The sequence below is a fragment of the Anser cygnoides genome, chromosome 2 (assembly GCF_040182565.1).
Source record: "Anser cygnoides isolate HZ-2024a breed goose chromosome 2, Taihu_goose_T2T_genome, whole genome shotgun sequence".
NCBI classification, from domain to species: domain Eukaryota; kingdom Metazoa; phylum Chordata; class Aves; order Anseriformes; family Anatidae; genus Anser; species Anser cygnoides.
Window position 1 is genome coordinate 121,897,131 of NC_089874.1, and position 288,358 is coordinate 122,185,488.

The 288,358-nt window shown below is 40.9% G+C and overlaps 6 protein-coding genes and 1 long non-coding RNA gene across 13 annotated transcripts; 2 read left to right on the forward strand and 5 right to left on the reverse strand.

The window, feature by feature from the left end:
* Positions 1–6,638: 6,638 nt before the first annotated feature.
* Positions 6,639–17,449, reverse strand: LOC136790183 (uncharacterized). The gene is made up of 5 exons (XR_010829679.1): positions 16,877–17,449; positions 14,427–14,499; positions 13,372–13,577; positions 9,836–10,025; positions 6,639–6,878 (listed from the first exon to the last, which is right to left on the reverse strand). It is a non-coding gene; the product is annotated as an uncharacterized lncRNA (long non-coding RNA).
* A 4,673-nt stretch (positions 17,450–22,122) lies between these two features.
* LOC106038403 (uncharacterized) lies at positions 22,123–56,068 on the reverse strand. 3 transcript variants are annotated; one of them, XM_066992993.1, is made up of 7 exons: positions 53,747–56,068; positions 51,415–51,521; positions 39,725–39,848; positions 32,208–32,359; positions 24,427–24,470; positions 24,098–24,291; positions 22,123–22,258 (listed from the first exon to the last, which is right to left on the reverse strand). In XM_066992993.1, the coding sequence occupies exon 1, from the start codon at positions 56,066–56,068 to the stop codon at positions 54,497–54,499; it is 1,572 nt and encodes a 523-aa protein (XP_066849094.1). In that variant the 3' UTR covers positions 22,123–22,258; positions 24,098–24,291; positions 24,427–24,470; positions 32,208–32,359; positions 39,725–39,848; positions 51,415–51,521; positions 53,747–54,496. The 3 variants fall into 3 exon arrangements, 2 of the variants coding, with proteins under 2 accessions (XP_066849094.1, XP_066849093.1); XM_066992992.1 differs by having other exon boundaries at positions 22,201–24,291; XR_010829678.1 differs by lacking the exon at positions 51,415–51,521 and having other exon boundaries at positions 22,201–24,291; positions 53,996–54,034.
* Positions 56,069–65,769: 9,701 nt separating this feature from the next.
* On the reverse strand, positions 65,770–106,320 carry ATP6V1H (ATPase H+ transporting V1 subunit H). Of its 2 annotated transcripts, none has more exons than XM_066992994.1 (14): positions 106,167–106,320; positions 105,123–105,249; positions 98,855–98,957; positions 98,326–98,415; positions 94,941–95,054; positions 92,901–93,005; positions 91,942–91,995; positions 89,096–89,193; positions 86,650–86,842; positions 83,335–83,513; positions 82,432–82,557; positions 80,858–80,959; positions 76,309–76,422; positions 65,770–66,615 (listed from the first exon to the last, which is right to left on the reverse strand). In XM_066992994.1, exons 2-14 carry the CDS (start codon positions 105,224–105,226, stop codon positions 66,555–66,557), a joined length of 1,443 nt encoding a protein of 480 aa, XP_066849095.1. In that variant the 5' UTR covers positions 105,227–105,249; positions 106,167–106,320; the 3' UTR covers positions 65,770–66,554. The 2 variants fall into 2 exon arrangements, with proteins under 2 accessions (XP_066849095.1, XP_013040394.1); XM_013184940.3 differs by lacking the exon at positions 106,167–106,320 and adding an exon at positions 105,697–105,719.
* Positions 106,321–112,391: 6,071 nt separating this feature from the next.
* Positions 112,392–151,713, forward strand: RGS20 (regulator of G protein signaling 20). Of its 2 annotated transcripts, none has more exons than XM_066992997.1 (5): positions 112,392–113,003; positions 143,052–143,200; positions 148,320–148,406; positions 149,240–149,474; positions 150,781–151,713. In XM_066992997.1, the coding sequence occupies exons 1-5, from the start codon at positions 112,881–112,883 to the stop codon at positions 150,967–150,969; spliced, it is 783 nt and encodes a 260-aa protein (XP_066849098.1). In that variant the 5' UTR covers positions 112,392–112,880; the 3' UTR covers positions 150,970–151,713. The 2 variants fall into 2 exon arrangements, with proteins under 2 accessions (XP_066849098.1, XP_047928384.2); XM_048072427.2 differs by lacking the exon at positions 112,392–113,003 and adding an exon at positions 131,564–131,927.
* Positions 151,714–156,665: 4,952 nt separating this feature from the next.
* TCEA1 (transcription elongation factor A1) lies at positions 156,666–193,710 on the reverse strand. 3 transcript variants are annotated; one of them, XM_066992996.1, is made up of 10 exons: positions 193,505–193,710; positions 187,623–187,685; positions 182,322–182,427; positions 173,820–173,907; positions 172,682–172,827; positions 171,036–171,092; positions 170,340–170,494; positions 167,386–167,532; positions 166,403–166,474; positions 156,666–156,987 (listed from the first exon to the last, which is right to left on the reverse strand). In XM_066992996.1, the coding sequence occupies exons 1-10, from the start codon at positions 193,571–193,573 to the stop codon at positions 156,979–156,981; spliced, it is 912 nt and encodes a 303-aa protein (XP_066849097.1). In that variant the 5' UTR covers positions 193,574–193,710; the 3' UTR covers positions 156,666–156,978. The 3 variants fall into 3 exon arrangements, with proteins under 3 accessions (XP_066849097.1, XP_066849096.1, XP_013040398.1); XM_066992995.1 differs by having other exon boundaries at positions 172,682–172,830; XM_013184944.3 differs by lacking the exons at positions 187,623–187,685; positions 193,505–193,710 and adding an exon at positions 183,736–183,855 and having other exon boundaries at positions 172,682–172,830.
* A 4,932-nt stretch (positions 193,711–198,642) lies between these two features.
* LYPLA1 (lysophospholipase 1) lies at positions 198,643–212,446 on the reverse strand. The gene is made up of 9 exons (XM_066992998.1): positions 212,306–212,446; positions 212,003–212,034; positions 208,872–208,937; positions 207,431–207,478; positions 206,279–206,349; positions 205,619–205,692; positions 204,773–204,874; positions 203,960–204,136; positions 198,643–202,481 (listed from the first exon to the last, which is right to left on the reverse strand). The coding sequence occupies exons 1-9, from the start codon at positions 212,372–212,374 to the stop codon at positions 202,428–202,430; spliced, it is 693 nt and encodes a 230-aa protein (XP_066849099.1). The 5' UTR covers positions 212,375–212,446; the 3' UTR covers positions 198,643–202,427.
* Positions 212,447–215,168: 2,722 nt separating this feature from the next.
* MRPL15 (mitochondrial ribosomal protein L15) lies at positions 215,169–228,113 on the forward strand. Its single transcript, XM_048072452.2, has 5 exons — positions 215,169–215,329; positions 222,588–222,745; positions 225,357–225,522; positions 226,024–226,147; positions 227,539–228,113. Exons 1-5 carry the CDS (start codon positions 215,231–215,233, stop codon positions 227,874–227,876), a joined length of 885 nt encoding a protein of 294 aa, XP_047928409.1. The 5' UTR covers positions 215,169–215,230; the 3' UTR covers positions 227,877–228,113.
* The last annotated feature ends 60,245 nt before the right edge of the window (positions 228,114–288,358 follow it).

Sequence of the window (288,358 nt, forward strand, 5' to 3'; positions counted from 1 at the left end):
TTCAGCCTATGTGTTGTACTGCTGTTGACACCACCCAGGATGCCATTTGCCTTCTTTCCACCCAGGCACACCGGGCTCATGTGCAGCTTGAGGTCTGCTGCAGCCCTGGGGGCCTGTTCAGCAGAGCTGCTCCCCTGCCAGTCCATCCCTAGCCTGCAGCACTCTCAGCCTTTCTGCCTTCCCAGGGACATGACTTCACAGCTGTCCTTACTGAATTTCATAGGTTTACTGTTGGCTCACTCTAGCCTGTCCATCTCAAACTGGATGTCAGCCCTACTTTTGAGCATATTGACTGGTATCCCCAGTTCAGTGTTCTCTGCACGTCTGGTTGTGGTGCATGGTGTGTTCCTCCATATCATTGATAAAGAAGTAAAATGGGACAGGCTGCAGGATAACCCCTGTGGTACTCTGCTTCTCACCAGCCTCCAGGTAGAGCATGACCCATTAACTACCACCTTCTAAACACAACTACCCAACCAGTTTGTAGGGTTTTGCAATGGCAGGAAAATACTTGTTAGACATATAATGAATTAGCACACCTCTGCTGAATGTGCTGGGCCTTTCATTATCCCAATCTGACAGACAGTGAGATTTTTCCTAACTTGGGTTTCTTGCCAGATTAACTGTGCTTTGCAGATGTCACAGAAAGAGAAGAATCAAATTAAACAGCCTTGTTTTTACACGAGACTATTTATATTGTACCAGGCCATATTAGTGCTCATGGCTCCAAAACAATAAAGTAGACATTCAGACAAAAAAGAGCGAATAGTGACCAATAAACCATGGGAGACTGTGCAGGGAATAAACAATCATAAAATGCCACTGAGATATATCTCACAATAGAAAGACATATTAGTCTGAACCTTATGGGATAGTTGGGCTATTTTTGCTGCTGGTCTTTTAGGCTTTAAATGACCAAATTTTCACAGGAAATTAAAGGAAATAGAAAAAGAAAATAACTATGGCTGCATCTGCAGCTGTCTACGAAGTATGAGAACTGAATCAACAATGGTGCTGCAAGAATAGCAGTTACCTTTGGCCAGAAGAAATTTATCCCAAGGGGCATCAGATCACCAGTTAAAGAGATCAGTGACAGCTTCAGTCAATTACTGTTGAAACACATGGATGCCTCCTTATTTCACAGCAGAGCAGTAGCTAACTTTCTGCTCACAATACCTTTTGAAAGTACTATATGGGGATGATGTGCATGTTCCTGTGATCGTGTATACACATCTTTTTATACATTCTAAAAATGTGCATAAACTTTATAAACATAACTGTGTTATAAGCTTAATGACTTCCTTGGAAGACAATAGCATATCTCATCCCTCAGATTTATTCTTGCTATATAACTTGTAGGTCCAAACCCCTCAAATGACCTGCTGTGTTGCTGTCATCATGACAAAACTCTGCAGCTCCTAATTTGCATTGATTTATTTTTGTACTCTTCCACTCAGGGTTTCCCTTTTTATTATAATATCTGCATTTAATCTAAACAACTGCTTCTTTATTTGTAAAATCAATCAAGCAGTAGTCTATCTATCTAGCAGAGTTCCTGATGCAGGGTAGTTCTCTGGAATATTTCCCTGTTATGATTTCAGAAGCCTGAGCAATGCAACTTCCACCACACATTCTGGATCCAGAATGCGTTTTTTCTTTTAGTAAGTGACATCTTACCATTCTTATTTACACTTACATATAAGAGGGAAAACAATGTTTTTGGGTCTTGGAGCTACTCCACGGCTTTAACTTGTGCTCAGAGAGCTTTCCTCCCACAGAGCCTGCTCTCCACCTCGAGACATCCCAAGGATCAAATTAAAGAGCACAGCATCTCGGGCCCAGTTCCTGTTCCCTGGAAGTGCTACTTCCCTGGAGCCACAGTACCAGATTACTGCTCTTTGCCCAGACACTCCAGGCTGCTAAGACCCATGGGGAAAACCTCTGTAAAGTTTAGAATATAATCTCTCTGAAGCAGGCATTTTATATCTCTGATCACACATCTGTGCTGCTATCACAAACATGAGACTCACTGAAAGCTAAAAACATACTATAGCCCAAATTAAAATAATCATAAAACTCTATTACAGACAATTCATTGCATAAGCAGTCAAACCACAGATGGCATTTGCATTTTCACCTTCAGAAAAAAAAAAAATCTAATTTTATTTCAAATAAAGCTAATACGAAGCTTAAGAACAAACTTAGCTAAACATGTAATAATGAAGATTATTTGTATTTGCAAATTAATCCTTTCTACATTGCCATTTTCTAAAAGTATTATTTTGGACAATCAAGCATACTGCATTTCTATATCTGATAAGTGGTGAAAGCCTCTAAATCTTTTGAGAGCATTTTCTTGTATCTGCAGACCAGCAGAGCCCTGTCTGTTTTTCTCTGTATGTTTTCTAACAACCATCACTGGATTACAAAGGGTTAAGAATATCATAATTTCTAGCTAGTCTTCTGCCCACTGTCACCATGAGGTTTTTTTGATGTTACATTTTTCAAGGTTTGTACCTTGTCTGGAACTTTCCAACCCCCTTCCCACCCTCATTTGCATTTTTTCAATTTGAATGTAATTTTACAGTGTTTTGTCACCAACTCTAATCTGTCTAGGTAGCACTGAGCTATTCTTTTGATCTGAATGCCTTTTACATTCTGTTATACCTGTGGATGTGTTGCAAACATACTCTTGTTAGAAGGATATTTTCAAAAGACCTGCGTGCTCCAGCTCTGAGCTAAGTTACTCAATATATGTTACATAACACTGTATATATCTCTATATAAATACATACATAGAGATTTAAAAGGTTTTAAAAATGGGAAGCTTGACTGCCTTTTTCCAGCACGTTCAGTAAGCTACCAGTCTCCGAGGTCTAGGACTGTCATTCTGGCACCTTCCATAAGTCTCAAACGTAAAGTCTCCTCTAACAAATCTAATACATCAATTCAGAAATAAAAGGGATATTAAAGCAATCAAATGGGTTTGGAGCCTACTAAATTGCCTTTTAAACTAAGAGTCTAATTTTATCTGTGTCACCTCAGTTTGCAATCACATAAGCTGATACTCAGGCTTTGTATGAGTTAATTTTGCCTGTGAATTTTGCTTCATCTTTCTGCCTTCAGCTCAGAAACTGGATAAAATCAATGCCACGTTTCAGAGTTTGCGGCTGGCTTGATGCTGTTAGTTGACAACCAAAAACAAGATTTCCCACATGCTGCAGAGGGACCCATAGCAGGGCTGACATGCTGCAGGCACCACGTCACCAAGCCGGGTTCCTGACCCCACAGTGGACATCCTGAGCCAAGCAGAGATTTGCACAGCATCAGCCTGCGCTGTCCTCAGGAGCAGCAGCTCTCAACCAGCTCTGCCTCCAATGTCCTGATCGCAGGGCATCAGAAGGACTTTCGGGGCTGTGACTGTTCAGATAGGCTTCAGGAAGATGAGGAAAGATTAAGTTAATTCCCTGCTGGGCAGGTATCTCCATTACTGTTAGTTATTAGCTCTGTCAATGTAAATTAAATGTTTTCATTCTGTTAGTCCTAGTCTGTTACTTAAAATTCATTATGAATATTTTATAAAGTGTTGTTTTTTTGTGGCAAGTTGTTTATTCATCACACACATACAGCTTTGAGAAGTTACATAACCAAAACGCACATATATACACACAGACATATATACATGTACATATTTACCTGGAGGGGGTGTGTATCCAGCTGTTCAGCCCAGGCTTCTCAGGCCACAGGGAGAGCCAAATTTAAGAGCAAAGCCCCCCTAAGACACCTAGAAGAGGTTCTTGCCAGTGAAACATTTCAGAATCATTCAACCACATGCTGCTTAAAGCCAGCATTTCTGGGGAAGCTCACAGGTGAGCAGCCTCCCAGCCAGAAGTGAAAGAGGAAGACAACAAGAGTGGCTTTTGTCTGAACAGCTAAAAACTTTGTGCTGACTTAAATACCCCATGAAAGGTCCTGATACCCTCAAACTGGAATAGGGCTGTAGAAGTAAGTCCCAAGTCCAAGTTTCCCTTGGACATAAAATAGCAGTTTCCTCTGAAGCACTATTTTAACCCAGTACTTTGGTGCACAAAGCTGAAGTGATAATATTAGATGTACTACATTTCAAATATTAAATAGATTAGTCTGTAAATTCCCAAGAGGCAGACGCCTGCAAAAATGTGTTTTCCCTGTTTCTTGGGGGTTCAGTATAAGGTTGCACAGTCACCCACACACAGAGCAGAATTAATTCACCAGTCACTCCATTCCTTTTACCTTCATTATTACTGATTACAGCATTCAATTTTAGAACCAAGTCTGTCAGTTCTGCAGAGCTATTTCTACTTGATCCTGACCAGAAGAGTGCTGAAAGGGAGGAGTTAAGGTAATAAATATTGTTATTCTCACTTAAAAGTGCATGCACAACAAAGTAAATTTACATTAATGTCACTGAGAACTGTTAATTTCCTAGGCCATTTCTAGAGCTGGTGTAAATTGAAGTTGCTCATTTGAAAGCAACTGAAGCTAGAGGGTAGGTTGCTCCTTTGAAATGCCAGTGATTTATTCCAGCTAGGAATCCAATATAAACTAGAATCTGAAAAAAAAAAAAAAAAATCAGTTACTGAAAAAAGTGTTAGCTTATATAGAACCTGCTCAATAAAATGCATTTGCCTTAAGACAAACACATTTCCAAGTGCTTGCTTACAGAAGTACCTGGTCTGCATGGAGCTAAGAAACATTTGTTTCTGACTAACGATGATACACGGAGCTGGCTGCAGCCTTCTGCTCGTACTGTGAATCTCCTGCTCCATAGTCACTTCGCATAGGAGCAGGTGTACTCCCATCCCTTGTCCAGCTCCAGGTCAATCTGCACCACCAGAATTTTATCTCAGGTGCACTGTGGCAACATTGAAGAAGCCAGCTAAAAGCAAGTGGGATCACACTAACCATTTACCACACCACAGGGCCTGATTTTTAGGCACACTGGGCACTAGTTGCCCCAAGTAAACACAGAAGTCTCTTGTGTAACCAGGTGTCAGTGTCTCTGAGCTTGTCCCCTTTTATTTTCAATGAAGTACCCTGTTTTAAATTGTGGGACAGCACAAAATGCTGCCCATATTTCCCGTTACAGGCGCTCTGGTCCTCCCACAGCCACATTTTTCAGTCTCCTGCTTATGAAGAGACAGGCTGAGCGGGGAGGTTGGACTAGATAGCCTCAGAGGTCCCTCCCAACCTGAGCAATTTGGTGACAGTGACGACACATGCCACCACACAAACACAGCCCATGTACACTCACTGCTTAATCAGCAGCCAGATCCAGTGCTGGCCTCCCCCCAGGGTCTCAGAAGGAAAATTTCCAACTGTGTAATTGTGCTTTTCCGGGCAATTTTTGGTCTAACATCTGATCAACTATTTCCTCAATCACCTTGCCATGGTTTTGTCTAGTCATCATCTCCAGCAGCCTTATGTATCTACTGTTAGTTTGGAAAAATTACATTAAAGGTCAATAGCTTCCTTTCGGGTTGTATCAATTCCTTATAGCTAAACAGTGAGTTTTGTAGGTGTCACTATCAGGCTTTGGGTTTTGAGGGAATGCTGAAAAGACTCCTCCACTCAGATCAGCTTCTCAAATGTCAATCATCATCTGGAAGAAGTTCAAGATTTGTATTTTTTTTCCACATTTCAACGCAAATCTATTCCTTACCATCTTGACCAAATGTATACAGATGTGTGCAATACAAAATTGCACGCAATGGAAAGCATCACTGAGACAGATTGTACTAACTACAGATTAAGTCACAGTCCAGTCAGCTGTGCAGTGTTAGTAACATATCCCTCTGTTTTCAGGTCAATAACAAAAAAACACAAAGACTCCATTATGCAACACAAGAGGAAAAAAAAAATCTGAAAAGAAACAGCATCTCTAAAGGTCAGTTATTGCACCCATCAAAAGAACCGTGGCCAGTGGCTTGCCATCCTATTGTACTATCTCACAGAGAACATGAGACTACTAGGAAAAAAATAATAAGATTAAATTAAGTTAAATTTTAAAAAAAAGCAATAATGCAAGAAATTGTATGATAGGACATCACAAAGAGGGACAGTCATTTTTACAAAACTGACTTTTCTTTTTCTAAAGAAAAAAAGGGGTCGAATATAGTGAATCAATATTTTAGCCCAGAAGTAGTTTGTGATTTTTGGAGAACATTTCTGGAATAAGAGACTAATTTCTAATGAATAAACCTGATACTTTAGGGGACAAATATAGATATAGATCTATTTAATCTTATATTCATATATTTACCATTTTGGGGAGGGGAAAAAATTAGAGGAAAGGGCCAGCTTTCTGTCTTGACATGCTACAGCACTGCCATGGTTGAACTGGAAAATGCTCCTTTTTCCTAGAAATATTGTAACTCTGGGTGCAATAAACCCAACAGGCTAGTGAGCAATAAACAAAAGTATTTGTTATTAGCTTGTGTTCTTCCTTTTATTGAGTCTCATGTTTCTTTGCCAGAAAGAATATTATTTGTTTTCTTCCTTTACCTCCCAAAGGTCTTCAAATCTGTTTTTTTTTATTCCTCCATTACACTTTCACGTTTATCTAAAAAAGCATAATTATATATACATAGACATCCACATGTAGATTGAGAGACAATTTTTATATAATATACATAATATGTTAATAATTTATAACCAAGTCATATTAAATACAGAACACTTTTTTTAAAGCATGTATATGTTTAAAAGCTTGTTTGCAGAAAGATGCATGGCATCAGCATTCAGAGTTGTGTACTTCAGAGTTTCAGTCCACTGTCTTGTGGCTGAATTTCCTGTTGCTCCAGTTCAACCCATTTCTTCACTTCCTTTCACTTCCAGTGCTATGAATAAAGAAAATCATCGTGATTTATCATTTAAAGCTTCTTTAAGAGGTCTCCAATTTAGAAACACTGTGCAAATGCTAGAAGTTTTGTATAACAAATAACAAACCCTCCCAAAGTTTGTAACCAACGAAGATTGTGTAGCCAGGAAAAGACTGAGTTTCTTAGAAATACATTCCCAAGCCTTGTGTTGGGTCAGCTCTTCAAGATAATTTGGAAACCATTTGCCAATTTCAATCAACTTTGTCACTGGAAGAGATACATAAAGGCACATCTCCGTATAGAGCTCTGTAAAATGTGGAGGGAAAGAAATGAGCCCAAATGAGAATAATTACTGAAGGAAGGGAAGTGCCACTCAGTACAGACAGTTCAGTGAGATTAGCTCACCGAGCACTTTTTCTTTTCAGCAGTTATTTGTTACTGTTCTTCTCTTTACCTGTTTGTTTTTCTGCTGGTTCTCCTCACTCCTCTTTACAAACAAGGTTTTATACAGGAATTTTAAAATTTGAGCCTCCAGATAAATATGTGCTCAGAATTTTTTTCTCAGTATGTAACTCGCATACATTTTTAATTTTACAAAGTGCACATATTTGAAAAAATAGCAGTGGGCTTTTTCAGTGGATTTAGCTGACTTTATTAGCTGTGGGAAGCAGCAGAGTAGCTGCCTCCGGCAACACAGAAAGGAGCAGATGTTGCACCAAAGAAGGGAGGTTATTTTCCTTTTTATATTCGACATCTGCTTTAATCTTCTTTGACCTGTTGAGTGATTAAGCTCCAGAGAGACTGTCTGCACTTAGATGTTCCTGAAGACTCCTCTCTCTGGGAAGGATTCTGCACTTATTAGGAAGGATTTGATGATCTACACCTATTTAGTAGTAACATCCTGCATATAATTCTGCCACTTCTTTATTTTAAAAATAGCATGTTCCTCTTCTGTCAACTGATCGCTGCTGCATGTGGAACAAGCAGCCCACTGCACTGAGCATTACCATATTATTCCGTTTTTACATCCTTTGCTTATAAATTTAAGTCAATAAGAAAAGCAGTCATAAATACACAGCATAAAGCATAAGACTAGGGTCTGTGCCTGTTACTATTATACAGTAAGTTTTTCATCTTGAAAATATTAGCATGTGAACACTAATGGAAGACAAGTGACCTTTAGTGACCCCTTTTAGTTGCATGGCTAAGTTTCATCTACAGTGTCCTTCAAATGCAAATGCTGGGGTTGTAAGTGTTTGTAATGAGATGCTGGGTATCTATCTAACTTGCATTAGACACCTGAGTTTCAAATGACAAGAAAAAGTGTTGAAACACAGTTTAGCTTGACTACGCATCTGCACCCCAAGAACATCATCACGTGAGGGATTTTGTTCACCTTTGAAAATGTAGTAGACAGCCTTAGAGCTAGTGCATGGTCAGAGTGATCATAGGGAAATTAGATCAGAGTAACTGGATTGCTATAAATTATCATACTCTTGCTAAATGCAAAATAACTTTTTCCAGTAAACAAGAGCTCTGAGTAAAAATACTTGGTTGTGGAAAGCTGCTCCTTCTAATCAGCCCTTGTCATTACACTGTTGGAGAGGTATGAACACAGACACATATATATATATACACACATATATATATATATATAAATGACCTTTCTAGAGGACTGCGGACGGAACTGCAAAAAGATAATATAGAAGTGGCTACTCTAACACAATTTTATCCTAAAAATTAAGGTCTGAGAGAAAGATAATTTAGATGTATGATAAAAAAGATATATTGACGCAGAAGTTGAGGAACAATTATTGATATATTTCCAGCAGGAAGAAACTAAAAAATCTGAAGACAGACTTCAGCAGCCGGTCAAAATGAGTTATTTCCACTTAATCATTCACTACATTTCAACTGAGGAAACAGGGACTGTCTTCACAAGAGAGTTTAGTAGTTGGTCTGCCTCTAACAGATTTCTATTCTCCTGAGGAAAATGCATTTTTATAAACAGAGAAGTGAAACTTTGATAAATATTGTTCTCTCTCCAGATTATTTATTGTATGCTTCCTCATTTATAAATTTAAAGAAAATGTTGTAAATATAAACAAATATTTTCTAAATACTTGGTATTCCAGTACTGAAACAGACTTTATGAGAAGGACTGTACTAGTGTGTCATACAGAAGACAGGCAAGATTACTGCTGATCTCAGCTACAGAGGTCAGAACTACAATTATAACCCTCTGAAAATACCACTGGGTACAAGTTGTTTGGAGAACTTTCAATTTTAGCAGTTTCTAAGAGTAGTTTTAGAACCTCTACCAAGGTTTGTTCCCACCGTGTGTGTTGCAACCCTTACAAATAACTTGCTTATGACTTTAGATCACACTGGTATCTCCCAACACTTCAATTATTTTGAGAACATATAAGTGAAAATTAATTTGAACATTGTCACTGACAAAATCCCCAAGGCCACGACCTCTGCCCATACAGACAGCAAATGGGGAAGCCCAGCCAAAGCCTTCACAACCCACTGTGGCCAAGGGAATTCACACAACTGCAGTGCCCGTTCAGAAATTCAGGTTATTTAGCTACTCTTTTAAAGTCGTGTGCATACCAATGGCTACCAAGGGGTACAGGTAGCTGGGTGGCTGCTGCGCAGAACTGCAGGCTGTTGCCTCACCATCATATCCCAGCCCCATCAGCTGTAGCAGCTGGTGGTCATAAGCCAGGTGTGAACAACTGCCCCACTGACAGGGGGCATTTTAGACATTGGAATAGGCTGCCCAGGGAAGTGGTTGAGTCACCATCCCTGGAGGTCTTTAAAAGACATTTAGATGTAGAGCTTAGTGATATGGTTTAGTGTAGGACTTGTTAGTGTTAGGTCAGAGGTTGGACTAGGTGATCTTGGAGGTCTCTTCCAACCTAGATGATTCTGTGATACGAGACCCACCCCTCCACATCTGCTACACCCACCTGTAAATCCAGTAGGCAGAAACTCCTCCAGCCCAGCAGACAAACTGGGGCAGCAACCCCCCTCTCAGGTGAACAGTTTGAAACAAATGTGCAAAATAGGCAATAATTTAAAAAAAGTCTCAGTGTGATTTTTGTTTTCTTTGATTGCTTCCAAAAGGACAAGGAGGCCATTCCCCAAGGTAGAGTTTGGCTGTGGAAAAGAAGCAGAGAAGCACAAACAATTTGTTACTGTGAAGGTAAACTGAAGGCAAAATAAATTCTGTCACATACCATAAGCTGGCCAAGTCCTCACTTCAGCACAAAAGCCTACAGCCTTCACCCTTGTTACAGAGATGTGTAACAGTCATCTGCCAGCTTTTCCTTCTCACAGCCTCATAGAATAAGGCTTTATTTATTCACACAAATTGCAAATTTAAAATTGAATTCAAACATTAAGAAAAATGAAGAGTCCACAGAGCTGAATGAGCATAACTCTAGGAAAAGGGGTAGAAACTAAGTGCACATGCTACAGTTTTAATTGCATAGTAATTATTTCCCTTTCTGTAACAACCAAGTCTGGACTAACAAACATCTGAGATTCTAATTATACTAAAAATATATTATTGATTTACATACATTGAGATGTGCTCCCCCTTTGTTCATGATCAGGATTTTGAGCAAGGCAGGACCAAGATCTAAGGTGTGCCACTCCTGTACTATACAGCCTTCACAGCTCTGTGCCACAGAGCCAAGTTCCCAGCAGTGAGCTGTTGGGTCAGGCTAGCAATGGTGACCTCTTTGACTTGGAAACATAAAGCATGATCTCTACCAGATTTAGGTTACAGGCAGAAGCAATATTTGAAATACCCAGCTCTCTTGATTTTATTTTCTTAGGGTATAAATGCCCCTCTTTTCTGAACACAAAATCTTATTTCCAATTTTTAAGTCCCTAAAAATCACAAGTCTCCACTGTGAATATTGTCAGAAGGCAATATTCATGTCTCAGTTTAAAATTTCATCTCATTCCCAAGACATCCTGCATAGAAAGGTATTCTATTACTGATTGCTACAGCTTTGCAGTTCCTGTCCAGGTACAAATCCTTCCCAGGACTGCAACTGCTTCAGCAAAACACAGGTCCTGGGATGTAATAAAATCCCTTGTTATGCTGTACCATGTCATTTTTCCTTCATCCACATAACTCTCATATAATCTTAACATTAAAGTCAGGTTCTTTTTTCACCGAGCTAATGGTAAAGTAACTCCTTTATTCACATCATAATCATTACTAAAATTTACAAGGGCATGATTTGTACAGAAGAAAGTTTTCAGTACAAAGGCAGCCTATGTGTACAAAGAGAACCCAGAAACTTTGGCAGAAAGATAAGAGAAACCTTGAACAAGTATAACTTTTCATCAAGATACGATATTCTTATATACAATTATCTCCATGTCTTTCAAATAAGAAGGATTTTTTTTTTTTTAATAACACTCTATTTAGAGTAAGACATTAAATTCTTGGTAAATCACATCCCTCTATCCTGAGCCTTTAATCAGAATCCTATCACACCTACCAGCCAAAATTATTGCGTATATCATACCCATCTTCTAACTGCTGTCAGTAGCATCAGTGCAAATCCTTCAAAATCTCAGTAATTGATAAGCTGGTAAATCTTCCAAGACATAAATGAAAACTGATGCAGTGCATGAAATCTCTTGCTATACAATTATGTATAGCACAGAGGACGTCTTTATGTTAACATCTTTAGCCATGCTTAATTTTAGCATCCAAAAAACAAATCTAGATAAAAATTCTGTCAGATAACTTCAGGATTTTCAGAGGGAGTTTGGTACGTAAATTCCTTTGAAACTCAGATGCCTTAAGCACCGGGGAAAAAACTGTTTAAACCTTTAGGATTAATAATACGAATTGTGTTGACGGTACAGATTTCAAGGAGATCTTTGAAGATTAAAAAATAAAATCAGCTGCAGGTTTCTGCAGAGACTACTGAAGAAAAGTATAGTTGTGCCATGCTTCTTGTCCCTGGGGCCAAGTTCACTTGGGGCAGTAGCCCACAGCCACAGCAGCCATCTGCACAGCACTGCAGTCACAAATAAACTGGAGAGCAGGATGAGACTTTCAAGTGCCAGGCGGGGCACATTTCACATAAATAAATTAGAGGTATGCACTTGTATTTTGGAGATGTAGTTATGTGAGTGAGATGAATAAAATGAGTAATGTCTCACATAACTTCAGAGATAATTTACAAAAATATTTTTTTTTCTGAGAGACCACCATCAATTTTGAAATGTTTGTTATTTGGATAAGTGAGCTTCCAGACTGGGCAAAGGAATGTGCACGGCAGAAACCTGGAGAGGACCCAAGAAATGTGGCTGGTTTATTTTACAGTTCATTCTAAGTAGATATTTTTATAATTCGTCATTCTAAAAGAATACAGAAGGCTATTATTTATACTGATATCAATAAAAATGTGTAATTCTGGTTAGGATTAAAAGCGTTTATTAAATTTTCCACTGAAGCTTGTCATTTCAAAGGGAAGCTGCGCATGACAATCATATAGACAGTAAAATTCCATTTTCCAGAGTGATGAGATTTTCTAGCCACAAGACTTTTACAGCAGAAGCTACCTGTCTTTGTACATTCAGAATTGTCTCAAGACTGGCAGTTCTGTAGCAGGGATAACTGTGGATTTTGACAAACTGCATCTTGTTCAGATTTTTCTGCCATGTCTTTCCCAGACCACTAGGTCTGGGACCACCATAACTCATGGAGAATGAGAAGGACAAGCTTGGGGCAGGCAGTGCAAAGAGGGAGATGAAATTCAGAGGTCTCCTGCTGTGACTCTGCATTACCTGTTAACTAGAGACACTATTCAAACCAGGGTTTGTTGGATCCAGTTCCACACTATGCTCATTTACATTGGTTTCCCTCATTAAGATGAGTTAACACTCTGGAAGTCTCAAGAAAATTACTTGGATGTTGCAAATCTAGTTTAATACACCACCTCCACATCAAGCCAGCAGCTTGGGTGTACTGAGACATTATCAGATTTCCCTTATACATTACATTGACACCACAATGTTGTCCTGCAGCTGTATTTTGTAGGTACCTACTCTGTAGGCACAGCCCCGGGGGAGAATTTTGGTGCACATCCTAACTAAATTGGCCAAGAAAACATCAGAGAAACAGAAAGCCATCTTTAATTTCAGATCTTGCTCTAAAAATCAAGCCAAGTTGTGCTGATAGATCAAATTCACCGAATGCAAGATGTTCTAAAAATTAGCCCCAGTAGGTTTACATACACTTTGCTCTGGTTTGAGTGGGGACCCTAGTCCCTAGGGAATGTGACCCTGTAATGTCTTATGATAGTAAGAGGGAAGGCATATGTGGGATGCTGCAGATAAATCTTTTGCTGTTTATTCAAATCCAAGCAGACTTTTTTTTGGAGTAGGCTCCATATCACACAAAGGGTAGAGACTTCTTCCATTATAAAGCCACGTGCCAATGAAGCTCATCTTACCCTGGTGCCATACTGACCTGATGCTCCTCTGCTCAGCTGCAGACAGGTCTTCCCCGGTGCCAAGCTCAGCTCTCAAGCTTTAGTTTGCAGCTTTCAGAGCTGCTGAAGTCACCCACATCCACTCACCACAGGTGTCGTGGACATACTCCAGAGTCCTTCTTCCAACCTCCAGGAGCTCCTTCTGTGGGACTCAAAGGGCACACAGCTGTGGCCACGTACCTGGCTATAAAAACATGCAGCTGAATTAAGGTAGCTCTTTTGGTTGAGGTAACAAAACAGATCAACCTGGCAACATGCTACCAACAGATTTATTTTCTCTTCTACTCAAAACAAGGATCTCAAAACATAAAATATCAGTAAATCAAACAACAAATTAATTGCCGTACAGGAACACTTAGAAATAATAAAAGTACCAGGAATGCAGTATGATATTTTTTTACAATACTCATAATTTACACAGTTGGTATTTTGGGGAAGAGAAAAACTCTCCTTTCTTCTTTCATTCAGTATGTTCCTGGAAGGGGATGAAATATTATTCTGCCTTCCAAAATGAAGGAATTTTGTCAAGTATGTTTGATACACAAAATAGTCTGATGACTTCTTCAGATTTTTTTTTCAATATTTTGAATAAAAGCAGTTCACCTGGAAGAGCCATAAGGCCTGATTTTATCCTAGATTAAATCACCTTTCTTGGCTTTGTCTACTATGGAGAAAAAGGGCAATTTGGTGTAAAAACATAACTTAGTCACTCTGAATCAGGCATAGATAGTACTTATTTAAAAACTAAATTAACATTTGGTGTTGTTTAGGGTTGATTTGTTTTTAATTAATACTGCCCACGGTTTCCCAAGAATTCTGAAAGATTTTCCCCATGAAATGAGTGCTGCAATTATCACCAGAGGAACAATAGGAGCAAATACACAGCTCCAAATACACAGCAAGGCAACTTGAATCACGAAGATCTTTCAGTATAGCAAGCTCTATAGCTATGATACGACTAAACCAGGAGTGATTTTCTATGTATATAATGCTCACCCTGTTCGAAAAGAGAGATGAAAACCAAAATCTATACCTGTATTCAGTGCCCTCAAACAGGGATATCACATAGGGATGAAATATTGTCCACCTACTCCTCATATAAAGTCCTGGAAAATGTGAAGTACAAGCAGTTATCTTCACCACATCTTGGCAATTACACAAATGTCAGAGTGATTTGAAGAAGAAATAACAGAAGGAGAAGCCAACCCTGGGGAGTTTTTTTCCTCAATGACAAATTAAGGATAATGAAAACAACAATAGCCATAATAACTAGGAAATACAAAGTAGTTCATATAAGAATATCTTATTTTCAAGATCCAAACATTCAATATCAAAAATGCCAAAACTTAAATGATCTACATTATTTCCAGGTAGGCCTCCTGGGGACCATATTCATGTGTTTAAGTAACTTAATTATCCTCTGGATGTCTGATTTATCTGGTGAACAAGATGAAGAAATTGTTTCAAGAGCAGCAAGTGTGCTACATACGGAGTTTGACTGGCTGAAACTATATTGATGATGTATTTTTGCAAAGATGATATTTCTACCACAAGGTCTGCTGTGAAAGGTCTGTGTAAGCAAGGTTTTATCTGTACATATAATAAGCAAAATAAGACACAAGTGCTTTATAGACAGTCTAATTTATCTTCCAGACAGAGAGGTAAATTACTCTGAAACAATATATTTAAGTCCAGACAAAATAAATAACCAACTCTCCACAATTGGTTGTAAGTTCCTACAGGTGTTTCTAGAAAAAAAAAAAAAAAAAGAATAGAAAACAACCTGAAGGACAAAGCAGTGGCATTTTTCTTGCTACAATTTCATCTCACTTGTTTTAAGTTAAAAATACATTATTACATCCTGTCAATTTCCCTGTACATACAATGATACTGATCAGAAATCACAGTCATATCTGGATCAGTACTGTTCATATGAGTGATTAAAGGACTGTTACTAAAACCTCAAGGAGAATAAGACCTGATTAAAAAAGTAAAAAGCAATTCAGTTTAAGAAATACTTCCAAAGAAAATTGTGTTTTACAATCTGTAGCACTAATATTTTTGTTTCTAAAAGCAGGAAACTCAGGCGTAGTGGTACACTTAGCACATGTACAGCCAATACTTTAACTGCAGAAAACAGGAAAGCACATTAGCAAAAGCAGTATATCAAACAACTAAAAGTACTATTTACTTAACCATTCATTCCACATTCTAAAGGCAATGAACAGCAATTAGATATCGTTTCTGCTAGCTGCCCTCCTAGTGTATGGAACCTGATGTGGAATTTATGATTTTAAGACTCAGCTGCTGAAGCAGTTTAAACCCAGATCCTTCTGAATACAAGGAGACCAGTAATATAGTGAAAATACGAAAGTAAAAAGAAAAGCAGGATATGCAGGAAAAACAGAAAGAAAAAAAAATAATAATAATCTGATGACATACAATCACATTGTCTTCTCATAAATTAATTCCTGGCAAAATACAATTGCTTCGTTCCTGGTATTTCAAACTTTTCTATTTCTTATATATATATATATATATATATTTCCACTGCCATTAATTCAAATTTATGATTATGTATTTTGTTGTATGTTTGTACATTATTATTATTATTATTGTTTCCTTTAATTACAACAGGATGAAAATCACGTTTCTTTTATAGTTTTCTCTGAGCATTCAGTAATGTAGAACTATGCTCTATAATTGAAATAGAATTATACTGTGCTCTGAGGTGCAGCATAAATTCCTATCACTGTCTGGAGCATGTCTTTAAAAACATGCTTATCTAAACAGCAAAGTTATCCAAGGATACCATTTCAGCGATATTTCGTCTATAAAGTGTTGCGTGCGTGCCATAAGAGACAAGGCAGTGAGTCAACAGTAAATCTTACATGGGCTTGCAGCATTTCAGTCAATCCTTTGTATTTAAAGCTTCCTAATTTGTAACAGCATTCAGTGCTGGCTTTACAAAAATCTCATTCTTTAGATGTTTTTTGTCATCAAACATAATAAATCAATACAAATATATGGACATGGCAGTTTTAACCAACAGGTCTTTACACCCGTGGCAATGAAGACGAGCTGAAGAGAGCTCTGCAACATGTGCAGGCTGTGTCACTTTGCAGCTGTGGGGAGGAACCAGGCAGTGTGGGGGTGTTTTCTCCTGCTGTAGAGCCACAGCTGTCTTCTGAAGCTGATGCATTACCAGGATCAGTCCCTCCGAGACTGTGAGTGCTCAGTGTTGTCATGGAGCTAGCATTAAAGCTACTCTAAATGCGATATATCTAAAGCCTGGAGAAACCTTTGACTCTACACTGCAGGTAGAGATGAAAGCTCAGTATGCTTTAGGAAAATATTATAATGGAGATTTTATTTAGATCCTAACTAAAGGAAGAGATGAGCAGAACATCCACATTGCTGTGCAAGAGGAGGCCCACAGAAGACGTTCAGGTGGGAAAACAAAAATGACCAGGAGTCACTTACCTATATTACGCAGTGAAGAAGACATCATCCTAGGCAATGAAGGAGTGGTCCATGTGTTCCCATGACAGAGGTGGGGCTCTATATGGATCTTGTTTGTCTTCCTCTGACTTAAGGATGCTCAAAATTGTGCAGGTGTTGAGAGGATCTAAACAACGTTGTTTCCATCACTATAGCAAGTTGAAAACAAATTATCCATATTCTGCCCCCTCTTCTGCCCAAACAGCCCAAGGAGATGGCTTCAGACACAGCTGCTGTACCTACCCCACGTCTGTTAGGAATCTTCTCAATCTGACCATAATCTCCAGGTTGAACTTTAGGTGCCTTTATAGGGACAAGTTTAACTGAAACTATTCTATTATACACAAGACACAAACCCTTTGGATGATGTTTTCTGACCAAACTGGAAAAAAAAAATGCTCAAAAGATTTTGACCAGATTAGCTTCCTCTAAAAATTAAAACCTTAGTGGCTTTTCATTACATTTAAAGAGCCAGTCATGTCAGAATTAACAATATAATGGTGAAATTTTACGAGTGATTAGTATGATGGGTTTGAAAACTTATTTGAATGGAGGGGGTGAGGTGAAGGCTTTATGATTTATTTATTTATTTATTTATTTCAAGATTTTGATATAGGAGGCTGGATAGCTGCCTTTACAGACTGGTAAACCAGGAACACAATAGGGACTTTAATATAAGCTTTCAAAGTCTCTTCATAATTTTGAGACAAAATATTATTTCCCTTTTGCCCCAGATTCATTTTAGAGGAATGAAGGTTTCTTGTGGGGACAAAGGGTCTCAGAGGAACAAACCAGAGCTTTATTCATCAGTTGTTCAAGCAAGATCAAAAGCATTTTAAAAATATATACACCTTATCTTCTGCTTTCTGGCTCTTATAAAAGGAGTCGGCCACTGTACCAAGAATATGGACTATGCTCCTCTGCTAGCATGACCACAGTGTGTTTCACGGAAGCTCTACTGGCTACAAAATTGCAAAGAATTTTGCTTTTTAAGTCACGAGATTGAAGAGTTACTCATCAGGAGATCTGAATGCAATGGCTTTCAGCCTTTCTCCTGCATCTTTGTCTTTCAGCACCAATAAAACAGTTAGAAAAGAAAGAGACTATAATGATGACTATGATGACCAAGATAGAAGAGCTTCAGGCAATACACAACACAATATCCATTAGCATAAGATACAGCAGTCACAGGGTAAGGCAGAAGTACTTCTGGCAATGAATGGACAAATGTATAAAGCCTCACCTACCTGAAGCTGAACACAAGCTTTCCTCATGTATAAAATACAGTAAGGTGAGAGGATGGGAGAGCTCCCACAGCATGCCAAGGACAGAGGTTTGGGGGGGGGGGGGGGGGGGAGGAGGTTAATACTATGCCAGAGTTATGTGGAAGTAGGGAGGGTTGGAAAGGGGTAAAGCTTCCAAGCACACACTGAGGCACACAGTATAGAAAAGGCTTTCCAGAGACAGCTATTTAACACCCACACGGAAGTGGCTGCTTTCTATTTCCATTCCCAGTTTTTATCAGTGACCTCCTAAAGATGCTTGGCCCAAACATTTCCAAAGCAGTGAATGCCTACCCAGAAAAGGGAAGAAAGCAAAAGAAAACAAGACAGTGAGAAACCAAAAGAAAGGAAGCAAACAAAAGCAAGAAAGCAAAAGACAAAGACAGAAGAAAAAAAAAAACAGTGAGAAAACAAAAGAAAACAAAAGCAAGAGGACAAAGGAAAACAAAAAGGAAGAGGAAAAAAGAAAACAAGAAAACAGGAAAAAAAAGGCAAGAAAGCAAAAGAAAGTAAACAACAGAAAACACGACAAAGCAAACAAAAGAAAACAGACAAAGAAAAGACAAAAGAAAAGAAAGCAAAAGAAAGCAAGCAAAAGAAAAAAAGCAAGAAAAGAAAAAAACACCTTCGGTGTGAATTGAAAGTGCATTAAGCAATCAGTACCCAGCCCCTCTGCCCATGCTGCCACTCTGGTTTGACACACTAATGGCTCCTCTGTTGGATTTCATTGAGAAAATCAACTTTTCAAAAGGTTGTTGAAGAAAAGCTATTGCGGGCCACTGCCATTGGGCCTGCACTGGGGGGAGGGGGAAAGAGTCTTTGTAAATAGCTTTGACAGCTTTGTAGTCTTTTGAGAGGACAACTTCTTGAAGTCTTCCAGATCAAAAATAACCCTCAGGCTATAAGAATATCACTGCTCTTTTGCCAACCATTCTGGCAAAAGTCTGTGGACCTTATATCCTAAGATCCTAAATCTGTACAAAGCTCAGCAAAATATACGCCATGGAAAAACACCCTGAGCCTCTAGAAATAGGAAGATTCTCCCAGTAAGCTTTTAATGCTCCCTGGTAGATCCATAGAGCTGTTTTAGGGTGATCCTTAGATGAAAAAAAGCTTTTAAGAACAAATGGCATGGCAGTAGATGAAAAATGGAACCTAACAAATCAAATATGCAGGGAAAAATTTCCCATTGAAATGAAGTAATCAAATTTCTCTGCCTGATGAAAAAAAAAAATAAATCCTTATAATTTGTTATGACTTTGGAAATTTAACAAGACCTCCCAGCCTCATTATCTCCAGACTAGACAATCCACATATCCTCAGCATCTCTTCAGAGGATATGTCTTACAGCCCATCTACCAGCTTTGTCGTGCTCCTCTGGACACTTTCAAGGACCTTAATATCCTTTTCATATTGTGGAGCCCAGAAACACAAACAATATTCAAGCTGAGGCCACACCAACACTAAATATAGAAGGAGAATCACCTCTTTTGACAAGCTGGCTGTGCAGTGTTTAAGGCACCCCAAAATGCGGTTTGCCCTCTCGGCTGCCAGGGCAAGCTGCTGTCTCGTGTTGAGCCTGCTGTCGACCAGCACCCCCAGGTCCCTTTCTCTCTCTTGAGCTTTCCTAAGCCATGACACACTTGTTAGGCACAATCCCTCACGGAAAATGTGCAAACTCAATGTTGAATGGTTCATAACATTAAAGGTTGGACTAGATGATCTTAGAAGTCTTTTCCAACCTGAACAACTCTATGATTCTATGATTTAGGAATCCAAGAAGATATAATATATATAAATATATCGTATAATGTGAGAAACATTTTCTGACTTAGTATAGAGTGCTTAATGGAGAATTCAATACCACAGAATGGGACCAGAGAAAAAGTTTGCAGGGCAAGGTCTGTAAATGAAGTAGTTCATACAAAGCCAAACAAAATGTGTTATTCCACCTAAAATGGAAAAATTCTGGAGAAAAGGGTAGGAGAGAGAAAGATAGAGAGGGAGCAATCAACTTTTCCACGCTGCCCTCTTCAATGCCATCAAAGTCTGATTGTCAGTCTGACTACATATCAGGCTGGAAACGCTAGAGAAGGTTTAAAAAAAATTCTAAAGGCCACATGGTATCAAGTGGAAACTACAAGGGAGTTGCTTTGGGGCAGCAGGCTAGCTTTAAGCTGGCTTGGAAGCGTGAGCAAGGCAAACTCCTGTCATTTGCACAGTCGGGATTTCAGGCTAACGTGCATGTTCTTTACAAGCCATGAAAAAATATCACTGTGATTTTTCTTCCCCACAAGAATAATCCACCTCACTCCAAGCATTAGATTAGTCCCTAAAAGTTGCAATAACATCAGCTCTGTTACCCTTAGCTTTAACTGTGACATTAGAGCAGAGAGCATTAATGCATGTGAACATTACATGGTACATTAGAGAGAACAGCATTTAAAAGAATAAGGCTGTGCCAGTGTTACTCCAAGGATTTTGCTGAAGACTCCATCTCACTGCAAACTCGGGGAAAAATAATCTGCAAAGCTGCACATGGATCTTCTATTTGAAATGGCAGTTCAGAAGGAAGCACTGGCCAAAGAAAAGCACAGCCAACAGCATTAAGCCTTTATAAAACTGTCCCATTTAAGACAGCATTATTTATTGGGTATTTAAAAGCACAGTACATTCACGAAGCATGTAGCACAGTACTTTAACACAAATATTCTGATATTAGGTGTCATAATTTTTAACTATTCAGGTGTGACAAAAATGCATTGTGAATATCTTTTCTTAGACATGGCTTTCAAAAAATTTTGTGAACTTATAAAATACTCAAGAAATTCAGAATTGTATTTCTCTATAGCCTTGCTGCTCCGGAACAGCAACCATTTAAAAAGTTGTGGCCTTTTTCTGCATCAAGCCTTAAAGTTCCTAAGAGAATCTTGCATTCTTCCACTGACATCTGCATGATTCAGAGACCAAGTAGCTGTCCACACTCTTAGAAAACTATTTAGGAAGTGCAAGTAATAATCGAGAGAAAGAAAAAGGTGGAAGGAAGTACTGCAAACAGTCACTTGATCCCCAGTCACCCTCTTCTGGTTTAATATTTTCACAGAAGGAGGGAAAAATGTTTATCAGCTGCAAGAAGAAATCACTGATCACAGCAAGATGCAGGTTCAGTCTGCCCTTTCTCTTCAGCCTGCTGGCATTTGCTCCCTCTTGACAGAGAATTCAAAAGCCATTTACTCATGGATAATAAATTAATAAAGATTTCTTTGTCCTTATCAGCTTTTCTGAATGATTGCAGAACCTGTAAACTCAGTAGTAATAAAAAACTGCAGTAGTTGCAGAGTTACCAAGGTATTTTATGGAATTTATTCCGAAACAAAAACCTATCAGCAGTTCCAGGATTTGTGTGAAAATAACTCAGCAAAAGTACCTGAGGAACTGCACACTCCTCGTGCAAAATGAACAAGGGGCATCTGGAATAAGCATTGCTAACACACCAACACAAATAATTCTGTAATAACAGCCTCCAATATAATTCAGTTCATGCAAGGAAATGAAGACACCAAGGGGAAGTCATAACAAGAAACCCAACCAGGGAGGCCCAAGCAGAAAGCCTCAAAATGGCACAGAAGATGGAAAAAACAAAGCGTACACGGGAGGTAGAAAATAATCTCTGATATTGCTAAGTTTTCACATAAAAGAGAATTATTCCTGTTTTTGTCTCACCCCAGAGGTAATTTCTACTCAACTAATACTTGATTTGAAAGACATGTGGTGTGAAACAAGAGCAGGGCACTGAGAAACAGAAGGTCTGTGGTGGCCTTTGTGGCTCCCCTCTGGCGCCTGCATGCATGGAGTCTGCACCCAGAGCAGAGCTCATCGTCTAGTTCTCTGTTCTTACAGTACCTCGTGGAGGAGGCGGGATCTGGTTTTCACTTGGACTGGACTTCCTTGTACTCTGACAGCGCTCCATAGTGCTAGTCTGCAATGGCAACGCTGAACGTGGGTGTCTGGTTCTGGGAGGCCTGTAGGAAGTGACTCAGTAAGCACTGATGAAACAGGGGCTCCTCATCCCGGATAGAGGCTGAAAAATATTTTAGATTATACTTTTAAATATTTCAATTTCTGAAATGAGCAGAGCTGGAAAAGACCACCTAAATAACAAAGAATGGTGACAGAAGTTTCACAACTCAGAAACTTAAGCTTTAAAAAAAAAAATTTCTCAGGCAAAAAGACAATTCAGCGTAGTAAAACCTTGGCATCACCTTATTTATGGGATCTCCAGTCTGAAACACACAGAGAAAGAGACTGAGTATACCTCATTCTATCACTTGTACTAAATGTCCCTGTCTTTCTGAATGTCGTGGGGTTATCCTTTCAGACACCTAAGATGCTAGTGACATTTAAATGCAGCACTGTACCAGACCATGTCAGGCCAGGCTCTCCAACCCCAGTGTGTGCATTATATTCCCTTAATTCTTGGCATTTCTTTGGGTGGCTTTGATAGGAGATTTAACCTCAGAAGGGCTGCAGAAAGCAATCACAAGGCAGGGACAGGCTGCTTCAGCCCTGCCAGCTCCTACCAGAAGCAGGTAAGCAGGTGCAGACTGTGGGCATCTCCATGCACATTGGATGGCTGCTGCAAGGATGGGGACACCTTCCTCACACAGGGGGTTGATTGGGGTTGTGTCTGAAGACAGTAATGTAACTGATTTGGTCTTATTAATAGGCTTCTGAGTACTAAAGGCTTCTGAAATTCATCTGTCTGCTTCAGGTTCTGGCAGGGGAGATACCAGCTTGCTTGAAACAGTAAAATATTCACAGCAGCATGTACCTTCAAAAAAAAAAATGTGGACAAATAAGGCTGTTTGCTTCTTACTTTCAGAGCACGTTTAAGCTATTTTTTTGGCTGTCAGGGAATACAACAAACAAGTGTCTGGTACCCTGAGAGGTCAACAATATATTTTATTTCTACAAAGAACACAAATTCATCTGTCTAATTTAAATACACATACTCATAGATATAACCTATATATTTATTTACTACTTGCAGACCTTAAAGATTTTTTCTTGTGTGTGTTAACCTTCCCACTTGGCCAACCTATGTGCCATACCACACAGATCAATGCAAGAAATTAATTCTTCCCTCATTTCTTCTATTATATTTAATATATATATTGAGAGAGAGAGAGAGAAAGAGAGAGAGAGAGAGAACATTAATTTTCCTATTTTCTCTTGATTTTGTATCCAGATCACCTCCACTTGAAAAGACTATCCTTCTAAAGCTTGTAAGTGTAGACATAAACCCATGGAGCCATCTCTAAGCTTCATCTCACTCAGCCTTTTCTTAGTCAGATCACGTGGGTGACTTGGAGATCTTCTCCAGCAAAACTGATCAAAATTAATCAGCACACAGAGCTATGCCAGGATATTTTTAAACATATACCATTATTAATATTGCAAGAAGCTTACCAGAAGCTCATAACAGTTACTGGAAGCAGCAAAGACAGCAAGGTAGTGGAGGTTCTACTTTACTGTTTCACGTATAGAAAACTTTCTCCAATTCTTATTTGTGATATGGTCCAGACCTATACCTCTCTGGATACCTTTATGAAACTTATTACTGCTTAAAACACTCAGATAGCCTTTTCTATCCATGAAAGTAAAAGTTTGTTCTGTAAAGAAGTGATCAGCGTGAGTGGAAGGTTTCCCTGCGAACAGGCAGAGCTTTCCCTCCTGTGTGTCTAGCTGCTCTCTGTCACATTTGAAGGATCTCATCACCTTTGATATGAATCAATTTACTTTAATATAAGCCACTCAGTGGTAGGGCTGCAGGCACACTAGGTCAGGAAAGGAAAAGGCCTTATAAGACCAAACAAGTAACAAGATCAACTTTGAAGTGTAAAAATGAGATGCACCCCACCATGCTAACCCAGACTCCAACACGGGGGCTAAAGCTTTGAAGCCCACAGAGGAAACAGGTTAAGTGCACAGTCAGACAACATCTCAACTGGAGATGGCAATTTGCAGCTGGAATAGTGAGGCCAGGGGGGCAGATGCCCTCTCTCCATTTCGCTCTCCAACCTGAGCCCAAAGCTCTGCATCCAGCCATGACACCTGGGAAAAAAAAAAAAAAAAAGCTCATGAAAGCCAGATTTTCTGGATATGACAACACCTAAACTACAGGGGTCCCAGAGAGCAGTAATGGGGTTTAACTGTGTAGATAAGTGACAGGGTAGGATGCACACTTACACCAACTATGCAGAACAGGCATCACCAATGACAAAGTCACACAGCTGCAAGATAAAGGAAATTTTGTTAAATCTACAGATTTTGTCAACTCTTTTGTCATTATGGGTGAGACTGTAATAACCAGGGTGAAATTCTTTAATTTATCCTTACATATCTCATCCAACTCATACTAATGAACCTGCTGGCATGAGTAAGAAATAGATTTGTGATGAAAGCTTGTGAGCTTTCTAGATGCCATGGAGATACAGGCAAGGTACCTAAGGGAGCTGTTGAAGCTTAGGAAGTAGCAGAGATTACACAATTTTTGGACTAAAACAACAGCAAGTGACACCAATCAAGATTTTCTTGAAATACAAAATTGGCCTGTTCATATCCAGCCCAAAGGACAAAAGAGTTTCACCTTATACTAGAAGACAAAAACGGCACTCACCTGGTATAAAAGCAATACGTGTATAGAATATCCAACATCTGGTCTTAGTGGAAAAACACTGAAAATATTTACACCATGGCCTCTATTCTGCGCCAGCAGTTACTCTCAGAAAGGAGCATGTTTACCAGGAAAACCTTGCAAGAAGACTGAAGCAATTCTATGGAGTTAAATTCAGCAATATAAAATTCCTTTGGAAAACAGACCCCTTTGCTGTGATTTCTCACTGCCAGAGTTTTGTCATCATTTTTGACAGAGCAGAATTTCCATTGATGTTTCATTCTGTATGCTTGAAATAAACAAAATTCAAAATCCTTTTTTTGTAGCTGGATGGGTGGAGAAAACGGGATTTGTCAGAGAGCAACTCTAGTTCCAACAGCAGAATTGATAAAGGGTGCCTCCCTTCAAACCTCGAATAACCACATGTTCAAAATCTTTTAAATCTAGTCTGCCCCCACCACGCACTAACCCTGTTTGGTCTCTGTATTGAAGAATCCATTTTAATAACTCAAATTAAAATAAATAAATAAATAAATAAGAAAGGAGGAGTGGGATTTTCCATTACTTCCAAATTGCCCTGTAGACAGGGCAAGTGCATTTTCATGAAGTTTTATTATTTTAAATAGATAAAGGCTAAGCACAGCTGCCTCTGAAGGGAAAGGATACCTGTTTTTGAACAGCCGTATCTTAAAACCATTTTTGTCATATGAAACATCCCTGGCTAACTCCTAGAAATACCAGGGTGCAAGCACGGATTTTTTGCTTGTGGCCATCCTCACCAAACCCTCATACAGGCTACAGCTGCTGATGGGCATCACCCCGCTGCCTCAGGACCAGGCTGTCCATCAGCCAGCTGTAACCCATAGAGCCCAAACATGAAGGGCCAGGGACACATAGGCATACAGACATATATTTAAGACCTTGACCTCCCCTAACCCATTCACAGCAGGGCACATTATTACTGAGCACAGCCTTGAATACTGCAGATCATGACAAGGCACAGACCCTTTGGGTAATAAGATGTGCAATGAGCCTGATAAACAAGCCAAGAGCTCATTAACTTCATTAAGGAGTCTGACCTCACAGACACAGACTGACCATTCACAAGCACATTTCTGCAAGTTTTTGCTGTAAATGAATCTGATGAATTTGCAGGTAACTTTGGTAGAGCCCCAAGTGAGCAGCAGCCTCAGCAGCTCACCTGATGGTCTTATACGTTTGCCTTGTTAGACCTCATCATAGAATGGCTCAGGTTGGAGGGGACCTCAAAGATCACACAGTTCCAACCCCGCTGCCATGGGCAGGGACACCTCCCACTAGATCAGGTTACCCAGGGTCCAATTCAACCTGGTCTTGAACACCTCCAGGGTGTTCTGCTTTTCTGGCAACCTGTGCCAGTGCCTCACCACCCTCTGAGTGAAGAATTTTCTCCTAACCTCTAATCTAAACTCTTCTAGTTTAAAACCATTCCCCCTTGTCCTGTCATTATCTGACTGATAATGACAAAAAAGTTGCTCTCCATCTTTTTTATAAGCTCCCTGTAAGTACTGAATAGTTGCAATAAGGTGACCCTGGACTCATTCATGGACATTATACACAGCAACTTTTCAAAATCACAGAAACTGGAAAGTTAAATAGTTGCGGACAAGTAAACAACTTCTGCTAGAAAACATCACTGTGGTCCTACCATGAAGACTGAGGCTATACAAGATGGAAGTCATGCATTGATTAGGAGACATGAGCTGAGCCATCAGCTAACACCAGGACTGAATTTTTGCCCTGATAAATAGTGGCAAAACCTTTCAATAGCAATGAGAAAGGGCAATGTAAGAAAAATTTATCTTTTTTTGCAGGCTTGCCTAGGGAACTCAGCTGAGCCCTGTGGCAGTTTAACTTGAGAACCTTCTTAGATGGTTTTAACAGAAATCTCCTTGAAGTCAAAGCAAAATGAGAATTACAGGTGTTGTCTTCTGTCATTTCATTGTTCTGCCTGTCTTTGAACAAATGAGAAGGTTTCTTACACTTTGCATTTCTATTCTCACCTTAAAGTTTATCTGGAGATGAGACTAGTTTGGGGTTAGCTCATAGCTTTTAGGCATTCCTCCCTTGGACAAGTCCCCAGGGTGTTAAACACAAGGTCAGGAGTTGCCAAAACATCACCCAGAGCCCTTCACCACGTCACACTCATGTACCCACCACAGAGTGGACTCACTTGTTAGGCAAAGCTTCTCTGCCGAGCAGAAGGTTGCAGGGGAGAAGATCGGGTAGTTAAGTCATTCCCCTTGGAAACACGACAATAACATTTTAAAAATACATTTTGGAAATTACTTTTTTTTCCTCCTATTTTTAGGAAAGGTTATGCAATTTGTGTTATGGAGGTTATAGGTGATAATAAAAACCTCGTCTGCGAAATACATCATGCTGTTTGTCTAACAGCCTGGAACAAACTGAACAGAGGTCTAAAAGGGATGGAATTAATCTTGTGCTCATCCATCAGTAAAGAAAAGTTATTATAATTAATTGTTATAACACAGATATTTAACAAGGTGCACTGTCATCTTTTCATGTCCCATAGGGCAACTGAAAATTTCCCATCAGAAATCATTTTGATTGAAGGAACTGAAAGGAGCAATAGAAACCACTTGATTTAACGTCAGGAAGTTACTATGATGGGAATGTATATTTGAATGAGCCACATTTATTTTGAGAAGTCACATTTACTGTTCATTCACCTTGGAATAAACATTTCCAGAAGTGATAGAACTCATGCCAGTGATTATTCTGCTGATAACAGCTGAAACACAGGTGTGTTCAGCAAAAAAGGGCTTAGCTGTCTGCTCTGTGATCTTTGGACTTTAGTAATTGTTCCAAAACATCAGTTCTACCACAGTATATTGGCAAATGATGATGACAGTCTTACGATGGAAGTTTGTATTTTATGTATTTTTAAGGGTGAAACGAGGAAAGACCTCTCCTGGACAACATACTACTTTTATGAAGCCCCTGTGAACAGCATCAACATCAGCCAGCTTTCAACAAGTCAAGGCGACAGAAATGCAAGATTGATGATAATTTAGTTAAGAACTGCATTTTAGAATCATAGAATGGTTTGTGTTGGAAGGGACCTTAATGACAATCTAATTCCAGCCCCCTGCCGTGGGCAGAGACATCTCTCACCAGACCAGGTTGCCCAAAGCCCCATCCAGCCTGGCCTTGAACACCTCCAGGGATGGGGCATCCACAGCTTCTCTGGGCAGCCTGTGCCAGTGCCTCAGCACCCTCTGAGTAAAGAATTGCTTTCTCATATCTAATCAAAATCTACTTTTTTAGTTTAATATCATCCCTCCCATGTCCCCGACAAAGAGTCCCTCCCTGGCTTTCCTGGGGGTCCCCCTTTAGGTACTGGAAGGCTGCTATAAGGTCTCCCTGGAGCCTTCTCTTCTCCAGGCTGAACAACCCCAACTCCCTCAGCCTGTCTTTTTAGGAGAGGTGCTCCAGCCCTCTGATCATCTTTGTGGCTCTCCTCTGGACCCACTTTAATAGGTCCATGCCCTTGTTGTGCTGGGGGGCCTCAGAGCTGAACAGTCCGGGTGGAGTCTCATGAGAGCAGAGCAGAGGGGCACAATCACCTCCCTCACCATGCTGGCCACACTGCTTTTTATGTGGCCCAGGATACGGTTGGCTTTCTGGGCTGCAAGCACACACTACCAACTCTTGTCAAGCTTCTTGTCAACCAACACCTCAGGTTCTTCTCATTAGGGCTGCCCTCAATCCATTCCCCACTCAACCTGTATTTGTGCTTGGGATTGCCTCAGATCAGGTGCAGGACCTTGCACTTGGCCTTGGTGAACTTCATGAGGTTCACACAGGCCCACCTCTCAAACCTGTCCACGTCCCTCTGGATGGCATCCCTTCCCTCCGGCATGTCAACCGTACCACACAGCTTGGTATCATCAGCAACCTTGCTGAGGGTGCACTCAATTTCACTGCCTTTTTCACTGACAAAAATGTTAAACGGTGACTGTCCCAATACTGACCCCTGAGGATCACCACTCGTTACTGGTCTCTACCTGGACATTGATCCATTGACCGCAACTCTTTGAGTTTGACCATCCAGCCAATTCCTTACCCACTGAGTGGCCCATCCATCAAATCCACATCTTTCCAATTTAGAGACAAGGATATCATGTGGGAGAGTGTCAAATGCTTTGCACAAGTCCATGTAGATGATGTCAGTTGCTCTTCCCCTATCCATCAGTGCTGTAACCCCATCACAGAAGGCCGAAAGATTTGTCAGGCAATTTTAGAAGTGAGACATATCCTCAGGAGAAAACTGTATGTACGACAAACAAAACAAAAAAAGGGGGAAAGGCCTGAATGGATTTATGCCTCCTATTGCTATGTGAGTAGGAAACAGTGAGTTGTGGAAGACACCATGCACCTGGCTGCTTTCACACCTCTCTAACAGTACAGTACATACACAGCAGAAGTATCCAGCTATACCCGCAGTGATCTCCCAATTTCTTTGAGACCAGAGGACAGGTAGCAGATCTCTGGGGCAGGGGAAGGGGGGGAACCAACTATGAGATATTCCTCCTGTGGAAAGTGCAAGAGTTTTAAACTATCAAAGACATTTAATATGTAATTGCTTTGTTCTTCAATGTGTACGTGATGCTTTTTTTCTTCCTCCAGCATTTTCAAATGCTCACAGCAACTTATTCTGTAGGTATAACTAAATTATTCCTCTCCCGGCTTTCCAAGCTTGAAATGGATCCTGCCGATCTGAATTACTGTTTAAAAGAAACACCATTGCATATTTCTCCTTTAAAAGTGTTTGGTTTAGGCTTGTCACGTCACAGCCTGGTCCATAGTTCATCTTTACTGAAAAGCAGGCCTGAATAGGTGTCATCAATCTCTTTGGTAACAAAAACAGATATGAAGAAGTCTCACGTGACAGAAAGCACTTATCCCATGGTGGTACCATTTTCCAGCAGGCTCACTGCAGACCAGTTACTGCAGAAGCACATTTGGTTATTTTTGTTCACATCTGTCTTCATGCGCTTCAATTTTTCTCTTCCTTTTTCCTAGACTAGAGTGCTGCAATGTTGTAATCTCAAACTCAGGCTTACATTTCCCACAAGGGCTCTTCTTTAACAACATAGTTGAGAATCGGTATGTTGTCTTTACTGTGACCCCTCCTGTAAAGTTGTTAACTGCATTTTTAAAATTATCATCTAATAGCTGCAGTGGAGTTTATGAGCTGCAGTAAGTACTTCAAAAGCCCCTGTATCTGCAACTAGCAGAGTTTCTAGTTTGTGATTTCTACAGCAATAAAATCAAATGCACATAGTTTATGATGAGATCTTTTCCCTTGTAGTGATTTCTTTTGTATCATCAATAGCATAAAAATTACACTTTAATACCTAAGATAAATCTCAACTGTTGTACAGTAAAGCAGGACACAATCACTCCAGAGTTCCCAATTGCTATTCACTTTCAAGCCATCCCTCACCTACTCATCTCCACACTTGGAACACCTATGGAGCAGTTTAAGCCAATTTTAAACTCTGCTAGCAATTTTTTGAGAAATCTTTCTAAGACTGGCTGAGACATTTTCAAAAGAAAAACGTTTACAAGCGAGCTTTCTAGACAGGCAGCCAAAATAACAGCCAGACATCAAGCAGAATTGTCTGTTAAAAAGGGGAGAAACAAGGAATAATGAGATCTGCTGGCTAGCTATCAGAGATCTGCAGAGCTCTCCAGTCATTTAATTTTGATTAACTAGCCCGGCAGCAGAATAGCAAAATTACTTTATTTCTAATTCCTCTCCGAATGCTAACAAAACAAATTAATAAAAGCCTACTGAAATATTAGCTAATGGCAAGTTTCCTCGCAAGATGTTCATGCATATGTAAGAGTTGGTCACAAGTATAACTCCCTGTGGCCATGGGACTGCTGAACCCTGGACATTTCAATTACTGTGTGAAACGATTTCTTCTGTTCAGTTTCAAAATAAAGATTGAGAAAGCCATTGAGTTGGGCTTCCTTTTACTCAGAATGTTTTTTAGAATTACCTTTTAAATTATATTTCTTTATCTATAAAAATATTATCTTTCCAATGTAATAATTTATGAAAGTTGATAATAATCCAGAACATGCAGAGCTATTACTGGATTATTCAGATATGATACTGTTGCAATATTCATTATTCTCATTTCATTTGTAAAGCAATTAAAGGCACATATTTCATGTAAAATGGCACCTTGTCTTTTCTAAATTACGGCATCTCTCTCTGCATTGCCACGCAACATTTCCAGGATGAAAATAATCCTCTCTCTTAAGCCTTTTTGCAGAAGCACTCACCTTGGAATTGGCAGGTTTATGTTCACATCCTCTTTGCAGTGGGTGGTACATTTCCAGAAGAAGAGACAGAGAGGCTAATCGTGGAGTATTCAAGAGTTTTGTAGCTAGCTCATTTCCCTAGGATGCACATCTGATCCTTGCTCAAAATCAAGCAGAGTGGAAAAAGATTTTCCTCCAGCCTAAGAAGCACCTTATCCACAGTTTTCAGGGATCTGATAGACACACACAAACAACCTTGTGATCCCAGAAAGTATGTGCTAGGATCACTTTCTATAAGAGGAAAAGAATACTTCCTCTTGCACCAGATAGGGGTCCACAAGCAAGGTAGCCCTGGTTTAACCATCATGCCAGCTTTCACTCGGTTTAGGTCTGCCCAATAGGCATAGTACAAATGCAATAGTGGTGTCCAAACGTTGGCCATCAGCCCCAGCTGTCATAATTACACCCATAAGGCTCCTCTTGGACTTCAACAATATTCACTAACAAGGTGTGTATGAAAACAAATATATATATATACATATATATATATACATATATATATATGCGCATTGGTGCTGTAAAACAAAGCCCCAAACCTTTTCTCAGTTCCATAATGACTCCCTAAATAATTTAGGCAGATAACAAAATAATACAGCAAGTAGGGTCCAGTCCTGGCAAAGTAACGTTCTGCGCTGGTTAGCAAGGAGCTGCCACATAAATTTTGCTCCTGATGTCTTTTGACTGCTCCTCCATTCGCAGGGAAGATCCCCTGCTGAGGAAAGGAGTCTCTCCCATGCACTGCGTTGGGACATGATAGAAGTGAAGTAGGGCCTGCAGGCAATACCATGGCAAGAGTATTTGTAACCAAAACTGGATGGAATTGTCTGGTGCATTGCTTGAAATTTGCTGTTCCAAAACTTATTCTAGAAATATGTTAAGTAACATTTGTCATCTAGAAAGATTTTATAGTTCTCAAGTAGAACATCCAGCTGCAGAACAGCAGCCTCCTCACCTCCTGCAAGCAAGGTCCTGAGAAGGTACCTCATGATGACAGCATTAGCCAGGGCTGTGAGAAATAGTTTTACATATCTGATCTAAAAGAAGTCTTTTAACCAGAAGACTTATGTCCCAAGTGATCTCTGGATTACTGGCTTCATCTTCTTCCTAAAGGGGAGGGTTCAGCACCGGGAAGAATAAAAAAAAATATTCAATTTTTTAAAAGTAAAGAAACTTTTCATGCAGCAATAAAAACAATGTAGTGGAATGGTGAATACTGGTGTGCATGGTGGGAAACAGTTGTAACAGTAAACAGAACATAGCAAGTATTTTAAATTAAGGACACTGGAAACAATCTATGATGTGTAATAAAATTTAATATTTATGTAAATAGATTAAGATGATCCCAGTTGTGATTATAAACATAGATACCTAGCTTACGAGATTCAGGAGCACAAGATAGTCTTAAAATTAGCCTAAATCTCTATTTAATACAAAATTAATTGTTTACCTCTAAACAACTTATCTTCTAAATCACTAAAGACTATTTTAAAAGCATTTAAATAGTTTTAGAGTGTAAATACTGCTGATTTCCAAAAAATGTCCCATTTCTAATGCCTGAGCTTACAGAAGTATGTCATCCCGATTCATAAATCACCCAAGCTTTTTTGACAACAACCTGTTTATCATAGCTAAAGTGTGTGCAATTAAGTGGATTGTGCTATTTGACTTTTCTTATTCCAGAGTTGTCGCAATATGAAGGGAAAATAGTCATGTTTCTATACAATGCATAGGCATTGCTGCTTCTTTTGGTAACAAAATAATGTTTATTTTGACAGAAACTGCTGGGAAACTCGTGAATACGCTAATCTCACTGCCTACCCATTTGTCTGCTAAAGAGCTCAGTAAGTCTGACAGCTCCCAGAACACTGAGATGTTCTTAAAGCTCAGCAAAACCCTTTCCCCTCTGTTTATCTTGCTGTATATCTATTTCTCCTCCCCCTGGAGAGGTGTGCATGCATTTTTGGCAAAGGCTTCTTTGGGGATGGGATGTTAAGCAGGCAGACAGCTAGATATCCTAAGACAGGCTGGTCCCTGCTTCTCTCCAGCTAGGTCTTGGGGAACACGGCAGCGACCAAAGCTAGGTCCCCAATTCATGCCAACACCCTGACGGCCTGCTGGGGCACAGACACATGTGGAGCAGCACAAACACATGAGTACAGCACAGCCAGACCCTGCAGTGCCATCAGGGTGCACCCCGCTCGGAGGGATAGGTTGCAAAGGACAAAGGACTACAATACATCTCCAGCCACAGAGCCTCAGACCACAAGGGTGAGAGCCTTCTTTCCTTTTTAAGACATGATGCTGAGGATGCAAAATATCATCAAGGGCTAAACAATCCTGTGGCACATGTGTATGCGTCTCCCAAGAATGAAGGGTGGGCCACAGCCTTCATAAAATTTCTAAGTTGTCTGCTGACAATTGTCCAGTCCCATTATTCTCAATTTCTCCACCAGCACTACCCCATCCAATCTCCCCTCCTCTGGAAGCTAGCGCTTCCTCATTAATAAAACACTACAATAAGCCCTTAATATCCTAAAACATCCTGTGCTTCTTGCCTAAACGAGCTGCTCCGGTTTCATCCATAACAGCTGCGGTTTGCACTACTCAGCCTTTCAGGATGGTTCAGCTCAGCAAAAGCTGCTCTGAAAAAGATGGCAAAAGATGTCTTCCCCACTAGGATCTGAGTAAATGGGCAAAGGGAGAGCTGGCTGACCTGCCTTGGAGAAGAGTCACACGCTCCCAGCACCTCTCTAATAACTCATACAAATCTTAAGCCAGCAGTAACTGGAATTGAAATATTTTGCTTTCTACATTACACCTCACCCCGCACATTTTTACGGATAGTTGATTTAAAACATCCACTCATTAGTCTGCGGTTGTGATATACGACTACTGAGCACACAAAGACTCAAGGCTCTGCTGCACAGTGCCAGTGTTTTCAGTTCCTTTATGGTACCCAGAGGAAAGCTGATAATCCACAGCCAAGCACTGCAAGGTCTGGTTTTCTGATGACCTCCTCTTTTTACTGCCAGAAGACAGCAACAGCACAAATTGTGCAGATCTGGGGCTGGGGAAGGCATTTCACACCATTCATTTTGCTGCCACACCAAACACAAGAGGTGTTAGGAACAAGAGGCTCTGTAACTCTACTCACAACGTTTTGGTGTAGCATTGCACCATTTGAGGCATTCACATTGACTTTATGTAACTTGAAATTAGTGCATAATGAAATTTTGGGGGTTTTGAGCTCCAGTGGACACTCATATGGCTTGGAAGATTTCACACAGCAGAAGAAACAAAAGAAAATGCAAAGAAAGGGGCAAAACACAGAGGCTGTGTTGTTCCCAGGAGTTACATCACAGAAGTACTAATTACAATAATTCGATGTTGCCCAGACAGCGGCATTCTGTCAAGTTAATGAATATTAGCATAGTGACAAATCATTTTGTTTCTAATTGGGCACTACAATATTCCCTTTTCAGTTAAATGATTTTAGAGTATTTCAGCATGTTTGGTTGCTCTTGCAGTTTTTTTCTTCATTTGAAGCATATGAATACTTAGAGAGAACTTTCCCAAATTTTCAGCTATTTAAAAGCGTACACAGTTAAATTTTGTTAACCAGTCCTGCTGCTCACAATCATTCCCAATGCACACAAATTACATCATTCTTTATACATTTATACATCATCCATAGCACCAGATTGTGCAAAACTGTCTTTTAAGAGTCAAGGAGGTACTCAGGCTTGAATGCATCACTTCTGTATTTCCAGAGAGCAAAAGCAGGCTGATGAATGAACAACCTCACAGCTGTAGAAACAAATGGTATTTTTCCCCCCAGTTGCCTCCACTAGCATCCTCACAGATGACTTGGGCACCCTTTCTTCCGAATTACTGAAACACTCTGCCTGTAGAGCCATATGCATATTGATGTTGTGCTGTTACCAGATGCTTACACTACAGAAATTCTAATTACAGGATTGGACTCTGCCTAAATGATGGTAGTCTGTCAAATTAATAACTATTATAACTCAGTCAGTGCTGGCACCACAAAGCCCTGACGTTTTCTTATTTAAATGATTTTCATTCAGAGCACAAGGAAGCTAATGACTTCCTCACAGAAACAAAAAGAAATATTACATCAGAAAAAGACTTATGGACAGGTTTATAATACATTCAAGGGCTAATAAAAATCATGCTGCTTCTTTTAGGCATAGTTCAAGTGTTTTCCCTTCCATGTTGTGCCTGCTTCAAGCAGAAGTAACCAAAATAAAATAATTCAAGACAAATGACTCTATGCCTCGCAGGACACAGATCCAAATCCTTAATTACAATCAGTTTGATCAAGGCCCATAAGGTGCCGAGTGCTCCCTGTAGCAGGAGTGGAGGACTATTGAAAGATGCCCAGCACTTTGCGGGACTAAACTCTGCTGGACGGTTTCCACTCCAAGCAGCGACTGGAGTAGAGTCATGAAACCCTGGTGGCTGGAACAGACCTTCAGGATCATCGGGTCCACCCACCAACCTGACTGACCGAGTTCCGTCACTAAACCATGTCCCTTAGTGCCACATCTACACATCCCTTAAGTATCTCCAGGGATAGGGAGTCCACCACTTCCTTGGACAGCCCATTTGAATGCCCAACCACCCTTTCCATGAAGAAATTCTTCCTAATGTCCAATCTAATGTCTATCCACCATGGAGGCAACTCAAGACCTTAACCTCTGCTGACAGTGAATGATCAGATACCCCTGCTGTCCTTGTGAGAAATAAAACTAATGCTGTTGAAATCCTAACCTACATGAAGTTCTTCACTTTTGTCTTTGTTTGTTAAAGCAAACTTACGCAATTTGTATGAATCCTAATCCCACCCCCAAGAGCAGGGAGAAGATTAGATTTTTTTTTTTAAATTTCATTGGATTTTTCCACTGTAGCTGATGAGTGCTTTTTATTAAATAAAGTTATGAATCAATTACCTTGAAAGAAATAATTGCATCATCACCTGTGTTTAATATTCACAAATAAGGAAAAGGAAGAGGAAGAAAAAATATCTAATAATGCACACAGGATGGACGGACTGGTCTTGTATTTAATGACTTAGCTCCTAGCTCATTAATTTTAAGTCCAAATAATCCCCCTCAGTTTCTGATATGACGATGACAGATCCATGTACCAGAACTCTCTAAGGACATTTGACCTCAAGTAAGGAGAAGCAGCACCAAGCCTGCAGGCATGGGCTAGAGCTTTTGACTGCCCCATGCTGACAGCCTGAACTGATAGAGCCTGCGCCTCTGAGACCTGACCCTGGTGCATGCTTTTAAACTTTCTGATCATCTCTCAGGCTTTGTGTCTGTTGCTTGGAACAACACTTAGGACAATTATCCCTCTGATGCTACTGATGAATCAGTCGTCCCATTTGGGTGTGTAATTCTTTATCTTGAACATACAGCAGAAGAATATAGTATATCCAGAAACCTCAGTATCAAAGTCTATGCAATTCTACTGGTCCGCTATTTTATAAATGAGATAATGTGCTTAGAACTACTGTAAATATTATAAATATTTACATTTACATATTGTTGACAGCCAGAAGAGACGAATTAAGGTGGGATTTAACACATTAACAGTAACCAGGTGACCTGACACAACCAAAAGAGATTCTTCCCAATATAACAATATTTTATCTTTGCAGAAAATGCCTGCTTATCTGGCATATGTCTAGTGTGCCTTATTGCTGCAGCAGCCAGAGCATTTGTTTAGAGCCTCACTGAGCTGCAGTACTACAGCCAAAGAAGTCACTGCACCATTCAGCCCTGGTTGCAGAACTGTGCTCCCAGACTTTGGCTTTTATTTAGGCCACTGATGCACGTACCCCAGAAATGCCCCTGGACCTCACAGTGATGGAGAAAATAGTGCAAAGGTGGATTACTAAATGACTTTGGCTTTTCCTAAAACAAGATCATCACCGTTCTTTTGTGGTTTTGTTGTTGTTGTTGCTTGGTTGGTTGGTTTGGTTTGTTCTTTTTTGTTAATCACCTATGAAAGGTAGGTGGAAGATGCCAGTCATCATGCTTTTTAATTCCTGTAATACAAAATTAGACTTCTCTCCACATGTTTAAGTTGCAGCATTGTCTTATTCTTCAGGATTCCATGTTTTGTTGTTTTTTGGTTTTTTTGGTTTTTTTTTTTTTTTTTTTTAAAAAAAAGCAGTTCAAAAAGGTGTATGCAATATGTGTTTTCCTTCAGTGACTATGACCTTTAAAAATATTCAAGCTGGTGTTTGATTTAACATTTCAACAGCAAATATATTTTAATGCACAGAGGACTATTCTCAAAGTTCACAAAACTGTTTGCATAGATGAAAGGAGCAGCTAAAAGACTGTACTAGGAAATTATATATATATATATATATATATATGTATTTAGATTCCTTCCAGGTATAGAATAACCTGAAACCAGCAAGTTTGCTCATATACAGTCTGACACTGCACACTTCTGATCACCCTCAGCTCCAAACCAGCATTTATAAGCATCTCTGTTCAAAGTTCACATACGTAACCAGGAAAGCTTTCACTATTTCATTGGAACTGGATCACATCCTTCCCACTTGTTACGCCTTTTTCCTGCAACCATGTTGCAAAGCAGAAACAGATTTTAGAGGAAGGACAGACCTCTCACAAGGAGAGTGTGTGAAGACACCAGAACATAGGAGAGGTTACACCATCACCACCTCTGGCTCCTGACCAGGGATCAGACCACAGTTCATTTGTTTGACTGACTGTACATTGCCAAAATGCAAGTGGGAAATGGCACAAGATGAACAGAGATGGTGCCTGGTGATCTATGTACCCACAGCTGAACATCAAGATACTAGACTTATTTTCAGCGTTCACAGATCTTTCATAAAATAATCAGTACCCTATTATCTTTGTAATTTGTTAACCCCTCTAAAGATTATTTAAGTTATCTAAACTAGTTTCACACGTGGACCCAGTTACTTGTCCTTGTGCAATCTAAATTGTGTGTTCTGGCTTTTCTCTAGTGTTCGGGTTCACATTTTTCAAAGTTTCAGAATTTTTATAAATCCTGAAATCAGTAATTTCAGTAGCTGCTGAAGTTTGTTTAGACATCGCATGCCCCCAAAGCGGGGGCGGGGGTATGTGAAGGTCACTCATTTCAGCAGAAGCATCTGCTGTTCTTGTGCACATGCCTTACAGATATTTTAGCTTCTTTCACTGTTGCTTAGCAAGTATCTCCTATGTGCTGAGCTCTGGCTTGACTCAGTCAGCCGAACCTCAGCACCTGATGCCACCCAAGATGCCTTGGGGAATCCTATGCCCCAGCACTGGCTGACTTATATGACTGGTACTCTCTACAGCATCTCAAATTGCACTAGATACCCTTGTTCAGACAAATAACTTACATCTGTTGTGCTAGAGGCCTTCCCCCTCACCTCCCCAGTGCATTTGTAACCATATGCCTCAACCTTGCATTGTCTCCTCAGCACCTGAGCCTCAGCCTCTACTCTTACACCAGGGGATTTGGCAAGGCTCTCAGCCAAATGTGGCTGTGGAGACAACGTGGTGAAAGGGGGCAGGCTCTTGGAGGCCAAGATCTTCTCTCCCCTGGAGCTGAAGACAGGAAGTCCATGCCCGTCCCTATGAGCTCAGCAGCCCTCTCCCCTGAAGGAAAGCAATGACTGCACCAAGCTCTTGCTGGCAGTGCCAAGTGCAGCCGCAGGGGAACTAGAGGGTGGGGAGGTATGCCAGTCAAGGAATTTCTCCTCCCTCCCTGTGGGAGGCTCTGAATTTACACACTTGGTTTCTCTAAAATTGCATATTCTTCCTAGCCAGAGCTAGGCAGAATGGGTTTCCTTCCTTGCAGGCAGCAGCATTTTCAAGCCCATAATATCCAGCAGGCATATACGTAGTCATTGAATATGGACTCTGGTTTAGAGGATTTTATGTTTTTTGTTTGTTTTTCAAGGGGGTGTTTGTTTTTAAATTCCTAGATCACAATTATCTTTCTGTAGAGTGCATAGGTGACTATTAATACAGACTACTTTAGAAATGCACACAGTTGAAAGTGCTTTTTTCTGTTTCATTTTGTGTGTGTCCCATATCCCCCCCCCACACACACACACCCCGACCACCATTCCCTACCAATCTGAGGGTCTCTTGCTGGTACAAGCACTCATTTAAATCTGCTGGAGCTGTACTGGTGGGCAAAACTCACAGCTGAAGCCATCAACTTCATCTTTAGAAAAAAAAATCTGTGCTTGTAAGATGTTTCATAGAATGCAAAATCTTCTTAATGTGTAATTTGTTGGGTTTGTTTGTTTGTTGGACCCTGCCAAGCCTGTGGACACTCATTCCCATCACCCCACATCTCCCAGTCAGTTCAAGCTCACGCAGAGCCCGGGAGCTGCTTGCTAATCTACATGCGATATGCCAACACTACCCACATCTGTACCTTGAATGCCAGAAGGCTGCTCCTGCACGTTTGGTGCTGCCAGAGTTGGGATCAGTTCAGAAAGCCTCATGCAGACCCAGAGCTGATCTCCTTTAGGTCTGTCAGCAGCAGAATCCAAAGGCCCCTTCAATTAAAAAAAAAAAAAGAAAAAAAAAGAGTTATGAAGAGAACAGTTTCTCCTAAATAGTGTTTGGGGTCTTTTGGGGATTTGTTTTTCCCTTTGCCTAGAATAATGCACATATATTATTGAAAGAGCATGAGACCCCTCCTGTTCACCTCTACTTCTGAGAGGAAAAGTTTGTCTTTTTCTGTAGGTCTAGTGTCATAATACCGCCTTAATCTCTCCAGCTGGGCAACTGCTGTTTTTTATGGATTATGTTTATCTTTTTCTGCTGTTGCATTATTTAAACATTCTGTCACAGACAGTGGCACTCAGGCTAAATATTTTAAAAATCAATAAAACAAAAGCCTTTCAAAATATTACTTGTGGGGGGAAATTTTATCAGAACTGTACGGGGTGTCAGTTTTATAGCGGTCAGCCTTACTAATACTCCATTTGTGCTTACAGACATTTGCAGATAAGAGTGAGCTTCAGGAAAAATGCTAATGAAATATTGGCAGTTATAGTGCAAACTATTCACTGAAGCAGATTTCTAATCTGCTTTGAAAATATTGTTCGGAAAATTCAGAAGCAACAACACAGCATGCAAGGAAAACGAGACAGAATCCAACTCATCCTTGGACTGATGCTGCTTGATCCTGCTCTTTAAGATAGCAGGCAACTCAAAACCAGTTTTCATTAAAGGATCCAATAAAGTTTTCCTTAACTTCTGTATCTGGAACACTGTCTTTACTGTTTGGGATTTCATCTACTGGTATCTCCCAAGACCTGAAAACCAAAGAACATATGTGCTTTTAAATACATTCATGGTTCTTCACAAGAACTGAGTCTATGATCCGTGCAGCTGTGTTTTTACTCATTCTGGGAAGAAGATTTCGCAGCTAGAAAGGAAAACACCTTTGAGTCTTTGCTTTCATCTTTACAAAAGGGCAGCAAGAGCAAGTGTGCAATTTCTTTCCAACTAAATGCTAACAGATCAAAGATAAAAGAGCAAAAATTGCTAACTTGAATGCCTATAGTGTTTTATACTCCAGGAAATCATTTTGTCTCCCAGCCATACTCTCTGGGCTGTGTGGAGGCTCCATGTTGGTGTCTGTCTGATAATAATACTACTGTCTGTTGGTGTCTGTCCATACAGCAACACTAACATAAAGATGGCTCCAGAAGGGAAGCTAAAGGTCTGTGCTTACAGATAGCTAGCAATTCTGGAGAAAAACAAAAACAAAACCCCCACACTGGCAATTTCTTCACGCAAGAGGTGGCTAGGCTGCAGCACTCTGTCACAGGACGCTATAAATGTGAAGAGTTGAGCTCAAAAAGGGTGCTGGAAAATTTGTGCAGAACAAATTAAGCCTCAAGATTACTAGAGAAAGATTTTGGTGTAAACAAACAACCTCCCTCGGGTTCCAGAAGCCCCTGAACTTTACTGGATGCCAGCAAAACACTTCGGGGGATTACAGAGCCTATGCTACCCTCCCACTGTGTCCGCTATGCTGGGGCTGCGAAACAAACTTCTGGCCTCAGCAAGTACGGACCTTCTCCCTGTGCCACATACAACCTCCCTGTGCCCCCTAGTACTGCACTGGGAAGGCTACCCCGATACAGAAGTAGTGTTATGGGAACAAAATGAGTCACCAAGGGAGCCATAAAACCACACTTTAGTTATTCTGCCATAACTTCTCCAAGCAGGTGAGCCTTACAACGGATCAAACTTCACTAAGAAAAAGCTTCGTTTCCCAGAGAACACAAAATGACATCTCTTGCAACATATTTTTCCAAGGTCTACTTCTGCCAGAAGCCCTTAGTTAAATAACACCCCAAATCATTCACAGCACAGTCATCTTCCCACAGCTACTTCTCCAAAGAAGGGGCTCAAAATATCCACAGAGCTATTCAGCCCTTTAGTAGTGAGTTACAAATATTTATTGATTTAGCTTTCCAAGAGACTCAAGTGTTCAGCCTGTTATCTAGCTTGAAGGTACATATCCCCTTCTTAAGCCTTGCCAGAGAAGTAAAGGATTTCTGCCAAGCTAGTTTATTGTCCTTCTCTTTCCCCCATGGCTATCAATAGCACAGAGTCCTGTATGTCAGCCTTCTGCTCAGGAATTGATTTTAGTCTCTAGTCTGCCACAAACATGGTGAGATTGGCTGGTGCCTTTCTGATGGAGATGCTTTTCCTCTGGGTTAATGCTAAGAAAGAAGTGCCCTCTTCACCCTAATCCAACCAAATTTTTATAACCAGTATTCTTCCTGCAAACTGCATATTCACAGTTTAAGTGCCAGAAGCAAACATTATAAAGAGAGGTACAATCCAGTGATGCCACCAGTCCATTTCCCATACTATTCACTTACAAGCTTCAGCTGAATTCCTCCTGTGTTTGGTGCCAGAAGGCCCAGTAACAAGAGACCATGAGAGCAAGCCTCATGAACACCTGCTCTACATGGCAAAAGCCAGACCTGAATAGATCTCAATGGCACTTTTTCTTTCCTGGTGTAAAAACAGGTCCAAGATGGACAGATATTGGGAAAACTTCCTTTGAAATTATTACAAACTCACCAATATGATTTCAACACACTTACAGTCCAATGCACTCCAGCAGACACTACACAGTGTGTACATATAAAGCTAATATCAGATTGTTTATAACCCCTGAAGTTTTACCCATATACATTTAACATAATGCTCATCATCTGTATTATAGGGTCAGGGTTTTTAAATGATTCCAAACAGCCCATAACTAAATCAGTCCAAAAAATTGCTATTGTTTTAAGTTTCATTCAGCACACACATGATTTTGGTGCTGCTGTTATCCACAAGAAGACCCTGAAGATGCTTTGCTTGCTATTTGAGTAAAAGAATTGTGATCCAATCATTACCGTATTTATTTCACCTTGCAGAGGTTTAACGACCACCTATGGTAGATTATTGAACAGAGAAAGATAAAATATCTTTAAATCTCCATTTTCCTTCCTTTTTTTTTCATGTCAGTTTTATTAATATGCCTTTTCATCTTTTAAACAATTGGCAGCTGCTCAATCACAAACACACCTTTCATCATTTAAAAAGCCCACAAGTGCTTTTGTGCTACCTCTTTCCTACCACACAGATGAAGAGCAGCCCAGCAGGCATTTGTTAAACCTCTCCTTTCAAGTACGGTTGTTCTGATGTCACGGACGTTTCTTCTAGCCTGACCTTATGAAAGAGATGATTCACTTTTCACTCTCTCTATTGCACGTAATTTAGAGTCCATGTAAAGCAAGGAAATGAGAAATTATGCCTTTGTAAACTTTGAAAAACACGGGGTTGGATTGTTGGCCTGCCTGTGACACCAGCTCCCTGCAGCTGCTCCTTGATCACAGCCCTCTGGGGACGCTGGGGCTCGGTCTCCGAGCAGAGAAAAGCCAACGACTGCAGCTGCTCAGAGGGGATCTTATTTTATCTAAGCAGAGGCACTGATCCAGAGCAACAGGAAGGCACGGGCAGCACACAGCTAACTCGTATGCCACTGCCAGGCCCCAGGAATTTACTTTGCTTTAAATGAGAGAAAACTCCCATGCACGTTGTGTGTCTGAGGGTAAACGGGGGTGCATAGTGGTGCCAGGGTCACCTCCTGGAGAGGCCCCACAACCTCTTGTTCCCCTTTGGTGAGCTGTTGCTCAAGCAGGTGGGGATGCGCTCGGCAAACACTGTCACCACACCTTCAGTGCCAGCTCACAGTCAGCAAGGCCTTATCTAAGCGTTCCCATCAGGCTCACCCTTGGCCAAGGCTCAAGGTGGAAAGCACCAACACACCACCAGCCACTGTTTTCTGCTTACACCAAAAGAGCTTATGTGATACACAGAGCTTCTCCTAGGCATTTCTGCCACACCACCACAAACTGGCTACAGATTCTTAAAGTATCTTGCCTCTCCTGTTCATCCTTGGATTTCTGCTATGCCTTCATTATTACAGCCTTTATTATGATGTCTCATTTAACTAGTTTTATATCAACAAAATAATTCTGTTGACTTCAATCTACTTCAGCCTCCAAGTTTTTTGCTCAACTGTACATATAAAGAACATGTGCCTTTTTTACATAACAGTCCATAGCTAGTGAGTGCAAAATATACTCTCTCAGGTATCGGGAGAGGAAAAATTATATTGAGGGAACATTAGAGAACTACACTTTGGGGAACTGTAGCTTGGAGGTATGTTTGAAGACAGAAGTTAAAATATAGCAAAGGAGTGGTAACCTGTGCTATTGCTTTACATAAGATTTAAAACACAAAGTATTGCACAAAGAGTGTAGAAAAGTATTTTGCACAATAGTGTTTATGCAGATAACACAATCCTTTCTGTGCAGTTTGAAGCCCATGGTGGTATTCATATGCTAACCTACTTCATTCTAAATTCAGACTGCAAATCATTTTTCAAAGTTTGTATGGAGTATATTTGATTTTTTCATTAAACATTTTTCGTTTTTTCTATTTAAAGGTAGAAAAAGAGGGGAAGAGGAAAAATAGATGGAGAAATAACTTGTTTGGATAAACCAATTCTTCAAAATTTCAGGTGGTTTATTCATCATTCTTAATTTAATCAAGCTGAAGATAAAGGAACAAAGTCCTATATTTTATTCCTTCATTCCACTGAACAAAATACTTGTGAGCTGACTAAGTAAAGAGCATGTGACAGCATCCTTTTCTGTCTGTATTTGAAGATGAGTAGCAAAGTAGGAGTACCACCTAGTATTTCCAGAGCATCTTTGAGATCTAAATGCTTTAGGCTGTTACTAGTTTTTACTTTAACTAATTCCACAGGAAAACCAGGCTTAAGAGGAACATAAAGTTTCATGAAAGAAAATTATGAAGCCTATTTCTTTAGAAGGGATTGCTGTTCTTACAAATAATTGATCTACTCTTTTTTCTTCTTATTTCAGCCAACCTTCACAGAAAGAGAGGTATAAGCTTTAGGATACCCATAATAACAAATGATCTAAAAATATGAATATGCATTTCAAAAGCACTGGAAACCCAACAAATAACAAATCACTTGAACTAAATATTGCCCTGTAATACAGATCGTAGTGGAAAAAACCACTTCAGTGAAGAGCTACAGGGAGCTTGTATTTTTTTTAAATAAAGACCTAGGTTTAAAAAAAAAAAAGCAGTCCCTCAGTAACTAGCAGATATACAGCTCGTAATACGTGGGGGGGGGGGGGGGGGGGGGGGGGGGGAGATGCAAATGAAACCACCACTAAAGATATGTGCATAGGATTCAATTCTCCTTTTGACCTGGGCTCTTGCATACAATTACCCGCCTTGTTTCAGAGAGCTGTTTCTCAGCTGGTGAAAAACACCTGCTGTTTCCATAGTTGTTAATCTTTCTGTGGACTAACAGGAGCTCTGCTCCAACAGCTCTTGCAGAAAATCTGAGGATTTAAGATGCTGTAAGACACCCATTTTCTTGGGCAGCCAGAGCCTATTGCCTTTCCAAAGGCTAGTGCAGATATACCCCCAGAAGGACGGGATAAGCCAGGCATAGCAAAGCCTGCAGAACACTGACAACATCTTTTTCCCCTATCTATGCAACTCAGGTCATAAAATGATACAAATTCTTGAACCAAAAACGCAACTGAGAAGCTAAGATAATATAACCTGCAGGGTCAGTATAAGGGCCCAAGGCCTCCCCCTTGATAGAGAAGCAGCATTTGGCAGCTCTGCCCTCCTCTACCTTCCCTGTTGGGCTTGCCAAGATTCCCAGCAAGACTCAGGAGTTAAGTACCTAGGTCCTTCTGTTCAGGCCTGAATCACAGTCAGCCATAGACTGAACAGGGGAGAAGTTGCTGTTTCTCAGCCTGAAAGGTGAAAACATCTTGCAGATTTGCCATAACCCATAAGTAGAAATCTTTAAGTTATCATCGACTTGTAACCAGAAGGGCTGCAAAGCTGATGACTCTTCCCAAAAGGGCCCAGCTGACAGCTACTCACAGGGAAAAGCATGTATCAATCAAAAGTTATCAGAACAGTTTTGTGTTTTTTTTTCCCCTCCTGATACTGAGATCTGCCCCCCTACCAAATCCACATCTGTCACTGTCCATAAGTTCTGGCAATTCTGTTTATGCTGTAGCATATGTACCTAAAGGAGGCTGTGTAACAAATGACTGTCTTGAATGTAATCACATTTCTTTTGTCTGCTTCCCAGAACAAGAAAACAATATTGCATATACAGAAGATATAATTATAACTCAAAGTGCTCAGCATTTAAACCACCAAGGCTCTGCAGCTAGTACAGCACATATGGGATGATGGGCCCTATTTCATGCAAACAAGCAAGATGCTCTTAGAGTGCACATTGCTGAGCGAAAAGGGCAATAGCCCCCATTGGGGGTAGGGAGAAACTACTGTAATATAAATTATTTGCAAAAGAAGATCTCATTTAACATCCAAACTCAGAACAGAAATAAAAATAGGCCATTGTGTTTAGGGCTGACATTTCAGATACTGTTTAGGTCAAGAGAAGTTTCCTGATCCTCTCCATTTATGGCTGCTCCCCAGGAGTCAAATGCTTCTCCCCTTCCTGTAGCCTCCAGTTCTTCTCCTAATTACAATGCTGTTTTAGTCCAGTCAAGATATATAAGTGATAGATTATGACTTACGTAATTACAGCAGCTCATCAAATTCAAATTTAACATCAGTTAATTACATAACTGCTACTAACAATAACACAGAAAGTAGCAAAACAGTTCTGAAGAGAAAATCAAGTCAAATTAATGAATAAAAAAGCACTGATGGAATCACAGCCTGCTCATAGGCATTTTTATGAACAAACTTCATCTCAAATCCAATAACTTCTGTAGCAATCCACTCGATACCACTTCTATCCAAGTGAATGAAATTTTACAGCAAAGTTAAGAGAGAAACAATAAAGCACCACATTAAAAATCAAGACAATATTATATTAGCTCTTCTGTGTGCACAGAAGATATCTCCTATCTAGGTGTTAAGAGGATTAACTTCTAATACCCTATAAGACAAAATCAGGTTTGCCTGGCTGGATTTAATTTCTGTTCTACTTATTACACTTCGGAGTTCCCATTAACTCCAAAGCATTTAAGCTATTTAGGAACTTAGGTCGAAACAGAAAAATCAGCAAGCCTCAAAACAGCGGTTAGACTAATCAGGTTGTGAACACTACTGTTCAAATATCTCATCTGCCTAATTTGAGTTTGAAACCAGTTCTCTCTCTCCAGAAGGGAGGTGGGAGCTCCAGCCTGGACTTCCTTGGAAGCTTCTCCTTCTGCTTTGCTGCAACAGCTTCATTTCATATAGCTGATTCACTGAGATAGGTACTGATTCAGTGAGATAGGTACAACCTCTGCCTTCTGTGCCCAAAGCAGGTGCTTTTTCCCCACTCTCTGCCTCAATGTTTAATGCTCTGTGTAAAGTAAAGAGTAATGCATCAGTACATGTCCAGTTTCCAGCATCAGCTCCACTGTCCACTTGGAGGTGGACACAGGCTAGAGCCCTCCAAAGATGGTGACTACAATTTCGGACGGGGAACCCTCCAGCCCCCAGTTCATTCTCTCAGGGAGTCTCCTGTTAGCATCATTAGTTCAACAGTTACTAATTATCTGCTTTTAAGGTAAACATACTGGAAAACTGGTATCATACTCAGAGTAGTTCCAATACCATAATATCTAAGTAATTTTGTTAAGGTAAAATCACCAACAACTTGTGACCCAAACATGTTTTAGCAAAAAGACAATTTTATGCTACATTAACAGCAGCCCATTAAACTCTGGAAATATTTTTTGGGACCCTCACTACAAGAAGGACATGGAGGTGCTCGAGAGAGTCCAGAGAAGGGCAACGAAGCTGGTGAGGGGTCTGGAGAACAAGTCTTACGAGGAGCGGCTGAGGGAGCTGGGCTTGTTCAGCCTGGAGAAGAGGAGGCTCAGGGGCGACCTTATCGCTCTCTATAGGTACACTAAAGGAGGCTGTAGAGAGGTGGGGGTTGGTCTGTTCTCCTACGTGCCTGGTGACAGGACGAGGGGGAATGGGCTAAAGTTGCACCAGGGGAGGTTTAGGTTGGATATTAGGAAGAACTTCTTTACTGAAAAGGTTGTTAGGCATTGGAATGGGCTGCCCAGGGAGGTGGTGGAGTTGCCATCCCTGGAGGTCTTTAAAAGACGTTTAGAGGTAGCCTTTAGTGATATGGTTTAGTGGAGGACTTGTTAGTGTTAGGTCAGAGGTTGGACTAGGTGATCTTGGAGGTCTCTTCGAACCTAGACGATTCTATGATTTCAGTGCAGTTCAGCTCAGGAAAAGGACTGCAAAACCTCTTAATCAGATCTTGCTATGCAACCACATGCATGTAATAAAAATCCTGCATTTCAGGACAACACATTAACATACTGTTAAGTCTTGTGAACACAAGCAGAAGTTAACCTCTTCTTAGCTTCAGAACTACCAGAAGAGCTTCATCTGCTCTGCTAGCAAAATTAGCAACACAAAAAAAATAAATCCTACCCTTATATTCAATAACTTTCCAAAGCCTGACAAGTTTTTGCAGCATTATACTAGTCGCTTTCATTAAGAACACAGATGGTTCTCATTTACTGTAAGTCAAGAATTAAGTTACAGAAGCCTGTGTTTTGTCTTATCTGCCCATGTAGACTGAACAGAATGGACAACTGAAATAGGGGAGGATGGACAGACAGGACCTAAAATAATTTTGGACAGCACTAATATTTACATGAAATGGGTGAGCACAGGAAGGACACTGACATCAAGGACTGATGATTAGTAAATAAGGTAGCACCCAAATTATCTCAAATTTAAGGCTTATTTAATGTTACATATCTTCATCTTAACTTCATATCTTCAATTTCATATACATCAAATAAATTAAGAGACCACTAGGAAGGCAATGATGAAACAAGTATAGCTGTGTGATGTTAACAGAACATAGTAGCAGTTACATCTGAAAGACAGAAAATATTCAAAGGAGAACAGCTTCCTGGGGAAAAAAACAACAGCTCAGAGACAACGGAACTGACTTTTCTCTTTAAGAAGAAAACATTACCATAGAAATGGAGTAATGCATTTCTAAATTACCATCCTATGTCACTTAGGTAAGAAGGAAGTGAAGACTGACATATTTGGCCACGTAATTCTTTGGATACAAGAGAAAAATTCAGGTAACAAAATCAGGGAAGCATATTGTCATACTGCAGGGTGGTTCATTCTGTGTGGAAAAACAAGTCCAAACAGCAGACTCAGTCACAAGATAATTGTGAAGTATCACATTTACAAGAGCTGTTTTGCTCCTCTACAAAAAAACAACAACAACAACCTATGTGTAAACATCTTAATTAAAGCACTTTTTTTTTTTAATATAGATACAATACCAGTCTTCCCCAGAAAGCCACAAATCTGACCCAACGACAACAAACAGCATATCAGTTTGATAATTAAATCTCCAGTTATGCACGAGCTTATTAGTTATGTGCATGTTACTCAAGAATAAGATTTTTGTTTATGTGAGAAGGTATTCGTGCCATTACAGATAACACCCATACAGCGTATGTCTCACAAATGAGTTCCCTCTAACACAGACTGAAGTTCACATCGGAACTTCCTAGCGCCTCTACTACATCAGGTCTGCGGTGCACTTAATTGTGTGGGATTTTGTTTGCTTTGCATTCTGACTCAAGGAAGAAAACAGACTTTGTGGTACAATTAAGTCCCATTAGAGACAGAGGTTAACGGTGTTTCTAAGTGGTTTCTCCCTAAATGACCTAGGGAGGTGCCTGGGGGAAGCTACTGCCACAGGAATGTAAGTAGCTGTAAGAAAATATCAGCGCAAGAGCAAATGACAATATCCTTGCCATAGCTTCAGTGAACCTGGAAGAAGGTTTAGGGCCAGAGGAGTGGGTTTCTGGTCCAATCTTCCAGCAGGAAGAGTAAGAGCAACAAACAGCTGATGCTAGGAGAAAGACACTTAATGCTGCAGCCTCTGAGATCTGGCAATCAGAACCAAGTCAGGCCTTTGCTGATCTTTCCTGAACCTTTCCTCTAGTCACGAGACAACGCTCTGCTTCCACAAATTCAAAGTTTCAAGCCTTTCATGAAAACTGGTTAAGTCCACAGAAAAAATACAGGGGGAAAACTGTTTTATTTCCATTCCCTGCTGCAACATCATCATGGGCACAAACAGGCAGTAGACTGAATCCCGCAGTTCAGGAGAGGTTGCTGCAAGGATCTGCCCTTGGAAACCAGGTTATGGAATCAGCCTTTAAAAGGGATGAAATCAAGAGTAATTCTTACGGTGTGAGCAACCTAGCGGTACAGCAGAGCACCACCGGTCCCTCACAGGGCCCCTGTGCGTGCTGGCCTAACGCTCTGGTGAGCCTGGGGTTACCAGGCCGTGCCACGCACTGCTCCTGGCACCTCTTCCAAAAGCTAGGCCCTCCCATCAAAGCCTTGCTGCTCCGTACAAAACGGGGTCTCTTGATGCTGCAGCCCAGAAGGGAGGCTGCACGGCCAGTTAACTGGGGAACCTGCTCTCTCCACATGGCATAACAACTATTTTCATAACAAATTACATCAGAACACAAATGGTTTTTGTTTGGCCTCTTCAGCTTTTTATAAACCCTGTGCTGCAACAGTGGTGATTAAATAGCATTTCCAAGCACTGGTTTAATTTTCTTGCTAGACAAGAGCTCCCGATAATACTGTAACCTTTATTTTTCCCTCCTTCACTGCAAAGTTGTGCTGAGAAAAAGCACCATCTGCCTTCTACTTTGATCACTCTCTTACTAGTTACTAGACACTCGTCTCCACTCTGCCACTTCAACGATGTTGGGAAAAGGGCATGTGTTTTTGCAAAAAGTAATGTTTACGGTAAGCAAGTTCCCAGACATTTAGAGAGGTTCTATGGTGACCCATCTGTAAAAGCCTAAAGCTTTCTGTGGCAGTTATTGCATCCAAAGTACCATAGCAAGCAGGTACATCAAGTGGACAGATGAGTTGCTACAGTCTGACAGCAGTTTCCAAAGGCTCAGCAAAAACATTAAAGGTTTGACCTTTGGTCACCAGTGAGGAACCCCTTTAAAAATAAACCAGAAGTTGTTATACATAGTATTAAGAATTATTATATTATATACCTAGTATTTCATGTATGCAGGCATCAGTTTAATTAAAGATGAATACCAGGAATTCATCCAGCACACTGGGCCCAGGAAAGATGATATTTGTACCTACACATCCCAACCAGCCCATGCTGCCCCACATACAGGTAGATGATGCTCTCTCAGACCTGACACCTACTTCAGACCACAGGTAGAAAGCCAGGACACTATTATCAAAGCCAGGACACTGTTATCAAGTCATGAGCAAGTCTCAAAAGTGTCACTTTATGATGTGTGGCTCTATTTCACTCCCACCCCAGGCGCTTCAGATTGGAAATAGCTTGCCTGCCACTCCATAAAATGAGAAGTTTTATCTGCAATTTCTTACAGCTTCATGTAATAGGAAAAATATAATCGAGATAAAAACAGCTCTAAAGGAAGAACAAACAACACTCACCCCTGGAAAAGCTGCATGGAGCTCCTTAGCCATAACTACAACAGGAGGAAACATCACCTCTCCTGGCTTGCCTGGTATTTATGCCTCAGGGTGGGGAGCAGCTTTTCCTGCGGTCATATTGGAAGAAAGAAAAATGAAGCTGTACATCCAAGTACAGATGGAAGCAAGTTGGCAGCAATGAGGTATATTCAGAACAGGCCATGCAACTCCCTCTGCTTCTTCGCCAGCTTCCCAGAAAGCCCAAAGGTTAAGTGAAAATAGCAAGCAATTCTTCACCATCCTGGGAGCCTGCATTTGTATAGAGACTCAGCATGGAAGTATGATAAGGTGCATTTAGGAGAACAGCAAAACTACTACAACACAGATGCTATAGTAATGCCTCAGCATATATTCTCAAGGGGGTTGGTTTGTTGTGTTCTTCCGAAGGTAAGCAAGATGCAATTTTGTGCATAGAAAGAAAAAAAATTCTTTACAATATATGCAAAGCTATCCAAACTGTCCGCAACTGCAATGCAGCTTGAGCAATCATCCTCCATTCACTGATCTCTTTTGGAATCCACTTACCTGACAAACACCCCCAGTTCAATTATTTCTGTGGCATCCAGACTGGGCACAAGGCAGAAGCAAACAGCTAAACATGGCACGTTTGAAATGAAATTCAGCTTGAGATACTGAGCAGAAGAAGGAGTAGATGGCACAGAGCGGTCTATGTTGACTAAGATTCAACTTGCCTTTGTATATGTCATTAGCATCACCTACATAAGCTGCAGTAGAGGTCATTTCAGAATGTTTCTCTAGAACTGGTTTACACTACACTGTTAGTGATTTATGGTAAAAAGGGAACTGATGAGATATAAAGTAATTTTAAAATATTTTTATATTTTATAAATTTCTTTTAAATTGAGAGTGTATTACCTAATCCTGCCTGGCAATGGAGGCCAATGCACACCAATTAGTTTTCAAGTCTCATGCTGCTAATACTGTGCATCCTGGACCTTGTGAGACATGACCACATAGAACGCAAAATACTTCTATTACAAGCAATACTTGAAAAAGGTCTTCAAGAACACATATTTCAGAATCATCATCATTTTCTGACATCTATTTCTCAAGCCATCTTGATGCAGGAGGCGGTGAGAAATATATTTAAAAATTCATTTCAAGTATCCTATTTATTGTTTCTGGTGATTTAGGACTACTTCATAGTACAAGCTAGCTTTTTTTAACTTAGGTCATAATTAGTCATATCTGCCTACAACAATTAAATAGAAGAGTTAAAAATAGAAGAGTTAAAATTTAAATTACACCATCTTGACACTGCAGTCTCACAAGCAGCAAGAGGTGTTCCCATTGCTGTAGAAAAAGCATTTCCATCTTTTCAAAATACACATTTAGAAACCCAACCTGCTTTACTAGGTTCTATTAAGTAAACTGCCAATTTAAAATGTTTTTCTTTTCTTGTTAGGTTAGCAGAGGCTTTAAACAGAAAAAGTGCCTCATCCAAGATGATGAATGAGCAGTCCTCACTCCTCAAAAATAAAGGAAGAGAGAATAGCGATGACAACTGATGAAGCACTGAAGACCACCCAGTAAAGAGGACCATAGGTAGAAGTTCTGCTTAATAATCTCAAACACTCTGTGAAGACGATGGTTCTTTTTTGCATAAAGCATTGAGCGGCTGGAAACTGGTGATGGGAAATATCACCAATTCTAAAAAGAATTAGGATATAATACAGAAAAAAATGGATAGCACTATGAACCGGAATACTAACAGAGGAGTGACACTCCACGATAACACAAGATATACAATTTTTTGCACTTCATAATAAGAATCTTCTCTATAAAAGGAATTCACCCGTTTAAGACATCTGAGATGTATTTTATAATTATTTATATTTATAATTATTAACTGAAGACAATGATGCAAAGCTTTGTGATCACATATCCTACTACTCCTCAAACTTCCTTACACAGCCTACTCAGAACAACCACGATCATTTTTTTGTAGATTTAAAATATTGAAGAAAACTTTAGAAATGTAAATTACCAATTGTGTTAATCTGTTCTGTAATTCTCCATCAACTGTTAAAACTACAGTTTAAAAAAAAAAGCGTTCTCATACGTATGCATCTGGATAGGACAGAAGCAGCTCAATTCAATTGCACTTGCTGGGGAAGCCAAATACAAAGTGATTCTTTCAGATTAAAATTTCATATGATCTCTTAGCCAAAAAAAAAATTTTTGCAACACTGAAAAGGCTTAGAAGAAAGAAAAAAAAGAACATTTCTAAGAACTATTTTTCTACTTGGTATTTATGTCAAAATTTTTTCACCTTTTTGATGACTGTTGTGGTTTAACCCGGCTGGCAGCTAAACACCACACAGCCGTTCGCTCACCCTCCCCCCTCCCTCTCTGGGATGGGGGAGAGAAACGGGAAAGTGAAGCCTGTGAGTTGAGATAAAGACAGTTTATTAAGACAGGAAAATAATAATAACAATAATAATAATAATAGTGATAATGGTAATAGTATTAACAATAATAATGTGTAAGAAAACAAGTGATGCACAATGCAATTGCTCACCACCCGCTGACCGATGCCCAGCCTATTCCCGAGCAGCCGGCCCCCCCACCCCGGCCAGCCACCCCTATATATTGTTTAGCATGACATCAGATGGTATGGAATACCCCTTTGGCCAGTTTGGGTCAGCTGTCCTGGGTCTGTCCCCTCCCAGCTCCTGCTGCACCCCCAGCCTGCTCGCTGGCAGGACAGAGCGAGAAGCCAAAAAGTCCTTGGCCTGGTGTAAGCACTGCTCTGCAACAATTAAAACATCAGCATGTTATCAGCGCTCTTCTCATCCTAATCCAAAACATAGCACCCTACCAGCTACTATGAGCTACTTAACTCTGTCCTAACTGGAACCAGGACAGATATCCACCCCTTATTCCATACCATTTATGTCATGCTCAGGTTACACTCTGTCCAATACATTCTAATTAATCACCATTTTCATCTATGATATATAGCAATCATGGTAGTGATGACATACATTATTATATAATAATTAACATACTACAATTCAACTCATGGGCTATTCTCACCCAGTATCAAATCCCCTTGAGGTACACACCGGACCTCCCCATTCTTTTGCATTACCCACCAAGTGCATCCAGGTCCCTGAGCAAAAGCAATTCCACGAATGGGTTTGCCTTTTCCTGAGGCAGGAGTAGCCCAGACTGTTTTACCCAGCATGTTTCTTACGTGCACTACAGGAACTTTATCCCCTTCTACAGTGCGTAACAGGTTTGATTGGGCAGGTCCAGCTCGGTTGGCAGATCCCCTGGTATTGACTAACCAGGTGGCCTTTGCCAAATGTGTATCCCAATTTTTGAATGTCCCAGCACCCATTGCTTTCAGTGTAGTCTTCAACAGTCCATTGTATCGTTCAACTTTTCCAGAGGCTGGTGCATGATAGGGGATGTGATACACCCACTCAATACCATGTTCTTTGGCCCAAGTGTCTATAAGGTTGTTTCGGAAATGAGTCCCGTTGTCTGACTCAATTCTCTCTGGGGTGCCATGTCGCCATAAGACTTGCTTTTCAAGGCCCAGGATAGTGTTCCGGGCGGTGGCATGGGGCACAGGATATGTTTCCAGCCATCCGGTGGTTGCTTCCACCATTGTAAGTACATGGCGCTTGCCGTTGCGGGTTTGAGGGAGTGTGATGTAATCAATCTGCCAGGCCTCTCCATATTTATATTTCAGCCATCGTCCTCCATACCAAAGAGGTTTTGACCGTTTGGCTTGCTTGATTGCAGCACATGTTTCACAGTCATGAATAACCTGGGCTATAGTGTCCATGGTCAGGTCCACCCCTCGATCACGAGCCCATCTGTAGGTTGCATCTCTACCTTGATGGCCTGAGGTGTCATGGGCCCATCGGGCTATAAATAATTCACCTTTATGTTGCCAGTCCAGGTCCACCTGAGCCACTTCAATCTTAGCAGCCTGATCCACCTGCTGGTTGTTTTGGTGTTCTTCAGTAGCCCGATTCTTGGGCACATGAGCATCTACATGGCGTACCTTTACAACCAGGTTCTCTACCCGGGCAGCAATATCTTGCCACAATGCCGCAGCCCAGATGGGCTTGCCCCTGCGCTGCCAGTTGTTCTGCTTCCATTGCTGTAACCACCCCCACAGGGCATTTGCTACCATCCATGAATCAGTATAGAGATAGAGAACTGGCCACTTTTCTCGTTCAGCAATATCTAAAGCCAGCTGAATGGCTTTTACTTCTGCAAACTGACTCGATTCACCTTCTCCCTCAGCAGCTTCTGCAACTCGTCGTGTAGGACTCCATACAGCAGCTTTCCATCTCCGATGCTTTCCCACAATACGACAGGACCCGTCAGTGAACAAGGCATATTTCTTCTCATTTTCCGGTAGCTTGTTGTACAGGGGGGCTTCTTCAGCACGAACCACCTCCTCCTCTGATGATATCCCAAAGTATTTGCCTTCTGGCCAGTCCATAATCACCTCCAAGATTCCTGGGCGACTGGGGTTTCCTATTCGAGCCCGCTGAGTAATCAGTGCAACCCACTTGCTCCATGTAGCATCAGTTGCATGATGCGTAGAGGGGACCCTTCCTTTGAACATCCAGCCTAGTACCGGCAGTCGGGGTGCCAGGAGGAGCTGCGCTTCAGTACCGACCACTTCCGAAGCAGATCGAACTCCTTCATATGCTGCCAATATCTCCTTTTCAGTTGGAGTATAGCGGGCTTCAGATCCTCTGTATCCCCGACTCCAAAACCCCAGGGGTCGACCTCGAGTTTCCCCAGGTTCTTTCTGCCAGAGGCTCCAGGTGGGACCATTCTCTCCGGCTGCGGTGTAGAGCACATTCTTTACATCTGGTCCTGTTCGGACTGGCCCGAGGGCTACTGCATGAACTATTTCCTGCTTAATTTGTTCAAAGGCTTGTCATTGCTCAGGGCCCCATTCAAAAGCATTCTTCTTACGGGTTACTTGGTAGAGCGGGTTTACAATCAGACTGTAATTTGGAATATGCATTCTCCAAAACCCCACGACACCTAGGAAAGTTTGTGTTTCTTTTTTGCTAGTTGGTGGAGACATAGCTGTTATCTTGTTGATCACATCCATTGGGATTTGACGACGTCCATCTTGCCATTTAATTCCTAAAAACTGGATCTCTCGTGCAGGTCCTTTAACTTTATTCTGTTTTATGGCAAAACCGGCCCTCAGAAGGATTTGGACTATTTTCTTCCCTTTCTCGAAAACTTCTTCTGCAGTGTCACCCCACACAATGATGTCATCGATGTACTGCAGGTGTTCAGGAGCTTCCCCCTGCTCCAGCGCAGACTGGATCAGTCCATGGCAAATGGTAGGGCTGTGTTTCCACCCCTGGGGCAGCCGATTCCAAGTATATTGGACTCCCCTCCAAGTGAAAGCAAACTGTGGCCTGCACTGTGCTGCTAGAGGGATGGAGAAAAATGCATTAGCGATATCAATTGTGGCATACCACTTGGCTGCCTTTGATTCCAGTTCATACTGGAGTTCTAGCATGTCCGGCACTGCAGCACTCAGTGGTGGCGTGACTTCGTTCAGGCCACGATAGTCCACTGTTAGTCTCCACTCACCATTAGACTTTCGCACTGGCCATATGGGACTATTAAAAGGTGAATGAGTCTTGCTGATCACTCCTTGGCTCTCCAGTTGACGAATTAGCTTATGGATGGGACTCAGGGAGTCTCGGTTGGTGCGATATTGCCGCCGGTGCACAGTTGTGGTAGCGATCGGCACTTGCTGTTCTTCAACCCTCAGCAACCCCACAACAGAAGGGTCCTCTGAGAGACCAGGCAAGGTAGACAACTGTTTAATGTCCTCTGTCTCCAAAGCAGCTATGCCAAAAGCCCAGCGGAATCCTTTTGGGTCCTTGAAATATCCTCTTCTAAGATAGTCTATGCCAAGGATGCACGGAGCATCTGGGCCAGTCACAATACGGTGCTTTTGCCACTCATTACCGGTTAGACTCACTTCAGCCTCCAATACAGTTAACTGCTGGGATCCCCCCGTCACACCATAAATACAGATGGGCTCTGGCCCTTTATAGCTTGATGGCATTAGAGTACATTGTGCACCGGTGTCTACCAAAGCCTTATACTTCTGTGCGTCTGACGTGCCAGGCCATCGAATCCACACAGTCCAATAAACTCGATTGTCCCTTTCCTCCCCCTGGCTGGAGGCAGGGCCCCTCTAGTCCTGGTCAGAATCTTCATTTCTGTGTTTAAAGGACTGCCTGCTGGAAGTTGGAGCAGCAAACCTTTCAGAGAACTCCTTTTTCCCAATTGTTTTCCTTTGCAATTCACGTACCCGTGCCTCTAGGGTCGCAGTAGATTTTCCATCCCATTTTCTCATGTCCTCTCCATGGTCACGTAGGTAAAACCACAGGGTGGCGCGGTGTGTGTGCCCACCATATTGTCTTCCTTGCATAGATGAACGTTTACCCCTAATAGCTGAGACACTGGTTTGTACAGGTGGGGAGGAAAATAATCTCTCTTCAAGTTGGTGGATCTTTTCAGAAAGTTTCTCCAAGGTATTCTTCTTTTAGCTGGTGGACACTAGTTCGTTCAGGTGAAGGGGAAGATAATCTTTCTTCAAGTTGGTGGATCTTTTCAGAAAGTTTCTCCAAAGCATTCTCTTTTAGCTGGTGGACACTGGTTCGTTCAGGTGAAGGGGAAGATAATCTTTCTTCAAGTTGGTGGATCTTTTCAGAAAGTTTCTCTAAAGCATTCTCTTTTAGCTGGTGGACACTGGTTCGTTCAGGTGGAGGGGAAGATAAATTCTCTTTAAGTTGGTGGACCTCTTCAGAGAGTTTCTCCACAGCTGAGACACAGGCCTTTAGGGAAGAGGAGAGATTTCCTTCGTACTGCCGGAGTATTTTAGTCACTTCATTCACTGTGGGATTCTCCTCCGTTTTCCAGGCTAGTATTGCCAATGAGTTGGCATATGATGATGGGGCACTCTGTACAAACTTCCGCCACATGGGTAGTGTACACCGGACTGCATCTGGATCTGCGGATGTTTGTGCGTCGTCTAGGTCCTTATAAATTACTTCCCGTACGGCCAATTCCCTCAGGTACTGAATTCCCTTCTCCATGGTGGTCCATTTGCTTGGTAAACATACAAGTTCTTCCTTGAAGAGATACCTTTCCTTCACAGCTGACAGGAGACGCCTCCAGAGGCTGCGAGATCGTGCTCCATCTCCAATTGCTTTGTCAATGCATGCGTCCCTAGCAAGGGATCCCAGCCGCCTGGCTTCCTTGCCCTCCAATTCCACATAATTGGCTCCCGTGTCCCAGCATCGGAGCAGCCAGGTGACAAGCTGCTCGCCTATACAGCGACCAAAATCTTTTCGCACATCTCGTAGCTCACGCTGGTATAGAGTCCGGGTAATTACTGTTGATTTTTCGACATCCTCATCCTCATCTTCAGTCTTCTGCACCTTTGATGGCCGGTGTAGAGTCCGGGTAGTTACTGTTGATTTTCCGACATCCTCATCCTCATCTTCAGTCTCCTGCACCTTTGATGGCTGGTATGGAGTCCGGGTAGTTACTGTTGATTTTTCGCCATCCTCATCCTCATCTTCAGTCTCCTGCACCTTTGATGGCCCAGCCTCGTCTTCACTACGCCCAGACTTAGCAGAAGACTGTCTGCGTTTTAAACGACCTGAGCCTCTATACCATTTTTTCACCTTGTCTACAGGGACAACTTGCACTGCTACAGCTCGTTTCTCTGACCCAGACACAGGGTCTGCCACAGGGGTTGGAATACCCTCTGCGGGGTCAACTTGCACTGCTACAGCTCGTTTCTCTGACCCAGACACAGGGTCTGCCACAGGGGTTGGAATACCCTCTGCGGGGTCAACTTGCACTGCTACAGCTCGTTTCTCTGACCCAGACGCAGGGTCTGCCACAGGGGTTGGAATACCCTCTGCGGGGTCAACTTGCACTGCTACAGCTCGTTTCTCTGACCCAGCCACAGGAGTGGGAGCAGCTGCACGAGCTGGGGCAGCTGCAGGAGCTGGAGGGGCTGCAGGGGCTGGAGCTGGAGCGGCTGCAGGAGCCGGAACGGCTGCAGGAGCTGGAGCGGCTGCAGGAGCTGGAGCGGCTGCAGGAGCTGGAGCGGCTGCAGGAGCTGGAGCGGCTGCAGGAGCTGGAGCGGCTGCAGGAGCTGGAGCGGCTGCAGGAGCTGGAGCGGCTGCAGGAGCTGGAGCTGGAGCGGCTGCGGGAGCTGGAACTGGAGCGGCTGCGGGAGCTGGAACTGGAGCGGCCGCAGGAGCTGCAGCTGGAGTGGCTGCAGGAGCTGGAGCTGGAGCGGCTGCAGGAGCTGGAGCTGGAACGGCTGCAGGAGCTGGAGCTGGAACGGCTGCAGGAGCTGGAGCTGGAGCGGCTGCAGGAGCTGGAGCTGGAGCGGCCGCAGGAGCTGGAGCTAGGTTGCTAGTAGCATCAATTGCAGCTCGATAGGCACAAGCCAGACCCCAGCACGCTACAGTGATTTGTGTCACTTTGGAACTGCCAGAGTCATGACACCTTTTTTTCAAGCATTCTGCCAGCTTTTTAGGATTTTGCAGTTGTTCAGGGGTGAATGTCCAAAACACTGGAGGTGACCACTGCTCTAGAAACCTGCCCATATCCTCCCACACTCCCTGCCACTCGCAACTATCCCGCCTCAAGACAGATCTCCGGATGAGATTCCTAAGTAGTTGTTTAACCCTCCACAAAATCTGAAGCGCATTCAGGAGACATAACAACAAGAGCAGGCTGGTCTGAGTATCCCAAGGATATTCAACATCTCGGAGAACCACCGTAACTAACTCGGGGGAAAAGAGGGTGGTGGTGAAGGAGAAAGGGAGAGTGAACAGGTAGGGAAACATGTCTTCCCCTGTCCCCTTCACAGATTGGCTCCCTAACGAAAACAGGCAATAGGTGTAATTGCTAATAGTTTCTGAGATATGGGTTCCAAAGTATAGAGTCGACGTCAGTGCTGAGTACAAATACCAGGTTAAAGTCGTGACCAGATATCTCATCATTTCATAAGCCATTGCTACACCGCACAGTACCATAACAATCTTAAACCAGGGCCCGGAAAGGATAAACAGTGCAACAGGGAGCACATACAGAAAGTAACGCACCATAAAACTCAATTTGGAATACAGGTACAGCAGACTGGAGATTAAGGCAATCAACATCGTGACTAGCAACTATTAAGCAGGTCCAATACTTATACCAATTTTAGTTTAACACACTCTGGTCAGATTTGTCGATATCTCAACCCTTCGGGCCCCACGTTGGGCGCCAAAAGGACTGTTGTGGTTTAACCCGGCTGGCAGCTAAACACCACACAGCCGTTCGCTCACCCTCCCCCCTCCCTCTCTGGGATGGGGGAGAGAAACGGGAAAGTGAAGCCTGTGAGTTGAGATAAAGACAGTTTATTAAGACAGGAAAATAATAATAACAATAATAATAATAATAGTGATAATGATAATAGTATTAATAATAATAATGTATAAGAAACAAGTGATGCACAATGCAATTGCTCACCACCCGCTGACCGATGCTCAGCCTATCCCCGAGCAGCCGGCCCCCCACCCCGGCCAGCCACCCCTATATATTGTTTAGCATGACGTCAGATGGTATGGAATACCCCTTTGGCCAGTTTGGGTCAGCTGTCCTGGGTCTGTCCCCTCCCAGCTCCTGCTGCACCCCCAGCCTGCTCGCTGGCAGGACAGAGCGAGAAGCCGAAAAGTCCTTGGCCTGGTGTAAACACTGCTCTGCAACAATTAAAACATCAGCATGTTATCAGCGCTCTTCTCATCCTAATCCAAAACATAGCACCCTACCAGCTACTATGAGCTACTTAACTCTGTCCTAACTGGAACCAGGACAATGACTAATGTATCTTGCTTTGCATTTGTACGCATCTACAATCCAGCTATTAGCTGTGATCCCCACAGTGACAGACTCATTATCTGAAGCTGTATTTTAGCCAACTGAACCTGATAGAATAGGCTTGTTTTGCACCACTTTCTTTTCATTTAAATTATCTAAAGAACAATGACCTTCAAGTCTGCAACTTGATTACATTCTCCTACCCCAAAAGAATCTGATACCATGGTAGTTCTGGAATTTCTGAATCAGTAGGTTATAACTGTCATTGCCACAATCAGCTACCTGATTTTTTCGCCCATTTTATGGCTGAGCCATATGCATGTGGCCTTATTAAAGTAGCTTATGACTGCATTCAAAACGATATTTAATTTTTAAGCTTTGTCTCTACAAAGAATCCAGACAAGGCATACTAACTGAAGAGCCTTGAAAAAAAAAAACATATGAATATGCACAGAAGGACACCATAATGACTCACGAAAAATGTAATTGTTCTTTGTTGCAGATTCAGTTTTCTCACAGAGACATAAATTGTGCACTTCTGGGAAAATCTGTGATACTATCAGACTGAAAAAGAAAAAATATGTTCATACTGCCAACATTTACATAAAGAGCTTTTAAAAAAGGAGTTGTTTCCTCCAATAAAAATTAGGTTCTCAAAGCACAGAAATTTTCTTGGGTACAACCAAAGAATTGAAACAGAAAGACGCTGCATAACAGTTACACATTATTCCATTTCTGTTATTATGCTCCTTACTGTACAGTAACCTAGCTTTCAAGCAGCAGTAAGGCCCAGGGGCAGTTCATGGAAAATATTCTTAAATATGTTAACTTTTTTAGCACATTTTTCATGTTCAGCTGCTCCTTCAGCAGAAATGAAAGCTTTTGGATAGAGATGAGTCAAGAGAATTCCTTCAGACCCTTTGTAATTTACTGGGCTAAAACTAGCATGGAAAACTCATAGAAAAAGAGTGTTTGCCCAGCAGGCCCAAGTATGACAAACTGTAAAACTTCATTTGTTCACGAAGATGCACAAAGATATTTTTTGCAATTCTGATGAGCTATTAAAGAGCAGCAGGGTCCATCTAGGGCCCACGCAGTCCACCTCCTGCTCAGCCCTTGGTTGTTTTGGTGTGAGAAAGTAGCACACACTGGCCACGACCAAGAATTGGCTTCCCCTTCACCCCTTCGTCCAACTGCAGGCCAGATCTCTAAAGGCTTGTAGGAACAGTAAAAATGCACTAAGCATATCATTAAAGCATTTTCTTGGCTTACTTCCAGAAGGCAGCACTGTTCTTCCTCATGTTCCCCTTCTATCTCTTCTGCTTTGATTTATGACAGGTTTTAATTCTTGTTATGGTTGCTGCATACTGCAAATTTACTCATTTATTTCCACTTAAGATTTTAGACCCGGAGACCAAAAGTTTAGAGAAAATCATTTAAGCAGATGTTATCATGAAAAGCAAAAGAAACCTCAAATGAAGAAAAGTTAAAGTCTGCTTATAAAGATTTCAGAAATGCAGTTACTTTCGTTATAGGAAAATTAAACTCTTGGAATCAAAGTAAGAGTGCAAACAAATTTAGGAAAAAAAGAGTATTCATAAACAGATTTATTACCCTGATTTGGAGTAAGGTAATTCTAATTTCTTGCATTAGGAGCTTTAGGAGCAAGATAGTCATCTGGTCTGTCACAGAGGACCTCCAGTAATCTCTAAACCTTTATATCACCAGAGCAATAGAAAGAAACTACTGGCACACATTTCTCTTCCGAAAACCAAGCTCTACCCACGCTGTCATCACAGGGCCCTGAAGTGTTCAATCTGCCACCATGGCATCTGCCTATGTTCCACATGCCAGATTTTGGGAGAATGTGACTGAGCAAGTTAAGCGAGCAAACAGGTGAATAGTAAAAACAGTGCTCAGTACTAAGAGCTAAAGCTAATCAGAACTTTTCAGACTAAAAACTTACATAGCAGAAAGTTTTATGAATTAGTTGATATTCAATGAATGCTTTTGGTCAAGTTCCCCAACTTCCACATTTAAAAGCTACAGGACAGCTCCACCACTCCACCACAACCACTCTCTCACTCTTCCTCCTCAAAGGGAAAGGGGGAGAAATACAACGGAAAGGGCTCAAGGGTTGAGATAAGGACAGGGAGATCACTCAACAATTATAATCTCCGGCAAAACAGACTGAGCATAGGGAGACAAGAGAAATTTATTACTTATTTTTCTAATGAGCTAGAGCAGTAAGAAAGAACAGCAAACTAAAACAATTTCCTCCAACCCACCCTCTTCTACCTCCTGCCCCCGAGGAGTGCAGGGGAACGGGGGCTGCTGTCAGCCCCTGACTGACCATCTCCCTTTCATCTCCACTGCTCCTTCACAGTCCCTCTCTGCCCCTGCTCCCCGTGGGGTCCCTCCCACGGGATGCCGTCCTTCCCGAACTGAGCCTGCGGGGGCTGCCCACAGGCAGCAGCTCCTCAAGAACTGCTCCCACATGGCTCCGTACCACGGGGTCCATCCCCCAGGAGCAAACTGCTCCAGCACGGGTCCCCCACGGGCGGCAGCTCCCCCCAGACCCCCTGCTCCTGCGTGGGCTCCTCTCCACGGGCTGCAGCTCCGGCCCGGGGCCTGCTCCTGCGGGGGCTCTCCATGGGCCGCAGCCTCCTCCAGGCCACATCCACCTGCTCCACCGGGGGCTCCTCCACGGGCTGCAGCGTGGAGATCTGCTCCGTGTGGGACCCGTGGGCTGCAGGGGGACAGCCTGCTCCACCAGGGGCCTCTCCACAGGCCACAGGGGAACTGCTGCTGCATGCCTGGAGCACGTCCTGCTGCCCTGACCTGGGGGTCTGCAGGGCTGATTCTCACTCCTCTCTCCCAGCTGCTGTTGCACAGCAGGTTTTCTTTTCCCCTTCTTGTAGATCTGCTCTCCCAGAGGCCCAGCTGGTGTTGGTCCCTGTCTCTGGCCAGCAGCAGGTCCCTTTTGGAGCCAGCTGGAGCTGGCTTTCATCTGACACGGGGCAGCGGCTGGGCTCTGCTCACAGAGGTCACTCCTGCAGCCCCCCAGTACCAAAACCTTGCCATATATACCCAATACAACAATAGACAAGCATAACATTTATATGTTTGAGGACAACCCCTGTAAGCAAAAGGTGTTCCATGTTACAAATTGCCTGGTTATTCCCACCTCTCAAAAAAAAAGTTGGGAGTGGTTGCCTTAAGTAGCATTCATTGTCTTTACTTCCTACCAAGCAGTTCTTCTCTATTCTCCTTAGACAACTCTTTAGAGAAGAAAACACCACAGACTTCTAGTTTTGCAGACATGGATGTACCTCCCCACCAATGCTCCATCACCCTGGGCCCAACATTATAGCTGTAACCATAAGACCAACCCTTTACAACACCTTCAATGTCAGTCTTGGGATACATTTATACCAACAAGCAGGGTGACCCAAGAGTCTCATTTGTAGAGCAGTGCCAATTGCCTTAAGCCAGTCTTCACTCCGCATGCATTTCAAAGGACTTTATTTCAAACAAATTCTTACCTGGTTCAGTGGACTGTATGCTTGCCAAGTAACCAAGGTACATGTGATGTGCATCCTAAAGCTGAATCAAAGAACCCCATTTGTGTACCAATGTGCGATGCAAATCCAAGTGTGAAATCAGGGAGGACCGATTTATTTCGAGACCACTCAACTGACTCAAGACACAAACAGCTGTGTCTGTATGCATCCTTACTCTTCCAACAGCTTCCCTGCTCACCAGCATCTCTCAATGCGGGAACATTCACCATCAAGGTAAGATCCACCTAGGTAAACCTCACGTACAGAAATCAATTTAATTCCATTCAAGCCTTGTTATCCTATTCTCATGATAACAACCACAATATCAATGCCTACTTCATACATGCATAAGTAAGATGCATAAGTAAGCAGTCATTAATCTACATAATCCAATTTTAATCCAAGAAGTCATCACAAATTGTCATCCATCATCCCTCTCTCCCCCCTTTGCAACAGTGGTCAAACTTTAGTTACATACAACAAAAACCCAGACTGCAAAAGAAGTTTCCCCAGTTTGTTTTTTGCTTGACAAAATATCCTAAGCTTTCTTGGAGACTTGCACCACACATGAAATTAAGTCACATTCTCTCATCTCCTTCCCTTCTAAAAAGTGAATCACAAGAACATGCTTGGTGTTGCAAATGCCTGTAGCCAAACTCATGTACATGCAACAAGGCTTTTCATATTTCAATCCTATATAATCCTCAATTCATTGATGCTTACATCATCTTTGCTATCAGGTGCTATAAAATACAGAAGAACTTGACAGCCAAACAACGTGAGTTAATGTAAATGGAATACAATGGATTTTAGAATGACACTAAAACCATGGCATTTACAAGTATTTTTAATAATTAACAGAAACACTCCATCAACTTCTGAGTTCACCTATTACTGCACTTTTGTTATTAAAATGAAAAATCATTTGATCTTTGATCTGCAATTTTAACACTGCTATTATTCAGCTCCACTAAGAACCTTAAGTATCACTTCTCATTAGAGGAGTCTTCTCCCTGCCCTCCACCTTGCCCTCTTCTTGTTTTAAAATATCGTCTCAAAAGAGAGAAGTCCCCTACCCAAAATTGCCCCCATACATTTCTTTTATTTACAGTATTAACATTGTTTTGAGAGTTGGTATATATTTCAGTACTGATAATCAACAGTTCTCAGGCATTCCCTACAGAACACCAAGTCAAAGCTTTATTAATTTCTCTGGAGATACACAAGTGGATTTATCTTTGCTTTTCCTGGAAAGTGACAAGACTGATAACCCACTAAGAGAACATTTTTTCTAGGTTGTGACATGGAATGAAAATCCTTTAGTAGCATTCTTTATTATTAGAATAAATACATAAAACAAATGCAATATATTAGCCACATTTTTTCAGATACATTCAGAATATAACAGGAAGAGATAATAGCCATATTTGTCAGAACTAGCTGAACAAATTTTTACTAAGCCAAAAAACACTGGAGGAAAGTTGGAAAGCTTATGCACTAGTAGCAGGCAAAGACCATGAGATTTGTTTCCTTGGACAATTAATTTAACAATTAATTTAAAAGACAAACATATTCTAGTTAGAAGCAGGAACTGCAATGCACTGATGGAAGTGTTTAGCTCCGTGCAGTCGCCGTTTGAGGTTGTTCTGATTGCAATTGCTTTCCAAGGTATTCCCTGAAATACAAAAAAAATAGATTGAGAAACATTATGGAGAACAGGGAGTTGGATGGTGGTGGGAATTACAAAGTAGAGAAAGTGGGAAAAGTTTTTACATTTTACATTTAGAGTTGCTCCTTCAAATAGGGTCTACTAATATCAGACAGTCACTGGAGCTACTATGACAGTATCTAAGCTTTAGGCATCCAACACCTAATCTTCTGAAAATACAGTATGAATTGAACATCAGCAAAACTCTGGAAAAAGAAAAAGCCCTCCTGCAACATTCACAAGTCCTGCCAACTGTTACAGAACACCCATGAAGCCTACAGATTTTTCTTGCTGAATATACATATTAGAGGCTGTGGCAAATTATTTAAAAAGGATCTCCTTCATGTGTTCACACAGCTGTTTTACAAGTAACACTTTGTCAGTTTAACCCATAAATTGTCAGTTTAACCCATACGCTAGCAAAGTCTTCCTGTAGCTAGAGAGACACTTAGGAAATTTAATTTCAAGTTGGAAGAAATAAAAGGTATTAAAGTCAACACTGCTGTATACCAACAGGTCCCTTAAAAATTTTGTTTGTTTGTTTTTGCCTTTTGTTCTGAAGTCTATCTAGGCAGTTATTTTGTATCTGCCCTCTCAACAATCGAATAAACACCAAAGTTTCTTAGCATTTGCTCTAGCAACAATATTGAAATTCTATGGAAAAAATGCACAATTCTGAGTCTTCTCATCTTTCGCTGTCTCCAGTGAAAGCAGCTCAACACTTCACAGAAGCACAAGGAAGCTGAAAGAGGTCTTTAACAGTAGGTGGGTTGAAATTCATTTTCTGTAATAAGCATTAATAATTGCGCCACTGTACCGGTTGAAAGAGAGGTCTCAAGACCTGTGAAATCTAGGCATGTTTCCACTTGCCAATCGTACACTTTGAACCACCATTTTCCTCATTACACAGCTGTTTCAATCTATACGAGTTAAGCATTAGAAGCAAAGGCATGTTCAGAATCGAGTTTAGTAAAGAATTTACTCAGGAGAATGCACTGCTGCTTTAAAAAATCCTTCTCCAAAAGAGAAAGATCAGTTCTTATTGCCCATTCCAAAAAACTGCGTTTCAGTTTAGTGTCTTGTTGATCTGCAATTCCCTATGCATAACAATTTCTATTGCAGAATAAAGTTTAGCACCACACCTGTATCACCCAACAGCATTTCTGTTTTAAAGCTAAAAACAGCTAGAAAAGCAAAATTCCTACAAAATACAATACTAGCTTCAAACTCTACAAGCAATGGTAGTAAATTTGCATGCTGAGCCACACTTTATGATTGAGCACCTTACTCACAGCTTTATCAGGTGTTTCTGCAGGATTGCTGTATTTTAAGGCTAGCACTCAATAGAAATGATCATAATAAATGATATAATGATATTATCACATAAAAATGATATAATAAATGATCGTAATAAATAGGTTATCAACCTCAAAGCAGAGGCTCCTGATGGCAAAAGGAGGAAATAAACTGCTCTCTTACGGTTTGGCAGGACCCAAAATCGTACCACCAAAATAAGTTAAATTTGACAGCCATCCAAAACCACAGCCAGCAACTATGGAATGGTTTCCAAAATCATCAAATCTCCTTCTGCTCTTTCTTTCGTTCTTGCCTACATGCATGCACTAGTTCTACTATTTCTTCTCACATCCAAGCCTTGAAAGCAACTAATGCTTGCACGTAGATAGGTTTGCTTGAAGCACAACAAGCATGCCAAGTTATTTATTCTTAAAGCACATGTGAACCACTCTGAATGTGAATTTCCAAGGTAATTATTTAGAAGTAGGAAAATCAGTCAAGCTAACGATCCTTAACAGTACAGATTGCAAGGCTTACGCCAGTTCAGAAGCATACTCAAGACATAACAAAATCCAACCACGGTGCACTGTACTCAAGAGCCATTTTTGCTGAGAAGGCAGAGCAGGAGAATGTTTTATGAGCACTCAGTGACATATTCAACTTCCACCTGCTGTTGTTAGAAGTACCAGTTAATCTTCAGTTTATCATTTCCAAAATGTGTTTTACTGCTTAACCTAGGACCTTTCATCACCTCCCATACATCTTCCACTAAAACTCAAGCTTCAGCAGCCCCCGTTCTCCCTCCGTTAAAATACATACTGAAATACATGAAGATTTAAGTGCGTGCATATATATATATTTATTTATTTTACACATGGGTATTTCATCACATCATGAGATTAAGCATTACTATAAGCTTCAGTCTTCACACAAGCTGGGCACAAGTGTCCATCATTATGCTCTTACAGATCAAATATTTAAGATTTGACTTATCCTGCAATTATCCTCAGTTAAATTTTAAAATACAAAATGGGATTTTAGAGCTATTGTTCACACCACAGAATTAAAGTTACCTTTAAGAACGCAAGCCTTCCAAACACTGCACTGGAAGATCACGTAGGATGAAAGATGAATAGACCTTGTCACCAAGATAACAAATCACAAAATATTTAAAGAAGCATCTGACACAGATTAGGGGTGCACACTACAGTGGAAAGTAATGAGGAATTCAAGTGATTTTTGAAATAAGATATATACCCATGAATTGGACCACTTCTGCCTATCTTAAGCATACTGTTATTTCTTCCTTTCCCTCACAGCTGCAGGAAAAGGCCAACTTCATTTATTTTTTTTTTTAAAAGCATCACAGTCTTTTGCAAGCATATCAAGTTCCTAAGACGGTTATGCTCAGAAGTAAAAGTATGTGACAGATGAACATGGCAACTACTGGTACAGGTTTGTGCATGCCTGATCAGCTTGTTCTGTAGGCTAAGTACATCCTGCTAACATTTGACATAACCAACTTTGGGGACCTTCATACCCACACAGTCTTGCATTGCTCAAATCTTACAAATTATTGTATGTTTCCCTTCTAATCAGGCCAAGCAGATCTTTCTTAAAGAATACATAGAGTGATATGTTGAAGACACACAAAATTCAAAGTACAAAGTTGTAGAAAAAGTAACACACTGTCAAAATACAGATCAGTCTACAAATTTTGCCAACAATTCTTCCCACTGGAGGGCTGCCTTTTGTCTCAAGGAAGCATTGCATTACAGGATAGAACACTACAAGCCAGTCAGAAATAGTAAACATTTTCACAGTACACACATAGGCTGATTTTTCTTTTGAATCATTTAAGGAGATGAAGGGAAATGAAATTCTGCATCAGTAGTACTGAACACATTTACATATCATGCTTTATGCCTTAACTGCTGTCCAGAAAGTGAAGGAAATGAAAGAAAGCTCCTGTACACTTAACAGTGCTTCCTCAAGCACCTGGAAAATTCTGCCCTTTTCCACACAAAGCAGACTTACCAGTAAGCACATCACTTCAGTACACTCCCCACGCTGGGGCTGCCAAGTATCTACAGAGTTCACTTCTCATGTATTGAGGGTACCTTGCAGCAGTTCCTAGTAGCACTAACTCTGAATCAGCACTAGAAACCACCCAACACAGAACAAGCAGGCAATTCATCCTCCAGCCAGCATTAATAACCAAGATGTAAAATTAATTGAGCAAAAAGGCCCAAGCACCTCAGAGATTTAAATTTGCAAATTTAGCACTTTGGAACAAGTTCTACTCTTTTTCAGTTTTCCTCACACCGGAGCAGAAAGACCTTTATAAAGCACATGAAGCTAATCCAGACAAGCTTGTAGTTACAGATAACTGCATTCAAACATGAAACAATCAATTCAACTTACAAGAGCACAAAATATTACCTCTGCACTGACGAAGCGTCTCAAAACATGCAAGTTAAATATATTACTTTGTTTAAATATATTACTTTGTAGTGACTCAAAAGTCCTCAATAACTTAACCAAAGCTCAGATCAACAGAACTTGAAACTCCACATTTGCCCCCCTATGAGAGGAGGTGTAAGTCATTTCCATTTGCATATTAATCCTTTAATTCATATTACAGAACGAAGTCCTTCCACATTAACAATTTCCCCTTTTTCAGACCTTATTTTTAAACACAGGTTTTCTAGGGTATCCTAAATGCTTTTTCCAACATGGAAAGGAAAACAGGAGCATACAAGAATTTCTTGCATCTCAAATGCTTATTCTAATTTGCTTCTTAATTCAGTTATGCTCATTTAATTGGTTCTGTTTGCATACAAGAAACATGAACACACTGGAGCCAAGATACGCTTAAATGTTACAGCAATCGCAACAAATGCTGGAAGGTCACTTGGGAAAAGGCACAAGGAACTGATCCAACACGTAAACCAGCAAATTCACCAAGTATGGCGTAAGGAGATAACTGCAAACAGGCACAAGACCCTAACTGAAAATTTTATACTAATTCTCAGATTCAGCCAAGGACCATTGTCAACAACAAAATTTATGATAGGAAATTTTTAAGACACACAGACCAGATTTCTAGAGGTCATGTGCTAAAAGGAACAAGCTTTGCAGTTTCAGTAGTATTCCTTCTAGGGTTATATTCCAATTTCCAGTTCAGTTAGTCCATCTTTAAAGGAACACTAATCAGAAGAGAAACTATCAGAAAATTACTTCTTTGGTGACATTCTTCCTTATTATTTACCACAGCACATGAAAATTATTTCTTTGAAAAATAAAAAGCAAACTGAGCAGGATAGTCGATATTTGCAAAATATTTGTTCCACATCAATAGAAAGTCTAGAAATATCAAAGTGTGTTTTATAAATGATGCGAATCTCATGAGAGGAAATAATCATAAACTGCAAGATCCTGGAGAACATATGCACAATACAAACCACAGTCCCTAACTATACTGAATGAACCTTTACAAAGACACATTTACATCCAAATGAAAAGATGGAGCACTCATGCTAAATATCAAGTATGCCTATATTTAATTGGATTTTTGCCTAATTTGTCTCATTCTACCTAGCAACCACACTCTTCAAAAAGATTTTTTTTAATGAGAGAATCTTCTCAGTAATATTTAACTAGCTGAAAAGTTTAAGAAATAACACTGACAACGAAGGCCAAAGAGGATAAATATAACCTTTTGGATTGAAGTCTACTGTGTTAAGCATTATATGTCTGAGTGCTTGGAGAAACAAGAAGGGTCAAACTTCATGGCTGCCAGTTAACTATCATTACATGCTGCACTTCTTGCTACCAGGAGCAAGTAAGGTACAGAAGCTATCTCAGGGGTTACACTGGCTTGGGAGAACAAAATTTATACCTAAGAAAAGAATAATGACATGCTGCGTGTTCAGTGCTAGCTCTAGAACAACACCTTCTAAATATAGCATACTGCAAATTCTAGGCAGTTTCAGATTTTTTATTACTGTCTCTCCGCATACCTAGTCATTTTAAAAGATGAGAAGCAAGTAATTTTGTCTGGGATGTGCACTCTGAAAATAGCACATGAATCTGTTGCATATTCAAAACTTACCTGAATGTGTTGCTTCCTTCAGTATGCCATTTGTTAATTTTATTTCCAATACCATACTTGATTGTGCACCAGTGACACATCCTAACTCCCATTGTTCAGCATCCTCTGTCCTCATACTCTGCACATTGATGCCTATTCACTGAATCACATTTTATTTGAAAAGCCTATTCATTTGAAAGAGGTTTCTAGCTCAGAGCCCACGCAGGTAAAAGGTCCCTGGGTAGACCAGGCATCACACCTGAGCCCAGAGGTAAGAGATGCAATCACTAACAGCAGCTCGCTACTAAGGCATGAGTAGAAAGGTGCAGCACAGTTCAGTACTTTTTTTTCAACAGGAGCTATTGCCAAAGATGCTACCAGTTCAGCCATTACCTTGACTCAGCCACAGGAAAAACAAGCTTGCAGCCAGATTCACCGTGATTTCAGCGCTTGCATGAAAACTGAAGAAAGTTTCGCCTACAGAGGATAAGCTACCACATTTTACTTCACACTAGCATGAACAAAGAGCACAAGTGGCACATCTCAGCTGACTGACAATAGGCCAGTTACTCCCTTGCCATAACAAGTACACCCATGTAACCTCCACTGGTCAGCCCTCCACCCTCCCTCCTACAGCAGCAGAGCACTCGACTTAGCACACAATCTGTACAGTTGGGAAAATAAATCATCTAGGTTGGAAGAGACCTTCAGGATCATCGAGTTCGACTGTTAAAGTGTTATGCCGTGAGGGACACATGCAAGTCCTGTCACTTTAGAACTTAATTTGATACTTTTTTTATTCTGCATCATGAAAACATCACTCCAGCAATAGGTTCCCCAAACCAGTACCTATTACTAGAATGGTCAAGTTGGATGGTCAAGTTGGCCATTGCTTCTGAACACCATCAAAAACAAAGACGCTTCTCACGCACAGAGAAGGCATAAATTGAACAGGACAGTAGAAAAACCCACACCATAACTTCCATTCCAAACTCCCTCATCTGCCGGTAACAGGCTTTTATCATCAGCAGTGCCAGGACTAAACACACAGTTAAGTGAAATTAAAGCACAGAATAAGTCACCATTTAAAGATATTGAGCAATGCTAATGATACCTTCACTACCTGTTTCATCAAATGCATGACCATTTAACATGCAAATGTAACCAGAATATTTCACCTGAATTTACCTCATCAGAAAAACTGACAGCAGTTGCTGCCTTTGCTAAGGAAGTTTTGCCATTAAACAGAATGCCTGACAGTCTGATTTCTTCTCCATTTATCCCTGACTTAAAATCCCCTAAGGAAAAGCCAGCTGAGCAGCCTGTAATGAACTATTCAAATTACTTAGAAGTTAATTGTCTTCAAGTTGAGTTATTAGCAGCCTAATGATACAGCTGTGTTCTAAGCAGAATGCCTCTTCAGCTGCTTCATGACACTCCCCACTCAGGTACTAGAAGTTTTCAAGGCCTGGTGCAAGCCTTTATTTTCTTGTCCTTCTCCATTAGGCTCCAGATCTAGGAAGAATCACACCGCTTCTGTCATGCATGCATCACAAATAGTAATGCAGGGTTGTATCACACAAATTAAATTCAAGGAAAAACAATTGCCTCAAGAGAAATAACTGGAACTCCAAAAGACATAGAAGCAAGTGAAAAAATGCTTATTGTTTCCCCAACTCTGAAGAGCAAGGTAAGCAAAACTTTGGCAATGCCAATTAATCCATATTATGACAAAACAAAGCTAAACAAGTCTAAACAAGTAGGCACTTGAACTGCACTACGAAGCAATTAAAGACTCAAGAACTGAGTTAAGTTCTCTCTCCTCCCCAAATAAGCTACGAAACTGAAGAGCTCCCGATTCATATCAAAACCCAAACCTATACCAAGACAAATTTATCTTCCTACGTACAAACAATGCGTCACTTCTCTAACACAAGCTATCCAATATCATTGCCAAAGTGTTCTCCTTGTAATGGATGAGCCAAGGACAAATCACTCCCAGAGACTCCTTCCAATAAGCATTAAAAAAATTCCCTTGAGAGATGACAATACAAATCTGAAAATGGTGCTAACAAGTTTTCTGTTGACATCTCTGGAGATCTGAAATGAGATTTAACTGCAATCCCTCATTCTCAAGTCTAAAGGTTCACAAGCTGGGAAAGAAAAGCAAGGGGTGAAGTGTTCACGCGATAAAAAGAGCCAAGACTAATCCAGAATAGCAGATTTTATATATTTAAAATTAGTACTCAAGTTGAAAATGAGAAAAGCCAGGCTAGGCATCCAGGAAAACTTCCATTGCCAATGAGGTACACGCTGGAGAAAGACCAAAGATTAACATTTTTATTACCAGATTTGTCAAGGCATCAGAACACACGGCAAGACCGACCTTTCCTCCCGTAGAAGACAAATTCAGTAACTAGCCCTTCCATGTTGTGATCTCTATTTAGAGATAGAGAATTTATGGTACTAAGCATGTTTCAAATATATCAAAACAGCATAAAGTAAGAAAAAAAATACTGCTAAACACAGCCAAGCAGGGTGGAGTGCAATTCACAGCACTGCACTCAGATTAGGTTGCACATCACCACACCTCATCTCCATCTCCACACACTTGGAAATTGAATGTTATTTACCAAAGTTGTCCTTACAGGCAGAGGACATTCACTCTGGATTTGTTGTAGTACATAATTTAAACATTTAAGTGTTTCTCTGTTTTAGGAGGCTGCCCATAGTATGAAAGGAAGAAGCAGGACAACATGAGTTTTATAATACGCATGTGAGTTAGAAAACCAAATACTTCAAAAAGAAAGGGAGGAAACTAGCACTGTTTAATGAAGATACTTTGCAGGGAAAGGGGTCAGGAGGCTTCTGTCACCCTTGATAGCCTGTCTTCTACAGAAAGTAGGTCACAAAGAACCTTACAGAACATACTTGGGAAAATTCCTTCCCCTTACCACTTTCACACTCTTATCACTAATCAGCATTTTAAAAAAAACACACAAGAACACCCAATAGAATTTATAGGTGATTCCAAGAACCAGTCTTTTAGAAATAAAATGGTTAAGGTCAAAATTAAAATAGTTGTTTCTGTCTTCACATCTGTGTTCTGACGTACTCAGATACACTGCTGCATTTTATCCTTCTATAAGGTAACGCCAGATCGGAAATATGAGCTTTGGTTAAATATTAAGTAATAATCAGATTAAGAAATCCTAATCAGTATTTTTAACTCTCCATGCTTTATGTTTAGCATAACTTCAACATAACCTGCCATGCTGATTAGGTATGCAATCACTGAAGTGTTCCAGAAAGTCAGCTCTTCAGCACAGAACAGGACCTTTATAGGTGAGGCACTGGAGAGGCGGTGTGACGCACCAGCAAGTTCTGTGGCAGAACACTCCAAGACTTGAAGATTTTTGGAGCTTTATTAGGGAACTAGTTGACAAGCAATGAAATGGAAAGCCTCGCTTCAAATGCTATTCTAGACAAACGATGGAAGAGAATCTGGTGAGTGGTTTTCAACTTCAACTAACCAGCCAGCCCAAAAGCCTTTGTACTCCGTGGGCTCAAGAAAAACTGCACTTACATCCCTTAAAATGGAAACAGAAGAATACCAGTGTAAAGAGACGGAAGAGATCACAGCAAAGAACAACAGTGCAAGAGAACAGTCAAGCATCCACTTTACAAAAACAACTGTTACTTAAATATTTGAAGTACCAATTCTTACAACTACATCAGCCAAGACTAGTAAGGTTTTCAGGATGCCTATGGACATTCTTACCATTTTTAAGACTTTATAGTTTTGCAAGCCTGAATTGCAGCTCATATTAAGCATTAAGTAGTTCAACTAAGTCCAGAAATTCACTGAACCGAATTACTTATTACTTCGGTCCCATAAGGTCAAGTTACTACATTCAACAGCAATAAAAACATACAGAGAATGTAGCTAAGATCCTACACATCAGCATCGTAGACAAGTCCAGCTCCTGGCTCCACACAGGACCACCCAAAAAGTCAAACCAGATGTCAGAGAGTGTTGTCTAAATGCTTCCTGAACTTCAGGCTCGGTGCCGCGACCACTTCCTTGGCCTGTTCCTTCTTGGTGAAGAACCTTTTCTGAACTATCCACATTACTCTATTGTTTAACAAGTGCAGTTTCACCATATTAAAGTGTTATTCTCACCCACCACCCTTAAAGAAATTGGTTTTGATTTCTCTTTATAGCCCAACATCTCTTACTGTTAGCAGTATATTAAACAAGCCTCACATACCAGTTGTGAACCATCAGCTTCTGCACAGCCAGCAGTGCATTGTAACGAACTTGTTGGTCCTCATGGTGCATATGGTTCATTACTAGCTGTTTACCACCAAGTTGTTCAATCACTCTGAAAGACAGAAGAACAGGTTTTTTCACATTACTTAGCTCCTGGGTAGCTCTCCCATCCAACCATTTCATGTTCAGGGCATTAGAAGTTAAAGTAACACAGTATTCTAATTATTTTATTAGAAGTATTTATTTCCTAACATATACATCCTATTTGACATGTTACCAATGCAGAACTCTCATACTACCTACTGAAATTATATTTTTTGGACAATCCACAACATCAGAACAAAGGTTTGCTACCACTACCATAAATTTTGGAATAAAACATCCATCCAGCAGGAAGCCCTCTTCACAGGAAGGGTCATTTACTTTACCCAGCTTGCTAAAGAATTCAATATTACCTTGAGAAGGTTGGCAGGGTACAGCACTATCAAGTATTATTTAGGGGGAGGTAGCACCCTCTATTAATTGATGATATCCAGGTGACACTTTTTTTTTTTTTTTCAATAATGAGTCTCTAATCCAGTCCACCACTGCTTACTGTGCTAGGTATATCAATACCTAAAGGTCAAGCCTAATTTTCATGGCATTTATCGACAAACTGGTACTGCTCACAGGGCTTTTTGCCACACAAACTGTACTATATTGAGCCACAGTTATTCTGTGTAAGATGCTGAACTGGCTGCTAACAATTACAATTTCCAAGAAAAAAATAGTTAAAGCTGCATCTCTTACCACAGATTTCATAGTACTCAGCCAGACCTTAATATCTACACCAAATCCCATACCAAAAGCTGATGAGGCCTTGTATCATATCATGAATAAATTGCTTCATAAATAAATTAGACAGCAACATACATACACCTAGAAAAGGCTGCATCCAGATGATATTACATGCAGCATTCTAGTCTGTCATAATAGCTTGGAGAAAATTTGCAAGAAATGTGTAAACTGATTACTCACCAAGTTGCACAGTGTTGTAGGTTGTTGGTTTTTTTTTTTTCAGATTGGTTCTCTTACACATCACTGAGTAGTTAAACATAATTCCATTAAGTGGCTATCAATAACATTACTCAACGCTACCCTGATATTCTAATCTTGCATTAGCTCTGTTTGTTTTTTTTTGTATGGCCAAATTAATGCATTACTACTGCACAACACACCGTGTTTTTGTAAACTGCAAAGCAGTATAAAGACAAAACAGAGATGAAAAAATTCTTATTTCATCACTCACACAAAAACTATCCGAGAAACCCCAGGGAATATTATTTCCCAACAGCATTAAAACACAAGGATGTTTCATACAAAAGGCGCAGATTCAGAAGAGTGCAGTTGCTTTAAGCCAGAAAATCCTCACCAAGAATTCTCTAAGTTATTAGTAACAAGATGAATTCATCAAACCTGTATTCCTGACTTCGGATTTCTCATATTTCTGTCAAGTTAAGTCTAAAACCACTGCACACAAATACAAGCCTATGAAACGTAATCAAGACCCTTTTCCCCATTACAGGACTGATTTAAACACTTAATTTTCAGGAAGTTAAAGGAGGTAAAAGGGGCAAGAAACTCAAAGCCTTCCTTTTGCAAGGAGCATGCAAGAATCAAATGAAAAGATAAAAACCTATGATCAAATGGAAGTATTTTAGATGACAGGACAACCACTGACATTATGGCTGAGAATACGAAGAGCCCAAGAATGGTGTTACTGCCCTTGCACAACACTTCCTAATTGTACAAATCGCTTCCCAGCTACATGTTTTAGTCTGAAAGGTAAGCAACTAATGAGGAAGGTTCACAGTAAAGCTTATTGCTTCAAGTTCCTAACCTGCTCAACACGCTATTTTTAAGTTGTTTTCCCTCCCCTCAACTTCTAGCCATTTTAAAGTAAAATAGAGCTCAATTGGCCAGTTACAATCTTGGTACATCTTCTGCAGAGACTCTTCCCAATAACAACAGTGCACTACAACAAGATGGGGGCAATTTAAACAAGTTTTATGTTTTAAGTTTTAAAGAGGAGGAAAAAAAATAAATGAGAACAGATTAGACTGTTAAAGCAAAATATATTAATATGAAATCTACAATGTATATCTAAAAACAGACTAAAGTGAAAAAGGGAAAAGCAACCAACCTGTCTCTGAACCACGAGACAAGGAAGGGAAAAGCTTGAGGTGTCAATTTCTTGGATATTAGAGGCAATTTCAGAGGTGGGGTGACTGTAAACAACATTACACAGTGATAACTCCTGAGCCATATGCAAACTGTAGTGGAGGCTGATGTTTAATCTGTGCTTATTTTAATGACAGCAAACATCACATACTTATTTCTGCTGTTATATTCTCAGCAAACACATACTACTGACTCTTATTAGAAGCCCCCAGTGGTACAGCCTTAAGAGTCTGCACTATGATGAAGAATATTAAAGGCAAGTTAAAATCATGTAAGCTGACATCATTAGAGAACAGTCAAACAAAAATGTAGCATTTGACTTAAAAAATATTTTCTATTGTCAGACAGAGGAAGGTCGGTGACCTTTTAACTCCTGAGTCTCTGCCGCATGCAGCTGGTAAACTCAAAAAGTTTCAGGATTTAATCATCCACTTCAACCTTCAAAGGCTTAAAGAGGATCCATTTAAGAGATAAGGTTAAACACTTAGAAGAAAAATTTATTTAAGACGTTTGAATTCTCTCTTCTAAACCATTGACGAGCATCCATTCTCCCAGTGAGTCACACAATGAAAGTGTGAAATGCCAACCAAGCACGGGAGCAGTAAATAGCTATATACCAAATACCACGACGCTAAGAAATGGACTTCTCAATGAGAACTGACACACAGTCCTTTGGTATTTTAAGCTTTTAGCCCTAAAATTGTTTAACGTGAACTCGTTGGATTACAATGAAATTCCTTAAAAGAAACAGGCATTTTAGTTTGTCCTTCAGAACACAAACCTAAATAATCTAGGTCTGTATGTAGAAGACAATTGAAGTATAACGTGATAAAAGAATGTGGATTAGAATGGTATTGAGGACACTTGTCATTTGCCAGTGATCACTCCTTTTGAAGAAGGATACGCTTCTGGATAGGTTTACCAGCCCAGGAGGAAGGTACTATAGCAGCTGAGCAGAGCTGAGGTCCCACCAGGAGTACGTTTTCCCAACCAGAAGCAGAGATACAGGTTCTGTTCGTCCACTCATTTGACTTCACAGCTTCAGTCCAGCAACTGCACGGCTGTACTAGACCAAGCATTATACTACACTTGAATATGCATGCAAGCTGCTTAAGGATTATGCAGCTATCTAATAAAATTGTTTCAGACAGGGCAGCTTGAAACAGGAATATTCAGTACTAATCCTTCAGCTTTGCCTCCTTGCAGGCAGCAGTGTTTCCACCTTAGAAGATATATTGCCTCCACTCCAACACCACTTGTCATAAATCTCTTTTGGAAGACACAGGAGCTAATCAGCAAATACACAGCACTTCTCAGTCTAAGTGGAATACTGAACACCTGATTTTTCTTAGTAGACACAGTTAGTTTGTTCCAATTATCTAAAAATACCTTCAGTTCAAGTTGCTTATACAAAGTCTGTGAGTCTTTGAGCAAGTCTTTCAAGCATATGGCATCAAGTTGCAGTCTGGTCTTCATGATTCTGCTAATGTCAAGATAGCAGTCTACACAAGAAATGTTCATGCCGTTTCCAACATGCCTAGAAAACCATGCCATCTTCCCTGTTAAATCCTATGCAGAAAGCAAAACCTGACAGCTTCATTGCTACAGAAATTAAGTCACACGTCCCCTTGGTGACTGATGAGCATGATTTCTACAAAACTGAAAGGTCACTTTCTGCTTCAGTAGTCTCTTTTCTTTAGAGATGCAATTATTCAGCAAGTAATTTCTTTGCTCACAGAGTTTTAAAATAAAGCAAAGCATATATAGTAGTGTCTGTATATTTTGACTAGAATTCAGGTTTAAATACATCAACATTTTCAACTAAAATTTTTATTTGTATAGGCAAACGAAGACACGGTAAAAATAACATGACAATTGAGTCTGTGCTAACCCCACTGAAGTTACAATGCCAGTTGTTTGTGACAAAAATCTTTTTGATGGTTTTAAGTCACAAAATAGACTTAATCCTTGTGGAAATAACCCATCATTATTCTAAGTGCAATATTTACAGTCCAACAGTTACTGAGGGCAAAAAAACTATGATGATTAAATAGCTATTCTAATTTCTTCCCATGCACATCTGCTGCTTTAGTCTGAAAAACTTATTCAAGACTGCTTTAGACATAGGAAAACAGAAACTAGGTCTTCGATTTCATATATTTTAGAATCCCTTAGCAGTGGAGGGAACCTATCTGTAACACCTTCCCAATGAATTACACTTAAGTCATCACCTGCAAACCCTATGTAGCATATTTTAATATAAATTAGAAAAAAATCAGGTAAAGTATATAGTAGCCAAATGTTAAGCATATTAGCATTTTTCTTACCGTTTCCCACGGGGATAGTGTCGCACATATTCCCCCACATCATGAGCAGCTACAGCCAGCACTTGTGGATCATCAGAAACCTCCAGAAGTTTTGTCAGGATTCTAGGAAACAAACAAGTCCCAGTTTGTTTTGATTTTTTGTGGCTTCCCTCCTCCCCCCACAAACTGATAAAATAATAAAGCTGGCAAACAAAAATGACGCTACTAGTCGCACAAACAGTAAAGCAGAACTTTCTTCAAATATGTAGTTGCATTTAAAACAATAGAGACCTGGCCTTCATTAACAGAATTATTAAAAGCATTTACTAAATTTCAAAAAGTCCAGCATCACTTGCTTAAGAAGTCAGTCATGGTGGAAGGCAAAAAGAACAGTAAGGTCAACAGTAAGTTTATTAGAGTTAGAAAAAGAGTAAGATGGCAGGTAAGGGAAAATAAAATGATGGTGCTTGTAGTAAAAAGAGGATTGTTTGCCTTACAACATGAGAGATTCTTCAATACAAGAATCTCTCCACATTTCTTATGTTATTGTTTGTTTTTGCTGTTAAGTTTTCTTTTTTTTTTTTTTAATTGTAGATCACTGTCTTTATGTTAGCACAAGCACAATACATCTAACTAAACCACCCCAAAATCTGGAGAGAAGAACAGAGAAAAGTATTGCAGTTACTACAGGAAATACCAAGTCTCAGCATTATATACATGTTGCAGTTGGCAGCAGCTAAATTTTTTGTCTGTAATACTAAATATCTAAGAAAGTGCCCTCAAAGTAACTTATCAGACTGGGCTTGATGAAGTCTCAGTGCAAACTGAAATGCACCTGAAGTTCAAGCTCAGTATGTTCACTATCTGCCAACATCACGTATATTTCACTTGACCTCCTGCTTGCTGTTAGGTCTTGCACTTAGTGAATACCAGAGAGATCGCCACATACTATCAGTTGATGACAACGTAGAGAACTAACACCTCTCACAGCAGATTAAAACCCAGACATCTTTTGAGTGCATAATTCCTGAAGTCAGCAAATAAGTCCTTGACCCCAATAAGAACAATAAACTTAAGCTTCAGCTTCACTTCATCTAACAAACTTACACCAAACTTTGTCCCAAGTAAAAACAGACTGGATATATCTCAGTAACTTTGTTTTTCCATGAAATAATACCACTTTCAACCCCCAACTACTTAAGAAAAAAGCTCGTTGCTCAGAACAATGACAAGACAACACAAAATTAAAATAAACGTAATTAAAAAAGGTTTTTACCATATGTCAATTAGTATAGATGTTTTTCAAATGAAAGCAATAAAAGATTCAACTGTACACATCTGCAGCTAGATTAAGCTAGAGATATTCCCCCTATCATCAATACATTTTGACCAGTAAAAGCAAATAAACAATTCAGCTTTTGAAAAAGAAAGTAAAAAATAAAGAAGTACTTAGTAAAGACCATCCATTCTAACAACAGCAAGATGATCTGACTTGCTGTCATTCTACATGTTCACGTTGAAATAAAGTATTAAATACAGGCTCACTTCAATACTGAAAATATTAAAGAATTCTGATGCAAGGCTTGAAAACCTACTTGAGTAGTTCATAGTTCTTCTCATTTAATCTTACAGCGTTCTCCCGCCAAAACTTCTCAGACTTGTGTACAGGACTCCACTCCAGCCTTCCCGACTTGAGCTCGGAACTGTACTCATCGAAGGAGCTACAGAACAAGAGACCTGAATGAAATACTGGCTCTGTTTCCACGAATGGAGTCTGAACCATACGCCAAAGCCTGTGCCTAGCAAGACAGAGTTGGAGCACCATTTGTTATGATACATTTAACACAACTGGAAGACTGCTCTCAGCAGCACATGAGAACTGCTCTTTGTCTCAGAATTCAGCTGAAAAATACAAAAAGCCATGAAAGGTAAGAGAGAAATATCTTCAAAACATAATCCCTCCATCCACTCCAAAACAGGTATCCTGAAGGGAAAAAAAACATACAACCCTGTGTGTTTTCGGGAATTTGTCAGCTGTTTTGCATGGTTTCTAGGTTTTAACTTCCCTAATCAAGGATCCTGGTGCCTGTCTTTCATAGAATCAAACTTCTGATGGCAACTACAATGCAGTTCAGTTTACACACAAAAGCGAGAACTAGGTAAGCACTAGCAAAAACTTGAGTTAACCTGGACAGCAAGATGTATGCTAATTAGTCTTTAGGTTAGATTTGAACTCCTATAAACTCTCTTCTGAAGTTGTTTTCACATAATTATCAGTTATGAAGATAATATATCCAGAAGTGAAGATTTATTTTCTATTCAGCCAGCATATATTCACTTTGAATAGGAAACTTTTATATATAACCAGCATCTCTGTACATTCTGTATCAGCTATCATTTAAGTATCATAATTCCATATATTATACAGCTTTAGAGAAAAAAGTTTTACCAACATCCATGTAATTACACTTTTTGAGAAGTTCATACTTAAAACATACCTAAGGTCTTGCACACTCTCACCGAGCTTGTCCAGTAGAAACTTGATATCTTCACTTATGTCTTCGTCATCGTATTTCTGCTGATCCAAATTCTCTAGCTGCTTTAAGACTTTACACTGAATCATCGCAAGAGCATACTCTTGGCGAGTTTCTCTCTCAGTCGATTTCTCTAGCAAATTCTAGGAAAATAAAAGGTTGTTTTTTGTTTTTAAGGACAGACTGTTTTGACAGACTAGTATCATTGAAAAATTCTTATTGGAACAATTTATTAAAATAAGTGACCATTAGGCAGAATTCCTGAGTCTCCTGAAATTCCTGAAATAATGTCTCTGAAATAAAGTCATAAAGAAGTATGACTTGACCAAACAATAGCTACTTTACACCTACATTTAGCGGTGTCAACTGCCATGGGCTGACCTTGCTACAGAGGAGGAGTACTCATGTGTGTCACTGTGGCAGACCAAGAAGAATTTCAAACAAAAAGACTGGGCTCCAGCTTGCAAGGTAAATGTAATGCAATCATGCAAGACGAAAAGCACAAGTACCACTGCATTCAAGCTTGGGTCACTCAGACCCTTTTCCTCCTAGATAGTATGCTACCTTAAATATAAGAAAGTATTAATTCCCCTGTTTTTATCATTTTCCATGTTAAGTAGGGCTGACTAGAAAGACTATTCAAAGAAAAAAGGCACACTTAAGTACCCCAAGTCCCAGAGCCTCTGCCATAAACAATTGATTTTATCTAGAATTATAATTTTAGCTTTTCATGCAACACCAGTACAGAGCAGGAAAGCCTTTAAAAAAAAGGAGTCATCTTTCTATCTAAAAAGCTAGCATCTGGATTAGATCAGCTTCTTTTGATATTGGGAACATTCTGACTAAGAATTTTTATTCAAAGAGATGCCTATTGGTAAGACTGGAATTAGAAGCACAGAATGTAATAGTCAAGTTCCACTGTCATTTATTCATTACATTTCTACTCAATCAGCTTCAAATTACATTGTTCAGAGCTACCTACATTTTCTAATAAAAGATAAATTCCATGTAAAAGATGCTGTCCTTAGCAGACAGAACATGTGTCCATATAAATAAGCTGTAACACCTACCAGAAATAAGCTATACAATCACACAGAAGGAATTAGACTGCATCAGTCTTGTTATATCACAGAACCCCTATACTTAAGTTATTAGTAAGGTAGAACACTACAAAGAACTACTAAAATTTGCCTATTGAAAGTAAGTCATATTACTGCTTTTAAAGTTAATTGTATGTGGCCATTAATGTGTGGAAAAAGATCCATTCTATTTCAGCAGGAGAAGGTAATTTACACAAAGTAATGCTAAATTACCTACTTTGAGTTGTAAATGCTAACAAAAGAACAAATCATGGATCTTGAACTTAAAATTTGTCTTTCAAGGAGCAGGTATATAAAGTTTTCAAAGAGATATATAGACAGCTACTCCAAATACTATTACATAACTCATACCAAAGAGAGGTATTCAAGCTTTTTATAGTGAAATTGAAAGGATGTATTAGGAAAATACAAACATATGACTAAGTAGAATGGATCACTGAACTATTCACTGATAAGTTTTACGGTACAAAATGAGTCACAGCTACAAGAGGGGCATAAAATGCAATGAAATCAAAGAAATGGAAAAATGAGGGAAACATTTTAATAGGTAAATAGAGAAAGTAATTGATATAACATAAACAGTTGTTTTACAGAAAAAAACAATTACATACTTCATATAACTAACTAACCAAAGAGGTAAACCAGAACAAATTAGAAGTCAGACAGTAAAAAAAATATATGCAAGTCATTAAGCCTCATGCCATGCCTTCAGTGAAGTACAGCCAGCAGGCATGATTTGGAGAATTATCAAGCCTACTTCTTTACACAGATCACACCCATGACCCCCAAAACTAATACTGCAACCTGTCACACAGAAAAAGGTTTATTTTGCCTCCACTACCTATTTTAACTTTGCTTCAGAATTCACAGCTCTGATGTCCAATTTCTAATCTATATTTCCTGGCTGCCAGTTTAAAACCTCATTCTCATGCCACTACTTATCTTCAATGTTGGGAAAAAGAAAACAGCCAAGTTTCCCTGAAGCCCGTAACAGAAACCATCTTATTCTTCCTCAGCCTTTATTTATTAAAAAAGCTTGTCTTGATTTTTGTCTTGCAAAGATACACTAACCCTAAAAACTAGAAGTTTTTTTCTCCTGTTTACGACTTCAAGAATTGGAAGAAGTTGAAAATGAGCTGCTGAGCCCCTCAGCATTTTTTTTTTTTTTTTTTAAGTTGCCTTGCTGTAGCTCCCTGCTTAATCCTAGCATCAAGGCCCTAAAGCACACTAGAACATCTGAAGAGATGAATACAGTAAGAATAGTCCTACTGGATACTTCACATCACTGACCTCCTTTAATAGGATAAAAATCATGTTCTTATAATCTGCCTTATCCAGTTTTTCAAAGTGACAGATGCTTTTGGTTAGACAGACCATTTAAGTCACAGATTAAGCACCTTCACACTGCTAGTTACAGCTGATCAGCAAGTCAGTAAACAACAACTGCCCTCTCCACATCCAAATCTGCCTTCAACACCTACTACTAGAACACAATTACCACCCAGGAAAATAAACGTCTCCTTCTCAGGACGCAAGAATTAAAAGTCATAGTAGCCTCGTATCACATACAAGACACTTGAGGAGCATGCACAGTCAGAGATAACACTCATGAACACAAGCCTGCACTCTCACAATGAAAACATCAAGCATTGGTGCTTAGTTATTCCAAGTTATCTTAAACAGGCCCTGAAATTTTAGGTAACATAGGCACAGTGAGTAAGCTATATCCTCATATTCATTTTGACAGAATGACCAAGACAAGATTTTTGGACTAGGAGATAAAATTCAATTAAGTCAGACAAAGAGATACCTGATTATAATGTATTTTATTTTTAATATTTTGGTTGCTTCATAAGGCAAAAGTGTATCAGGTATCAGCAAATTCCAGCCTTTTAGATTAGGACCAGTAGAAAAAAAAACATCTTGAACTAAAGTAGCCTGCACTAATTTTTTAATTTTTTTTTTTTTATCAATTTCATTTTAAGAGACTGAATAGTAGACATTACTTGTAAAAACATGCCTGTTACCTGTGGCAAAACTCAGCTCACAAAAAAAGAGGGACAATTAAGCTTTCATTCCAGGATACCTAATGCCTAATGGAAACAGCTGTGCATCAGCAGCATCTAACATCTGCTCACCTGAGAGAAGAACAGTGAGACTGCAGTCAAATGACACTTACCCGAAATGCTGCAAGGATGATTCTAGTCACTTTCTCTTTGACTGACTCCTGAAGAATATCCGACAGCACTGGAACAATATTATACCGACGGAGATATTCACACATTTGAGGGCTGAATGCCAACAGCCACACGCAGAAAATCATCTGATACTGGAGCTGGAACCCACATTTGTTGCTTAAGACTCCCATGATACTGAAAAATTAACAAAAGTATAATCTGATTTTTAATTAACTGCATACATTGTATTGTTCTGCACAGAAACATGAAAATAAATGTCTAACAGGAGCTTATTGGAAAGAGCTACTGAGATGAGTATGCAACCCACTTCACAGTATCCTGCACCAGTATTTATCATTGCACAAGCAGCTTGTTCAGAAAGCCATCTTTTAAAAATAAATATATTTCCTCCTCAGCCATGCGGCCATAAAGAAGCTTTTCCAATTTGAACTACTGTGGTACTGTATCTACCTTCAAGTTTACTGAGATTCTTTTTCCAGTGGCAAGTTTAGAACATCATATGTCATTCCAGTAGAAACACAGGTGTTTTTTCAGTTAGGAAACGAGAATAGAAAGGCAAAACAAAAATCTACAAGGATTGAATTTGTTCCTGTAGTTCTACTTCTCCATGTAATGTCTGAATTGTAAGTAATCACTAGTTAACATGTGGGTTTTCAGAAAAAAGTCTATAGGTGTAACACATCTTGGACAGGACACATGTACAGAGAACAATCAGAGAAGAAATGATATCACAAGACCTCTGAGAAAGAGTTATACAGGTTCGTTCAGCTGAACTTTTGAAAATTTAAGAAGCAATTTACAAGTGCATTCCAAATAAAAGCTAACGCAATTAAAAATTACTTTCAAAACATATCAAAAGTGAAATAAACAAGTTTGAAATGTAGACTTACTGCAACACTTCAATAGTTTATTGTATCAGCTTGCTTAGTGAAAAAATTTGTTTCAGTAGCATCATCTTGACACACATAAGCATCTTCTGACCTTTCATTTTAAAATTAGGATAGTTCAGTTGAAAGGGACCTACAAAAATCATCTAGTTCGTCTGCCTGACCTCTTCAGACATAACCTAAAGTTAAAACATATCATTAAGGGCATTAACCAAATGCCTCTCGAACACTGACAGGCATGAGGCATCCACCTCCTCACTAGGAAGCCCATTCCAGTGTTTGACCACCCTCACGGTAAAGACATTTTTTCTAACATCCACTCGGACCCTCCCCTGGCACAGCTCTGTGCTGTTCCCACACATCCTGTCGTCAGTTCCCAGGGAGCAGAGGCCGGCACCTCCCTCTGCTTCCCCTCCTCAGGGAGCTGCAGGGAGCAGCGGGGTGACCTCTAGTCCTCCTTTTCTCCGGACAGGACAATCCAGGCATCCCCAGCCTCTCCGCACAGGAGATGCCCTTTACCATCCCTTTTACCAGCTTTGTTGCCCACCTCTGGATGCTTCAAGTACTTGAACATCCCTTTATATTGTGGAGCCCAGAACTGCACACAATGTTCAAGGTGAGGCCGCATCAACACTAAACATAGCGGGAGAATCGCCTTTTTGACTGAGTGGCCATTCTGTACTTAATGCATCCCAAAATGAGGTTTGCCTTCTTGGCTGCTAAAGCACACTGCTGGCTCACATTGAGCCTGCTGTTGACCAGCACACCAGGTCCCCCTCCACAGGGCTACTCCCCAGCCACGTGTTTCCCATCCTGTAGCTGCATCAGGCATTACTCCATCCAAGGTGCAGAACCCAGCTTTTACCCTTGTCAAATTTCATACCACCAATGACGTCCCAAAATAATTTCATTGACCACTTTGACTTTTCTCCAGCTCAGGGTACAATGTTATTTTTTCTTAAAATTAAAACTGTATAGCCACTGTCCCAAACATACAAGACAGAAAAGTTATTTATAATTTTTAAAGATGACTGACACCATCCTAGCCTCATGCAAAGCTATTTATGAAGTGAATTTGAACTAAGATCTATTTGAAGCCATATGTAAAATAAATTTAAAAAACAGGATCTTAGTTCTAGAACACATTTCTTAGTTTCTCCTTTCACTAACATACTGCAATTAAATAATTCCAAACAAAGACGATGATAATAATTAGCGGAAATTCATTTCTTCAGTTTTTGTTTTAACAAGTGAAAAAAAATCGAAGCATCTTCAGTTGAAGGCAGACAGCAGGTTTATTACCCTTCAGATATTTATGTATACTCCATGAAGAGTAAAGCAGCATTAAGGTCTCACATTGGTACCCACATCTGCAGTTTCATTTGTCTGTTTGACTGTATGAGTTTTTGAAAACAAATACATTTTGTACTCCAACAGAGAAGCTGTCTTTTGCAAGAGAATTCTATTCCCAAAGTAGTCATTTGGGAAAATGCTATTGTAAAGGTCAAGTATATCCATATAAAGTAAAAAAAATGCTCACCAGTTTACCCCATCTGCTTCTACCCATGCAAAGCGATATTCGTTGACCCTTAGCATCAGCTGCAGGCATCCAGCAACACACTGCACATACTGGGAGCTCTGGGTGAAAAAAGAACACATCACTTCTTACAAGAAGAGTTAAGTGGGCAAGTGCTAAAGCTCAGTTTTCCAAACTCGGCTCTACTGGTATACTTCAATACACATTTCTTCAGCAACACTTCTGAGTTAAAAAAGGCTCACCCTTACAATGCTTTCCAAGCCTTTATTTAAACAAAAAAAGCACAAGAAAAGGAAAGGCGGGAAGTAAAATACAAACAGAAGCATTTTGAATAGGAAAGAAGTGTTATGCAAGCAATGCCATTTTACCATTCCAGCAGTAGATTTTCATAGCTCATTTGAACATGCCTTCTTTTAGCACGTATGAAGGCTACCTTCTGTTTGATTATAGTGCCAGAGCCATTTGATCAACTGAATCAATTACTACTCTATAGAGCATACCAGAAAATAAATCAGCAAACTTCTATAGAGCCTGGTTAAGCCTGCTGGAGGCCTTTGTAGTCAAAGGAACTGAGCTCGGTTTCTTCCCATTTCCATTCTCGACTCAGAGCAGCAGCGATGCCATTACAGTTTTATGTTTTCCTATGCATGTGCCACAAAGGACCATGCTCACCATAATGAGATGTGCATTTACACAAAAAAGATAACATTAGGAAGATGAGTACACAAAACCATCCTCAAACTTTAGCCTGCATTTTAATTTTTTCTATATTCATTGAAGTCTTAGCACATAATACTGCGTCAAGAAAAGAAAAACGAGTAAAACTTTCGCATCAGAAAAATGCTGTGAGATGCATCACTGAATTCCATTTTCATCCAGATTCCTTTATGAACTGTCACAGACTTAATCATTAAACAGCTTTCTAGCTCTAAATGTACGTATTTTTCATGTAGTAACAAGATCAGCTGAAATTCAAAAATGTTTTTTGGTCAGTAAAAAGAAAGATCCCAATTTATTACAGAAGTGGCATTTTATTCTCCCTTCGTGCTCAGATTCTGGTATTATCTTCACTAACACTCAGACATGCTGCAGATAAAATATTTTTTCCTATAAGCCTTTTTCTTTATTAAGTGTCTTGAAAGTCTCAAGCTAGATCAGTCGCATAACACAAGGTCAAACCTTTCAAACATTTACTGGAAAAAAATAAACTAGGCCAGTCCATACGAAAATAAGATAAAAGACAAACAGAACAATGTCTGATGAGGGTCACAGAATGAATTCATCCTTATTTTTGAGACCTTTTCGTAAAAAGTGACTCCAAAACACCTAGATCCAAATCAAACAACATTTATTTTATTGGGTAGCTATTTGCTCTCAGACTTCCATGCAAATTAAATAGTATAAACACACAAACACTCCTGCTCCAAATAATGTATTAATTTATCTGCATCACCAACCTGTGTACTCCTGAACTTCTTAAAGAAACTATAATAAAATCATTCTCTTCCAACATTATTACAACTGAAATTTCCTATGTCCCAGACATCAATCCCAATCTAAGAATGTTACCATTGCATCATTAATTTACTCTGATATAAATTAGTTAGGACCTGCTTGGAAACCCAACACAAGCCAGATCTGAAATCAGAAACAAAGTCAACACCAAACATGCCCAACTTAATTATCCTAGAACATATCTGTACCATCAGTTCTGCTGCTTTGGGACCCTGCAGTGGTACATCCATGCAGTGCTACAGCACAATGAACACATATTTCTAACCAAACTGGAATAGCTTAACACCTCTGTAACAAGTTGCATGGCGTGCAATAGAACTATTCACTGTCCTACGGCCATATGACAGAGTCTAACAAAACCTAACAGTATGGGACACTGACCTAAACACAAAATACTGAAATACTTCGACTACCACTCTCAGATTGTAATTTCCCCCCTACCGATGGCCATACATAGCAGTCTTCCATCTTTACTATTTTAAATCCTGGTCAGGCGGTAATTTAAGAGGCTTTTCTCTACAGGAAGCTAATGCTTTAAAGCTATGACTGCTTTTAGAAAAGAAACAAATTCCAGGCTCATATTTAAATCTTCTGAAAGACTACAAACACTTTCAGGTTGCAAGAGGAACAAAAACCACACTGAATTCCACTCCACATTCAAAAGGCAAAATAAACTGCCTCACTGCACCACAACAAAGATGAAAATCAAGTGTTATCATCACTTGCATTTGCTATACTGCCTAGATTCATCTCGGAGCCCAATACCCATTATAGCTACAAGAAATTCAATATATATGAATACCGATGAGAAAAGGACAATCCACTTTCCTCTGAATTCAGGCTCTTCAAATACGAACAGTTTATAGCTTCAAAAGCACTCTTGTAATTTCGTGCTACAGAAGTTTGCGGGGGCAATGTTTGCTTTAACAGCTGATGTGCCTTAAGGTCTGCACATTACAAGACCCAGAAGCTTCATGCTTTGTCTTCTACTAGTCAGACAGTTTGGTGCTAAACAGACAGTATTGTTCAAATATTAAACAAATTTGCCCACCATCTCTTCAAGTTTTAACAATAAGGATGCCAGATACAACTACAGTTTTCATAACCCAATCCAACTTTGGAAATACATACTTCCACTGCCAGCATTTTCTGTGAAACCAGTGATTTTAAAAATACTTTTGTTTCTTGGCGCCATCACCTGGCACTCTGTTGTTGTACAGTTCCATTTGAAGCATTTTCTATTATTGATACCAGAACACCTCTGCACCTTAATCCAAGGAGTGGGTATCACCTGCCTTAAACAGCAGATTGACAAGCTTTAAAGAAACACTCACATCACTTGTGGAGACTGCTCCTGCTTCCACAGAACCACCTGTACCACGTAACTTCTAGGAAAAAAAAAAGCATAAAATCAGAGCTGTCCTTCATGCTTACAGAAAGGTTGTTCCCAACACCACTTCAATTTTCCCATCCCTCTAGTTATAAAAAGTTAATTTATTAGATACTTTTTCCGCTTAATATGTTAGAATAATATATTGTATTTCTTTCACACACACACCATCATGTCTAGAGGAATATGCTTGGAGCTTACCGTGTCATATCACAATTCCATTTTTTTTCCCCTTTTTTAGTTTAAGCATAGATTTAAGACTTTTATCCACCTTTATCTTAGGATTCGAAAGCTCTTCTCTTGAATCTTTCTGAAAGAAATTCTGACTAAGATTCTTCTTCCAGAGAAAAACACAGAATTCTTAATAAGCCTACAATTAGGAAACCTATGCAAAAATACACTGTTACTAAACACACTGAATTATGTTTCTCTGTAATCTACTTCTCTTTCGGCACTACCTTAGAGAATGACGAATCACTAGGTTTTCGTAAGGACTGAGGGGAAGAAGTGGGTAAATCTCAAAACAGAAGGCGAAGGAGAAAGATTCATATCTGAAGGACATGCCAGCAGGAAGCAGTTCACACTGAGGTAATGCCATACAAGTTCTGTCCAAATAAATCAGGATTTATTTAGTTTCAAGTGGCAACTACAAAAAGGCATACTGTAGTAAACTGGAAAAAAGTTTTCATGTTCAATTCCTGTTGCCATGGGATTTTTCTTCCTAAAAACAAGCTATGAGAAGCAAAACAACACAGGGAGACAGAAAACCCTCACGTTTTCTTAGCGCCCAGTAGACAATGAAAGGTAACCAACAGAAAAAGCGAAAAGCCTTATTTTTTATTTTTTAATTCAAACTTCTAAATTTAAAGTCACTGTAGAGTTTAAACAGAAGTAGCTTTTTACCTGTGAACTGAGCTGAGTTTTAATCCAGTTGAAATAGTAATTCAAGTCACTGCCTTCCATAAGTTCTCTCCCCCAAGCAGCCAGTTTGGCAATAATTCTTGCAGCCTGAAAGAGAAAGGTATGAATGGATTTTCAAATCTAACAGTTTCAGTCTTCAGTGTTAGAGGACAGTCCTACCAGCTCCAGAAACCAAGTTTAGGTAAAGGATGGACCCTTACATGGAAGACGGATAGGTTTCTATCTCTCTGCCTAGCAACTTGGTTTCTTCAGCTTTCTTTTGCTTCTACTTCCTAGTAACTGCTGCGTTTTCACAAGGTTATCAGATAGCTGTAGCTGCTGAAGTTCACAAAGCCCCAAAGAAGAACTCAGAATGGGCCTATCAATGGGCTATATCTGTAGGATTCTACTGAAGTCAGAAATTCACCAGCAGTAAGACACTTAATGATCTAAGACATACTTTACTTTAAGCAATTAATGCAAATGTCAACACAAATATAATAGTTTGCAACCATGTATTTTGTACTTAAGTTGAAGCAAGTCATTTTCCAGATGGAAAAAGGTTCCAACCTAGAAAAAGAACAGCAGAAAACCAAAAGGAAAGGTAGAATTTAAGAATGAAATTTAAACATAAAAATGGTGCCAAACTAAAAGTTTTCATTAAGTCTACAGCATAAGACTACACACAACAAATCAGAGAAGTGCATTTCTATGCCAGCCTTTTCAAATTATTTTCAAAGTAACTATACGCTACAGCCTGCAGCATACGTGCAGAAATATTTGAGCCAACTTATACATAAAGAAGCAGTTTAAACAAAAAATTACTGAAGCAGGTGTTAGTTTGCCTGCATATAGCTCCATGATGCAGTGGGAAGACTATTGCAGGCGCCTTTCCACTGTACTGCAATGGACTTAGTTTTCTTCATAGCAGCCCATACGGTGCCCTGTTTTAGGCTGGTGACCAAAACAGTGCTGATAACACACCAGTGTTTTAGGCATTGCCAAACAGTGCTTACACAACACCAAGGATGCCTCTGTTTCTCACTTGGCATTCCCAGCAAGTAGGCTGGGAAGGGACACAGCCGGGACAGCTGACCTGAACTCAAACGGATATGTTCTGAGTTAAGTGTTCAAGGCCAGGTTGGATGGGGCTTTGAGCAACCTGGTCTAGCGGAAAGTGTCCCTGCCTGTAGCAGGGGGGTGGAACTAGGTGATCTTTAAGGTCCCTTCCAACCCAAACCATTCTGTGATTCTATAAAACATCATGCTCAGCAAGAAAGCTGAGGGGGAGTGAGGCAGTTTCCAAAGTAGCTCAGTGACTGGCTGAACATCAGTCTGCTGGTGGTGACTGACTGCTTTTGCAGCAGTTGTTTTGTTTTTTGGTGCCTTTTTTCCCCATTTTTGTTTGTTGCTACCCCACCACCACCACCCCAAGCCTCCTTCACTTACTAAACTGCCTACTCTCAAGTCACGAGTTCTCTCACTTTCACCATTCCAATTCTGTCTCTCATCCCACTGTGGGGGACTGGACAAGCAACTGGGTGGGGGCTTTCTTCCTGCCATCCAGGGTAAACCCACTACAACAGCAGCTGCTGTTTCCTCCCTAGTATGCTTACGAACCATTTTAAACAGACTTCAAGCAGCGTTATAATAATTTGACAAAGTAATGTTCAGCAAGATTTCCTGTCACAGGATTAGAACTTAAATTCTAATGTTCATATAGGATGAGGAGCATTGACTGGAAGCTGTTACAAAAGTTACTTTTCTAGTTATGCCTTACTGTGCCTAACTCTAAAATCCTTTCTTTTCTGAGTCCTTAACATCTACTCTAGTCTCCCAAAAACCCAAACATCAAACAACACAGCTTTTCCTTCTAAAAAGTGGTTAAGTCCAGCTTATATTAAGAATGACTCATCTAGACTCCAACTAGAAAAACTCTGAAGTCCAGGCAGCAGATGAAATTGCAGACTCCAAAATCTCCAAAAGGAAAATAAACAGCATTTTTCTCCACCATCTTCAGAGATGGATTCATTCGAAGCTTACCATATGCACAGTGAAAAGATCTTGTCGATTCAACATCGGCAGAAAGTAGGACCATGCAGTGTTTTTACCACGTTTTGCATAATCAAAGAAGATACAAACACGCTGATGATTTTCCTGTAAAAATAGGGAGAGGGGAGAAGATCAGAGACTTGTAAGAGCATTCAACAGAAGACAGGTACTTTTGCTCATCCTTATGTTGATATGTTAATACGCTTTATCAGAGTGTATCCAGGATTATAATAGTCCCTGGAAATTTTTCAGTTCGACAGTTCCTTGCATATACAAGTCCATTTCAGCATGCTGACATTGAAGCTGGAGATTTGAGGAGGGTGGAATTAAACCTTGAAACCCTAACAGTATCTCAGTGCTCCAACACCTGTTACAGTAAAAATGGATATATCCTTTTGATCAACCAGAATGAGAGACTAGTTAAACGATACCATTTTTCATTATGCTTGAATAAAATCCAGGAAGTCTTCCACATACTGTCACTTCTACACTAATCCCTTTTGTTGAGTCTGGCTGTGCATTCTATGAACAAAACCAGAAGTGCAAGCTAGCCCTGCCTCTCCATTCCTCTCAATGGGAAGCGAGCTCTTCCAAAGGTGCAGCTGGTTCACCTTGGGCAGCCTGAGCACCAAGAGGACAGAGCCACCACAAGTCTGCTCTGCAGAACTTCTACACTAAACCCCAGAGTATCACAAGTACCTGAACTAGGGCACCATGCACAGCTGTTTCTAGCATTTTACCTAGTAACCGCTGCACAAAGCGGCTATAACCTTAAAGCAGAGCAGAGAAGCAGCCACACAAACTTGAAGAGAGGGAAGCTCTAAGAGCCTGAAATATATTCTTAGAGAAAATGAAGTATATGGATTCCCATGTTTCCTCAGCACTTCCATATATTATCTAGCCCAGTGGATTGTAAGCTTTTATTATAAAGAGATGTCTCCCCTTTGAAGTCAAGCTACTCCAAACAAATACACAATTTCTATCAAGGAAGACAAAACTGTTCAAGACACTGTAAATAGGAGACTTGCATGAGAGCAGTATCTCAGTCTCCACTATCCCCTGAATTTAATTTTTCAAACTCCACTAACTGAAGGGCTTTCTATCACTCGTACAGCACCCTTTCAACAATACCGTGGATGAAAAAATCAGCTGGACAAGTCCACTTATTGGAGTACCTTCTATTAAACACAAGATGATCTGAATGTATCCAAGATCCAAATACCGGCATTTTACCAAGTATCACAGTTACAGCCAACCCTTCCTTGAAAGTTTCAGTGGTACTGCACCAACTGGGCTGCAAATTTCTGGCCTGCTTACTTCGTGGGGAGGAAGATCAGGTGCCAGCCATTATCTGGTACTCCTAACTCTTCCAGTGATTCACTGTTCAAGCATTTAATACTCTATATGGCATGTATCAAAAAGCTCAAAAACTCCATTTCTATTGTTCAAACTGTGGAATAAAAGAAAAGACTAAGATCTCAGGAACTTACAGTCTTCACAAAAAGCTTCGGCTCTGTGATAACTACTTTAAGGAAAAATGACAGCTTTATCAAATAAGTCACTGTTAGCATCTATACTGGTGCCACACAAAGTCTAGCTAAAAAGAGCAAAAATAAAGTCAACGTTTACAACATAACTACAAAGGAGACAGGTCTGGAAGCAGGAAAGCTGAAATAACTTCAACATGCTGTCAATCAGAAAATCAGTCTGGTGTTTGCTGTTAAGGTGACACAATGACAGGAGGAAAGATGGGAGAACAGCTGATGGCCCTGAAATACGTAGTGCTGCACCTTTCTAGGCAGCTGAATAGATCAATAAAAAGAAAATCCTAAACATTCACATCAACAGTTGAATAATTATCCTTTTTCAGAAATGCCAGATGCTAAATGAAGCTCACTTGGGTGGTACTGCTACCTCCACTAACTACTCTGCAGGTTCTTAAAGATTTCATAATTAACAGGCTGTGAAGTGTGATGGGGTCACTAACTCAAAAATTGTTCCAAGCATTTAGCACATGATTAGGGAAATGAATGTTTCCTTGGGGATCCAGTATGCAAACACTTTCCATCTTCATAAACAGAACGGTGATGTTCTCAGAATGCAATTTCCACATTAGCCTCCAAAAGAAATCTTCCCTAGAACAACAACCAAACCCCTGAGTAGAACTGCTGGAACAATCCTAGACAGCCAGCTGGGCTTCTAGCACACTCAAAGCACAATTGACATGATTTTCTTACAACCTCACAAAAAAAGCATTGAAAGACAATAGAAGAGACGCAGATGGTCATTATCACAGACAAAAGCTGGATATTATTACTTATGATAGCTTCTAGAAGTTTCAGCCATCAAAGGTGGCTTTCAATTATTCTTCCTTCATCTCATGAATATACAGCAGGCATCCTTGCTCAAAACAATTTCACTGAGAGAATCAGTGGCACCATGAACAATTTATTGCTTAAAGTTTTGGATGTACTGAATTAAGTCCACTAAGGCGAAGACAGGAGACTTCCTTTCCACTATTGTGGATTCTACTGTGCTTGCCAGTTGCAGAGTCCTGCACTAAATTCAGTCACAGAATTAGTGGCCAATAAATATCCTGCTCTCCAACAAGAACCTTGCACCTTGGAAGTGCGCAACAAAAGGTCCGTATGGTATCACTGTCAGCATTTTACTATCTGAACAAGATCAAAAGAAAGTAGAAGCCCTGTTTCAGCCTTGTCTAGCAGAAGCATGGAGGGCTAGGCAGCTCTGGGGGAATGTGAAGCAGATACCTGCACACAAGACCTCTTTGCCAGCAGCAAGGCATGTCTGAATAATGAAGTGTCACAGAGCATTGCGAAGTCGCCACAGCCTTTCAGAAACTGAGGCAGAATTTCTGAAGCGAAGAAGACATCCAAATTCGAACAAAAGCAAATGTACATAGAGAAACTTGCACTGACACCTCTTTTCTGCTCTATCACCATAAAGCCTGAACAACTTTAAGTCATTTAACTTTAAGAATGTCGCCCATGTCACTGCTTTAACATGGTAATGCCGTGAATACAGAAACATCGGTGCACGACCATAACGTCGAGAAAGCATCTGCATCTAGCTGAACATGACAGAATCAAGTAAGCGGTTATTTCCAACTACTTTCTGTAACCAACTAGAACTAATGCAGTTGTTTGAGTGGGCCAGTGAGAGCCTTTACCTGTGGGGTAAAGCACAGCACAGGAGATGGTATCACCCATTGCATATTGTAGCTACAGGGCATGTACTAATGTCAGAGCCCATAAGCACAATGAGACCTACTAACATTCACTAGACTTGAACTAGACAAAGTAAACATACAAACATTCCTTTAAAGACTTAAAAATAAAAGAGGTTATTGACCTACTTGCAGCATATCATCAACCATAGTGAGAATGTACTGAACCGTCTGCTCCTTCGAGATGTGAGTCATCAAGTTTATAAATGTTTTAGCACACTAGAAAATAAAAGACATTAAAATTAATATTAACAATTGTGTTCATTCCTTTTGATAATACAAAACAGATCCTCATTAATTCGCAGTTAAGTCTTACACATTAAGCATCCCAACATTTTATTCAATTGCAGTAAAAGATGAATACATTTGGCATTATACAACAAAGAAAAGTTTTCTGTCATTGATTATTACCCTCTACAAATCATTTTATGGCTTTCAAACAAGATAAATACTCCCCAGCAAAAGTCAGCAAGGTGCTTTCTTGAAAGACTGATTAGGAAAATCTCCATGCTATATTTAGCAAAAGTTATTTTTTATACAAGTTTTATACTTCTTCCATAACATTTTAACTGTATCATCAACATTGAAATAGAGTTGGTATGAAAATTTCCTTCCATTCTCCTTCCCTGAAAAGATATTAAAAAGAAAGGAAAATTACTTGGTTGCCTTCAGTTTGCAACAGCTCTTGTTTCTCTTCTGGATTTCTTTTCTGTTCAAATCTTTGAATAAATTCACAGTCTTCACCTGAAATCATCTGCCCTCTGAAAAGCAAAGTATGAAACCATTAGCAACATACAAACGATAAAGTATTAAAAACCTTACTTTCTTCAACTTGGTATCTCAACAGAATCATTTTTATCAATCCTATATCCCACAGCAAAACATAAAGAGCTCCTTTCTGCAGATAGCCTTGCAATGCAGAGTTTAAAACTCTAGTAACAGAACAATCACTCTGAATCCTTCCTTGTGCATTGCTTCTGTTCAACAGCATTCTCTAAATCATTCTTTAGCTTCCAGAGGCTGAACACGATGGCCAGTGGGAAGTAGTTGAAAGAACTGAAATACACACAGCTAGCACTTTATGCCATAATTACGAGTAACAGTCTAATCCAACCTGAAATTAGTGGTGAAAAATAAAATTGTTATTTTAAGTTTGTCCTAAGCCTTGAAGAGAATTTTCAGAAGTATAGAGAGGTTGATTCCTAATATATTTTTAGCTTTCATAAATTAAGACATTTCTGCTTTTCTTGATAATTTAAAAGCTGATATGCCCACGAGCTCATCCAAACACATAGCAAGAGGACTTGAGATAGTAAACTGCTGCAGGACAATTACAAGCTAACAGATCTCCATTTGGTCTTTTCCTTAACTAAAACGAATAGCAATATTCAAGGGGTTACTGCCACCATCAGAGCTATTTCGGAAAGCTGTTGACTCAGCCGAGGAGCTGGCAGAATATCCTTGGGGTTTGTTTATTTTTGTCACAATGTAAAACTTACCATCACACATTCAACAATGAACAAGTCAAAATAGTGCAAGTCAGGTAGTCTTAGGATAAGAAAACTAATTTTAAATCAGATAGTCCTGAAAATCCAAGACTTATAGGTGATTAGCTTTACTAGTTAAAATCAGGAGTGCTGCAGGAAAGAAGAAAACTGTTCACATCATCATCAAAGTAAAGTCACAGAAGATGAAAATATTAGACATTGCCCTGTTTAAGTGTTTCCAAGATTTATCTCCTCTTAACATTTCCACTGAGCCAACTGCCTCCTCCACTTTTCAAATCTATGTAGCTTGATTCTTTTAATCCATCTTTTCCATGTTCTGGGTCAGTTTCCCGATGTTCTGGGTCAGTTTCCCGATGTTCCATGAACAGAAGTTCCATTAAAATCCTTGTAAACCCCAAATAAAAGTGCAAGTTTTCTGTAGTTGTCTCGCCTGGACTCATGAACTACAGAAACATAAGATGTACATCATGTTCTCATTTCTATTCTTCCTTAAACAGTTATATCTCAGGATAGCCTCATTAGAGGCATCTTTTCTCACATTTACTTTTCAAGCAAAAACATAAGCAATCCAGTACATCGTGAGCCATTCTTGTATTCTAGCTGGTGTTTTTTTTTTTTAAGAAATATCTTCATATGTGCTGAGAAAAGGCAATTAAGATTGACTACACAGCCCGTGGTAGTCTTTGACAGTAGTTCCTACTAAAATTGAACTAGTTACAGAGAAAAAATAATTAGCCAACAATGACCATGCTGCCACCACATGCCTTTTAGATTGAGCAGTCTTCTTTCTCACCTATTAAAAATAGACTTTGGGTAGCTGATGAAAAAAGAGGACAATTCATTTGCTAACAATACTGCCCATAATGATGCATGACTAGCAGCCACTCATGTTTCAGTCAATGCTGGCCAAGTCAGGAACACCTGGATGACAGCGATAAAGAAGAGTTTATAAGAAAGAATACTGCCACTTCCGAAGCACTTCAAAGATGACTTAAGGTGAACCCTTAATTTTCAGCTTTAATGATAGAAAAAAAGCCTCAGCCCAAGAAGTGCAATGCTTGTTTACAGACAGGCTATTAGAAAACATTTGCTGACTTTCAAGGAAAAGTGGGATTTCCCAGCCCCTTTAAGCAAACAAGGTAACCAAAGCTTCCCTCCATCCCAATTCCTAACAACCATTCAATTTCATTGCTTTTATTTTCCAGGACACGTCTACACAGTCTTTTGTCTATCAATAACAGTAATCCTGACTGAGCTTCAGCTGTCTGGATATAATCTGGTTTGGATCAGGAGTTCTGTAACCCTGTTACTAATGCTCTGTGCTTGAAGCACAAAGTCCTGCCTTTGAGGGCACTCGCTGCAGGACTGTTAACTGCAGCCATGCCAGATTTTAAAAAGCATGGATGTGAGACCACCATTTTTTAAACCTCTTGGTCTCTAACAATGATTCAGAATCTTGTGATTTTTTTTTAATTATACATTTTCTCCAACTGCTGTTCCTCCTTTTCTTTGTCTGAATAACTTAATCAAAATCATTGTGGACTTTTTCCCCCCTTAAAAAAAAAACAACACTAAGTACCATCTGCTGCAAGTGTGAAGCTCATATTTAGGGCTACCTACCATGATGTCAAGACATGATTTCTTTTAATCAGCTATCTACAGTACTTTATATATACCTAAAGGGCATTTACCTGATCCAACTGCTTGACAGCTAACATTCAAGCTGAACATACTCTACAGTATTGAATGAAATAAAAAAAAAAAAACCACTGCAAGCTAGGAAGCTTATCTGAGACTAGATTTGCTTTTGAAGTATGAGATAATACTTAAACTGCTTTAGAAAGTTCCCACCCCTAGGAAACTAAAACAGGTATTTTAAAATCAGAATTCACAAACACTTGTGAGTTACTTGAAAACACGTAGGAAGCCAAATACAGAACAGCCGCCAGGCACCTCAGCTGATTACACAGGTACTATCAAATGTAGTAAGATGGAATTTCCAAAATGTGTTCACTTCTCCAAAAAAATCACTTACTACCTTTAAAAAGCAAAACTAAATTTCCTTCCTGTAGGATAAGGTACCCTACAAAGGCATTCTGACACCCTGAGACAAACACTGAAAGCGAGCACACAGTACAAAACAGTAGCATACCACTTTTTCCACTAAGAGAAAGCACCAACATTTCTAAATTACTAGGAGTTTCAAGATCCAAAGGCAGGAAAGTCTGCACAGAATTAATGGCCTCAACTACATTTAGTTTCCAAAAGGTAACTAGATCTACAGTTCACATTCTACAGTTTTAAGGTTTGCTAGTTTCTTCTCCCTCAGAAACTTCTGTTGTGTGTCGAATTCCAGCTATTTCCGTAAGCTTCAGTATCAAAAAAAAAAACAAATCCACAGCCTAATTTTGGAATGGTGAACACTGGAAAACACAGGTGACATGTCCAGCTGTCATACTTAAATATTTCACTTTTTTATGCCAATAATATACATAGAAAATATCAAAGTCAGCAGTTGTGTTAGTTTGACATTTAGTTTACAGTTACAACCTTCAGAGATGAAATAAACAATATGCCAGTTAATCTTTAGCTTGAGTTAACTCTACAGAAGTCAGGCTACTGCAGCCTGACCAACTGCTCATAAGCTATTTTATTTTTCCACTGAGGAAGAGAGAGAGCAAAAAGGAACTTCAGAAGTCCTTCCTCTGTGACCAGACTCCTACACTGCTGTGAATGGTGCAGACTTTAAACCATCTTTATACAACTGTCACAACTAGATTTAAAAAAAATCCTTAAATCAAGAATTTGTGATTTTTTTTTTTTTAACTCTAACTACAGAAATGCTATCTAATCTTTAAGGAAAAGAAATTATGTCATGCTTGAGTTGGTGTGTTAACATACGAAAACCAGACAAAATTCCTTCCTCTAATATAAACATGTCTGAAGACTTCAGTAAATCTCCATCTACGGTGAAGGCTTTACATGGAAGTTCACCTCACAAACTGCACAGACTGCCAGAACAGCAGCTAAGAAGAGAACAAAGAGAACTGTCCTTCAAAATCATCAGTACACCACCTTCCTTCTACTCTATACGACAGAAGGAACCACTCCAACCTGCCTCTAACAGGTCACCAGAAGCCAGAAGTTTCCAGTCAGTAATATAGCATGCTTCCTTCTAGAAATGCCAGCCAATACAGCTGCACTAGCTGACTTTCCTACAAATCCCTTAAAGCACTAGCTTCAAAGACATAATCATGACCAAATTTGGCTGTTGTAGAAAGGACACATTCAAAAACAGAAATAATCTTTTCTTCTTTAGAAACCACAAAAGTTCTGCTGATATTTTCCAGTAAGTAACGATAAGTAAGCTCGTCAGCCAAGGAAGTACAGCTCACAATGCTCTGCGATCCCTCTGGCACCACTCGAGTTCATCCTTGGAGCTACCTTAGTCAGACAGCCTGTTATCAGTAAATACAAAACACAAAGATTACGTTTATTTCGGAGCAATAACAAACAGGACACGCTGTCATTGACATGTAGAGGGCACCGAGAACCGAGCAGTCTCACAGTACGGTCACAAACATTAGTCAGATGCACTACAGTAGTCTCCAAAACCTGAGTAAGCCCAAGAGGGGAAATAACTGACACACATTCTCCTTTCATAGACTCCACAGCAGAACAAAGTAAAATCCTAGGACCTGGAAAAGAACCATCAAGTCTGCCTACTGGTCAGAAGTTATATAGGAAGCTGCTGACGAAAACAAAACTGCCCAATCCTTATCGATCACCACAGAGAAAGAACCCCAAGAACGAAGGTGGGTTATAAATAGTAGACCACAAGAAACACATTCAAGCAATTAATATTACATTATATATTCAAAATATAGCCCTCTGCCAAACAGAACCATCCCCTACACCAACAAAAGCAACAGCTCAACCTTACCAGCCCAGTAGCCTGAACCACTAGAGACTCAGAGAAGACTACTGCGTACTCAACAGATCAGCAGTGAACAGCTGTACTTCCACTAACCCGTTACGGCCAACTAGAACAGCACTGAAACGGTCACGCAGGCTTCCCCAGAACACGTTTCCTATCCGATGGATAACAAGGCATACAGTAGCAGCAAAAGCCACGTAGAGACATGTCAACAAGTGCTTGGTAGCTGCCACTCTCAAGTTACCACTCCAACCTTGCTCTTTTGCACAGCCACTGTAATGTCACACTAACTGAACCAGGAACCATCTGAAAAATAACCCAGAAAATGATGCTGCTTCAACAGATCAGTTCTTTAATCCAGTTTACCATGCAGGTATACAAAGAGGAAAAAAAAAGTTCCAACTGAAAAATGGAATAAGACTGAGCTCCACAGCACAGTGCTCTCTAGTAGGTTGTCATTCATGAGCTTCTACTGTGTAAGCATTTCTCAGCTTCCATGTGTACGGTTTTGCAATCCTTTTTTACTGTCTAGCAAATATTTACATATATATCACAGCCATCTGGAAAAACACTCACCGTTTGTGAAGTGGTGCAATGATAAACACAAAGCCCCATCAGCATGGTTTGTACCTCTGTAATCACCAAGATATCTACCACTTTACTTCAGCATTAGTTCCTCTGTAACTAATTTGCTAGCACAGGGGGACATTCAAGAGACAATAACAATTCACACTTTGCTGATATTCTTCATAGATCAGGGGGAGGAATGCAGGGATGCAGGCATTCCACATTTTACTTCAGATTACAGAGCAGAAAGAACTAGCGAATGTCTATTTATTTTCCTTGTTCCCTACCTCATACACAAATTTATTTTCCTCAGCTTGTCCCTGTATCCTCTTTAGACGATATTTCTCCCACCAGTTCCAGTGCTATTACTTCTACAGGAAATTCTGATCCTACCTGAAACAGCACAACTCTCCCCAGATTGTCTGCTTCTCCATTCACCTGTTTCAATTGCTGTCCAGGACAATTTGTCCTTTATTTGAGGTACAGTTTGTTTTCCCGGACCAGTTTTGCTAGCACAACTTGTGTTTACACAAAAGGTGCTTTACCAGTACAGAAACTATACCTACACATAAGACAACTCTTACTGTAAATTGGATTTACTTCAGTACCTGTCTGATAAAGCTAAAATCGAGAAAGGTTCTTCACTGGTAATGAGAAAAACAGACTCTTTAACCATGCATTTACACAGTTACATTTGTTATTATTGTCTTCAGTTCACATAAGTAGAGTTCCTTCTTGTAATAAGAAAAAAATCCCCAACCACTTGCATTTAATATAGACTTTTTCCAACCCTTCACATGACCTCAAGACAGATTGTTCCACATTGTAACAATATTCCTGTGCAACCCAAAACCCCAAGAAATCTAAAAATAAAAAAATAAAAAAAAAAAGATTTGTAGCAATATTTTACTTACTGGAGATAAGACTGCCAATTTACTTTGTTTGCCCGAACTTCAGCAGCTTTGGCAGCAATGATATTCGTTGGGACAGCAGCATCTACAGCACCTCGGATATCCATCTTCACTGATATTTAAAATGCACCTAGGAAAAAAAAGACAGATTTGAAACCGTTTGTTAAAGTATTAAAGAGCAGAACGTTTGTCAGTAACTAAAAAATAAAAGAAAATCTCTTTTCAGTAGTCCCATCCTCTAAAACGACTTTAGTACTTTCTGAGAAATCAAAGTTTTATAAAGCACCTAAAGTGTGATTTCCCTACAGCAGACAAGGGTATGGTATACTTGCACACTAAACTCTAAGCTTCCCATCTTATCAACTCTCAATTAATCAAACTAAATGATTTCAATAGACACTACCTTCCTACAATGCTCAAGGAGCCTTGCAAATAGCAGAAACTGTTTTCCTTCCAAATCAGGACTGACAACAAGGCTTAAAATCCTGCGCACGCATATACCTGCCTCCTAACCATACTTCGGGACCGATTTAGATATTTGTCTACTACTGTAAAGGATAAGTAAAAAAAAGCATACAAGCGCACGAACTGCAGATTCAGAAAGAAATAAATCCACCAGTTATGCGGATGAAGGGCCCTGCTACACAGACCGAGAGAGTGACCTTCACCACTTCTGCTTTCTCCTTCCGTTGTGATTTAATCCCCAGCTGACTCTGATGCCAAAACAAGGAGCTGACCGCAGGGCCGGCCGCAGCAGCAGCTTCTGACGCCCTGAACCGGCTGGAGCCTCCTGGCCCAGCCTGGTTCTGGCCCTCCCGGGCTCCCTTCGCTGCAGGGACCGGGAGCAAACCGGTACGCGCTGCCCCGCCCCCAACAGACACAGCTCCCTACCATAACTGAATGAAAACAGGATTTTAACCAAAACGCAAAAAATAAAGACAAAAAAAAAAAAAGGCACCGAAACCGAACTCCCCTTGAACCACCCCCCCCCCCACACACACACACACCGGCAGACACCCGCCCCGCGCCCCCCCCCAGCTCACTCACCCGTCGGGAGGGCGGCCGGGGGCCGAGGCCCGGGAAGGCCGCGGGAGGCCGGGCAGCCCCGTCCCGCTCCGCAGGCGCCCTCCGCCCGCAGCTCCGCCGCCGCTCGCCCGGCGCCGCCGTCACGTGACGCCGCTCACGTGAGCCGCGACGGCCGCCGCCGAGGCCCAAGCCGCGTCGGCTCGCGCGCGGCCCCGCCCCCTCCCGGCCGCGCGGGGAGGCGGGGCGCCCCGGGGAGGGGCGGAGGGAGGCGGGGCGGGGCCGAGGGGTCGCCTCTGTGGGGTGCCCGGGGCGGGGGGGGGGTATGCGGGGGTCAGGTTGTAGAGTCACAGAATCATTAAGGTTGGAGAAGACCTCCGAGATCATCTGGTCTAACCGTCCCCCTACCACCAATGTCACCCACTGTCCCCAAGCACCACGTCCAACCTTTCCTCGAACACCCCCAGGGACGGTGACGCCACCACCTCCCTGGGCAACCCGTCCCAGTGCCTGACTGCTCTTTCTGAGAAGAAATGTCTCCTCATTTCCAACCTGAACCTCCCCTGGAGCAACTTGAGGCCATTCCCTCTAGTCCCATCACTAGTTACCTGTGAGAAAAGGCCGACCCCCAGCTCCCCACGTCCCTTTCAGGTGATGTGCAATGCCCCCTTGGGCTTGCAGTGAAGCAGTAGGAGTCATCTTCTTGACCCAACATCCATCCCACACACTGAATATACAGTCACTGCAGCCTGCTTTTTTTTTTTTTTTAAATACCCATAGTTTTTCTCACTTTCTAACCCCGACACTGCAATAGGGCAAGCTTACTCTTTCCTCCAGCTAGAAAGTGGGCAGCTGGGCCTCGATCTCCACTTCTGGTAGAGAGGGCTGAGAGACAGAATTAGGCCTTACTTCAACCAGTTCCTGTTTTATGAGTATTTGTAATTTCTGCCTCATGGCATTCTGCATTTCCTGCTTCTGCTCTGCCTTTTTGTGCTGTGTTTAACTCTGCTCTTCTTTCTGGTTCTGGCATCAGGCACCCGGAATGAACATGCTCACCTTTTCCACAGTCATTTCAAATCACATTACCAGTGATGATAAATATGGCTCTACTCATTTTATAAACAAGCCAAAGCACAAAGGATTTACAAGACGATCTGAACAAGCCTTGAGGCTTTTAAAGTGGGACTTGCAGAGTGAAGGCATGAAAGACCTGTACAGTGATCCTACAGACTACCATTCAGCCCTCATCTAACCTGGAGGCACTTCAGGCTTTCCTTCCTTGAAAATTCCTCGGTCACCCAGAATGATATTTCTGTTCAAACCCCAGATCTCCCCCCACCTCCCGAGCACACTTCTGGCTTAACCTAATACAAGTAACAAAGCACTCTGGCTGAATCAAAGTACAAGTATACATAGGACTGTGATTCTCAGTTCTAGTCCCTACTACTAATATTGCTTCAGTACTTTGTCGTATATAGTGTTCATGTAAGAAAAATAAAATTATTTCAATTTGGTGCCCAATGTGATCTCTTATTTGGACTGTATATTAGGTCGTCATTGGTACTTTTCAGAACAGAGAATTTTTCTGCTAATTGCACCATCTACAAGAGTCTAGCACCGTCCACTCAGTCTGGCTAAAAGAAGATAATTTGCTATTTGCAGTCAAAGTTTTGATACTACAGCAACAGGGTCATTTTCCTATAGAAAGGAACTTTGAAAGGATGTGATTTGTATGTTGACTTTGTCATAAATGGCAGATTCTAGCTTTATTACTCATTTCACAAGCTGTTGAGAGGCTACAGTAAAAAATATTTTCCTATAGCTTTTCTCTAACCTTGGAGTGAGGTGTAATGGCTGGAAATATGCATCTACTGAATTATCAGAAAGAGAAATGCAAAGAGAGGAGAAGTAATTGTAATAGTAATTAATCACAGTAGTTTTGTAACAGGTGTTCCAGGGGACATTTCCAGAAATAATAAACAGCAAACAGGACATTTATACCATGCAAGTTGAACACACCCTATTAGAGAATGCAAACAACATATGGTTCTTCAATATACCTGTATAAAAGTTTACTTAAGTTACATATTTTTCTACACCATGTAAAGGAATAAAAGCAAAACATTAACAAAAAGCCACCACAGCTCTGTAAAAGACAGTCACATCCCACATCTCTGCTGGAGTTCTTTGTGAGTGTGGAGAAGGTTGGTGCAGTAGACTCCACCTAGCTGATACAGTCCACTTGGATTTCCAAGAGGTGTTCAATGAGATGCATATTCAGATGTTTTAAAAACAAACAACAACAACAACAAAACACTGTTGTGTTAAAAGGAAAGGTCTGTGCATTGATTAATAACTCTTGAATGATATGTATACAAATTATATGAATGATATGTATACAAATATGTTCAGCTCTGGGGCCCCTAGCACAAGGAGGACATGGACCTATTAGAACAAGACCAGAGGAGGGCCACGAGGATGATCACAGGGCTGGAGCACCTGTCCTGTAAAGACAGGCTGAAGGAGTTTGGGTTGTTCAGCCTGGAGAAGGGAAGGCTCCAGGGAGACCTTACGGCAAGCTTTCAGTACCTAAAGGGGGCTACAGGAAAGCTGGGGAGGGACTCTTTGTCAGGGAGTGCAGTGACAGGACAAGGAGTAATGGCTTTAAACTAAGAGAGGGGAGATTTAGATTAGATGTCAGGAAGAAAATCTTTGCACAGAGGGTGGTGAGGCACTGGCAGAGGTTGCCCAGAGAAGCTGTGGATGCCCCATCCCTGGAGGCGTTCAAGGCCAGGCTGGATGGGGCTTTGGGCAACCTGGTCTGGTGGGAGGGGTCCCTGCCCATGGCTGGGGGGTGGGAACTAGGGGGTCTTTAATGGCTCTTCCAACCCAAATCATTCTGTGGTTCTATACAGCAGAGGGTAGGAATAAATGAACAGTCCCATCGTATGTCATCAGTTTTGGAGAGTACCTGATAGTGCTCTATTCATGCTGCTTGATGCTCTGAACTGGAAATTGCTAAAGCTTGCAATTGAAAAAGTGCTATGGTCTTTTTTTTTTTTTTTTTTTTTTTTCCTCGTAAGTATCCAGCCTTTAGGACTCTAGTGCTGCAAAACAAATCTCCTTTAGCTAATTTTGGTCACATCAATGCTTGTCCACAGCTGTCCTGGCAGCACAGCTTCACCTGAAGTTGCTACATTTAGATGACTTCATTGATGTGTGAAACACAGAGAAAAATAAAATACATATCACTGTGCAGGAATAAAAGTCACTAATTGCTTGGATCACAAATAATAATAATAAAATGTTATATATTTTAATACTAGGAAAATGAATGCAGATGAGTCATCCTCAGAGGAAGACTACAGACAGCTGGATCATGAGAGTATTTTCCTGTTCCCCTTTGATTTCTTGTAATAAGAACTATGTATCATTGTTTCTCATATATTCTGCAAATTACGGAAGTGTTTTGCACACTTGCCATTTAACCTTTAGGCATTCACTACATCACTTGGCTGTCTCTTGCATGTCTGTACAACTGTTTAGCACATATAGAAGTGGCTTAGAAGGCTTATCCAACTGAAACATGAGTACAAGATAATGAAGAGTGAATACATTGCTTTAATCCACAAAATATTCTTGACAAATAAAAAACTAAAAAATGCCAAAAATTGTAAAGGAGGACATTTTCAAAGTGGTACCTATACACTAGAAACGCACAGAGAATAGCCTCACCTTTAAAGAGTTATCATTCCTAAAACAAGCACCTCATTTTACCTTAGGATGGTTCATCCAGGGCTTCAGAGCAGCTATTCCAAGTGCTCAAGCTTCCACTTTTCCAAGGCTTAAAACCCATCCTCCCAGGGTGAAGTGGAAAGGAACAGCACGTACATTGCTTGACAAGGGAGGGATGAGAGCTATAGGCGTGGGCTTCTTTCAGCGTGATAGGATAAATAGAACTAATTATTTTAAAACTTTAAATATCTAGGTAATATGCTTTATATTTTCATTTATTTTTTTATTTATAATTTTAAATGTGTTATAGGTATAAATTTCAGCTACAGATTAGTCAAAGTCACTTTGTACTTTCAAATGGACTTGACTTCTTCTACAATTCTGGTTTGTCCCTATTTACGTCCCATGGTTTTCCCTCTCAATCCATCTCTCCCAGCAGATTTTGTGTTTGCCTCATGTTAAGATGCCATTGTCAGAGGCATCAGGGAGGACCCTGGGGATAGGGGATGCTTTCTTTTCTCTCCTGTCTAAAAGAGGAGGGTTGTCACAGAAGAATCTTCCCTTTCACAGGCACAGAAGTGACCTTTCAGTGTGAGGTGCTTCACTGAACCTTTTTCCTCAGTAATTAAAGCAAGATCAGCCCACGTTTGTTTGTTTCTTTTACTGCTTCAGCTGTCTCTGTCTTCTCCTCTTATTTTATCTCACTTTAGTGTCTGTGTCATTATGGGAGATCAGTATTCTGTGAACACTTTTTAAACAAGAGTATACCCTGCTTCCTGAAACCAATGCAGAATGATCTGGCTTCTTGGATCATTTCTATTTTTAATTAATCAGATCCTGGCTAAGGGATCCAGTAAAGCTAATACACCACAATTTAGCAAATTTCTTACCAGGCAATCTTCTGTTTGATCCACTGCCTCTCTGAAATTAATTTTTGCATTCTCAGTTAGGATACCACACATATCTTATCCTCAGTAAGAACTACATTTTCTAAAGAAAAATAAACTACAATTTTGTTGTAATAAATACATCTTCAATCTTCCCTCTCCCCCTAGTAGAACAGAATAATGCTAAATTGTCCAAAAATTGAAAGTGAGGTACTGGACAGAAACAGGAACAGAAAGGCCAGAGCAAAACTAACTATTTACAGTCATGAGAAATAAATGCAGCTGTAGTTAAAATAGACGGCTACGTTGTTTTAGAGAGTAGGGAGATATGTCTTTCAGTCTCATGAACATGCAATTCTGTGTTGAAAGCTTGAGGATCTCAGACTCTTCAGCCCCTCTTTGCAGCCTACAGTATCTCTCCTCTTGTCACCATCAGTCTCCACTGCAATGTCATCTGCTTCATGCTGGTGGCACTTGTCTGGACAATGGTTGGCTCATGAATGCGTAGAAGGAGCACACTTCTCTGGGAATTTGCTGCAGCAGCAGGTGAAATGAAGCCCACCTCTGGGGTAAAATGATAATAACTTAAAAAAAAAAAAAAAAAAAAAAAAAGCAATAGATCTTCTAACTTCCTCCTCTCTCACATAAAAGGCTAGGTCAGAGCAGTAGCTTCTTGGGGGAGTAACTCTGCCAAAGTCGGGCTTATTACCAGGGCTTTTACAACAGCCTTCTTACTGTGCAATGATTTCTAGTGCAATTCAGCTTGTTAAGCCAAATGCTGGGCACAGTGTTTTCTCATTGTTCTGTGTTTTTCTCCTCAGCACTTATTGGATTTTTCTGAAAAAAGACAAAGGTGTGACAACGGCACTTCTCACAAGAGGCGCCATAAGGGCAGGTGGCATTATATCTACCATATATCTATAGTGCTGAATTGTCAAAACTTTTGACTCTTGCCAGAAAAAAATAAAAATGTTTCTTTAGACATTTTCCAACCTGAGCAGGATGTTGTAAGCTTTCAAAATAGATGGAATATCCCATTCTACACTTTCAAAATAGAAAGTCTTTGGGTTCATCATTTATAGTAAATTCTCATTTGGAATAGTTTCAGCTAATTCTAATAACAACACTAATATAAAATATAAAATTATTAACACTAGAAGTATTTTCAAATGATGAACAAACTAAAAGACTGATGATTTTCAGTGCACACTAACATGTATGATTTTGACTTTCTTCTCTCTCCAGAATAAGATTTTTTTTAAGGATCCTGAATGCTTTGCCACAGAAGAAACTCTATAACTTGCTTAACTCTCATTAAAGCAGATTTGTAAGCAGCACTGCAATTAATATTTGAATTAGAAGTTCACCATAGCTCAATATTCCTCTTACTTTTTCTATGTTTCTCCCATCTGTATTTCAAAAAGCACAAAAAAATAAATACTGAGTGAATGTTGACAAACAGGAGTCAGTCCTCTACAAGGCTAAGAGAAATAAACTATTAATAATCTACCTGGAGTCTTAGCCTTTATATTTAGTTTGTCTCTATCCACAGACGTGTCTGCTGCTAATGTGGTGTTTTCCTCCGGGCTGGAAGGATTACCACTAGACCATCTGTTCGGTCACTTAGAAAAAATGTGATTGACAAGTGCCACTGACCTAAGGCAGACGTCTCCATTTGGTGCTGTCCGCAGAGTATAACTATGTGGTGGGTTGCTACTTGCTTTCTTATAGAAAGCGTTTCATGATTGTTACTGCCCATTTCTCCGACACATATTCAACCACTGTACACCCTTCTTCCTCCTTTTCAAGTAACTAGAACCTACAAAGCAGTAAATCTAATCTTTAAGCTGGCATGATGCTCAGGGGATGAGGCACCACAGATAGCTGAGGGCAGATAATCCTGTTTGTCTCCAGAACGGTGGAGACCACAGGAGGAACTGGCAAGCTGCAAGAGGCCCTGACATTTGCCCATCGGCATAAGGACGAGCCACCTCTATGTTGTTGTCATTCAGCCCAATGTCTGGGATTTGGTTTTGTTTCATTGTTAAATAAAACCGGTGCTTTTCCAAGAAAGGTCACTGCAAGATTGGATTCAGGAAGAGCCTTTTATTTCCCGATGTGGAGGCAATTTTTGCTGTACTTCAGGACTCACAGCTACCGTGCAGACAACTGTCAAGAAAAGGACACCCTGCAAAGTGAAAATGAAGAGGATATTAAAACAGTACAGCAGCTTTTCAAGGTAAGGCCTTTCTCAAGGTTACATCCAGGGGAGGGCAACAAAGGTGGTAAAAGGGATGGGAGGCATGTCCTGTGAGGAGAGGCTGAGGACACTTTGGTTAATTTGGAGAGAAGGAGGCTGAGAGGAGACCTCACTGCTCCCTGAAGCTCCCTGAGGAGGGGAAGCAGAGGGAGATGCCGGCCTCTGCTCCCTGGGAAGCAATGGCAAGATGATTGGGAATGGCACAGAGCAGCGCCAGGGGAGGGTCAGACAAGGCATGAGGAAAAATGGCTTTATCGTGAGGGTGGTCAAACACTGGACAGGCTTCCTAGTGAGGTGGTTGATGCCCTGTGCCTGTCAGTGTTCAAGAGGCATTTGGCTAATGCCTTTAATGATACTCTTCAATTTTTGGTTAGGCCTGCAGCGGTCAGGCAGTTTGACTTGATGATCTTCGTAGGTCCCTTCCTGCTGAACTATTCTAACTCTAAGACAAAATCCAGGGTTACCACATGCCCAGAAGGAGGGGGGAAATTCTCTATCTGGAAAGAAGCCAAAATAAAGAGTTAATGTGATATATAACAGCCGTAGACCATTTGTTGCCAGGACCTCAGTATTCAGGTAGCTTTCCTCTATTCTTGAGCTTCATTCTCCACCCACTGTTCCTCTGTGTGTTGCAACCAGAAGGACAAAGGAGCTGGTGTTCCACATTCCCTTTAAGGGTCTGCTTTCAAACAACGAAGTAAACATCCATCTAGCTCATAAATATGATTCCTACTTTGTGGAGCTAAACTGTGGTAAAAGGGTGAGGGAAAACATGTTGCTTCATGGTGTTTAGATGCTGAAGAGATCTACATTTTTACTGATGCTACCTCAGATGATTTTTATTGGTAGTTAACAAAAGCAGATATCCCAAAGAAATCAAATACAGTCTAATACTAAAACCTATTAGGGTGTTACAGAAAATCTTCTCTAGTAAATCTGTAGAGCTGAAACATTTTCCTTAATTAAAACCAACTGTCATCTATCGTCTAGATTTTGTCAAAAGCCTGAAAGCTGTCTGAGGGCTGAACCAAAATAATTTGTGGTGAGCAGCATGCTCCTATGCAGCTCAGTGGAGCAAGAGATACAGGTGTAAGACGCTATCTCATTAAAACTTTGATGCAAAAATAGTACACCCTTGTGCATGCTAGGGAAGAAGATGTAATAGCAAACTTCAACGCTCTTGGAATAACAAAGTTGGGGGGAGGGTGTTCAGACTAACAGCACCAGAGTGGAGAGAAACTAAGGCAACTAATCAAAGAAGCAGATCCCTTTGGTGAAAGGCAAGAAGAGGGAAGAAGCCATTCCCTATTCCTTAACAGCCCTAGAGACATTCAAGTTAAAACAAGAAATGGCTTCTCCATCCCATCTCCTTCCCCGGTGCAAGTCTGTTTCCCGGAGGCCATTTCATTTGAATTAGACACAGGAATACACTCATCAGAAGTCCTAAATGACTTTCAGTGCTTTTGCTGAGAGGAAATATTCAGCCTGCTTTGCTACTCTTAGGAACCCATTCTTAATAATCAACAAAGTACCTCTCTTTCAAAATTTCATGTCATTCTGCCTAGTTATCTGTCCATTTAGCCTGGTGCCTTCTTGGCCTTCTTGAAAGCAATAGGAGTTCTGTCACAGGCACAATGGTTTCTGAGTTTAACCTTTCTTAGTCACAGCTTCTGGAACCCATACACTGAGTTCTCCTCAGCTCAGGTACCTGGTCGTACACCATGTCTCTTGCCTGAAACTGTGGTTTGTTAATGTGTCTCTGAGAACATGGCGGACAGGACTGAGTTAGGGACCTAATAGAGTATGACATATTATTTCACTTCTCTGTAAAGGAGTTTTTCTCCAGAGGGACCTAAATGACACTGCAAGGTTCAGGGTCTCTTACTGTCCACAGCTATTTAAACAGCACTGCCAGCTTCCCTTCTTCCACTGGCTATCTGTCCCATTTACTTTGATTTGTGCTTATATCTCTAAATGCTGCAACTCCACTGGTGTGGCTCTGATCTCTGGTAGCTTGGACACCCCAGGAGCTGCTCTGTAACCACTTCATGAGCTCAGCTGTGGTGAAATTCCTGTCATGTGGAAGCTCTTGAATAAGGCTGCATGCTGTGGGGGAACAAGTCTCCACAACTTCATAAATCATATCAGCAAATGATTCAATATGCAACTTGAGCAATGTTACTAGCAGATAACAACTGTCCAAAAGGGCTGTGTTAGAAATTACAAAACTTACCCATCTAGAAATGTGTACAGCCCTAAGGCTGAGGAAATATAACTGGCAAGCCTTGCTTCATCTTGGAAAGCAATAGTTTTCTTTTTTACTGATAGGGAGCCAAGGCACAGAGGGTTGACATGATTTCCCAGGTCTCAGGAAATAAGTTTGAAGTTTGTGTAGTTCAAGACCAGTTTGTCACTTAGAGTCCCAGAACAGACAAGATCATATTAGAACTTTTTTCTTGGTGACACTAAAGCCTTCAGAAAGTTCAGATTCTTTCTGGTACAGCGTTTCTATATGTGACACTGATCACTATGGACAAACTATATCATTAGAGCCATACCTTTGCTTGACTGACAGGGACTTTGATCAGACTGATTGCACAGTCTTCATTAATTCTGGTGTTCCCGTCAGCCTTAGAGGAGGTTTTGAATTTGCTGCTTCTGAATCTGAGCAGTGGCTGCTTCTGAGAGCAACTTGCATCGTAATTCAACCTGCCATATAGTAAAAATCATTGAAATATTAAATAAATTGAGCATAAAAAAAAAAAAACTATTTTAACAGAACACTTGAATTAGACTTTTTTATTCTTGAACACGCTTTCAAAGAGAAACTGAAGAGAAATGTTTTTGGAAAATGGTAGGCAGAGTTTAAAGGCCTTTTAAATTATCTTCATGACATTTAAATCAACTCGGTGAGCTGTTTATTTCTAAACTCCATTTGCATTGCTGAAAACACCTTTCCCTCTGACATGTTTACAGCTTGTTTTATAAAAGTGTTAAAAAGCAAAAGTGAATAAACTTTTTTACCAGTCTCAATACAACCATGCAGAGACTTATTTAACCCAAAGCTAACAGGGACACATTCTCATGTACTCACAGTGTACTTTCTGCCAGTTAACAACGCCCAAGAAACATTACACTGAGCAGGAAGATAGTGAGAGGGTGCAAATAGGTCACTTAATATTTTCCTAATGACAACATTTGTCTAAAGTCCTGTTACACGCAGCTCAGTGCCATCACTTTCTCAGAAGAGAATAAGACTGTTTGCAAAGATGCCACATTTTAGTTCATGCCCAGGTTACATCTGGGTAGGACCCATTTCACTCATGTAATGTAATTAGGGCTTTTTAAGCATACTGGCCACAGATTCAATTGGTTTTACATGAATAACACACCTACGGACAATATGTGACTGGGGGAGTGCAGATAGGATGACAGTGTCAGGTCTCTGAGGGCACTAATAAGCCTTAGTGGCCCTGAGCAGCCTCACCTCGGGCTTCCACCCACCTTCATAGGACCAGCAGTGCTATTTAAGCTCAACCCTGAGGGCTTATTTCTTGCTTGAGCTGTGTAGGAGGAGTGCTGGTCTCCAGCCAGGCTCCAGCCACATTCCGTGTGGTAATGGAGCCACCTGGTTGAGACCATAAGCTCTGGGCTGACTTCCTGGATTGCCCTTGGCTATCCCTGGTCCATATGGCCTTGCCTGGTGACTGTGGGACATGATCTTAACCCTGACCTGGGGACTGACTTCCATCCTGCCATAACAGTGTGATATTGCCTTATGGTCTGTACTTTTGGTTGGACCTGGCACCATCTCCATGCCTCTGCTGTTTGCCTTGCTCAGGTACTATGGGATGGGCCGTGGCAGGTGAGGCACTTGTCCTGCTGGCTGTGGGATCCCTATGGCTCCTAGATAAACTTTTCTAGGGAGCAGCCCTGTTGTTCTTGCTGCTCCCTGACAAGCAACATCTTTTCCAGCTTCTGCTGAAATTGTCTTACCTGTAAGCGCTTTCTTTGGGCTGTTTCCAAGGTGTGGGGAAAAGCATAGTGTGAAATGAGGTGTGTAGCAGAGAGCAAATGTTAAGTTTCCTTAAATGTCAGCCTGTAGGCTGAGACCATCAACCTCAGGCTGAGGCCTGAGCACCCAGATGAGACCTCAGTTACACCATCACTGCCTTTCTGCTTCCCAAGCCCCACCTGTCTGAGTTTTGTGCAATTCCAGGCAGAAACTGAAATGGCCAAAAGCACACTGGAGGTGCAACCAGAGGGAAGTACAGTATCCTTTTTCCTTTGTGTAGCTGATCTCAGCTCTGCAGAAATCCTTTGGGTTTGGGGATGTCAAACGTTATTCCATGAACTGCATGTAACATGGAAATCACTCGTGACCATGCATAGCTCATCTAGATGAGTCAGCAATTGCTATGAATCATGATTTGTTTGATGAAATATGGATCCATTCACAAGCAACTACAAAAAGGTCAAAAATCATAAAAGACATTATTTGTGAAGGACAGCATGCCGGTTTGTGTGATTACACTGTTCTGCAAAGCACTCTAGTGTCTTCAGGTGATAATTGCTGTTAGTTATTAATTACTGTTAGCAGTCCTGCTGAAGTCAGATATTGTTATCTTTCATAAGAGTAGGAAGATTCCTGATATTAGTAAATATACTCACCCTCTTCAGTCAATATAATCTCTTCCAAGTAGATTTCCATGGCAGTAGTGTTTATTTGGTGAATTCAATTTTTCACACTTAGTCACAGTAGCATTTATATGTTTTAAAGCTTGTGGTTGTGTCACAGGATGTTAGAAGCAAGCCAAACTAATGTATACCAAGAACACATTCTTGCTGTTCTTTTGAACAGGTGTCGTGCCTAGTTAAATAGGATGAAACATAGTTTAATAGTCACATTTTATTTAATTCTTATGTTTGAGATGGGCAGGGGATGCTAACTGTATGGCTGTGGACTGAATCACTTGGCAGCTAACACTCTTTATCTTTGCCAAAACAGTTATTCTTACATAGCAGCTCTAACATTTGAGATATGTTTGATGCTCTGTTTTATTCATGGGCAACATTGTTTCAACCAAAGCCAGACTTCTGGGAGAGAAATAGGGGTATTACAGGGTATTGACATCAACAAATTATGAGTGTCTAGTCTTACTGACAACTCCTCTGAGGATACAGTATATTTGTAGGTAGGAAAAAGGGTGCCTATTTTGCTGAATAGTTACAGATTAGAATAAGATACAGAGCTAAAATAGAATATCATTGGTTTTAAAGGTAAACAAAAAAGATTCTCCAGATAGGACAAACTGGAGAACATTATTTCTCTGCAGTTGTCTGTGCTGTTTTTGTTTTCTTGACATGTGTCCTTTGTAAGACGGGTTTATCTTGTCCCTGATGTGTTTTTACTAGTTAAGAAAGTGTTATTCCTGCATACTTTTAGAGTATCAATCTTTCTGAGACCTGCAGTGTCCATCTAAATATTGGGGTCCATCTCTTAAGCAGATCTATTAGGAGGATTAAGGCCCATCAGACCCCACTCTAAACAGGGTCAGGTGAAAACTGGCAGTGCTTTCTCATTTGCATGAGGATTCCTCCAAAGGAAAACCTGTTGCATTAATTGCCGCCTGCAGAGCTGAGGAAGCACTCTGGCAGTATTTCAGGGTTACTCATACCCCACCCTATAGCACATATTAGTCGTTTAGGGGTGAGAGTCCTGCCTTTCAAGATATTAATCTGAAGAGGGATGTCTTCTAGCTTAACTATATTATATGTAACTATGGTAAAGACATTTTGTTTTTGAAGGATTTCTTTTAATCAGGGCCAATTTCCTTTACTCTGTGGGTCAGGTAAAGCTCCTACAGTTTTCTGTATTGTGTGAGGGAAGTAAAACAACTTGAAATTAAAAGGTGCAGGACTGAAATCCTGCTGCATGTAGGTGCATTGGTGTCCACTAGAGCCCAAGTTCCAAGTTAGGGAGCAGCTACCTGTGTAATGTGTGAACAAAACTGAATACACAGGAAGAGGATTCAAAAAGCCACTCTTCTGGAGAGGCGGCCATCAGCAGAAACACCAAATGATGTGGAGATGGGCCTGTCCTTTCATTTGTGAATCACGGACTCAGACACTCTCCTGAAATTAGGCTCAAAGAGGGCAAAGAAGTGCTTTCTCATTTGATAGCCCAGCACTTACTGCTGTCTCCCAAATTATGGAAAGTCCAGGTTTAAAACCTTCCCCTGAAGTGACTTAAAACCCGTGGAGGTTTTACTCGGGTGGGCAGCTGAGCTCCTCCTCAGCCGCTCTCACTCCTCCTACTCAAAGAGAAGGGGGAGAAAATATGATGTAAAAGGCTCAAGGGTTGAGATAAGGAAACTAAAAGCATCTTCCCCCCATCTACCCTCTTCCACCTCCTCCCCTCAGGTGGAGCAGGGGAACAGGGGAATGGGGGCTGCGGTCAGTCCCTGTCGCTTCATCTCCGCTGCTCCTTCACGGTCCCTCTCTGCCCCTGCTCCCCGTGGGGTCCCTCCCACGGGATGCCGTCCTGCCCGAACTGAGCCTGCGGGGGCTGCCCACAGGCAGCAGCTCCTCAAGAACTGCTCCCACATGGCTCCGTACCACGGGGTCCATCCATCCCCCAGGAGCAAACTGCTCCAGCACGGGTTCCCCACGGGCGGCAGCTCCCCCCAGACCCCTGCTCCTGCGTGGGCTCCTCTCCAGGGGCTGCAGCTCCGGCCCGGGGCCTGCTCCTGCGGGGGCTCTCCATGGGCCGCAGCCTCCTCCAGGCCACATCCACCTGCTCCACCGGGGGCTCCTCCACGGGCTGCAGCGTGGAGATCTGCTCCGTGTGGGACCCGTGGGCTGCAGGGGGACAGCCTGCTCCACCGGGGGCCTCTCCACAGGCCGCAGGGGAACTGCTGCTGCGTGCCTGGAGCACCTCCTGCCCTCCTGCTGCCCTGACCTGGGGGTCTGCAGGGCTGGTTCTCACCCCTCTCTCTCCCAGCTGCTGCTATGCAGCAGTTTTTTTTTCATTTTCTTAAATCTGCTCTCCCAGAGCTGCAAACAGCATTGCTTATGACTAGGCTCTGCCCAGCGGCGGGGCCCTTATCTAATGTGGGGCAGCTTCTCTAAATGCCATGTAAACCCACTACAGAACCACACACTCTGGAAGAGTAACCTAACTGCTTACTGCAGTGTATCTGCGAGAAGGATAGCAGGTGTCCCTTCCTTTCCTGTTGCTGAAATTATTCTTTGCTGAATCATAATTAAGTATTCCTTGTAGGATAGAGTGGGTGGTGATGCTTTACTGTGTTTAAAGCATTTACCAAGCAAAGGTCTGAGATTCACTGAGAAATACTTCCATTTTCATTTTCCTTTTTAACAGGGATTCAGTGAGGCCCAGAACAAAATCCATAGGGAATTCTAAATACATTAACAGCAGCGTGGAGGCCTGTGACAGTGACTAGGGAGGTATCTGAAGCAATTATGCATATACAGTGCCAAATCAGTCCCATCACTTTCTTTGAAGTATGCAGCATAAATGCTTGTTCCTGTGTTTGGGAGTTCCCTCTGCCCCCATGGGGCAGCTCCCTGTTCAGTGTGTTGGGGCTTTTGGACAGCGTGTTTAGATACCCAGCCCTGTCCATGTAGGAGGAGGGAACAGGCCCTGCTGCCAAACCGCCTGCGGGTCCTGCTGGGTGCTGCAAAGGGTGTGCCCTGAAATACCAGCTTATAAGACTCATTTCACCACTTGCTTGCTATCCCTCTGCAGCCTTGCACAGATCTTTCCTGTTTGGTTTGGGGTTTTCTACTCCCTATGTTTCCTTTGAATGCCCTTGGCATACCAGTGTGCTCCAGGCAGCTCAAACCATTAAACTCCTTTGAAAAGTAATAATATGCTTAATTTTTTAGAATCATATGTGAATGAATGAACCAATGAATGGGGCTTATGGATAAATTATTCTATTAGCAGAAAACGTTGTTTATTAACTACTGGGAGAGTGGTTGAGCAGCGGCACAGATTACCAAGGGAGGTGCTGGAGCCTCCATCTCAGAGGTATTCAGGCCCTGCTTGGCACTGTCCTGGGAAGCCTGCTCTGGGTGATAGGGGCTGGACTAGACGATCTCCGGAGGCCCCCTTCCAACTTCAGCTATTCTGTGAAGCAACGAGCTCATCACAAAGTCCTTTTTAAACTGTTCTGTAATTGCTTAGTCTAAATGGCATAATAATAGCTTTTTACTTTATAAAAGGTTTTTCTTTTGCATCCATAAACAGCGTTCTGGGAATAGATATTTGTATTGTTCGGTGTTGTCTATGAGCCAATAATAGCTGTGCAGACAAAAATCAGAGGGCATTCTTTTGTAAAAGTTGTCAAAATAATAAAGTACTACACGGTAATGGGAGGAAAACTTGCATATTAATGATGTGCGAATTTTCTAGGCCTCTGAGATAATTTGTACTAATTAGCAATCATGTGTTTTTCCAATTTAGTGATTTACATATTTTACCTTTGAAATAACTCTAAAACTTCTTTTTAGCTGTGCATCTTTGAAATGGAAAATGCAGAAGCCTGGGCTGATTAGGATATTACTGTCAGAGAAAGTATTTAATGACTACAAAAAACAAGGCAAATTGTTTTTGTACCAGTTCCAGATTTTTTTCAGCAAAGCAATCCCAGACCAGCCTGAATTACAAAGTTTGTTTTTATTAATGTAAGATGACTGTCTTTAAGTGGAACAAAATGTCACACTGGCTAATATATCACCTGCTCAGCCTAAATCTAAATGAACTAATTCAAGGTATGGGTATGGGTAAGTTAGGACTTAAAAACATGCTAATTTAGGATTTTCTTCCACTAGCAAGAATTGATGGTTTAGATAAAGGATACTGAGGAAAAGCAGCAATCCTTTCGCTCTGGAATACCATAGAAGTATCTTCTTTAAAAGGCAGTTATCTTGGGTGTCTGTGAGACAGGAGGGATTACAATTTATTCCATGATATGTCTCTCACACCCAGACTGATGAAAGAAAATGGTCTCAATAAAATAAAATAAAATAAAATAAAATAAAATAAAATAAAATGAAGTATCTTTTTGCATCACTGACCCCAGAATGATAAGATGTAACACAGTTAAGGTTGCTCTGATTTATGCCATCTAGAGGACATCATGTGATGGAGATCATATGAGCACCATGTGTTCCTATGACACCTGGTTTTATTTCCAGTACACCTTATGCCCAATGGTGCAGAAGAAAAAAGAGGAATTGTTGCGGGTTGTTTTGTTTTGTTTTTCATTTCAGATTTGTCAGAGATTTCTGAGTGGCAGAGGAATCCTTAAGTGCCAGAACAAACTGTGCCTGGGTTACAGGTATCAGCCAGTCCACCTTAATTAGCAAATCCTTCCAGTGACCAGGAGAATCACCTGGGGTGCAGTATTGTCAAAGGCAGTTCTCGGTATGAGCTTGAAAGCACCATCTGACCCTTGCTGCTACAATCAGCTACCCCCAAGCCCTTCCTGGCATGGGTTTACTTCACTTGCTTGTTAAAACCTCACTAACAAAGACGCCACAATCTAGGCATCCTGTTCCTGTGCTTCACACTGCTACCATTAAAAACCCATTTTTAACCTAAATATGCCTGCCTGCAATTTAAATCCATTATTCGTTGTTGTACATGTAGCAAGCATGGAGAGGAATTTATTACTTCCCCTTCCTTGTCTGTATGCAATGCAAACTACCTGGCATGTGTTTCTTGTGAGTGAAGCAAAACCACAAAATTCATGAATCACAAACGTTTTTTCACAGCAGTTTCTTTACACAAGAAATTTCAGAGACTCCAGGGGAAGAGAAATGTTTCTTTCAATCCATTTAAAGCTTACCCAGTCCTACATTTAGCTGACGCCTTCCACGCAATAACAGGAGAGCTTTTTGCTCCCATTTCGTTACATGTCTTTATAAATCATCTTTATACAGTTAAAAGAAAGATGCAAAAAGAGATGATAAAATCCTGCCACAGAGACCCTGCTCTCAAAGCCCAGCTCCAGGTTGCTAGGTGAGAGCTGGGTGCATCCTGCTCAGAGCAGGACAAAGTCCCCCGGGTATGCAGGGGGGAGACCTTCACACTTCTCCCAGAGTCCTCGCAGGGAACAAAAACGCTGTGTTGATGTACAATATAGGGGACTGTCTGTTTCATCATAAGCATAAAAACAACTCTGAGGCAGGCTGAGTGTTATTTTTCTACCAGTCGCGTCCAAAAGATGTGCTGAATGGTAATGCTGGTGAAATGGAAGGGATCTGTGAACATGTGAAGTGGTGAAGCCTGGCTCCCGGGGCATCTGCACCTGCCCACCGACCGATTTCAATGTCTGACAAGGCAGTGCCTCTCCCACAGCCCACCTCTGCGCTAGGCACTGCTTCTAATGAGACTTTGGGGAACTTTGAGTTGTCTGACTTGGAGATCTGCAGGATTCAGTAAATGAGAAGATGGTTCTTACCAATTCTTTCAGCTTAGGCATTTCCATTGGGGGTTATCAGGATAATGAGCGAAAACAGGAGATCAGACTTTGAGATAAAATAACAAAGGGTCTGAAGGGCAAGACACATGAGGAGCGGCTGAGGTCCCTTGTTTTGTTCAGCCCCGAGCAGAGCAGGCCGAGGGGAGGCCTCATGGCGGCCTGCAGCTCCCTCACAGGGGAGTGGAGGGGCAGGCGCTGAGCTCTGCTCTCTGGGGACAGCGACAGGACCCGAGGGAACGGCATGGGGCTGGGACAGGGGAGGGTCAGGCTGGGGGTTAGGGAAAGGTTCTGCACCCAGAGGGTGGTCGGGCACTGGGACAGGCTCCCCAGGGCAGGGGTCATGGCACCGAGCTGCCGGAGTTCAAGGAGCATTTGGACAATGCTCTCAGACACATGGTCTGATTCTGGGTGGTCCTGTGTGGAGCCAGGAGTTGGCCTTGATGATTTTTCTAGGTCCCTTCCACCTCAGGTTATTCTATGATTCTGTGATTCTAATGTATTTGTTCTTCAATCTTGTTCTGAATAACAATCAACATTTATTTTGAATGGTAGAGGGATTATAATATTTTTAAGTTGTGGGTGTTTTTTTTTTTTTTTTCATCGCAGTACTTTATTTTGATAAAAACATGGTCTTCACATTTTATTGCCAAACTAGTTGGTTTAAACACCAGCATTCTCCTGTGGTGGATGTCTCTGGGGAAAGGAATCTCCTTTTAGGGCCTCCTTACCAATCCTGGAGCTGAGAATCCCAAATAAGCTTTGGCACCCACGTTCTTTGTAGCTTTTGGTACTTGGAACTTGCATTCAGGTTCACACAAGTGCTCAGAAGGTGCTAAACAAGAGTTTTAAGGGGGTGTTTCTCAGTTTACCACATCTTCTGGATGGTTTGGCATGAAATAGCAGGCTAGCTCTCTGTCAAAGACCAATGCATTGAGTCACAGCCTTAAATGCCAAGGGCATTTTTTCAAAATATAAATTTCTCAAATGTTCACTGAAATATTTTATTCCAAAAGATAGTTGCTGTTCTTATGACTGACTAGCCTTCCTCGCTGCACTGTCTATTGTGTGGATACAGGCCCTGTGCAGATGAATGAATGTGCTTCATTTAAGAACAAGAATAGCGTCTGCTTGAGTGATTTACCTGATCAAGAGTAGCATGCTTAGACTACAAAATTGCTTCAGACTCATAAAAATCTGTGCTCTCTCGAATATCTTACTGTGTTGTAAGCAGACACACTTTAAACAGAAAGAGAAGCCAACCTGCAGCCATACCAAATCACCAGGAGAAATAAGTTAAAGGTGTTACAGATCAGAGAAAAAGTACAGGCTGTTGCAGACAGGACACTTTCAGGTCCGCTTTGTCTTCTGTGTGTTTGGGCAGGTGGTAGGTTTGAAATTAACTGCAGAAAGAAGGCTGGGAGGGACGTTTTATCCCGGGAGGAGGATGTGGTCTCTAGAAACAGCAGGGTAACAGGGAAACTGCCACGAGTCTGGTCTGCTAATGAGTTGGTTTGAGTGACAACGCATAAAGGGGGGATATAAAAATGGGTTTGTACCAGTTTCTACCCATCTGGACTTCTGTACTCCCTCTTTAAGACACTTCTGGAATCTGCAGCAAAGTACATTGGGTTTTCAATCACAGAGAAATGTAGCAGACAGCCTGGTGTGGCCATGGAAAAAGGACCAGCCCGCAGTGCCGGTTTCTCTCAGCATCAGATGGAAGAAGTGTGGTTTCACAGGGAAAAAAAAAAAATCAAATACTTTCCCCAAAAGCTCAAAACAGGTCCTCTGCAACTACAGCCTGTAACTCAGTACCTATGGTATCAAAGGGGACCTGGGAACTGATACCATTTGTAAGGCTGCTCCTAAGCCTAAAGCAAGCATGACATTTAGCCAGCAATTCGTGCTGCCTGCAGTCATAGTCTGTGTAATCCAGGCATGCAAACCTACTGTGAGATCGCACAGGGCATCTCTGAAAAAGATTAGTAAGAGATTCTGCAGGGAAGCCCCAGGCCTTTCTTCTGGCTTCCATAGGAGTATCTACACAACAGGGATAATCTGGCCTCTCCAAATGAGTACTCGTTAACTACCATTATTACTTAGTACACTGGGGAAAATGTCACCTGGAGCATTCCCATTTCCCAGCTGCTCACAGCTGCTCCTCACTGTTATTCTTATCAGGTCTGCTCCTCTTCCTCACATCACCATTCAAAAGTCTGTTTTAACATGCTGGAGAAATACTACTAGTCACCACCTCAGACTAGTGTGCAACGAGGCAGGCACGGGATTTGCTCTTTGTGCCAGCATCTGTCAGCCTAGAACACTGTAGTTTCTGATATGATTCTCTTTAACCTCGTACACTTTAGCAGTCTCTTACTGCCTGCATTTTTTTTTTCTTTTGTTCTTTTTTCAAAAGAATTACAGTGTATTTCAGCCATGGTGTCTTTTCATGTTCTCAGCCACATCCTGTGAGTGGATTATATTTTCTCCCATCAGCCTTTTAACACGGCTGCATAATTCCTCCAGATTTTCTAAGGTCCAAAATCTGATCAAAAGTTAGTGGCACAAATCCCAGTGGCTTCCTCGGGAATCTGCTCAAGCTACAACATTATTGTGCAGCCACTTTGTGCAGCCAGGTTCCCAAACTCACTTTGAACTATCCAAAAAACCCAATCTGTTCAGGAACATTGGTTCCAAATCACTCCATTGATCTTCCTTAGTGAGTCAGCTCTGGAAGAAGACAAATTATTTTTGTAGCTTGATAGACCTTGAAGTTGCAGTCATGTCAGTTTGGGATTTATTTTTTTTTTTTAATTTAACTATAGTTGTTTACCAAGTCGTGTGTAGTAAGGAGTCTGCATAACAATTAGATTAACAATTCATAACAATTTTGTATGCCACAGAATATGTGGGGTATTTCTGCATGTCATGGTTAGATATGCATCTCTTGAGTGATGTAGATACTATGAAGATCGTTTTTGCTTTGCTAATCCTGAAAAGAGGAAAATATTTTTGTCTCCAGATCTAGTTCAGTTGATTTCCATTATAGGCAGAGAACGGGACCCCTAACAGGAATAGTGCTTTGGCACATAACGTTACTAGTCCTCAGCTGATGAGGTTCTCCATTCAAACCGTAGGTGCACAGTGACACCTTCTGGAAGCCTGTAATGAGAGGTACTTGAGCAGCTTCCCTCATTTCAAAACACAAATTTTACATGTAGAAGCTAATCCTTTTCTGGTCAACATTTTGCACAGCTTTTTGGCACAAGTTCTGTAATGTCATTGGGACATATAGTAGCAGAACACTGTCCTGATGGTTGACTTTTCTTCAGAAATCAACCCCAAAGTGTAGGCTTTTTTAATGACTACAAATAATTTGAATGCTTATGCAAGAAAAAAATAGAGGATAGAATTAGTGATGTATGTTAACTGCGTGATTAAAAAAATGATATTACATTCTTAACTTTTTATTGACACAGATAAGGAAAGAGGGTCAGACAAAATGTAGAGGGGCAGCAATTTGCCAAACAGGAAATGAAATGAATGGCATAGATTCTTGCTGCAATCTTGCTTCACCAAGGATTTCATTTTAATATGTGTTATGTTGCAGTTTCTAATTAGACACTCTTTGCCCAGGCTGCTGACTTCCTGGGTAGTCCGCCTGCCAATGTGCCAGGATCTCTGAGTCACGGAGGATTTTAAGCCCATGAGTTGTGCCACAGACCTCAGTCCGAGGGCTCGCAAACCCCGCGGTGCCTGCGTGCATCAGCTGGATGGGGGCCAGAATGGGAAGCGGAGCCATCGCTGAGCCGACTGTGATGCTCTAACGCCCAGCATTCGGTCCTGTTACTGGAAAACAAGTTCTTATTTCTAATATTTAATTCCAGCTCAAGGATTACTTCTCCTTAAGCTTCCTGTTCCTTAGAAGCAACAAAGATGTGATATGTAGGAGTGGAAAAGGAACAGGGCTGTGAGTGGAGCCAGCAGAGGCTGATTTCCAGCCTTCCCGAGACAACACAGTAGGTGCTGACTGATACGGATACTCGGAGACCCACTGAACCCAATAGGTTTGTGACTCACACCAGCTGTGGGTTGACTCTTTGGTTTCCAAAGAGAGTTCCCCTGATGTATCTGGAGAAATCTGTTTCGCCACTATCTAAAATGACACAGTCACTACAGATTCAGATGGAAACTGCATAGAGAGCCACGTCTTCCCACAATGGTCAGCAGTTTTGGCAAAAGAGTAGTACTATATAAAAGTAATCATTTTGTAGCAGAAAGAAATAAAGGCTGACAGTTCTGGCAGGACATCCATCTAGGCCCAGCCAACCCTGGGAAAATACATTGCCCTAGAAAAGTACCTTATGGAGCTGTAATAATTAGCAAAGTGCTAAGCAGAGCCATCAATAGCAAACAGTTCTGGCTGCACCGAGATCTAAGCCAAGACCAGCCATTACAATGGCTTTTCAAGCATGAGTTAATGCAATTGCTTAACCTAATGCAATCCCAGGTTTTAGCACAAAACCTCGAGGAAAATTAATCCTCCAGCAAAAGCCTAGGAGAAACCCTATGATTTACATATCTCCTACTGAACATTATATTTTGACAGTGTAAATGAAATAGCCTTGGGAGGAACTTCTCCCCAGTGTGAATTTCACACGTGGGCTTACACAAAATCGGTTCTGCTGGAAAATTAATACATTGCTGTTAATGTTTATAAAATATCAAGCACTAACATGCAGTGCCTGCAAGTAGGATGGTTCCTTTACGGACTGCTCCGTGCAGCTCTATAGTTTGTTTTACATGTTTGAAGACCCTGGTTTATTTTTGCCTCTTGAACCTAAATCTTCTGTTTCAAGTTATCTACTAACAGATCCATTAGGAAAAGCTGCTTACACCTGTCAGTAACTAATGTTGAAAGAATGCAAATATTTAAAACTTGAAGAAAGAATATCACTAGGAATACATTCACTACAAAGTATGTTTACTTCAAATGATCTTTTTTAATTACATATATATATATTTACGTTTTAATTTTTCTTTAAGGAACAAAATACAGCAAATATTAAAATATTGCTGATTTAAAAAAAAAAATAATAATAAGACTAAGGAGTTCAACTAAAGTTCCTGGAAAGTCATTTTACTTCTGAAAATATCTCCTCTCCCCAAAAAGCCTCTCAGTTCTCAAAGTGATTTGCAGCAAGAGCACTTTCATGTTGATGAAAACAGCCAAAAATGGCTCCTCGCTTGCTGTTTGAATCTCTCTCTAATTCACTATGAATCGGCTCTACTCAACAGTTCAGAAACTCACTGTTTCACAGTCTAAGTGAGCAGGAAACAGTAAAATAGATTAGCACCCATAAAGCCACCAGGATACCTGCTCCTTCACATAAAAATGTGCAAACCCTCTCTTTGGGCAAGGAGCAGAAGCTGAAGTGTGAGGCCCAGCAATCTGTCCTAACACCTTAAAGCAAAGCAAGACAAAAAAAAAAAAAAAAAAAAAGCTTTTGACATTATGTTATGTCACCCATTGAAGTGTGATTGCCAGAATGTTGAAATATAATAATGTTATTAAAATACAGATACACGTTCTATTTTGTCTTTACTATAACTTAATGTTTTCAATTTTTTTTTTTTTAATTACTGTTTAGGTTTATGATAACTGAGGTTTCTTCATTCCCACAAATGTTCAGAAAAGTCTAATATATATATATATTTAATGCCTTACATAATAGCTAATATCAATATTGAAATCAAATTGTGATTTAATATTTACCTTGTATATTACAAAAAGAGGTGCCACCATATGTGATTAGGAGGTACTTTTATTAAATCCACAGTTTGTGTGTAAACCAAGAATTATCCATAAGATATTTTCTGTAACAAAACCAAAGCCCAGGGCCAGTACTCCCAGCTGGGTTGAGAAGGTGTCCACGTTTCCCTTCCTCTCTGTCCTGGTGAAGGTGAATGAACCTGTACAAAGGGGGGCAGCAGTGGGGGCTAGAGTACAGCCACAGATGTAGGCTGTACATCTATGTACATCTATGTACAGCCACAGATGTAGGCAAGCAACTGCAATGGCTGAGGGAATTTTCTTCCCATGAGCATGTGAGAAATGCACGCTCAGGTTTGCTGTAGGAAACGGAAGGGCTGAATCTGTGTATCTCAGCTGTTGACGTTCCTCATCTTTAAACCTCTTTTCAAAGAAGTGCAAGCACTCACTTATGCAGTCCTGTCTTACGCAGCTGGACATCAGCCTGCAACCGTTAGTCAAGGAGGGGACGATGCCTTTTTTTACCAATTCTGGGAGGAGTTAGGCCTCCAAGCTGCTCAGCAGTTTCGGGATCTAGGTGGCTGTGTACATAGGCATTGATGTACCTGCCCAAAGAGCGTGGTAAGGTTGTCTATAAACAGCAGGTGCTGGAAGGTGCTCAGCTTAGGTGGCTGTGCTTTTCTAACACCATTCACACTAGGGAGAAGGGGCGCTATCTTTACACAATACAATGCACTGTCGCTGTGCTCTATTCTTGTTGAAAAAACATTTTTAATAACAGTGTTAGGTGATCATGGTCCTCCTAAGCGAAACGTGAAGGATGGGGCAAGACCATGGCTCCCAAAGGGTCGCGCTGCGCCAGCACTTGCTGAAACACCCCTACTAGTGCTTCCAAAGCCACCTGGGACAAGAGCCTGGAGAGGGCTGCGGGGAGTCACATCAGCCCTGCCGTGGGAGGTGACCGCCCTTCGCAGCACAACGGCTCAGAGCTGGGTTCAGTGGTGCAAGCAGGTGTTTTGCTCTGGGTCCCAGGACACAGGAAGAACCACCATGGCATACCTACTGGGTCTTTCTTCCCTTTTCCCTGCCAAGGAGCGAGGCAGTATCTTGCAATCCTAACTATCAAGCCTGGCTTGGGCCTCTGGGGACGGTGCCATCCCCGTGGGAAGGGCTGTCTTCACACCGGGCAGGCTCCAGTTCCTCTCTGATGCCAGGAGAAGGGCTGTGGGCCAGGAACGGGGAAGATATTCTGGGACGGGCTGAAACGGAGCCCAGCGTCGGAAAAGGCAGAAATCACGGCTGGGGAACAGGGAAAAGCCAGAACCTGGATGGCTCCGCCGAGCTGCCGGGGGGAGCGGAGCCTGCAGGACCCTGGAGAGCGGCCGGCCCCGGCTCCAGCTCGCGGGGACGTCCTGGGTTTTATTTATTTTATTTATTTTATTTTACTTTATTTTATTATTTAATTCTATTTTACTTTTTCTCCTTTCCTTTCCTTTCCTTTCCTTTCCTTTCCTTTCCTTTCCTTTCCTTTCCTTTCCTTTCCTTTCCTTTCCTTTCCTTTCCTTTCCTTCCCTTCCCTTCCCTTCCCTTCCCTTCCCTTCCCTTCCCTTCCCTTCCCTTCCCTTCCCTTCCCTTCCCTTTTCCCTTCCCTTCCCTTCCCTTCCCTTCCCTTCCCTTCCCTTTCCTTCCCTTCCCTTCCTTTCCCTTCCCTTCCCTTCCCTTTCTTTTCCCCTTCCCTTTCTTTTCCCCTTCCCTTTCTTTTCCCCTTCCCTTTCTTTTCCTTTTCCCTTTCTTTTCCCTTTCCCTTTCCTTTATTTTCTTTCCATTTTCACGGGGGTTGCCGTGATCCCGTCACCCCTCGGATCAGCAGCGTGGCGGAGGGGCTCCCCTCGGGGCTGGGCTGCGCAGGACACCCACCTGCCCCCCAGTAACATCTATTTTATGTTATTTTCTCTCGCTCTCACGCCTCCCCACAGCCCCCGAGGCCACCCGTGCCCCTCACCCCGCTCTCCAGCCCCTTCCCCCGGCGCCGTGAGCACAGCGTGGGGGCCGCCCCTTCCTCCTCCTCCTCCTCCTCCTGCTCCCCTCCGCAGCGGGGAAGCCGCCCCGCGTCCAGCCCCGTCCTCGGGCGTCCCCGCGGGGTGTCCCGGGCCGGCGGTCCCCACAGAGCGAAGGGGCCGGGCCGAGCCGAGCTGAGCCGTGCCGGGGGGCGAGGCGGGGGAGCGGCGTTACGTGCGCCGGGGGGGCGTGGGGCGGGCGGGGAGCCGCAGCCCTGCGGTGCCTTAAAACGCCGCGGCGGCGCCGGGCCGCTTTTTGGAAACGGCGGCGGGGGGAAGCCGAAGCCGCCGCCCCGCCTCGCACGCACGCTGCCCCCGGTGCCGGCCCCATGGCTCCCCCCGCGGCCCCGCCGTCCCCTCCCCCCGCCGCCGCCGCGGTGCCGGCCCCTCGGCCGCCGCTCCCCACGCAGGGCGCCGCTGAGCCCCCACCGGGACCCGCCCCGGCCGCATGCGCGGGGCCGCGGAGCCGCCGGGAGCGGGCGCGGAGCCCGGCGCCGCCGCCGCCGCCGGAGGGGAAGCGGCCAAGGACGCCCCGCGGGGCCCCGCCGCCGCCGACACCGTGAGTAGCGAGCGGGGCGCGGACCCCCCCCCCCCCCCGCAGCCCCGGCCGCCCCCCGCCATGGGGCGCACCGGCACCGCGCCGCTGCCCCCGGCGGTGCGCAGCGACCCCTGGCGGCCGGGGGCGGCACCGCCTGGCGGGGGGGGGGGAGGAGGAGGAGGAGGAGGAGGAAGAAGAGGAGGAGGTGGAGGGGGGTCGGGGGGGTCGGTGTGGGCGCTGCCGGTACCCTGGGGGTGTTCAAGGAAGGGTTGGACGTGGTGCTCAGGGACGGGGTTCGGTGGGTGGCATGGGGTAGGGGGTGGTCGGACCTGGTGGCCCTGGAGGGCTCTTCCAACCCCAGTGGTGCTGCGGTGCTATGGAGGTGGGGTCGGGCTATCCCTGTGCCTGTCACCGGGCATCACGGCCCTTTGGCAGCCTGGTGGTTAACTTGCTGCAACCGCCCCGCTATCGCCTTCCTGCTGCTGTTGGGGGGCACGAGGCAGGGCCCTGGTTGTGTCCCGGCTAACTGAGAGCACGCTGAGACCGACTGGCGGCGGCATCGTGGTGACAGACCGCTCTAGGACCGTAGGGTGGTTACTTCGGATCTCCGGGAATTTCTTCTCTGCCCACCCTGGTCAGGGCCCGTTTGGACACCTTCCCTCTGGGTCTCCAGCAGGCTGACGGGGAGGGACCATCCCTCAGCCTCACCACTACCACCGGCCTAGCCTCCTGAAAGAGTGGCACATGTTTTTCAGCTTGGGGTGAAGTGCTGAACCTGGACAGCTCCGGGCACTGAGGCTCCTTTCTGCCTCTCCTGGATCCCAGGTGACAAGCTGATGAACCATCAGCACAAGGCCAGTACCAGTACTCAGTCACTTCTGCAAAGTGACCCCGTCTTTTTGTCGCTAAGCTGTCCCAAGGAGGCATCAGCCATGGTGAATAGTGCAGAGACCTCCTGGTATTCAGAGGAGCAGGATATTAGCTAGAGGTTCCCGACCCTTAACTCTCAGTGAGCAGGCATGTTTCAAATGCTTTCATAGCCAACTGATGCAAAGAAGCCCATGGGGTGTTGTGGCTGAAGGGTGCTGAGCCCGGTCCTGACCTTACCTCAGCCTCAAATCGGGTTGGTAACGCTTCCCAGGCCCCGTCATCCATCGGGCTGGCGGCGGGCAGGGGCACCGTGAAGGCGCCCTCCCGGAGCGGCCGGATTCCAGCGTAGTACAACCCGAAGTGAATCGCGACAACCAGGATCAATAGGGACCGGCTTGTGAATCACTATTTAATGCACTCCGGCATGAGTCATCCTGACTGAAAGCAGCTTTCAGCCCAGGACAATGTCAGTCAGCTCCTACCAGGTTGGGAATGAGTCAGATCTCAGCCCGAGTACAACACGGCGTGAGTCACCGGCTGCTCCATGTGACTCCAGAACCCAGCGCGAGCTGCCGGAGCCGCTGCGTGCTGTGAGTCACTTCGTAGTACAGGGAAATGGGCTTTCTGGAGACCATTCATAATTAAGCACGATGCAACCAAGCGCTCGGTTGGAGATGCTCTGCTCGCTCCCATCAATCTGCTCTGCGCGCCTGCTCCACTGTGTGCATAGTAAAGAGGTTTGTAAGATGCTAGGCTGAATGAACTTTTTGGTACGTGCGTGCTTGTTTTAAAGCGAGCTGCATAAAAATAACCAGAAGCAAAGACTTCCTCTGACTTTAAAGGCAGCCCAGGCAAGACTGAAGCCGCGTTAGAACTGCCGACACTGGAGCAAGCCCCTGGTCCTCTGAGGCTGTTTCCAGCAGCCACAAAAGATGAGGCAAGGGATTCCGACAGTCAGTGCCCTACAGAGGATCTGGGCTTGGTGCTGACTTCACTTAATTCCAGTTTACAATGACTTGGGTTGTGAAGGGACAGTTATGTACGTACTTGCTTTCATGCTACTTGACAATCTCAGCACCCACATAAACGGCTAGACTGGAGCGACAGGTTGCTTTTGTTGCTTTTTCTGGCTAAAAGGTATAAAATTCTTTCATGTCCTTTGCATATCACAGGAGAAAACGGGACAGAGAGTGACCCTGCTAGCTACATTTTGGAATAACTTTTTCAGTGAAGTCTTACATGTTGAAGTCCAAATGAAAGACATGCTTTTCTCTGCAATAGTACCAGTGGGGAAACAGAAACAGGGCAACGCTCTTAAACACACCCCCTCCGCCCCGTAACTGTTTCTTAACAAGAAAGCCAGACTTTACTCAGAAAGAGGTTCTAGTGCAGGTGGTGTTTTGCAGAGAGCAGGCTGATCTTGCAGCCAAACGTGCAGCACCGAATACTGAAGAAGGAGCAGAGCACATTTAAGCCCTCGGTAGAAAAAGATCTAAGTTACAAGTGGCACGATCTAGGTGCCGTTACCTGTTACTGTGTGGGTGTGATACATTTTCAGCTATTCCTTTTGAAATGTAAAGCAAGGCGTTCATCTGGAGAGATGAACCGAGCTCCTCTGAGCTGCTGCGCCTCTGGAAAAAATAAATGAAGTAGAACAGGTAAAGGCCCTCAGTTTCTGGGCATCTTATCTAAAAGCATCCCAGAACTGGTGCTTACACTCGGGGAAGGGTACTGCTTTCTCTTGTCTCTCACCCATGCACTGAAGCCTTTGACAGACTTGGGTGCAACCCATCTGAAGCTGCATTACACGGCGTGGCTCCCAGTATCCGCTCTATGAACGCCCGTCTTGCCTTCTAAAGACACTTCTCAGACACTTAAATCCTCCCATTTCCATTACAAGAGATCAAATCCCCAGTAATATGAAATCTGCACAGAGCTCTTACTATTAAGTGGGCAGTCCGATAACTATGCATAAAGTATGTGCATGCGTGTGGGTGAGTTCATTGACATAAATTACAGTTCTTCTCTATTTAAAATAGCACACTGCTCAATGCAGAAAGCACGTGTCAGATTTGTCAATGAAGAAGAAGAGGCGCGAGTGTCAGGCTTCCTGTTCACATTTCAGTTGACAACACACTGCCAGAGGCTTCAGTGAGAGCATGTTGTGGCACCAGGTATTTCTGAATTAATAAAATGCAGATTCAGACCTACCTTGAGCTCAACCCCAGCTGCAAGCCTCGTCTGACATCAGTGGACAACGACAATCTCTTTCTTCCTACTCTGGCTGTCATTACTGGGGAGAGGTCTGAAGAAAGAGCAGCAATTACAATATTTATGTAACCTCACCTCAAGCTCACTGAAACCCATGAGTATTCTTCATTGTTTCAGTGGAGTTTGGATCAGGCCCAAAGGGGCTACTGAAAAAAGACTGAACTACAGCCATCCAAACCTGGGCACTCCCACTGGCTGCCAGCTACTTTTATAGCACGTGGCTTCACACTCTGTGTACTCACTGCAAAATCTTCAGGCTGTGGCCGTGCAGATCAGGCTCTGGCACAAGCTAGGGCTTGCACACCTGCTTAGCTGTAGTGTGTGTAGGGAGGGAACGTGTTTTATGTTTAACAGAATCTTTGCTCTTCGCTAAGCTAAGAAAACTTTATTGTGCTTTAGCATAAAATGAGGATAAAAGTATAAACATTGTCTACCATCTTTTTGGGGGGGATGGTATTGTGATTTATTTTTTTAATCTGACCTTTGCAATTTATATTTTAAATATTCCTCCTTTGGGAAGGCTGTTTTCTGGGTAGACCACCGTTCTACTGAGAGATGAGCAAGCGCTAGAAATGTTACAAGTTAAATACCATTAGAGATGCTTTTAACCAGGGAAGTAATTTTCATTCCTGACCTTCACACACTGTTGTTTTCATAATGTTACATACAGAAATGCCTCCTAACCTGAACAACAGATAGGCATGCCACAGAGTGGAAAAGGTATGACAGTTGTACTTCTTTCCAGTACTTCAGTATTGCTCTTAAGGCATACAGGATTGCTTCTCCACTGTTGTCAAAAGTAGTTTTTCAAATACTTGCCTGAAGTCTTTGGGAGATTTTGTTCTTGTATTTTTGTTTTCTGAATTACTCATTAGCATTCAGTAATAATGTGTGTGCTTTTTTTTTTTCATTTTTATGAATCATAGATGCTGTCTAGCTAGATAAGAAGCAAGATTATGTGCCATTATTTTTCTCTATTTTTAGTTCACTGCTTTTTAGGGATATTTTTCTAATGGATTAAGTTTGTTGTTATTAAATAGGGAAGGATCTCTCTCTCCCTGGGAGATCTAGAAACTCCACGTCTAGTCATCGGTGTGCATGTTACGTTACACTGACTTACCACAGTGAACTGACCAGAGACAAGCTGATCTTCTCAACAACTACTGGCCTTCTCAATTAAACACTCGACTAATTGGCACTTTGCCATGGGGGGAATAAGACAGTTCTGTGGATTTCTCCAGGCAGAGCCTTGCTGTGCCTAGACCAGTCTCTGTATGTTTCCCTGTGCTGATTAACATCCTGAATCTGGTCCTTCCAGAGACTCCAAGGCTGCAAAACTGGTCAAACCTCACAGAGGTTGCAAGTAGTCAGGGGAATCTCATCACTCACGTGGAAGCACTCAGAAGAAACCTCCTGTAGATGCAGAAATGATTACCTATGAAACTGTCCTACGTGACTTAGGCAGTTAGGAGGTGTTGTGTGTGTAGCTTAAGATAATCACTAGGGGTGGATCGTGGATGTGCCAGAGTGGTCCCAAGGAGCACGGGGCAGCTGGATGCAAGAACTGTGCAGTAAAGCATGACTGAGGGAGTCTTATCTGTCTAGCCAGCAATGCTACAAGGACCCCGGAAGAGTGTTGCCAGCAGGCCAAGGGAGGCGATCCTCCCCCTCTACTCAGCCATGGTGAGGCCACACCTGGAGCACTGTGTCCAGTTCTGGGCTCCCAGTACCAGAGGGACATAGAACTGCTGAAGCGAGTCCAGAGGAGGGCTACAAAGATGATTAGTAAATGATTAGGTGCTTCAGGACTGGAGCACCTGTTGTATGAGGACAGGCTGAGAGAAACTGGGCCTGTTTAGCCTGGAAAAGAGAAGACTGAGGGCAGGCCTCATTAATGTGTATAAATATCCGAGGGGAGGATGTTGAGAGGATGGAGCCAGTCTCTTTTCACTTGTGCCCAGTGACAGGACAAGAGGCAACGGGCACAAACTGAAGCACAGGAGGTTCCGGCTGAATATGAGAGGGCACTTCTTTACTGTGAGGGTGACAGAGCACTGGGACAGGCTGCCCAGAGAGGTTGTGGAGTTTCCTTCTCTGGAGATATTCACAACCTGCCCCAATGCCATCCTGCACAAGGATCCTGCATGCTCTAGGTGATCCTGCTCAGCAGGGAGGTTGGACTAGGTGATCTTCAGAGGTCCCTTACAACCCTGTCCATTCTGTGGCCTTTGCAACAGAAACTCCTTTTGTCACCTGGACACTGACCAACTGTCCTGCTCCATAGCCTTGATTCCCCGTGCAAATGTCAGCTCATGCAGAGATATTTTTTTTATTATTATTTTAAATTTCATTTGAAGACTTTTGAACTTGGTACAGGTGGGCCACACTTCGTGCCGCTAAGTTCTGCCAGCTGAGACTGGTGACAGAGTTTGAGGATGACACCTCTTACCACAGTGAGTTGCTACTAGCAAAATCAGATCCCACTGACTACCCAAGAGCCAGCAGAATAGCACCTTTTATTCCTTCACTCTCCCTATGAGCCAGTCTGTTTTTTTTTCTATGAAGTTATGGCCTTCACCAAGCAGATATAGGTGTCTTTGACAGCGCCATAGGCAAACTAATAGAATTAGACATAGAGATGCATTTCATGTTATATCCAACAGTTGGCTACAACTGTATCTATGCTGGAGTTAAATAATGCTGGAGATGGTAGAGGTAAAAGTCCTTTGGTTAAAGGTATCTCATCTCATTCCAAAAAAAAATCTGAAAGTATTTTTCCTTTCTTTTGAAAGATTCCTTTCAAAACATGTATGAGATAGCAGCCCACCTCCAGTTTTTAAGTCTTTCTCCCCTGCCTTTTATTCTCAAACCCATTTTCAACAAGGCACATTTCTGCTCCAGGTGGTGGGGAACAGAGAAGGCAGATGCCAATTCTCAAGTGCAAACAGCATCCAGCACAGAGGATTCTCACACAGCTTGCTCTTGTTCATAACACCTTCCCGGAGGCCTGGAAATCTGAGAAGGTAAAGGAGGCTCACCGCACAGGGACTTTGGAGCAGTGAAATTTCCATTTTGGTATGAGGACGTTACCTACTGGAAGAAAAACAATTCCTGATTGTCTTGTTTTTCCCCTCCAAACCAGACTTTAGAGCATGGATCTCTCGTGTAGTACAACAGCCTAGTAAGGGCATTTAAGGTAACAGGGAATTAGAAAAGAACAAGAAACTACAAAGTAGCTGAGGGTTTTGAAATCCAGGCATATTCTGGAATATCTCTCTCACAAACTAGGTTGATGAATTTTTCCATTAACTCTCCTCATGGACTTTCTTCTCTTACCTTGAAGAAGCGATATAGCCTTGCCTGAAATTTAAAAAGGCAAAGCACTAGAACTCTGTGTGACTATCCAAGTGACTTTCAAAATCAACAGGCCAGTAACTTGGACTTGAACCTGTGAGACGTTGATCTTCATGAAGATTACAAAATTTCTTTGAGGATAAACCTATCCACTGGTCCTTTCCCATTTCAATGCTATAGTGGCAGAACAACAGTCTCCTGTCCGATTTGAGTGACCCAAAGGCACCAGGTGTAGGAGGATGTCTGTACACCTTGTTTTCCTCAGGAATGCACCCTCTTGTTCCACAGCCAAGTAACAGCTCTGGGGAACCCCCTCACCCTTGAACACACTTATATTTATATATACTTCATCAGTCTGGGCTTCTCAAGCTCCAAAGTCTTCTAGCTGATTGCTACAACTAATGTTTCCCCTGCCCAACCCTGTACATGCGTTTCTGCAAAATCATGCGACTGGTTCAAGAAAACATTGATCATTATTTCAGCTTAAAACAAAATAAGAAAGCAAAGCATTACGATCAGGTTGTGGGGACAAATTTAAACCATGTCTTAGGCTACCTATGAAAAGCAGCAGCTGGCAGGGGAGCAGTGCACAGGTACCTCTCACCCTCCTTCCTCACTCCACCACCTGTGAGTCTGCAAAGTGTATTCTCAGCTGGGAATGAGGAGAAAAATTATTTAGCTAAGCATAAGTATCAATGTATGTCATTCCCTTTAACAACTTTAAAAGTAAGCTATTAGCTCAAAATGTCATTGATGATTGAAATGTTGTCATTAATCACCTACAATGTTGGTCTGTAACATAAGAAAGTCCTCTTGCAGCATGAGCAGTCACACTTTTGTTTTGATTTCAGATAGTTCAGGCCCTTCAGCTGAATACTATGAGATAAACTTGAGGAGATAACAAGTCACTGATACTAGCTACTATAGTAGTAGGATCCACAGGTCAGTAATTCTTCAAATTAATAATGTTTACTGCAAGTCTCTTCACTGATGCAAAGAACACAGATTAGATTTTTTTTTTAAGTGGTTTTACACCTACTGCATGACCCAGTCAGAGCATCTGATATCCCAAATTAACAACCATAACATTTAATGAACACAAAAACTGTTTACCAGGAGGTCTAAAAACCCCTCTCCTTTTTGCCATAAGCATTTAGAATCTACTGAAGACAAAAACAATGGCCATCATTGCCATAGATACACAAGGCAGTCATGCAATTGTTTAAATTGTTGCTAACATAAATTGTAACGTAAAGAAGCAAGTGGTTTTGTAAATTCCTACCAATACTAGTCACTGGAGTTGTTGGGAAAGCTATTGCCCATTCAAGCATACAGCACAATTCAAAACAGTAATTCTGGTGACTGACTGGAAGGGCTCATTACATAGCTGTGGTAGCAGCAGGAAAAAAAGAAAAGAGTGGTAGTGAAATTCTGGATCCAGTAGAGTCAGCAGAAGAAGTACTACAGACATAAATAAGTCTTTTCTGTTTGGGTCCTGTCAGTAGCTCACTGCATGACCTCAGAAAAGTTGCATCATCTCTCATCTCTATAACTTTTTTCCATTACACCTTCCAAGATCATTATACTTCTATGCATACAAGTCCATACACAGGTAGTTTCAATGCTTTTTAAAGTACTTTTATTTGAATGCCTAGATGAATTGCATAATCTCAGCCCTTTGTGCCTTTGCCTCTGTTCCAGCTAAGGAGCAGTTCACACCACACATGGCTGTAAAATTGCAGCATTTCTGTTCCCCTAGTTTTTTTGTTGTTGTTTTTTGTTTTTAATAATTTAAAAATAAAAAAATAAAAAGGCAAAGAAATTCAGAAAACAAGTACATATTCTGACTATACGCATGGAACTGACATAGCTTCGAGCAGGGTCTACGTCTTACGGCATGTTTAGGTTCATGGTTGGCAGTACATGGTCTCAGCACGATCACAATTGGAATACACATTTGTAACAAACTGTGCTGCAAGCATGTTTTTTCATTTATTTTTATTTTTAACTTTATTATATGGCCAAAGGGAGGTGGGTCCCAGTGGATTATTATAGATAACAATGTGCTTGACTGTATTTTGGCTTAGAACCAAAGCTACATTAAAAAAAAACAAAAACAAACAGGGAAGTGGTGCTGGATGGATCACTTACTCATTGCCTGTCCTGTGAACCTGGACCAGCCTGATGTATTTTTTGTCTCATGGGTCTTAATGCTATTTGCCAAAGAAGTTTTTTCAACTTTGTAATAACATGCTGCACCGCTCAGTTGTCTACCTTGCTACTCTATAAAATCTATCCTAGATTTTATTTACTCTGGGAAAACACATTATTTATCCCTGAAAGGAATAGGGAGCAATAATAACCTTCTACTGATCAGAAGATCAACATGCTTCTCGGTTTGCTTTTCTAGATTAACAACCCTAACTCCTACAATTTCTCCTTGTAAGTCGTGCTTTCTTAACATCTTGCGTACCCTACACACACTGTCTTTCTTGGCACGTGATGCCCACAAGTACTCACACAGAGGAGTAAATTACTTTCCATATCTTAACACAGTATTCCTGCTAATACACCTCAGAAAGTCACACCCTATTTAGTTTGTGATCCACCCCAAACCTCTATCATATGTGCAGTATGGCTGTCAGCAAGCCTGTATTACCTGTGGTAGAAAACCATTGAACAGCTCTGTAATAAAAGCTTGGGTTGTCTTTAAGCCAACAGTCCTTTCTCTTATTTCCTGTTACTCTAACCCAGCTCTGCTATCACGAAAGCATGCTTTAGCTGCTAGAAGTATCTTTCAAAACAAGTCTTCATCACATAAGTGACCAAAACCTACTTGCTTATTCAGTGAGAAAGTTGGTCTACATCTGCCAAATAAAAACGAAAACGCATAACTTGATCTGAGAAAACATGCTGAATTTGTATTCCTTGATCCTTCCCTTTCTGTAAGTTGTGTGAGAAGTCATGCAGTGCTGAACGTTCATCAAAATGTATAGTACCAGAAAACTTCCAAGTAAGGGGGATGATTCAGAAGTAAACCAAAGAACACAACGCTACTGGGCAGTTTTTGCTGTACAGCTACTTCATCAAAGACGTCAAAGGACAATTCTGAAGAACCTGAGATGGCAACAGTGGATCCAGAAAGATTTTTTTTGAATTAAGTCGTAGTGGGATGAGGTGGGGAGGAAGAGTGTATTCCTACTATTCCCACCATCTATTACCTTTCTGCTTGAAAAAAAGCAAACAGGAACAAGCTTTTCCACTCAGACCACTGTCAGTTCAATTGTAAAATGGATTAGAGAGATGAACTTATGAACTATCCACATAAAACATCTCAAAAGGAAGAGTGGCTGGATTAGGCTATATAGACAGCATATATCTAATTCCAAATTACGCTTTTCTAATCATTAATAACTGTTTACTGTCCAAGGAAGCCTGAAATGCTATTAGATAAACCCAATACTTTATAGTTCATTACTTCTTAACTGAAATACAAAAATGCCTTATTTTTAAAAAGGACGGGTATCTGGAAGGAAAGTAATAGTTATTACTTTAATACTACAGAACTCTGAAGGAAAGAAATATGAATTTACAGATGTACTCTGCATTTCACATTTACGTTTCCACATTTTGAAATGAAGAATGTCTTGGGTTTTTTGGAAGCTATGTCCTTTTTCTGATTTTCTATTTCTGGGCATTTAGGAATTGCTTGTGAGAACAGGCCTGCGGAGTTACCAAATAGGTTATCGTTTCTATCTGCATCGTTCTTATGTTTTATTTCTCCTGCAAAACTGGAGCATCTTCTACTCAGCATGTCATACGTTTTTCCCTTGGGAGAGTGGGTGGTTCTCATAAAAACAAAATAAAAACTATTAAGCTCTATAATAGAAAAACAAATTCAGCACAAAAAAAAAATCCAGCATAATTTAGAGCTGCACTCTGCTAAAATAATCCACTTACTTCTGGCACTTCTGAAGCCTGTGACAAGGTCTCTGCATCCTCCCTCCAAGTTACAACACTATTTCCTAAACTTGACTGAACGTTTTAGAAAGGAAGGCAACTTTTAACTATCTGGTGTTCAGCTCATCAGATTGTGTTCCAAGTGTGATATTAAATTATCAACACACAAATAACATTTGTAGCAACCAATTTTAGTTCCCCTACAATCATCACAGCCTCACAAGGTTTAGCAACCTGAAAAAACCTACACGCCAAGGGAGCACTTGATATAGAAGGATGGCTAGTTATGGATCCAAGAATCAACCCTGCAAGTCAAAAACCTCAGGAGATCCCTTGCAACCACTAGGCTTTTATGCCAGTGCCCTAAGAGCTGTGGCTCTCCAAGAACAGACACACCTCACTTCGCCAGCATGCTCCTTGGCTCCCCATTCTTGTTTATATTCCCGTTTACATGCAGAATTCATTGGCCCCTTGCCTTCCATCACAGCACTTCAATGAAATGCGTGAATTTTCCGCAGGGTTCAATACCTAGCAGCTTCTATGGGGAAAAAAAGAAAGCCCAAGCATTTAACTTCTCAGTTCTTTTGAAGCTGTGGCTTTCAGTAGTTCTTGGTAAGGCTTTTGTAACAAAAGCAAAATGAAAAAATAAAAACACGTGTCTTACTTTCCCCTTCTCTTGCTGTCTTGCAGCCCATGGGATCAGAGCGGATGGAGATGCGCAAGCGGCAGATGTCTACGACCCAGGAGACCCCGGGCGCTGCACAGGCTCAGCACAGCACGGGCAATCGAGGGTCCAACGCCTGCTGCTTTTGTTGGTGCTGCTGCTGCAGCTGCTCATGGTACACGCTCTTATTCAAGCCTCTGGGGAACGGAGTAGCAGGGGAGGGAGGTAACAGCCAGCGTGTAGGACAGCATAAGCTAAACAAACCACCTGGGAAATTCTGCAGGGCTGGGACTGTGAGAGAGATGACTGTGCTCTAGTACTAGACACAGCCTTCTGCTGTAGTGTATTTTTTTGCCATTGAAGTAATGGATATATAAAATCTCTGTAAAGTATCATCAGAAGAGATCAGAGTAGGAAAGCATTTTTAAAAAAAAGGTATTTTAGTCCTTGCCATAGCTTTCCTCTAGGTTTTACAGGTGCACACCTGTACACACGGAAGTGACCCCCTTTTAATGAAGCTCACCTAACACGTTCAACTGAAGTTTTAAAGAAACACCACAACAACAACACAGCAGTAAGAACAGTATTTTTTCCTATGGGCATTAACGGTTCTGTAAAGTACTCTTACGTGCCTCCTTTTAGAAATCCTTATCATCCTCACTCTGCATACTTTTGTTGGAGAGCATCTAACTCTGATTTGATTTCTACCTGTACAGCCATTCACCCGTAGAAAAACTGCCATTCTATTTATCAGGATTTCATACCGAAATGGATACCTTCCTCTAAAGCGTTTCTACACAACTCCAGTTACACAAAAAGGGAGCTGTATGGCTAATACGCCTTTGACACACAGAAAATATATTCTCAGTGTCATTTTATACAAAACCAAAAGCAGCACTTATTTTTGAAATCAGATCTATTTTTATTTTAAAAAAAAGGAGCTAAAAAAAATCATTTATTACGTAAATAGTTATGGTGATGTCCAAAAGCCTGGTTATATCACAGCTCTCCACTCTAAAATGCTGACTCTGCTAATGCTGTGGTACCAAATGGCTTGGATCTCAGCCCTCGGCTTTTTGTTGTCCAAATTAGGACACAAGGTCAGAGCTTGCAACACCTGAACAGTTGAAGGAATAGGACAAGTTTAACCAATCCCTACGTAACTGCATGTGTGAGGATATATCTTGCTATTTTAACTTTCTTGGAAACAGAATGAAAAGTCTAACACGCTTTTTTTTTTTTTTTTTAATTTCCTGGTATCTGTTTTTTTTTTTTTTTTTTCTGCTGATTGTTCTTAGCCTTTTCCTTGAACTGTCAGTTCGTAGCTGGTATATCACATTCTAAATGAATACTTCAAAGCTTATACTGGTTATAAGAATCATCTGACCATGCTCCTGAATAATACTGGTGATGCTCAGTCAGCGGCAGTTTTTAAACCATCTTTCACTTGTTTCTCAACACCTTACACCTTGAAGTTTTACTCTATCATTACACCTGTTGCCACCCACTTTGTAATGGATGGTCTGTTTTGTGAAGGACTGGTTATCCAGCCTTGAGCTTCACTAGGGCTCTCAGTAAAAACTGAAAGCAATACCAAAATATGCAATAGTTTTGGATTTAGGATAGGGACTTAGGAGCAGCATAGACTGTATTAAAGGGAGTTAGGAGTAGGTGTAAGAATTCATTAGTCAGAAATCTAATAACCAAGTGTCCATTCCTGTTTCTTTGTTTCAAAGGCAAGCAGATCTTTTGTCATTAATTAGCGGTGTCAACCCATGGCACCTACAATTCATATGAATTTAACCCTCGGGATTAGAGACTTTAAACACTGCATGCATTATTTAATAAGGATGAGGAATTAGGCAGAACACAATTCCAAAGAACTCCCACTGCAAGCTGTTGAACGGGAAAATTAATCAAGGAAGCACAGCAAGAAAGGAAAAGGAATCACTTGATTCCTTAAAGTAATGATTTGTTCACTTTCTCTCTCGTATGAGCTCCTCCAGATCCAGCTGATTCCATTCAAAATTCAAGTAAAGCTTGCTGTACTCAGTTCTGTTTCTGTTACGCCCATTATTAATTAATGGCTGAGACCAGAATTTTTACTGAAATAAGGAAAAGTCTTAAACAGCCATAGGAGTTCAGCCAAAACAGTGACAGCAAGCTGAGTGCTTCTAATAAATTCACTATCCACCACATAAGCACTTCAGAGCAAGCAAACCTGGCAGTGAGGTGAAGGGAAGAATTCATAAAATAACCTGCCTGGCCAGACAAGGAATCTGTTCACCATTACTTCCCCCATACACACACACACCCACACACGCCAGCAGTTAGAAGGAAATGCTTTCGAGAAGAAGATGAGAAGCAAGGGAAGAGCAGGCTCATCATTCCTCTGCTGTTGGTACTCAGCTTATCAGAAGTTATACAGACCCAATTCTGCCTTCCCTAATGAAAACAGTGAATATCCTATAGGGTCAGAAAGCTTTGTTTTTTGCAAGATGTCAAGTATTCTGGCTCTGATTCTACAAAGCTTCTTGGCAGGTGCATAGAGGTAAACTAAGGTAACGTTCAGAGAGAGATAATTACTGTGCCTGGTCAGGATTGGAGTTTGTTACCTCGCGGAATGGTACCTATGTTAAAGCATCGCTATACAAATAGCGGTGTCATCTGAACAACTGTCCAGTGCAATCTCAAATGGCTCAGGGTGGAGCTGCATATTACACATACAAACATCTTTCCATAAAAGAAAAAAAAAATCTGTGAAGTCAGAGTACATAAAAATTGCATTCCATCTTTTAAATTGTTGCTAAACTGCTTTTTTAAATGCCTTACCTGATATTCTTGAGAATGCTCATTATCTGTGCATCTCACTATTCAAACAATTCAGAGAAAGCAATTTACTCAGAGTGTGTTAAATTACCCAAATTTCATGATGCTTAAAATTCCTATTTGCATTTCACAATCATCTGGGAAACCAATACAAGCTCCAAAACAGAGCAGCTTGTTTTAGTTTTAAAATAATTTGTGATTTCTTTTAGAACGATTGTTTTCTAGTAGCAAGAAATGCAAAACAAACCGTAATTAAGCTATTTTTATTTCCTATTCATAAAGCCTTTCCTCAAAATAGCTCAAGTACTTTGAGCAGAAAAATTATGAATAGGAACAAAAATAACAGTCTGCATGAGTCATACAGCTGAGTTGCAGAACATCCAATATTCAGCATACTCCTAATAGTAGACTTAGAATGAAGAAATGGTGAAACAAGTCTCTCAGCCAGATTCTCACAGCCTGTGTTCGTACTACAGTTAAAACTCAAGCCTCCCGTCCGTTACTCTTCCAAAACCTGAGAAGATGCAGTATTGCACGTTTAGTCTCTTTGCCTATGTTTCCCTATACATTTCTAGGAAGTCAGCCAGCCTGCAAGGGTACTTTGTGAGACATGGCGTGTTCTTTTAAGGAGACTTAATTTCATCTTTTTACCCTTTTGTGCGTCATCCTATGAAGACTGTAATCCTTTCCCTTGGATCTGTTGACTCCCCTCAGTGTAAGAACTCTGACAAGTGCATAAATTCTTGTTTACATGTGTGAGGAATGCATAATATACCACTTTTCATATTAAAAAGGCCAGCACTATTGGCACTAAGTATAATAAAAGCCTGAATCCCATAGACCCAAAGAGAACAGAGCACTAACATTCTTTAACTACTAGTTTTCTTTTCTGAAAAAGTGAATTCAAATAGTTCACTGGTTTGAATGTATGGTTCAGATGTTGCTGAAAAATATGTTTGCAATTGGCAACATGCTTGCTCTCAAACTTCACAACAGGAAGGTTTTCCTACCTCTTCAATGCATGCCTTGGCAAAGAGAAATGCACCTCTCTCCTCTACTGTTAAGCCTCCAGCCACTCTTCTCAAACCTTAAAATGTTACAATCCTTCATCCTCCAAAACGGTCCCTGCAAATTACGGACTACCACTGAAGAGAGCAAGAAAATGAGTAAGCAGTAAATAGTAAGACTGCAAATAAGACAGAGCCACGAGCTTAAAAGGAAGAACGCAAATTAAGAATCAGCTGGTTTAACAACAAGCCGTGCTAGAGATAAATGAGATTCTTGGGGATTAAGACATCAAAATTGTTACAAAATTTACATTAAAGTAAAATAGAAATGAAGAAACTGAGTTTGGTATTTTCCTAGAATTTGTAACAACTGTACTGCTTTATTTCAGCTGAAGGATTTGTATCATACAAGGTACTGCCTGTAATTCACAGGGACCTTTACTTCTTGACAAACTCCAAGCAGTTTTACAGATTATATGAATGTGTGTGCACACCTGTATTTCTCACTAAACTATGGTAATCTAGAATACAGTCCCCATGTGCTAAAAGGAAACATGCACATGCTGAAATTCAGTATCAAAAGAATCATCTGCAACTCTAAAAGGATTTTTTTTTTAAACTAACTAGTTACGTATACTGACCTTTGAGAAAAGCAGCTGGAGTTGACACCTTCCCTTCCAGGGGTCATTAAAAATTATCAGTGATCACTAGTGACTGCAGCACACTTTTTTTTTTTTTTTTAACTTTAATGCTACAAACAAGCTAATACTCATTTCCAGTCAAACGTAGTCAAATGTATATGCTGCTTTTCTCCAGGCCTCAAATCTGTATGCATATACTAGCATTTACTTAATGCTGCAGTTCATAACCTCACAATGTGGCTGTATCTACATGTGATCTCTGAAAGATGCTTACCCTTTCAGCAACACATACAGAAGCATCTACCTGGCTTAGAACTTTTAGCTCCAGCTCCAGCATTCAGGCTTTCTTGAGTGACATGGTGTCACCACTCTGAACCAGAATCTTGGCACTCATCATGCCTTATGGATATAAAAAATAGCCAGCGTGTAAATAGAAAAACAAAAAAGTTGAAGTCTAACTTGCATAAAACCATTGCATCAAGTGTAACTCATGTAAGAACACTGCATCAAGCACACAATCAACACAACATAATAAACCTCAATGGAGTACATAGAGATTTTGTAGCTATTACAGGCTACTTGTGTGTACATATACTTTCTACACAGTGATATATATGATATTGAACAGTTCTGCTCTAAGTTTGCAGATTTACACAACGGAAGAACTAACATTAGAGTATAACTATGAGTATTGTGGCTACTGTTAGCTTCTGTCCTTTTAGTTGAATTTTTGTTTTTTAAATATTAGAGGAAAAGCATCTGCTGTATGTTCAATCTTTCCCTTTATAAAACTGACAAATTAATTGCTACCTTGCAGTCTTACTGTTAGAAATCAAGAGGAAGAGAGAACAAGGAGAACATCCCATGAACTCCAAGCAGAGGGTATTCCGAACTGTGAGGAAAGGTATGGTCTTTCTTAAGTGTTCTGTCAAACTAATAATAAAACAAACCCAAACCACGCTAAATAATTGGATCACCCAACATACGCAATAAACTACTATTGTCCATTTGTCATTTAAGCTGAATTTGCAAGTCACCTGTCTTGCCCCCCTAAAGAGCCAGATCTGATCTATAATCTTTAACCTTGTTTATACGCGGTGTATAAACAAATCCCAACTTTCACAGTACAACAATAAAAAAAGCATAGTAATTACAGACTCCTTTTTTTTTTTCTGAAATATTTTTAAATATATCCTTTTCCCACCCAGCAAATACATACCGAAGCTAACTGGTAGCACTCAGCCTTAAAAAAGGAATAAATGCCAAGGGGACCTCAGATCCTCTTGAGAATCAGGCAATTGTCTCTTAAGAGTTAGGCAAACAGACAGAAGCCCCTGTGAAGTTGTAATAGACCATGTCTTTTATGGTATTTGGATTGTTACTTCTTCTTAAATATTTTCATTCAATTTTAAACAATGATTCCACAAGAACTATTAGGAATTAAAAAAAGCTTAATTGTTGCTGAGGGACTTCTTTACTGCAATTACTTAGAGCAGTAAAGTGCAATTTCTGCAAAGTACAGGCAATCATCTGCATCTGAGTTTTTGAGAGAAAAAAGCATCTTATAAATATATTTACTAGAGTTTACACTTAGGTAGCTGCAGTGCAGAATTCAGAGGCACATGAACCTTGCATTTTTGTTCCATTGTGATGGCAGATGCCTCCTACCAGATGAAAAGAGTTGAAGTAACAATCACTCATTTCTCCTTTCTTGCCCTCCTCTCCTCCTTCCTCCAGCCCTGCTCCTACTCTTGAAGAAGTAAATGCCTGGGCTCAATCATTTGACAAGTTGATGTTTACGCCAGCCGGCCGAAATGCTTTTCGTGAATTTCTACGAACAGAATTCAGTGAAGAAAACATGCTTTTCTGGATGGCCTGCGAGGAACTGAAACAAGAGTCCAACAAAAGTGTCATTGAAGAAAAAGCAAGACTAATTTATGAAGATTACATTTCTATCCTTTCTCCAAAAGAGGTATATTACTTTCCCCAATACATTCTTTGATGCTGCTTTGCACAGTTACTGAGCATGTGTTTAAAGCCACAAAAATACCCAGGGATAGCTTTTCTTTCCCCGTGCTCCCACATTTCAGTGCTAACAAGGAGAGATCTAGGGCTAAAAGGCAAACCCATTGTTGAGGTGAGATAGTCAGTACTGCTTTCACTGGCTGTAAGAAAACTCTTCCTATGCTACCTTGATATGCTGATGTGAAGGCTTTAGTTTGAGGCATAACTAGCATACAGATGAAGATTTTATCCTTAATTTAAATTTTGTTTGTTGGACAAATCAGTGTGGATTCTTTTGGTATGTGTCTGTGTGTGTGTAGATTGGGTCTACTAGGAAAGTGTTGCTTGCACAGCACAAAAAAAAGTGTTGCTTGCACAGCACAAACTGCTCTTGTGCAATATGTGCAACTTGCACGATTGCAAAGCACAAAGAGCAGCTGACAAAATACGGCACAGAACAAAGCCACCGGCTTCTTGAAATTTCAAACCTACTTGTCTGTTTGCTGCTAACAAGCATGTCAAATTTCAAAGACATCTCGTGTCAGCTTGAATATAGTCCTAGAAATAGGCTGGAATTTTAAACCTTTCTATATCCCTACAAAATTCATACACTTCATTATTTGTGGTGGAAACTGTACATATAAATATAATGTTTAAATCCAGACAGTGCTTTCCAGTAATGTTAACATCTTTCTACCTCCTAGTACTTGCAGGAAAAAAAAAGTACAGCATAAAAGCAATGCCTGGAATCATTATGTAACTATAGTTTCAGTCCACATCAATTCATTCTGCTTTTTAACATAGGAATTTGATTAAGCAACAGCTTCCCAGGTTACAGTTTCCGTCTGCGTCATCCTGCTTACTCCAAATTCAGTCTCTTTCCAACAGTGCTACTTCCCGAGGAAACAAACTGTCACAAAACATTACAGAGCCTCTCTACTACAGAGCAGGATGTTGGTCTGGGAATGGCCTACCAGTCTCTCAGGTTTTAGTAACAACGGGATTTCAAGCAGTGTTATTCAAAGTAAAGTTGCTCCAGTGAGAAAGTTTCTCTAACCACATACTCAGCAGGTTACTACTGCCAAATTTCAGCATTTTTTGTGTAAGTATATTTAACAGTCCTTAGACTCTGGAAGGACACCACCTGAACCTATTTAAAATGCTTTCTTTTTCAAGCCAATAGAACAGCAACAAACAAACAAACAAAAAAAAAAAAGAAAAATCAGCTACTGTACACCACTATTATTTACATGACTTTTTATTTTAATATGCAGGTCAGTCTGGACTCCAGAGTAAGGGAAGTTATTAACCGAAATATGCTGGAACCCTCACAACACACCTTCGATGACGCACAGCTTCAAATTTATACCTTAATGCACAGAGACTCCTACCCACGGTTTATGAACTCTGCTATTTATAAGGACTTGCTTCGGTCCTTATCTGAAAAATCCATCGAAGCGTAGGATTTTTTTCTTAAATGTATTTATTTTAAAACAAATGGGACTCTGGGCTATACCAAACAGGGAATTTAGTATTGATCGGATATTTACCTGAAAATAACTCAGGCAAGTTTTACTACAGACTGAATGTTTGAAACCCACACAGGGCTCTGACACAATCAGCTAACTGCAGTTTCTGATCAAATCAAGTATTACTTTGCAAAAGAGAATGAAGAGAAGATGTTAACATTAAAAAAAAAAGAACCCGGTATTTTTACAATGCAGCATGCAACTCACAGACAGATCTCTTATAATGTATATCTGAAGTACAAATGCCAACTGAGCATGAAAACTAATTTTTAAGTGGAGTGCCAGAATTTTCTTGAAAGCCAAATCAGTTGCCCTCATCCTCCCTGTGACCAAAGTAAAAACAGTTGTACTGGCAAAATCTGGGTTACACTAAACTGAGTTTCACAACCTATATGAATCATGCCTGGCACGGGTACACTCCACTTCTCTTGGTACATTTAAGGTGCATACAATGTGATAATGGAAATCAGTATGGCAATCTCAAGTTTATGGAAGCTAATGGTTGAAATAATGATGCCTATAAAACCTTTTGCTGAAAAAAAATGTTATTTTATTACTAGAGTCTGCTGGAAGCATTTTTAAGTTCATATTGTTCATGTTTATAAAGTTAAATTATTTAATTAAGAGGAAGAAGAGTCTGGGCATTTAAATTCTCAAATAAAGCACAATTCTCACATATTTATCTTCCTTCTGTAGGGATGTAAAAAGCATTTCACTATTTGTTCTTGAAAGGATGGTGGTATCAATCATCTTGGTTTTGTACATATTAAATTGTCCTGTTAGCTGACAGAGCTTCTATGGTTTATATAACAGATACTTGTACATTGAGAAGAGAAGGAAGCTGGCACTATCCTGTTCCACAGCACTATTTCAGACTGTCCAAAAGAAAAGCAACATCTCCATCCGCTAATAAACTCCATTCATTACAGTACCCCCAAAGCATTGCAGTTGATTTCCAATCCTATCTCAAAACTAGTAATCACAGGAAGCACTAGGAAGAAAGTAAGCTGAATCTGCATAATCTGTTTGAAGATCTGTTATTCTCGTAAATTCTTTATTTTAAATTACAAGATCCACTACAATTCCACTATATTAAACTTTGGAGCTTACAGTGGACTTCCATTAAACTGTAGTTTTACCCACACATTTATTTAAATAAACCAAATTGGGCAAATTCTAGAATTTGGGCAATTTGGTTCTAGAACCAAATAAGGCAGAATTTAGGAGATCAATTTGTTTCCTTAATACACTAGGCAGGAGACATGATCTCCCCTTAGTGCATTTGCAGTATCAGACAAATAGTAAGGAGCTTTTTAATTGCATAGCACCACAGGAGAAGATCTGATACAAGCTGAGTTAACAACAGCTAGGAACTGGTTTCTATCATCTTCCAAAACCAAGACAGTATTCAACACGCCATTTAAAAATACAGAGAAAAATAACATACCCCGAGAGACAGCAATACAAAATACTTTTGCCCTCTGTAGGGCAACACTGGTTGACTGAGTTGAGAGGAATTCCTTCTGTATACTGCTACTGAAGACATGAAGACATCATATCACAGAATCATAGAACGGTTGGAAGGGACCTTAAAGGTCACCTTGTTCGAACCCCCTGCCATGGGCAGGGATGCCACCCACTAGATCAGGTTGGCCAGGGCCTTGTTATGGTCCAGTTAAGGATTGCCACTGCTTAATGTATCGACATTGGTCATCTCAACTGACTTTGTAGAAGATACACCCCCAAAGCACTAACAGTACAATCTCGGTTTATGGAAAATATTACATGACAGGCAGTAACTTCAACAAAAGATCAAACAAGACCTGTTGGTAAGGCAGCATTCATGGGAGCTTGCAGTCAAACTGAGGATGCCATAGCTGCTCTTTTAATCAGGTCGGGTGAGCCTGCTCTGAACTGACAAAGTAAGTTTAACTAGGTCAAATTCTGTTTGCTGGAAAGATCAGACACACACATCAAAAAAAGTTCAAAGTGTTATCATTTCATGAGATGGATGATATAGTTTCTTTTAAGTTATCTCTCTTCCCTGCAAAGATACCTCATTAAGAGCTGGAAGACAGACTGAACACTCGTGCTTTACAGCAGACAATATATTCTATTGTCCTGAAAGATGCACTGAAATTAAAGGGGAGACAAAACTATATTGGTTCGGGCAGTTCTACGGCTAACATCAGACCATTAAAAGAAAAAGTAGTGATTTCTAAACTTACTTTCCATGTGCCATAATGTCTAACCAATTAAAATTACCTAGTTTTCATGTTACTTCTGCATTACAACATGTGGATGTTTGCAATGCCCATCCTTCCTTAAAGATCTTCAACATCTATCCTTTGTTTTAGATTTGAGCTTACACTCAACACCAGTGGCAGAATGCTGGTCCCTACCAGAATGCTGGTATCCTGATGAGAGGACCTCTTAAAAAATACACAACCCCTCCACTAACCACATTATTCTGAGGGTTTTTAATGTTGGATTTAATTGAAGGGAAAAAAAAAAAAAAAAGACCAAAGCAAAAACCCACCCACAGAAGACAGGTTTTTAACTATATTTCATTAGCATGTACTTGCTAATTACATGTCAACTTTTCTCAGGGCAAATGTGAATTACATTGAAATGTTACAATGGAGATGCTGTTACACGAATTGGAGGAGAAAACAATGATATTGACACAAGATATTATTTATAATTCATAAAGTAAAAAAGTACCACAAAGTCGATTTATCCTAGCTTGAAAATAAGCATGGCTGGCTTGCCTTGGTATTTACCTAACCGCAGGATATCATTAAGCTGTAACAACTTTACAGTCCACTGCTATTTTCTTCAATGTCTGCTCTTTACAAACCAGTAGCTCCCACCGAACACGCATACTGTTAAAGACTGCTCTTTCCATGAGCCTGCTAAGTAGTATTAAAATTGTATGGGCTCCTTCAGCCAACATATTGTGCTTTGCACTGACCTTTACATTCCAAAGTAATTAGCACAATACAAATGAAAAAAAAAAATACAGCCCAAAACATTCTGCTATATATATGACTGATCACAAAAACATCATGCATTCTTCCTGATTAAAAAGAATAGCTGAAACAGAGAAAGTGATCAGTGATCATCTCAATGTCATTTTTAAACGAGTTTGCTCTAAACAGTACTTGAGAACACACACAAGTATTCTGCCATAAATGGTATCAGTACCATATTAATGACAATAATAAAAGATTTTCTATACTAATCCCACATTTTCTATACTAATCCCAAAGCTTTATAAATGTTTGTTTTTTGTTTTTTGTTTTTTTTTTTTTAAAAAAAAAGTCAAGACTAGCGATGATCTACCAAAACAGAAGACACATCAAAACGATGGTCAGGACAAAATAATTTTAAACCCCAACATTCTCCTGTGCATGTTAACAGAATTATGTATGAGGAAAAGCCATCCAGCTAAGGATCCAGAAGCCAGAAGTGTTTTCTGAGCAGCGGGAACCTAAAGCCTTTCAAACAAAAACATGAAGACGGCACTTCTAAAATACCTTTTCTCACTCCACCTTTAAGAGGAATAAGCCTGGGAGAACTGAAGCACCTGTTGCACAGATGTGCATCCAAAGCTCACTGCTGAGCACCTTCCTTTTCGGACTCAGGTAAACAAAATGAAGCATGAAGAGATTTTAGGCACCTATGGTTTCTTTTGGATCTACTTCTTGGACTTCACCCTTCTCCTACAAGAAAGAAACTGTCCTCTTTACTGCAAAGACCAACAGTGAGGGGTGAAGCTGCTACCACGGCTGCAAGGTAACGTTAGATGAAAAAAATGTTTTATTTGAACTCCTGCTGGATACACCTACAACAAAGAAAGCAGTATAGCAGTTCTAGCTCTTTTAATAAAGTCCAGATGTAATTTGGTAAGTACAGAAAAACAATTACCATACTTTCCTCAAATAGGGATTTTCTTACATGTCACAGATGTGCATAAAGATTAAAGGACAAGCAGCACGAGGAAGCTTATGCAAACCAACTTGTGCCTGTCCTTTATATATGCTTTGAACAGCAACGGAAATTTAGGTCTTCTTGTCATCCAATCTGCAATCCTTTTTAACATAATTTTTTGGATTTGTTCCTTTAGAAATGCACCCAAACAAAGCACTGATATTAAATAGCTGCAATTAGTTAGCTGCTTAAACAAATGAAAAAAAAATCAATTATGCATCTAAATAATTCCTAAGAAGCATTCTTGCCAAAGGACCTACACATAGGCTGAAAATAAACCCATTCTGCTAATAGAAAAATAAATGTTTTCCAGATTAAGGCTGTGTTATCAAATAAGTTCAATTAAACATGTTTTTATACAAAATTATGGAAGAAATTTTGAAATGCTGAACAATGTTCTGCCTAAAAGTGTTTAGATCCATAACTAAACTTCGTTTTAAGCATTTTTCCTCTGAACAGAAAAGCCACTTTTTCTTCCTTGAACGAACTGACTGAAAAAGTTTGCTCTATGAAGTATTTACCAAACACTTCTTGTCCCGCAAAGCTCACGTTATTTCAAACTCCTGTTAAGACTGCTTCCATCATGCAAAAAACACCCCCCAAAATTTGTGTGTCTCCTTTACAGTCAATGAATTTATTCTCCAGGGACTGCACATACTCTCCCTACCCTTCCCCACAAGTTCTGTGTACACTGTCAGGATGGACCTCCTCAGCCCCAGGCTTTGATAAATTAGATAACACAGACCTAGGTACAGGGTGAGATCTCCATCTCTTCTAAAGATGTTTTTGTGGAAAGTGAATCTGAAAGTACTTCTAACCATGTGCACCATTAAGAAGCAGGCTGTAGCAAACGGGTATTTCTATCATCCCACATATGGAAAAGGTCGTAGCTTTAAAAATTTATTCTTGCCTGCAGGTCTACGATTTACATCAGATATTCAACATCTCAAAACTCAGTTCATAAACAAAATTAATGCCATTCATATGACATGAATTTAATATTAATTTCCCGGCCATCTTATCTTGTCATGAATTGGTCAGCTTGGTGTCAGCAGGACAGTCCACAACAAAATGGCTTTGCTTATATGCAACATCTAAAGCAAAGTTGGTTTTCAAGCACAATAAGGAAAAGTGAACAACCAAATCAGATTTCACTGACTATTTTAAGATATTCCTAGAAATAATACCTACTGATGGCATCTAAAATACATGCTTTGGGCAATAAAATAAATTGCATTGATCAAAGCTGGTTGCATAAACAAGCTTAACCAATCATCACAAAAGAGGTTATCACATCCATTAATAAAGCTCCAAAACCCACGACCAGAAATTTAGTCCAAGTTCAGAACTGGTATGTACACACCAGAGATTTAGTTAGCAAGCAGGTTCAACATAATTAAATTCAGTCAGATACCTTGACTCTTTGCAAAATTAGTGAATACAGCAGCAAGAAGCAAATTCCAGTCTTACAACCGAGCAAATGTGGAGAGGCAAAATACGTATCAGAAGAAGGTGTATGTTCCAGAATGTAATATATATATATAATATATATATTATATAATATATATACACACACACACATACAGTAAGTACATCATTCACATAGGAAAAAAAAAAACAAACCCATTACCAAAATATTTAATTGGTAAAATTTTAATGTCAACTTACTTATAAAAATGAAAAAATATTTTAACATTCACCATACAATTGAGCAACCTGGCCCTACCGACTATTAGCTATAGGAAGGCATTTAAGGAAATGATGGTTGTGTCAAAACAAAGGCTAACTTCAGGCATGTATGCTGCTTTGAAAAAAAAAGAAAAAAAGAAAAAAAGAAAAAAGAAAAGAAAAACAACTCATTTGCAGGAAGCTAGATGCTTAGCCTAGTTTTTAAAGCTAATTACAAAATCCACTTTCATACTGGTCCAGATGTCTTGACAATTTCTTCTTCTAACAGAACTGTCAAAAGAAAAGAAACTTTATAAGGTCTTCATACAGCTTATTTCTAAATCCTTGCAAGAAGAAACAGTAATATGACTGTTACATATCCATAGTTAGGATATGGAAATTACTCGTTAAAGCATTTGCTTATATAATACAAACATTCCTTCACTCAAGCATTTTATACAGAGACTTCCATAGCTGCCACCTTGCAAAGGGTTCTAAGGACAAATGCACTTTTTCTACATGACGCATCAAACAACTTCTAAGGTTCATAAATTATTTAGGTATCTCGGAGCACAGATTTGAACTGTATTCAGTAATAAGATGCATAAAAGATGCATAAAAGATTTTTTTAAGCCGTAATCTTAATGTATGATGTGTGAAATGGTTCTGCAGAGCTGCAGCATTCTTAATATAGAAGACTAACAAAATGAAGATGCCTTGCTTCATATTGCATGCTAATGTTAGTAATAGAAGAAGAAATAATACAATATTGTTTAGTATGTTACATTTGCGATGTACTGTTCCGAGGCTGCGCTTGGAAGATACAAAATATATGTGCAAGGGTAACATGAGAATGCACCAATTCATGATGAGGAGTAAGGAGGATTAAAAGAATGCTCAATTTGCAAGACATCTAGATAACTGGGGCTTCTTGGACTCTGGGAACTGGGTCAAACCAACCTTGCGGTTTGGACTGAGACCAAGGGCTCAGAGAGCATGCGTGAAAAGGAAGGGTTAAAAAGTTCAACTCTGATGAAGACATCTTACTTCATCCCGACGACCACCCGGACGACCACCAGAGAGTGATACGCAAGCGCAGAAGGACTGATAAGATAATTAGCATACGAAGCGAGGCTAGGTGGAGCTAGGAAATGAATATGCATAGATGAGTTGTGAAACCTAATGCATATGTAGTATCTTAGGAGATAAAAGAGAACTAAGAAAACAAATCAGACGAAGTTAGATTTGGGCAGGCATGCCCCTAACTTCCGGCGCCTAATAAAGCACCTTCATATAATCACTTTGTGGATTATGTGTCTTCATGAACGCTAACATTTTGGCGACCCAGATGGGACCTTGCGGGCACTGCTGAGGCGGCTCGCGAACTGATCACGCTCCAGCCGGCACCGAGGAGTTTCTCGGGGAGCCATCGGCCGCGACCGACCCCCGCTGCTCACAACGTACCTCTGAAAGGGTAAGAAAAAGGTGCTTTCTGGTAATCGGTACCGATCTGGTCTGGGAGCCTGCCGGTCAGACGCGGCGAAAGCCACGCACGGTTGGGCTAGGGAATTCCCGTGGTAAGCCTAGGCGCCGTCCGTCAGACAGTCGCGAAAGCGCTGCAGGTTCGGCATCAGTGGTCTGGTTTCGCTGCAGGCTCAGCATCTGGTTCGGTTCGGTAAAAGCTATAGCTGATAATGGAAAAACTTAAAAGTATTCTGGGCGGTAATGCTTCGGTACTGCGATCCTCCCCTTTGGGCTGTTTACTAGCACACTGGAAGGAGGGGTGTTTCGGGCAGGAGTTACGAAAGGGTAAACTGGTTGATTACTGTAATGTTTGGTGGCCACAGTATGAACTAGAAGATCAAGAGAGTTGGCCAGAAAACAGAACCTTACAGTACAATACTATCTTACAATTAATGTTATTTTGTGAGCGAGAGTGCAAGGGGCCTCTCTGTGTGATTGCGTGATTGTGTTGTGAGTGAGACGCAGCATCGCTGCGAAGCAAGTGCGGAGTTCCGATCCGCGGTTCCATATTCTCCGCGAGGGGAGCGGCCGGAGATGAACGAAGCGCATGACAGACCGAAAAGAAGTGCTGCTTTATCCAAATGTTGATTGGTGGTGCCCAATACACGGGCCCGGCGGTGCATCTTGCAATCCTATTTCGTTCTTAAATGTTTTGAGTGTGACAAGGAGGAAGGTGGGAGCATTATCTAAGTAACAGTTTAGAAGTTTCAGTATATTTGCGGTGGTGTTTGGTCGGTTTCCCAAGTATCGGGGGAAGGGGGCTGACTGATTATCAAAGCGGTAGAATGGAGGGCCACTTCTTTGGTGGTTCGGGCCTGAGCCCTGGGAATTTGGTAAGAAGGGGGAGTGGGGGGGGGCGCGGAAAGCGAGAGGATTTCCACTAAGTATTGCAATCAATTGTGGCCACTATATAAACTAAATGGCCACTCTATGGGTCAATCGACTATAACAGTGTCTTGCAATTAATGTTGTTTTTGAGGAGAGAAGGAAAATAGGATGAAATGTTGTATACTGATATGTTGTTTCAGCATCTTGGAGGGAAAAGGTATGGAATTAAGTTGGTCCCTGACTGAGCCTTTGGTGTTGGCATTAGAAAAGTACAGGCTGGCGGAAGATAAAGGAAGTGTTAAAAGGGTTGTTGAAGGTGTTAAAGGCTGTGTGGCATGTAGTATTTAACAGAGCTGTTTGAAGTTGAATGAGCAGGGGAAGAGGATGTAGGAATGTTAATAGTTCCGCCTCAACCCGAGGCTGAGATCTCAAAATCGCGGTGTGAGCCCTCTGGGGCAGGGGGACCGTGATGGGTCCGGGAGAGAGTTGTCATGGAAACAGAAAAGCAGCTAACTCTTGAAACAACCTGAGTTCATATGTGAGCTCAGATTGCCAATGGGACCGCTCAGGGAACTTTCAACCATTGCATTCCCCAGACCGACCCCCCCCCCCCCCCCCCCCCCCCCCCCCCCCCCCCCCCACCCGAGACCCTTACCACCCCGGAAATTATGTAAATACCAAAATCTGGTTAAATTGGGAATTGAGAATCTGTTCCAACAAGGTCCAAAAGAAAACCCTATGGAATTTTTGAATTTTTGGACCAACTTTGAAATGCAATGGAAAAAAAAAAAAAAAAAAAAAAGACAGAAAATTTGGACCTGGCTTCAGAAAACAAACAGAGGCAATTGGCTAGCCTCTTTCTAGGGCAATCGGCCCCTGATATCAGAAAGAATTTGTCTTAGGCTGCAGGATAAACTTACAACAGTCAGAAATGACGGGGACCTGGGGCATCTACCCTAGCAGGTCCACTAGTTGAAATAAAGCTAGGAAACGAAGAGAGAGGCTTGAATTTTTTTGTTGTTGTTGGTTACAGGAGCTTCTTTCTCTGTGTTAATTAGTCTGTAAATGTAATAGGAGCAACATATTCAGTGTTAAATAGTTTAAAAGGACGATTTGGAACTAAGACAACTACAATAATTGGAGCCACAGGGAAGGAGGAGGAACGGCCATTCTTACAACCCCTTGATTTGCGTTTTGGGGGTAAGGAACTAACCCATGAATTCTTGTATGTACCAGAATGCCCGATTCCACTCTTGGGACGGGATCTATTAGCTAAATTAGATGCAACAATAACCTTTGAGGATGGAGAATTAATAATGAAGGTACCTGAGTCCAAAGTAGGACAAATCCTAATGATCAAAGATAAACCCTTTGTTAATATTCCAAGAGAAGTAGAAAATGCAGTTATACCAACAGTATGGGAAACAGATATACCAGGGAAGTCGAAACTGGCACAACCGGTAAAGGTGGAATTAAAGGAAGGAGCCAAACCTGTTCGAATCAAACAATATCCACTTAAGATAGAAGCTAGGCAGGGGACAGTGAAAATTATTGACAAATTTCTCAAACATCAGATTCTGGAAGAATGTAAATCGGAATACAATACTCCAATTTTTCCAGTAAGGAAGCCGAATGGTGAGTATAGATTGGTACAAGATCTTAGAGCAATAAATGAAATAACAAAGGACATTCACCCGGTAGTGGCTAATCCTTACACATTGTTAACATCTGTGAGAGAGATATATAAATGGTTTACTGTGATAGATTTAAAGGATGCCTTCTTTTGCATACCTCTTGATAAAGATAGTAGAAAATTATTTGCCTTCAAATGGGAAAACATATTGAAGTTTTTGTACCACATATGGTAACAACTGTTTTAGAACAAAAGGGGGGCCACTGGCTATCACCCAGCCGAATGATGAAATATCAGGCAATACTAACTGAACAAGATGACGTAACCTTGAAAACAACTAACCTGTTAAATTCAGCAGTATTTCTAGGAACTGTTCCAGAAGAAGGACCGTTGGAACACAATTGTGCGGAAATAATCGAACATACCCATGCCAGCCGCGAGGATTTGAAGGATGTACCCCTTGAAAGGTATGACTGGGAACCTTTTACTGATGGTAGTAGTTTTGCGGAGAATGGAACACGATATGCAGGGTATGCAGTAACAACCCTGAAGACAGTAATCAAAGCAAAACCTTTACCACCTGAAACATCAGCACAGCGAGCGGAACTGATAGCCCTACCTCGAGCACTGGAACTGAGTAAAGGGAAGATGGTAAATATTTGGACAGATTCAAAGTATGCTTTTGGAGTAGTCCATGTTCATGGAGCATTATGGAAAGAAAGAGGGCTGTTGTCCTCACAAGGAGCCAATATAAGCTATCAAGAGGAGGTGTTAAATTTGATAAATGCGGTGCAAAAACCAAAACAAGTGGCTATTATGCACTGTAAAGCTCATCAAGGAGGAACCTTGAAAATATCAGAAGGGAATCGGCTGGCAGATCGAGCAGCTCGACAAATTGCTCGGGAGGTGTGGAATGTAATGGCTTTGGTACCACTCAAGGTAGGCCCCACTTGTCTTAATCTTCCCAAGGAACCAAGATATTCACCAGAGGATGAGAAATTAGCAAATCTCCTAAAGGCCCGAAAGAACTCTGATGGACGGTATGTAACTGCTATGGGCCAGGTAGTAATACCCCCCTTGGTGATGCGAGAAATACTTCAGACAAGACATAATGAGTGTCACTGGGGTGCAGAGGCAATGGTAACATTTTAAAATGTAGCATTATCTCTACACATATGTTAACAATGGCAAAATCAGTAATGTCAAAGTGTGAGATTTGTCTGAAAAATAATCCAGTAGCAAGAAAACATGCTGAAATGGGAAGAGTTAGAGTAGGAATAGAACCAGGAGATTACTGGCAAGTTGATTTTGTAGAGTTACCTAGGACTAGGGGATGTAGGTATTTGTTAGTAGGGGTTGACACCTTTTTCAGATGGCCAGAAGCCCTTCCCTGTCGCACCAATCAAGCTAAAGAGACAGTAAAATGGTTACTGCGGGAAACCATTCCGAGGTTTGGGGTACCATTAGGAATATCCTCGGATAGGGGGCCGCACTTTGTTTCATCTGTGGTTAAAGACGTAAGTCGGCTATTAGGAATTTCTTGGAATTTACATACTGCATGGAGACCCCAATCTAGTGGACAGGTAGAAAGGATGAACCAAACTCTAAAGGGACAGATCAGTAAAATCTGCCAGGAAGCCAAAATACAATGGCCACAAGCTTTCCCTATAGCTTTACTGAGAATAAGGATAAAGCCAAGGAGTGGAATGTCAGTAAGCCCATATGAGATTACGTATGGAAAGCCTTATGAATCCCCAGAACCAAATCCTAATATGCATATAACAGGGAGCCAGGATGTTTATAATTATATATTGTCTCTTGGTAAAACTTTAGCTCAACTTCAAAGTGTTCTGGTGTGGAACCGACCGTTGGCACTGGAAAATCCTGTCCACGACATTCAGCCAGGTGACCAAGTGTACATTAAAAACCGGAATGAAGAACCCCTGAGAGAACGGTGGGCTGGACCTTATCAAGTATTATTGACTACTTTTAAAGGTAGAAGGGGTGGATGCTTGGATTCATTATACTCGGGTGAAAAAGGTTCCCGAATTTTGGTCAGTGCGAGCAATCGGAGATACAAAACTACAGATGAGGCGCGTATAACCATACAATGTTGGGGTTCTTAACAACAGTAACGATAACAGTAATTGTTTTGTGTAAATACCTTGTAATTGAGTTCCTAGAAATACCAGGAAAATATAAGAAAGAGGAAATATTCAAAGGAGAAAATGTTACTTTGGAATGTGGAATGCACAACGATAAACCAATAACAATTAGCTCTCTACAGGTGGTCTGGGGAAAAATAAATGACTCCGGACAGAGCCAGGAAATATACGTAGACACAACCAGGGACAATACTGGACTGAAGGCTGGATGGAAGGGGAAGGCATACGTAAGGCATACGTAAGGCATACGTAAAACCATAGAATTGGGCCAACAACTGAGAGGAGCTACCACCTGAACCCTGTTTAGTGTTACTATAGTCAACAAAGGAAACTACCAGTGCATGGTAACACATGAAAATAGCACAGATTACGGGATAAGAGAGATATTGGTATATACGAAATTGGATAAAGGAATATTGGTAGCCCACCAAAAAGGATCTAGAAGAAGAAGAGAGGGCCAGGCACCATGGACACAAGTGGTACAGATCCCACCTAGGCAACCATCAGAGAATTTACTGGTAGGATTGATTAAAGATTTTGCCATAATGAAAGGAACTGATAGAATTACTGCTTGTTTGCCCATCCCAAAAGCAACAGGGGACCCGCTTGAGTGGGGTATAATAACCTCCCCACTGCCCCAAGTAAAAGGAAATGAAACAATTCAATGTAAAGAAGTGAAAGTTTTAGAGAGGATAAATGGTACACAATACTATAGGAAACTGAGCCCCCTAACATCGAGGTCTGAATGTGAAAAGAAGAACTATCATTTCATAACGATAGGCAGATTTAAGAATGTGGGACAGTGTTATTACGACGAACTACGTGTAGTAGAAGGAGTTAGAGAAAAGATTGTTTGGGAATGTCAAGAGAAAAATAAGCCAAAAGGAATGAAAGGGTGGGATAGTGATTGGACAGTAAGTTTATTGCAGAAATTCCAGTATGGAGGGAATACATCATGGTGTATTAAATGGCAGGGGAAGCAGAATGGAACTGATCAGTTTTATACAGTAAGCCGGGTTGATAGTAGTGGTAGACAAGAGTCAACAAAGGTAGCTTGGTGGACTTGTGAGAAGAAATATACTTGCGACAGTAATAATGAAGATATCAAGCACTTACTTCCGGTATTGATAGCTCTTAGGGCAGGATGTGCTTGCCGAGGAATTAAGTACAATTTGGAAAGAAATAGCCAGGCTAGTCAAGTCGCAGTGGATTGTAGCTATAGTACCATAAAAAGTCCAGGACAATTTGTATGGGCAGCCAGTAATGGAACTTGGACTACACACCCGCCGATAGATGGGGAAGTAAAAGAAATAACTCTAGGACTCCCTCCCCACACTGCATCCAATATGGAAAAAGTCTCCTTTTAAGGGAAAGTTGGAAACCCTACAAATTAGTAGGGCAAAAAGAAGTTTAGAAGAAGGGGCAGATGAAGATATATGGCATGAACCCTCGGATGGAGTAAAATTCAGTTGGGCGTTAGAATCTCTGTTTGCACAGGTAGCTACTTATCGAAATAGGGAAATGATTTATAAACTTACAGGACAAGTGAGTAGGCACGAGAGCCACGAAAGAAGGCTTTAGAGACCTTAATATCCAACTACAATCTACAACTAAAATGGTGCTACAAAATCGATTGGCATTAGATACACTGTTATTAAAGGAACATGGAGTATGTGGATTTCTAAAAGATCATATTGATCATTGCTGCATCCACATTTCAAATGTGACTATTGATGTAGAACATGTCATAGAACAACTGGCTTGAGTGGAACAAGATGCAGAACAGGAAGAGAAAGATATGACAACAAGCTGGTTGGATAAAATTTTTAGTGGATGGAATATTAGTAATTGGGTTAAGTCCTTACTGGAGACAATAATTATATTGGTGATTGTAGGGGTACTAATTTGGTTAACATTTATAATGCTGAAAAGTCTGATTCTAAGGAAGACAACCTGGAACCGGACAGTGATGCAAACTATTGCTCGGTAAATGGAACCACATCCTCAATATCCTCCACCGGCATCTAACAACTTTGGATTTCAGAGAAAGAATCTGAGGAACCCAGGAGGTGAAATGGAATGAAAACCGAATAGACAAGATCAGTTTCAGATCAAGTGAACCCAACCAGAAGAGCGAATGTAACATAAAGCAGAAGTGGTGGACTTATGAAATGTTGTGACAATCCTAATCTTTGTAATTTCCTTGATTCTTAATGATGTAATTTTCCGTGGTTATATTATTGGTGAGCACTGAGTGTAAAATATTTTAGTTAGTTAGTGAAAGCATTTGCCCTCCTCGAAAGGAGTGAAATGCTTTCAAAGGGGGGAAATGTTAGTAATAGAAGAAGAAATAATACAATATTGTTTAGTATGTTACATTTGCGATGTACTGTTCCGAGGCTGCGCTTGGAAGATACAAAATATATGTGCAAGGGTAACATGAGAATGCACCAATTCATGATGAGGAGTAAGGAGGATTAAAAGAATGCTCAATTTGCAAGACATCTAGATAACTGGGGCTTCTTGGACTCTGGGAACTGGGTCAAACCAACCTTGCGGTTTGGACTGAGACCAAGGGCTCAGAGAGCATGCGTGAAAAGGAAGGGTTAAAAAGTTCAACTCTGATGAAGACATCTTACTTCATCCCGACGACCACCCGGACGACCACCAGAGAGTGATACGCAAGCGCAGAAGGACTGATAAGATAATTAGCATACGAAGCGAGGCTAGGTGGAGCTAGGAAATGAATATGCATAGATGAGTTGTGAAACCTAATGCATATGTAGTATCTTAGGAGATAAAAGAGAACTAAGAAAACAAATCAGACGAAGTTAGATTTGGGCAGGCATGCCCCTAACTTCCGGCGCCTAATAAAGCACCTTCATATAATCACTTTGTGGATTATGTGTCTTCATGAACGCTAACACTATCACATCTTAAGTACTGAATTTTAAAGGCTTTCATTCCAATAATATGTTTTTCCACTTTATTGGACTACCATTGTTCCTGAGAAGTTTGTTGATTTTGTTTTATAATCCCCATTCCCTGATCTTAAAAAAAAATTAAAGCAAATTATCACTGTCCTACTACACTTAACCTGACACAGAAATAAGGCAGCAGTCATCTCTTTTATCCCCGTTCTTTTCAGAGTAAAAAATAAAAGGAAAAAGCAACACAAGGTGTAAAAAGGTCTATTCCACCCATCAAACCAGAGATTAAAAATAGTAGGAATATCTTTGGGTGAAGAATGGGAAAACACAGTGACTAACTTGCCACTTCTCTGTATGGCAAAGCATAGTACCTAAATGTCACAAGGTCTACACCAATATCCTGATTTTACTAGCCACCCCCAGCCAATCACTTGTGTGTTCTCAACGCCTTCAGTCAACAGTTTTCCAACCTAACACTATTTCACAATACAACATATAACATCATTACTGAATTAAGAAACAACCACAAGTCAATAGAAACTCAACTGCCATTTACTGTAAAACAGAAAATGAAGCACAGCCCGGCTGTCTACTATCAGGTATGCAGAACAGTCGAATAGTCTTACCTTCCATCTGTTTCCACATTCATTACAGACAACAAATGTTGTCATAGGTTCATCAGCACTGCGTGTTTGAACCTTTGGCAAAGGCAAGAGCCAGAGCAGAAAAGGAAAATTAGTATGTTCAACCTTTGTTATCATGTGTTCAATGCAAAGGTTTAAAATCAAAGTGTAACATTAAGTAAATACATTTGGATTAAGAATATAAGTTAACTTTTTGTACCCATTGAAGACTTTTTTTTTTTTTGGTTTGGACTGCAAAGTGATCATAAACTTATGTTTTGACAGATTTAGAAGCACTAAAATACCTAATTCAACATCAAAACTGTTCATATACTTCTAGGACAAAAAACTGCAGTAAAGCAGTTCAACTTTACATATATTTACTGATACAAAGGCTTAAAAGTCTCCTGATAGAAACACAGCTTTGTTTAAAGCAACCAACATACAATACTAAATTATAAACGTAGCTGATCCTGTGATCAAAATTAAATACCCTGCAGCACTGCTAAGCAAATTAAAGCACTTCTTGTGCATATATTAAAATAGAAAAAGGTTGTAGGAACAACTGTAAATCAGGGCCTAAAATCAGTCAAATGGCAGGTTATATACATGTATTTACTCCCTCTGTTAAGAAAAAAAATGTTTATAGATTACAACCAGTAAATTATTTCTCATTCACATAAAACCAGATTATTAAATGTAATCAGAAGAATTAGCAAAAAAAATCAGCATTGCAAAGAAACTGGCATTTCAAGCTACATAAATACTCAGCTTAGATTTAAATACAATCTTTGGTAAATTAATACAAAAAAAATTCTCCATGTAAGCACATCTAAGTAGATCCAACTGTCTCCACATATTTTGTAATTTGTTAATGTTTTGTTAAATGTTCATTTTGTAATTATAACTTTTTTCCCTGACAACGTTTAGATGTATAAGACTTCAGCTTTGAAAAAGGAAAATGAACAGTCTCAATAGCCACATACCTGGGTATAGGTACAGTTCTTCTTTTTGCACTTGCCACATGTAAACAGATCAGTTTGGGTACCTCCTGTTTTAGCCATCTGGTGCTCTCTGATAGCTTCTTTGGTCAGATTTTTGCGCATTTCTTTCAGCTCATCACTTGCCATTTCCTGTTATAGATAAAGTGCAGAGAGTTTACTAGGGAGTTTTTTAAAGAAATCATTACTAACATGCAAACCATACAATTCTAAATGCACATACCATTTCTTATCTAGAATTCACGAATAACTGCTCTATCAAAGGGCAAAGTAATTCTACAAAGTATTGCTTTTACAAAACTTAAGTTGGAATGTCTCAAAGAACACAAGCTACAAAAGGTTTAATTTTTTTTAATGCAGTTGAATAAAAGTTCAAACACCTAGAAACATTTATATGCAGACACATTTCTGAAGTTCAGAAGTATAACAGATACAAGGTAGGGGAGGATTTAAAAGGTCTCTTGAGGTAAGGAAAAAGGTCCTCTCCCTAGATTAGATCCTTGCATAACTATCTCATTGACCTACAGATGATAATGACTGTAGGAAGAATTTCCACCATCTTGACTATTTCCATATTTGTACTGAGAAATACAACTCTGCCATAATTTACTGCAAGTTACCAGAAGTCCAAAATCTTAGTATTAACTTTTAACCTTGGAAGTATGCTTCCCAAGCTAAAAATCATATACCTCATCAAGCCTGCACTTCAAAACTGTTTGCTAAATTGCACATTCCCTTATTATCGTACACCGCCACAAACCCTCTGTTAGATGTACAATAGGCACATCCCTTGTCATAATGACAAACCTTGTGTCAAGCCTGGATGCCAGGCAGAAACTCACAGAAAAAAAAAGTCCAAAAATCTGCTACGAAATCAATGCTATCAGGAACACAGGAAGAAAACAGGTAGGAACAGAAGTGTTGTTCCTCACAAAAAACCAAAATGATCATTTTTCAAACAGGCACAGGATCTGGTTTTAGATAAAATGTTTTTCCATCTGAAAAAAGAAAAAAAAATCATATTCTAAATTTAATACTTTTCTGTTAGCTTGAGAGCCTGGATTGCCAGAGACCATGTTTCCTTTTCAGAGTGGCTTCTACAAAATACGCTTCCAAATAAAGGCTCAGACCGGATATCTAGTTGTGCTGCAGCACTGTCACTGTAGAACAACGTAAACTGTAATGCCTATTACTAATTATCTGTCACCTCATAAGAATTGAACTAATACTTAAAGAAAATTGGAACTTATTTTACTCTGGCTTTTCTTCGTAATTCAAGGCATTGTATCTAAATCGTGTAAATATAAATAGATATTAAATTATCATCAATAGCCCATTTGTATTGCAATTCATAAAGAAACTGTAAGTTTAATGGTGATGGTTGACGTATGTCAGAGTAAAGCCAGACAATGCTCTTCTACTGCAACATAAATTTGTGGATGCTTTTCCCAAGTTCCTGGCAAAACAGAGATATTAAACCAGTGCCTACGCTCAATAGTGGTAGCTCTACTCAAATACAGATGTCTCATAATACTGCACAAGCCACATTCTTTGATCAATTGCATAACAACTTCTAGTTCGTTTTCCTTGACTTTAAGCATTTATTTGGGTAAGATTATGTAAAAGCAAACTTTGTTTTGCATAAAACTTCACACATACAGCTAGTTTCAAAATACTAACTGAAGAGCTCAGATTCACTGTTTGTTGTTTTTTTTTTTCAAATCTTGTATTAATGCGGTTTGACGTCAGAAACCATCTTTTTGATATAATAGTGTATTTTAGCCATTACATTTAAAATTTTAGTCCAAGACATCAGTTAAAACAAAAAATGGGCATTGGATAAAATGAAACATATTTTTGTGCACATTTACATACACATGCATGTAGAATAGGAAAAACTCAAAATATGTATTTAACTTACTGGTCCTTACACATTCCTTTATCAGCCTCCATTTGCCCTAGCCTTGATGTAAAGCTTTATAAAAATCTATTCCTTTAGATCAAAACTAGTCATGATTTTTATTACTTGATCATATGTTTAATTTCTTCTCAGTCTCCATGATATTCCTTTATACCTGATTGTGGCCAGTACAGGAAGGGTGGGAAGTAACAGAATCCAATACGTACAAGCAGAACTACAAAACTGAAATCAGATGTTAACCATGCTTTTATTTTCCTTTCCTATAACATCTAATTTTTTACTTCAGACTTCCTAGATTTGTTTTGATTTATAAATATAAAGACAGTGAGCATCTGAACAGGAATTTCTATTAAAGTGTTCAAAATGTTCTTTCAATAACATAAATTTAATTTGATTCAAAGGGCAATTCTCCTAGCTTCTTTACCCCATCATTTATGTCTTCTTTCTATTTATTGTGAAGTTTCCTTCAAAATCACTTCAAGTAATCTGTCAAGTTTGAGATAAGCTTTAAATCAACACTGAAAACGCCAAAAGGAGAGGGACTGATTTTTACCACAGTGTTATCCCATGCACAGGGGTATAACAGCAGAAGTTAGTATTTGAAAAATAAAATGGCAAGACAGGTTAACACAGATGGTAGTATTACATATCCAGAACCGTGAATTAGTTGACAGCTTGAAATCACTAGCCAGATATATTTATTTACATCTTCTGAACTTAAACTATCACTGATATCTCACGTGACCTTTCAAAAACTGCCCAGTATTCTGTTTCAGAGAAATTTGCAAAAGACAGCTTACCTGTCTTCTGACTCACAGAGAAAATCAGATGTTTAGGAACCATTAACACAGTTAACACTTCCATTTGCTCTGCACCAATAAAGCCCTGTATAATTCAGACTGTGAAAGCCACAAACAAGCCATAGCCTCTCAAAAGTACAAAGAGCTTGTATTAATTGCTTCTGTGGCCAGGATATAAGTCCAACAGGGTAACAGTTCAAGACATATGCTTTACTTACCTCTGCTGTCATTTTGGCAAACTTGTCAGGAGGTATGTTCCCACATAACACATTTTTCCTTAGGTTTGGATTCTTTGCATCCTTGAGATTCGCTATCCTACTTCGTACCCTATTTTTGTATTTCATATCAGTGTTTTTTAATTCCTGAAAAATTGGTGCTTTGGATTTAAGGAACAAAACATTAACAAGTAAAACAGCACTACAGAATATTCTTTTGGGGGGGGGGGGGCGATCTTTTAAAACCAAGTCCTTCCCCCCACCTCCAAACAACAGTTACTTTCTTATTCAACAAAGCAGACAGTAGTTCATGTCCTGCCAAAGCATAACCGTAATTTAGCACACGGTTTGCGAAATGTGAACTTGGTGCTAATAGAATTTTAATCAAAATCCTCAAAAATCAGCCATATATTTAAGTCCAGATCCTCAACCTCATGCTGAGGATGAATTAACTTCTGTATAAAAAGTAAGAATAAAAATCATATACACACACACAAAAACCTACAGGTTTTAAGGTATGTGGTTTAGGCTGTGGTATTTTTTTTAAAGGCTGAATTTCTGAACTGATGTGTTGAACACAGTTTGCTTGGTTTTGTCCTAAGTTAAATAAAATACTCACTATACAGATCAAATAAACTAATTTTTAAGATTATCAATGTTCTCTTATCCTAAAGCACCCAGATGCACAACAAAGGATATCTTCTTCAATCTGAGAACCCAGCTCTTCCTCATCAGCACCAATAGCAATGTAATCATCTGAGCAAAACAAAAAATAAAATATTAATTATTAGCGCTCTGACGATCTTGGCAGAATTTTATATCACTGGGAGTCCATTCGGAACATCAAAATAGAACAAACTATGAAACAAACACAGTGAATTTTCTTTTTGAAACAGAAAATTTAATCTACTAAAATCTTATTATTTTGAAACTTTACTTTGAAGAAAAATAAGCGAAATGAAGAACAATAGAAGATTATAAAAAAGTAGAATAGCCTTGTATCTTTCACACACAAAAATTTCTGTCTAGTTGCAAACACAAGTAGTAATAAAAACCAATTTGCTATACAGAAAAAAAAAAGTCTTCTATTAGGCTTGGCATCTACCCATCTCCAAAGTGCATCTGTGCATAAAATAGGTTATTATAAAAAGAAAATATTCTTCATCAGGTTTTATCAATTCTTTCTGTGCTCACAACAAAAGCCATGCAATGTTTTGCAAGCATGCAAGAGACGGATTTCATTAGAAACACTGTAATTAAATAACAAACAATATTATTATTAAAAAAATGCAGAGCTGCAAAGGGTCATAAAACATGCAAATTAGAAGAAATAAACCATAGCAATCTTGGTAATATTATGAAAAGACTTCTTGGAAACCTAGATAAAATTCCAAGTACATATAATTATGAAAACTAAGATGCTATATGCAACTTCCTGGTTACAAATGTTTTTAAAGTCTATGAACTACTGATACAGAGGACCATAAATTCAAGATCTTTAGTCAGCTTTGATTACTGTCTGTGTTGAAATTTACGTGAATTAAAAGCAAAGAACAGAAGAGTGAAGAGTAAAAAAGATTACTTCAGAAGTCTTCTCACACTGTGTCAGCTTCCCCTAAGCTAAGAACAGAGGAAGAAGAGGTGGGTCATAAGTTCTGGTAGAAGAGAAGGACCCACAAGAAAGAATTCAGGTCATTCTGAGGAGTCCAACTTTTTATTTGCATCTCATTCAATTTGCCAGTTTAAAAACATCCAAGTGTACATGATGGGGGGGGGGAAAAACACCACTCACACACACAAAAAAAACCACAACAGTAACAGTCAAGCAATTTACAGATGCTTGTAAGGCATGAAAACTGAACAGTGCAAGAATCTTACTGTGATTGTATCAGTGAAACTCCAAGGTTAAATCAAAACAAAAAGGCAACCTTCAAAAATTGGAATCTGAAGGCTCACAGGACCTCTGGAGTAAGAAAGGCAGTCGTGTATAAAGTGTCACTTTCAGTCACAGATAAGACGAAAAATAGCAGCTTCCATTAAAAGACTCAAATGAGGCATTACATAGGAAATAACTTCCTGAAAAGAAGGTCCACACTAGGCAAGATATCAGTTGAACACAAGCTACAAAAAGTCCCATATCACCAGCAACAAAAAAGTATTTCAATACATACCCATATTGCCAAGGTTACCCAGTTACTTGCAGGTTGGGTGAACTGGCCTATGGGTATGTACACACAATTGGACATAAAGAATACAATAAACAAGGGCAGGGGAAGAAGAGAGTGGGAAGGACTGAAATGGAAAAGAAAATAGTTAAACTTGAAAATATAGTTTACAAAGCTCACCTCCTGTTCTGAGAGCTGCAGAGAGCATTTCTCTACATTTCACTCGTACAGAATCCGAAGTGCTTGGAGCTCGAGGAAAAGAAGGGATGAAAGAATTTGAGGGAGCACTACCCTCCTCCTTCCTGCTGCTGGAATTGCTACTTGAACTGCTAGAAAAAGGCAAAAAGAAAACTAGTATTAAATATTTTTTTCTTCTTCAGATGACTCTGTTCTAGGGCAAAACACAGATCTTTTGCCATATCCATTGATGATATTGAAGAAAAAAAAAGAGAGAGGTCACTTTCTAAAAGCTATTTATAGCTCTAGAGGTAATAAAATTTTAAAATGTCCTTAGAATGTTAGCCAGAGTATTTCACACAAGAGAGATCAGCAGGTATTTCATTCCGTTATGTGGTATGTAAGTTTTAATTCTCAGTTCTCTACATTAACATGAAACCATTTTTTCCTCATGGAACTTTGCTTTATAAAACAGTGAAGAAATACCATTCTAATATTCAGTCTGCAGTGAGTGCATTGCATTCACTCTACTTAGTGTACTGAAGTGGTACTACAGTTTAAGGTCACTTTTGCAAACTGTAAAACAGTTTTCAATTCACATTGGGACAAATGATTATAAGTTAAATTTCAATTTGAAAATGGCTCATAAAGAGACTCACTACAAACAGAAACACACTGAAAAACTAGACTTGTTGATACTATTTTGCAAATACTCATTAGCTCCTCAAGTGTCATTTACATGGGCTCATCTTTCTGACAACATACATTTTGACTTTATTAAAAAAGGTGTAGAACAAGACTGTTTATTAAACAAAATCTAGCAGACAAAAGAAGTATTCCAAACCTCTAGCATATGTAATTACCACAAAGTTGTAACTGAAAGTTGTTTAACGGTTCTCAAAGCTCAGTGCTAGGATTGACAGAAGAAAGTATCTGACAGATAAAACAGATTAAATAAATAAACAATAAATATTCCGGCCATAGCTTGACCTGTGTCTTTTTTTCTTTTTTAGTATGCCAGCAGCTATCTCTAATAGGACAAATTTGGGCCACAGTTTAAATATATGTACACACTGGTTGATTTTTCAGGTTAAAGCCAATGTATATTGAATGACATTACTTGTCCTCAAGAGCTACGTACCTTTCTTCTCTTGCTTCAGGGCTGTTTTGTGAGGAAGATGCAGGCTCCTTTTTCTTTTCTTCAGAATCTTTATCCGTTGAAGGTCCATCTGGGAATACAAAACATGAGAAACTTTTACTCAATAACTGATTTAAAACAGTGGCAGAGTATCCTTGATGGTTTCTTCTGAACCAGTTAGAAATGCTATCAGCTCCCGCTCTCTGATTTGACCTTCTCTTGCTGAAACAGCTTTCTACCCTCAACACCCTCACCAACCCAGCAAATGAAATATATGTTAACACTTAGATACTTCAGGTCAAGACCAGTATCTGCTTAAAATGACAGTGAAGACACGATGAAAATATAAACTTTTATAATTTATTTTTGCCAATTCTACTGCATGAGATACACAATAACTTCTTAAACTTCTTAAACAGAAGCTTCATTAAGTCTCTGAAGTTCATCTTCCATGTTTTAAATATGAGTTCCTACTAAACATGTCATTCTTTTCAATTATATTCACAGTTTCACATTCTATTCAACTATGTTTAAAACACTGAATGAAAGGAACTGTAGGGTAAAAGCTACCTATGGTTGCCAAAAAAAAAATAAAGGTTTTGAAGGAGTTTCACAGATGTGCACACAGTATTTTCTGTGATAGCTCTTAGAATATTGTTTAAAAAGATTTAAAGTTGCCTTTCCCACACAGGATGTATTTAATGATGATAACATCACAGAAAATAAGAACAGTATTTTATTAAAAAGGGCAATCACAACACTTATCTTCAGCCTCGTGAACACCTTTTTATTGTAAAGAGCAGTTCAGAGTGGATAAATCAAGCTCCAGCTTTGACTTGCTTTCAGAAAGGTTGACTCTCTCCACTAGTTAGAAAGATTCGTGTCACCTACCTAAAGTTAGATTTTGTGAATTCCTCTCTCTGAGCCCTCATAAATCTGGCATCATACATCTAACTCTACAGACCGTTAATATTTTGATTACAAACTTCTTTAAAAAGAACTAAAACCAGATCAAAATAGGGAAATCTGATAAGGCTCAGTCATTCCTGTAGAGATACCCCAAACCACATATCTACACCTTTGCTTAAGCATTTAAAAGTATCCTCATTTCCAAAAGAACCCCATCCCCATATATCTCGTGGGAACTCAGTGGTACAGATCACAGATTCAAGTCTCTTATTCAAGCACTTAAAGCACACACATAGTATTCTGTCTCCAGCTGCCTCAAAAAATAGATGCCTACAAAACAGTATGGGAACTAGGCAAATACACAAAATACTTCTCCAGAATACTGCCCCAGACTTCAAGAACTTAAAACTTTAAAGATTTCCTCACTAAAAATCACTAAGTAAGTAAATGAGGCTATAAGCTGAATGGATCGTAGACATTTTCTGCTATGACACCCAAGGTGCACAGAGAAAGGAAACAAAACCCATTTTAACATGCATATTGACATGATTACTTTCTATGGCAACAAACACATAATATATAATTTAAAAAATATTCTATATAGGCATGCTATCTCATTTACCCTCATCTTAAGTACATAATCATTTTTGTCAGAGGTTTTAAGACAAACTGACAGATCAGCAGGTATCCTGGGGTAAGCATTTACCCCAAGCCTCAGGACACGGAAGTATTAGAATGAGTCCAGAGGAGGGCCACAAAGATGAGGCTGGAGCACCTCTCCCAAAGGACAGGCTGAGAGAGCTTGGGCTGTTCAGTCTGGAGAAGGGAAGGCTCCGGGGAGACCTTATAGCAGCCTTCCAGTACCTAAAGGGGGCCTAAAGGAAAGCTAGGGAGGGAGTCTTTGTCAGGGGGTGCAGTGATAGGACAAGGGGGAATGGTTTTAAACTGTAAAAAGGGAAGATTTAGAAATACAAGGAAGAAATTCTTCACGCAGAGGGCGGTGAGGCATTAGCACAGGTTGCCCAGGGAAGCTGTAGATGCCCCATCCCTGGAGGTGCTCAAGGCCAGGCTGGATGGGGCTTTGGGCAACCTGGTCTGCTGGGAGGTGTCCCTGCCCATGGCAGGGGGTTGGAACTGGGTGGTCTTTAAGGTCCCTTCCAACCCAAACTATGCTATGGTTCTATGATTTGTGAACATTTATTGATACCCTGATTGCTTCTTTCACTTATGAAGGGCAGAGTATACGTGAGGCACAGGGGTAAAGTAAGAGGTAAAAACATGGCTCTTTCTACACCTGCAGACCAGTCTAACCAGGTATGTCTCAAACCAACATCAAACTTCACCAGTCGAGACAACTGGACCGTCCTCAACAAATATGCATTCAAAACTACACTATCTTTAATCACTTGAAGTTTACACAGATTTCACAGAAACCTTTTCTTCGAAATCTTTTCTTCATTTCTGTTTAGTCCAACTTCAGTAATCTGAAAATAAAGTTAACAATATTCTCTGCTTAGTAGAAATATTCTAAGTCATTCACTCTTATGGTCATATATTGGAAAGCACCAAGGACAGGGGATTCAGTGTCAAGCAGTATTAATTCTTAAACTCACACATGAGCAAGGACACTTTATTTTATTAAATACTGTACTGACAAAAGAATAGTATGCAATTAACAGCTTGCTAGACAGCATTTCAACTATCCTTTGGGGAGAGGACAAAAAAGTTAACCTTGAGAGACTAAAGTCTCTTCTAATTAACTTATTTTACATTCAGTGGTCAGACTCGAGCAAAGGGAGAATGACAGCTAATGGAAACTACAGACAACCACAGAAATTCTAACAAAGAAAGAGGGAAAAAACAGCCTTTCTGTGTAAGACATTTAAAAATTCAAATGAGAACATGATTCACGTCAGGAAATCTATAAAAGCAGAAAAATGTTTAGAGAATTTAAATTATAATTCTAAGTTCCTTTAAAGAGGCATGAATATTTTTTAAACCGTTCAGCTATTAAAACTTACCCAAATTTCTTTTTTTTTCAGAAAAACTGAAATTGTCATCACTTTTAGGAGTGAAAAGCATAATTTCAGTTTTAGCTGCTGCAGCTTCAGAAGGCCATAAAAAAGTCTTTTTTTTTTTCCTTGTTTAAATAACAAAGTAATTTATCGTAAAGCCCAGTTAACAGGAGGTTAGTGAATGCTACTCCAATCTACAAGAGGGGCAGAAAGGAGGACCTAGGGAATAACAGGTCTGTCAGTCTGACCTTGGTACCAGGGAAGGTCGTGGAGCAAACCATCTTGTATGTCTTTACACAGCACATATGGGACAACTGAGTGATCAGATGCAGCCAGCATGAATTTATGAAAGGCTGGTCCTGCTTGACTAACCTGATCTCCTATGACAAAATGACCTTAGTAGATGAGGGAAAGGCTGTGGATGTTAGTTACCTGGATTCCAGCAAAGTATTTGACAGTGTCGCACAATATTCTGTGAGAAACCATCTGCTCATGCCTTGGACGGGTGCACAGTTTGCTGGCTGAAGAACTGCCTGGATGGCCAGGCTCAAAGAGTCATAGTGAACAGAGTTCAACCCAGATGGCGGCTGGTCACCAGTGGCATCCCCCAGGGCTCAGTACTGGGGCCAGTTTTGTTCAACATTTTTATCGATAATCAGATGCACCCTCAGCAAGTCTGCAGACCACATCAAGTTAGGCAGGACTGCTTGAGGGTGGGAAGGCTGTGCAGCAGGACTGGCCACATCCAATCACACGAGATTCAAGGAGGCTGAATGCCAGGTCCTGCACTCGGGTCATAACAACCCCATGTGGCGGTATAGGCTTGGGGAAGAGTGGCTGGAAAGCTGCCCAGCAGAAAGGGACCTGGGGGTGCTGGTCAACAGCCAGCAGTGGTGGCCAAGAAGGCCAGTGGCATCCTGGTTTGCATCAGAAATAGTATGGCCAGCAGGACAAGGGAAGTGATTGTCCCCTTGTACATGGCACCAGTGCTTGAATACGGTGCTCAGTTCTGGGCCCCTTGCTAAAGGAAGGATATGGAGTTGCCTGAGCATGCGCAACAAAGTTGGTGAAGGGATTAGAAAACAATAATTATGAGGAGCTGCTGCGTGAACTGGACAAGAAAAGGGTGAGGGGAGATGTCATCGCTCCCTACAACTACCTGGAAGGAGGTTGCAGTGAGGCGAGTGTCAGACTCTCTTTTCGTGTGACTAGTGATAGGACATGAGGAAATGGCCTCAAGTTACGCCAGGGAGGTTTAGATTGGGTATTAGGGAGAACTTCATGGAGAGGGCGGTCAAGCATTGGAACGGGCTGCCCAGGGAAGCGGTGGAGTCCCCACTCCTGGAGGTATGTGAGAAACGTATAGGCATGGCACTGCGGAACGTTGTTTAGTGATGGGACTTGATGACCGTGAAGGTCTTTTCCAACCTAAATAATTCTACAGCTCATACCTGATATGTAAATTAAGAGATGTTCTAAAACTATTTTTGCACTTGATATCCTATAGAGACACGTACTATTGTTATGCATAGTAAACACTATTCTTGAACATTCTTAGATTGTCATTTAGGAAATTGTTTTGTCAATAACAATTTTTTTGAATACAAACAGTACGTTTTTAGATGCTCTTGAACAACTTTACCTAATGACAGCCGTAACATACCTGTAAGATAGTCCTAGACTGTACCAGCTTGTTCCAGCAGAATCAAAACCAGATTTGAAATAACAGAAGATAGTATGCACAAATTCCATTGAGTAATACACTTCTGTGTAGTCTGGCTGGCATTATCTTAAAAACATTAAGCACTTATTAAGTATGACTAAGCAATTTTGGTTTAAGATATATATATATATTGAAACAGGCATTTCAAAATGCTCTTGGACCCATTTTTAGGTTTTTGGTGTGTGTGTGGTTTTTTGTTGTTTTTTTTTTTCTTCCCCCTACTGGGAATATATGATCAGACTTGTGCTTACTGACAAGAGTATTGTCCAATCATTCTGCATCTTCAGTCCAGATCACAAGCTTACTGAAGTTAAGTTTACTTAGTTAAAGGTCTGGACTTTTTTTTTTTTTTTTTTTTTTTACTGTATACTCTTAGAGTTTGGTAAGTAATTATTTGTGATAGAGAATGTTAAATTCCTTAGAGATTTTTTTAATGAGGATAACTTCATCAAAACCCTCATAACCTAAGTGGATACACATAGGCATCTGTATAACATACTCTACATACTCAACTACTTGGCAAAACAATAACTACCTGCAAATTCCACATTATGACTTAACAGTATTTCATTCGGAGAACTGAATTTGCTTCTTCATCTAAATTGCAACCAACTAGTCTGTGTGGTTTAACGTTTTTATAACATCTGAAAGCAATCTTTCACTGTAGCTCACACAGTGACTCACTTCAGACAATGCCTGTGAGCCCTCTGCTGGGCAGCTTCTGACCCTGCTGAAAAGCCATTTGTAACCTGCCATGGTTCCATGCGAGCCATAAATATCTGTTAACACTCTGGTGATTCACAACCTTATTTTGATTTCTTCTCTGTTTCCCATGCATCTTTAAAACACATGTTCCAAAAGCATTCAACTTAGATAGTACATGCACCCTGAACAGTCAAAGATTCTTTCCTAAATTCAAAATGTCATTTATAAAAATAACTCACAAAGACTTCAGATCTCTGAGTACAATGCTTGGTACGATTAACAGCTGTCCGCTTCTGTTGCCATCTTTGATCCATACCATTTTACATGCACTATAAACAGCACAATCGAAACTGATTTCTCAAGCAGCTCAACATATGGTATTTCGTATTCTTCTGAGAAAGTCAAAACTAATGATAAAACAGAATAAGAGTACTTTGTAAGATTCCCACCCATGCTTCATGCAGCCCAGATACCCTATCTTCCAGAGTTATGACACTAAGTTCTAATGAATACTGAGCAGTGAAATAAGAGGTGAAACATTTAACCTACTGTGCTTTATTATACGGTCTACACAGGAGAATTTAACTACATCAGTTTTTAATATAAGCAGTGCTGTATTTTCAAAATTTGTTTGATTTTATATAATAAATGCACAATCACAACTGTAGCAAACCTAGCACCGTAATGTACATAGAGCAATATCTTCCCCTGTAACGAAAATTAGAGAATGAACAAAGGTCACATACCCTCTGCCCCAAGAACATAGTCAGTTCTGACTGTTGCCAAATATTTGCTATTTACATCGCAGTTCCTCACATTTGACATCACCTGATGAAAGCAGTCTTAAGGTAGATTTCACAATTGTCTTAAAGCAATCTGAATGTAGCAACCATCAAAAGCAGCAGTCCCACCTTTCCCCAGCTGCATGTTACTGCCTCAGTCCCTGTGCAGGAATCAGTAACTGCAAAAGGGATGGATCAAGAATCTGATACAGTTGAGATATAATCCAGAAGAACAGTATGTTTAGTTTACAACTGGTCAGTTCCCATCTCTGACCTTCTGGATAGCCACTTGAGCACTAGTCTTAGCACAGGAAGGAGCAAGAAGGCACCTCTGCAAAAGGGAGGTCAAGACCACCTCTTTCAGCAGCAGCCTACGCTGAGATCAACCTACCATCATCATCAGACAGCAAAGACTTATTCCAGACTTCTATAGCAAGACCACCCTCAGAGGCTGAGGAATAATTCCTGTGTTTCACAATGTTTAAACAGTTACATATCAGTCAGCTATAGGTAACAATATATTAAAACAAGTTTGACTGACTGACTGACTGAAATTATGTTTAAAATAATGAAACAGAAACCTTTTTCTACTGTCTTAACAAATAAATTGCAATTCCTTTGCTCAAAGGACAGTGACACCCAGAACACTTAGCTAGTGCAAAATGCAGTATCTGGGCGAATTCCCAAAAGCTGAGAATTCTGTGGAAAACACTATTTCTTCTGCTTTGTTGCCTAAAATAAGTTGCACTATCAAAAATCTAAAAAAAAATATAAGAACAACCAATCAACAATAACAAAACAACAACAACAAAAAACAACAGGGACAGGGCCTTTTTTCTTTTCTTTTTTAAATTGTTTATTACATATTTCTTACTTAGATGAGTAACTTGAGAGATCTAGGTTCCTCAGTCCAGCTGCTGCTTTCAAGTATCTAGAGGAGGTCAAGTTAATATGCAAGTCTATTGCTGCTTTTACATATCTTACCATTTTTATGCATCAGATAGTTGGACTTCAAGATATAAGTAGAAATTTAATCAGAAGTACATGATTTCTATTTTTTACCAGTGAATTCTGATCAGATCCTTTATAAAGCATGCATTTATTTTATATTAAAATTAAGTATGATTTTAGAAGTATTTAGGCAATACGCAAGATGCTGATAAAATTTAATTACTACTACTAGCCTAATGAGCGTTACCCAGCATTTTAAAGGTAGGTTAAAAAATATCTGTGGTATAGAAGCTGTTGCTTCTTATTAGGATATATAAGTTGTAGAAAAGAAGATTATGAAAACTGTCACAATTTGTCCATATTTACGTGCATACACTGGCAAAGGGATATAAAGTCATTTTTACAACATTTACAAAAGGAATAATAAAGTATTTGATAAAATACTTCATAATTGCTAAAATGAGGCTGACTGGGATAAAATGAGACTAACAGATTTGACAAAATGAGGCTGACTGAGGCTACCCCTGAAATGGAACCCAGGTATTTAACATAGTTTTCTATATTAGTTTTCTATATAGTTTTCTATATAGTCAAATATTTAAATCAGGAGAAAATAATAAAAACTCTTTCCTATTTCAAAATTTTAAGCTTTCTAAAGCTTAGTTTATCTAAAATGGGATCCAAAGAAATGAAATTGAGTACTAGTGTTATGAGCAAAAATAACTGAAAGATACAGCTTCAGATTAGAGTGTTTTCAAATACATTAGAATTAAGTGCTCCAAGGTATCCTTGAATAACCATCTGTTAGCAAAAAGGTTTTGATAACTCTATTCATTGCTGTAATGAAAATTAAACAAAAAGTATTAACTCAATCAGTAAGTTATTTAAAACTATCAAGGTTTTAGAGAAATATGTACCATCTGTAAGTTATAACAGAATTTTAAAGGTGTTTTTTTTAAGTGTTTGTTCTCTTCACATGTCACTGTATAACCAAACTTCAAAGTCTCTACACTTTCATATGAGTTTTGCACAAACTCTTCTGAGTATCTGTTATATTTGACAAAGGAAATAGTCACGAAAAGGTTCGTTAGTTTTTAGTACTGCAGCACAGTCAGTCTAGCTCAACAGCAGGCAAAGAGACTTCAGAAATGAGTCATGTTGCAGAAGTTGGTTTCCTACTGTTTGTCAGCCCTAATCAAAGTATATTAACTTTGTTTCTGAATACATTTTCACAGTAATGCACTGGTGATAGTCAAAGAGATTAAAAAAAAAACCTACCTTCACACAAATAGTTTCAATACTTAAGTAGGAGCACAAGTATATCTGAAGCAAGGAAGTGGAAGGATTTGCATCAAATCTGCATATAGCTGAAACAGTAAAACAACAAGTAACAAAAAAATAGAAGTTTGTGTCACCATACCTAACAGTTTCTTCCAAGACTTGATCAGAGATTTTGCTAAAGATGTAACTTCTTCATCTGTGCTTTGCTTGCGTATTGCATTCACTGACATTCCAATTCTGGTAGACTGCAACAGAAATAAAAACATATGCTATGAAAGGTGACATGAAGATAATTAAACAAATATAAATTTTTATAAAGTTGTCCAAATACAACTTTTTTAAAAAAATAAACTATTTTTGTTTGTTCTTAAGAATATTAGGATGAAATGCTGCAAACCTTTACAGAACTTACTTTAAGAACATCTACATTTTACAATGAAGTACAACAACAGTAACATTTGTATACATCACAAAAGTCTGGAGGTGAAGAGGAGTCATTAGAAGATTCCTGTTCCCAAATCATTTCAAAAAAAAACCTCTACAGAACTACTTACCTAAACTAAGTATGGCATTCAAAACATCTAACAAAGTGAAAACCTTATATAAATTTGAATGTTATAAAAATATTTTAGCAAAGGTTCTAACCTCACAATCTTATTTTTGTTTGAAGCAATGACTATATTTATATTTTGGCACGAGCAGAAGCTCGCTAACTGCTTCAGTAACTTCATATTCTTCGAATTCCCATTCGCTGGCTGTGAAAGAAGCTGTAGTATCAGTTGGGAGTGACCATGTTTTAGGTTCCTAGCAATTTTAGCAATATTGAGATTCCTTAAAATCTTAAGTACAGAGGTTTCTGCTTTTAGGTAGAAACAGTAAGAACTGCCCACACTTCTGAAAATGCCACGCTGGTGACAGGCTTTAAAACTTTGGCACTACTGCCACCTACAGGGTGAAGATGAGATTTATTTACAATCCATTCCTTTTAAGAATTAGAATTTTTTCCTTTTAAGAGCTATAATTTATGTCCTCGTGAACATTAGATTTAGATTAACAGCAACAGAAGTTTCACTTCAGAGTATTTTCAGCTAACATGTTATTATAACGGAGTACTTCCACACTTTTAGTTTTGGGAAAGGAATAAAGCATTTAACAATATAAATAAGCATTTTACTACGGTTTTATATTTTGATTGATGAGTAAATTTTCTGGATTGTTCTTAAGATGCTCAGCTTTGCTGCATTTATTATTCGGCAGACTCGTTAAATGTAATTTATTCTATGTACTTTTGAAGTGGTTTGTCATAGACGTCTTATCCTTTAAAGGAAAACTTAAATCTTTGTGTTACACTAAAAACGGAAACGATTTGTTCCTGTAAATTACTCCTTACAGCCCACACAAAACACTTCTTTGTGCACCACGGATGTGCTAAATGACTGGAAATGTACTGAAATATTCAGCAGCTATTTCACCAAAGGAAGCATATCAAAATCTCAGGTCTCAGCACCAGTTCTAAACATATTTTAGACTAAAGAAAACAGATGGCTACTCACTTGTATGAAAGGTTTTTTCACGATGGACTCTGCACACTCAGACTAACAGAAAACACCAACTAGATGCAGCAGCTCTTCCTCTCCCTTTCACTTTTCCCCTTCTGTGGTTGAGCACTGAGGACAGGCCAAGGACTTCACTTACGGGCTGGCACTTTGCATTTCTTCCTCTACTTTTAACTGCATGCTCTTTTCATGATATACTTTAGCATCACACATCACACAAAGGCCTAACCAGAGCAGTACTGACCAACTGCCTTGACATGTTAAATATATACTCTGGACATTATGTTCAGACAATAAAAATAACATACATTTGGAAATCCAAATTGTACTTGTCACATCTGAATGAGAAAAAATGTACCTACAAAAAACAAACAAACAAGAAAACCCTTTGCAGATAACTGGGTATAACCATGGCCTACTTTTATCAGAAATGGGGAAGGACACCAACCTACATCTTTACTTAATGTAGAAAAACTCAAGTAAAACTCAAAATTAATTATTTTTTTCTCTGATCACACGAGCAGAACCTATGATGGTAACTGTCTAAACTCTCAGCTTTCTTAAAGTAGTATGTAAACTCACTTCATTTGTTTTGCTTTTTGTTGAACACGTGATCTGGCCTCACCAAAAAAGACAGGAAGGTATGATCTTCCTAACTATTTGCCTGCAAACTGACACAGGTAATCACAAAAGGTCATTGTTATATTCTCTAAATGACCATACTTCAATTACATATCAGGTTTAGTCTTCCAACCTAAGGAACTGTTACTGTGAGAGCCATTTTAAGTGGAAGATTGGTATTTTTGTCTAGTCCAATTTAACCTGTGAAATTGTATTATCTCTGTGCCAGTTTATAAACATGCAGGTATCTGTATGGATCATTCTTCTTAACTTCAAATTCCCAAGCGCTTCTCATTCACTTTTCTTTAAGAGGCTCAGACTTAAGTAAATATCTGTTTTCACCTCCAAAGCATTCAAGCTGTAGGCCAAATAGCCTTTACACGGTATGAACAACAGTCATCACACGTAACCTATATGTGAACCCAAAACAAAGCACACAGTGGTAGCTACTCTTCTCTAAAATAGACTAAAGGACCAAAATGAAAGGAACAGAGCTAGGGAAGAAAGGCAACCACTGAAGCAAGCACAGGTGCTACCATTTTTAAACTGTACGAAAGTAACAGGACAGAGAATTTGTGAGCACTTGGACCAAAAGAAAGCCAAATTCAGTCCTAGAGAATGACCACCTCCAACCTCCCAGGTCTCCACAACTTGCCAATGGGCTGGCGAGTCATTAACAAGGACCATATATCATGGCTTACTTCTGCACAGGGGTGTGTGCATGTGTGCGCGCGATTTCCAGTAAAACCTGTTGGTTAAAATAAAGACCGTCTCTCTTTAGCTGCAGCACTACCCACAATTAGCGTCAGAGAAACAATGTCTTTAATATTGTGCAGCTGCTAAACAGATTTGTAATTCTGATCACCACATAAATCACGTGCTACAAAGGCTACTGGCTCCTTGCATAGCTCAGCTCAACAGCTGTTAAGGAGGCACATCACCCTGCTCACATATAACTTGGTAGATACGACAGATTATTGGATATAATCACTTCATTCTTCTGTGGCAGAAGGCAGGTAAGAAAGACCCACGACACAAGCACAAACCCAAATTACTGACACGTACCTTCCTATTCCTTGCACTTGTAAATTGTCAGAGGATCTCCCGGGCTCAGACTGAACTGCCAGTCATGTCACAAGACGAATTGTCACTCCTTTTATTACAAAGGAATAATGAAACTACCACATCAATCAGCGGTGCTTTTCTCAAAGTAGCCCATTTTGAAAACTGCTCAAAAATGAATGTAGAAGTATGATTTTCATTTGTGTCCTGTGCTTCATCAGTCCAAACATATCAATAGATATCTCAGTCTACTTAGAGGAAGTAAGTGCTCCCACTTTCACACCATCATCCTCCTTAACGTTAGCATACTAATGACCCACCATTTCAACTGTTGCTCCAAGTCCTCCACTGTTTAAGCAATTTTGGGAGACCAAAAAAGAAATGTAGAATGGATGTTACGCATTTATAAAACTCTTTAAAAAAATGTAAATTTCAGTTTAAATGAAATCTTACACAGCCAAAAAGCGTCTGGGATACAGCAATGGATACTTCAGAAAAACTTCTTAACAAAGCTACAGTCGGTCTACTAAGCAAGACTAAAATAGCTCATCCCTTTAGACTTACTGCTAGACTTACAGAGAAATCTTCTTTAAAAACTCATATGGTGCCCCCCAATACAGATTAAAAACAACCTTTCATTAGAAATATTATTCCACTTTAAAAATAGGTACCCGTGATGTGGATGGAAATAAATAAGCTTCTTTCAAATAGAATAAAAAACAGGACAGGATTAGTATGCAATCCATAGAAATTAAGTCAGGGTCACACAAGTGCCCTAGAAGAGAGACACTTGAGTTTATACTCACCAAGATTAAGAGTCCCCTCTGCTGATAACACTAGTAAGAAAAGTTTTCATTGCGACTAAAAAAGAACGAGTTATCTACCTGTACATTCTTCAGATCCTTAAGGTTAAAGGGTAAAGATAGTTCTGCTGTTTTGTATAAAACCACTCCCAGTCTCATTCATCACACTAACCAGAAGAGTTTTGCAAAGCAGTATTTACACATACATAAAGAATTTTCAGAGCACTTGCACAGAGATTTTTCATTCCAAAGGGGAAATATATACATACATACATGTATACATATATATATATATATAAAACACAACTAGTTTTAATAAGATCTGCACAGCGAAACTCAAAAAAATTAGGGTAGGAGAAGGTGCTTTGTTTCTCTGTTTTAGGAACAAGGTTGGACATAGGGAAAAACGTTGCAGAGTTGTATCAGCCATGCTCATTCATGCATGAAGGTGAAACTTTCAAATTCCTATTTTTGGTGGCAAACGGTATTACTGATAATGTACTGAAATAAATACATTTTACAAATATATAGGAAAGACTGATGCTGTTACTGATACTTTTATCTTTCTAGCTAATTCTTTATCTGCGGCCACTGTCACTTAGCAAAATGATACTTTTCAGTCTTTTGCCATTTAAGTGGCTCCCACAGCAAAAATCAGGTCTTCCACTTACCTCTGCTATTTGCAAATTTTCATAGAGATAAGTAATATCCAGTTAATTTGAAACAAAAGTTGATCACTGCAGAACTACATGACAAACTCTGAAATTTGACATGTAAATAAAGTTCACTGACTTATTTTTTTGAAAAGTTTACGAAAGTAGTATACTATGTTAGAGATGTAGAGATAAGCAAAATGAGTGCGTATGCATCCAAGTGTGAGACAGCACCACACCTGCACAGAGGAGCAAAACCAGTACTGTAATTACCTTAAGAACTACGCTACTCAGAGTTACATGGATAAAAAAGGAAATGCTCAAATACAACCTACCTGAAGGTATGAACTACTGTTCTCTTCACTTAAAATCCAGCTACAGAACAAACCACATAAAAGCAGGAGCTCTAATCAGGTGCATTGTCCCTTACAGAGTGGGAAATGCATCACATTTCTGTTAATAAGAATCTGAAAGTATAAGTAAGGCAAGTCCATAAGCAGTACTTTTCCTTTGTCCGTAACAACATTCACTATTGTCAACTTAAAGATGACCTTTAAGAGTGGAAGTAAAGACTTAAGTGTCCTGAATCAGGGTGAAATAAGACTAGTTATCCAAAATAACAGATTCTTCAAGTGGTTTCTCCATAGGAATCTATTTTAATTAGTGCAACCTTCCAAATTTGCTGGCTTCACCTTCATTATTACAGGGTTAATTTTTGCAGCATAACAATAAAAAAAAATCATACCTGTAATAATTCAAGGGTCATGGGAATATTCTTAAGCTCCTTTAATAAATCAAGAGCTCCAGCCTGAAAAAAGGAAAAAAAAAAAAAAAAGTCAATTTAGTAGCAATGAGGTATTTTAAAAATAGTATTAACAACATACTCTTACGTGCCTTAAAGGTCCCAGACTGGATTCAAACCATCACTTCCCAGTTTATTCATGGAACAATTCTAGGCCAAGGAATGTTCTGCTTCACAAACTAAAAATTAACTCAGAATTCAAAGTATTCACCAAAAGACTAGAGAAGTTTTATCCCATGTAATTCAAATGCCAGTCAGTGCATTCTGTAAATTGCCACTTAACCAACACACATCCTCAACAACAGGAGTCCTCAGGCACATTTCCCTTAGTAGCATCAGAAACAAACCAGACAACAGTTGTTAGTTTACAACAACCTCACCTGTTCTAGAACAAGAATTTGAGTTGAGAAGCTCTGTACAGTCCATCAATAATGCAGCTCATTATAACTCACTTTCTTAACTGTATTTATAGTGGTGTGGTAAAGCTGTAAAATTATGCTGGTTAAAAAATGATAATCAGATTACGCTATTTGACTAGACACGGGTTTACTGTTCCCCATAGAAATGACAACTGTGCATGCATGTCTACTAACAAATGCCACAATTAAAAAAAAAAAAAGTTGAGCAAGACTTGCTTTTGAGTCTTATTTTCAACTACTGACTTTAAATATTAATTCAATGAAATATACATACTAGACTGCATAGGTTAGCGCAGACAGACAAGAGTATTTAGCCTACACCAGGCAGGCCAAGCATCAACATTTTCCAGACTGGAAGCCAGAGCCCATCCTAATGCACTAGAACATCTGAGCTAATGCATTTGTTTATTACATAGCTGCCACGCAGTTTTCTTTATTCCTCTTCCACTGCTAAGATAAGGAAAGGTACAGATTAACGTTATAAAAGCACTAGTTTTCTAGATAGATGAGTTTATTTCAGAGATGATACCGTTAGCAAATCTCCTAAATATTGATGACAATCTATATACACAGCTGCTCTAACAATTTGTTCATTTGTGATGCTGGCCTTACTTAAAAGTTTTCATAAATGCAAACAAGAGGCTTCCAAATTTCCTCACTCACTTAAGCAAAGCTCTGCATCATCCACTCCTTGCTACACGTGTTGGCAGAGTACAGCAAACTCCCAAAGGTTAAGAAATGCTTGCTGTTATTCAAGTACATGTGGTTCTGTACCTGTGACCTAAGAACAGCAAGAAGGCAAAGGACTTCTCATATTAGAGGCCACTCTGCCCAGACTAACCCCATTACCTTATTGCCTTTTTTTTTTTTTTTTTTAAATTCACAGAGGTTTAGAAACCAACTTCACAAAATTTCCATCTTTCTTTTCTTTGGAAATCGATCCTTTTCTCTTTCCTTACCTCTCTCAACTCATCCTATTTTATGTACTTCTATATGCATTTTACATATTCACGAAGTATGTATTATAACATGCATTTTGCATCTTTTCATTTCCATTTGTCTTTGTTTTTAAATTCTTCCCAACCAACTTCTGACACCTGTTGCAAAGAAACTCACGTAATCTGCTGCTGCACCTGCACGGTCTTCCAACTTAACCACTAAAGATAGCACATAAACCAACCACCAACAGGCCGAGTAAAACAAAAGTGGCATTTTAGTGTCACATCCAAACAGGCACACCTTCGGATGCTTTCAAATGTCTACTACAACCTTTGTTTGTTTGTTTTTAAATGTGTGACAGCAAAGAACCATCTAAAAGTAAAAATTTCAGTACTTCCCACCTTATACAAACTCACTTCACTCATAAAATCAAAGCTTTACTGTTTTGCCGTCCCAAGAAAAAAGTCTTATTTAACTTTTATTCGTGCTGTACAAAGCTCCTCCAGTTTTAACTATGGAATTTTAGTAGCAGTGGTGCAAGACCAGCAAATCTCATGCTGTTTTTTTTTTCATGAAAATCTCATGCCGAACTGAGTTAGTATACTAATCCGTATCTTTCTCTAAACAGTCATAAGCATGTTTGGTTTTGTTTTTTTCTGTGCAAATATAGACTGAATTAAAACAAGTCAATTAGCTTTACTCCTACCAAAATTAAAAAAAAAAAATCTTAGCCAAACAAAACAAGTAACAAAAAGAATAAAAAGTCCTTTTCGAAAATATAATCAGGTAACACTTACCTGCAAACCAACTAACTTATTAGCAAACTGTACACGGTTTGTGATTTCAAAATAAACTCAGGACACTGTAGTCTGGTACTGCAGTCAGCATAACAATGATACTGTAATACAAAGTAGGGATTATAGCTCTCTTTTTAACTCATCTTGCAGGCAAAAATTTCGAATGGAATGTATTTCTAATTGTTTTTCCAGCTGTAGGTGTCAAAACAACTCTATTGTTCCCAGCCTAAATATTTTCCAAAACTAACAGCTCGATATATAGGTTAACAGGCCATGCAATAAATCACAAAATGATGCACTGTCTGTCCAGTGCCTACATTTCATGCTGTTGTCTGTACTAAATTCTCAACATCTCTAACGCACTGGTGCTTTCTAAGCCTTAACTCTTCTCTAGTCAATTGCATTAGGTGTACTAAGAACTAGATGCATTAAATTTAAATCAAGTCCAAACTGTAAAAGCAACTATGCAAGTTTTCACAACCACTTTTCTTATCATAAAGTCGAACGTCCTCTTCAACCCAAATCAAAGCGGAAGCTGTAGTTCCAATTTTTCTAGTGTAAGACTGTCCTGTTTTAAAAACTATTACAGACATTATTACAAATCTTTTTTTGCAAGACATTTCTATAATTTTACAGAAAGTGAAAGGCAATGCCCCAGCCCCATTCCTGTTGGCTTCCAGTTTACCTGACCTTTAAGCTACAGACTTAATAGATCACTCCTCTCAGCTTTCCTCAGTTGACCAGATCACAGCAACAGAATGATGTTCTCTACGCATATTTTAAAGCTATGCTTCAGGCTATAGGAAATGGAGTACGTTTCTGAAGACAACAGACCTATACAGTTACAGATCTGTTCTACTTATGGGAGCAAACATTTAATAATTTGGACAATTTTCTTCCCTAAACTTACTCAACTGTTGCTGTTTTTTTTAATCCATGGGTGCAACCTTATCTTTCATAACCATTCATTAAAGTAACTCAGTGAGAGAAGAGCGTGCTTACATACAACAAAAGCTATAGGAAGGCCCAACACACATTTTAACCAAACCACATTAATTCTGAAGGAATGGTGACATCTATTTCCAATATGCAATCAATACTTGAAGTAACAGCAGAAATATGCATCTCATAGTGTGTTAAATACAACGTTGCTTGATTATTTCGTCCTTCAAGAACCGTATTTATCGCTTCAGTAAATAGTTGTGAAATCTGCACAGCTGCAATTAAAGCTTTAGTCAAGGCAAGTCACCAGGAACCTGACTCAGGAAGGGTGTCTGCACTGGCTGCCTTTTCATCTCATCAAAAGAAATGCCAAACAGGGCTCTGTCACAAACCGCAGGGACACCTCTTGTATGCGAGACTGAGTGTCTCTTGCCATCTGACTCCTGACAACTTCAGAGGGAAAAGGTATCAAAGCTTTTCTTATTGATGGGTTTCATCAAATCATTCGCAAAGACATACACCAAATACTGAGAAACATAAAAAAGTATTTTAGATTTTAAAACAGGTGCTTGGCAGCATAAGGAAACTGTCTAAAAATTTCCTGTTCACGTTGAGTAAAAATGGGGAAAGGAACACATGAAATTGTCAGGAACATGACTGTCTAGTCTGTGCTTATGTAAGAGCACATTTCTCAACCCAGCTTCATCTTTGTGAGACAACCAAGTACCTCTGTATAGAAATTATCTCAGTCACTTTGCTAAAGTTAGCATTTTAACTGCAGAGAAGGATTAAGTGCAATTAGAAGAGAAACACCTTATAACTGACAAAGACCAGCATGAAAAACACAGAGAAAGCTGCCGAGTTAAATACCGATGCACTCCTTCTCCTGACATACATCTCAGGGTTGCCACCACAGCACACACGCTTTGGATAAACTGCCAGACCTCAACTATCTGCCACAGGGGCAGGCCCTCGGCACTGCAAGGTTTCCGAGGCGGCATCAAACCCCGCAGGGAGCCGCTGGCGTGCAGCAGCGAGCTCTGTTCAAAGTCCAAACCACAGCTGGGGCTGTTGCTGGCGGTGCTCGGGCACAGAGCTGATACTGCCCCGGCGCTGGGCTTCGCCGCATCCGACCCAGGCTGACCCCAGGGAGACGCTGCGCCGCTCCTGCAGCTGTGAGCTGCCTGCACTGGGTTACCTGCACTACAGCACCTGCCTGCGCGTCCCCAGCTGCTGCTAAGGATTACAGCCCAGCCCCTAAGCCACCCAGAAACGCCTGGCGGTCATTTAGCACCTACGGTATCGCCGCACTGATGCTCCCCAGCACCAGCAGTTGTTCCCGCATTATCGGGGAGTTGCCATCTTCTTTCTGTTGCCAGAAGTCTTCCGAACAACACGGAATTGACTGTACTTGACTGTCCGTATGTTTTTATCACAAAACCACAGAATGGTTTGGGTTGGAAGGGACCTTAAAGATCCCCTAGTTCCCACCCCACTGCCATGGGCAGGGACACCTCCCACCAGACCAGGTTGCCCAAAGCCGCATCCAGCCTGGCCTTGAGCACCTCCAGGGATGGGGCATCCACAGCTGCTCTGGGCAACCTGTGCCAGGGCCTCAGCACCCTCTGAGTGAAGAGTTTCCTCCTAACATCTAATCTAAATCTCTCCTCTTTCAGTTTAAAGCCATTCCCCCTTGTCCTATCACTGCACCCCCTGACAAAGAGTCCCTCCCCAGCTTTCCTGTAGGCTCCCTGTAGACACTTGAGGTACGAGATACATCACAAAATAGAACCACTACTCCAACTTCAGAGTTGGGAAAGTGAGACAATGAATCCTTTTGTGCTTGCAAGTAAGAGGAAAGAAAGAAAAGGAAGAACTGTGAATTACTACATCCCAGAAAAGCCTGTAGACTAGTTTCATAAGAGCATGAATCAGGACGTGAACACCTTCAGCATGAGAAGGACGAGGACTACAACTCCCAACACCCTGGATCCACTAGCTGCAAGCCACTGTCCTTTCTGTCAGCTGTTATTGAAAGCGTTCGGTGCCACTGTTTGCTGTAAGGAAATTTGATCCAGTCAGTGGGAAACAAACAAATTTCACTGGTATAATACAAGTGGTATTTCTATAGATAGGTAAGCATTACTAAAAGCGTTAGTGGTAATTTACGTCATGTTTAAGAGAAAAAAAGTCATTGACGTGGCTACTATATAGTACTATGAACACTTTCACACAGATAAGCTTTGAATAAGAATCATTGACTCATTAGGGTTGGAAAAGACCTCCAAGACCACCTGGTCCAGCCATCCCCCTACCACCGATGTCACCCACTGTCCCCAAGCACCACGTCCAACCTTTCCTTGAACACCCCCAGGGACGGTGACGCCACCACCTCCCTGGGCAACCCGTCCCAGTGCCTGACTGCTCTTTCTGAGAAGAAACAGGCACTGAGTATTTAAGGCACCCATAAAAACTTTACGCATTAAGGTAGTATTGTGTAAGGAGATCAACGATATGAAGAACTACAGGAGGAGAGCCCCGCGGCCGCCCGGTACGGAGGCGGCAGACACGCCGTTTACACGCGTGCCGTTCCGTGCAGCTATCACCGGGCGCTCGCCCCCCGGCACGAAGGGGACAAGGCGAGGCCGGGGCCGGGGCCGGGGCCGGGGCCGGGGCCGCCGCCGCGCCGCGCCCCGCCCGCCCCAAGCCCGCCGCCGCCCCGTCTCACCGCGTTCTTCTTCTGCACCATCTTGTCCATCTTCTTGGCGATGCGGATGATCTCGTCCTCCGTGGTCATGGCGCCCCCCGGGCGGGACGCCCGCTGCCCACGGGACGCGGCCGGGGCCGGGCACGGGCACGGGGTCGGTGTCGGGGACGGTCCCGGAGCCGGAGCCGGAGCCAGGCCGCGGCGCTGCGTCCCGGCCCGCCCCAGCAGCACCAGCGGCGGGCGCGGCGCCGCCAGGCAGCGCTCGCCGAGCGCCGGCCGCAGGAGCCAGGCAGCGCTGCGGAGCGCCGAGAGAGCCCCTGGGCGTGTGTGGAGAAGGGGGGGGGGCACCCAGACAGAAGGCAAAGCGCAATGAAATGGGCTCCCGGGCTGTGCCGGACCCCCCCCCCGAGAAGCACCGCTCAGGGGTAGTTTTCCCTAAACCTTCGGCTCAGCGCCTGTGGAGGAGCTGGCGCACAACGCGCTGCACAACGTGCCCTAAGCGAGTCAGCCATTTTAGGGCTGCACGGCCTGCCTCCGCCCTCAGGTCCGCGCTGACAGCGTTCAACCTGCCTAGCTTCGAAAAGATGGGAAAGCCCTCCTTCCCTGTCACCGAAAACACCTTCTACAAAGTCCGTCTCTTCTTGTTTTTGTGTGACACGGAGGATTTCAAATTGCGTTTTTCTCTTCTCAGATCCAGGATCGGGAATTCATACAACTGAGATGGAGACAAGGAAAAAACTTTTGCATTAGCCAAATAACACCCTATACTGTCTCAATTCCTTCTAAGTCTTTAAACTAGTCTAAACTTCGTATATGGCCATTATATACATATGCAATTATAAAGTTTAACATAAATCTGTAATATGTACCATAAATTTCTGTTTGTGAATGTCTCATTACCATTCATTTTTTGTTGTAGTTGGGAGAATAAAAAAGACAAACAGCATCATTTACCTACTTTCTCTATAAAATCAAAGTGTTTACCTCAAGAAAGCAATCAGCATTTCCACACGTTATGTAAAGATTACACGCCGATTATCCCCTGCTAAGATTCAGGAGGGTGCTTATGTGTGCTTCTGGAACCTATTATTAGTAAACTGTCAAATGCTGTGGGTGCATTTGTGGGTGAGGGCTGGAAAACACCGGCATTTTGGAGCAGAGGTAAGATAGGCATTTTCCTTGAGCTGCCACTCAAGAAAGCAGTTAGAGCAGACTACTGACACTGCAATTACACGTCATGTACTTTGCAGCAAGACTGCCTGAAGTTCTGAAGCCACATAAAGGCAGGCGGTTTTAGAGCACTTCTGCACGGTGCTCAGTGCACACAGAGGTTGCAGAATCTGCTAGTTGAACGGTCTAGACATACACAGACATTTGAAGCAATAAAAATAATTTGGGAGCTAGCTAGGATCTTCCCAGAGGGTAGATCAAGGCCATGAATTGGACAAGCATACAGAAACGTTGTAGCTTTTTCCTTTATTATATGCCCAAGGAAAAAACAAAGGTGCCATTCCTTTAAAAGATTACCTTTCCTTTCATGGACAGATTTTGGAGAAAAATAGCAATGCTCTCAACATTTAATGGCTTGTGACAGCTCAGGTTTAGTTCATTTTGTCTAGATGCACTGACCCAGTACTCGTAATAACTAACTCAGATTAAATTAAATGCTAACTTCAAATGAAATTTATTATTGTTTTTCTCACTACCGTATCAACGATAAAAGCGGTACACGACGTGTTAGCAGCTGAGAACTATCGCTACACTGTATGGTAAACAAGCTTGTTTGTGTTCTACAGTTGGTACAAATTAGGTCAGGGATAACACTTATCAGAAAACCAAAAATCTCAAATCTGTCAGTATGCTTAGTTCAAACATATTTAAGTTCTGAAATGAAGTCTTCCCGTACTAATCTATTTAAAAAAAATACCAATCAATACCTTATTCTTTGGAAATGGAAGTAAAGTTCTAAAATGCATATTAGATCTTACTAACATTCAAAACGTATCAGGTAAGGAAATCATAAATGTAAATCAAATGTGATGTAGCACTTACAAGGGGCTGCAGCAGGACTGTAAGGAGAAAGCAAATCATACATTTAACATCTAAAGTAATGAAAGGAGCACCAGAGAAATATTTCAGTAGGGAAATCAAAGACTAACCAAATGGTAATGCATATCCTTTTCTGCAACCATCTGCATTAAAAAAAAAAAATGCAGCTCACATAATTATCATTCTGATTCTGTAGCACATTGTACAAATAAACTGAACCACTACTAACAATATTCTGTATATTAGCTGCTCTGTCATCCTTACTGACAGCGATTCTTTATTGAAAAGAAAAACACAGCACTCTCCATGGTTGTTCTTTTAGATGACCCTTTAACAAGAAGCTTTGTGCAGCATCAATTTCTTCTATAATGTAACGTTTTAACTCCAAAGAACAGGAGAGGGGAAAAAAAGATCAAAAGTTAAAACTATGCAACCCTTCTGTTCAGAGCTTCTTTCTCCTAAATAACCCATTAGAAAGAAGAAATAGCATACCATTTGTTGCACTGCATTTACCTGTTATAGCATGTTTTGACAATTCTTATGTGACATTCTCTCAAAAGTACCATACATATGCTGCTGCAAAGAGCCAGTCCCTAATTCAGTAGTGCTCCTCATTTGCTGGACTGCAGGACCTTCCACAATACCAAGACTTAAGAGACAGAAAAGGTTCTCCAAAGAGGGTGCACCTACGAAATGTTGCATGCTTCTGCTACCTAGTCTCTTTTGTTATGAGACAGAATAGCAAGAAATTAAGGGGGAGGCTCACACAGTAGCACAAAAAAAAATTTGTAGCAAAAGATCTCTAAACTCCTGTTGATGTACTTAAAGCCTTCCATTTTTAGGACTAATATTTCATATGAGAAAAGCTCCTCTAATTTTTGTTAACACATCTACGCAGAATGTAAAATTCACAGCGTTCCAAAAAGTTTTATGTAACCACAGAACATATTCATTGTACCCCTCCTCTTTATTCAAACACTTTATGAACAATGACTTCAGTCTATCAAAACAGAATTGCAATCAGTCTGCATCAGCCAACTGACTCTGTTCTTCACAGGGAAAAAAAAAACCAAAAAAAGATTAGTACAAGATTCAATTCATGACAGGAGCTGTAGCAAGTGGGAGTTCTGATTTTTCATAACCGTGAGATTTTCCTCCAAACTTTCTGAAACAGCCACATGCATCTTGAGTAGTTAATTCTATTGTTCTTCAACAAGTAGGTTTTTTTATTTCCTTGGACTAGCCAAAGATTATAATGGCATGACCTGAAGATAGACCAAGTGCCATTTTCAAATTGTGTTTGCAGTAGGTTAAGTACATTTCAAAATGCTATTTTCACATTTTTCCACTTGGAATAAGTATATGAAAATTGAAAATATTTAAGAAAATGTGTTTTATTATTATTTTATTTTTTAAGGTCACATTATTAGACTCACTCAGAAAAGTGCTTTTCTCTGTTCTGGGACAACCTCCACTTATTATTTGTATAGAGACTCAAAATACTCAAGTCTTTTCAAGACTCTCCCTCTCCCCCAACCATTTAAAGTACTATGACATAGATAGCAAATTATTCTAAGTATAAACTAATTTAAGAGTTTGCTCATATTCACTACCAGGGAACATCCAAATTCTGACTTTGAGATTCCATCTGTTAACGTAGACAAGCAGCCTTTTAAAAACTCTGATGTGTCCCCAAGGGAAAACTACCTTGTCTACACAGAGAAACTAAACCTCTCACGTTGATGCCTAAAGTAAAGCTGACTACACCTCTGCAAACTGGCTAGGAGTTTTAAGTTTTACAGGTTTTGCAGAGAAAAAAATGAGGCTGTTCTTTTCCAGGAACTGGAACTAAGAGAAAATCATTATCTACTGATTTACTTTGTGGATGCCGATTAAATTATATAAGTACTTCGTTTAAATCAGCTTTAATAAGTTATATCAAAGGCATGTTTCACTCAGGGAGAATTAATAAAACCTGCTATCCCAAAGGCAACTGGTGGTAATGAGAGAGTGGCAAGCAAAAAAAAAAAAAAATTAGTCTTCAAAGAATCCCATTTACAGGTTAACAAGTTGACATGCTGAGAATTTTGTTACTTTCTTCATTTACCACACCAATGGTCTTATACCACATTGGATAAAGTTTAATACAATATTACCGTAATTTTTTACTATGATAATTCTAGGCAACTTTTCTCCTCACAACTGTATTGCTACTGAAAAGTGTGCCATGGCTGAAAGCAAATGGACACTGAAAACCAGTCAGTTTTTCATAAACTGACAAATTACTGTATATTATTGCATTTTTATTGTCACCAGCTATATTTATACCTGTAAGTTGCCACTGTATATTCACATATACCACTGCATCTAATACACATTTTCATCCATTAATTAGCTTCATCAATGTATTCCACGCTAACATGTAGATGTCACTCTATGCAGACAAGCAGACTTTTAGTTTTCTTTAAACTGCTTGAGGGAGGTCTGCTTTTACCACATGAAGACCCCATTCCTTTTCATGTTTTCAGCTAAACACTTTACAGTATTTCTTCCCAGATAATCTCTGTTTTCTCTTGGGAGTGCCTCACACTGCATATACCACTTGATCTGCCTCAAATATCAGTTAGCCTAAGGAGCATGTAACCCCTGACTAGAAAACTGCTTCTTTAACAAGTATATCGAGTGGTATGTATGCTAAACCTAACATAACTTTGAAGGGTTCCCTGACACTGCAGAATCCCCATCGAAAGGTTTAACAGTACACAGAGAGAAGACTTTGGCTCCTCAGTGTCCTAAAATAAGGGTACTGGAAAATATTTTAATTTCCTCTACCTTTCAAAATTACTGCAAATTCCAAGAAAGCAAGCTAAATGAAAATTAACCTAGAATATGAAAAAAAAAATAAAATCAATTCATGCTTAGCATTCTTCTCAACAAGGTAGCAAATCATAATGCGTTGTGTTTTTTTTCAGTAACTACGAATCATCCTTTTGTATTACAGAATCATGCATCCATTACTATGCAATACATTTGCAAGAGGTCTCCAAGTGCCCGTTTCACAGCACATGAAAGCTCAACTTCTTTCAGATATGTATGGAAAAACTCGTTAGTACTTTCCCAAACACTGATTGATATTTATTTCACAATGATAAAAACTGAAAGATTTTACAACTTCCCTACTACAGAAGTAATTTTCAAAGTTGTGTCCTTACCATAAATAAACTAAGTAAATTACATCTTAAATGTTTATATTAAATATAAATGGCTTATACTTCATAACACAAAGAGCAAGTGTTCAGTATTTCTTTATAAAATTTAAGATATGCAGGCCTTGTACATATGGCTTCATTAACATATACAGTTTGTTATTAGTCATATCCATTAACATAAACAGTGCCCCTACTTCAAAGATTCATCCTAATAATTTTAATGAAGTTCAGTATACCCCATTAGAGAGAACATGTTTTAATTAACAATTCTAATACCAGCGACAGTGTACAGTACTTTTTACCAACCTACTGTGTTGTAATCGTACACAATAGGAAGAAGAGACCAAATCATACAGCCTCCACCACAGTACAGATTTACTTCAAGAATGGCCGGAAGATTTGGCTCAGAATACATGATTCAATGTGTTTACTTAAAAATGGGGAACATCTTCTAACAAGAAGTCAGAATTCTGACGTCACAAAACTGCAGTCAAATTTAAGTTCAAATGTGAAATTCAAATGTATTAGAGAGTTCGATACCCACTGAAACAAACTGATCTGCAAGCAGGACATTTTCACATCAATGCTTAAACAGGCATTTTTAAGGCATCATCCCATTTCGATGAAGTTTAACAACGCAAAAAAATAAAATTAATTCTTGGAGATTTTCAATCGCAGTTTCCGAGAACAGGATCTTCATATTTAGAGCACTGACAGCCCAGCTTCTCCATTTTAATAGACTGTTGTGAAAATAAACACACTGGGACAAGCTACCATTCAGCCTAAAAACACGTGCCAGCAATGACATCATGCACCAATCCCAGCATCAAATCACGTCAGGTAGTGAGTAAGTTCAGCTAAGAGATCAAACACAGCTTTCAAAGGAGCTGGGAAGTTAAAAAAGACAGGAGCTCAGTATACACACACTGCTATGGGAAGAAATGGGGCAGGCTTCAAACACATCCATGAAGTTTCCTCTGGTTTCTGGGCTCTTTAGAAAACCCCATCTACAAGTAACATCTCCCCTGCATAAAAAGCACAAGGAAGGACTCTTCTCAGAATAGAAATTCATAATTAAGTCATGACATTTGCTTACATTTACTTTGGTAACACAGCTCTTTGTGGATAAAGTAAGCAGCAAAACATCAGTATGAGAAAAAAATTGTTATGCTAGCTGAGTATTTAAACAAAGTTATCATATAAAGCGTTTCTAAAAGAACATTTCAAAGCATCATGGAGACAATAGCTGAAGCTGTTTTAAGTTTAAAATGCAGAAGTGCTAGAAACTGACCACAAGCTGTGAAGACTGTGCATCAAATTGAGAAAAGGGTTAAGCTAACACAGAATAAAGCTAAGTCCAATCTCGTTCTAACATCTTAGAAATACTTTTTAAACTAATCGCAACAGAAGAGAAAAAATGTGAAATGAGCAGACTAAATTAGAAGACAAACAAGAGCAGCTGGACATTGTTATCAAACAATTTCCAAACAGGACAAGAAAATAATAAAAAGATCAGAAGGTTATGCAGAAGTCTGGAAACAAGACAGTATTTGGAGAATAACAACAGGGGAATAGGGATCAATCTGAAAACTAAGGGAAATAACATACAGCTTGACTACAAAGCTTGCAATTCAGCAGGACTGCAAAATTAGCTAATGCAATTTGGGAATGACTCCAAGCCAGGAAATACAGTTTTCTCAACACAACTTTGGCACAACTACAGTAAGAATATTATGGTTTCTTCTGTGAAAGAAATTAACTGAAAGACAAATTGGCAAATATATAGAACAGTGACTGAGACTGAAAAAAATAATTAAACTTCAAAGTTAATAGACACCTCATCCACGCTGATAGAATTTGTAGAAGTTTCTCAATACCGTTCAGAAAAAAAAATCCTTTTCAATTGAGATATTTAATAATCCAGAGAAACAGGATTAGAAAAGAAAAATAGCTTCCTAAAAATGAAGTGCAATACGTATGAAGAAAAGTAATGAAAGCTGAGAACTCAGACCAGGTGAACAAGCCAGATTTCTGGCAGCAGCTATGTCAGAGGGATACACATACATAATTCCTGATTTATACATTTGTACTGGCAGGTTCCTGTGATGTAAATCCAAATATACTGTAAGAGGACCACCTGATTAAGCTGGGTGAGTAGAAAGTACCTTATCTACAGGTATGTATCACAATGCTGACAACACAGATGCATCCAAAACAGGAATATTCTTTGCTTGCAAACATATTTCAGTATAGAACATTGTTAAGCAGCTTATTATGTAGTAAAAAGCATAGCGTATTTTTTAAATATCCCTAGCATGGTGATGGCCTCTAAATGCTACAGAAAAACAGCTATTTCCAGAAAGTGAATTACAGCTCTTAACTACTAAAAGCATGCATTGATTTCTGTAATCCAGTGTGTTCTAAAATTTTATGCTTCGGAAAGAAGAGACATTCTGTATCTTGAAGATTTTTTTCCCTGTAGTAGGTCTCCATATTCTTAGGCTACATGGATCTAGGGAAATATACAACCATATATTTGAAAATAAAATTCTGTTTTCTTTTTCAGAAAAATCTCAAGTTTCAAACTGAAATAAAAGAAAGTATCAGACAATAACAATTTAAAGTTATCTCAATTCCACTTGTGGTTCCACAAAAGAGAATCTAAACTAGTCAATGTCTATGTTACAAATGAGACTTCAACAATACACAAAAGTAAAAACTACATGGCTGCACTGTTTTCAGCCTGTTACTGCAAAGCAGACAGAAAAATCAAAACTGTATGCTGGAATCGCTCATGTAAAATACATCATGAACATTTCTACATAAATGAAAGCTACAATGATTAAAGCATAAGATGAATGTTCAATATGAAAACATGAATTTTTAAATGAAACTCATATTAACCTTATGCACTTCTTCAGAATTCTGTTCCAAGTCAGTATTTGACATAATTTTATAGTAATCTAAAACAACTGGCAACAAGACAGCAATGAATGATGGTGTAACAAGTACTGAGTCCCTTTATAATGATATAATTATCAGCATCTGCTTGTATGAAAACAGTTAAAAATTGTGGTGTTTCAAATACAGGATATACCTCTACTGACTAACAGTCTTTCTAGGAGGACAACCCTTCTATCTGGAGTAAGAATTAATGTTTAACATTTAAAGCTTTGTCCTCAGTAACATTTATTCTACCACCATATACCCACTGTTACATACTTTTATACAACACTTGTTGGGTACTTTATGCATCCATTATATAAACAAAATGTTTTAATTTATTTTCAAAGAGTATTAAGAACAAACATGTCTCAAACATACTAAACTGGTCACATTTATGTTGTCCCCTTAAATTTAGTCTTTAATTACTTGTACAAACGGTTCAAAATTTTGCAATCAAAAGTCAGACATGTCTTAAAATAGTATGCTCAGTTTACATTCTATCATTGTTACCTAGCTGCCTCATTCTTACAATTTCATCAGTGGATGATCAATACTAAAAAGATTATCATTTCTTGCATTTCTCGCGTATTATTTAATCCTTGTCCTAGGTATAAATTTGCAACACAGTAGTAACACTGTAGGTACAGAAGTAATGCTTCCTGTCAGGCATGTGAAAAGATTAACGCTCTACCACAGTTGATGCTGGTGTTTTTTATGTAGAAGGCTTCTCACGTATCATTTCAGTCTACGGGAGGTAGATGTTTGTCTATGAACTGTTTTACATCCATCATCTCCTGTTCAAAGAGAAAGGTATGTATTAGTTGAAGTTCACTACTAATATGTATTCAGCCACACTAAATAAGGTTTCAAAAATTCAGTTGTGAGCAGCTGGGCTAGAAATATTGAATATTCAATTAGTTACTTGATCTGTTTTTACCACTTTGCACACTGCAAATCAAAGCAGGTAACTTCAATGCACTAGATATATCTTTGCTCAGAAGAGGTTAAAGCCAAAGAAAAAGAACAAAGGCCACCTTTTTTCTCTGTGAGGTTGAACAGGCAAGCTACGTATTAATCAAGTAATGTGAACAGCACCAGGCTGAGGATGGACTGGATTTGAATGTAGCTACGGCTGCAGGTTCATGCATACTTTAAATCTTTGCAAGTTAACAGTGGTGCGAAAACCCAGCAGCATCTCTTCCTAGCCAAACAATTTTACCTTCATGATATTTCCTTCCTTAAGGAAGGAAAAGCAACACTGTGAAATAGACTGGGAAACCAATCCACATAAGAAATAATTTAATTTTTGTTTTACTTTTTTTTAAACCAGAGAAGCTCCTTCATAGGAATACACAGTAGGAGTATATGACAGTAGCACTTTATGCAAGTTTAGAAAATGCATTAAGTTATGACCCCCCAAAAAATTAAAAAAAAAAAAAAACATCACAAAGTACTAATTGTCAAAAGAAAGAACACATACATTTGCATGACAACCCAATGCTATTACTGTCTAAATGTAATTAAACTGCATAAATGTTCCAAAGAGATGCAGCAATCCAAATTTACAAAGTTACTGAAACATGGAAGACCTGTTCGTTGCTGCCTATTCAGTTTTTTGCTCCTACCATTGTGCGGGTTCAAATGCTTCAACTCACTAAGGCAGCAAAACTTCAGCCAGCAGCTTTTACCATTTTAGCAAATTCAGATGGTTCAAAGAAGTTTCTGATCAGCTCCAGAGCCGGTGCAGGAAGAGAGGGCCACAAGGTCATGAGCGGAGGGAACTAGTCCTCCCCTTTCTGGCAGCAGCAAGCCATTACATCAGCTCAACTGCTCTCTGAGCCAGAACCATAAACACAGATTTTGAGGCTGCCTCTTTCTAAATTGCAACACCCCCCTCCACGTTCCTCTGATGTCTCCAAAACCATCCACAGAACGTGCACTTCTCCCCAGAATGCCAAGTTGTATTGATGCTGTGAGAATTCAATCTGCATTCCAAAGTGGTGATTATTTTAATAAGTGAGCAATAAAAATTAAGAAAAAAAAGTATTTTATAGACCAACTAGCCTAGACCCAAAAATAAAGTCTTCTGATGAAATCCCCACTAGTCATATAAACTTTTCCCTTGGATGTTTTTTTCAGCCAGGCATTAACTTACTCAGTAAAATAAGTCAATAGCACCATGCACTTTTAATTAAAAAATAAAACAAACAAAAAATTGTTTGGAGGGAAAAATAAACCACACAACTACAACATTGTACATTAAGAAAATTACCTCATTACATGAGCTATGCATCATGCCAGAGTAAGTCCTGAAGGTTACATTGGCTGGATTTATCATACTCTTTAGCTTCTCAACAGTAAGAGAACCGAACATTAAAGGAACAAGTGGGTCACAGTCCCCATGGCACTGAAGAACGGGAATCTCCTTGTTGACACCACTGATAGCGCCCTGTCCGGGGTGAGATTTAAAGGGGGGAAGAGAAGAAGCAGACAGTAAATGAAGTAAAACTAACATATTTGAGATAAAATTACCTCAGGGCACTACTCCCTGTGGCGTGACAAAGTAAGCTGAATTCTCAAGGAAGAACATAATGAATAGCGCGCAAGTTCCCCATGAAATACATTCTATGCCTGACCACCCATTAAATTTAACAACAAAAAAAAACCAACAAGAAAAACACACCTGCATGTAAGATTTTGGCACTCATTTCAGAAAAGTTCTTCAAAAAAAAATGTGATTTCTGGACTAGTAAAACAAACCGATACTTTGTTTAAATACCTAGTCTTTAATAAGACTTGCAGATGGAACTAGTGGCAAATAGAAAATTCATCTTCAAGGAAAATCTTGCCATATTCTGTAAGTTTCCTCTGAATGTCATTTTAAGCAGAGGTAGTTACTGAGTTCTTCCTCATTTTCCCAACTTGCCAAACTCTAAAACTGCAGTGCCCTATTTTAAAAACTTCTGAGCTATCTCACTGCAGCCAATACTCGGTAACAATGGCCACTAATTCCTGCACAAGATACAACCTTCAGATATACTAATTTCACAAAGTGCAGAACACCTTAAGAAAGAAACATAAATACCTGAACAAAGGAAGTTCGCAGAGGAAGCCAACAGCTGAGGGCTACGACACCTGCTAATTTTTGTTGTGTTGTAAGAGCTGTATACAATGATAAAGCACCTCCCTAAGACAAAAGTGTTAGTATTAGTATGCTGAAGGTAATGTTCCTTTTAATGTTTGTTTCAAGATTGTCAGTTTCTCCTTTAAAGAACTCTTTCTATTCCAATTTATTCTTCCTTAGAACCAATACTAAAACCAATACCAAGTATTCTTATACATCATTTATTGTATTTTCCCCCACCTCCAAGTCCATGTTATCAATTCACAAGTAAAACAGCAAATTTACCGTAACTAACAGCTGAAAGTTAGACTTGAAAGCTAGACATGAAATAAATTACTACCACTCATGACAATATCATCATTACTTTAATATTTTAATTCACTTTCACACAGACTGTTGGCATATAGACCCAACTGGTCTATAGGGCATTGGCCTATTATGATATTTTACAAGCCACAATGGTCGAAATATATTTCCCAAACGAATCCAGACCATGAAATATCTACCAAATTAAATTAAAAATACTAGCAAGATGTTCAAGAAAAAAGATTTTCAGGCAACACTACAGAAGACTTCAAATAGACTATCCACTTTAGTAGCTTTTTTCCACATGTTCATTTTTCAGTGAACAGTAGTGATTTGCTTAACGCGAATGACTTCATTTTTTCAGGCAAAGAGAAACTGACTCCTTAAAATTTCAGCAACACCTAACATCAGCTTTTCTTAGTTCAAGTCTGGATTTCCCACATTAGGATAGCTAGGTTATTTCCCTTGAAAAAGACACAGTTCTTTCCAACCATACCTCACCTGAGAAAAGCCTCCCAGAATAATTCGATTAGAAGGAATCCCATTCTTTACTTCTTGATCTATCAGTGCTTTAACTGCAACATAAATAAAGGCCAGTAGTTAAAATGCATTCCACTCTGTAGAAAGTCTATGAGAGAGACCATCTCCCTGATGCCAACAGAAAGCTAACAAAAGGAAAATTTCATCTGCTTTGCATTAAAAAGTATCAAAAAATCTAGGACATGATAACAAATTCCAGTGCCACTATACAATTTCCAAAGAGGAAAGTGCGCAAGGAAGTCTTGCAAAAGTTTCCCTGCTAGGGAGATAGTATCCTCTTTTAACTACCCAGCAGCACAAGTGGAAGACTGTTCTAACTTGCTATGCTATCCAGAGGCTCTTAAAAATAACAAAAAAACCAGCACACTAGCTCCCACGTACATTTTATCATTGAGAATATGAAGTGTATGAAGTGTTTATACTGATGAACTACCTACTCGCTCATGAAGTTTTTAAAAAAAAAATGCAGTTAGCTAAACTCAAATCAGCAGTAATGCAACACATCGTATTACCTTCCCCAATGATTCTGACTTTGTCAATCAGCAGACTGTTCCAGACTAATGATCAGTTTCAGAATACAAAGAAGTACTTTTAAGACCTAAAAAGCATTCCTAAACATACCATTCTCTGCTGCCTGCTTGATCCCAGCTTCATCTTCTTGTGAATCTGGAGAAAGTCCAATGATATCAAACCTTACAAAAATATTAACAAGAGCATTACTCATTAGAGCATCCATTCCACTTCCTTAAAACACAAATAGTAAAACTGAGATATTTTCCAAACTAAAATGCTTGTTAGTTGACTTATTTCCTAAGAATCGTCCATAGTTCGCAAGAAATCATGGACAATCTGTGGATGTAGATAAAATGCTAGATCTAGTCAAAGTTGTTCAGAGTTTTGCTACCTTCTGTAATTTACTGCAGGTTCAGCAGCTCAATTTTGCTTTTGCTCCAAAAATATCAGCAGTCATTTCAATTTCATAGAATCACTGAATCACCACAGAATGGCTTAGGTTGGAAGGGGCCTCAAAGACCATCCATTTCCAACCCCTCTGCCATGGACAGGGATGCCACCCACCAGACCAGGTTGCTCAGGGCCTCATCCAACCTGGCCTTGAACACCTTCCAGAGATGGGGCATCCACAACCTCTCTGGGCAACCTGTTCCAGTGCCTCACCACCCTCTGAGTAAAAAATTTCCTCCAATCACCTCCCTTGACCTGCTGGCCACTCCTCTCTTGATGAAGATTTAACAGTTTTGTGTACAATTTAACAGTTTTATGTACAAAATTAAAATACTGATTGGAGAAATACACAAAAACCAAACACGAGTTACTTGAGAAAAAAATCAAACAAGGACTGGTTTAAGACCATTGAAATCTATCAAAGTTTTTCCGCTTTCTATTCAGAATGGATGTTCTAAATTTTCTAGATGTTTTACTGACACACCAAATATTGCTCACTTAGTAGCAATAGTATTTTCATTCCGAATCTCCACTTACTGTTGACTAAATATAATACAGACTATAAATTATATTTGTAAGATAGAATGTTTTTTGGTTGTTTCCTTAAGACATGCAAGTTAGTCCTGAGGAGTAACCACTACCACACAGGGAATTAAGTGTACTCATGAGAGCCTTTTTATAAAAGGGAACTGAACCAAAAAAAATTTGACACATCCAATTAAAACTAGCCATTTAGGTTGTTCAGGATTTTTAATAAAGAACAATGAGTTTAAACCTCAAGAATTGTCTGCAGTTTAACAAAGCACTTACCACGATGGCATAGCCATGTTCATGTTTAAAGAAACTGGCATAACTGGCCTGAAAGTAAGAATGGACAAAAGTGACATAAGGCATACACTGCAATTTGATAATACAGATGCAGTTACGTCATTAAATTACATATCTCTAATTCTGTCTTACTTTTAAACCATAATTAACATTAGCTACCCTGTAGCATCTCTTCAAGAAATCTCCCTTGAAATTAGTCACTCCAAGCGTTTATTATTCAGGGCTGATTTATCACCCTCAATGGAAAGGAGGCAAAACGCTGATGGGCTGCTTTATATATGTATACGTACACATGTAAAATCCACATATATATATGCCTCGTAATTATTTCTAAATATTTCTTGCAGTTCCACATTCTCAGTGGATGAAGGTAGCACAGCACAAGCAGCAAACCTACAGAACCAGCGAAATGCAGCACAACAGGCCGAGTCTGGCCATATTTGCTTCTCTCAACAGGAGAACCTACTTAACAACGCCTGCCTCCACTGCGAGGCTCCTTCCCACCCTTGTGCTGCTGCATAGCATCATCTCAGACAACTTCATGCCAGGGATCAATACTGGCTGCAGTTTTAATCTACTGAAACGGAGGAAAGTAAATTCTGCGGGGAAGACTAAAAGATGACAAAGGGCAAGTGAAGAGAACAGCAGAGACTGCTGAGCCCTTTTGGAACAGCTCAGTAAAGCGTCGTCATGCGGTAAAATATATAAATAATTCACAGCCCAGTAATCAACTGATACACACCAAAATATCATTTACCTATCCTCCCTATCACGCCTGCTCCCTATCTCCTAAGACTGTTAAGGCAGAAGACAACCTGAAATTTGTGTTAAAATAAGTTCAGTAAATAGACAGATAGATCTTAATGCTTTATTTACTGACTCCTGACCCAGCTCAGAAGTATTTCACTTCTCAATTGCATTATCTGCTGAAAATACGAATAAGAATATCCTGTTAATCTTTGAAATATGCTGTACATCACATGCAAATTGCACCTTCTGTACACACACTTGAGTTTAAGATTTGCATTTGCATAATGCGAAGTATTTCTAAAGGTCATTAAAATACAGAAAATTACTCCTTGTTCAGAATGGCTTTTAACAAATGACCGTGGAGGAGGGGTCATTTCACTCAACCCAGCGAAAGCATAAAGTCAAAAACAATCCTACTTTATACATAAAACTGCCCAAATATTTTTTCAGTCTGAATTAGTAACAAAAGGAAAATATGAATAAAAATGCAATTTTGTCCTGAAGTAAATAACCCAGCAGCTCCTAAAAATAACAGCATCAGAATTATTTTAAATGTTTTTAGTTAAAAAAGAAAAGTGGAGACATACAAATCCCATTTGACTTCATCACCTGTGCAAGCATCTTACAATGTAACTCTACAGAAAAGGTAAAACAATAAAAGTTACAAACTTACGCATGTGGGCAAATGTATTTTACATGGGGGCTTTTGATACCTGCAAGTGCTTCTGACCACCCATGCCTGTTAACAACAACAAAAAGAAGTATGTTAAACGTCATTTATGTTTTAGCTTAGCTCCTCTATGTTGCTGCAACAGCACAGAGCAAGTATGAGATATGCTGAATTAGGTCAGTATTTCTAGAAAAAAAGTACACGTAGTACAACATGCTATGGATATATTACTGAATTTAAAAGGTTTATTCTGCCTCTGAGTATTTGTTGCATATATACAACCACAGACACTAATTTGAGTACCAGAGCTGTGACACTGCTGCAGAAATGCCACTCTGGCACTATGCAGAGCCTGCTCCTCACCTGGCAGGGTTTAACAGCTTCGGCACTGCAACATACAAGCACAGGTATGTGCTGCTTCTGGACTCAGTGCTAGCCCGCAGGCTGCTGTGCTGCTGCTGTAGAGCTACGGAAGCTTTTTTCACAGGCAGCTTTGCCATTTCTGAATCACATCTCGGTGTGGGAGAGTAGCAAATTGACACCTAACCTAGCTCCTTATGGAGTCACCTAACCGAATCAAACATATTAACTTTGGCTTAGCTGGAACACTCTCAGATTCAGGCAGTCCTGAACAACACTCCACATCCCAGGTAGGATTTTCAAATCTCAAGCATGTGCTGCATGAGTGCACAGAGCCTGGGATTTGCACAGGACATGAGCCATCAAGCTTCTACAAACCAGGAAACTGGAACTTGTAATTTAAATAAAGAGCTCTGCAAGACCCATGCCAGTGCTCATCTAGACTTGAACTATACTGGACCCAAACCTGAATCCACGCAGCCTTCCCAAACATTTAGCAGTACCCGAATTTCCTTATTTCCTGATTTTTCTCATTTTCCAGTATTCCCAACTCATGCAGTAAACTAGGTAACAGAAAGTTGATTCTACGCAGCACACATCTGTAACAAATTCATCAGTGACATAGCTGCACTAACCTGTCCAACAGCAGACAAGCCATAACATCATCTTCGTTTTAATTTTAGTATCATCCTAAGAAGTCAATGTATGCGACATGAAGGTAAAGAGGTTTCAAACACACAGAGAGCGTGGGCATTTGAAGCTCTGGCTGTGCATGTCAACCTTCTTCCTACCAATACTTTTACATATACTAGTAACCAATAGTGGGTGATCTTACTCGCATAGTATGTTCAATAAAGTACAAAATACCAAGTAAGAATCTAAAGGAGATATATGAATGAGAAGAACTAGTTAGATAAGAATTTGGGAACTTTTTTCCTTTAGCCAAGTATGAAGATTAATGTGACAAATTTGAAAAACTGCACTGTATATACATTTACACTCTCTAGAACAAACCTCTATGTTGCACATTTTCTTCAGATTATAATGAGTATGTACAAATCCTTGTGCCACTTACATAGAAATGAAAGAACAACCTCTAACATGTCAGACAGAGTAAGAAAATGAAAGTTGGTAAATTGAATTCAGCAATTTAAAAATTCACATGAAAAAATACAGGTCAGTTTAAACTGTGATAATTTTGAAAATCTTTAATCTGTCTCTTCAAACAATTCTTTTTTTATGTTCTACGGCTTTTTTGGGGAAAAAAATGGCAGCATGTTCAAGGCAGCTTTAGCTAATCTAATCTGCAGCGGACTAGAGGAATAACACAGCAAGTCACCCTATTTCCACAGAGGTGTTACAACTTCAGGAGTACATTCTGGTACACTCAGAGCATTTGCAAGCTTAAGACTGTGTGGCAGCTTTGTAACTAAAACAGAAACGTCACATTTGTATGAGGAAAAACTATGTTAAGGAGCAAATTTTTCATTTTTCTCCCCTTGCCAGAAACATCAACCCCATTCGCAAGGGCTCTAATCCGGAAGACCCAGAAGATTCTGCAACCACTTGCTGAACATTTGGTGCCAAGATGCAGGAAGTAACTGCGGCCTCAGCTGCGTCCTACCAGCAGAGAGGAAGAGGGATAATTCAAACACGGTGACGAATTACCAGTCAGCACAATAAATGAGAGCAAACATCTCCACTTGTAAAATATTGCCAAATGCATGGACTTAACTCTTTTCGAGTTACTGAGTGTCCAAGTTACATAAGTTTCAGTTATGACAGCTGACTGGACTTTTTTTTCTTTTAAAAAAGCTTATTTCTTAAATTTAAACACTGTCAATTTCAACCTAGAGGTGACACTGAAGTTCTGTGTAACAAAAATGGAGTTCTTCAAAAAAATACTATGTAGTTTTGTCCATAAAGGAGCACAATAGACACAGCATTCACAGTAATTATTTCCAGTACCTAGGTGCTTATTCCTTTAAAATCTTCTAGAAAAACAAAAAAGAGTTTCAACAGCACGTTAAAAAGTTTCAATAGCATGTTAATTCAATGGCTTTAATACTAGAGAAGAATGAATGCATGCTTGTATCCTGCCACACACAAGCTTCAAACAGGAACATTATACCACTCCTAGACTCCTCCCAAGGATTCCCTGCTCTTCTTATTTCCATTCCAACATGGAATTTCCAGGGGCAAAGAAAACAAGGTATTTTATTTCACAGTCTGGTTGTTGCTCAGGGTGGGGGTTTTTATTGGTGGTGGTGGTTTTTGTTTTTTTCTTCCAAGAGTGTTAAAACCATATATCAGACAGAGAAATCTGTAGGCAGTAGGTGACTGTCTAGGAGTTTGCTTTGAGGCATTAAAATTCAGGATTTCTTGATTCTAGTGTCACATACTGAAGAAGAACCCGTGAACTAACTGCACCTACTACCAAACCAGAAATAAAAAATCTTCTAAATTTAGACAAACACAGGAATGACCAGGAACTACTCTCCGGAAAGAGAAACGTCAGAAAGGCACGGGGCTTCTTTTTCCACCAAATTTGAATCCAAAAGTGTCCCATTCAGACCAAACTACGTGTTTGAAAGAGACGGAAGAGAAAGCTTTTGAGGTTCATTCTGGATATTTACAATAAATGGTTGCCAGCGTTGTTGCAGCATACGTGAAATTACGGGTAAAACAACCAAAAAAAAAGAAGTTTAAATCCCTTCAAGTCGCACCCAAACGCAACCCCTACCGCGCCCGCGCTACCAGACCGGCATACACACCCGGTATCCCCCAATCCGTGAAGAAAAATCACCTAGAAAAGAGAACCAGAGCGGCGTTAGAGCCCTAATGACGAGTGTCCCCGCCCCCCCAGCCCCATCCGCCATGAGGGAGCCGCCGGGGCCCGGCCCTGCCCGGTGCTCCCCGGGCCGCACGGTCAACCCGGCCGCCCGACCCCGCCGACCTTCCCCGGGGCCGAGAACAAAGCGGGGAAGGACGGAGAGGGAGAGGGAGAGGGAGAGGGAGCCGGAGCCGCCCGCCCGCCTGCCAGCCCAGCCCGCCCCGCTGCCCCCGCCCGCACTCACGGCGGCCGTCGCCTTCCTGGCGGCCGGGACGATGGCGGGCAGCGGCGCCGACATGTTGTTGCCGCACATGCACGGCGCTGCCGGGCGGCCAGCGGGGCGCCGGCCAGCAGCGGCGAGGCGGGGCGCGGGGCGGGCACGGTCCGCCCCCCCCCTACCCCCCCACCCGGCCGCGGGGACGGCGGGAGAGGAGGGGGGGGGGGGACGCTGAGGCGCGGCCGTTGGGCGGCGCGCAGGGGAAGGGGCGACCGCCCTCTCCTGAGCCCCTCTCAGCCCCCCTCAGCCTCAATTTACGGTTCGATTCTTATAAAAATCGCTTTTCTGACGTTCTATAGAGGTCAGGGATAAAGGGAAGTCCCGATATTCATCAGTCAGACAGCATAAAATAGTTATGGGAAAGAGTGAAAACACAAATACGACAAAGAGCATCGTTAGACAGAACTCATTTGTCCCTGTCAGATCGGATGCCTTCATCGCCAAATTAAATCTGGGTTATGGCTAAAGAGTGAATGGTTCTTATTCATCCTGACATGCATCGGGCTGTTCAGGCACTGCCTGCTGAACTGCTGCATCGTCCCAGTCCACTCTGAACACTTGGACCAACTCCGGATAAGTACGGCGAACACATTTTTGTCAGAACGAAACACTCGGTTCTTTGTCCTCTGCTCCATACATCTTTGTCAGATGCTTCCTCCAAGAAAGTCAATCCGCTCATTGTGTTTTGCTGGCTGGTATCTGGCTAACACAGACGCTATTTTGGCAACTCAAACAGCAGCTGAACGCGTGCTGTATTATGTGAAAGCACATCCTTCCCACTGGCACACTCCATACCAGGCAGGGATGGTTTTCTGCAGAGCAAATTTTGCTCGACAACGTTAATATTTTTGTCAGCATGGCTGCATAAAATATATGAGAGAAGTCTTTGCACCAACGGTGTAACTTTAAACACGACCTCTTTTTACATGACTATTACATTGCTTTGATATATAGTACTGATGCCAAGAGGCCCTGTTATTGCCAAAATTGAATTATTTTAACATGAGGCTTTTTAGTGTTTTATCTCTGCACTTTATTGTGTGTGTTCTTGCCTCATGCCTTGTGAGCAGTACTGTTTAATATCTTTATCAGTGACATAGTGGGATCAAGTGCACCCTCAGCAAGTTTGCAGATGATACCAAGCTGAGTGGTGCAGCCAGTACAATAGAATGAAAGGAAAACATCCAAAGGGACCTGGACAAGCTAGAAAAGCAGGACCATGTGTAATGAGATTTAACAAGTCATAGCACAGCGTGCTGCACCTGGGTTGAGACGAGCAGAGACTGGGAGAAGAACTCACTGAGAGCAGCCCTGCAGAGAAGGACTTGGGGGTTCTGGTGGATGGAAAGCTCAACATGAGCCAGCAGTGCGTGCTTGCAGCCCAGAAGGCCAACTGCATCCTGGGCTGCATCAACAGAGGAGAGGCCAGCAGGGTGAGGGAGGTGATTGTGCCCCTCTGCTCTGCCCTTGTGAGGCCCCACTTGGAGTGCTGCATCCAGGCCTGGGGCCCCCAGCACAAGCAGGATGTGGGGCTGTTAGAGCAGGTCCGGAGGAGGACCACAAAGATGCTCAGAGGGCTGGAGCACCTCTCCTATGGAGAAAGGCTGAGAGAGCTGGGGATGTTCAGCCTGGAGAAGAGAAGGCTCCAGGGTGACCTCATTGCGGCCTTTCAGTGCTTGAAGGGGACTTATGAAAAAGATGGAGAGTGACTTTTTGCTCATCATGTCAGATAATGATAGGATAAGGGGGAATGGTTTTACACTAAAAGAGGGGAGATTTAGATTAGAGCTTAGGAGGAATTTTTTCACTCAGAGGGTGGTGAGGCACTGGCACAGGTTGTCCAGAGAGGTTGTGGATGCCCCATCCCTGGAGGTGTTGACCTGATCTAGTGGGTGGCATCCCTGCCCATGGCAGGGGGGTGGCACTAGGTGAGCTTTAAGGTCCCTTCCAACCTGAGCTGTTCTATGATTCTACGGTTCTATGATGTACCCAATCCAAATGTGTTACAAAAATGTAGTTCTTGCATAAAAGATTCCTAAAAGATTAGGAGCTTCATGCAATGTCAGGTGCTTATCAAGCATGATAAACCTGACGCTTGCTGTAGAGGAGGTGAAAAAATTCTGTCTTCCCTTTCCACCCCGGCATTGACTACACTGTCTCCTATTTAGTAAATGTAAATGTCACGAGGCGGCCTGCTGGTGCACCTCCTGCCTAGAAGGTCAGCAGTCAGCTCATAACTGGAGCAAGCTTTCAGTCGGCGCAGCTGGAGTGAACTCGCAGCCTGGTTAGGGCTGCTGCAGAAACAAAAGCTCCGTGCGGACCGGGCATACAAGAGCTGCACAACAGCAGAGTGGCCTGTGGGGCACGGGGCAGCCTGCCGACTGCGGGTAGGCATTCGGGGAACTTCGCTCCTAAAATCCTAAAGGCATCAGTGAAAATATCTGGGCTGTGAATCTTTAGAGCCTGGTGAGTTGGATATCTCTTTACAGGGAAAGAGGAGTCTGCATGTGAATGTTTTCTAGGTAGCCTGAGGTAGTGCAAGCTTTATAAGGCAAAACACTAGGTATTATAGTAAAAAAAAAAATAATATGTATTTTCCCTGCCCTAGTGGCTGAAACACCCTGGGACGGTTCCGCACACCATTTCGTACAGCTGTCTGGCAGACCACCACGAGAAGCAACACACTTCGCCCTGACCCTCGCACACTTTACAATGCAGCCACCTCCCCCCCTTCCACACCCTCCCCCGGCCGCCATGTCGGGGCTGCGCTTTCCCGGGCGCGCTCCCGCCTGGGCAGGGGGGGTAAGCGCGACAGTGCCGCGAGGCGCGCTTTGCGGCTGCTGCCGTAAAGCAGCTCCTCCCCGGCGGCGGCGCTGCCGCCCTTGGGCCGGGATGAGCGGCCCCGGCGGGAGCAAGGCCCTGGAGCTGCTGCGGTCGCTGCCCAGGGTCAGCCTGGCCAACCTGAGGCCCAGCCCCGGCTCCAAAAAGAAGGTGAGCGCCTGCGGCGGGCGGGCGGGCGGGGGGGTGTCGGCGTTGTGCGTTGTCCCGTGTCCTCTGAGCCTGGGTGCGTGGGGCTGTCCCTGTAGACGACTGGGCGATGGGTGGCCTTAGCTAAACTTGGGGGCCGTTGTTGTGGGTGGGAGGCTGTAACAAAAGTCACTGGGTGGACCGTTCCGTGGGTAGGGAATTGGCTTGAAGGCTGCGCACAGAGGGTGGTGGTCAATAGCTCTGTGTCCAAGTGGAGGCTGGTGACGACTGGTGTCCTTCAGAGGTCTGTCCTGGGACCACTGCTTTTTAATATCTTAATCAATGACACAGACAGTGGGATTGAGTGTGCCCTCAGCAAGTTTGTAGATGATACCAAGCTAAGTGGTGCAGCTAATACAACAGAAGGAAGGCAAGATATCCAAAAGAACCTGGGCAGACTGGAGAATTGGGCCTGTGTGAACCTAATGAGGTTCAACAAGTCCAAGTGCAAGGTGAAGCACCTGAGTTGGGGCAATCCCAGACATTAGCACAGACTGGGAGAAGAACTCTCTGAGAGCAGCCCTGCAGAGAAGGACTTGGGGGTTCTGGTGGATGAAAAGCTCGACATGAGCCAGCAGTGTGCGCTTGCAGTGCAGAAGGGCAACTGCATCCTGGGCTGCTTCAACAGAGCAGGGTGAGGCCAGCAGGGTGAGGGAGGTGATTGTGCCCCTCTGCTCTGCCCTTGTGAGGCCCCACCTGGAGTGCTGCGTCCAGGTCTGAGGCCCCCAGCACAAGCAGGATGTGGGGCTGTTGGATTGGACCAACAGTGCTTTCTAGAAAGGCTTACAGAGCTAGTGAGTACTCCTTTGCTTACTTTTAACCGCAAAGAGATATGACAAGGCAAGAAAATAGATGTTCTCTCCTGCTGCAGCTGTCAGGGTTCCCCTGTCGAGTGACTTACCTTGACCCAACTTCACCAGGGTCAAGAGGAACGGGAAGAAGAGGTCCTGTACAGAGCTGATGTGGTTATTCTTAAGGATTTTCAGACTAGTTCAGGCCCCAAAACAGCGTCTTCAGGTTTAGCATCCAGAAGTTCTGAGATTTTCTGAATTTGAGGTTTAAAGAAAGTAGAGCTAATATTTTCCTTTCAGTGTTTTCTCTCAAGACTTTTTATTTTTCAAGATAGCAGCTGGGGTTAGGAAAACACTTTTTTTTTTTTAAATCACCTCTTGAAAGTAGAGATTTTTTTGTATACTCATTGGGTCCTTAGCAAGTAACTTGCAATTTCAAGTAGGAAATTAATTATTATTTTATTCCTATGTTAGCACTAACTATTGGCCTCCACAATTGTACAAGTTAGAGCTTGTACAGTTGACCTCACCTCTCTTTCTCATGGAACCTGACATCTTTAATCTGTGATTATTCTGCTCATGTGAGTGGATTTAGGAGCATTTTACTTCGCAAACAAGTTGCCAAAACAATCCAGATGTTTGGATTGACTTCACTGACAGTCTGGTCAATATACCAATTGCACTCCAGTTTTGACCCCGAATCACCCGTGTATTTGTGTTAAATGAAGCCACTGCGTACACGGCGGTGTGGGCAGGTTGTGCCCTCCCTCTGCCTCCGAGCGCAGTGAGCCAGATCACGGAACTAAACCTGATGAAAACTAATTAGGCCAAAAGTTAGTTTTCATCCAGTTTAATTCCCTGGTCTGTCCAATGCAGGGGCAGGCGGCACAAGGGATCCTGCATGTAAAGCAGCAGCGTGTGGGTGAGGGACGAGACAGCTTCCTTTGGTGGCAGGAATAGTCCGGTCTAGCGTAAAGCTTCACTTGACCTTTACGCTGCTTAGCATTAATACAGGTAAAGCTGTGCATCTCAGATCAGGTGTTTCAAGCGTGTTCATGCATTTTTTTCTGATGTATGTCCACATCGGCCTTCTTACTAATATGACAGTATACAGGAGGTGATCGGTAACTTTGGAAAACTTGCAGGCACAATAGAAAGCATAAAACATCAAACTTTGTGTCTGTGGTGGTAGACAAATAGTCAGGTACCGTGATGCACTGAACAGTTTTCAGACCTCACTTTCACTGAACGTTCTGTGCTGCAGTGTTACTGCATAGCAAGACCCGCAGGATACGGGGTGTCCGCGGTTTGGCTGAGTGTTGAACACGAGAATAGAATGTGAAGAAACTGCCTGTAGTCTCTTCAATAATGACTTCTTTAAATTATTATTGATCCAGCAGGGACTCAGTCAACGTTAGCTTGTAAGCATTACAAATGCTATTTGAAATGTGTTGCTTTACCGGTTCAAGTTGAGGAACACGATGGAAAATAGCAAGTTTGTGTATTCTGTTGTGGAGATACGAGACTTAGCGATATGGCACTGCTCCTTCCACGTGTGTTTGCAGTCCAGTCAACGTTAGCTTAAATGGGAAAACTTTGTGAGGCCAAATAGATCCTACAAAATGGTGCACAGGTATGGTCGTGCCTCTTGGAGCTGAGCAGAGATCCCTTACTACGTTCAGCACAGCAGTGAGGAATCTGAAGCTTATGGCTTATCCCCAACACAGCATGAAGAAATCAAAGTGATCCTTAGTGCTGCAAAATCCTCAGTGCATGAAGTATAGCCCTCTGACACGGTAGGCTTTTAATAGCTAGGTCAGTGAGGGCTCGCACCGCTGCATTTAATATCTGGCACTCCCAGGTGCTCGTTCCTACCATTGTTTACTGCCTGTCTTGTAATGCTACAGCTACTGGCATACCTGTGCTGTACCGAGTGGTGCAGCTGATCTGAATTTGGGGGGGGGAGGGAAATAGAATCATAGAATCATAGAATATCCTGAGTTGGAAGGGACCCTTAAGGATCATCAAGTCCAACTCTTGATACCGCACAGGTCTACCCAAAAGTTCAGACCATGTGACTAAGTGCACAGTCCAATCTCTTCTTAAATTCAGACAGGCTCGGTGCAGTGACCACTTCCCTGGGGAGCCTGTTCCAGTGTGCAACCACCCTCTCTGTGAAGAACCCCCTCCTGATGTCGAGCCTAAATTTCCCCTGCCTCAGCTTAACCCTGTTCCCGCGGGTCCTGTCACTGGTGTTAATGGAGAAAAGGTCTCCTGCCTCTCGACACCCCCTTACAAGGAAGTTGTAGACTGTGATGAGGTCTCCCCTCAGCCTCCTCTTCTCCAGGCTGAACAGGCCCAGTGACCTCAGCCGTTCCTCGTACGTCTTCCCCTCCAGGCCTTTCACCATCTTCGTAGCCCTCCTCTGGACACTCTCCAACAGTTTCATGTCCTTTTTATACTGTGGTGCCCAGAACTGCACACAGTACTCGAGGTGAGGCCGCACCAGCGCAGAGTAGAGCGGGACAATCACCTCCCTTGACCTACTAGCGATGCCGTGCTTGATGCACCCCAGGACACGGTTGGCCCTCCTGGCCGCCAGGGCACACTGCTGGCTCATATTCAACTTGCTGTCAACCACGACCCCCAGATCCCTCTCTTCTAGGCTGCTCTCTAGCGTCTCATCGCCCAGTCTGTACGTGCAGCCAGGGTTTCCCCGTCCCAGGTGCAGGACCCGGCACTTGCTCTTATTGAACTTCATGCGGTTGGTGATCGCCCAGCTCTCTAACCTATCCAGATCCCTCTGCAAGGCCTTTCCACCCTCATTCGAGTCCACAACTCCTCCAAGTTTGGTGTCATCAGCAAACTTGCTCAAAATACCTTCTATTCCTACATCCAGATCGTTTATAAAAATATTGAAAAGTACCGGCCCTAAAATGGAGCCTTGAGGGACCCCACTGGTGACCGCCCGCCAGCCTGATGCAGCCCCATTTACTATAACCCTTTGGGCCCTGCCCGTTAGCCAATTGCTCACCCATCGTATGATGTTTTTATTTAGCTGTATGGTGGACATTTTGTCCAGTAGGATCCTATGGGAAACCGTGTCAAAAGCCTTGCTGAAGTCCAAAAAAATCACATCAGCTGGTTTCCCTTGGTCCATCATACGGGTGATCTTATCATAAAAGGAAATCAGGTTAGTTAGGCAGGACCTGCCCTTCACAAACCCATGCTGGCTGGGACCAATGACTGCTTTGTCCCCCAGGTGAGCCTCAATAAGTTCGAGAACCATGTTCTCCATGATTTTACCAGGCACTGACGTGAGACTGACAGGCCTGTAATTGCTAGGGTCTTCTTTCTGACCCTTCTTGTAAATCGGCACAACATTTGCCAGCTTCCAGTCTACCGGGACCTCTCCAAATTCCCAGGATCGTTGAAAAATAATTGAGAGAGGTTCCGCGATGACGTCCGCCAGGTCTTTCAGCACCCGGGGATGAATCCCATCCGGACCCATGGACTTGTAGGGATCCAGGTGGAGTAGCAAATCCCGCACACGTTCAGGGTCGGTTGGGAGTTTGTCATCCCCACCGTCCCAGTCCTCTAGCTCAGGGCACCCTGGGTCCCGAAGCCCATCATCGGCATTGAAGACAGAGGCGAAGAAGGCGTTAAGCGTCTCTGCTTTGCCTATGTCATTGTCTGTGAGGAGACCTTCCCTATCAAGGAGCGGCCCTATGTATTCTTTAGTTCTCCTTTTTCCATTCACATATCTGAAAAAGCCCTTTTTATTTTCTCTCACAGACACAGCCAGCTTCAACTCTAGGTGTGCTTTGGCCACACGAATTTTCTGCCTACAAACACGAACGGCATCCCTGTATTCTTTCCATGACACCTGGCCCTCCTTCCAGTAGCGAAACACTCTCTGTTTCCGCCTAATCTCCATTAGAATGTTCCTGGTCAGCCACGCCGGCCTCCTGCCCCGCCTGCCTGACTTGCGATATTTAGGAATTGCCTGATCTTGTGCTTCTAGGAGGCATCGTTTAAAGAATGACCAGCACTGGTGGACATCGAGGCCTTCAAGAGCAGTTTCCCAGGGGACCTTGCTGACTAGTTCCCTGAGCAGCCTGAAGTCCGCTTTCCCCATATCTAGGGATGAGGTTTTGGTGGCACTTTTCTTTCTGTCACCGTAAATTTTGAACTCAACCACTTCATGGTCGCTTTGACCAAGGCGGCCACCAATCACCACATCTCCCGCCAGACCCTCTCTGTTCTCCAGCAACAGGTCTAGGAGGGCACCTTTCCTAGTTGGCTCCGTTAGCACCTGCACCAAGAAGTTATCATCTAGGTGCTTCATGAACCTCCTGGACTTGCTCGTGTCAGCCGTGTGGCACTCCCAGTTAACGTCTGGCAAGTTGAAGTCCCCCATAAGGACAAGGGGAGTTAATCTCGAGGCCTCTCTTAGTTCTGTAAAGAATAATTTATCGGCGCTATCGTCCTGGCCAGGCGGTCTGTAATAGACTCCCACAACGACATCCCCTTTATTCGTTCGTCCCTTGATCCTTACCCAGAGGCTCTCAACTTTGCCATCTCCGACCTGAAGTTCCACACAGTCCAGCCCCTGCTTCACATACATCGCCACCCCACCACCTCGCCTACCCTGCCTGTCCCTCCTGAAGAGCCTGTAACCATCTATCGCGACACCCCAGTCACAGGACTCATCCCACCAGGTTTCGCTTATGCCGATGATATCGTAGTTGCAGGACTGGGCCAGGACTTCTAGCTCATCCATTTTATTCCTCATACTGCGTGCGTTCGTGTAGAAGCACTTCAGGTGCGTCTCCTTACACTCAGCACCTTGTGGATCTGCCCGAAGGACCTCACTGGCACCCAGCCCCTCTGATTCTAGCGTACCTTCCCTTAGGTCTTCACCGGTGTGCCTGGTTTTAGCCCCTTCCCCCTTCGACTCTAGTTTAAAGCCCTATCTACCAGCCCTGCCAACTCCTGACCAAAGATCCTTACCCCTCTCCGAGAGAGGCCCATCCCATCCGGTGCCATCAGGCCCTGTGTAGCATAGACCTTCCCGTGATCAAAGAACCCAAAGTTCTGCCGGTCACACCAGTCTCGAAGCCACGAGTTTATGTGAACAGCACGCCTTTCAGCTTCGATCCCCCCTATCGGAAGGACAGAGGCAAACACAACCTGCGCCCCTGATCCTCTAAGTAGTCGCCCCAAATCCCTAAAGTCTCTTTTGATCGCCTTCGGACTTCTCGTTGCTACTTCATCGCTACCAGCCTGAAAGACCAGTAGCGGGTAGTAGTCAGTGGGCCGTACCAGGCGCTGGACTTTCTTGGCGAAGTCTCTCACCCGAGCCCCAGGGAGGCAACAGACTTCTCTGCGAGTTGGGTCCGGTCGGCATATCGGTCCCTCTGTCCCTTTCAGAAGGGAGCCCCCCATAACAATAGCCCTTCTTTCTTTTTTGAAGGATGATGTGGCCATGCGGTGTGTAGGTCGCCTTGTCTTAGGCGCCCCCTCCAGCTGGGACGGGTTTTTATCTACTTTATCGTTCGGATTGTCTTGTTCTAGTCCTTCATATCGATTATTTAAGGGTAGATGAGAAGGTGAGGTGGGCAGAGAGAGGGCTCGCCTACCACCCCGAATAGGCACCTGCCTCCATTCCCCCCCTTGATCTAGTTTTACCTAGTTTTACCTTTTATGCTCTAGTTTTACCTTTTATGCTTTCTATTGTGCCTGCAAGTTTACCTAGTTTTTTTATATTGAAATAGTTTTACCTTTGCTTAGATCTTTGATCCTGTTCACCATTTAGCTATGTAAGTGCTTTTCCTGGCACAAACAGGAGGTGAGTGCAAGAGGATTGCTGAAATGCTGTACTTATGGCTGCAATTCTAATTTAAAGCGCTCAGGAAACTAATTGTGTAGTTTCATGGTCTTAATTTAAGCAGTAATAAAGTTTTGAAATATAATCTTCTCTTCTGATTTGTAGCCAGTGGTTTCAGACTTGCTAAAAAGTCTGAGTCCATGAAAAGAACTATATGTATGTATAGCATGTGTAGTCTGTTCCCTTGAAGTGATTTTTTTCATTGTTAGTGTTCAGAAATTTCTGAGCACTGAGCAGCTTTCTTGTGAAATAGGAGGAAATATCAAAGGTTAATTCAGAGGAATTATCTAACTTGGGGAGAGCAGGATATTAAGAGGTAGGATTAAGTACTGGTATTTCTTTTGTTGCAATACCTGCCTAGAACTGTGTGCAAAAATGACATCAACTGCTTTTCTGAGTATTTTTCCCCTTAGAAAAGAGCTATTTTTTTTCCCTCCGAGAATCGGCATTTTGTTAAGTTGGTTATACCTCTGAAATCTTCTGTTTTATAAATATTTATCTACAAAGTCGTTGACTAACTGTGCCGTTCTTTGTTTTCAAGGAGAAAAGACGTGGTCGCGGAAGATATGGAGGTAGAAAGTGTGGCAGAGGTCACAAAGGAGAAAGACAAAGAGGAAATCGTCCCCGATTAGGCTTTGAGGGTGGCCAAACTCCATTTTATTTGGCCATACCAAAGTATGGGTTTAATGAGGGACATAGGTAAGTTTCCTCACATTTAAGCAGGCTGATTAACTTCTGAGTTTAAGTGTTCTCCTGAAGCCAGAATCTGTATAATATGCCAAAACAGGACTCACTGAAGATGAGATATTCCTCTGTGATCGTTAGCTTGCCTGTCAGCACAATCTCTCATTTCTTGGGAGATTTAATTTATTTTAATGAATTAATTTATTTTTTGTTGTTTTATGCCTCTTATTTGCCCTTTTCTTTGCATGATTCTTCGTATGTTGCATGTGCCCATGCCCCTACAGCTGAGCGCATTTCTCCTCTGAGGCCATTCCTCTGTACATGTTTGTTTTTTCCCATTCCTCTCTTCTCAGCAGATAGCCCATTGGACTGACTGGAAACGGCCCCATTAGTGAACTCCTGTGAAGATGTTAGGCTTGGAAGTGTAATCCAAAGTCTTTCTTTGTTATTTCACTTTGCTTTATTCACTCGAAGCTCTGATCTGCTGCCAGCCAAACAAACCTGCTTCTGCTCATTACTGTACATTTTAGCCATGCGAAGCTGCTGCCTTTGTCTGTCCGTGCTCCATCTGTTCCACCTAGTATCTTAAACTGTTTAATACCAAATCTGTTGGATGAGTCCATTAAGTCATCTTTCGCCATTGTTCTCAGGCATTCTGCCTTGGCTGTCACTTCTGTCCCTTTTTCACATTGTACTTGCTTGTGCCATTGTCCATCTTCCAGCTTTTTAAAATGATTGTCCTAACATGTCTTTTCTCTAGTTGCTATTCTTAGCTGTGGATCTGTGTGTCAGTGTTTTTATTCATTTTCTTTGCTATACTGACAGATAAAAATTCTGTGTTTTTTTTGTCCTTTTTGTTTAAATCTGGTTTTTGTTTCCTACGATAGCATGCATGTTGCCTGTGTCACTAACCATTTTGTTGCCTTTACATATGGTCTCAAAAACTTCTATATCCATACAGTGCTGCTCTGCTACAGGTACTAGTTACAAAAATGCGCCACATCTAGCAGACAGTTGAAGAATGAAAGTACTAATGTGTATTTATTCAGAAGTTGTTAAACTTGCAGTTTGATTTCATTTGCTGATAAAACTTCAGCAAATACCTGCACACTTTTATAGTTTCAATTTATACATGAAGTGTAACTTACAGACCTGTCCTCTATTATTAAAGGTTTTCTGTGCAAGTCTTGTTAGTTTTGAAGTGTTTTAAACTATATTTCCAAGTACTCTCCCTCTTTACTTAATTTATTGTAAGAGTAACCAAGAAGCACTTTTGATACACAGAGGATGTGCTGCAGAATGCAGACGCTGATATTATGTTAACAGCAGTCACAAGTTTATTCACAAAGAACACAAATCCAAGCCTCTGCAGTGAAAAAAATTGAACAATGTTTCGGTGCTTTTTGACCACATCTGGCACATGTGGAAACAACAAAAAAAAAACTTCATAATTTTTCAATGTTTTCAAAATTCCAGTATGAGGCTACTGTAAATGTTTTTCTAGTGAACATGGTAAGTGCAATTGAGAGACTATTGTGGCAGGATAGGAACATGCTGAACAGTGTCTCTACCTGTTTATCTTCACATCATTCTTTTTTTTTCTGTCTGCAGTGGTGTTTCTCTGCTTTTTGAACTCTTGCTCTGTTAGGAACTGTCTGACGGGTAATTCTGCTGCTTGGTTGTTTTCTGTTTCGTTTTGCTTAGCATACCATTAACAGAGATAAGCTTTTCATTTTTTCTACTAACACAGATTTCCAGTAGTGGTGGTGAAATAGATCATTTGAGAAAGTTCCGAGCAGCAGCATAACTGGTATGCAGGAGGTGTAGAACCAGGAAGGACTACCCAGAGGATTGGTTTGTGCAGTAAAGTTAGAACTTCATAAAATGCAACAGCAGATTCTGCTGAAGATGACAGCTACTGACAAAATATTCCATTTTCCTTTGGGGATATGGATTAATGTAGATGTTCTTAATATTTCCCTCCCTTGGAGGATGTTGAGGAAGATTCCATTTACTACCTGTTAGATGTCAGGTGCAGTGGTAATGAACTAAAAAAAACTTGTTGGATAGAGGCAAGCGGTGCAGGAGCATATACTGGGCTTGGCTGCTACTCTGACTAAATTTCTATGGAAAGGCAGAGGCACTTTGTGTTTTTATTGTGGGTGTTTTTTGTTTGTTTTTATTCATTTGTTGTCTTTTGGTTGGTTGGATATTTTTTTTGGTCAGATTTTCCAGATGCATCACTGAGGCTGCCAAGATGGATTCACTTTGAAAGTGATAGTTATTCAGAATCTTGTTGACTTACCAAGAAATGCTGATGCTTCAATTTCTTCATGTCTTGCTGCTTCCTTAAAACAGTCAGCAGATAGAGAGGTATTCTGGAGTAAAAGGATTAATGTCATGTTAGGGATGGGAACTGAATGCGTAATGCAGTCTTGAGCTCTAACTGAGGCTTGTAAGTTTAGTTTAATGCAAATATGGTTTTGGCTTATGGATGACTGTTTCAAGCATTTTCTTGGTAGTTCTAGGACTAGGTAGAAAATGCAATATGTGCTGTATATCATTGACCAGGTCTATTCAAGTTTCATAAACATCTTTTGTTCCTTTTTTTTTTTCCTCTCCCCAGCCTCAGACGTCAGTATCAACCACTCAGTCTTCAGAAGCTGCAGTACCTGATTGATCTGGGTAGAGTTGACCCCACACAACCAATTGACTTAACACAGCTTACTAATGCCAGAGGTGTAACAGTACAACCTCTCAAACGAGATTATGGCATCCAGCTGGTGGAGGAGGTATGCATACAAAATAAATTTGTTTTAGGCGGTGTAAAGCATTGAGTTTTCAATTTTTCCACACCAGGCTGTCCAACTGTCCTTCTCCTTCCTCTGTTTTGGAAGCATCTTTGTTTTTGCAAGTTAGTTTTCTGTGGATTTTTTTTGTGATATTAAATCCACTAGAGGGCACTGTGTGTTAGCAAAATAATAGGGTGGTGTTTCAAGACCAGAGAGACTATACAAAGGTTAAGGAACACATAACAAGAGGTCAAAAAAGTATTTCAGAACAGAAAACTAGAATGTACTGAAAGAAATGTCTGAAAATTTTGGACAGGCAGGCTTTTTTACTTGAACCAAAGTGACTGAATGAGAACAATATGGTTACTGTTCTCAGTGCACCAAACAGACAAATCAATATTTTGCAGGACTTAATGTTTCTTGTAAGTTTGCAGAGAGGATTGAATGTATGCCTTAAAACAGTCATTTTAATGTTACTCTAATATGTTTTGAAACTTACAGGGTGCTGATATTTTTTCAGCAAAAGTAAACATTGAAGTACAAAGGGCATCTGAGTTAGCAATTGCAACCATAGAAAAAAATGGAGGTGTTATTACAACATCGTTCTACGATCCAAGGAGCTTGGGTAAGGATTTCCACTCTTTTCTGTCTGTGAGAAGATGAAGTCATCCAAATCTCTCCAAATAGTTCTTACTGGATGATCCTCCACTTTCTCTGTTCTGAGACATCCAGCAACATATATATATATGTTATATATAACACTATGTGCTTTTTTAACTGTTTAACTGTTCACCTGCTGAGCCCTACTAGTGTTAATAGTTATTTACCAATCAACCAGTTAAAGAAATGTAAGTAGCTCTGTAGATAGTGGAACTAATAAAGGACTGTTTCTTTGGATTTTTGTATTTCAACTTTTCCACACATTTAATAACCCTAGGAAAATTCAGGGGAAAAAATGGGCTTAAATAACAATGGGTTGTTGATATATTTTATTTAAATACTTTTCCACTTAAAGTGAGGAAGTAACTAAGCTAGAGAAGGTCAGAATGGTTCCAGTCAAAATGGCTATTGTTTTGAGAACACTTTCACTGAAGAATGTGGCTTTACTTTGCTTGAGGCTGCATCCTGTCTAATATTCATTCATGCACTTTTTATTGGCCATAATGGAGATTTCATGTGTGAATGAAGCTGAGGACAAGAGGAGTAGATATTTTCCAGTGTGCAAAATATGTTACCCTGGACTGATACAAGTTTGTTTGTTTTCTGATCCAGAAAACGATCTAAATATTGAATTTAAAAGGGTCTGGAAAGTAACTTGCCGACTGTAGCAAAATTTGAGGAGAGGATACTCTCACAAATGTCTAAAAAGAATCACAGAATAGTTTGGGTTGGAAGGGACCTTAAAGGCACCTAGTTCCAACCCCCTGCCATGGGCAGGGACACCTCCCACCAGACCAGGTTGCCCAAAGCCCCATCCAGCCTGGCCTTGAACACCTCCAGGGATGGGGCATCCGCAGCTTCTCTGGGCAGCCTGTGCCAGGGCCTCACCACCCTCTGAGTGAAGAATTTATTTCCTATATCCAGTCTAAATAGGTGTACATACTGTTGATTCTTCATTTAAAATACTTACAGAAACATGAAATTCTATACTTGTTGACTGTGTAAATAGCCACTTCTAACCTGGAAGTCCATCTTTGGAATAAGATGCCATCTTCTGGCTTAGTTATTGTATCTTTCCAAAGCAGACATTCTAAATGCATTAGAAATTATGATTCATCTGGATTGTTTTAACTGATCTTTATAGTGACAGTTGTCACTAGAATTGTTTGTTTGGGTAAGTGTGACTTGTAAATATTTAATTCTGAACAAGAATATTAAGATTTGTTTTTTGCTTGATATTCTTTAATAAATGAGTTTAATAACTTCTTTAGCACAAAATACCAAAGAAAAAGTGTAATGTCTCTAAATGTTGATTATAAAGCATCATACCTAATTTTGTCTCTTCTCTGCACACAGAAATTTTAATTAAGCCAGTAGTGTTTTTTCTGCGTGGCCAGCCTATTCCAAAGCGGATGCTTCCACCTGAAGATCTAGTTCGCTACTACACAGATGCCAGTAATCGGGGGTATCTGGCAGATCCATCCAAGGTTGAAGAAGCCAGGCTTGAACTTGCCAAGAAATATGGTTATTCCCTACCAGACATAACTAAAGATGAGCTCTTCAAAATGTTAAGCACACGCAAGGATCCCAGGCAGATATTTTTTGGTCTTGCTCCAGGATGGATCGTAAACATGGCAGACAAGAAAATTCTGAAACCAACTGATGAGAGGCTGCTAAAATACTATAGCTCATGAATTCAGGACTAGAGACAACTGCAGGTGTACAGGAAACATCTGGGTATGAAATAATGGATACAAAGTGGTGTTTGTTTTTTTTAAGACTCCTGTTACACCAGACAAAACAAAAATTATTGTTTATGTAATCTACTGGCGTAGCTCTCAATTTTTTTATTGTCATAATACTGTCCATAAAAAATCTTAACGTTTGGAAACAGTTTAGAGTCTGACATAAATAAAGCGTGTGTTTGGGCACTTTCTCTTGCTATGATTTACTGTTTACTTTTTCAGAAAAAATATCCCAGTGCTACATCTGTTTTAGGGGATGATTCCAGAGAGTAGCTTGACTTGTAGTTTGCATTCTTCTCCCCTCAAAATAAAATCTGAAACATGGTTGTACAAAACAATATTAAGTTTTACAAGTGGTGCATAAAATTTTCTACAACATTAATTGGAATGCTATCTTGAATACCTCTGAGAAGTAAACCATCCCTTATTTTTTGGATGGGGAAAATTAAGAACAACTGAAAACATCGTACAAAGTACAGAAGAATTCATTAACATCTTCAAGTCTACAGCAATGATTTGCATTTTGCCACTGCCATCAATAGCAACAATGTTTGAGAGAGATTTATTTACTTATTTATTGTCTTATTCCTTCAGATGGAATTGAGAAAGACATGGTGTGCAGTTTAAAAGAATTTTATCTAAATTTAAAAAACAAAGGATAGCTCTCTTAAATCAATGGTTATCTTTATTCAAACAGCACTTAAAACTTATCCAGACACAAATGTAATGTCATCAATAAAAATGCATCGCAGAATCCAAGGTGAATGAATATCCTTGCATCTGATGACATTAGATAGTGATGCACAAAACATGCAGTAAGGGTGCAGTTTTCAGCTTGATCTCAGGCTGTTTGTGGCAGCAGACAAATTAATTTAGGAGATGTAAAAATTATCAACAAATTACTTTTATGGGACATAGTATCAATTTATCAATAGTGTCAATTATCAGTCTGGGTAAATAAATTTCCAACAAGTATTTGTTTCATCAAGTTGTCTATCGTACTATGTTATTTCTGTCCTAGGTTTTATCTGCATGATTAGGATTGGGCATTTGGAATGACAAACCAAGCAGTAAATTGAAAGATGAGTCTACATTCATTTGTCAGAACTTGATCTGACTCCTCACAGGTTAATAAGATGCTTCATAATGACTTGAACTTTTAATGGAAGCTGAATTTGGCTTTAAAATGGGGATAATTTGGATATCAGGATGCAGGAAATGGTCCGGAAGACCAGAACACAAGAATAAGTCTTGCTTTCCAATTTTTTATGTGCCTTTGGAAATGCTGCTTATAGTTTCCTGTAGCTGCCAAACCATCCCATCTCCTCGAGAAAGCCGTCCAAGTGCCAGAATCTGCTTCTCCTGTGTAACACCTGCAATTCACTTGTGTGCCCCAAGAAAAAAATCATCTGCGTTTTCTTTCAGAGAATAACACGAAGCAGATTAATTTTTTTTTGGTGTTTGTCAAACCAACCCAGATTGTTGCGTCAGTCAACAAATGACATTTACAATTAGTATGAGCATCTGTAACCCAAAGCAAAGTAAAACGTCTTCCATCCTCATGCTGATAAAATAGGATGGAATCCAGAGATTAACAATGAAATATTACTAATTTTTTGACAATTTACTCTTCAGTTTCTGTTGTCAGTTATTAACGTGTGCAAGATGCTATTAAAAATGAGACCTGACTTGTGGTTTTGAGTATTGGTGAAGCATAGCAAAACAACACCAGTACAAATTTGGATTGTGAATAGGAGGATTTTGGTCTTAGTGGCGTTAACATCAGTATTTTTTAAGGTGCACAACGCTTTTTTGGCACATTAGGACTAATACCTTGTGCCAAAACAAGTATAGGTAGTGTTAACTTGAATGTGAAGTAAATAACTTTCTCACTTTAGATGTATCCTGTTCTGCATCCTGATGATTGTTGGTTTGGAAACTTAAATGACAAGCAATACTCTTTTTTTTTTTTTGGCCTTTTTTTTTTTCTGTTATTACAATACTACTGCCTCCATTTGGAAGGAGTTGGAGGGGGGGAAGAGTATTTATTGCCTTCCCTTATTTGTGCCATAATGTTTCTGTTTTTATGAATCAATTCACAATTGTGTTATGTGGAGGTGGTGGTACTCAACAGGAAAGCTACTTAACTGGAAGCAAAGAAGGAAGTTAGTCATATTAGTGAAGACCAGAAGACAAAAGTGTTTATGTATCATTGTGTATTTTTGGGAGGAGAAGAGGGGGGAAGGCAACTGTGTTTCCACTCCTGCTCTTTGTATTAAAATGCACAAATTGCTGAAAGCATTTTTTTTTTCTAAATCAACTTCTTTGATACACACACGCGTGCACACACTGGTTACTGTAGGTTTCTAAATGGTTTTCAGGTGAAAGGGTAACTTGGATAAAATGATAACAGTGAAAGAAAGAATGAAAACAGGAAACAGATGTCTGGTGACGTCGAGTGATTGGATAGCACTTATTCAGTGAACGACGTCTTAGTCACAAGGCAGCTGTATCCTGGCTCTGATACTATAATGCTCCAAGTACCTTGGAGCCAAAACAGCCACGTTCCACAAAATCCGGTCATTCTACTTTATAAAGGTGATCTTTTATCATCGTATAATTGGAGAGGGCAAAAAGGGCTGTATGTTGCTTTATTTAAAATATGCAATGCTTGTCTTTTTTTTTTTTTTTCTGTTTACAGTAGCTAGCATTTTATAACACTCGTTCTGATTTTATTTACTAGTGAAAAAAGTGACAAGGCTATAGAGGATTTCCTGTTCATTTTATCTCGTCAGGAACACAAGTCTCCCAGCAACCAAATACAGAATTATCAAAAGCACAAGTAAGTTGTTGACAAGGTTTTTAATAAATGCACAATAAACAACCTCCCAATGGACTGTTGCTCACATGACGGTCAGGCTCTTTGATGCACGACTATAACCCAGCACTGGCATCTAAGCATCTAAGGCCAATCTCTTTACCAAGGAATTTGTACCATGTTCTAATATTCATAAGATAAATGATTGCTTTGGATATCCTATTCCGATGATTTTTAGTTGTATTTTTTTTTCATATGCAAAATGTATTATACAGCAAGAAGCACCGAGTTTGCCATAACTGGAAAAGCATTATCAAATACCTGAGGAAAAGAAACATATTTGTGCTGTAAAATACTGAAAGTCATATTAATTTTCAGCAATAGTATGATACTCTTGAATTGTTCCTTGGTAAAACTGATCATATATGTGAGACTGAAATCAAAAGAAAGGCCTCTGAACAAATACATGGCTACATAATTAGAAACTGTCTATTTGTTATGAGATGGACCCTACCAACAGTAGCTAGTCAGTATTGTACTTGCAGGTGGTTGACTGCAGACTTGAAGGCCAAATAAATGTATTTTCCCTTTCATTTATATGTACAACAAAGTACTTCAAAGAGCTGCTGACTTTTCATTCACTATACTGCATACTATAATATTTGTGTTGAACAGCCAAAAGTTGACCAAACCGTTCGCTGATTTCCAAAAAGTAACAAATAAATAAGTTAGTGGCCCTGATCTGGATCTTCGCTGGCAGAGCGCCAACATTGTTTTGACATACAAGTGTAATTGATGTCAGTGCTCCAGGAAGTCATATAAAAGTGATCAATTATGAAGATAGCTTCCCATTGCTATTTTATTGTTTTCTATTTCATTGCTAAAATCTAAAATTTTTAAATGCTCATTCAAAGCTACTTTTGTACTGTTGAGCACTCACAAGTTCTGTAAAAATGTCTCTATTAATTTGAAATAGTTGCACAAGTTTCGTATTTTAAATATTTATTTTATCTCTCATATATCTCTAAAATAAGAGAGATCCAGTGTCTATCCAAAATGGACAGTTTAATATTCCAGATGCAGGTTTCTCTCTTAAATTTTCCTGATCAGAGATCAGATGGGAATAGTTTTACAGAACTCCCAATCTGTATTTCAGTTTATTGCATTGTGGTTTAATATGTGAAAAGTTGTACTTGGAAGTCCTGGTGTGCCAGAATTCTTACCCAGCAGAGGAAAGTTATGAATGTTAAGCTCCTTCATCTCCTAGCCCAAGTGGCCACCTTGGTCTTTCGTAGCAGAAATGTCTGGCATTGTCTAAAGAACTGCCAGTTTCTCGGTGGGAGCAAACTGCCCTCTGATCTATTCTGTCTCCTTCGGCTACGCTCCCTCTGTTGCATCTGCACCTTTCAGCCGCCTCTTCCCACTTCTCCTGTTGTAGTTGTGGGAACTACAGGGCTCAATCATTCTCACAGTGTCATCCTGTCTGGCCCACTCCAAGTTTGAAAATCTGGTTGTTTTATGTGCCTCTGGAGCAGGAAAAGTGTTGATCATTCCTGCATCTGTTTATACGAGGGGGTTTTTCGTGGCTTGAGTTTCCTGGACTGGTGTTGCTTTTGTTGTTAAAAATGTCAACAGCAAAGTTGTTTACTTGTTAACCTTGTAGATTCCAAGACACATGCTGACCGGTGCGTGGGGCCCTTTCAGCAATGGATTTGGAGCTTATTAAGAGTCAAAGAGCACTCCTAGAAGGGTATCTGGGTGCTTAACTCAAAATTGCACACACTAGGTATAAGTCTTAATGGACAGGTACGTCTGCATTTCAATGCATCAATGCCCAAATCAGTCCCTCCTTGCACTTTTGGAAACCCAGCCTCTGTAAGGTTCATACTAGTCTCCTGTTAGGATTGCCCTGTCTGGAATCTAATCTGTAAACATGGGCAGATTTGCCAGAAAGCCTGCCATTTCTTGACGTTTATATTTTTATTGTTCTCCCCTGGGCGGGTAATGACACTTAGAACAGTCTATGAAAAATAAGTTGATAAGTTAATTTACGATGAAGTAGTTCTGTGCAGATTTTTGGATTATTATTATTTATTTTTCAATGCTAGTATAGTTTGTCTTGCTCCTAATGTGGAGTACCTAAAATTAAGAAAATAAATTCAATCTTAATATCTAAAAAGGAAGGTGCTTTCGTAATTTGCTTGAATGTAGCTGTGGTTCAGAGCTTCAAATGTTAGCATCTAAGTCCGCTTTAAAGTTAATATTATGAGATACTTTCTAATTTCAAAATTAATGCAAGTCTAATTTTATATTGCTCACAAGTAGACAATTGTTTAATTTTGTAGTCGGTAGAAATCTGACTTGAAATCTTGATACGGTCAATGGAGCCTGTAGAATCACTGTGTTTAGCCTGAAGCAGACACCTGAGCTGCTAAATTGCTCTCTGGGCTCCACGGTCTGCAACAGTGGTTCTAACACACAGCACACTCGTATACACCCAAACCTCAGGTGTCTGGAGCTGAATCCCACTCTCTGTGTCTTCAGTGCTTGAAGTGTGAGCTTGGATGTTCTCCTTAAGGATCCACATATCCCCTGTGTGAATTGCCTAGCTCAGCATTGGGAACTTCTGAAGCCTAATGACGTATTTGTCTTTGAAAATAAGCATGCTGATTTAAAAAGCAAGTCAGAGGACATCGTAATGCCACAAGAAATGAAATGCTGGCAGTCATATGATGCGTGTTATCTTGCAGCTATGGGAGACAGCAGCTTTTACAAGTTACGGAAACCATTGGTAATCCCCTCCTAGAAGTCTCTGACCCTTTCAGGGCTCCCAGTTCCTGGATCTGCAGTGGTATTGCCGTTCAAAATTTGCTAATCCTCTTGGCCCCCACTGTGTAAAAGGTTGCTGTTGCTTGTGCTAACTCTAATGGATGTGTTTCCTCTGTAAGCAAAGCATGGAAATTAAAGCCACCTGAACACGTGAATCAGAACAAATGGGAGAGGAGGATGGTGCCTTTCCAAGGAGTCTGCTTCAGCAAGTGGTGCTTGTAGCTGTCAGAGGTGACAGCCATTTAGCCACAGGTGGAGTCTCATTGCCTTCTGAGAACATACAGTCCAGTGTGCCTCTTATGGACCCCCCTATAACTGCTGTGGTGAGTTGTGATGTTCGTATAAAACATATTCGGGACTGACCCTTGTACAGATTTTGACTTGCCATTTCTTCTGCTTTCAATGATTTCTGGGTCCCTGGCACCCCAAAGACAGGTTTGTTTTTCAGTGCATAGGCAATCATTTATCCCTCCTTCCCCCCTTCCACCCTTCCCCCCCCCCCCGATGTAAATAGCACTAATCACCACAGCAAGCAGTCTGGGTATGGGCCATGTAGTAGACTTGAGACTGCTCCAGTCAAAATATTATTCTACTTGTTTTATGTTGGGCTTGGCTGGCATGACTTTGCTGCTGCCCTGACTTCTAGGACTTGTGAAATGCCTGGGACTTTGTTAGTTTTTGTTGCCTCATTTTTTTATTTTTTATTTTGGTCATTGTAGGAAGGCTCCAGCAATTACAGGTTCATCATTAAGGACAGGTATTTACTAAGGAATGATCAAGAAATGAATGACCATAATGAGGATGTGAACATGTTGCAAAATTCTACCTGTGCCAGTTTTTCTGCAATCATTTGTGTGCATCTGAGGGAATCAAAGCACAGGGATGCTATAATTTCTTCTTTATTAATTGTAGAAAAGCTTCTCTGTCCATTAAGAGAACCTAGGAAGAAAAAGGAAGGCAATGATCTGTCAAGTAATTTTTGCTGCACCTTGTGAAAAGTTCATTTTTTCCCACTTTAAACTATTGCTCTCGATGAGGTTGGATGACTTTCCTTGCAGCATATTAGGAAGCCATGCACAGAACCTGCAATGGTCCCAGATCACTATGAGCATTGACATGCAGCTGTGGCACTCTAGTTGGCCCTAGTAGAAGAAAAGATCATTTTCACAGGCTTGGAAACACAAGAAACAAGGTATGAAATTCTCCATCTGAAGAGATTCCAAAATCAGAAAATGGCCTACTATTCTGCAAGCCCTACTCAAACTCTGCTGCTTGCTTAATTACCCTTTATTTTTGCTGACTATACTGCTATGGACTGTGAGTGTTCAAGAAATCATTTAAAGAATACATTTGAGGTTTTCTTGGTTGTTCTTACAGTTTTCAGCCCCGCAGGAATCTTGTTTCCAAGCATTGTTCCTGTATCCAACAAGGCTAGAAACAAATTTAAGAAGTGGGAGCCAGCATTTTTGTGTGATGGCATTATTCCAGGAACTGGTGCTTTAGGATAAACAGTAAATATTGTAGGGCTTGCAAAACAGTTACTGATTCATTGCTTATACCCTGCTGATTTTATTAATTGCCTGAGAGCATAACTCCACTGCTGCATACACAGGTGACCTCTGGTCACATCTCCTCAGCATGGAAGTAACGTTCAACACTCACCTTTTGTTTCCAGCATCCAAACCTGAGGGTAACAAATGCTATATGACCTGGTGCATAACCATCCCACGCAAACAGCATCCTTTCCCCAAATTACAAGACTGCTAGGATGATTTGTAGTGCTGAGATTTGCATCAACTCACTGGGATAGGGAGAAGGTCCCGTGTCCTTCTGGACAGACAAGGCTGACACCTAGTGACGGGATGGATTTATTCCTAAGGGGATTCACTGAGTCCTGGTTCAGCGACTGTTGAGTCATTTCTAAATCTGGAAGGTTTAAACTTTGAAGTGAACAGTTCATTTGTTTAATCATCACTTTTGGACTTTGTTTTCAGTGTTTCTAGTGTACTCTTCTAAAGGTCAAGTTAAGGTGGCTTGAAAGCTTGTTTAAATGTTGGAACCGTGAAAGTTTTCACATGTATTCTTCTGAGAGCTGTACCCTGCAGCTGCCCAAAGCAACTGGGAGATGGCTGATAGCAATCAGTATTAAGTTCTGAATATGGTCCTCATATGTTTTTTCCTCGGTCAAATCATGGCTGATCTTGGGGTTTGGATTCTCTTTGCTCTTCCTGTTGTAATTAATCCAAAATCGAACGTGACGGGATATTATCTGGGTTGCAAAATTTTCTGTCTGCTGATGTCTGCTGACCAAGGATAGCATCTTACGAGGACACTGCCACTTGAAAATCACAACCTGTCTCATCATCACTGCAGATTCTGCTGGAAATAATGTGAGATCTGTGCCTTAGCAAACTGCACGTTGAAGACAAAGAGTAAAAGCTGCTAAAAGGGACTTCCAGAATGCTTCTGATTTTTTTTTCTTACCTAGATTAAAATTTCAGGAGCATAACAAACTTCTAGGAATTGTGTGTGACCTTTATTAAAAGAAGTAGCCATATGAACTTGGGGAAACATTCCCTAAACCCCCTCCCCCCCCCCAAGTGTGAACCAAAGTAGTCTCTTCCTTGTAAGAAAAAGAATTGACTCCAAAAGGAGACTGCAGAGGTTCTCAGTGGTTCCCCAAGGTAATGGGTTTCACATGAAGCCATAAACTGTAGCCCTGAAGAAGCCTTCTTGGAGCAATCCTTGGGACGGGAGGAATTTTTATTTTTCAAATATCTTTTAAGTGTTTCTTCAAATGTTGGAAATAAACATTTTGGTTGATTCAGCACGACTCTTTGCTTGCAGCACTGTATTTGGCTATGCAGAGAGTCAGAGCTCAATGTTTTTCTGTGGCTGAAAGGAAACTTTGATTCTTCCTGAATGAAATAACTAGGAACTTGCACAAGCCCTGTGTTGTTGAACGGAAAAAGCAGGCTTCTTTTCCTTCAGATAATCTCTTGTATCTGACTCAGAGCTTTACAGGCAGCTCAGATTCTGTATCTGTGGTGTGTTTCTAATTAGCCCATGAAAAATATAAAGGTTTTGTATGTTAAAATCCACAGAGTTTTCATCCGCTAACTGTTTCTGATAGGATGTATCTCTGGAGAGAGTGCTAACAAATTCCCGAGGCAGAAGTCTCTGCCAAAGGCAGCAGAGTCCAGTCCCTGAGCAATATGAACCTCCAAGCTGTCCAAATGGCACTCGCATGTGTTTTTTTCAGAGAGGGAAAAGAACGGTGTTACACGTGTTTGTTTGGGCAGGTTTACTGTTTATACTCCTAGTGTCAGGGCACCGTTCGTACAGTTTGGTGGGCGTCCTAAAACTTTCACCCAGCAATATGTGCCTGAGCAAAAATTTGGTGTGTTTTTTCACTGCTGTTTGCAACTGGCCTTGGTTTCTCTCCAGAAGGAGCTCAAAAACAAAGGAGGCTGAAAACTAATTCATTTGCACCATCAATGTGAATAATTATTTTAAAAATTCACGAAAATTAACTCAACATAACTTCATTCACACTGGAGACCTCATGGGTTGTGATGAGCTGTGACTCATAGAACAGGTAAAATGTAACTTCAACCCATTGTAAGTAATGAAAAGAGTAGTAATTCTTATTTTGGAAGCTAAATATTGGGAACCTTGAATGATGTCTTTGAGTTTAGAAGAAATGCAGTATTTAGTGAATCCCCCCCCACACTTTTTTTGGGGGGGGGGGGGGGAGTCTGTTAGTCGATCAGACTAAGCCAGGTGTTTTCATTATTTCAGACTGCTAGCACAGGATTCCTGCCCCTGTTCAGAGCAGTGTCATGGGGAAGAGTGAAGTTCTTCTGTATCAAAGTAACGTTTTGTGGAGCAAAGGAGGACATCTGCCACAGCTGCATCTCCACGGGCAGGTGCAGGTCACTGCACCCTTGCAGTACTCCCCTCAGAGCAGTAGCAAAGAGCTAGATCCATACATCTGCTCTGAAATACCATGCAGCATGGAGCTCCAGCAGTGTGGGCACTTGTAGGCTTAGCTGCAGGAAATCACCCCCTGTGCTCTAAACTATCTCCAAAGTATTCTCTGTGCGGCGACATTCCTCCAGCAGTGTCAGAGCCTGGAGGTGAGGGTGCATGGAGAGCCCCGCGACCCAGCCATGTGCTACCATATCCTTCTCCTGCTGTTGTAACCTGGATGGGGAGCAGCTTGGGTGCCCCCCCAGCTCACTGGGTTAAACCCATTTGCTGCTTGCCGGGCTGGGAGCCAAAGAGATGGCCTTCCCCCGGGTTAAAGCAGCAGCAGGCAGACCTCATGCATGTTTGGCGTGGAAATCCCCAGCCTATTACCTTTCCCACACATCAACAAACTCAGCAGTGGAGGCACTGCTCCCTTTCTGGAGGAAAGCTGTATGGTTAAAACTGGGGCAGATTCTGAGAAGGGGTAGCTTTTAAAGAGTTGGCTCCCTTTTTTAATATTTTCCAATCACCTACTGAGATAATGTTGCCCTGTTGGTACAGAGACAGTGACTTGCCCATGCACTGTCTGCCCACCTGTCTGAAGTCTGAAACTGCTGCAAACAGAGGACGTTTTGCTCACGCATTATCCTGAAGCCACGCTCATATTTCTCCTCCAGAAAAGCTCACCTGCAAGGGCCCCAGTATCAGCTGCCACCCTGCAATGGGCAAGAATCACATTTCCTTTTTTCAAATAATGGCAAACCCACCTGAACAATCACAGGCCTACCTCTGCCTGCTAGTATGATGAACTAACTTCATACCAAAGAGCTCCATGAATGTCTTTTTGTGTATTTGAGCAATTTGTTCAAATTATTAACAGATGAAAAATGCTTACTAAAAGACAGAGAGGTCAAAAGGAGAATATAAAGTTCTCATATGGATGAAAAAAGTTGTTATGACATGGAAAGAAGTTTAGAGGCTTTTTATTTTTCCTGGGAAATGTTTTCTCTCTTCACACACTTCCACCTCTTCAGTGCCATCCTTCCTACGAAGTTAAAACCTCTGACCATGTGAGAGGTACGTCTGTGGGCCCCACAGGGCACAAGTCATCTGGCTCACAACACAGTTTGGTTCTGACTAGCCCCTGCATGCTAATTTGTTTAGATTAATTAGATTACACATCTTTTTTCTTTATTATTATTTTTATTTGTTTGTTTTCTACATCCTATCTGAAAACAAATCTAGAACAGGGTCCCTTATTTGCTATGAAAATATCATTGTTACGCCTTGACTGATGATCAAAATTTTGTTCTGGTAAAAGCACTGTGCACATAAACCACTGATTGTTAAGGTTTGGCCTGGAAAACATAAATACACCACCTCTGTGTATAAACTTTACAGAGTTTCAAGTAAAACTTTGACCTGGATGCCTGATAGCCTACAGCGTTTCTGAAAGACAGGTGGAGGTCCATTGGTCACAATGTTTGGGAGGCACAGACAAAGCAAGAGCTGGCGATGTCTCCAGAGCCACTTGTTCAATGGACAGCAATGCTCTCAGCTGCAGATCTACCCACAAAAGAAAGGAAATACACTTTTAGCTAATACTGACTGCCCCATCCCTGGATGTTTTCAAGGCCAGGCTGGATGGGGCTTTGGCCCAACTTTTGAGTAGTTCTGGTTCTCTCTGATGGAGGAGTGGAGGTGTCAAAGTTGGGAGCTCCACCAAGCCTTGTGAAGACAAGCAGAAGCCACGTGTCTCCCATCCCCAGAGCTGTCTGAAAGATGCACACAAACATACTAAACAGAGAGGGGGATGATGAAATCAAATCCACAAAATATCCCATCAAAAGTAAAATTATTTTTTTTTTTTTCTTTCCAAGTATCTTCCAGTTGCAGCAATCTTAACATTGCTCGTAACAGTAGCAAGAACAGTTCTTGTGGTTGCAGCATGTCTTATACAAAGTTGACAGCCTTTCAAGGCTAAAAATATGGTAGTTGGAGACTTTGTTTTCACATCATCGAGTCCACACCTTTCAAAGCAGTTCAAAGTGTATTTAATTACAAACTCAGTTCAGCACACTGAATTATTACACGCTGCTTTGTTCCGGTTTTGTACCTGCCTCCACTGATGGTCTGACTGCATTTTTTTTAATTGCGACTTCAGCAAGAGAGATTTTGTTGATTAATATCGGAAAACATCTGTACAGCACAAACTTGACAGAGAATGAGAAAGATTGGTAGCTGATATTAGCCTGGGGGAAGATTTTAATAATGAGATAATGCCCTAATTTTCTGAGAAGAACATTCACTTTTTACTTAAGTGCTGTGTTTGACTCGGTGGTGACTTTTACTGGTTACCCAGGCGAACATAAATAATGCTTTGTGTAAGCGCATTCTGCAGATGCAGACTGTTTCCAAATCACCTAAACACATCTCTCTCACTTTGCTACTAATTTTCCCTGGGAGAGGAACCAGCTCCTTTCCTGCCCTGGCCGGGGCAGGGAGCGTGCACCTGCCTTCCTCGCCCAGCTGGCTGCGAGGAGGTGAAGCAGCTCTGCAGGGGCCAGAGTGTTTCAAGGAAAGGGCTGGCCGCAGCGTTGGTGACTTCCCAGCGTGTCCCTTGGGGATGTAGCCACTGAAATATGTTTATTCCTAAAACACCAGCACAGCAGAAGTGGGGCCCTGGGAGGGCCTGGGGAGCAGAGGCAAGGGGTGAGGAGGAAGCAGGGGTGGGCAGCAGACTCCAGCCGTGCTCCTCAGCCCAGGGGGGTTTGTGCCGCTGGGTGGTCACTCTGAAATCCTGCCTCAAAGCCTGCACCAGGCTTCTGCAGGGCTGCGCAAGTATAGTGGCAGCAGTCCCTCTTCGCAGGAATATCCACGCAGAGTTATGCAGCAGGAGATATATCCATGAACTCTACCGTTTCACACGAAATGATAACTAAGGTTGAAGTGCGGATGGTTGGTTTGGGTGGTTTTTTGTTTGTTTGTTTTTACCCATAAATTAACGTGGAAAAATTAAGTTAGAAAAAACAAGTGCCAGGACCACTGGGGGGAGGTGTTATCCCGGTGATCCTGGGCCGGCTGCACCTCCTGCAGCTCCCGGCTGCAAGCGCTTAGTGCAGTTTGGGGTGAGGCATTGAGAGGAAAATTTGCTTGCTTTAGGTGTTCCCAAGCTTTAATACTTCAAAATGTGCTCTGTACCAAAGCAGAGAGTGCTGCTTAAAAAAAGTCAGAAATGCCCTGAAGTGTCTTTTTGTAATTAATTGATCATAAAAGCTTTTAACACTTTCAGTCATGCATGGAAATCAATGAGGCAACAACTTTAGGGGAAGGCAAGGAGAGTTTTAAAAGATAATGGTTAGTAAATGGGGAAGCTGCTGCTCTATTACCTTTGCATTTCCTGGTGTTAAAAACTGCAGTCTTTGAGGATATCTGTGAGTCAAAAGTGGAAAGATGAATACTCTCATTACAATGAAGTAACTGAGCTGTGGTAAACTTCTTCAGCTTGTCAGGAAAAGCAGCAGGAACAAGGCAATACTAAAAAGACCCTTGTAAAGATACTTTTTCTTCTGCAACATTTAAATGGCAATGGAAAGTATTTATTAAGTATGGTAAGTTTGGATCAGTTCTCGAGATATTTAGAAGTACATTGTGCTGCATTTCTCGACACAGAGTCCCAGTGAATTTCGTCTGTAATTACTGTTTAATGGGAATAAATTTATTCCCCTGGAGCTCTGCTTACAAATTATAGAACTAAAGGTATGCTGTGGTTTAGTCTTCCAGGTGGGAAAGCAGTATCAAGCAGTTAAATACTGGAACGAGCAGCCTTGAGGAATCAGATGCAACACTAATGAACAGCATTTTATTTTCATGTGCATTTCTACAACTAAAGTACCATGGGAAACCAATTCTGTGATGTGTGTTTTGTGTCTGTAATATGGCAAGAGGCACTATAAGTAGCCCACTGATAGGGGAAATGTGTCTATTCTCCCTTTCGCCTTAAAGCCAAGTAACAGATCCTCCTGTGGACCCAGGCACAAAGTGGCCGATTCTGAGATCTCCAGTATCACAAACAGTTAGAGCAGCTTATTTCTGGAATACAGCTGTGTTACCTTCTGGTTGTCGGTAGGCAGTGTTAAGCTAGGACAGAAACTATGTATTTTGCCTTTACCATCAGTAAAGTATCATCATTTTTTCTTTTCTTTTCTTTTCTTTTCTTTTCTTTTCTTTTCTTTTCTTTTCTTTTCTTTTCTTTTCTTTTCTTTTCTTTTCTTTTCTTTTCTTTTCTTTTCTTTTCTTTTCTTTTCTTTTCTTTTCTTTTCTTTTCTTTTCTTTTCTTTTCTTTTCTTTTCTTTTCTTTTCTTTTCTTTTCTTTTCTTTTCTTTTCTTTTCTTTTCTTTTCTTTTCTTTTCTTTTCTTTTCTTTTCTTTTCTTTTCTTTTCTTTTCTTTTCTTTTCTTTTCTTTTCTTTTCTTTTCTTTTCTTTTCTTTTCTTTTCTTTTCTTTTCTTTTCTTTTCTTTTCCATATTGTGTTCAGCAAAGATCTGAATGGATAGTGAAACTTAGGATATTTTTTATCACAGTATTGCAATATAAGTGTATTGGAGGACTATTTTGTTCTTAGCTCTGCTGAGGACAAGATTTCGTCTTCTGGGTTTTGGCAACCTGATATTTCCATAAGCTCTGTTGCTTTCCCAAAGCCTACGTACTGTCAGATATCTTGTTAGAGGGGAATTACAATGTCAACTTCATGCTTTCCATTTTCTTCCATAAGGCACAGCAAGGGCTGCAGCTCCTCCAGTTAGAGCCATGAGGAAATGGGAAAACACAGGCCCCTAAGATCTGACAACAGTCACTGTTGTCTTCTCCATGCTCCCCCACAGGATGAAGCATCTTCTGTGATGTTTCAGAGACCTCTCACAAAAAAGAAGTTCCACACACAGCAAAACCAGATTGAGTCTTCTAAATTTAAAAATGTTCCAAACTAGGAGCCGCCTTCTTTGATTTTGGTATTCCTCCGTATGCACACACAGCATAGTAGGAGCAGCAATCAAAAGAACAAATACAGTTTATTCTATTCTTTTTTTGACAGAAATAGTTATTCACAAAGTCAATTGATTTATTTTCTCCAGTAACATATCCAGGGAGTGATGAGCCCAGCTCCAACACAAGACCTCTTTTCTACACATTCACAGGATGAAAGCTTTGTCCCTAAGTTTATCTTGGAATTTCAGTGGAAGGTTTGTGACTGAATCCTGCTGGTACAAGAAGGGAATCAGCATCTATGGGATTTCTCTCCTGTGTGGCACATATAATGGACTCCTTAAATTTTTTTATCATGTTCGAAGGCTAACATCACTGCAACATTTGTTGATTGCTTGTGCCCTACCAATGGCAATGAGCTTCAGGACACAAGAAGCCATCCCGGAGCATTCTGGAATAAGGTGAAAAGAGTTGCCCAGGAAGTCCCTTTGACATGTATGAATCTTAAATGTGAATCTCAAGTGCATAACCAAGGTTGGATGATTTTATTTCTTATGGATGATAGCTCTAATTTACACAACATAAACATGAGCAATACCAGCTAGAAACTGATGTCATTCAGCATGCTCAGAGCAGATTCTGCCCTGCTTAAATCCAGCCTTACAAGCTTAAAGTCAAAGTGCAAGGAGAGACTTCTAGAGACTTTTCAATTTCTGTTTATCTTAAATGACTGTGGAAGAAAAGAACAGAAAGAGCTCTTGATGTGTGGAAATACATAAGCCCTATCTTCAGCACAGTGGAAATGGACAGCCATAGGAAATATAATGTACTATGCCTTTACGTGATGAGTGATGCAGGAGATTTTTGCGTTTGTGTACAATGAATGCAATTTATTGCTTTGGAAGAGATTCTTCTAGTTTCTATCAAAGAAGTCATCATCTCTTTAAAAAGATCAATTGGAATAAAATCTGAACAGAGTAATAAAGGAATTCCTAAGCTTTTCCACTACCAAATAAATTTGATATAGTTTTGACGTAGAACTATGAATCTTCAAGTGAGATGTGGCCCAAATTAAAAGAGGAGTTCCCAGGCATCGGGGAGCCTGGTTCATGAACTTAGCTGAGATCTTACCATTTAATTGCTCTGTTTAAGAAAATATGATTATGTTTATTTCAAAGGTAACCTCAGCACTTCCATGGATTTTGCAATACTGCACAACGGATGGGGACTTAGAACAAAAGCACAAGTGCAGATTCAGTCATTCTGAATTCAAACCTGCATCTATGCAGAGCCTCGTGTAACATAAAGAAAATCCCTGCTGAGACAATCTTCTACTTATTTATTTCAGGATCATATGAGCAAGCAGAGAATGTCCTAAGCTTTGTTCCTAGCACCAAGGTTGACAAGCTGTCCAGAGTCAGAATAACCCTGGCCTCATACTTCTTGCTACCGTCTCCTGCTGAGTGTAAAATATGGCTGTCTTGCAGTTTGAATAAGGCTTTTAATATGCCATGGGATGTCACGGTCCACTAAAATGGAATACAGCGTTCTGCTTGCTGTGAAATAGAAAAAAAGCTAACCAAACTGGTTCCTTCCTCCTGAGTACATAGTGACTGATTTGAAGTTCAGTCACTGAGACTAAAAGTATCAGCCTTGATCACAAAAAGAAAAAAGCACTTGACAGATGGATTTAGTCTTCCCTCAGCATGAACATCTATTTGCCGCTAAAAGTTTGGTTAGTATACTGAAGCTGAATAATGGGATCTCTTCTCTTAACCCATCATTAACAGACTGTGGTGTGAGGCAGATCTTGTTTCTTTGAATTGAGCTCTCTGGGGGGAATGTTCAGTGCTCTGGTAGAAATCATGCTATTTGGAAGGGTGTACATGGCTGGGCGAAAATAAAAGTTTATTTGAGAATATAAAGAGAAAAAACTCTTAACAGCAGGGCTTTTTTTCACTGCATGGCTACACTTACCGGAGCTGAAGTGCTGACTCCCTGTCCTCACATGCACAAATACAAGCACAGATTGCTCTGATGAGACCAGTCAGTGCTTTGTGTGATGCTGCAAATAAAGGTCAGTGAATATAGCAGCGCTACAGGAGCAGCAAACACGGAGTGTGACATCAAACATCGTCAGTGTTGTTGGGTATTCCTACATGTTTCTCACCACCTTTACCTCCCCTTCTTCCTGATGCAGTGCTATTAATGGCAGAGCAAGATGGGATGTGAGACAGATAAGTGCCCCGTTCTGTCCAGCCACAGTGAAAGGTCTGACCAGGGTCATGGCTGTTAGTGGACGATGAGATTTCAGAAACAAAATCAGTGCACACTGCCTTGTGTAAAATTCTGATCAGTGGACACAAAACTGGCTTGGAAGATCCATAATGAAGGTGGAGACCATGTGTGCGAGTGTTGAAGTATGCTGTGGAACTGGTGAGACAGCTTAAAGATATTTTCTGGAAACCTTTGCCCTCTCTCACTGCCTGTACCAAGAAAGCCCTTGCTGTGGCCCTGATTTTGAGGATGATAGTGTTTTTCACTATTTTCTGACTTCGAAGCCAACATAGAGCTGTGTTCTCTTTCAAGTTCTACAGTGTGCTGTTTTACCATGTTGGACTCAACTAAGGCGACTGTCCAATTTTAATAGATGTATTTTCCACAGGAAATTAATGTATTGTTTCCCCAAAGCTATTTCAGTCAGTAAACTTCACTGCAGCCTGCCCAAGTCGCACGTTACTTCAGCCAGCCAGATGAATTGGGTGCCGTCGTTCGGTCCTCTGACTAGTTTTGGCCAAGAGAGTTATGGCAGCCTCAGATTTTCAGCTACCAGGTGACAGCTTGCAGCAAGATCTGGTAGCTGAACATCCCTGTGTATTTTTATCAAGGAAAACTGTGTATAGAGAGGGTCTTAACTGTTGTGTTACTTCTTTGACTATCTATACTATATATAACTATATAGTATGTAGACATGACATATAAACTAGTATGTGTATCATAGTGCCAGGGTATGGGATGCAGAGTATATGGGATGCAGAGTATATGGGATGCAAACTCTGCCTTTGATTGTGGATTTCTATTTTTCATAGCCTTTTCAGTATATTTTTTTAATTATTACAGACAGTTTGAATTCTTTATCTTCTCCAGGAGGTACAGCTAAAATGAGAGTGGAGGCTCAGCTTCACCTCTCTAGAGATAAAGCCTTGCAAGCAGCCACGATCCCTTCCCTGAGCCTTTCTCTGTCACGATGACAAGCAGCTCACTGCTGTCAGGCCCGCGTAGGAAATCCACACAGCGACGCGGAGAATGTTTATTGTGGAGGGAGAACTTTTGCCCTGTGAAGTCACCTCCTACCAGTCACCAGTAGGTTTCTGATATTCTATCACAGGAAATTCCTGGTGGACCACAAAAGCAGTCCCCTGAGTGCAGCTGCTGGGGGGGAGAAGCGGTGCGCTGCGCCGCGGGGCCGAGCCGCGGCGGCCAGGGTGCAACCGAGCACCTGTGCCCTGCAAAACGCAGACTGTGTGCTCTTCAAACAATGTTCCAGTGAGCTATACAGGGGGGCAAAGGTCACGTGAACCATTATTGTGCTGCATTTTATGCAAACAAAAAAAAATGTATTAGAGGATGTGCTTTGTATTGTAACAAGGTACTGTAAGATTATATTTAGGCTTGGTGGCTTTGAAGCCCTTGGTAACAGAACTGTATAATCACAGCTCTTGATGTTAATGAGGAAGTTATATCATAAGGTACTCCAGCTTACTGGGAACAGTGTAGGAAGAATTAATAACCTTTAGGAGAGCCTATAAATCCATCTATTGAAGCCTCAAATGCTGGTTGTATGAGATGGATACATATATATCTCTGTAAAGCAGGAAGAATCACAGAATCACAGAATGGTTTGGGTTGGAAGGGACCTTAAAGATCATTTAGTGCCAATGCCCCTGCCATAGGCAGGGACCCCTCCCACTACACCAGGTTGCCCAAAGCCGCATCCAGCCTGGCCTTGAACACCTCCAGGGATGGGACATCCACAGCTTCTCTGGGCAGCCTGTGCCAGTGCCACCCTCATAGTAAAGAATTTCCTCTTTATATCTATTCTAAATCTACCCTCTTTAAGTTTAAAACCATTCCTCCTTGTCATCTCCCTGATTAAAAAGAAGGAAGATACCAACTGGCAATTGCTGTTCTCACCTTGCTTGTCAGGCACCAGTTCTTATACACCTCAGGGTGTGGAGCCCTCATGGGCACATCGCTTTCCTCTGCTCTTCTGCCAGAGTTTCAGTAGGGTATCACAGTAGCTACCTCAGCAAGCGAGCAAGACTGGATGAACCTTTATCTGAGTGAGTTAGAGCACGACGGGGAAGCAGTCTTGGAAAGGGTGAACACCATGTGGCTGAATGCTACAAGACTGCATCTCCCTTGCCTAAAAAGCAGACTCCTCCTTTCTTTTAAAGATAGGGATGCTTTGGAAAGAAAATGCTATCTGACGCCTGCTAAAAGCAGATTGCATGCTTCTAGAGAGCTGTTGTTAACTTTATACCAATGTCTGATTTCTGTCTCTAAATCAGCAGTACCTTTATTATAAGGCAGAATTTGAACAAAACAAGAATTGACCGAAATATAAGCTGTTCCATTCATACTTATACAACCCTTCTACAACAAGTTAAACTCAACTCTTCTCTTCTCTTCTCTTCTCTTCTCTTCTCTTCTCTTCTCTTCTCTTCTCTTCTCTTCTCTTCTCTTCTCTTCTCTTCTCTTCTCTTCTCTTCTCTTCTCTTCTCTCTCTCTTCTCTCTTCTCTTCTCTTCTCTTCTCTTCTCTTCTCTTCTCTTCTCTTCTCTTCTCTTCTCTTCTCTTCTCTTCTCTTCTCTCTTCTCTTCTCTTCTCTTCTCTTCTCTTCTCTTCTCTTCTCTTCTCTTCTCTTCTCTTCTCTTCTCTTCTCTTCTCTCTCTCCTCTCCTCTCTTCCTCTTCTCTTCTTCTTCTCTTCTCTTCTCTTCTCTTCTCTTCTCTTCTCTTCTCTTCTCTTCTCTTCTCTTCTCTTCTCTTCTCTTCTCTTCTCTTCTCTTCTCTTCTCTTCTCTTCTCTCTTCTCTTCTCTTCTCTTCTCTTCTCTTCTCTTCTCTTCTCTTCTCTTCTCTTCTCTTCATTTAAACATTCACTTCGCACAGCTTTTTCCAACTACTTGAAGCCCCAGAATGTCTAAATCTTGCCAAAAGGGCTTGTGTGGGGTCCCCATAGGATTTTGATGCTGTGCACATTTGCTGTTCCTGCAGTGCTCTCTATTCAGAGATGTTTGCATCACCATGCTGTCACTCCTCATCAGAGCACACTGTATGTAGGTGTGAGGAGCAGGGAGTCAGCATCGGAGGCATCAGCTCCTTTAGCAGTGCAGAGGGGTGCAATTATGCTCAAAGAGGTTGTGTGTTTGGGGATTCGGTGGGTTTGGGGTTTTTCATTGAGTTAATGAGTGTGACTATCTTCTTCTCTTTTGAAGGGACTATTTAGAGAGTGAACACTAACATTGTGCCAGCCTGCAGTGGCTGCACCAGGTTATTGCAACCCCAGAGCACGTAGTCTCCAGACCTAGAAGCAAGGGATTATAACGCTGTTTTCAGAGGGTGCCCATGTGACTGAGAAGCATATGAACGGTTTTTAAAAAGTGACTTACTGAGAGATGATGGACTCGGCAGAACCTGCAGAGAAATCAGATGCGCATTTTTGAAAACTGTGCCCCTTATTTTAAAAGAAAGGAAAACGTGAGGCAATCGCAGCTGATTCAGCATCCGGCAGTCTCAGCCAAGTCATATTTTACCTCTTCCCTTCCCTCCCCGCACAAAACTTCCAGGAAAACCTGCAAAGAAAAGGCATATGTGGGTAGGAGGAGACCTGCTTTTAATTTCTGTACCTCCTATTCAACACAATGCCACACAATGCACAGGATGCGAATATCCCAAGGCACCTTATACAATACAAGTAACAAAAGCACACACATGCGCAAGAAAGGGGGGAGAAGCAAGCATGACAGAGTTATAAAGCAAAATACAGGTAAAGCTGTCTTTAAAGTGCTTACATGAAGGAGCTTCATGATAAACTCATCTTTAGAAAGGAGAAGTTGGGGACTGGAGAAATATTCCAGTGATCACAAGAATTGGATTTCCATTTCAAAACGTGATTTATCAGTTTTTCTCTGTTGTGTTGAATGTAGTGGCCAGATTTTTTATGGCCCCTTCCAACCCAAGCCATTCTATAATTCTGTGAGTCTGTGATCTTCATTACCAACAGAGGAGGACTCTAGTGCAACATGCCCTCAGTACAAAGTCCACTGATGCTCCTATGGTAATGTCTATAGAGCAACCTGAAGCCAGCACTGAGTCTCATAATGGCTGTAATGATAGCCTGCAGGAACTGCTGTGGTTAGAAATATATCACGGGTATTACCGTTTGGGCTATCAAGAGGTGAGAGTGCGTGTAGGAGGTGCTGACTCCCACAGAAACACCACCTCACCTGACTAAAAGAGATCCTTCAGGGGACAGGACTGCAACCGCCATCCAGGTCAAGTGCTGCAAAGTGTTTAGAGCAACGCCCAGCATTAAGGCTGCTGTCAGCACTAAATGAGTGCATCAGAGCCTGATCAAAGAAATCTAGGGCTTCTTGCAGCCTCTTGCTGAGGCACTGCTCCGCATTTCGATGAGAATGACAGTGTTGTGGGTGAAGCACCTGGATCCTTGCCTGGCCTGCTCTCAGCTCAGGCACAATTCACTCAGATTTTGTGAGCTCATAAAATCCACGAAGAAAACACAATTTCTGAGCCAGCTACTCTTCAACGTTTGTCTGGAGTTGCCAAGAATGTATTCTGTTTTCAGGCAGGAATAATAGAAAAACACTTAAAAAATAGTGGGACACAATCTTCACAATCTTTACATACATCTAATATTAAAAATATTTTATTTTATTATTATTTTTTAATAGAGGGCTTCATACATAGATAGGAAAGTCTAGATGACTTTTAATCACAATAATGTTGGCTGGTGCATCAAAATCAAATGTGAACATACAGAGGCAGAGAGAAGTAATTGGAGGCAATATAAGTGGGCTATAGCCATGAATCACATTCTCCTTATACAATGGGGTCACTGGTGTAACATATTATGCATTACCTCTGTGTCTGAGAAAAAATGAAGCTGGTATTTGTTTATTACATTTGCATATTGGTAGACAGTTGCTGTCACTATAGTAGTAATTATAGTGGGCAAAGAGAAGCATTTTGAGTATCTGAGCTGCCTAATTCTGAATCTACCAGCACAAAGCTCTCCTTTAATCAAAGAATGGCTGGGGTTGGAAGGGACCTTAAAGATCATCTAGTTCCAACCCCCCTGCCATGGGCAGGGACACCTCCCACCAGACCAGGTTGCCCAGGGTCTCATCCAACCTGGCCTTGAACACCTCCAGGAATGGGGCATCCACAGCTTCTCTGGGCAGCCTGTGCCAATGTCTCACCACTCTCTGAGTGAAGAATTTCTTCCTTATATCTAATCTAAATCTACCCTCTTTTATTTTAAAACCATTCCCCTTTGTCCTGTCATTATCCGGCTGAGCAAAAAGTCACTCTCCATCTTTTTTATAATACCCCTTTAAGTATTGAAAAGCTGCAATGAGGTCACCCTGGAGCCTTCTCTTCTCCAGGCTGAACATCCCCAGCTCTCTCAGCCTTTCTTTGTAGGAGAGGTGCTCCAACCCCCTGATTATTAATCAGTTACCAGATCAAATACACGCTCAGTGTAATCTTACTGGGAAATTCACTAGAAAGAAGGAAGAAAAACAACAACAACAACAAAAACAGATAAATCTTTCTTTCAGCTTGCATTCTGGCTTTTGATTTTATTGTTCTGAAAATTAAAAATCAAACAAATGTGATAGTGATGTGCAAAGGAAGGGCTATCTTAGCTGCATGCAGTAGTATCTTTTACAGTAAGAATGTATTTAGGATTTTCTGTAGGTACGTATAAAAATTATTTTGTATTAGCTGAGTAAACATTATTTAAATATTTGGCTTATCTTTTGTGTGTTTGTGCACTGTAAACAAAGTTCTATGCTTTATTGGGAAGTTGCATAGACAAATAAACAGTTCTTCCTTCATCAGGACCAGCCCCACTCTGCAGCAAGCTCCTCACCTTCCCCTAGTGACCTGCTCCCCCTGCTCCCACAGCTCTGCAGATCTGGCTGCCTCCGGCCTCAGCTGGCACTTCGTCATCCCGGCCGGCTCAGGAAAAGGAGTCATTTGTTGCCTGAACATTGGGCCGAGTTGGTAAAAGTGACCGAAAATGAATCCGTAGGTTAGTTCCAGTAAGTGATTTCATTTTTCTTGTGTTTTAAATTGGCTAAAAGCCAATGGTTTGCTTAGAAACACGCTGAACACCAGTGATGCCCCCTCTGTGAAAGTCAGCTCATGCCATGCACCATATCCTTTTAGCATGTGCTGATGCCTCAAAGTGTGCACTCAGAAACAAATCTTTTTATAGTAAAATAGCTTCCAAAGCTTATCCCATAGACACTCTGCACCTAGTTTTCTTGCAGAAAGCAGAGCTCTTATCAGTGTGTGAAACGTGCTGATGTATTCCCAGTGATCCAGAATCCAAACTCCTGCGCAGGAGGAAATTTTTGCAGGGTCTTGGATCTCAGATAGGGATTGGACAGGCTCAATAAAAATTATCTTTGCTTTCTGCTAAACTTTCCAGCAGTTTTAAAAGATTCCTGTTCTGCACTGATGAAACCAAGACCTTTGGTGAATGGAGTGGTTTTCATTTGTTTAAATTTGATTTTTATTTATTTATTTCTCTGTGTATGCGTGTGTTTGTAAAACCAGAGGGACTGAAGCACTGTGAAGTAGCCCTGAGACCCAAGACCAGGAATTTAAGAACTAGTCAAATTCTGACTTGATCATCAGAGTACTCATTGCACTGTAGAGAAGCTGTCTCAGTCATTCATGGGCTACAACACCACTAAACTACTTTAAACAAAAATCTACATTGTGGAGAAATTAATTTTATTATTTTCCTTAGATCTACTTTTGAATGGCAAGATAGCCTTACTCAGCACAGATTGCAAGCTATATTTGATCTACTGTCCTGTAATTCCAAATTTCCTTCATCAGAGTTTGGGAGTAAAAAGGAACAAACTATAAATTGCTGACTGAAATATCTAAAACCCAGGTATTGAAAAGCTGGCACACATTTAATTAACCTTGAGAGGAGAAAGGGTTTTTCTGTTAGGGTGTAGAGAAAGGAGGAAGCTTTGGGTGAGCAAAGGTATGGAGAGAAGTTTGCTGATATCTTTGTAATGTAATAAACCGTAACTTAATCACAGCTGACAACTTCACACTGCAAAACAGGTCTGACACCCCCGCATGCCTCGGGCATACACAGAGCTCTGATGGCCTTCCAGGTTAGATACAGACCCATAACCCAGATGAACAATAGTCACCAACACCGACAACCTCAGCCTGCCAGGACAGAGGGAAAGTGGTGCAAAATTCAAACCCTAATTTTGCATTTTGCTCCAGATTCACAAACACAAACATCTAATGCTTTTAATTTATTTTTTATTTTTTAATAAACAGAACCTAAATTCAAAATTTAAGCTCATAGCCACTTCTTTTTTCCCCTCCTCTTCTTGTTTGCATTGGCTTCCATCAGGGTCTCTCACTGGAGTAACAACAGTGATATTTGTTTTCAGCAATCTAGTAATGTCTTCAAAGCAGAAGTACAACTTTGGGAGCTTGTGACCCATGTTTGGTTTTGACTAACGTTTGTATTTCCAACTAATGGCCTCAGTAAATAAAATAAATAAATAAATAAATCTATTTCTACCCTGCCAGTGCAGCATAAACTTACCAGACAAGATGAGATGTTCTTCTAAAGCTGCTGGTAAAGGATTGTGTGGGCTTACAATTAGGAACAATAAACAACACAACAAACTTCAGTGCTTATACTGATTGCTGCTGGGAGGAATGAGCAGGTGACTGTGCTGCTGACTGCTGTGTCTTCCAGGAGCTCATTTGCTTTGACAGCTATGATGTGAATTTGAGTTCCTTTCCTCGGTCTTGATTAATTATTGTTGGAAAGGTGGGACACCAAAGTACATCCCTTATCTGCAGGTGGGGAGCATGGGCTATGCTATTTTTAATGCAGGTTTTGGCCAGGAAGCTTCATATCCAATGGACATTCTCACAATTCTATCATTAGAAAAAAATCACAGTGTCTATCCCAGAGTGTCTGGACAAGACTTGGACATTATTGTCTGGGTTATAAAGTGACTCAGTGCCGTAGGAATGCCAGCAATGAAAAGAGGAATTCTTTACATCCCATTCAGGGGAGTAAGAGGGAATCTCTGGCACATCCCTGCATGCAGTCCAAACAGGCAGACAGCTTCCAGCTGCTGGGCACAGCTCTACTTAAAAGTGAACTACAAAGTAGGGGGAGACATGGATGTGGTTTGTTTTGACTGTGTTGTAGAGCAGAAAGATCTAGTTTTCCTCCAATTTTTTTTAATTTTTTTTTACTCTCTCTCCTCCCCACGCTTTCTGTTTGCATTTCTTTTGTTTGTTTGTTTTTTTTTAATTTGGACTTTGCTCGTGCCTGGAAGACTCTGTGACTAAACAGAAATAATAGTAACAGGAGTGAAATCTGAGAAACGGAGTGGAAAGGGTTTCTGCAAATGGGGCAGCTCCAGCATTCTCCAAAAGGTACAGCACATGACTCAGCAGCCTCTGCCGTCGCTAACACCGTACTGACTTCTGAGTGTTGAATTACTTGGCCATAAACCTGTGTAGACACCCAACCACATGCTCTTCTTGTGGGCTCTTTGTGGAGGTGCCTCTGGGTGTCTCTGATCCCTGGGACCCAGGCTGCCTCCATAAGAAGGGTGAGTTGACGTGGGTGGTCTGGGGAGAAGCTGCCACCATCCCCAGAGAGAAAGGTAACATCAAAGAGGGACCTCTGCTGTTGTTTTCCTTCCTGCAGCTATGGGTTGGTGAGTGCCATCAAATGAATGGTTGCAGGCTTCTGCAGTTCAGTGAGCTGCCTCTGCTCCTGGGAGGGATTTAAAAGGTTAGCTGGACAGGAGTGTGTGTGCCAGAGCAGCAGGAACAAGCAGTCCTCCTGTAAGTGCCTGACAACCTCACGTGAAGAACAAATTCCTCGGCACACCCAGCAGCTGATGCTGGTGCACTGCAGCCTGGGGTAGGCACCAGGGTCTGTAGCACCAAACAGGGTGCAGAGCATCAGTGTTGAAGTAGTGATGTGGATTCAGGACTTATGTGGGTTTTGGAGCCTGGTTTGGTACATGCGCCAATGGAGGTGTCTTTCAACAGTTCTCTGTTTCTCTTTTAGGGGCATCGCTAATACTTTATCCCTTGAATTTTACTGTAAGAGCTCAGGACAGGGGAGCTTTTGCTCTTTGAAGTGTTGCATGGCAAGATGGAAGAAGGTAAGAACAGTAGGTAGAAGGTGAAGAACTTCTTAGGCCTTCATTTCAGGCTCCCATGTATCCGCATTGTTAAGTCCCTTTCCAGCTGATTTTCAGTTTCTCTGTAATGAAAGCAGAAGCATTTTGAAGATTGGCTTTCCACATCAGAAGAGATTAGATAAAAAGATGATGTAAGCTCACTTTAAAGAAAGAAAAAAAAAAAAAAAAAACAAAAACACATGAAGGTGACCAATCAATCTCTGTAACCTTAGGACTGATTATTAGATATAATCTTTTCATGTTTGTTTGTTTCTGTGTCATTAACTGCAGGTCTTAAGGATAAATCTTTCCACAAGACCCTGAAAAGCAGCTTGCAGCAGGGGTGGTGGTTTTAGGAATCCAAGAGTAAGTAGTAGCTGAGCTGGCTCAGCAATTTCCTGAGTTAGCATTGATTAATCCTTCTTTCTAATGTTACCTGTATGAAACAAATAGACCTTTGCCATTTCATTTGGTGGCCATTTATGTGCTGCTTGTTTAATAGCTATTTTAAGCTGTCCTACGTCATTAGTACTGCCTTTATTTTCTGTTAGTTATCTGCCTGGTATGTGTTTTTGCTGTTTTGTGTACCTCCAGGTATTATGCATCATTACTGAATTATTTTCTAAACAATGCTCTGGGGAAGCTTAGAGATCACCTGAAAGGTGAGACCTACCGTTGAATTCCCAAACTTTCAAAATCTTTGTATTTAACCTCTGCCTGAGCTTTCAAGGTATTTTGGCTATGAGGTTTTTCACGTCTTAGCCCAGCTCTTCCCAAAGCTAATTGTTAGTGCCACTGACCAGGAGTGAGTTGAGTGAGGATCTTGACAGCTCTACACCCACCTTATCCTGATTTTTTTTCTTTCTGATTTAGTGTCTGATGTAATGTGTGGCCCTGAATTCCAGTGGTGTCTCATTAACGGATTTTTTTCCTTCCTGTACTTTATTTCGTATTTAGATCGAATAAGTGTGGATGACTGCCGCTAATGAATGAATTGGCAGTCCACAGTCTTTGTTGACAGATTCAGCCAGCAATATATCTGTATTTTTTTAAGATGTTAATCAGTTGTGTGGTCACTAATGACTTTTGAGACTACGAAATTTAGGGCTAGAGTGATGAGGTAAGTGACATACTTCCTTGGAAACACTTCCTAGTGTCATGATGGTTTTCAGTGCTCACACTTATCATTAGGGGTACAAAATGTCTTGTTTCTTCCAGATACAGCACTGTGCAGTTGAATAAGTGTATTAAGGGAGCAAAGCAGCAGAATTCACAAATTTAATAAAAATTGGTTATTTGCAACATCCATGAAAAAGTTTTTGCATGGATGGGTTTTTGCCCTGTGTGGTGGGGTAAGAATCATGTCTTAAATAAGAATGACCTTCATGTATTGAAATCCGAGATATGTCCCTCTGCTATATCCCTTTGAATTCGATTCAGTGGTTGTTTAGTTTCTTTAGTTTGCAGCTGAATTACCTCATCCCAAGCTGGCAAGTTCGGGCCACCTGGGGACTCCACCTGGGTTATGGGTGCTCCAGGAAGCGTGGATGGTTGAGCGCGGTGGGTGGCACGCTGCCCACTGAGTCACTGCGGCAAGGCCTTCACTGCCGGGCAAGGGGGCATGGGGGGGAGGCGTCTTTCAGAAGAGACACAGCACTGGCCAGTGGAAAATCCAGGGTGTTTTCTCAGCAGAGAGAAAGCAGTGTTCTACCTAAGGAATATGTATGTGTTTTGCTGTTAGCATCTCTCTTGTACTGCTGAAATAGATGTTAGTGTGCTGTTCAATAGCTTTCCTATTCAAGCACAGAGGCATTTGTACAGGGTGATGTGATTCACTGGAGACACAAATGAGTAGCACTCCTGCAGATGCATTTACTAGAAAAACGTTCAAGGGTTTAGCATTATTTCACTAAGCATTGTTTAAGTTCTGAGGATATACAGGGTAAAAATATTTTATTTTCCTCTACAAGGAAAAATGTTTGAGTTCACGTTTAACTAATATACTAATAAAACCCAGCCAAAAGTCCTCTCTTTTAATCAAGACAATATCCCAGGGCAATACCGCCAGGTTTGAAAATGTGTCTTCTAACTGGGCTGCTGAGAACAAATACCATAAATAGCTCACTGAGCTCCTTTTCGTGTGCCCAAATGTGTTCGGTGTTGAGCCTGTGCAGAAAATGTCAATGTACACAGCATATCTCAAAGTGACCATCACAGCTTACTCTCCAGTTAGTTTTTGCAAATGCTGTAATTTTTGGTGGCATCTTTACTTGCTTCTCTCACAACGACTTTGATTTCTTGACACGTTCTGCCAAGGGGAGAAGGATGTCTCTGGTCCGGCCCCAGCCCCATGGGGCTGCAGCTGCATCACTCTGCCCTCTGGCCCCAGTGGCCTGGCTGGTGTAAAGCATGCTGGCCAGCAGGACAAAGCGAGCAGAGGTCCAGCAGCAGCCAGAGGAGCAGCAGAGCAGCTGAGGCAGCCCCTGTGGCCTCCTGAGTCCTTCCCCTCTCCAGGCTTTTCAGACTCCCAAGCTTGGTTCCCTCTCTCTCATTGGAGTTTGAGCATCCAAAAAGTGGTATGTTAGAGCACAAAGTTGAAAATAAAGATGAAAGTTCAGATTTGTGAAATAAAAAGATACTTAGCACACGACAAAGGGGTTTGTGTTGTTTATTTAAGTCTTTGAAGGGCTGTCAGTTCTGTTGTGCAAATAAAATGAGCCAAAAGTAATAAGATACCTGGAATGGCAGAAACTCTGTGATCAGATTTGAGACAGACTTTTTCTTCTTTTATGTGCACGCTGTTTACCTGGGACCGATGATTCCAGTAGAAGTCCATCAATACAAAGTGAAATAGCCCGATGTTTCAGTGCAGCTGACAGGCACGAGCACGCCTTCTGAGCGGGTGTATCGTGGATAACACACTTTTAACCCTACCTCCACAGAAGGGCTTTGCGTTTTTCCTTATTACTTGTCTCTATCCAGTTCAAGTTCACAGTGATAAATGTAGCTTATAAGGCACTTACAAAGATGGGTGTGGTGTGCTGATAGCATTCATGATTAAGTGCTTTCCTGTGTCAAATATAGCCTGTAATATACTACAAACAGGCAGTCGATTTTTATACAAACTGATCTGGCTGCTATCAGACTCTGACATTTTATACTAATACTTAAAATAAATCTAGAAACAGGAAAGAAAGTACAGAATTATTGTTTTAAGCAAACTGTGAGGGCTTATCTTCAAAGTGGCAGAGTTTCTATTGTATTTAAAGAAACTGGTTAGTATACTGGTGTAAAGGTTAGAAGTACGCATGAAGCTGGAGTTAACTTTCAGCCTCAGTTTTCACTTTTGATATAGATCCTCTAAGATGCTTTTTGTTCTAACTCAAAGACTTTAAAATATGTTTGCTTTATTTTATTTTTTCCAATCTTGCCAACTTTGAATTGAAACCCACTCCTATTGAAATCTCTGGGAGTTTTTGCCATGCATTGCAAAAGGACTGGGATGCAGCGGCGTGCACTAAAATGTGTGTGACTTGCTCAACACTGCAGGCTACTTACAGACGAGCTGAAGACACTTGAGCTAACTTTAGCAATCTTTTCATTGTGCGTCTTATTACATGTAACATCCGCATGTCTTTTGAGTTCCCAGTTTTAAAGGCTAAGAAAATGCTTGCAGTTTGGTCCCCTTGCAAATCAAGACTGTTTTCGATCTCAGCGTGCTCACCTTAGTGGACTTCAGAGAGAAGGCACTTGAATATAAGGAAAAAGTGTAAGGGCTAGGGAGGAACTGAACCCCAAATCTAGCTGAAACCAAAACTGATGAAGTAGAAAACATTTTAATGAGACTCATCGATGTCTGCTTAACAGAGGACACATTTCTTAATCACATTTGAGATTTTGACCAGATTCTTCTACTGCCAGCTAAGGCGATTTCCATGACCCTATCCGAGTCTCAGTATGTCAACCATCCACATGGTTTATGCCCACGCTCACACATGGCTTAGGCTTGATTTCAGCTGTGGTTTGCTAAGGGGAAAGCCCAATCGCACCTGCACTGTGATTTGACCTGAGCTTCCTTTCCCACTGTCTGGACAGATCAGGTGTGATATGATAGTCCCCAGAAGATATCTTATGGGAGTTTGAGCTCCATCTGGACTAATAGGCAGCAGTTCAGACTGAATGGTCCAGGAGTATGGAGTTTCCCATTGTGAGCCTATATTTGGGGCTGCTGTTGATTTTATTGTGTAAATGCTTCTCTTGTCTTTTCTCCCACAAGCAAAAATGACTAACTGTGGCATGTCAATGTCAAATTCTGAACCTAGGGAAATGTGAGACTTTAACAAAAATGACTTTTCTATAATGGAGAAACAAAAATGAGGAACTTCTTCAAAATGTGAAAAATCATGAACTTTAAACAATTGAGTTACAAACTCTATAAGATAAAATCCTAAACAGTCTAATTAATTTAATAGTCATGGTCTTTTTTTTGTTAATGTTGTCATGAGTTTTTACTCTTCTCATAGGCCTCGACCCTATGAAACATAAACAGGGAACTATTTAAACCCATGAGAAGCCACCCTACTGGGACTGCTTGCATGTGCAAAGTCACTCACTGGCTTATGTATCCATATTTATGGCACGAAAATCCACACTTCAATACTTTTGGCTAAGAAAGAAATAGAAAATAATAAAACAGCTTTATTAGCCTGTTAGCTTCCTTAAAAGGACAGGTATTACCAGATTTATTTATTTATTTATTTTGGGTCTTCAACTGACCAGTCTGAAAATAAAACTCAATATTTATTTTTTAAATTCAGTATAACACATTTTTGTTCAATACAGGTAAGGGCTAGGTTATATATATTGAGTAGGTGGCTGATAGTCAAGTGAAACTTTACTGAGCAATGTATCAGAACTTCTTTTTTGTTAGTAATTAGAACATATATCCCACCAGTTTAAATCAACCAACATGAACAATGTTGTCACTCTAACCTAGTACTTTCTGAAGTCATCTGAATAGTTAAAATATAGCTTTTTATTTATCTTGTATAGAAAAATTTTAAGCTGAAAGAAAAAATGAGAATATTTCTAGTCTGAGTCTTTTTTTTTTTGATTTGTCTCTCTCTCTTTTTTTTATTTTTTATTTTTATTTTTACTTTTATTTATTTATTTATTTATTTCCTCTTGCTGACTGGTGTTCTTTTAGGTTAGAACTATGAATTTGTGTGTAATTGGTACATTTTACTTGTGCAACACTGCTGTCATCAAAGGTACAAATGACTTCCTGAGAAAAGAGAATGTTTTAAAAAATCAAAATTATTGCAAAAATCACACGCCTGTTCTTGAAGTGTGGATGTTTGGTGAATCCTTGCAACAGACTAGTTTTAACACACTGTGATGACAAGGGGTGAGGGAAAAATGAAGGAAAAAATACCTGACTGACAGCACTCCACCCAGATAAGGCCACTGCTTACAGAAACTTGGGAATGGCTCAGTGCAAGGGCTGTGCCAGGAACACACGCTCTGCTGCATCCAAGAGTGGTTTTCAATCATTCAGCCCTGAAGAGGTCAGCAGTAGCAACAGCCTGCAGGCCTGTCCTCTCACCACAGGAAAGACTCATGCCACTCCTGAATCTGATTTAGGTCCTTTTCCTTACAATCTCTACCTTATTTATAGAATCACAGAATAATTTACATTGGAAAGGACCTCTGGAGGTCATCTCGTCCGACTCTCTGCTCAAAGCAGGGCTAACTTAAAAGTCAGATGAGGTTGTTCATAGACTTGTCTACTCAAGTTTTGAAATTCTCTGAAGATGGAGATTCCAAAACGTTCTCGCTGTGTTTAACCACTCTTACCTGTTCTGATTTATTTATTTATTTATGGTTGATTGATTGTTTTGGTTTGGTTTTCTGTTTTTCTTTATTTATATTTCCTTCTTATACTTGCTGAGAATTTCCTTGGCAGCAGCTTGTAAGCACTGACATTTCTCCTTTGGCTGCACACCTCTGAGAGAAATCTGGCTCCATCTTGTCTGTAGCACCCTTTTAAGTAGTTGAAGATTACCATCAGGTCCCCCTCCCAACCCCCAGCCTTTTCTTCTTCAGGCTGGCCAAACCCAGTTTCCCCATCCCGTCCTTGACTGCCCTGCACCACAGTCCTGCTGGCCCTCCATTGGTCTAAGCCTAGCGTGTCAATGCCTTTTACTGGGGAACTCAAAACTGGACATGACACAGTACACCACATGTGGCCTCAAAAATGCCGGTCGGAGGGGAATAACCACTTCCCTCAAGCTGCTGGCTGCTCTCTTGCTAACGCAGCCTGGCATGTGGTTAGCTTTCATTGCCTCAAGGGCGCACTGCTGACTCGTGTTCAGCTTCTCCACCCCAGGTCCTGCCCTGCAAAGCTGCTCCCTCCCCAGCCATTCTCCAGCTTGCACTCTTTCAGGGGCTTCTTCTGTCCCAAGTGAAGGACTTTGCATTTGTTCTGCTGAAGTTCATGAAGTTTCTCTCACCCAAAAAGGATGTACAGTGTTACACAACATCAGCAAATCCATCATCCCTTTCTCCAGAGGAAAGGTCTTTTCTATGCATCTGTATTTGAGTTTTAACTTTCTGGCTCTTACCAGAAGCCAATGGATGAAAAACTAGTCTGTATCCCATAACACTGGTTCTCTAACAGCCCTGCATCACAGAATCTCTGTGCTTTATAATCAACCTGTACACAAGTGTGTAGTGTCAGACAGGATTTATCTGGTGCTCAACAGACGGGGCTGGACATACTGTCCTGTGTCAGGTCAAAAAGGAGCAGAATATTGCAAGTGGTTGTCTCATTGGGCAAAATGAGGAAAATAACAGGGAATATGAAGGACACAACCCTAATCAAGTTATTTTCAATCCTCTGAAGAAAGCATTTAATAGTTAGGTGAACTAGACAGAAGAGTTGACGTATAAGACATTGTCGTCACAATGGACGAGTTAGTTCATCCTGGCCTTTCTGGTATCATTCCATGGAAATGTGCCAGAAGCAGGACCCTATTCCAGCTCTCGATAGGGTGTGAGAATCTCTCTTTCTTGTGCTATTGGAGAACAAGATAAATTTCTGGGCATACACACACAGGAATTTAGGAAACATTCATTGTCTAGAAGTATTTATTATTATTATTATTATAATTATTTAGCACAGGTGGCAGAAAAAAAAACACAGGGGTCTGAATTTCTTACTGAATGCCATGTCTCTTTTTCTGTTGACAGTATTCAGGAGAATGCTAATGTAGTCTTTTGGGAAGGTAGGATTTTGAGTGAAACCAGGGCTTTTACACTTCCCCTAGCGGAAGTTCTTCTAGGCTTCTTCCTGGAGAAGAAGTTCCTAAACTCTTAAGCTCCTAAACTCTTAAGCAAATTTTGTATAGTTTGTGGAAAACTCTTAGCTTTTTGCCTGAAATGCTGAAATGTCCCTTGTTGTCTATTTAAAAGTGACATGCATCTTACGCAGTACTTTCTAAAAGTGTGTGGAAGTGTTTGAAAATTTTTTTAAAAGGCTTCTTAAAAGGCTAGGTCATCACTTGTTGTGTCAGGAATATGTGGTTACTGTACTAATTAGAAAAGGCCTGGTATGCTTATTAAAATTTATGGGAGTTCTGCTTTTGAATTCAGCTGGGACAGATTCAGTATCTAAATCATAACTAAACTTCTGCAAAGCCAAGTAACAGAGGTGAGAGGAGATGAAACTTCTCCCACCATCACAGTTATATCTGATTATGTGCCCATCCTGCAGAATGGGAATACCTCAGAGCAGGAGATGTACATGGGAAGCATGCCAAGTCCTGAAGCCCTTTGTTCTTTTCACCATGAGGAGGAAATAAGGAAAACCCTCAGTGTCTGACTCATGTCAGACCATCAGTGGCATCAAGTTTGGAGTGAAGCAAAAATTATTGTTGCCTAAGGCAGTAAAGAGAAATCACGGTCAAAGGCATTGCTGAGGCTAGCTTCAAGGATCAGACTCTGAGGTGACAGACTGACCTAATTTCAGGGATTTGATAAAACCAACACATCTGAATTAAAAACAAAATATGTGAGGAAAAAAAACGTAGCTCAAAGTGTTTGAAGGGCTTTTGCCAGACGTTCTCAGCACTGAAGTTCTCACTGTTCTGGATCACTTCTTTATTGTTTATCTTAAGTAAAGCCCTTTGTAATTACGTTAATACTGATTTAATCATGGCAATCATAGCTGGTAGATATCCAAGCTAATGATAAAAAAAAAAAAAATTAAGCAGTGGACAGATTGCATCTATGACAAGAGATTGAAGAATAAAAGAATACTGCAGGGGCAGGTCATACTGCAGTTTTCCTACTGTAACTACTGTTAAAAACAAACCCAAACAAGGCAGAAAGCTAGAGCTGCTTCTTCTGCGAATATTTAATCATGCTTTGTGTAATAATGTTGGACTAGTTTGTTAACACAATCCCACGTAGTGGTGAGGATTTGACAGCCAGTTCATTACATTGCAACTTGGCTTAAAGATGGTGGGAGACGCACTCATTGTGTTTTAGCTAATTTGTGTTCATTAGCAAGCACAAAGTCATCAAAGCCATGTTTGCCTTCTCCTGCTAAGTGAGGCTACAGCTCTCTCACCTGGACTCAGCATCATCCAGATATGCAGCAAGGTTGTCCCATCTGATGCCTCATCTAGAGAGAATGAGTTGGGATCATGAGGCATTAGGCACAGCTCCTCTATTTCTTAATTTCCTTTAATTACCTGGCGAGTTGTCTGCCCAACAGTAGCAGTAGATTGGAGGAGTCTTGGAGGCAGGTGGCGGAGCCACTACCTGCAGTGCCAGTACAATACTTCATCAGGCTTAGGTCCCCATCCTCAGACCAGTGCTTGCTCAGATAAGCTAGCCAGCGCTAGCAGAGGAAAACCCTTTAGCATGATTCATGTGTTACCTGAAACAATGTCACAGCCCCATTTCAGATTAGAAAATGTAATTACCCTGATCAGTTGTTTACTAAGAAATTGTTTGAAGCTTTCCAAAGACATTGTTTGCAGTCAGGGCAGTATCACTTCCATTGTGTGTTTTGTGTACTGGCCTGGATAGATAATGATGTGAGCTCCTAGAAAACGACCCTCCCTCAAAAGCACTGAAGTTTAAAAAGAGTTTACAACCCAGCTGTAGAATCTCATACAAGACACAAAATGTATCAGCCTTTAAATCCATGACTATTAAGCTCATTATGTTTTAATTTGAAGATTGGACACTCAGTGTTTCAAGGATTTATGACCTTACCCTTCACACGCTGAAGTCAGCGGGAGTTTTGTCCTTGGCTTCATTTGGAACAGGATTAAGTTCTTGTGATGTAATGTTTGATCTCCAAGCAATGAATTCAAGAAATAACTAGATCTGAGTAGTTATCAAGATCACTTAGAGCTAATCAGATAAAAGGACTGCAATTTTGAGGGAAAGAGGGAGGGTGCCTGAAATTCAGGGCCACTGACTGCCATGGGAAGACATGGTGGAAAGCATTTCTGTGTTGACTAAATTTAAATCACAGTCACAGCTGTTCTAAGCCAGCCCAGGCTGGAAAAAACCTTGTCTGACTTACAGAGCAGAGCAGCTCCGAAGGACTGCCATTTCATTTTAAATTGAAGTTCAGAATTGATGCCGAACTTAAATGTTACATTGCCCTGGGCTCGATATCTCAGATCTCTCACTGGTACTAACCTGGAAGCAAAATCTGTTCTGAAACAGTTGAGTACTGGGGATTGCTACCTTTGAACACAAACAGGTTCAGACTTTTTTCTTTTTTTTTTCTTTCCCTTCTTCACACTAATGTTAGGCTACTGGAAGTGGAGAAAGGGTGGAATTGGCTGTAGTTCTCCCATACTGATTTTCCAAAATGGGGATATTTTCTACAAGGAAAGAGCTTTCTAAATGAGTTAACACGGTGACAAAAACATCAGAAGACGCAGGCGAAGAAAACATCCTTAACCTCAACTGTGCTTTGATACGGGTGATTTCACAGCTGATGTGACCACATTCTGCACTGACTTCCAGTGTTTTACAGATGTACCTTTTGAACTTAAATGTATCCTTATATATGTGTGTCCTTATATGCACCCCGACTCCCCTTACACTCTAAAGGTGCTTGAAAACGGCAAGTCTAGCACATGTAAAAAATTGTGATAATTAATTCACTGGTTTTCAGCTTTTTTGGAGAAGCTTCAGGCCTGCGTAAAATGCACAGATTTCAAGTGGATGCCTCTGCTGTGAGGGATACGCTGAGTGCAGCGCATGCTGCTCAGGAAGCCAGCAGTGCTGTTAGCTCAAACTGCCAGCAAACTGATGGCTGCCCTGTGACTAAACTGGATTGTAGCATTTCTTCTGGTTATAGTGCTGGTGGCTGACTGCATGCCCTGCACTGGTGTGGTGCTGGCACACAGCTGGAGCAGAGGTTCACATTTGCAAAGTCTGGGGTGCAAAACTGAAAATAACTAGTGTGAAAGATACACCCAGGGAAACTTGCTGCACAACGTTTATTAACTAATACTTTTCAGTGGCAGGGAAGGGGCATTTATAGCTATCCTCTTTCACCTTTCTTTGCCTGGAAAAGCAGCAGTGGTTTTAGTTTTCTCTGAAACTCATCATATTCCCTGTACCCGTGCAGAGGTGAGAGAGCTGCTGGAGCCATGGAAACATCCCCACGCAATCCCCAAGGACTGGTTTCAAGGATCTCCTCCCCCTTCACTCCACCTTTCTCCTCCTCCAACCTGCCTCCAAGGGCTCCCTTGCTGAAGGCTGTGCCAGAAGGAAAGTGCAAATCTGTGTTTTAATTTACTGTAAAGCCTGGGAGGGCTATTGATACACCCTCTTCCTACCCGTGTCAGAGATCTGCCACATGAACATGCCTCGTGTTGGAATTATTGGGAAACAAACATTTGCTGCAATTCATCATATTGGTTTTACAAATCCAGAGCTGGGTCTCACCTTCTCCGAAGCAGCAGTGTGGACATGTCTCAGCTGGCACTCCTGAACCACGGTGCTGCTCCGTTGCTGATCCCATCACCGGTCTTCTACCCAATTTCAGTAATCAGATTACAGCATATACACGTAGATTCAGTCATCAGCAAGGAAGCAGTGATTGCCTCCCTTGCTCATGATGGCATCGCATAAATCCACTTCCTACATAGAGAATAATGAACCGGAATCTTTCCTCCCGTGGAAGGCCATATCCTCCCTCCAGTCACATGCGCAGAGCCTGGACACCTAAATACATGTTGATCACAGGGCCTTCCACAGCGATACTTCTCCTGCTCTCTGTCTGAAGTAGCCGTCCAGGTGGAATCATTTATGAAATCCAGATTTCTTTTCTCACATGTGAAGTAGCTTTCCAATATCCCAAAAAGGAGATTTTTGTGGAATGGGATAGAATAAAATTATTGCAGAATTAAACCCGTTGGTTTAAGCTATTTCTCCCACTCCCAGGATAACGCAGACACAGCTGATAGATGCCCACACAGGTACGAATGTAGCAAGAATATCCAAGTGTCTGCAGCACTGGAAGACACTGAAAATGTGAAGGGGTCTGAAAAACTGGTATTTAATGCACTGATCTTTGGAGCCTTCACAATGAGGCATTGTTAGATATAGGATCTGCTAAACAATGAGTCCTTGATAGGACATAATACCTATTCAGAAGCTCAGCTTTGCACACTTGCTCTTAAAACATCCTTAGCTCAACTTAAATTTACCTTTGTTGCACACAATGCACATGTGACAGACGGTTGCATTCATTCATCTACTTTATTTAGATCACTGACCAGCTTACCTACTGTCTGCTGTAAAGCTGAGATTGTTATGGGTTCTTGAAGTGGTGCTATTGATAGCTGGTAGTTTTCGAAACTGTCACTGTCAGATGCTTCCCTGAAATAATGTTGAGGTGAGGCTAAAGCCTGGAGCTTTGTGAGCACAACCTGGTTTTGTCTGGTTGCTTTTTTGTGCATACCTTATATGCCTTGTTTGGACAGTTTCTTCCTTTGAATAAGAAATGCAGCTTACAGCACATGCTGTACTTGGTATACCAGTGATTAAAGATCCAAAAGTACTGTTTGTTGTTAGCAATTGGTTAGGCACCTCCTATTACTGCGGGCTGATAGCCAAGCTTGCAGGTCTGGAAAAGGTAAGATAATGCAGGACACGATAGCCTGACTGTACATAATGTACTCTGCCACTCGAACAGATTTTCCTCAGTGAGCACACTCGTGTACAGCTGGCATTCCTATACGCCTACGGCACATGAAGGTGACAAAAAATGGCAAAGGTTTTCACCAGAAACAGTTTGTTCTGCCTTGGATTCTGATCTTGGAAATGTCTCACAAAGAAAGTAGCTGCTTTAACAAACATGCCTGCTGTTTCAAAGTGTGCAAGTTCCCCCTGCAACACCTGAACAAAACTGACCATTTGAAAATGTGTAACCTTTTAACATTTCATACACTAAAGATAGAAATTTCAGGGCACCAAAACCTGTAGAGACTTGTTTGTCCATTTTTCCAGCTGATTTTAGATTTGCTAATTATTTTCAAAATCTAAAGAAAATTTTCCAAAACAAAAAGTGTCAGTGGTGATTTTCATGTAAAATATGTGTTTAAATTGTAGTTGTTTACAGCAATTTCTAGGGACTCATTCAGCTGGAAAGATACTTCCTACCTGGCTGAGGTGTTGGGGTGCTGCAGTTCCAAAGAGTAAAACCCATCGTGTGGCCAGGCAGTACCTTGTAGCAGTCACAGGTTTAATCAGAGGTAAATGCTACTGAGCTCATCTGACACAAATCTTCCCAGAGGCTGAGTGGATCATGATTCACACTTTTGTCTGCTGCAGTAAAGTTGCAATGCTAATGGTAGGGGAGAAGAAGAAAGGAAGGGCTGCTGAGTGAACAAGTTCATGCTTGTCCTTTGGACAAGCCTGTTCTTGCTACCCTAACAAGATGGTTTGCATGGTGCTTGAAGCAGGAACAGGAGGCTGACCTTTCAAGGAGGGGAACTTGTGCAGTAGGAGTAATTAATTGCCTCTGTGATGGGCTAAGTGACCATCAGAATGATCTACAAAGCCCTTCAGCGTGACCGTGGTTTGATCAAGCGTAAGGGTGAGGAGGAAGTAGTGTATTTGCACATGTCCCTTGTCTAACTGTTAATGCAATAGATGTAAATTAAAAGTAGAAGTTGTGGAAACTCCAGGAAGCAAATTTGTTGCCTTTAAGCCATCAGGAAATGAAAATGAGAAACTTAGCTCAAAATTGGAACAGCTGAGATTTCATTTGGCTCTTGGGAGCCCTATCATTGCTCACATTCACTGCTAATTTGGGTGTTGTGGGCTGATCTAGAGACAGACTGTCCCAGGTTTTACAGTTATTTCTGAGTCCTTTGATAACTCCCACTTATCCCACCCCTCCTACAGTGCTTTAAAATGACATTGGGTATTTACATTTTCGATAGTGAAAAATATAGGCCTGCCTTTTAAATGGCCATCCCTTTCTGTTACCAGGCAGCTTGATTGCCTGTGATTGAAGACAATTTTGCATGTAAATTAGGTGCTTGGAAAGGTGGCAGACATAGGGTCTGTGGATTGGCATGCACAGCCAGCAAGGTGGAGACCAGAGTGGGGACACTGTGACTCATCTGCTTTGCCTGGGAGGCTTAAAGTCCCACTGGAAGGGACTTGTTTCTCTATGGTATCTGGCCACATCCTTTTTCAAGCCAAGGAAAATATTCCTGGAAATTAGGCCATCCTTCCTGTCAAATATGTATCTTAAACATCTTTCTTATAGATCCATAGGACAAGCACAATTGCATCTAGCTAGCATGAGACCAAGCACTAATGTATGTTTATTTTTAGAGAATTAGTTAGCTGAATTGGAATTTGCCTTCTGATTGTGTTTGCACAGTGTTTTCAGACCTGGTTTCCTAAAGGTTAAGGGAGATCCTTGCCAAGGCTTTGAGCATAAATCTCAGCTACCTCTGCAGGGCTTCACCAGCTCTATGGCACCTTCTAACAGGGATGCAAATCTTGGCACCCATCTTTGCCTTCCCCTCTCCTGGTGCAAACTAGTATAGAGGGGGCCAGAACTTACCATGTCCAGGTTTTGCAGTGCTTTCACCCCACACTGGCTATCAAAGACAACTGGGATAAGTCTGCCTGAATTATCAGAGCACAAGTCCATGTAAACAACAGCTTGTCTGACACCTGCTTTGTAAAAGAATCACTTGGAACAGAGAGGAGTATCACTACAGAAATATATATCTTGGGCTTTATGGCTCATGTTTTTCATGGCTATATATGAGTAGAAGGAGTGGAAATGAAAATTTAAGTGTTTTACGTCATTTCTTCACCAAAGTTGCAAAAGCCTTGGGAAGCTTTTTGGTTAAAATTATCTGATGCTGATGTCTGTTATTTGTTAGGGCTAGTAAACTTCTCATACACTGAAGTAAACTATATTGGCTGGTTCATGGTTATAGCATCCCCAACAATCCCTACCTGATCACCTCACAGCCTCCTGCTACTTCTTTCAGACATCCCTTAGAAAATAAAGGCTGTGCTCCTATATCACTTAAGACAGCTGCAGTGTACACAAGGCACAAGTAAACCTGCCCAAGCTGATGCAAGATGTCTGTGGTGGATCAGAAAACTCAGTGTTGTTTGCTTGAGTTCTAGATTAGTCCCCCACACCAGAGAAATTCCAGCTTTCCAGTCTGGGATCTTGCTTGCTCTTTGCTCTGCCTGGCCAGCCTGAGCATCCCCTGGGCAAACTGCTGGCCCTATGGGGCTGCAGCACCTGCTGCCCTGCGGTTTCCTGACTCCCAGAAAGGAGAGGGGGAAAAGGAAGGGGGGGGGAAGGCAGGAACAGCTCTTACCCCACAAGCCATCTGCTGTCAAAGACATGTAGTGAGCATCCCTCTGGCCTACATCACCTGGTACTCTGCCATACCCGCTGCATCAGTGCTATGTGAGACCCCACCTGTAGCACTGTGTTCTGCTCTGGGGCCCTCAGCACAAGAAGGACACGGACCTGTTAAAACATGCCCAGAAGAGGCCACGAGGATGATCAGAGGGCTGGAGAAACTCTCCTACAAAGACAGGCTGAGGGAGTTGGGGTTGTTCTGCCTGGAGAAGAGAAGGCTCCAGGGAGACCTTACAGCGGCCTTCTAGTACTTAAAGGGGGCCTACGGGACAGCTGGGGAGGGACTCTGTGTCAGAGAGTGGAGTGATAGGGCAAGGGGGAATGGCTTTAAACTAAGAGAGGAGAGATTTAGATTAGTTATAAGGAAGAAATTCTTCACTCAGAGGGTGGTGAGGCACTGACACAGGTTGCCCAGAGAAGCTGTGGATGCCCCATCCCCGGAGGTGTTCAAGGCCAGGTTGGATGGGGTTTTGAGCAACCTGGTCTGGTGGGAGTTGTCCCTGCCCATGGCAAGGAGGGTTGGAACTAGGGATTTTCAAAGTCTCCTCCAACCCAAACCATTCTGTGATTCTATGAGTCTAAGTGATGTGAATGTCACAGAGCTGGAGGAGAGGAGAGGAGAGTGCTGATGGGACATAGGAAAGGGGAAGAAAAACAGGCAAATAAGAGTGAAATTGAGGGGAGAGGCAAAGCCAAGGTGGAAGTGTTCAGTATTTCTCATGCAGTCCATGGTCTGATTCAGGTCTCTTCATGAGAAATCATAACCCACCATGAAAACTATTTCTGTATTGGAGAATGGATGAAACAGCAAAACTGGCACCACGAGGATAAGGGCCAGAAGAGGCGTAGGTGAATGACTTATTGTTAGTGCTGTGAGTCACTGTTGTATGTCAAGGCCAGCATTTTGTCTGGGGAAAGTGTTTTCCTTCAAGACAAGGGGCAAGGGGGAGCTGACTTTATTGCTGCATCTTGCAACAGCTGCAGAGCTAGGAGTAGGGTTAGAGGCGGCCAGGTGAAATACTCCACTGCTGGTTCTGTGAGTGCTAGAAATCTCTGTGGTACAATTCAAACTGAAGTTTTGGAGTGGGAAGGAGGGCCCAGGGTACTACAATAAGCCTAGAGCTAGGTTTTTGTTGTTGTCTGTTTGTTTCTGGATTCTATAAAAGCTGTAGCCTTTCTAGTGAGAAGTTCAGAGAGCAACTTTTGGAACTGTATTTGGGTCACTAGACAAAACTGCTGACTCCAGCCTTAGCAGTAGACAAGTGCTGGATAGTTTCATAATGGTATATAACCACTTGGTTATAGTCATAAAACAGAAACTGGACCCTTCTCTATCTTTAGTCATTGCTTTGAGACCGTAAGAGCCCTCAGTCTGGCTTGGCTGGAACCTGCAGCCACCTCAGTTTTTGGCTCCTGTTGTCCTAAATTTATTGTCCATCTCCAAAGCTCAGCCTTACTTTGGCTTGTGAAGTGATCGATGGACTCCCTGTTAATAAACTTGAAGCCCTTTGTTACTGTCTCCAGCCTTTGCTAGGCTTTGCAAGCTGCCTTCTGCTCCAGCTAGTTCCAACCCCACTGAAGCCCATTGAGCCCATCCCTGCCAGTGCTGGTTGTTTCAACACCAGTCTGCATCTTATTCACTTCCAGCATCTTTTTCACTTCCAGTTGGTGCCTGCCCTTATCATAGACCTCTAGTTATTGTAAAATTCAGTGATAAAGCAATCTTTTCAGTTCATGCTGTGCCTGACCAGAACAAAAGCCCAAATCTAACTGTAGGGTAAAGTACAGCACAGCAAACTCAGAAGAAGTAATTTACCCATTTTGGCTTAGTCTTCATCCCACTACTGCAGCTTTACACATCCAGTAATACAGTCAGCTCTGTCCTGGACACAAACTCTAACCCCAAGATGAGACTGTAGCCCAATTCATTTTATTTGTTAGCAGACCTATGTGCTTTAAGGTACGCTTTTTGCATCAATGTTTATGCTGCAAGCTACACAGGGTCACTCAGCTATGGTTAAGCCTTAGTCTTGAGTATCACAAAGGTGAGACAGCTCACTGCTGGATCCTACTCTCCCTGCAGGGCTGGGATGAAAGTCCAGTCTGACAACTGAGAATATTTTAAGGCAGGTTTTAAAATGTTTTGGGGTCATTCTAGGGCTGGGTCAAGTTTCTCATAACTAAAGATGGAAGCTGTATGTTTGTGCAAAGTCCTGCTAGAGTCACTGCTCCTGTGGGTATGGACAGAAAGATTTCATGTGGATACAAGCCCTTGGGATACTGATAAATTAGGGTAAGGTTAAAGAGTCTGTAAAAGAAGAATGTAGAACTGAAATTATTATTGGATGCTGTATTGCTGGTCTTGCTAGGAGAACTGATGTGAACAACGTGTTGAGGAATTTGTGATAGCCAAGAATTACATGGGTGTTGGGTTGGGTTTGGGCTTAGGTTTAGGATAACTCCAAGACAGGTAGCTTTGTAGTTGGACAGATAAAGCTCTCAGAGATAAAGTGAAGATGAGGACCATTAACATATTTAAAGAACAAATAAGTGCTATTTTTATTTCTGCTGTAGAAAGGATTTCTGGGCTGCTGTGAGGTTACTCTGGGGATTAGGGTAAGGATTCTGGACAAGTAGAGCTAGGTGTATTTCTGAATCATACAAAACATTGCAAGGATGTAGGCTTTTTCTAGTCATGATAAAAGCCTTTTGATTAGTTCTGGGGCAGGTACAAGTCACTGGGATAAGGTTCAAGGTTAGTGTATGCCTAAACACAGCTTTATTCTCCCTCCATTTGCCTGTGGATAGCAGAACATGCGCTTCCTGTTTGTGACTTTTCTAAAAATGAACGGGAACAGTTCAGGTCTGAAGGGTCTCTGGGTTTTGAGCAAGCTGGGGTCTCTGAACAATGTGGTCCTGCTCCCATCCATCTGGAATTCAGAAACATTAAATATTGAGTGGGAAAATATCCAGAATGCAGTGCCTTGCTTAAATGCTTGTTTTTGATTTTTCAAGAGCAGGAGTTGAAACAGAACTGTAGTTGTCTTTCCTGGTGCTTGTTTAATCTGTGCTTATTTTGCTAGAAAACAGCCTAATTGCCCAGGGTGAAGAGTTAAAGTTTATTTTTATGCTGCTCTGTTTTTAGCTGCAGATTGACATAACTGGCTAGTAGTGGAAGCCTCTTTGTATGAAACATCCCTTATCGTATATGTCCCTCGAGCATATTATGTGCCAAATTATCATTCCTAATAGGCTGGTTGACTTTCTGGACAGAGGAAACATCTTGATAAGTTTGCTAAATATGTTATGTCAGAGAAAGTGTATCACGGATCTTTTATCATCCGCATAAGAACTTGCTCAGTTCAGCTCTGAAGTGCCAAATTCCCTAAGCTCACCTGTTGAGCAGCATGTTATTCACGGCATCTGATTATCCAACTGTGTACACTTGGCTGCCATTTTTTTTAGAGACACTTACGCAGTGGCGTTGTGCAATGACGTCAATTCTTTTCCTGTCTGACCTAGAAGACTATGGTGACTCAATGTTGGCTAGGCACCCTTAAAGATTAAATCGAGGACACTAGCTTAATTACTTTAACAGTCCCTTTAAAGGATTTCCCAAGAATGAGAATCATGACAAATGGTAGCTTAGGGGATTTTAGTAATTCCTGAAACTGAAGCTAATGATGCAACCCAAGATATGCTCTGCGTTCCTGTTGATACACTGCAGATTTCTTAAAAGAATAAGCATTGGGAAGACTTTTGTGCTGTAAAACCTAATTTCATTTGGAGCCTAATTCTGATGCACCTATTTTGAGACTAGTCCTGCTACCCAACTGGAATATCTTACCCAAGTAAGACTTGCAGTATTTGGCCACAGTAAAGTATTTGCAAAATAAATTCAAGTCTTTCTTATATCTAGCCAAAGTAACTTGTGATAAATTAAAAATAAATAAGAACTATTTTCATATATTTTATCAGTGTTAAGAAATGGTCAAAGCTTTAATCTAAAACTATCTATCTTCAGATTTCATTTTCATCTGCAGAGCTTTGTCACAGAATTTGGAGAAGCTATATTTGCAGTTTTTACTGAAGTGAGTACTTCTGCTTGTCCCTTTGCTAATAAGCATAACAGACTCTGATCTCTGCTACTCCTTCAGAAATATGAAGTAAAACAAGTGATTTTCACCTTATTGCTCAAGCAGTACTGTAGTCTTTTTTTTATATGTTTAACTTTGCATTTATTACATCTGAACAGAAATACTATTTTTTTCTGTAGATTTTTTCACAATAAGGTACTCTGTATCAGCATTAGAACATAAAAAAATATTGGGTCAAATGTTTGCTTCAGTTACACCGGTGTATTTCCAAAGTAACTTTAGTACAGTTAGTGATTTCACCCAACACTTCTACTGGAGCAAATAAGACAGATTGTTAGCAACCTTTATCATCATTATGATTGGAAGAGAGAGCCCATCACAATCTTGATCCTTGCAAATTCTGCTTGGGTTCTCATCATTTACAGTCAGTCCAGCTTACAGACTCAGATCTGCAGGAGGAAGAGAATCTACTCTTGCAGAGCTAGAGAGAAAGGAAGATGAGTAAGTCTGACAAAATATTTTGGACTTCTGTGCAATGCTTAAAACTTGCTCAGCACCTCAGAAGAGCTATCTTCTTCCTCCATGTAGCTCTCCTAACCACAGATTAATTTTCCTTCCTGTAAACTGTAGAGCTGTTGGGGAAAAAAGCTAAAGTATTTTCCCTAAAAGTAACTTGCTTAAGGTAAACTAGGATTGATGATAATTAATGGTGATTAAAATATATAGTAATGCTTGTAAGAATACTGAAGGCAGTCACGTACTGCAGTCTCCAAACGCAGCAAATTCAAGGTAAGATGCACTGAAAAGATGCTCGAAGTTGAGCTACGAAGATTCTGATCCACAAGGAAAAACAAAAGATCTTTGAATGTCTTAAATTTCTGTGGTTAGTTTTGTAGTTGTTTGACTTTTTATTTAATGGTAGGCATTATCTGTGCTCTTTAAAGCTTAGCTCCCTAAAACACATAGCAACAAACAGAAAGTGGGCCAGAGTAACTACTGGATGGTAATGCCTGGCAGTCAGCTAAGTGGAATGTCCTTAAAAAGGCAAAGGAAAACCAGTAGTTCGGTATCATCAGTTAAATGTGCTTTTTTGTTTTTCCTCCCTGTCTTGTTAAATTTACCAATTCGAAAGGATGCAATATTGAGTTTATGATAACCAATCAGATACTGAAATGATTTACAATGGTTATAAAATGTAGACATGTATGGTTTATCTAGGTATCAATCTACCTCTCAAAACTCTCTGAAGACAAGATACCTTTCACAATGTGTTAGCTTAAAAAGTAGCCCCCGAACGTGTCAAGAGAACAGCCTCTCCTCCCTGGACCGGGGTCCTGTGGCTTGACCAGGATTTTAAGAATATCCTCAAAAAAACAAGAGTACTATGAAATACCCAACCTATTTACTTTTGATAAGAGCAACAAGAAATGCAAAGAGAATTGTTTGCTCAGTGGGAGAGGCAGAGCTGGATGATCTGAGGAGTTTTATAGCCAGCTGTGTGTACGGCGCATCCTGAATTCCACAGTAGCCCCATTTAGCAAGGCTGGAGATTGCTTCTTTCTCAGTGCTGAAAGCTTTCTCCTGCTGCCTGCAGCTTCTTTCATCTAGACCAACCACATTCAGCCTTCTCAGTAACATTTTTAGAAAGTATACTATCGAAACAAAGGGGTGATCCTGTTAATTCCATTATATCCACACATCTTTGACTTTTTATTGCTTTTTAGCTAAAGTGAATGACTTATTTTGAAGGAAATGAGTATGTTGTGTTATAAAATAATTGCTAAGTTTGGGTTTAACCAAGCTTATGTTCAAAGCATTAAGGGGAAGAAATTTTCAAGGATGCTGTCCTGAGATTCAAAGGAGTTGCCTTGGACTTCTCTGGGAACAGACGTAGAGGAAAAGAGCACTTTTGAATAGTTTGGTATCTCAGGAGCACACTAAAGTATAAAAACTAGCTTTGAGGAAATTGCTATGTCCTGAAATGCAGTCATTATTTCTAAGTAACATGAAAGAGTCTCAAGGAGATAGCGGAGCCACCGAAGTCATGAATTGTGCATATGGCATGTTGGGAATATAGCTTCTGTCTGAAAAGATCTTTGCCTTTCTTTCTGACATGTCATACATATGAGGTATTAACAAAGAGTAATCAAAAGGAACTTAAATCAGGAATAAACTGATATATGACTCGTCATGAAATATTCCTATCTTCACAGCTATTGTGCTCTTTATCTAATTTCCATAGCTATCTGATCGGGGCTGTTTATTTCACTGTTGAATTATTGCTGAAGTCTGAGAGGACTCTGTTTTAAACAATGGAGCCAGTCAGCAGTGTTAGCAATTCATTTCCATAATATCTAGCCCTGTGAGGGTCTGCAAAGTCTGGATTTGTCCTTGAAGCTTTCTCTCATACCAGATAGCTTCTGTAGATACGGTCAGAATAGTGCTGGGTTTCAAGGACAGCAAGACACATACTGTAGTGGGTGTCTCTGTGATGAGTACCTTTGATATTGTTTTTGGGTATGTATTTGCTAGTGATGATGGATGACTGTTAAATTTGAACTACAAGATTGCTTGTTTCTGAAGGAGTAAATGAACGAATGCTGCCTTCCAATTCTCAGATCACTTCATGTGACTTTCTAGGCATTTTGTTAAGTAATTATCTCCTGGTTTAAACAGCAGGGAGCTGACAATAGGGAGTTCTTGTTTGAAGCATCCCTTTTTACCAGGTTAACTTCCCTAATGCCATCTCCGAAGCCTGTATTTACTATATAATACTAAAGCAGTATTGCTATGGTGGGTGTGGAAGGGAGGGACAAATGGAGCTCCCTCTTCTTCTTGACTGATGATTGAGCAGACAATGTATGATGCAAGGATATATATATATATATATATTTTTTTTTTTCTCTCTGCAGTGTTGTATGCCATGATGCTCAGTCTACACACCCACACACCCACACATATATATACAAAAATTGGTAGGTCTTGACAATATTTCTAGTAACAAATGGTTGGTGCCCCATATTTACCACTCTGAAAAAAATACAGATGCTACTGGTATGTGACCTGATGTTTTAACCTGCTGTGAGTGGCAGATGGCACCAGGGATATTCCAGTTTGCATTCAGTGCTAGTCAGTCAAGTGGGGAGGTATTTTGTTTGATGGACATTTTCCAGTTTTCCAATGTTCTGAGATTTTACACCTGTTTTAGCAGAGTAGCAGACCCTTACAAAGAATGGATGTGTAAGGGTACAAGGAACTGCTACGTTTATGCCTTATCTTGTCAAAGGAAAGCCCACTGACATTTTCATGAGAACATGGATGGGACAAGACAGTTGATGGATGCGCAGTGAAGCACAAGTGTCAGCTACAACCAAGTTTTTTGGAAACTCATTATGGGAAAGCTCTCGGCCTGATATTGCACTCCTGGTCTGAGGAGCAGGCTCTCAAGCTGCTGCTCCCAGTGGAGGGATGTGTGACACCAGCAGAGGTTGGCTTTTGGGAGCCCACAGAGGGATGTGAGCCCTGCTGGGTTGCTCAGCTCCCTGCCTGTGCTGCCTGGCAAGACCCACTGAGACCTCATCCATTTGTCATTTTATCTCTGCTCATCTGACACCAGAGCTGGGCTGGGAGGTACTCTTTCTCAGCTGTTCTTAGAGATTTTGACACCTGCTGCTACTTTGCACATTGTTCTGGTGGGCAATTTCAGCTTCTTCCCTGGACACGGCCTGTCCCAGTGAAAATAGAAGGGAATTTCCATGAATGTCAATGAGGCTGCACCCTCTTTAAGCAGGAGCTGGTTTTGACACTAATTCTTTCTTGAGGAAATTGTTGGTGATAATCAGTGCTGATCTGTAATAATCACCCTTGCGGTCTGCCTGTGCTGCACCCGCACCTCTCACGTGTGTCCTCTGGGTTTGGGCAGAAATAAGGCTTTAAATGCTATTGCTATAGGAGGTTTAACTGGATTTACTTTGCACATAGAGAGCTCTATTTGGGTTTATTATGGCTTGATTTGAAAGTCTGATTCCTCAAAGAAGCCAAAGTTCCTGAAGAACTTTTCCATCAAGGAGATTTCAAAGGTGCCTGAAATAAAACAATTATCAGTTGTGTGGATGCAGGATTATTCCTACACACTGTAAGCTCAGGGAGATGGCTGCAATACCTATAAAATGACATCTTGGGGAATTATCAAGTATATCACTTGTTTTTCATCCTGAACATTATACAGTACAAATAGGAAATAAAGTATTATTATTGGCAAAGACAGACGACAAACCTTGTTTTTTTGCTTGTACACAAATTGTTTCCATGTTTCATTAGCTTCTGGAGGTATTCTGCTTCTTTCCTCTCCTTGGGGACCAAAAAAGGAACTGGAACACAGAGTGTAACCCCTTCCATGCCATTCCTCCACTGACTGGACAAAGCCTTTTAGAAATTAAAAAAAACTATCAAGACTGATCTGACTGTTGCTTTACTTTATATTCATGCAGGATTTAGGAAAACATGAGGCAGGATGGAGATAATTGCAAATGAATAATTACAAAGAATAGACAGGAATAGATGGATAATTACATAGCTTCTCTTAGGGACAATATTACTTGTCATTAAATTTGATGGACTGATTTTCTTTAGGATAAACAGGCAAATGTGCCTTCCTAAACACTTAAAGTTACTTCCTAAGAAACATACGTTTTGTTTAGACAAAATTAACCCTTTCTGAAAGGAATTAAATGTTGGTAGAAGTAAAATCCTTGACTGAATTACAGCAACTTTTGAGTGGATTGAAGAAAGCCAATCACATAACGTTTTAATCTCCCTGTTCAAGGAATAGGACAAAAAAATGGATTAATTTACTACTTTGACTTCATAGGAGCATGCTAGTTTCCTCATAGCTCTGTAATATTACTTGTTTTGTGATGCTTTCTAAGATAGGCTGACCTGAAGGTATTCAGTCAGAGCAACCACAAATATTAGAGGAGTATGAACCTAGACGTAGGTCAATATTTTAGATTTGGCTCCTTTTGGACTGAAACCAAATCTGAACATTTCCCTGAACTTTAGAGAAATGTACTTTTATGACTGGATGTGAATCCAAATATTGCACTTCAAGCAGCAGTGAGCGAAACACAATGGAAAAGGTGTGTAAAACCTCCAGTGTGCTTACACCAGTGATTCAGTCAATTTTGTGTCCTCTGTCTCTGAAACTGATAAAAATCCAGTACTCCAGTTACCAGAGTTACAGAGGGGCAGCTTTGCTCTGATTGCTGAGCATGAGGCTGGGCTCCTCACAGTGTAGAGGCTGGGGTCTCTCACAGAGTGGTGCTGGATGGGTATTGGTGATGCCACAGGGGCTTGCAGGAGGGTGGGACACCCCACATGTGAGTTGGAGTGGCAAAACCCACATAAATCAGACCCACTGTGCATCAGAACCATTTCAGGGTCATTTGAATAGCGATGCCTTAAAGCATGAAGACTTACGCATTTTGTCAGTGCTAGAATTATTATGGTGGATATCCCATCCACACAAATGTCCAGTCATTGTAAATCCTGCTAATTGGAAAAGACAGCATCCCAGAACTGTCATTTACAATAACAACCAAAGTGGTTAAAAAAAAAAAAAAAAAAAAAGAAAAAGCCAATTTAAAAATGAAACAAGATAAAAATAGACCTTAGGACAAATCTGTTGTGTTGCTGTTGGGTGATGGATTTTCCACCAACATGTCCTCGGCAGTGCCGACTGGTGAATAACGTACACATCCCAAACGCCTGGCAACACCAGTGCATGAGTGTGTGTATGTGCGTGTACCGCCCCACACCACTGCAGCCTGTGCGTGAAGATAATTTTTTCCCCCTCCAGGGTCGCAAAGAGCAACTGTACAAAAGACTTTTTTAATAGAATATGTTCTTATCTTTCGTAAAACATGGACCCACCCGACACTTGGACTGGTCTGTGGGCCCCACCCTTGCCCTTTTGTTTGGAGCCTGGGATCATAGGATGAACGGGGTTTGTAAGTTGCTGTTTATGTTCTTCAAACCTCATCTATTTTGTTTTACAAGAATACACCAAGCTGCTGTGGGCTTATTTGTGCTGTGGTAGGGAGTATTAGTTGGAGTGGGGTCCAGAAAAGGGAAGGAGAATGTGATCCATCTATCGTGGTCCACTGGTGATTCCAGATGTGGGGCTGGTGACAGCATGATAATGGTGTTTTAAAAATGAAGGGGCTGGTGTCTGAGCTTACTGTTCTAAAAATCAGGAGCAATTTCACTGAAATTGCTTCTCAGAAGTGCAAAATGGCTTCTGAGAAGAGCAAAAATAATGTGTCTGAAAACAGAATCATGCCTTTGAACTCCTAGGTTTTCAAAAAGAGTTGTAATGCATTACGTTCAGATGGTTTGTGACACTTCAGCAGGCACCTGGGGCATGTAAAAAGGACAACCTTGGCCTGCTTCTGATGTTTCCCGTTTTAATCTGTTCCCTTCACCAGACTGATGTTTGGTTCACAGTGCTGTTACTGAGGTGTTTCTGGCCAGTGCTGAAGCTCTAACACAGAGCTCAGAGGCTGTGTGTTATTGATCATGTTCTGGTATTTGCCACAAAACACTTTTCCCACAGGACAATGGGCTACTAAATCAGTACAGTCAGACTCAGTGCCAGACACACGGAGGCTGATGGCAGGGGCTCGGTGGAGCCAGTCATCACAGAGGAAGACTCGGGAGGAACATTGTCTCCAGAGATATAACACTCTCTGTCACAGAGGACAAACGACCCAGTTGTAGGAGAATGGCTTTATCGTCTGGTGCAGACAACAGGCCAAGGTAATGAGGTAAATAATGGCATTTCTGGGCTCCCTGCCTCATTTGGGTGGCTGGAAGCGATGGGGAATTAGGAAGGGAGTGCTGTTGCCCTTCCTTGAGGGCAGGGCCAAGTGTTGTGCCTGACATTTCTCCAGGAGGGTGCAAAAGTTACAGCAGTTCACTACACGTGTAGAGGGGTCCTGCGTGGGCCAGGTCACACGTTTTGTCTGCTGCTTTGTTAGCTTTCTTGTCTGCTGTGGTTACAGTCCAAATTGCATTTCACACAACATCACAGCAGGGTCTGTTGACAGGGCTGACAGCTTGGCACGAAATGTCTCCTTACTGCCTGCCACCCAGCCATGCCACTGACAACCACGTCAACCTCCCTGAGGCTGCAGGGGACCGGGGGGGGGTGTGGGGGGGCGGCTCTTAGTAAGGTCCGACACCCAGAAGCTCCTGGTCTGACTGCAGATCCAGGAGGCAAGCGGTGGTTGACGGGGGGACCTGGAATTGCTGTCTTTTCACTCTGTGTGGTGCAGGACCAGAAAGCCTTGGGACATTTCTCCTGGAGCCAGCACTTTTGGAGGTGACTTTGCCACAGATAAGCTGAGTGTGTCGTACCAGAACTTGAGACCTTGGAAACACAGAGTGGTCAGCTGCAGGACATTGGAGCTGGAACCAAGGACTCAAGAGAGCACTGGTGTCCCTGGACCTAAACTGATTTGTAGAAATGGCTGCAGAGTCCCATTGGTAACTGCCTTGGGTTTGATGAAAGGTTTTTGAATTCAAAAGATTACACATGAAGCATTTCTATAATCCACAAAATCTTCAGTTCTAGTGCTGACATGCATTGAAAGCCACTTTATACTGTTTTGCCAGACACTGGGCAGTATAGGTGGTATCAGCTAATATATTACCAAGCCTTGAAAAATCCTAAATCTTAAATTTGCTCAATTTCTTATTTTGCAAAAATAATCAGATGAGTTTAGACAACACAAAGATAAAGTGCATTGAAAACAAATGTCACTAACGCTTGCAGCATGCCTGGTCTTACCTAAAAAGATTTGTAGAGTAAAATGGAAATATTTAGCAGCAAGGAATAAAATTGTAAACTAAGTATTGCTATGTCAATCCTGTAGTTTACCTGTTTCAGAGGCCATCTTTTCAAAATTTGTTCCAGCTGAAGCCACACTTGATTTCAGTCTGGCAGGATAGCCATGGTAACAGTGTGCTTCCAGGTATTCATCAGGGTGGGGTGAAGAGTTGGACACACTCCAAAATTCTGCTTCGTGCTTTATTAACACCCTGAAACCCGACTTGCAAGTACTACAAAATAGGGGAAAATAAGGGTTGGAGCTGGAAGAGAGAAAGAGAGAGGAAAATAGCTGCAGTAGTTAAATGTTTAACACATTGTTACCATAATAAAATTACAAGTAAGGTTTCTATATCTGGTGTGAACCCACCTTGTATGCAATAGTATGACTTAAAGTTTGCTGCAGTACAAATGAATATAGGCCATGGAAGGGGACCTGATTCTTGCTTGCAGAGTATAGACTTTGGGAGACTTTTGATGTGAGTAAAATAGAGGATGGTGGAACAAACAATTTTGAGAATACAGAGCCTGCCACACATGCTCCTCAGTTTGTTTATTTATCCCCTTTTGTTTCTTTCATGTTACTGTTCAGAAATCCTCTACATCTGATTGCTGTATTAGAGACACAGTCCCTGCACCTGTGTATCCCTACATTCAATGGGACCAGTCAAAAGGTACACTGTGACTGGAGCAGAGATACCATGATTTAATTTCATAAGGGAAAAATACCTGTATATGTCTCCTTATTCACCTCTTCTTTTGTGCAAGAAATGGCAGTGAGAAACAAGAAGCATGCCAAACCAAAACAAAACAAAATAAAACAAACATCCATTTAGAAAAGCACCAGCTATTTGCAGAATTGAATTGAAGTATCAAAAGCAAAACTCGGCTTATTTAGCATCACGGGGGCCAGTGGAACTTTTCCTAAACAGTGTTGGGGAAGCAGTGTAAAACAAACAATCAAACAAACAAACTATATATTGTCCACTTAGCAGAACAGATATACTTTGGAAGTATGGTAGTTACTGGTACCTTGGTTGACACACTAGGAAATTTAAAGTATGAGGTACAGAGATGGAACTAAAGATCAAAGGCTTATGTACTGCAACAAGTGCATATCCCTGGAGCTGCACACACCAACATATCTACAATGCCTGCTTCATGCAAAGTGCTCAGATAGGTTGTTTCCCGGTGAGAGTGACTGGGCTTCTTGGACTATACCTGCTGCGTTGGCCTGCAGAGCAGGAGAGAGAGCAATGTGGATGCATAAGATGTGTTTTTTTTTTTTTTTTAATTAGGTGTGGGGCATGTTTTCGTTGGTCTGCTGTTAGTATGATATAAATGTAGTTTCCAAGCTAGGATCTGTCCAAGTGTTCTGAAGAGTAATTTCATTTTTAATGGCTTTACCACAACAATTGGCTTTTTATTTATTCATTTACTTATTTATTTATTTTTATAGGCAGATTTGTGTGCGTCAAAGCACTCAGAAATGAGGGTGGGAGGAAGAAGTGCCAAATTTGTTTGTGGTCAACACAGATATGTCTTTTGGAAAGGTTTGCTTCTGGTGTTTCCTTTCTTAAATTTATTTTCATGTTTCCATAAAAGCATATGAATTTACAGGTAAATATATTTTTATATATAGAAAAAAATGATAAAGGAACTTTTTGGCCTTATCAACCTTGCTCTGCTACAAGGCCAGGCACCACAGACTACATCTATTACTGGTCACATACTGAGTTCTGGTTTCTGTTTTGTCACTAAGAAATTTGTTTGAAAACCACAGTGGTTCAGAAACTGCTTCAGAATTGGCTCAGCTGTCTGGGCAGTGATGATCATTGCAGGAGATGGGGAGAGCAGGCCAGTCCCATCCACCAGGAGCATGACCCAGGGACTTGAATCAGGAGAAAGGTGGTTGTGAGATTTAGGGGGAGTAGAGCTAGGTAAATACCAGCGTTCCACAGGTAACATCTTTTGGTAAGCTGCTCACAGTCATGGATACGTGATTGAAAGTGAATGAGTTAACACATTTATAGGAGTCGCCATCCCTTAGCAGGAAGTTATTATCCTTCAACCAAGGAACAGTGGCTGTGTGTGTTCTGCTCTATTGTGGCATTCAGGACAATGGGTTAGTTTAAATCATCTTAAAGCATGCTATTTTGATAACTTGCTTCTGTAGGAGCGAGCCCTGATTTTGCATCTTTTTAAAATTGTTATTATTATTATTATTATTTATTATTATTATTTTCAAGGGAATACAAACCATTGTAAAGTTTTACAAGGCCTCTTTTGAGAGGAGATGTCCCACTGATTCTCATAAGGACTTTGGCTGGTTGGCCTTGTTTGAAGAACTAAACCCCAGCTTAGAGGCTTTCAAATTCAAGAGACTTTGAATTAACCTCATAAATCTAGTAAGACAGAAGTTCTCTTTAATGGGACATTTCATTATTACATGATTCTAAAGTAGTTGAAGAGTTTTCATAGAAAAACTAGAAAAGTGTAAATGAGTAATTTTTTGAATAGAATGAAGAAGACTTCCCTGAAAATGGTAATGCTTTCTAGTGAGAAGAACATGAAAATGAGGATTTAAAATAAAAATTTTAGAAAATTATCATTAGCTGTAGCAATCAGTGTAACTGTTTGTAGTGTGAATGACCCATTTATTTTTTTCATATTATCTTTGTAGTTGTGAAATTAAATTATTATTTTATTTTATTTTATTTTATTTTATTTTATTTTATTTTTTCATTTTATTTTATTTTATTTTATTTTATTTTATTTTATTTTATTTTATTTTATTTTTGCCTGTGTCAAATCATATCCTAATTCCTTTGCTCGTCCATTGAGCTATACAATGATGTAGACTTACTCTTTGGATTTTCAGTTTTGGATCTCCTAATCCTGAAGTGAATGAAATTCGAATAAGCATATATCCTGGGAATCTTAGCTATATAATAAAAACAGTCTTTTCCACACTTCCTTGCTGAATCAATCATCTGTAGGTACGAAGGCAAGAGAAGCAAGGTCCTTATGGTGCAAAAAAAGGCCATGAGACCTTCAAATGAATCAAATCCATTCATCCAGGTACTAGGTGTACTTCTGTTTGTGTTGTCCACAGAGAGGGAAATTATAAACCTCTCACAGACTGCAGCAACTGAAGGTTAAGAGTCTGTTCCCTGTTACTTTTAATGTGACTTACAGAATTAAGTTTTATGTGACAATGAAGAAAAGGTGCTTTGCTGGAAAAAATGAGATCTTCTTGTTTACACACACAGATTTCCTTCATGGAGTGAGATCTCTGCTCCCAATTTTATGAGGTAGAATAAGATAGCATATTGAAAAAGCCAGCAGATAACATTTGCATGACAGAGCTGTAGAAAACACCAATACCAGTTCTGACATATGGTGCGTGTGTATGCAATTTTATAATTTGATCTTCCCTTCTTAAGATGAAGAGCTTGATAGTTGAGAAAAGAATCATCACGTGGGGGACCCACTGGCATGACAGGTCAGACGTGCTTATTATTCTTTACTGGGTGACAGGATGGGTCCCATAACTCGTGTAAAAAGGAGCGGAGTGGACTGAGTGATACTGTTCTCCTACATTCCAGTAAATCAAATGCAAGCTGTGTTGCATCAGTCTTAGTTACAGCCATGCCCAGTACTTCTGCACTGCTGCCTTCTCCCTGCTTGTGGTGTGGCATTGAGCTTTGAGTAAAAGGGATGTGCTGAGCTTTGCAAAGAGCCCTTCTCCCATCCTGCCTCTAATCTCCCCCTTCCTTGCTGAGACCACGGAGGGTGAGGGTGGCAGTAGTTCCCTCCAGCTTGCAGCTGGAGGAGCAGCACGTTTCCAGTATCAGTCCCATACAAGTATTGTTATTTTTCCTGTCATGTTTGTTGGGGTACAGCTTTTCATTTATTTTTCTTGCAGAAAGACAGGAAAGCCGATCTGGAAAAAAATACCGCTCGCTTGTCATCAGTAATTACTTGGCCGTTGTGCCAGGCATTGGCTTGCTGACAGTTTAAAGGCGGAGAGTGGGTGAGACCCAGCTGCAGCCAACAAGAAGAAAGAGGGAGAGAGATCTTAATCTGGCTCAGGCTTCACTCGCCCTCCCTTCTTTTCCCCTCCATCCTTCCCCTCCTTGGGGAGCCACAGCTACTGCTTCACACAATTAGTCCTCCCCATTCTTTGCAGGACTGCCTTTCTCTGGCCTGTGCAGATTTCTGTCTGCTTTCTTCCACTTGTTAAATGTAACATCTACAGAAACAACCTACACTGAGGAGGGAAATGCCTTAGGAGGGAATAGAGGCCTTGCCCACCTACAGGAAAAAAGATAAGTAGTTTAGTCTATAGGGAGCATGAGAGCAACAAGAGGCACCATGATTCTGCAGATAGTTCCCAACAACTATTTTTAAATTCATAGAGTTTGTGAAATGTAATCTATAATATACTTGATAGCTTAAAATTGTTCAAGTCATTGCCTAGAAAGGATGAATAATGTCCCACAACAGCTCAGTGTGCCAAACTGGAGTATGATTCTGATGGATCCAGAAACTGGGAGTGCCTAACATTGCTCAGGTGGGAGGAAATATGATGTATGGAGAGGCAACAGGTAGGAGGTCTTCTCTCTCTGACACCGTTGAAGTAAAGCCACAATTCAGGTGTGTGAAATGCTTTCAGGATGAGGGAGAAGAGGCTCACTGCTGGTACAGCACAGGCCTGCAGGCTGACCTTGTGCTGCTGGCTCAGGTAACTGCTGGCTTTCAACACAGCCAGGCTGTGAGATTTTCAAATCCCAATACAAAGTGGTCTCCCTTGATGTAGGTGTGTATCTAATGGGGAAAAGAGGGACTTTCTGGGTCATATGGTCACCCACATTTGGAGTTAAGCCAGGATCCTAGTGTGTTCAGCTGCTGTGCTGGTAGATTGCAACCTTCTTTGCTGTGGCTTCTGAGTTGTTTCACTGTGGTGAATCCTGCAAGTGGTGGAAACTGGTGTCAGCCATGGTTTCAGAAATCTGACAGATTGATCCGAGAACACCTGGCAACATCAGTTCAACAGAGTTTTTTATGTGACAGAAATGAGAGCATGTTTCTCTGTGGTATCTGCTGAAAGCCCAGCTCAATCTGAGAACTCTGGGTGAGGATCCCTTTTTTCCCTGGCTGCAACACCACCAAACTGTCTAGCGCTTGCCATCATGGATTTAGATTGGATTAGTCAGCTTAAAGAACAAGAGTGTAACAGGATGATATTCTCCACTCTGTGCAAGCTGTGTCTGAGTTCAGGGAAGAGGAGATCTGGGGAGCAAACATGATTAAACTGTGAATTAAGCCTATGTAGACATAATCAGAAAAGCTAAATGTTAGGTACTTCGATATTGATTGGCAGCACTTTGATTTAAGAATCCCATATTAATCAGAGATAAAACACACTGCACTGTTTTTTGTTGTTACTGTTTTGTTTTTATATCTCTTTTAAATATACTTATTTATTAAACTGATTAAAATACTTCTTGTGGGTGGACAGATCTTCACATGCTCTGCACAGTGTTATGTTTCAGCCATGTAAGGAAAAACACAAGACTGCATGAAGCTTAACATGGGTAAAACCTTTTAGGCTTGCAGGAAGGGAGTTATAAATTTGCATCTGGTTCTTAACAGCAAGGGGGACACGGTAAATCTCTGTCAGCTTTTAGGCAAGTGATAGAGCTGATAGTGCAGATGTGTTAATATCAAACTGCTATCAGTATCATGTCAGTACCTATCTGTCTCAGAATTTATAACCTGTTAACGGCAGGGAAGTGATGTGGTCTAATGACCTGAGGACAGGACTATGAGCCAAGAGGAAGTGGGGAAAGGAAGCTGCATAGAAGAACAACTTCTCTGAACAGGATGTCTGGTCCTGCTGCAGCCCAATTTTGCTATATTTTCCTTTGGAGTTCAGTACATCTTGGAGGGTCATTCTCCTGACTCATTAGGCATGTTTACAAACTAGCAAATTACATTGCTGACCGTGGTATTAATTGCTCAAAACTGCTCTTTTTTCTGGTCATTTAATAATGGTTACCTGACATATTGCTAAGTTTATCTCTTTCTCTCAAGGTTTGTGACCCTTGGCAGAGCAATCAGGTATCAAAATCACTTTCATTGCAACTCTTCAAAGCCCTATTTTAGCAAGACAGCTTTCCAATGTGAATGTAGAAACCTTCTGCTTCACCTCGGGTTATCTTGAGAGATTTACTGGGATCCCTAAAAGTGAAAACTCAGATGTTTTCCTTTTGTCTATCAGTTTCCTGAAAGTTTCTGAGAAGTACTGCTTCTGGGGAGAGGAAACCTAGCTGTATCTGAATTAGTAAAAACCTGTGTTTCTCCACAGGTTCAAGAAAGTGGAAAGTCAAAGCCATTTTCTTCATACAATTTAGAACAAGCTGTGTAGGTAGAGCAAGCTCCAGGTATAGATAAGACAGGCAACTGCTAAGGCCTAAGGTAGATTGACCATACATGCAATGCCTTCTTTGTTTGTACGGGACCTGCAGAAGACAAGACTGGAAGCAGCTGCTGCTCCTCCACCCAAGAGAGAGTTTCATGTCCACAGGGCTGTTGAAGCAAGGAGGGGCTCTTGCCAAAATATCCAGGGCTCCTCTTGACCACTCCAGATGAGCCCCTTTTCCCTTTCCTGATTCTTATAACAGGAATGGTCATGGCTTTGTCTTGTATTTTAGAGCAGGAAAATTCAACGCTTCTGAGAAGTATTAAGTCAGCTCTGTGTACCTATGCCTGATGTGAGAGATACTACTTTGTACTGCTGTTCGCTGACAGCATTTACAAACATGCTACGTGAGTCACAGAGGATATGCAGAAGATGATCCCAGCTTCACTAAATGCTTGTATCACTAATAAATGATGAATTTGACGGGCAAATGAGCAAAAGGGTGAACACTAAGCTGGAGCAATTCAACAAGTTTCTACTAAGGATGATGATATTATGCTATATCCACTCACAGCATCAAGGGTCTGGGCCCACTGGCTTTAATTAAGTTTTTCCTGGTGTACATCAGTACAAATGGAAGAAAAAACAGCCTTGGGAGAAAGACAGTCAAGCAGTAAGAATAAGGGTGTGGTATATAGGATTAGGCATATAGGATTAGGATGTGGTGTATGGGAATAGGATTAGGTATGGCTATCCAAGTGGTTTGAGTTTCTTGGTGAGTTTCTTTGCTCAGTGTACACAGAACTTCAATGAAGCAATATTGTAAAAAAGTTCCTTCATCCAGAGCTTGTGTCAGGTTCGGGTGAAACTGGATGGCTAGATTGTGGAAGGTCATTCCTATCTGCTAGAAAGAGCAGCATGGAAGAAGGTGCGGATATGTTTGAGAGATAAGAACGAGAAAGG

What these genes read in the sequence shown, in the direction of transcription:
- LOC106038403 (XM_066992993.1), bottom strand. Translation starts at nt 56,068, where the DNA reads ATGTTCAAAGGAAGGGTCCCCTCTACGCATCATGCAACTGATGCTACA.
- ATP6V1H (XM_066992994.1), bottom strand. Translation starts at nt 105,226, where the DNA reads ATGGATATCCGAGGTGCTGTAGATGCTGCTGTCCCAACGAATATCATT. An exon ending in TGCAAACTGAAGGCAACCAA is followed by an intron (nt 98,416 to 98,854) that starts GTAATTTTCCTT and finishes TTTATTTTCTAG; the next exon opens with TGTGCTAAAACATTTATAAA. An exon ending in TGGTTGATGATATGCTGCAA is followed by an intron (nt 95,055 to 98,325) that starts GTAGGTCAATAA and finishes CTATTTTTACAG; the next exon opens with GAAAATCATCAGCGTGTTTG.
- RGS20 (XM_066992997.1), top strand. Translation starts at nt 112,881, where the DNA reads ATGTGGAGGCAATTTTTGCTGTACTTCAGGACTCACAGCTACCGTGCA. An exon ending in CAGTACAGCAGCTTTTCAAG is followed by an intron (nt 113,004 to 143,051) that starts GTAAGGCCTTTC and finishes GCTGTCTTGCAG; the next exon opens with CCCATGGGATCAGAGCGGAT. An exon ending in CTATCCTTTCTCCAAAAGAG is followed by an intron (nt 149,475 to 150,780) that starts GTATATTACTTT and finishes TTTAATATGCAG; the next exon opens with GTCAGTCTGGACTCCAGAGT.
- TCEA1 (XM_066992995.1), bottom strand. Translation starts at nt 193,573, where the DNA reads ATGACCACGGAGGACGAGATCATCCGCATCGCCAAGAAGATGGACAAG. An exon ending in GGGTTCTCAGATTGAAGAAG is followed by an intron (nt 170,495 to 171,035) that starts ATATCCTTTGTT and finishes AATCCAAAGCAC; the next exon opens with CAATTTTTCAGGAATTAAAA. An exon ending in TTGCCAAAATGACAGCAGAG is followed by an intron (nt 167,533 to 170,339) that starts GTAAGTAAAGCA and finishes TATCTATAACAG; the next exon opens with GAAATGGCAAGTGATGAGCT.
- LYPLA1 (XM_066992998.1), bottom strand. Translation starts at nt 212,374, where the DNA reads ATGTGCGGCAACAACATGTCGGCGCCGCTGCCCGCCATCGTCCCGGCC. An exon ending in AAATACATTTGCCCACATGC is followed by an intron (nt 207,479 to 208,871) that starts GTAAGTTTGTAA and finishes TCTTACTTTCAG; the next exon opens with GCCAGTTATGCCAGTTTCTT. An exon ending in AACATGGCTATGCCATCGTG is followed by an intron (nt 206,350 to 207,430) that starts GTAAGTGCTTTG and finishes TATTTTTGTAAG; the next exon opens with GTTTGATATCATTGGACTTT.
- MRPL15 (XM_048072452.2), top strand. Translation starts at nt 215,231, where the DNA reads ATGAGCGGCCCCGGCGGGAGCAAGGCCCTGGAGCTGCTGCGGTCGCTG. An exon ending in GCATCCAGCTGGTGGAGGAG is followed by an intron (nt 225,523 to 226,023) that starts GTATGCATACAA and finishes TGAAACTTACAG; the next exon opens with GGTGCTGATATTTTTTCAGC. An exon ending in CTACGATCCAAGGAGCTTGG is followed by an intron (nt 226,148 to 227,538) that starts GTAAGGATTTCC and finishes CTCTGCACACAG; the next exon opens with AAATTTTAATTAAGCCAGTA.